This window comes from Caretta caretta, chromosome 5, assembly GCF_965140235.1.
Source record: "Caretta caretta isolate rCarCar2 chromosome 5, rCarCar1.hap1, whole genome shotgun sequence".
Classification (NCBI taxonomy): Eukaryota; Metazoa; Chordata; order Testudines; family Cheloniidae; genus Caretta; species Caretta caretta.
The window spans coordinates 133,326,321-133,614,678 of record NC_134210.1 but is presented as its reverse complement, the minus strand read 5'-3'; the positions used below and the strand labels follow the sequence as shown (position 1 = coordinate 133,614,678).

At 47.6% G+C, this 288,358-nt stretch overlaps 3 protein-coding genes and 2 long non-coding RNA genes across 8 annotated transcripts; 3 read left to right on the top strand and 2 right to left on the bottom strand.

The window, feature by feature from the left end:
* Window positions 1-3,553: 3,553 nt before the first annotated feature.
* On the bottom strand, window positions 3,554-20,611 carry LOC142072069 (uncharacterized). Its single transcript, XR_012668334.1, has 2 exons — window positions 20,129-20,611; window positions 3,554-5,421 (listed from the first exon to the last, which is right to left on the bottom strand). It is a non-coding gene; the product is annotated as an uncharacterized LOC142072069 (long non-coding RNA).
* A 34,802-nt stretch (window positions 20,612-55,413) lies between these two features.
* Window positions 55,414-57,283, top strand: LOC142072068 (uncharacterized). Its single transcript, XM_075128275.1, has 2 exons — window positions 55,414-56,321; window positions 56,727-57,283. The coding sequence occupies exons 1-2, from the start codon at window positions 55,739-55,741 to the stop codon at window positions 57,266-57,268; spliced, it is 1,125 nt and encodes a 374-aa protein (XP_074984376.1). The 5' UTR covers window positions 55,414-55,738; the 3' UTR covers window positions 57,269-57,283.
* Window positions 57,284-121,549: 64,266 nt separating this feature from the next.
* Window positions 121,550-254,168, top strand: ABCA1 (ATP binding cassette subfamily A member 1). 4 transcript variants are annotated; one of them, XM_048851106.2, is made up of 50 exons: window positions 121,550-121,694; window positions 140,228-140,361; window positions 145,123-145,216; window positions 150,929-151,070; window positions 152,444-152,562; window positions 184,534-184,655; window positions 188,311-188,502; window positions 198,797-198,883; window positions 205,154-205,394; window positions 206,066-206,205; window positions 206,817-206,933; window positions 211,382-211,570; window positions 212,281-212,486; window positions 212,582-212,758; window positions 213,545-213,767; window positions 214,571-214,792; window positions 218,209-218,413; window positions 219,004-219,117; window positions 219,711-219,882; window positions 220,532-220,663; window positions 221,709-221,848; window positions 223,017-223,154; window positions 224,025-224,245; window positions 224,778-224,850; window positions 225,371-225,573; window positions 227,432-227,480; window positions 228,554-228,667; window positions 230,255-230,403; window positions 230,534-230,658; window positions 231,142-231,240; window positions 233,008-233,197; window positions 233,349-233,443; window positions 234,486-234,518; window positions 235,438-235,543; window positions 236,668-236,742; window positions 237,336-237,505; window positions 238,224-238,401; window positions 239,363-239,478; window positions 239,569-239,713; window positions 240,588-240,711; window positions 241,521-241,650; window positions 242,510-242,630; window positions 243,286-243,348; window positions 243,975-244,081; window positions 244,746-244,887; window positions 247,501-247,635; window positions 248,496-248,599; window positions 248,799-248,891; window positions 249,111-249,354; window positions 250,806-254,168. In XM_048851106.2, the coding sequence occupies exons 2-50, from the start codon at window positions 140,296-140,298 to the stop codon at window positions 250,944-250,946; spliced, it is 6,783 nt and encodes a 2,260-aa protein (XP_048707063.1). In that variant the 5' UTR covers window positions 121,550-121,694; window positions 140,228-140,295; the 3' UTR covers window positions 250,947-254,168. The 4 variants fall into 4 exon arrangements, with proteins under 4 accessions (XP_048707063.1, XP_048707062.1, XP_048707064.1 ...); XM_048851105.2 differs by having other exon boundaries at window positions 230,252-230,403; XM_048851107.2 differs by lacking the exon at window positions 188,311-188,502 and having other exon boundaries at window positions 230,252-230,403.
* A 1,097-nt stretch (window positions 254,169-255,265) lies between these two features.
* On the bottom strand, window positions 255,266-266,953 carry NIPSNAP3A (nipsnap homolog 3A). The gene is made up of 6 exons (XM_048851116.2): window positions 266,796-266,953; window positions 263,883-264,090; window positions 259,333-259,494; window positions 257,514-257,663; window positions 256,359-256,445; window positions 255,266-256,252 (listed from the first exon to the last, which is right to left on the bottom strand). Exons 1-6 carry the CDS (start codon window positions 266,853-266,855, stop codon window positions 256,176-256,178), a joined length of 744 nt encoding a protein of 247 aa, XP_048707073.2. The 5' UTR covers window positions 266,856-266,953; the 3' UTR covers window positions 255,266-256,175.
* A 12,253-nt stretch (window positions 266,954-279,206) lies between these two features.
* On the top strand, window positions 279,207-282,777 carry LOC125637058 (uncharacterized). The gene is made up of 4 exons (XR_007356814.2): window positions 279,207-279,361; window positions 280,510-280,565; window positions 282,103-282,215; window positions 282,526-282,777. It is a non-coding gene; the product is annotated as an uncharacterized LOC125637058 (long non-coding RNA).
* Window positions 282,778-288,358: the final 5,581 nt, after the last annotated feature.

The window sequence follows — 288,358 nt, the reverse complement described above, 5'->3', positions numbered from 1 at the left end:
CCTATAGAACTACATAGAACATTCACTCTCAGCAGTTAAAAGTACTTTTTTGGAAACATTTTACTGTTCCTTAAGTATATTGACTGATGATGTTTCCCATTTGACAGCATCCTTCGGAAGAATTTAGTTAGTTACCACAATTAAGAGAACACATTAAAAGCTACAATCCATGAATGAGACAGAAAGCTGCTCTGTGCAATGAAACATATATTCCTTTATACCTCATAGGGAAAGTGTTAATTATGTAGGCAATATAAGATATATGATGCCCTTAGCTATTTGTTTCCTTGCTCCTGGAGTTTCCCAAGCGACTTGACAAATAACTGGATTATTGTTTAGCAACCCACAGAGGCGTGTGTGTGTGTAAAAATGAAGAGAGTGTGTGTGTGTGTGTGTAAAAATGAAGCAACCTTTTAACCCTGAACTGGTATACACTGGCATTGCTTCATTGACTTCTGTGGATTTACACTAGCAGAGGATCTGGACTGAAGTTTTCTGGAGTTGGACTGGATCCTATGGGCCCACTTTTCCCTGCCCTGCACCCTTTAAACCTGACAGAACGAGGAGTAATGGCCTCAAGTTGCAGTGGAGGAGGTTTAGGTTGGATATTAGGAAAAACTTTTTCACTAGGAGGGTGGTGAAGCATTGGAATGCGTTACCTAGGGAGGTGGTAGAATCTCCTTCCTTAGAAGTTTTTAAGGTCAGGCTTGACAAAGCCCTGGCTGGGATGATTTAGTTGGGGATTGGTCCTGCTTTGAGCAGGGGGTTGGACTAGATGACCTCCTGAGGTCCCTTCCAACCCTGATATTCTATGATTCTATGAAACCTGTAAGTAAGTGTCCCCAGTTCTCAGGGGCAGATTGTGCCACTGTAGCATCAGAGAGGGTGCAGCTTGCCTGCATTTCCTCGGCTTAGGGAGGGTGGGAGTACTGTGGACTGGGCAAAGACTCCTGGAACTGCCCTACTGTGTGTGTCTGCTTCCATGGGTCTCCTATGGGCTACTGCAGGGGTGCAGTACCACTAGGGCACAGATTGATCATGACCATGCCTCCTCCTCCCATCCCTATGTCATCTCCACCTAGTCATGGAACAATGTGGGGAGCATCCCCAGTCTCTGTGCGTAATATAAGGGGGCTGTTGGAAGGATTCCCCAAGGGCTTTTACACCTGGCCAATTGTCCCTTAGTGCGAGGCTAGCTCAAAGGTACAACAGTCTGACCCCCAGCTCCTCCCTTTGTGTATTCAGCTGGTGCATTGCCCCTTTTGTACTAATCAGGGAGCATTTGGTTATAAGGATCAGGTGTAATTTCTGGAGTATTTCAAAGGACGAAAATATTTCACATCTATTTGATCAGCCATTGGCTGCAGGCAAAGTATGTTTCAGCTTATACAAGCTAATTACAGCCAATTATAGTGTGACTGGCCTCCCTCAGAATTACTATGCCTAGCACAACTCATGGTCTTGTAAAATAGGGATTTGATTCCAACTAAGCATCTGATTTGGGAAGCTCCCTGCTTGTGGAGCTGGATCATTCATATAATGGATCAAAACAGGAGTTGCTTAAATTGACCCAGTTGTACCAGATTCCACCATGTTTTCATATAGCTTATTATATATAGTTACCTCTGGCAAGTTCCGTCAGAAGTGACCCTCAGACTCCATCCAAGAGACAATGTATCAGTGGGCAGATTTTAAACAATATTCTTGCATTTATGAGTCTTGTTATCCAGCGTGAGACTGATTTGTAATAGGCCTTTCTACTCCTTACTTCCCAGTGGAGTCTGAAGTCTGACCAAGTGATGACATGTAACTCCTAGGGAAACAATACCACCCAGCAGACGGGCACCAGACAGGGAATCAGAAGTCCTGGTTTCTATTGCTAGCTCTGCCATTGCCCTTGGACAAGCCACTTCACCTCTTTCCACTCCTGGTCTTGTCTTGTCTATTTCAATTGTTAGCACTTCAGGGCAGGGGCTGTCTGATGTATGTCCAGTGCCGAGCACAATGGAATGCCCATCTGTAATGAAAATACATTTCAGCAGGGCTGATGTGCTGGGATTTGTGGTGGATTGTGAGCTAGTATTCCAGTGGTTTATCTCATCATGCAGGTAACTATAGTTTAAAGTCAATGGCCCAGATCTGGCCCTGTTGTAACTCCATTGATTTCAGCCCAGTAATGGATGAATTTGGCTGTTTGTGGAGATAACCAAATCAGTGCCTGCTTGGACTTCAGATTTAACAGTTTTCCTGCTAATAACTCTTGGAATACTTCATTTCCCAGTATAAATGCTCTCTCTATCTCTAAGCAACTTTTCTTTGGCGTTTCTTTAGTGATTTCCCTGTTAGGTGAACTCTGTTTAACCTGCAAAAACAAAATTGTTTTGTCCTTAATTGGCACTCTACGAACATGGCTTCTGGAAAGATTGTTCGGGTTACTTAACCCAGGGTTTCTTTCAAACTTTATCTTTCTGCAGCCCCCCAAACATGCTATAAAAACTCCACAGACCACCTGGGCCTCAACAACTGGTTTTCGGCATCTAAAAGCCAGGGCCGGCGTTAAAGGGTAGCGAGCAGGGCAATTGCTCAGGGCCTCACGCCATGGGGGCCCTGTGAAGCTAAGTTGCTCAGGCTCCTGCTTCAGCCCCGGTGATGGGGCTCAGGGCTGCCACGCAGTGGGACTTCAGCTTTCTGCCCTGGGCCCCAGCAAGTCTAACACTGGTCCTGCTTGGCGGACCCCCTGAAACCTGCCCACAGCCCCCCAGGGGGCCCTGTCCCACTGGTTGAGAACCACTGACTTAACCCACACAATTTATAGTTTCTGCAATGAAATTGGGGTGGGGGCTCGACAAAATTATCAATTCAACTTCCTCCTCAGCTTCCCCTACTAGCAGAGGGAGAGGCATGACCAGTTTCCCTGTCTCCCATTTAAACATTGTTTGCATATTTTCCACTTAGATTAAATTTACACCTGTGCAGAAGGATTTAGAGTGATCAATAGGTCTTATGCTGTCCCTCTGCATAGGGGTGACTTTTGCAATGTACGAGTATCACTGATAACACCAAGGGCTCCTAACAGGTGATAAGAGCTGGGTTGGTATGTTAGCTTCATTGTTCATTGACGTACTAAGGGAAGCTTATAACTTTTAAGACAAACGGCTGTGACCCAGGAGTAGAAGACATTTTGCAAAGATGTAAGGCAAACTACAGTTAGAAATGCCTAGAGTAGATAGTTATGGTAATCTACTATGACCCACATTTTAATCTCCCAGAAGATGATTTTTTTTTTTAATTTTACCAGGGTTTTTCCCAGCTGTTCATCAGGCTTCTCACATAGCAAAATACTCTGTTGCCTGTAGTGGAAGTGTGCCCAGGGCTGGAGTTAGCTCATTGCATATAATGCATTAGTTTGGAATTTTATGAGCAAGTCACTTAACTTGTAGCTGAGTTCCGCATCATTAAATACTAAGTTATTAGTGATAAGTATATTAATTATTACATTAGTGTTAATATATTAAGTTACTTTTGCAAAGTGCTTTGAGATCCTTGGAAGAACTTGCAAGTGCCAAATGTTATTTTATTTGTACAAGAGAGTGACAACATGTTATGCAGACACTCAGGTGACCTCTGGTGGTGCCATATATTATTTAGAGAGACAGGTTTATCGAAGGGCTTTGTAATCTGTATAGCACAAGTCATTGTTCCTTCTCCTTTGAAGCAGTATGAAACTTTAAAGGCCATCAAAGCTGCAAGGAGATCCACTGCCAAGCATCATAATACTTACTTTCCCCAACTTGAATACATACATCTGTGCAGCGAAAAAAGAAAACGCTCGACACATCCAACTGCACTGCTTAAGATTCATGAGTCACAGTTCTCTATGAAAACCACAGAGAAAAATATAACAAACATCTAAATGTGACAACAGCCCCAATTTGGCTTGATCGTCTTTGGGTGTTCTGGCATATTTTCTCCCCCGCCATGTCATTCAGACCAAGATTCAACATTTCGTTTATTGAAGCAGACAGGGCCCTTCCTGTTCTGCAGCATCAAAGACCATGAGACAGAGCGTAGGCGAAGCATTTGTAGCCCCATACTGAAAAGTCTGCCATGCGTTTAGTTAGAACGAGCCTACGCAACAGATGCACAAGAGCAGGTAGAGTAAACAGCTGGCCATAACAGCATGGGGAAAAGCAGCAAGTCTTTAATGGATAGGAGAGTGTTAGGAGGCTTATTCCTTCACCCATTTACTTCCCTGGTCCTTCTCGCATGAACAGAGAGGAACAATCCCCGAAGTCCAAAGGTGCAAACCATTCGATGTTTATTGGGGTGAACTTCCAGCAAGCATGATTCCAGTTTCCTTCCTTAGTGTCCCCCTTCCCAGCTCTGACACCACAGAGCCTTACACCTGTGTCCTTGTTCCCATTCCTGCCCTTAGCCAAACATGATTCCAATTTCCCCACCTCCATTCCCTGTTCCCATTCCCCCCACTTACTTCCTGATTGACTGCAGACTATATAGTAAAACTTGAGTTCTGCTTAGCCATACCTTAACCAATCATTTTCCTGAAATTTAACTAACCAATCCTAACATACTGTAACATGATTATTTAACCAATTATATCCCACCACCTTAATTAGTTTACACCCAGAAAAATTAATTATACAGCAGACAGAAACAGCCTTCCAAGGGAAGCAGTGGGGGCAAAAGACCTATCTGGCTTCAAGATTAAACTCGGTAAGTTTATGGAGATGATATGATGGGATAACACGATTTTGGCAATTAATTAATCTTTAACTATTCATGGTAAATAGGCCCAATGGCCTGTGATGGGATGTTAGATGGGGTAGGATCTGAGTTACTACAGAGAATTCTTTCCTGGATATCTGGCTGGTGAATCGTGCCCACATGCTCAGGGTTTTTGGCTGATCGCCGTATTTGGGGTTGGGAAGGAATTTTCCCCCAGGGCAGATTGGAAGAGGCCCTGGCGGTTTTTCGCCTTCCTCTGTAGCATGGAGCATGGGTCACTTACTGGAGGATTCTCTGCACCTTGAAGTCTTTAAACCATGATTTGAGGACTTCAGTAGCTCAGACATACGTGAGAGGTTTATTTCAGGAGAGGGTGGGTGAGATTCCGTGGCCTGCGTTGTGCAGGAGGTCAGACTAGATGATCATAATGGTCCGTTCTGACCTTAATATCTATGAGTCTATGAGTGATTTTGATTCTCTGTTTTGTACCTCTATAACTAGCTAAGTGATAAGAATACACCTAAATTCTTAGAATATAGGCCTTTACACAGACAGGCCTGAATATCTATATCCTAACAGAGAGCAAGAAGATACTGGCTTTGATTTAAGGCCTGGGATTTTAAAGCTTCAGAATCCAAGCTGCCTTTGAGGGTATAATGCTTGTTTTTCCATTTCCTACAGTCCTGTGCCAAATGACCTACTTGTTCTCCTATCAAATCAAAGGGTATAATTTGACCAACAATGTAACAGCCAGGTCACGTTGGCCTGTGCCAGATTAATAGACTGCGGACAATGCAACTGGCTTCACAGGGTGCTGATCAGCCCAGTTTATTCATGCAGGAGGAGGAGAAAAGCCACAAAAGCCAGCAGAAAGATTTCACAAGGCATGACCACTTTACCTCTGCTGGGACCTTTCCTGCTTCAGAAGTTAAAGTGGCAGAAACAGAATTAAATCCAAGTCCCCAGCTAGTAGATCATAGAATATCAGGGTTGACAGGGACCTCAGGAGGTCATCTAGTCCAACCCCCTGCTCAAAGCAGGACCAATCCCCAATTTTTGCCCCAGATCCCTAAATGGCCCCCTCCAGGATTGAACTCACAACCACCCTGGGTTTAGCAGGCCAGTGCTCAAACCACTGAGCTATCCCTCCCCCATTAGTGCGCTAATGAAAGGCAGGATGGCTCAACAGTTAAGTCTGTGGCTGTTTTGTAAGGTTTATAACAGTCCGAACCCTTGGGGACAGATCCTCAACTGGTAACAGCTTCAACAGAGCTATCGTGGTTTACACCAGCTGGGGATCTAGGCCCAGCTCCTCCAAGGTATTTAGCAACCTAACTCCCGTTGATTGCAATGGGATTTAGGTTTCTAACTGCCTTTGAGGAGCTGGGTCTAAGCTCTTGATTTTGTAAAGATCGACAACTCCCATTGCTTTCCCTATCTGTTACATAGCAATACGCTCCTGGCATTTGCCAGTTGCTAGCTAGAGATAATTAAGGATCAGGCAGTTATTAGAAAAGATACATTTATCTCACATGGACATACTAGGCCAGAGACCTCATGTCCCTGTCTGGGATGGTTAGTTCCTATGACAGTGAGGGGCCTGTGGATATATAGTTTGTATGTTTGTTGTAGCAACCAGGCAAGGTACTAACAAACTTCAACAGGACTTTAAAAATAAAGTGGAAACCTCTTTACCAAGCTGCTGCTGGACCCTCGGTAGCCCTCACTCAGCCTCCTCAACTCCTCCCCCCTCCTTTCTGTTTCCTGTCCTTTCAGACTCCCAACAGCCAGTGCTCCCAGTTCTAATAATTACAAGCAGCATCTAAACACCACAATGTTCACATGAATCATAGCACGCAAGACCATTGGGCATCTCCACAGAAGGATATGGATCTCTTAGTGCTCCATAAAAGTTAAATATCTGGAGTCCTAGATAGCTGCAGTGGCCTTTACAACCTCTTCTACAATACAGAAGTCAGTTGTCCAACCTGTAGGTGACATTGTAACCTGCTGTAACACTGTGACAACCTGCTGTAACATTGTACTCAGAGCCAACCTTGAAGAGTATTCTGAACCTTCTCCTAGCGCCAAATGTGACCTGCCCCTTAAGTCTACCAGGCTATTACAAACAAGTCAGCAGCCAGGAGAGACTCCTGTGATGGTGATCCATACTGGGACCAATTACACCATCTCAGGCATAATTCGACAGATTCAGGGATCTGGAGCTGCAAGAAAGACTATCCAGACAGACAATCTTCTTGGTAATCCTTTCTGTCCCTCAGGCAAGAGAAGAGAGAAGGCAAAAGTTACTGATGTGAACAAAAAGAAAAGGAGTACTTGTGGCACCTTAGAGACTAACCAATTTATTTGAGCATGAGCTTTCGTGAGCTACAGCTCACTTCATCGGATGCATACCATGGAAACTGCAGCAGACTTTATATACACACAGAGAATATGAAACAATACCTCCTCCCACCCCACTGTCCTGCTGGTAATAGCTTATCTAAAGTGATCATCAAGTTGGGCCATTTCCAGCACAAATCCAGGTTTTCTCACCCTCCACCCCCCCACACAAATTCACTCTCCTGCTGGTGATAGCCCATCCAAAGTGACAACTCTCTACACAATGTGAACAGTCAGTTAGGTAAGTGATGTAGGAAAAAGTTTTAGTTTTGTGGAACTTTGAGGCACCTGCTCTAGAGAGAGGAGCTGTATGAATCAGATAGCCTACATTCAGTAGTAGGGGGACCAGTCGCATGAGTGATAGACTAGCTAGTGTAGGTGGCAGGGCTTTAAACTAACCAGGAAGGGGGAGGTGGTATGATGATTGCCCAGTTATCAACACTTCATATGCCAGCCCCAAAGCCTTACACATGTGACAAATCCAATCATAAAACAGCACGTGAAGAATAACATTTTTTAATGTGTCGACATACTTATGCTAGGAACCTACGTAACAAACAAGAGGAGTTGGATGCTTACGTAGGAGGAGACACATGATACGACTGGTGTGACACTGACAATATCCGGGACAAATCTTATGGAATTAAGATAGTTCGATAAAGTCTGAGGTGGAAGGGTCCCAGAGCCTGGGCTGTTGCCCAAGCCCGGAATTCTACACTGCAATTAAACAGGCCTGCAGCCCACATCCCGCGAGAGTCCGAGTCAGCTGGCATGAGCCAGCCGCAGATCTTTAATTGCAGTGTAGACATACTCTTAAGGAGCTCAATTTATTCAGTGTATCATAGAGAAGGCTGAGAAATGATTTGATTACTGTGCATAGGTACTTACACATGGAAAAGATCAGATATCAGGGGGCTTTTCGATCTTGCAGACAAAGGGATAACATGGTCCAATGGCTGGAAGCTGAAGTTAGACAAAATTCAACCTTGAAATAATATGCGATTTCCTAGCAGTGAGGGTAATTAAGCCTTGGAACAGTTTATCGGGGAGGTGGCAGACTCCCCATTGCATGGATTTTTTAAAAAAATAGTATTCGATTTCCTTCTCAGAGATATGCTGTAATCCAGCTTCTGGGGAAAGTTCTATGGCTTGTGTATGCAGGAGGTCACATCAGATGATCAGCGTGGTCACTTTTGGCCTTAGAACAGAGGTCTAAGAGGCTCCTAGGGGGTCATGGAGGAATGCTCGGAGGGGGCACAGCAGGCCAGGCCAGGCCCACAACGGGGGGCAGGGAGGGAGCGCCACCCAGCCCCACCCCCAGTTCTGTTCTGGTCCCACCCCCAGCCACAGCTCTGGCTCCAAGCCAGGCTGCTTTAAGGAGTCTCGGGTTGGACACCCAGAAATGAAAATTCCAATGACTGGCGACTTTGAAAGTGTAGGCCACAGTTGGAGAAGTTCTTGGATTACAGAACTCAGGGTGAGAGGAGAAAAGCACGTCTGCCTGTCTGTCAAGCACTCTCTTGACTCACTGCCTGGTTTAGGATCGGTGTGGCGGGATCCCCCTGTACAGTTGTCTACTACTCTTTTCATTAATGCACCATTTTTCAGAGATTCTTTTTGTACCAAGTGCATCTGAGAATTTAACAGTTCTATAATTTGTGAATGTTTCTGAACTGAAACATGTCTCATCTGGATGCTCAGGAGGAATGAGCACTCACACCTGTAAGTAGCAGTGAGAACACAGCTGCTCAGTTTGCAAGTACATTTGTAGTCCATTCACCCACCTCTATAGATTAGTCCAGTCCTGCCCCTATTTAAGCCAATTGCAGAATTCCCATTAGTTTCAGTGGTGCAGGATTGAACTCAGCTATTTGTTGGGAAGTTATTTGCATTTCAGTAGCAAGACAGAGAGGAAACATTTCAAGAGTAAAGCATATCACAGTTGTGCACAAGCAATGGCTTCCCAGTGGAATATCTTAGGCAGCCAACATGCAGTTTGGAGATTCCACTCTGCACAGAGCACGCCAGCCCAAGGAACAAACTTTGGAGGATTTGGGAATACAGTTGCAATAGAGGAAGACCCTAATGAAGAGAACACTCCAGCTGCTGTTTCAAAAGCTTCCCTCCGCGCTGACTCCCAACACACAGCAAAGGTATTACAATTACTGTAACTCACCTGAAATTCATCCCAACCGAGTTGAATGGATGCATCGTGGGGCTAAGCATTTGCTCTAAAAAAGGAGTTTTTTAAGGGCCACATCTGCACTGAATGCTTGGAGGCACTCACATCGGGCCAGAGTCTTTACTGAAGCAAGTAGGCCCAGCTGTTAACTTCATGTGAGCTACACCCATTTACATGAGCTCAATAGGTGGTGTACAGGAGGAGTGCTTTCAGCATTGGGCTCTGTGGCGAGGAATGTTCTCTTCCTCTGGCTTTTGTATAGCACCAGCCCATGCTCTTAGAGCTTAAGAAGCAAGGCAAATCTTCAGTCCCACATTTCTTTACAAGCTTATCACTGCTTTCTCCATTCTGCCCTAAGGCCAGCAGTGAATTGGTGGGATCAGAGACCCAAAGAAAAAAAAACATGTTCCCTGCAGCTTGGCGAGGCACCTGTTGTATCTAGCCACAGGCTGCAAGATAAATGCAAAGGAAGACAGCTTTTGTGAATCTGAGCCACACAAACAGATCAATGGCCAATGGCAAAAAGCTGCTAAGACAGCATCTACCAAGTTAACTCTGTTATTGAATATTGCATTGGAAGAAAGCGAGATCTGTTTGTTCAGCGCATTGCTCCCAGTAAGTTACTGTTCCAGTGATGAATGTGCTCAGATCAAGAGCTTTTCCTCCAGCCAGTAAATGGACATGGATCTCATTACGAGAAGTCAGCCATGGCACTTTGAAGCCAATGGCTGAGTTTCACAAGACACGTGCACCCATGAAGCTGAGCACAGGGCTGAGTATGTAGAAAGCAGCTGAACAGCACTATGTGGGCGTTTGCTAAAATTATTGACAGATACAAGGGTAGTGCATAAGGTATTACTGCCATTATTTTTCAGAATGGGCCCATTCCTTTTCCAGACACTATCCTATTGGGCCAGACTTTGCCAGGATTAGGTGTAGCTAAGGGCAAACTCATGGCAGTCAATAGAAATCTTCCTGATTTGCAAGGGCAGAACCTGGCACTGAAAAGCCTAGGCTACAAACAGAGTTCTCCTGTAGGCTGCACTCATAACAGCAGCTTAGACTTCTATTGCCTATTCCCTTGCAGAAACCCAGTAGCTGCCAGCTCCACTCAAGTCCCGTAGGGAAGCTTGCCTTGTTGCTCTCATTAAGTTCTGATGGCACACTATTTACAGGGCTTTAGATCAGTTTCTAAATTCTCTTTGCTTGGTTCTGTAACTTAACCCACTGCAGTCCTATGGCCACATTTTTAAAAGAGTTAGGCACCTAATCAAGTGTCCAGATTGTCAGTGTACTGAGCGAGAGTGCCACCTTCTTGGCCAACACACCGAGGATTGAACTGAGACCTACAGGCTGAAAGCAGGAGCTACTCCAGCTGGAGACTGTCACAGACTCACGTCCTCTGGAGAGCAGAACCTGGAGCACCCACTCAACAGGGGTTACCATGAGCTTTTGAAAATCTGGCCATAATTACGTATCTGTGTTGCCATCTGCTGTGATTTTATCATGAGCCTTGTGATATTTGGAGTTTTCCTTAAACTCCCTGCTTCTGCAGTCCTGTGATTACCTATAAATCTCAGCTTTCATTAAAAAACCCAAGTTTCTAGTCCTCATGGGTATGAAGAAAAGCTGGAAAACATGACTCCTGAAGTCTCAAACACCTTCAGGAAAAAAAGAGACCCCACATTTTGTAAAATCTCATGAGCCCCCAAAAGTCAAGTCAACCCCCGATAGCCAAATATCATGACAATGCTGGTGTCCTAACAGGAGCTGCTGAGCTCTTCTGGCCTAGCTACATTCTCAAACACATGGGGTTTCAGCCATATAGCTGCCTGTTAATATGGCTGTGAGTTTTCATGGTTATCTGTAGCTCTGTGAAGTGCTTTGGGAGGTCTCCAATGACAGAAACTCTACAACTCAAATTAGAACCTACTGGATCCTGTGAAATCTGTTGAACAGGATGTGCCAGGTTCTCCCCTCTACCCCACTCCATGGGTGCAACCTGAACTCGGGTACCACTGAGCCCTCTGTTTCATCAGCCTGGGCTCCCTCTCATCCTGTGCTGGTGTGACAAGCTGCAGACTGCTCCCGATCCTGCACTCCCGCCAGCATTCACACAGGCAGGGGCACACCCAGCTGCAGTTATATGAATGCTTCTCCTAAGCCAATCAAGAACTTACAATAGAATGAGGCTCCAGCCAAAATGCCTCCAGTTCCCCAGCCTAGGATCCCCGAGCTGTACCACTGTGCCCTAGTCAAAAGCCTGGCCAGTATATGAGTTATTACCGAGTCTGCCACTTCTACAAAGGAAATGGGACGTGCACCAACTCTTGTTCCTGAGCTGAGATTTTTTCCCAACCACTTCACTCAAACCATACTGTTTTAGGTAAAATATAAAATAGATTTATTAACTACAGAAATACAGATTTTAAGTGATTATAAGTGATAGCAAACAGATCAAAGTACCTAGCAAATAAACAAAAACCCAATCTAAGCCTAACATACAAGATAGGATTTGAATTAAGCAGTGTCTCACCCTGTTAGATAGTATAAACAGTCCACCAAGGTTTCATACACAGGCAGGCTTCCTTCTTTCCTGCCTGGAACCAGCACTTCCCCCAGTTCAGTCTTTGTTCCTCAGGTGTTCTCTTTTGTGGGGAGTGAGGCCACCTCATGATGTCACTTCCCCCTTTTATATTTTCTTCCAACTTGCTGGAAAGATCTTTTGCTGTGACTTGAGTTAAACAGTTCCCATTGTGTAGTGCAATCTTCTGAGAGATTTCCATTGTTCACAGTTCCAGGAGTAATCCTTGTGAGTGTTTGTATTTTTCATAATGGGGCATCAACATTGTTTGAACTTTTTATTGTTGTACCTGAAAGGCTGCTTGTGGGTGTTCCCAACCTCACAACATGTTTCAGCGGCACCTACACAGCAAAACTTCACAACTTCTAATACAACGAGAGCACACACAACTTAACAGGATATTAACATTCAACAGATTGAGACTTTTAAAAAGATAACTCACAAGGCATACTTGGTACAAAACATATCCTAATGATATCACCAATGGTGAATATGGGGTGCAGAGTGTCTCTTTGGGGCACAGAGTGTCAGACAGGGAGTGGGTCTAAACCCCACTTTTTGTTCCATTTCCCTCCAGGAACAGACTTAGCTGATGGGCTTTCGTAGGAAACCAGTCGTGCAAACATTTATGCACATGCTTAACTCAAACACAAAAATGATTCCACTGAATACAGTAAGAGCAGGTACAGTGCATGAAGATCAGCGAGTACTTAACAGTGTTTGCACTATTGGGGCCCAAGTGCACTTGCCTGCCAAGAAAGCAGGGTCCAACCAAATAGAAAGCATACCTGGGAGACTCACACATGGAAGGAGAGAAACAGCAGACAGAAGGAGAAGAGACAAAGGCAGGGTGGAGAGAAGCAATAAGGATAGGAAGTTTTTCTCCTCTAAGTTCCTAGTTCTAGTCAAACCCACATCAGTAGTGATCTCTGGTCACTACGTCGTTACACAGGGCCAGCCTCAGGCCCTAGCAGCAGGCTCCACAATAAAGGAGAGAGCCCAAAGAAGAGTCATAGCTCCATCTTTTATAGGCTCTGGCCTGTTTTTTAATGGAAAGGCCCAAAGTTCCTTCAGCACCGGGTCAGTGCAGCAAACCAAACAGCAAGTTCCTCTCAGTCGTTACAACAAAGAATAAAACTCACCTACCTGTCAGCTTCTTCAAGTACAGCATGGTCCTTAGGCTGAGAAGTCACCGCCAGCTCCTCAGTCTCTCTTTTCCTCCACGACTGGTGACCAGGTGAAAGCTTTCTTTGCCTATGGGGCAGGTTACGCAGGTTCTCCTGGGGAGGGCAGGCCTCCTGCAGGGAATTGACTTCTTGTGGCCCAGTTCTAGTGTGAGGTGTACCTGACAACCCCCCCAGCCCACCCCATTGCACAGCTGACGGCTGTTTGGCTGCCTGTGTGAACGAGTTAGTGATCTCAGTGCTTTTTGCAGGGGACAGGCATCCTTATCACAGAAAATACCACAACAGAATGGTAATAATTGGCCCCCTTATTGCCAGCATCAGTAAGAATCTGAATGGACATGAAGGCTGGACTATACTCTGGCTCCTCAGCCCTCTCTCAACTAGAAACTATCTGATGTTTAGCACCCAGTGCTCCATTCTTCCCTCTGCGTAAGTCAATAGAGTTACACCAGATGTGACTTTGGTCTTCTATGGTAAACACAGCTCCGCTCTTCCTACCCAGCTGTTCCCCGATTATGGCTGTATATGGGTTGACCACTGGTGTCGATGGGGGCCAAACAGTGGTTCAGCACTCCATGCCGACAGTGTGATGGCTCCCTGTGAAAAAGGGACAATGGGCAGGGTACTGCTCACCTCATGCCATGGTTCTGGAAAGGAAAGTCAGATGTTGTATTGCAGTTTTGCTCAGCTGTACGTTTTCAGAGACTGCAAGGAATCATTCATCTCTGAAAAGTTTGCCTTCCTTGCCCACGGTTTTGATACAGCAGCAATGAAACCCATTGAACTCACTATTTTAGGCAGCTTCGATCATGTGAGAGTGAGTAATAATCTCAGCACTGCTTCTCATTTGCATCAGAGATTAGGAACGAGATTCTTCACTGTCTTACTCCAGGTTTCCAGCGGTGTAGCTCTGCTGAAATCGATATTGTTCCACCAGTATAAAACAAGTGTAATTCAGGGCAGAATCAGACTCTGGGTTTTAAAAAGGCCCCTTTTTCTTCTGTCAGCACTTGAATTTGTGATCTGTACCGTGCCTCATCTGGGGCTTAAATGCTATTATTAGTGCCTATAATAAAGCCTGTTAGACGTACAGCTTAGAGTTCGCAACCATCTCTCAGCAACGCAGAGGTTATTTTGGAACTAGAATTATAAATATTAATCACTTGTGTCACTGGGTATTTTTGCCTCTGAACACCTCATTTTTCACATTTCTTTTCTTTCTTAAAGTCACTGACAGCTGCTGCCTTCTGTGTGAAATCTGGAGGTAAAATGTATGCAGCACCATGGATTCACATGCTGACAGATGCTCCCTGGGCCTCTGTGCCGTGTTCTCATTGGCAGATTATTTTAAATTTCCAGTATGATTTAGCAATTTAAGTCCCTATTGAGCAATGCACACAAGCCTTTTGACTTCAATGGGACTATTCACGAGCTTAAAACCAGGTGCTTGCTTAAATACCTGACTGAACTGCGGCCTCAACATATTGCAACATAACACAATGAGTCAAATTCATCCTGATTAAGTTGTAGCAGGGATGAGTTTGAGCTAATAAAACTTAAAGCCTGGGCTGGGACCTTCAAACTGTATTTTTTCACACAATGCACAGTCAACCTGTGGAACTCCTTGCCGGAGGATGTTGTGAAGCCCAAGACTATAACAGGGTTCAAAAAAGAACTAGGTAAGTTCATGGAGGATAGATCCATCAGTGGCTGTTAGCCAGGATGGGCACGGATGGTGTCACTAGCCTCTGTTTGCCAGAAGCTGGGAATGGGCGACGGGCTGGATCACTGGATGATTCCCTGTTCTGTTCATTCCCTCTGGAGCACTTGGCACTGGCCACTGTCGGAAGACAGGATACTGGGCTCGATGGACCTTTGATCTGACCCAGTATGGCTGTTCTTATGTTCTAAACTCTCACCTACATGATTAGTTCCACAGAATCTATGTAATCTTCACCCGTTACCATTTCACAAATGTATAAAGTATGAACACAAAGATCTCTCTCTTTCTCTCTCTACCTTTTCTCCTTCAGTCTGTGAAACTGTTTCTCTGTGTGTGTTTCTGTGAGGTTGGTTGGTTCCATGATCATCCGGACCTCCTCTAGCAGGAAGTCACAGACTGATGGGCCAGTCTTCTGCAGTACGCTTCTCAGGTTAGCCATGTCACTGTTCCCGTGAAATATAGCTGTTGAAGGAGGTCATGATCAGTCAAGATGAGGTGGTCCCTCAGTTAGCTTGAAGATCAAATGTAATCTAGAGTTTGACCCAGAGTCAGTGAAGACTGAAGAGCACTGGGGTGATGTGTTCTTAACAGTTTGTGTTACTGAGCAGACAGGCTGCAGTGTTCTCAACCAGCTGTGGCTTTTTTAAGAGCATCTGTTTCAGACCTTGGCAGAGAGAATGACAATATTCAAGCTTGGAGGTCACAAATGCTGGATCACTGTGTCTTAGCCTGAATTTGACAGGGGATGTTGTAAGGATTAAGTTTATTAAAGACAGTAAGGTGCTTGGATTTTATAGTAATGAGGGCCACACAAATACCTGAGGTATTTAGTAGATAGGTGGAGAGTCATTCAAGTGCTTCCATATCCTCATCACCTTAGTCCTTCATCCTGATGTAAATGGTCACTATACCATGAGAGAGCTGGGCGGTGCTGCTTGCACATAATGTGAAGGTGATGTAGAGCAGAATTTAGTCTAGTACTGGCATTTTAGGCCATGCCACTATCGCCTTGAGAGGCTTCGTATACTGTAGATCTTGAAGAGGAGGGAACTTGTTGAGCGAGTAGGGCTGCAGAACTGGCCTTTAGCATGGTAAATACACCCCCCCCCACACACACACACTTTTATAAAATACTCATAATTTTGATAGGGGTTTGTTTATGTACATTTTCAAAGTTATCTGTAAAAAAAATAAATTCATGTTTCATAGAAAAAATGGAGTTACACCAATAAATAGTCAGATATTGGCTTCCTGAACCAAAAGCAGCTGTTTGTAGACTTAGACAGCTGGTAGCTAATCTCTGCTAATGGGATGGCTGCCATCAAGGACTGACCCAGGAACCTCCAAAGATGAATACAGGAGTTGCTATAGCTTGGGCTAGGCTTTGTGGAAGTGGGTTGGAATAGACTCGCAGCCTCTGGAGCTCAGGGGAGTACACTAAAATTCTGGCCCGATTTTCCTGTCTCTGGCACTGGTTTTACCCTGCTGTAGCTCCACTGAGCCAGATTCTCAGCTGATGTAAACTGACATAGCTCCCTTGTCTTCAGTGATGTGAGTGAGGGCAGGATCTGAGCCCCTATGCTATGCAGCTCTTGCTGCCATCTTTCCTTTCTCTTCCCCCTTCCTACTCCCCCACCGCAACTCCTTGCCTAAGCTTCCTCTGACAGTGATGATATTACCGCCTTGCGTTACTCCTTCTCCCCTCAGATGCCATTAGATATGACCCTGCACTCTCTGCCCTTCTGGCCAAGGTTGCTAGCAGCAGGGAATCCAAGCAGTGGCTTAGAAGATAGCAGAAAGGGCAGTTTTGGAGTTGTGTGGGACTGTGAATGACCCATGGCTTTCTGGACTAATAACTGACAGACTTACAAACCTATGGACTGGTTCTCCTCTCCCTTACATCCTCTGACACGATTGTCACTCCCCTGATTTCAGTGGAGCTACTCCCAAGTTACCCCAGTGTAAGCAAGAGCAAAATTGGGCCCGAGGGACTGGGTTACATTTTGACAGGCTTGAAACCCAGTGACAGAGCCTCAGCTGGTGTAAAGCAGCCTAGTGCCTTTGACTTCAATGGGACTATGCTGGTGCTTACAGTTATGCATGTACTTCAGTACTTTGTCCCATCCAAGGCAGAGTGCTCAGCACCTGCAGGTTCAAGGCCCTTTTTGAATAAATATTTCATCTGCTGAAGCCAAGTGCATTTAACCAGGCCGGGGCTAAAATCCTAATAACCTTATGCTGAGTTGTTGCCCTCACTTTTTAAAAGCAGACCTTCCCATTGATTTCAGGGGGTCGCGCAGCCACATGACATACCTTGAAGCTCTGCAAATAGCAGACAGTGGAATAAACGCGTGGTTTAAAACTACAGGGCCAGAGTCACTGGACTGCTCTGACTCAAGACAGCCAAAACCCAGCTTAACCCACTAGCTAAAGCGAGTGCCGGGCTGCTTTGTATCATTGCAGGAGCACACTGAGGAACCTGGACCGGGCACTGTGTGTTCCAGGCACGTCTGTAGTCATCCTCTGTGACTGACTTCTCTGAAATGAAACTAGCACTGGGAATGTAGATCGAGGGCCATTGTGACTTAATGCATTTGCTTTTCTACCTTTTGATCTTGCTAACAGAAGCAAAATCCATCAGCTTGGTTCAATCCCGAACGAACTGATGGAGAAGTGTCTAGTATCAATCAGGGCACAGAGCATTATAGCTGGCAGTTCCTAATTATTTTCATTATTTGTGTCCCAGCAGAGGTCCCAGTTGAGATCAGGGCCCTGCTGTACTAAGTGCTGTAGAGACGCATAGTAAGGGGCAGTGAGGCAGTCCCTGCCCCACAGAGCTTACAATCTAAAAGACAAGAGGGGGAACCAAGGTACAGAGAGATTAAATAATTTAACCAAGGTCATGAAGGGAGTCTGTGGCAGAACTGGGAGTTGCCCCCCGAGCTCTTGAGCCCAGTCCAGTGCCTTAACCCACAAAGCCATTCCTTCCTATTCAGCTAACCACAGGTACTAGACTAGCAGGGGTTGTGTGTGTGCTCTCCCAGTGCTAGGCTAGTACCTGCCTTTGCCTGATATCGTTGTCCATCTCATGCTTTTGTGAGCTTTAAAATGCACCCGATTCCTCCGAATGAAATGTGGGAAAGTGCGAGGCTGCTGGATTTGCGTGTGTGCTCATTGAGGACACTCATTGAAGACACTCATTGAAACAGATATTGTGAGATAATGCAGAAATATGTAGGTCAGCCAAAAATGGGTTCTACCTCGATATGGAGGCTGGCTGTATTTTCCCTGCAGTTTGGAGATACGGTAAAGACTGACATAGAGAGAGACTGGAAGAGACAGGTGATGAAAGATGAGAATGAAAGTGACTATTGTAACTCAGTCTTTGAATTAACAACAGATGACAAGGAAACTGAACTAATTCAAGGCTAAACCATACCAGCGATCTTTATCTGTGTAAGGGAAAAGGTAAAGTAGGACACAATTACAGCTGAGCATTGATTCTGAAAGCTGGACTATGGATTCATTTTGGAAAACAGAATGATAATGAAAGACACAGGTAAAGAATAAAAGAGCAGGGCCCTGCGGGGAGCAGATTTCAACTTCCATGATATCGCAAGCTTCGTCTGTGACAAAGTGAATTCACGCACCTCTACTTCTTATGAGCTGCAATTCTGCAAGTCCTGTCTACATGACAAACAAATGATCCTTGGAGGTCTCCCAGCCAAATGTGGACTGGGCCCAAATCTGGTTTTCGCGATGAAGGTCTCACAAGATCATAGCCCAGGCTGAAAAGCCAGTCAAAGAATTAGAGCAACAAGGTGTTTCCTACAGTTGTGTGTGAGACAATCCCATTGCCTCTGCTTAGACTCAACAAAAATGCTGAGCTTTTGTAAATCAAGGCTGCCCAGGAGTGAACAAAACAGTCTGTCGCACTTCGCTTTTCTCCTCCCAGCAATATCTTCTCCCAGCTGTCTGCAGACAGTCAGACTAATTAAACAGGCACCGCTCCGACTTGTGCAGATTGCAACAACGTATAGCCTGTCACTGCTCCCGGGCTCTCCTGGCCAGTAGGGAAATATTAGCTCACCTGAGGCCTGATTCACTACTGCTCTGCACCTGGTGTTGTCCTTTAGACCGGGGCAGAGTCGGTGTAAAATGCTACCATTCTGCTTTACTAGCGTTTTACACCCATCACTTTACACAGGTGTGAATAACAGTGCAAGCGTCAAGGAAGTGGATGGAGCTAGTCAAGAAGTTTTTGAGACAACAGGTTTCCGACTGAAAAAAGTTGATTCCAATAGAATTGAAATGTTTCCCGGGACTGTGCTGATTCGCTTGACATTTTTCATGGTAAAAATGATCAAAGTGTTTCATTTCAATAAGGTCAAAGAGCTTCATTTTTAACATGATCATTTTGACTTTTATACTATAATGAGCAATTTATAATAGAAGAATTGAAATTTTGATAGAGTTAAAACAAAGGACTTTGCCCGTATGAAACAGAAATGTTTTGATAAGGTTGTTTCAATATTTCCAAGATGAAATTTTTTGAATTTTCATTTTGCAGGAAACTTCAGCTTTTCATTCCAATTTGGGATTAAAAGACATTTCAAAATGTCAGAATTTCCCACAGAATGGAAATCTGGAGCTTGGACCAGCTCCAGGAGTAGAGAACCTCTCATGCTGAACCTGGTTTAGCTTGTGTGTACATATTTTGGACATCACAACCTGTTTACCCCCTTGGTGACAAACACCATGCAAAGAATATATCTAACTCTTTCTGATCCGTTTTATGAATACACTCAGAGGGCCAGATCTTCTCATGACATGGAGCTACAGTAATCCTCATATAACATAAAGCTCAAAGAATGGAGGTCAGTGAAAGATCATGGAGGTCAATGGAGCTGTACTGATTTGACAGCTCAGGATCTGGACCAGAATGTGTGCAATTATGTCTGAAGAATTAATAGCCAAGCCAGTGTGACTAGCTGTGAAGAATATAATGTGGCTTTCATAAACAGGTGTTGTATTATCATTGTAATTTTGCATGCATGCACTGTTGTTGGCAGTGATTTGGTGCTTGTGTAGCATTCTGCATGTATTCTTATTAACTATGGCTATTGTTAACGCATTTCAGAGTAGCAGCCCTGTTAGTCTGTATTCGCAAAAAGAAAAGGAGTGCTTGTGGCACCCTAGAGAGTAACCCATTTATTTGAGCATAAGCTTTCATGAGCTACAGCTCACTTCATCGGATGCATTCAGTGGAAAATACAGTGGGGAGATTTATATACACAGAGAACATAGAATCATAGAATATAAGGGTTGGAAGGGACCCCAGAAGGTCATCTAGTCCAACCCCCTGCTCGAAGCAGGACCAATTCCCAGTTAAATCATCCGAGCCAGGGCTTTGTCAAGCCTGACCTTAAAAACGTCTAAGGAAGGAGATTCTACCACCTCCCTAGGTAACGCATTCCAGTGTTTCACCACCCTCTTAGTGAAAAAGTTTTTCCTAATATCCAATCTAAACCTCCCCCACTGCAGCTTGAGACCATTACTCCTCGTTCTGTCATCTGATACCATTGAGAACAGTCTAGAGCCATCCTCTTTGGAACCCCCTTTCAGGTAGTTGAAAGCAGCTATCAAATCCCCCCTCATTCTTCTTTTCTGCAGGCTAAACAATCCCAGCTCCCTCAGCCTCTCCTCATAACTCATGTGTTCCAGACCCCTAATCATTTTTGTTGCCCTTCGCTGGACTCTCTCCAATTTATCCACATCCTTCTTGAAGTGTGGGGCCCAAAACTGGACACAGTACTCCAGATGAGGCCTCACTAATGTCGAATAGAGGAGAACGATCACGTCCCTCGATCTGCTCGCTATGCCCCTACTTATACATCCCAAAATGCCATTGGCCTTCTTGGCAACAAGGGCACACTGCTGACTCATATCCAGCTTCTCGTCCACTGTCACCCCTAGGTCCTTTACCGCAGAACTGCTGCCTAGCCATTCGGTCCCTAGTCTGTAGCTGTGCATTGGGTTCTTCCGTCCTAAGTGCAGGACCCTGCACTTATCCTTATTGAACCTCATCAGATTTCTTTTGGCCCAATCCTCCAATTTGTCTAGGTCCTTCTGTATCCTATCCCTCCCCTCCAGCGTATCTACCACTCCTCCCAGTTACATGAAACAATGTGTGTTATCATACACACTGTAACGAGAGTGATCACTTAAGGTGAGCTATTACCAGCAGGAGAGCTGGGGGGGAGGGGCAGGAACCTACAAAAGGTTTTATAAAAGGTTTACAAAAGGTTCCCCCCTCCCCTGCTCTCCTGCTCGTAATAGCTCACCTTAAGTGATCACTCTGGTTACAGTGTGTATGGTAATCCTGCTAAACTGTTGCCATCAGTGATATCTTGTGGCAATGAGTTCCACAGGCTAAGTGTGCATTGGATGAAAAAGCATTTCTTTTGATCAGTTCTAAGTTTGTCACTTTCACTCTCATTGACTGTCCCCTTGTCCTTGTGTAAGACAAGACAAACAGAAGTTCCCTGTCAGAGAGCTGGCTTTCCAGCATGGCCTCCTCCTGGTTCGACATGGCAAAGCAGCAGCTCTGCTTTTGTTTCCCCACAGTATTCTTCAGCCATAGATGTGACTTGGAACCCCAGCCAAGCCATTTTAAAGAGTTCAGCCCCTTCCAGGGTAATAGGCACTTAGCCCAGATTTAATAAACACACAGAAAAAAAGCAACTCCCACTCAGGCAGGCTCAGCCTTCCGCTCCCTTTCTTGCAGGTGGGTCCCTGCAATCACCCAGCTACAATGTCTTCCCATTTAGCAGCTGGCTCCATGGCTCACCAATCAATCAACCATTCAGGCCAGGTCTACCCTCCTGTCAAGGGTGCTATAGTCCCTGGGCCAAGCCAGGCTCCTTCCGCCGCACAGAGCATCGTGTGTGCTGTCCACTCGAGGCAGCCCTCTTTTGCTGAGCTTGCCTTCTCTTAAAACCAACATCCAGCATAGGTGTAGCAGGGTGGGGCTGACTGAGTCCAGGGTGACTCTTTAACCCCTCCCTACCTGATCCAGGTTTATCTCCCCTTTCACATTTCCTATCTAACATCTCAATACCATTCATTACTTTATATACCTTTCTCCTGTCCCATCTTGGTCACTTTTTCTCTAAGGAAAACAGTCCGATCATTTCGATCTCTAGTCATAGGACAGTTTTACCTGTCTCTGAACCCACCCCTTCTAATCCTGCTATAGCCTTTTGGTGATGGAGTGACCGAAATTGAACAGAATATTCCAACTGAGGGTGTAATACTGATTTATATAATGGAATTATAATATTTTTCACTGTTGTTCTCTATCCCTTTCCTTATTTCCACTTCAATCATATTTCATCAGAAAAACAAAGCATAAACTTCCGCAAAAGAAACTAAAAATCTAAGCATGACAGAATTGGAATATTTGATAAAGCCAATATGCCAGTCATGAAGTATAATGTATGATTCCATTACTTGATTGATTGCACAGTAATTACACATAATTACACATGCACATTGTAGGGAGAGTGGTCACTTTGGATGAGCTATTACCAGCAGGATAGTGAGTTTGTGTGTGTGGTTTTTGGGAGGGAGGTGAGGGGGTGAGAGAACCTGGATTTGTGCAGGAAATGGCCCAACTTGATTATCATGCACATTGTGTAAAGAGTTGTCACTTTGGATGGGCTATCACCAGCAGGAGAGTGAATTTGTGTGGGGGGGTGGAGGGTGAGAAAACTTGGATTTGTGCTGGAAATGGCCCAACCTGATGATCACTTTAGATAAGCTATTACCAGCAGGACAGTGGGGTGGGAGGAGGTATTGTTTCATATTCTCTGTGTGTATATAAAGTCTGCTGCAGTTTCCACGGTATGCATCCGATGAAGTGAGCTGTAGCTCACGAAAGCTCATGCTCAAATAAATTGGTTAGTCTCTAAGGTGCCACAAGTACTCCTTTTCCTTTTGCGAATACAGACTAACACGGCTGTTACTCTGAAACCACACATTATTCTGGTTAATCATGGATTAATCTGAATACAATCAATGTTTTTAAAGTGCTAATGTAAGGTGGGGGTGTGTGTATATATATATAAATTATTGCTGAAGCATGAAGCAACAGCTCTAGACTGCCTAATTGTTTCCAATCTAAAGGTCTTTTTCCAAGAATTAGGAACTTGATCAAATTTTAGGGCTGAAAATCTCTAGGTCTCACCTGCCATTGAGTGAATTATTTTGCAAAGTTTGAGTAGAAACAGTTCAGCTGTTTTTGAATACAAGAGAGTGAAAAATATTATCCTTTGTCTTCGTATCTTTTTAAAAAAGTGTGTGTGTGTGTGTGTGTGTGTGTGTGTGTGTGTGTGTGTGTGTGTGTGTGATATTTTTTAATAGATTTAGCATCTCAACAGGAGACATCAGATATGTGAAATCTGGCCTGGAGAACAATGTTTATGTCCAATCTGGAGAACAATGTTTATGTGAAATCTGGCCTGGAGAACAATGTTTAGTTGCTTGGAGAAAATCCATTTTGATTTTGTCAGATAATAAGGGTTTAAGATTGCAAGCATTTATATTGAATTGCCTCTATGCACATGTGCTTAAATTGGGAGGGCTTTAGGAAAACTTTGTCTCATTTGGTGTCCGGAAGGGAGATAGGTTGAGGTGTAGTGAGTGAGGCAGGGGTCTACTAATAAATAATGAGGCGAAAAATAGCATAACTCAAGTGCCTCGTCCACTATGCACAGAAGGAGGAAATGGAACTATGGGATCATGGCATCAAAGATTGTACTAAGAACAGGAGGACTTATGGCACCTTAGAGACGAACAAATTTATTTGAGCATAAGCTTTTGTGAGCTTCAGCTCTCTTCATCGGATGCTTATGTCAAATAAATTTGTTCGTCTCTAAGGTGCCACAAGTCCTCCTGTTCTTTTTGCGGATACCGACTAACACGGCTGCTGCTCTGAAACCAAAGATTGTACTGTAATTGCAAGACATCAGCACAAGGTGGCAGGGTTAGGGTTTGTGGGCATGCTGGCACAGAAAATGTGCCACAGTAATGTTACTTAAGTGTAGGCCCACATCTTCATCTAGTAGAACTTGGCATCACTGTACAGTGACTTTAGTGGAGTTAGGCTGAGTTGTACCAGGTAGGAATCTGGCCTGGTCTGTGTGGGTGTGTGTTTGTTTATTCAACCCTACACTCTATCTATTATGTTATGTTAGGCTTCTCTTTTACCAGATCCATCCACAGTTGTAGCTGACCTGGTTGGCACTAACTATTGCAAATTGTTCCAGAGGCTGATCCAGTCCCATTGAGACTGGATCCAGCCCCAGGCCCTGATTCCGAAGACCCATAAGCACGTGCCTAACTTTAAGCATGTGAGTAGCCTTGGTGCTATCAAAGGGGTGGTTCACTTGCTTAAAGTTAGGCACGCGCTGAAGTATCTTGCTGAATTAGGGCTATAAGGAATGAGTTAGAAGGAGATTACTGATCTTTTTCGGCTCAGTGCACGATAGTAGAACCATCCCAAACTGCTGTTTCAGCTTTGCTGACACCACATATATGTACCTTCTCATCCACGCATGTGATAGCTTTCGAAATCCAAACTGGACTTTCTGGCCACCCTAGCTTCCATTCCAGAGACCAGTGCTGAGCTATTTAATCTACCTCTGCCTGGCTAACAGAGGCACAAAAAGAACCTCTTTGCTCTTTCCCGCTCCACAGACCTGTGTCCCTGGCTGTGAGTGAGTCTTTCGCCCCTTTCATGGTCATTGTGCCAAGGAAAGAAAAGTAAATGACGATGCTTGTTCGAAGCTCTGCCCGGCTGTAATGTGGCAAAAGGGTTTTGTGTTGGGTCGGGGAATTGTGGATCAAAGCAAACATGGACACTTCACAATTCGCTCTCGGGGGAGCAGCAGTGGCAGCTCGTTTGACAAAGGTGGTGAGATGTCAGTGGATAATGAATTCCTCATTATCCTCAGTGGCAGCACAGCACTGTAGCTACGCTGTCTGCGTGTGTCACTGCGTGGAGGGTGACGTGCAGTATGGAATGAGGAATGAATCACTGGGGAGCGAGATCCTTTGGGCATGATCCCCAGCTGGTGTGTCAGGGCACATTTCCTTTGAAGGCACTAGAGCCAGGTTCATGTACATCAGCCAAGGAGCTGCTCTTTCTCATTAGGGTCTGAGATGATTTTCCCTCTCTCCTAATTTTTTTTTCTCAAGCCTAATAAAATTACTGACGCTGCTAAAATTAGGGTTTTTATTGGCAGCTGCCTGGTGTTGAATCTCATCTCCCTGTCTTGACTAGTGCACTATCTTTCTGTTGTTCAGGATGTGTCCACTATTTTGTTCTGTCCTCTGGGATGGGATGTAGAGACCCATCCCAGAGCAGAACATCACTGGCTTTTCTTACCAATACGCTGTAGTGGCTGTGTAGTGAGATGGAGTGGCCTCCCACTGAGCCAGAGGGGGAGGGACCACGCTGTGAACCCTGGTGGGCAGAGCCAGGCTGCCCTCGCCCCTCCCACCAGAAGTCAGTGGGCAGAACAGGGCGTATAAAAGGCAGGTCCTGGAGCTCAGTTGGGCTGCAGCTGCTGAAGGAGCCAGACGCCTCCTGCCTGCTCCGGAGCTGAGAGACTGCCATGGACCCCAGCGGAGCTGCGGACTGGCCAGTGCTGCTGGAAGCACCCGCTGACCAAGCCATGGAATAGCTGCCAGGACTGCCTTCTACTCTGACAACCCAGAGGAACCGCTATGGATCCAGGTACATCCTGATGGGGAGGTCAGGTGTGGCCCAGGGACAGCCAACCCTAGTCTGGCTGTGTTGTTATCGAAGACCCAGTCAGCGTGTTGCGGCTGCATTCCCTGATGACCCAGTGGCAGACCACTCTGCCACTGTTAGGCCCTGGGCCGGGATGCAATGGAGTGGGAGCTAGGATGCCCAACCCTCTTGTTGCTTGGCCCTGAATACTGGCCCGAGCCCCAGACTCTTTCCTGCCCCGCCCTGATTAATGGTCTGGCTTACTAACTGTTTGCTCGTCGCTCGGCCCTGAGTACAGGTCCGAGCCACAGACTCTTCACTGCCCTGATTGCAGTCTAGAGACCCCAAGTGACTACCTCTCTGCCCGGACTGCTGGCCAGAGCTACAGGTGGTGTGTTACTCTGTCAATTTCCTAACTGAGGGTGACGCCCAGTGACCTAGTGAGGCAGAGTGGCCTCCCACTGACCCAGAGGGGGAGGGATCACTGCTAACCTACTACAGGCTGATGTTTGATCTTTGAACCCTGGACCGCTCCAGGGGTTTGCAGTTCACTCTCTCCCCTTCTCTAAAGCCTACAGTCAAAATGACCTTCAGGCCTGAAGGGCTGGATGGACACCTTCTACTTCTCTCCTGTGAAGTCACTACTGTACAACAGGAGACCCTCAATCTTCATGCACCAACTTTTAATGGAGCTTAATCAATCTTCCAGGCTTGGCAGACTTAAGGCTACACCCAACTCCCATTGAAATCAATAGAAAAACTCCTATTGGCTTCCAGGAGCATTTGATCAGTACCAAGGAATGAAATTAACCTGCCAGAGCACTGAGGAGAGAGTCATTGGCTGACTGCTGACCCTACTGTCCATAATCATACTAAGAATTAGACTGCTCAGGAGAATGTGTTAATCAGATGGAGGAACCAGAGCTAGGTGGCATATGACACCTTTTAGTCCATCTTTAACATTCTAATGATGGTTCCATGTTCAAAAGAATGGTTCAAATATGTATTTACTTATTTTCGTTTGTAAGTTTCACACTTAGCATGGGCTTCTCTAGGTTGGTCCATTTGCAGCTCTAATAATCATACCGAGCTCTTACATGGGGCTTTTATCAATAGGTCTCAAAGCAGTGCCAGAAGATCTAGCCTGCCATTTTTTCTCCTGCATTCATGCTGATGGTATGTTGCCGGGCTGGTAGTGCCTGTCAAAGTGACCAGTTTGCATGCCTGACCTGGAAATATGCAGACAGCATCAATATACATTGCATTTGAAAAATGAAAATTAATAAACACAAAATGAAAACAACCATCTAACATGCTCTAACAGCCCTTTGATGTAAAGTTAATTAGCGGCTAGCAAGTATTAATTAGGCTGCTGGATACAATTTCCAGCAGAGGTTGCCCTGTGACAGAACTCCTGCATTCATGTGCTTGCATGTTTTCTTTCTCTTTACGTAGCTGACATATTTACAAGGACAGCAGGTCTGCATGATCCTAATTAAATGCAGAACATATGGTATTGTTATGCAGACAATTCTCTCGGAGGGCATTTCTTCAATGGGTGTCTTTGTCCTGGTCCCTAGGTCACTCTGGTGAGATGTAGGACATAAAGACCAACAACTGTTTGGAAAGCGCCCCTACCCCCGGATGGGATTTTCTAACGGTGCCAGAACACTCTGTGCACAGTGTTCAAGTCCAAGCAGAGCGGTTACTGGAGTTCACAAAAGATCTGCAGAAAACAGATTACTCATTTCTTGTGGAGACTTTGCTGACAAAAACCAGTGGCGAAGTGCAGAATAATTAGCAATCTGCATTCATAGAAAGGCTTCCAACGGACATTATTCTGCCTCACTGGGTCAGGCCCCTTATTTATCTAGCTCAGTATCCTGCCTCATGCAACGGTTATCATCTGATGCTTTAAAACACAGGCTGTCAACATGGTGGGGGCGGGATGTTGCAAACTGTTTTCAGAGAGTGGTTACATAGGAGAGGGGCAGGAGTTCTGTCCTGAAACTTTTCTTTTATTACAGTGAGTCATCCATGAGACCCACTGCCTTGTAGGAAGCCAGAATCTGTCCCATAATGCATCTAGTCACACTTGCCAGGCTGTACATGAGAATCAAAATTCCTTCCTGATCCCAGCAGGATCAGGATACCATTATCTGATGCCCTCTAGCTATCTCTTGATTAATGTTATAAAAGTCATGGAAGGCTGGATTCTGCCACCTCATCCATGTTGAGTACTACCTTACTCTGTGAGTTGTCCCATGGGTTTACTTTTGAAGTAAGATACTGTGACATTTGGCAAACATTACTGAATTGAGTTAAACCTTACTGAATTGAGTTTGAGAATTTTAGGAGATTGTTGTAGTAAAAATGCAACAGTTTCTGGATTAGTGTGGGATTGCAGGTAATGTCTCTAGGAGGAGACATGACTAATGTAAACCCTGGGAAGTGTTATGAGCTTCTAAGGACTATGTCCCAGGCAAGATGAACTTTTAAAGCTAATTGGGGTTCCCAGGAAATCTTCAGGGGAAGATGTGTGCAAATCTACTCTCCCCTCCTCACCCCCAGTTATGCAAGAATGCAGCCTTTTGATGCTTCACCCTGAGGAGGGGAACCTTTGTTTGCCGATCACCTGATTCATAAGGCCAGAGCTAGAGACCTAAAGAGTATAAAGGAATGACACTTCAATGCATGGCTGTGCTTGTTCTGAGCCAAGGCCATTATGAACTTGTAACCACAGCAAAAACTCCCTGTGAGGTTTGAAGGACTGACACCTACCAAAGTGCTTCTTGGAGCTGGGGTGGTCTCTGGTAAGCTTATTAGCATGTGTGTAAGATCTTCTATTGCTTTTACCTTAAGAATAAATGTGCATGCTTACAAAGCGCTGTGTGGTACCTTATAACTTCTGGCAATTAGGCTGTTCATAGCCTCTGAGGAGAAAGCAAAATAGGCCTGTCAAGGCTGAATCCCCACTCTGTCGCTCCAAGTGCAGAAGGTGGGGGCCCGCAAGAATTCTAAAAATTAATACTGGCCACTCCAGGCTGGTATTAAACTCCCACGGTCACAGCTTTCCTCTGATCTTGGCTTGGTAAGTGCTGCCAAAAATGCAAAAAAACCCAACCCTTGGACCCAGGAAGGAGCACGTGGGAATTCCTCCCTGTGGGGTACCCTCAAGCCCTTTCACACACACACACCCCTCCGCCTGGGGAAAAGATGAGAAAGAAAACAAAGGAAATTAGCTGTGGCCACCAGCTGATCAAACAGAACATGCACAAACCTAATTTAATTTCAAAAATTAAGCACCCAAAATAGCTTTCTTGGGGGTTCCTAAAGGTTACAAGCAAACAAAAGCATCTGAGTTTAGCACACAGGAGAGCCACAAGCCAAAATAAAGAATAAACCTGATCCCATTTATCTAAATGTTCCCTATCCAAATGAAAAGGAGTACTTGTGGCACCTTAGAGACTAACCAATTTATTTGAGCATAAGCTTTCATGAGCTACAGCTCACTTCATCGGATGCATACTGTGGAAAATACAGAAGATGTTCTTATACATACAAACCATGAAAAAATGGGTGTTTACCACTACAAAAGGTTTTCTCTCCCCCCACCCCACTCTCCTGATGGTAATAGCTTATCTAAAGTGATCACTCTCCTTACAATGTGTATGATAATCAAGTTGGGCCATTTCCAGCACAAATCCAGGTTTTCTCCCCACCCTACCCCCACAAACCAGCAGGAGAGTGGGGTGGAGGGAGAGAAAACCTTTTGTAGTGGTAAATATAAAGTTATAAATATAAGCCTGGGAGCTTATATTTATAACTTTGCTAGACACTAAAAATTATGGACTGAACAGAGACACTGGATTTACAGCTTATTACAACAACCTGTAACCCCCTAACCCGCCTTTTTGTCCTGTGACTGCAGGGGTGTAAACAGGCCACTTCATCTTGAATGGTCCCTTAGAGCAGTGCTTCTCAAGCTGTCTCAAGCTGTGGGGGACTGGCAATTTTATTTTCCAATGTGCGTGCAGACCGGCAGCCGATGGCTCGCAGACCGGCACCGGTCCACGGACCACCACTTTGAGTAGCATTGCCTTAGAATATGTGATAACTACTGATGCTAAACAATCTGTTCCACCTTGTATTGAGCTGTGACACTCTGGTACCTTTCTCATACCTGAGGAAGAGCTCTGTGTAGCTTGAAAACTTGTCTCTCTCAACCACCTTGTCTCTCTGAGAAGGCATTTTGTTAAGTTTAAGCTCTAGAATGCATTATGATTTTATTTTATATGTAACACATTGTTTCCAGTAATGCTCCTTGCTATCCTTTGAATCTCTGTTCTTTGTGAAATAAACGTTGTGTTGTTTGTCCTATAAACATATCTAAGTCCTGTGTGGTAAGCAGAGCTGGGGTCTAAGGTGTGACTAGTAAGCTGCGCCGAACTGTTTCTTTGGGAACAGCAGGTCTGCTAGTTCTGTGAGTGTCCAGTGGAGAAGGGGCTGGTCACTCCGGGAGGATACTCGGAGAGTTGAAGTGTATATATTGCTAGCTAACCAGTAAAGAATGGGACCTGCAGAGCCCTGAGGGGAGTGTTTGTGTTGACAGTACCCGGTGGAGTCGGGGAGCTGACCCACAATGGGCACAGACAAGGCTCCCTCTTACTAAGGGCAGGTGATAGTGAGGTGCCTCAAAACCCCGGATAGCCCCAGGGAAGCATCACAGAAGGGCAGGAGCTTAAAATCTAAATTGCTAAATATTGAACCATAAGGCTGGGTTTTAAAGATGCTTTGGCTGCATTTCTCTTCAATTCAGGATTCAAATGGGGAAAAGAGTATCAGAAATAAACCAGAGAAATCCCGAGCGTCCTTGCCAACTGCAGAGTGAAATGAGGCATGTGGTCTCCATCTCCAGATCATAATGAGTAAGAGTGAAAGATGCTGGATCATTTGCAGTTATTAATGGATTTAAGTGCTGACATATCAAAGAATCAACAGCCAAGACTGTGTGGCAGCTGCCTGGAAAGAAAGAGTATATACAGGATCAAGACGGATTTTTCTAAAGGTTTGGAAATAAGAGAGAGCCAATCCAATTTTGGCAGGACTTAAAGGTTGACTTCACCTGGAGAAATTTTGCTAGACAGGAAATAGGATGGTGACAGCAGTGGGCATTTTCCTATTTACAATCTCAGAAACTTCCCTCAAGATCATATATGATGCTTGGATGACACTTGACATTCACCCTTTTATTTTCCAGATACCCAGTGTCTCCACTGGGGTTCTACATGGGGGCAGGGCTTTGTCCATGAAAGATCAGATATGCTCCGCTTGCACTCACCTGTCCCCTCCCCTTCCTCTCCTATGCCGGCCTGCTGTTTCTTTGCTTTCAGCTTTGTTGCTGCTATTAATAATGAACCTCCTCTTGAGAGGAATGGAGAAGAACCTGTATGGAAACTCCCCAAGATTAGTGCATTAGAGTGATGCATCACACACAAGGTGTCTGTCGTCAAAGCAGGGAAGCTGACTGTATGTGCAGGAGCACTCTCAAAGGCACAAAGTGAGCACCCTGTGCTGAAAGAACAGGATTTTTTCTTTAGTCTCTTTGGGTTACAGTAATTTTAGGGGTTACTTGTAATTGGAGAAGCACAAAGTTTTCAGACAGGTCACTTATTTTCAACTTGATGGCATCTCTTTAAACCAAACATGAATGAATGGTCCAGAAAAAGTGGTTACTCTTTCCTTCCTACACGTTTTCAGCTTCTGGTTTCAGCTGGGAGTGACTGGTAAGGAGAGAGAGGGGTGTGGTCTGATCACACACCTAGAAACCAGGAGCTCTTGAGTTGTAGTCCCAGGTCAGACACCTTTTCTCCATGTGTTCTTGTACAAATCAGTCCCCCTCTCTGTCTCCCTTTTCTCATAAAGAGTGGATAATATTTACAGAACCTACCTCACATGATTCCAGTAGTGAGCATCAGTTAAAGCTTTGAAAATGTAAATGCTAAATGCTATTTATAGCCCAGCCAGAACCAGGAATGGCTTGATATTTCATGAACTCTCTCAGTTTGAGCATGCTTGATGTAAGCACCTGACTCGATGTAAGCACCTGACTGACCTCTCTTAAAATCTAACTACTTTTTATTACAGTTGTATCGATGGTGAGGAGGCAGCGTTGGGTCTTAGGAGACTTATGTTCAATCCTTAGCTCAGTGACTGGCCTGCTGGGTGATCTTGGGCAAGTCATCTCACTTCTCTCCTTGAGCCACGCATGAACGTACAGAGATGGGCACCAGCAAACAACTCCAGCCTTGCACCCCAGAAATATACAGTCTTACGCTGCTTAAGCCTCCCATGGATAGTGCAAACTCATTATTTAGTTCACCACTCCGACAAAAGCATAGTAGACATGCAACTGCCCTTGTTAACCCGAGCTCAGATTCACTTCAACCCAAATCACACTGGTTTAGGCTATGTCTACACCATGCACCTTACAATGGCGTGGCTATGCTGCTTAAGGTGCACTCTGTATCCTCTCTTTATTGCCGGGAGAGAGCTCTCCCAGCAACAAAATAAAACCACCTCCAGTGAAAGGCGGTAGCTTTGGTGATGGTAGAATGGCTCCCACCGACGAAGCACTGTCCACACCAGCGCTTTTTGTCGCTAAAATTTTGTCATTCAGGGGTGTGTTTTTTCATACCCATGAGCGACAAAAGTTTTAGCAATGAAAGTACCAGTGTAGACAAAGTCTTAGGTAAAATATAAAACAGATTTATTAAAGAAAGATAGATTTTAAGTGATTATAAGTTGCAGGCATAGAGAGCAAAGTTGGTTAGGCTTTGTCTACATTGACACTTTCATCGCTCAAACTTTTGTCATTCAGGAGTGTGAAAAAACACACCCCGGAATGACAAAAGTTTTAGTGATGAAAAGCACTAGTGTGGACAGCGCTTCATCAGTGGGAGTCATTCTATCGTCGACAAAGCTACGGCCCTTCATTGGAGGTGTTTTTATTTTGTCACCAGGAGAGCCACTGTAAGGTGCGTAGTGTAGACATAGCCTTACACAAGAAAAAAGAATAAATTCGCAGTCTAAATTCTACAGACAAAGCAAGATTTGAATCAAGCAGTCTCTCACCCTAACAGATGTTACAGGCAGCTCAGAGTTCTCAATACACAGGCTGGATTCCCTTCCCAGCCTGGGACCAATCTCCTCAGTTCAGAAATTTTGTCTTCCAGATGATCTTCCAGGTGTTGAGATGGAGGAGGAGAGAGGCCAAATGATGATGTCACTGTTCCTCCTTTATACTTTCTTTCAGCTGCTAGAAAGATCCTTGCTGTGACAAACTTAAGCCACTCCCATTGCATACATATCCTCTCTGAGGAGCCTCTGGGATGGTCATTGGGAGAGTGGATTCCCCTTAATGGCCTATCAGCACATGTCTGGCTGGTGCTGATGTGAATCTGCCCCTTTTTTGGCACTGAAAGGCTGGCTGTGGGCATTTCCCAACCTCACAACATAGGTCAGTAACACACACATAGTAATACTTCATAACTTCACATACAATGATAGTACATACAATTTAACAAGACTATTAAGGGTCAACAGATCAAGACTTTCAGCATGATACCTCACAAGGCATACATTGTACAAAACATATAATAATCAAATGATAGTGGTGAATATGGGGGTTCCAGGGTGCTATTTTGAGGTACAGAGTGTGTCAATGATACCAGTTTCTAGAAAGCCATCTTGTGCAGCGAAGTTACATTCACCTTATGCAGAAGGTATGCACCCAAAGTTACATCCCTAAAGCCATATTTTATACCTTCCCTGTTTACAAGTAAAAGGAATTGTCTATGTCATCTGAAACTAGATTTAATCAGTCACCATTTCACCTTGTTTTTCTGGTACCATGGTGTACCCCTTATCTCTTTGTTCTGAACACATGCATTTCAGGTACCAAACAGCGGGATGACACCTCCTATGTCTGTACTAGGGTAGAACAATCATATGTCTTGTCCTCTTCCTTTGGGCCATTTTGGTACAGGCTTATGAGAGTAACTCTCTTTCTGTTGCTATGGTAAAGCATTCATCTGTCCTGATCTTGACAGCTTCCCTATTTGCTCAAGCCAAAACTTACTTCAATGAATGCGAGGGGTTATGGGATACTTAGCATAAGTCAGCAGGGTTATATAAAAATCACAGGTCATTTTTGGCTATATAGCTACCACAATGTTTGTGCTTAATGTTATTTTTGCTTAATGGGTGCTAATATGTGGATAATACATATTATTAATAGGATATGTATATATGCTAGCCAGGCAAGACTATAGGTTAGAGTCCAGGTGACACCTTTGACATATTAATATATGAAGTAGTGGTGAAGGCCTTTACATATTATTTGAAGTGTTTTACCAAAGTACATAAGTGGCAATACACAATTAACACAGCTAAAACTAATACACCTTGTACCACAAGCAAAGCTTTAAATGCAACTTCTATCCAAGTATGGGTGTGGTGGGTTGGACTAGGTCCAGAGGACCCCTGATGGAGGCCTCACAGCCCTGTCTAACCCCGCCCCAGAAAACAGCCAAGGAGAAGTCCTTCAAGCGGCCTAGAGTGGCTGCAAGGGAGGCAGCCAATCAGAGAGGCTGCTGGAGCAGCCAATCAGGGGCCAGAAGGGCCATATAAAAAGGATCGATAGGGACAGTGAAGTCAGCTGCTGCCTGGAACTGGGAGAGGGAAGATCAGGTTCCTGGCTGGGAGAGCAGCAGGACCATGGACAGCTCAGTGGGGGGCAAGATAGAGCCCAGGGTAGACTGCCGAAGACCGGGGGAGCCAAAAAGGCGTTCCTGGCTGACTGCAGGGCCGAGCAAGGACTGAGCCCAGAGCCTAGCCATACCAAGCAAGGGTACTGTGATGGGCCCTGTTGGTCTGGTTGGAGACTGAGCCCAGGGAGGGCTTCCAGAAAGGAAACACCAACTGAGGATACCGTGATGGGTCCATGTTGGAATGTTACAGGAGAGCAGTGTCTCCAAGGAGGAAGCCTTGTAGGGAAGGTAAAGACTGTATACCCTGGAAGGGGGTTGGTTTTGTTTGTTCAATACAGATAGGGCTGAGTCACTGAAGTACTGCCAAAGAAACCATCAGTTGTGGGGGGGTGGGGGTGGGGAGGGGTGCTTGTGAGAGGTGGGTCCCACCCTGTTACCACAAACTAAGAAACAGCCAGCTCACACCTGACCAGAGGGGGGTGCTCGTGAGAGGTAGGTGCTGCTCTGTTCCAAAGCCAAGTGATTGCAGGCACGCATTGGCCAAAGGGGGGTGCTTGTGAAAGGGGGGTGCCGACCCTGTTACAATGGGAGATTAGTATTTCAAGATCCTCATGGATAAGATCATTTAAGACTTATTTTGCCTTGTACATCTCATTGCTAATCTGAATACGGTGTGTGTTCTTTTCAGTCTAGGAATGTTTTTAAATTTACAATTATGATTGTATAAAGGGAATGGATGAATATGCATGTTAAAAACTGGTAACTCTACTTTTCAATTCTATCCTGATATCGGAGCTCACTTTGGATAATAGATTTTTTTTTTAAAAAAAGAGTGGGATAGGCACTATTGTAGTACGTACCACAGTGCCATGAGGCATAAAGCAGAAATTTGGAGGCCTCCATATCTAAATTCCTTATATTCAGTTACTACACAGTATTGTCCAATAATATTATAAGTGGGGCTTAAATTCAGCCAGAGCTCTGGTACATATTTTCAACCCTCCTGGAGGTTTTATAGCATGTTGGGGGTGGGGGTTTAAGCGTTTAAACCCTGATTATAAGTCAGCCTTACTGCTGGTTGTTGACATTGGATAATGTTCACTGGGCAGGAGACAGGAGTGCCTAGCTTCTCTGTCCCATTGTACTAGCCTGAGCCACACACTGGAGTTGCAGTATCAAAACCATCACATTGCACAGGTACTGATATCCGTTAGTGGAAACAACCGGTTGTGTGCAGTTCTCTCCAGGTTTGTGTTGCTGTGTGATACACCAATATTTGAGGTAAAGCCAGTCGTTTCTTATAGATGCCATTTGCTAGGTAACCTACGGAATGGACAGTAACCAATTTATCAAATATTGCTGTGTCAGGATCCAATATTGGTAGGGAAAACATAAAAGAAATATACCTGGCATCAGACACCGAGCAAGATTGCTTTGAATAAGATGTGCCTCAGTTAGGAAACGGTGTTGCTGACCCCAAATTATGAATTGTGCTAAAGGGAATTTGCCTTCATGATTCAACAGACTGCCAGTTTACCATAGTTTTTGTTATACATCTAGGACAATATCATTGGCTAACTGCTCATCACTAATAAGGTCAGCCAGTTTTCAATGTTCCCTAATGAGTTGGTCAGGGTAGCTAACACTAACTCCCATAAGCAGTACAAGTAAAGTATCTTTACCTTATTATTTGTTGTGATTGTAATGTATTAAGTTTTGCTTGTGTTTGGTTTAGGAGCTTAGCAATGTCATGCATATTATACACCACATACTGTTTTGTGTTTTTTTTTTTAATAGCTAGGCTCTCAATGCCTTGAATTATGGGTTTAGAGATGGCTTCCAATGCCTGATGCTCAAAATAGTCAATGTGAGGTTTTTTATTTTGCTATATATTACGCCGTCAGAAATAGATATTTCAGGTTCAAATTATCCTGAAATGTAACCAAGAATTCCATCTGGATTTCAAAGTCTCCTAGTTCAAGAGATACCAGAGTGCGGAACAGTCTTTTGCCAGTCATGAAGTCTTGTGCACATTCCTGAGAAGATGCTATTATACTAATTAACAAAGTCATATACTTTGCTTTTACACATTAACCAAATTTAGCCATATTTCAATGAGAGAGATTCAAACTCACAGGTATATACATAAACTGACTCTGCTTGATAATATACAGTTTAAGTTAGATGTGGCCCGGCCAGTAATTTTTTAGAAGATCTCTATAGTTGATTGCATACTCAGTTGTCCAGGTATGGTAGGCTGAAGTGTAGTTGACCAGTTTGTTGTTGCTAAAACACTTTTTAATATTTTCTTCTTCTGCTGACTGGGGTTTTCTTCACTGTGCACTGATATCTTCAGGTGTGTCCAGCATGGGACGCACCCTTGAACAGCTTAAGTTGGTTACCACACTAAACTTCTTGTTTGTTTTTTAACATTTCTCTTATTTTCACTAACCCAAATTTATACACGGATGAACTTGGATCCTATGTCACTAAGTCATTTATAACGCAAGCTATACTTGGTACAGCATATGACAGTCTGTGTCATTATGGTTTCACTTTTTTTTAAACACAAAAAGGGAATCTGGCTGAACCTGCCATGGTAGTGCAACAAGCACATAAAAATGCCAGAGGGGTAAGTGATTAAGACTGTGACCCACAGGTCTCGGGGAAAGTTCTGTGATCTGATATAGCTGAAACCATGAGTTCAAGTCTTACCTCAGACTGCATTTATATTCCAATTCACTTCACTACCCCTATTGATCAAAGCCATCAACCACAAGCCTAGAAGATAATCAAGTATTAGTCACCACCTGCTTTTCACAAAAAGGTAACAGAGGAATTACACAAGTCTATGGCAAACATAAGCAGGAACACAACCCAGCACTAACATGGTAGAACCAAATTTTAGCTACTCAGCCACATGCCTTTTCTAAGCATGAAACCCTGCTGTTTTTCCAAAAGCCAGCCCAATGAGCTCCGTACCCCCCTGGGAAGCCATATCAAGTCCTCCTTTAGTGGCTGAACTAAAAGGCTAGCAGTTGCTTAAGTAGCAGAGGTCTGAGTTGAAGGTCGAGGGATCAAACCATGCTGCTGAACCTCGGTGAGATGATGTTGTGGTTACAAGTGTTGAATTTGTTTTAACTAGTTTATTTAATTCATAGAAAGTGAAACCATCCTGTAACACACATTTATAATTTAAGTACAATAATCTGTAAATTATCGTGTGGCACACTAAAACACGGGTGTTTAAAATGTCAGCCATTTGTCATCTCCCCTCTCTCTCACCGCAGAGATCTGCCACTGAGGTACACCCATGGCTGGATTTCCAATTAGGCACAGTAGGCATGTGCCTAGGGACGCCGGCATGCTAGGGGTACCTAAAAGTTAAAAGTGGGTTAAAAGTTTCATTTTTTTTACAGAAAACATGAAGGTCGGCTGTAGGGGTGGGAGTGGGGGCACTGAAGATGGTGTGCCTAGGGGTGCGTAAAGTGTAAATCTGGCTCTGGGTACACCAACTGTGGATTTAAATAACAGGACATAAACCACACAGAAGCTTAATTCGGTGACAGCTAAAGCTGCATAAGGTCACTTCCCATCAATTTAAACTGGGAAAGTGTGGAAAAAACCCACATTGCTTACCGTTTGTAGATTGCCTGCAAGATTGTCACTAGTACACCTGACACTCTAGAAGGCTTTCACTTCCCCTTCCAACAGATACTAAAATCAGCAAGTACCTCACCTTCAAGGTTCCAGGGCCCTCAGCAGTGCTAAAACTGAAGAAAGAAAAGGAGGCCGTGTGGTACCACAAGTCCTCCTGTTCTTTTTGCGGATACAGACTAACACGGCTGCTCCTCTGAAATGGAATAGTTTCTCAGACATACGGATCTGCTGATCTGTTGATACAAGAGCATCTGAGGCTGCTGTTAAAGTTTTGCACTAGAGTGAGTTTGGAAAAGAGGCGATTAAGAGGAGACATGAGAGCGGTCTTCAAATACTTGAAAGGCTGCCATAAAAAAGATGGAGAAAAGTTGTTCTCTCAATCCACAGAGGGCAGGACAAGAGACAATGGGTTCAAACTACAGCACAGCAGATTTAAACTAAATCTCAGGAAAAACTTCCTAACTGTAAGAACAGTAGGATAATGGAACAGGCTGCCTAGGGAGGTTGTGGTTTTCAAAAAGAGGCTGGATAGCCATCTGTGTTGGATGGTTTAGAGCCAACAAATCCTGCATCTTGCCGGGGGTTAGACTAGATGACCCTTGCAGTCCCTTCTAACCCTCGGGTTCTCTGGTTCTGTGATGAAGCTGCCAGCACTTTAACACTGGAGAGGAAAGTCTTTAGGGAATTGCTGTCTTCGTTCCAAAGGCATTTCTATAAACAAAGATCCAGGAAACAAAGGAGACAGTCCTAGAGGGGGGAAAAGTAACCCCAGGGAGACAATTTTGTGGTGTGAAGAAAACCCTAACTGCTAACTGAGTTTAGTACTCAAAACCGTAAAGTACAAACAAGACCAACCAGAGAACATCAAAGAAAGGCGAGGCCTCTGAATGATTTTTAGGTTTTCCCTGCTGGGCATGATGGGAAAGGGAGCAGACTATAAATAGCCTCTTCCACACAGAACAAGGGAAAGGAGTGGGGGTTGTTTTTCTGGCTTGAAAGTTAGGTGAAGGCTACTTGTTTGTGGGGGCTGGATCTCTCGCTGCCTGGGGAAGTCAGGAACCTAATACAAATATTTTAGAAGAAGAAGCAGTGGTGGGAAGGGGCTACTGTTGTGTAGTTTATTCCAAGACTTTGAGTGTAGCTGTCAGATTGTGAGGCTGAGTCTGGAACCTAAATAAGATTGCCTGTCATGGAGGCACTTTGATCTTTACTATGCTCTTATGTTTAGATTCTGCTACTAGATCCCTCGTGAGAGTCTGGTTGCTCTAGAGGGAGATGCCCTTAGCCTCACCCTCTTGCCCTGGGCTGCCCCACTCCCTGGAGGAGAAGTTCTATCACTTTCGCTTAAAAGAACTGACTGGGTGTGCCCTTTGTGGCTTGTTAGCTATTGGCGGCTAGCTTGACAACAGTGCAGTTACTCTTCAGTGTCCACGGAGGCTTCATTTCAGAAGCTGTTCTGTGGAATCCTATATCTCTCCTGATTCTCTGCAGAGCCTATGGTATGTATAGTAGTTCTGTAGGTACCCAATGAGGCAGCAGATATAAGTGACAGAAAACTATTTCTAGCTTTTTAGGTTTCAGAGTTCTATTTTTGTGGAAACTGTTGTTGGCTTTCTCAGGGCATGACTACACTTGCAAGTTAGAGCGCATTAAATCAGCCCCGGGCGCCCTAACTCACTGCCCGTCCACATCAGCACGGCACGTAGAGTGCTCTGACTCCAGGGTTAGAGTGCTCCTGGTACTACACCTTGGCGAGAAGATTAACGCTTGGTGCGCCTTGGTTGGAACGCCCAGGCATCAGTGTGAACAAGGTGGTGCATTACTGCGCTCTGATGAGCCTCCGGAAACGTCCCATGACCCCCTTAAGTCAAGTGGCCACTCTTCTCATTGTTTTGGAATCACTGCAGGAATGCAGATATGCCCTTTGAAAGCTCCATTTCTGACAGCTGGCTGCTTATCTGCTCCGAGACAAAGCAACCATTAGTGTGGAATGCTGTGTGTGTGAGAGAGAGAGGCGGGGAGGAGGGGGTTTGCTGCTGTCTGAACTTACAAGACAGCATGCTGACACGCTCTCAGCCCCCCCAAAAACCCACTCTCTCTCCCCCCACATACACACAGCACACTCTCTGTCACACTCCACCCCCCCACCCCCGCATTTGAAAAGCACGTTGCAGCCACTTACATGCTGGGATAGCTACCACAATGCACTGCTCTCTGTGGCCGTTGCAAGAGCTGCTCATGTGGCCACACCACTGCGCTTGTAGCTGTCAGTGTGGACAGGCTGCAGCGCTTTCCCTACTGCGCTCTATGAAGGCTGCTTTAACTCAAAGCACTCTACATCTGCAAGTGTAGCCATGCCCTCGCTCTTGCTGATGCTATTGAAGGTGACACCAGGCTGCCCCACACTCCAATCTGAGGCAGTTCATTCTGTAACTGTATGTACCAGTGTTTGTGTGGCCTGCCATCTTGTTACCAGGACCTGTAGGGGGCAGCTTTGTGAATAAACACTAGCACTCTGTGTTCACACCTTTCTGGAGAGTTTAAGCTTTCATTTAAAAAAAAATTTAAACTTCTACCTTCCTGGGAGTGAGGATAGCTTTCTAAATATGACCTATTTAGTGCTGCCCAAATAAGTCTGTAGAGAGACAGGCAGGAACAATGGCTCTGAGAAGTGTGAACTGACCCCATTCCCGTCATTTGGTGTTAACGCTGAAGCCTAATGAAGTATTGTCAACTCCCATAGTTTTATCAAGCATCTCAAAGAATATTTGTTTTTCCTTAAAGCCCCCAGCTCTTTATATTAGATTATTACTTAAAACTCAGTTTTTATTTATTTGAAAAACCTAACCAAATTTTTAGCCCTTGTGGAGAAACCCTAATGACTCAAACTGGAAGGTAAATAAGACCCAAAATCTACTGTGACTTTCGGGGGGCAAACTATTGGTGGTTTGTTTTTTTTTTAACTTACCACTATAACTCTTTCACTATTCTTCCTTTTTGCAAAACCATCCCTTTGTTCAGGAACTTTGGGCATAACTTGGGTTGTAGGTGGGACTTAGTAGAGTACAATCAGAACTTTTTTTTACTGTTTTGGCCCCAATAAAGTAAGACTACAGCTGTAAGTAATCATTTCATGTATGGAGAGAGCAGAACAGTGCAGCACTTGTGAAAACTGAACATGGAGTGAAGCTGATAAGCAGATACAAATGCTAAATAAGAACCAGGTGGTGTTTTTAGTAAACAATGTCAAAAATATAATAGTTCTGTTGGTCTTGGGCAGGTGTTTTTGGCTATACATTCTCTTCTGGGAAAGAGACCAACTGCTTCCAGATATGCCAAAGAATTAGATTAATTATGTAAAAAAACTAACAGATACAATAGCCAAAAAATGTAAAACAAGAGGGAAAAGTTCCTTCTAGACAGGAATTATCTCCACTTTAAGAATATTGTATTCATTTTCTAAGTCCTACAAGAGCTCCTAAACCTGAATTCTTGGTACCCTGGCCAATAACTTTCAAAACTTACCAGTGACTTTACATGCCTCAATTTTTGAGTGCCCAATCTGAAACATGTTAAAGGGGCCTGATTTTCAGAGGGTGGAAATTCGGCACTTTCTAAAATGGGGGTTCCTCTGAGATGTTTCAAGTTGGATACTCAATCTGTGAGTTCCCCAAAATGACTAGCTAGTTCTGAAGATCTAGGCTTTACAATCACTTAAATTCACAAATGAAATCACACAGTGAAATAATGCAGCCCAATCAGCCTTGTCCCTCAACAAACTCTAGCTGCAATCAATAATTAGACCCACTCTATGCCCCTTTTGTGCAGATATAAATGTCTACACAGAGTACAGTGCAGTGAAGAATCAGGCCCACTGACTATAACATGACACTGCTGCTTCAAATGCTTTGCTAGATAGCTTGCAGGATTGAGCCCTGGACCTACAATGCTACGAAGGGCCTATTCTGTTACTATTCTGCTTTGGTTCAGGTGCCAAGTCCTCTATAAAGCTTTGCACCCAACACTTCTAGAGATCTGGGTGTTACTCCAATCCATGATTGGCATATTTTCCCTCCATGACTGGCTTATATCTTGTGTTCATTGATCCATTCCCAATACGCTGCTCTTTGAGGGAGGAAGATGGAACGTTGTCTCCTCCATTGGATGGCTTCTTTACCCCAGACTTTTAGAGAGAGTGCCTCCTCTTTTTTAAAGGGGGTTATTGCTCCTTTAAGGTTTTTAGCTTTCTTATCATAAAGCCTCTGCACAGTGAGAACTACTTCATGCTAGAAACTTGCTTCTGAATGATGTCTGGAGCAGTCCCATTAGTTATCTTCACAGTAGAGCCACAAGAGGGGACTCCATGGACATAGGCGCTGACTCTGTGGGTGCTCCGGGGCTGGACCACCCACAGGGAAAAATTAGTGGGTGCTCTGCACCCACTGGCAGCCAAGCTCCCCTTACCCCTTACCCCACCTTCTCCTCCACCTCCCCCCCCCAAGCATGCCATGTCCCTGCTCCTCTGCCTACCTCCCAGCACTTCCCCCCGGCTGCCGCCAAACAGCTGTTTGGTGGCGTGCTGGGAGGGAGGGGGAGAAGCAGGAACATGGCGTGCTCAGGGGAGGAGGCGGGGCAGGGATTTGGGGAAGGGGTTGGAATGGGGGTGGAGTTGGGGTGGGGACTTTGGGGAAGGGGTTGGAATGGGGGTGGGGCAGGGGTGGGGCTGCATGGAAGGAGTGGGGGGCAGGGCTGGGGGTAGAGGGGGGGTCGGTGCCTATGTCCATGGGGCTGCTCAGTGGACTTTACCCAAACAACCACTTATGCCCATGTGGGTGCTGGTGCTGGTCGAGTGCCCCCTGGCACAGTAGAAAGTCGGCGCCTGTGGCAAAAACTTATGCATGCATGTGTCTGCAGAATTGGGGCTCTAGATTGTAAAACAGAAAACTACAAATCTATGCTAACCAGCTCCAAACCTTAGAATCAAATATAAAATTGTAGTGGTGCACAATTGCAGTAGCTCTCCAGTCGGGAGAACAAAATTGCCATGTGATTCTTGTCATTAACCGATTGCAAATCTGAACTGCCCACGTGACTGTAACATTCGTCCTTGGTGGTTCCTGCCATCTGTCAAGCAAGAATTAATTAGTGAAAAAAATAGGGACTAAACCCTGGAAATATGAAAACAAATAAGGCTTTGAGGTCTAGTGGCAGCAAATGGGAGAGCGGAGCTGAACCAGGCCAGAGTTTGCTGGGGAAGCAACATGCTGAGACTGACAACAAGCATCATACGTTGGTGTTCAGTGCTCCCTCTGTCTGATTTCAGGAACTGTGTCTCTGGGGGAGACAGTTCTAATCAATCTATGGAGAATTGCTGCAGTTTGAAGAACAAAGGGTGGGGCGGGACGGGGGGGGGGGGGGGAGGAATGGAGGAGCTCTAAAACTCCAAGAAAAGCATAGGGTGTCACAGTCTCTTGGAAAAACTTCTGAGATAATCACAATGTGAGGTGACATTCAACACTGTTAAAGCAGCTACGTTGCCAAAAATAAAACCTGCATGCACCCAACACATCTTTATGGTGTATGTTTAATGAGCCATGAGAGACAAAAATGGCAGGTCAGTGATGCTGATTGTCAGATGTGAATTTTTTTTTTTATTTAGCATAGCTGGTTGAAGAAAGGAGTGTTTGTGGTAAACCATCTGTGACAAAAACAGGACTACATCAAACTAAATGCAGCTGTCTGTGAAGAGCACAGTAAGGAATTGCTCTTGGGGGAGCTGACTTGCTGATATCCTATTTATAAATGCAGGGGTGAGGAAGTGATCATTATCCTTAGTATCATAGAATATCAGGGTTGAAAGGGTCCTCAGGAGGTCATCTAGTCCAACCCCCTGCTCAAAGCAGGATCAAGCCCCAACTAAATCAACCAATCCCCAGCTAAATCTAAACCTATCAACTAGGAATCTATAGCAGTTCCAGGGCGTCTGTGTGTATAAGGCAGATCTATGCTGCATGCCTCAGGAGGCTCATCACAGAAGGTCCAGCTCAGGAAGAGGGGCTGAAGATGGCTCTAATTAATGGCAAACTACCCTGCTGCTAAGGGAAATTGCTGGAATGCAGACAGCTGTTGCCACTCCCTCTCCCACACCGGACATGCCTCCAAAAGCTCTGTCCCCAGACTGGTGTGCTCCTGTGCTGGGGGCAGTAGAGGATCATGTTGGGTTGGATGGAGAGATCCTTGCACCAGCAATTCTGGGCAACATGTGGCCCTGCACTGGGAGACTTCCGCTGTATGCCACTCTTCCCTTCTACAGCCCCTTAGGTAGCTGGAGTGATGTCCAGGGGCTACAGCAGGGCCAGAATCTGGCCCAATATCTCTTTGGTGTTTCTAATAAGCAAAGATCCTAATTACTGTTTCCAGCTCCTGAGCTGCTCTCATTGTGCCAATGCTAGGCTCTGCCCATTACAGGCTCTCACTGCTCTGCCACTTTCACTTAGTCAGGCACCACTCTGATTTGTCCTCATCTAAAAATCAAAGAGATCCAGGGCTGAATTCAAGCTGCCCCAGCACAGCCATGCTTGGGAGGCAAAAAGGCACAGGAAACCCTCCACAAACAGGCTGAAACAGGTGGCAACAATAAGGTGACTGCCAGCACTCCCTAAGCAAGGGAGGCCACTAGTGTGTCTGGTAGTTCTCATTACCCTGGAGCTGGCCTGTTTGGTTGAGATGAGGACAAGGCTATGGCCCAAACCACTAGAGGACTGCAGCGGGACGCACACGACTGTTTGAGAGAGGCCGTGGCTGCAGCTGTGGTCGCGCCCCCCTGGGGGGAGAGCGCTTCTTGCACAGGGGATCTCCTCCTCACTGTACAGTCCAGGGTCTCTGAACCAAAATTCAGCCCTAAACATTTAGGAGATGAAGCTAGTGTCCCCAGTGAATGCATCAATTTTTGGCCAGTACCACCAGCCACGCCCACCAGGGGCAGACCATTGGCTCCAGTGCGTCCTTTCCACACCATCTAACAGAGCTGGCCCCAGCGGTCCCCCTGCAGTGGAATGCTTTGGCTATGGTGCGTCACTGAATCTACTATTCTTTTAAAAAAGTCAGAGAATTAATCTTGCTTGTGGCAAGCGTTCCCTTTCCAAAAGCGTCATTGTCCAGGTTTTGGGGAATGTGACATGACAAGAATTGCTGAGGAGTAGCTGCTCTGCAAAGAATCGTACCAGGATGAGTTTGAGCATGAGGTTGCCATATGGAATTGACTACTAAGAATAGAGCCAAATGCTTGCCTGGCATCTGGATTTGACAACTAGTCTGATCTGTAGGATGCCCTTTTGTTCATGTATTGCTCGGTATGTCATCACAGGCCAGTCTATTTATATCAAGTGAAAAAAATAATGCAAAGGAAAACTTTAAACATTCTAGATTTTTGAACTGTTACCAACACAGGCATGCATTTCAATGTAGGGCAAAATAATTTTTATAATTAATAAATAGCTTTCAGAGATTTATAGCCAGAGGATGACACACATGTACCAAATCAGATGTAGGGCAGATCTTTTAAAAATATATCTGCACCTTGTGAGATTTTCACATCTAAATCCAAATTTGGGCCTTAATTCCTTGTTAACAGCTGCAAATCCAAGGAATTTTATCACTTGCTTCCATGTATTTTTTTCAATTCAGAAACAAAAGCCAACAAATTTCAGAATCAAAACAAATTAAATTCAGTTGTGACGTAAGGCATCCAGCTGCCTTTCTCCTGTTCTTGCAAATATGTTATGAACTTGAGGCCTAGCTGAAGGGAAAACTCTAATTTCTCCTCTGTGTGTTTAAGGACACAGACTTGAAGATGTGGTTCAGCTGAGTGACCCCAGAGCCTCAGTCATGCCAAGAGTTGCCTCTTTTTAGAGTCTGTAGTAATAAAAGTTCTATACATTGGTTATTTCATTTCACAGCACTTCTCAAATCTGATGTACATCCCTTCATCCACCCCTGAACTGCAACAATCTCTAGCTTGAAATGGATCAGTTATTTAACAGCCCACAGCAGAGTTATGCAAGATTTAGGAGAGGATGTGGAAAATATTTCAGTTTCTGAGTTATGCAAGTGTACATACACTGAATTGGTGGTGTTAGTCACATGGCCTCCATGGAGATAAGTACCTAGGAGTCAGCAAACTTCTGCTGAGAATGACAAATCATGGGTAAATTGGTAGGTGATTTAAAGGAGCTCGTGTTCAATTGTTTCACTAAGGGAAGGGTTAGGTAGGACTAAGTCAGCTCCACAGGAATAAGCACTCCTTGTAACTACCTTTCCAGAAGTCCATAAGCCAAAATCTGAATATTTGAATAGCAAAGTAGTAAATCAACATGTATCTACTGGAGCGGGCCTCTGGGTGGAGTCAGGAAAGATCAAAGAAATTGGAACAACGGGAGCAGTTCAGGCAGGGATAGTGTGTTCCAGCTCACTGTTCCAGGTGCAGTATGTGTGGCTATATATGCTGTGACACCAAGCAGAAGTGCAAGACCATGTCCAAGCAGTTCTAACAATGCAATTAAAGCACCTTGAGTATGAGGTTGTGGGACTCGTGAATTCACAACATACAGTAGCTATAAAATGAGGCATTTGGTGGATATCCTAGGGAGTTTCTGGATCATGGGCACCAGGTTTATATAATTTTTGGTGGCACCTGGAACAGAGCCATCCCATACATAAGATGGACCAGGGCAACCACCGCGGGCCCCGCACTTTGGGGAGCCCCACGCTTCAGGGGGATGCAGGGTCCAGGCAGAGCTGTCCCGTCCATAGGATGGACTGGGGCAACTGCCCTGGGCCCTGTACTTTGGGGGGCCCTGCACTTCAGGGGGACACGGGGTCCAGGGCGGCCTGGAAGGTTAGTGGGGGGCCTGGCACCAGCGAGCGATCCACCCCCTCCCCACCCCTGCTCCACCCCCTCCCCCAAATCCCTCACCCCGCCTCTTTCCGGCTTCTGCCCCTTCCCCCGAGCGACACCGGGAGCCGGTGGGGCAGAGTGGGGCAGGCTGGGGCCCGGTCGCTTGCTGCAACCAGCACTAGGACCCCTGCTAACCTCCCAGGCCGCCCTGGACCCCGCGTCCCCCTGAAGCGCAGGGCGCGGTAAGTCCAAACATTGGTGGAGCCAGGCCCACGTTCCTAAATACTGGTGGAGCACAGGACCCACGGGGCCCATATACCTCGCCGCCTATGTCTGGATGCAATGATCTCTGAGACAAAGCGGCTGTAAGTATGGTGGGGGAAAGTAGGAAGCAGCTTCCTTGGCATGGGACTCTTGTTCTGGGACCTGCTGAGGACGACAGGTAGCTGGGAGTGGCTGAGTTTGGTAATAAAGGTTTGGGCAGCAAAGACCATTGTCCCTATGGTCCTCACAGCCATCTGTATTAGAGGGATGACTTGCACTCTCACCTGTCAGGTATCAAATACTGCAGAAGGTGTTCAGCTTGTTGCAGGATTGGGCCTTACAGTTCATAAGCAGAGACCTCCAACCTGTTAATCGTGATCAATCTATTCCTTCTACACTGAAACATCTCAGGAAGAGCTAATTCTCCCATATGGCACTCCCATGTGGACAGGGGTCAGATGACGGGGAAATAAGTGGAGGCATTCTCCCAGATTCCACCCTCAAACCAAGCTCCACCCATTCACAGTGCAAACATGAGATGCCAGGCAGACTTTGCAGATCTTCACAAAGGGTTTGTCCCTCTTCCTCCTGGCATGCTCTAACCAGCGGGGAAGTAGTTAGGAATGTTAACTCTGAAACCTAATTAAGTCTCTTCAACCTGCTGAGTTGAAGAGGGTGACTAACACCTCTTGGCCATTGTTTCAGGCTCCGGTAGGACTCTGAGGTCACTGCATCCATTAACACCTGGTTCACATTTTTGGTAACCATAGGAGATAAAGAATCCTTTTTTAATGAAATGTTTAGGTTCTGGGACACAACAGGCAACCAGAAGGGAAGAGCAACGGCTCACTGAGCGGCTGCAAACCTGCCAGAGACTAACCCTGAACTTGGAGATGCTGCTGAGTAGGTAGGAGACCAGCAAAGGCTGAGACATTGCTGTGGGGAAGCTCTCATCAGATGTCAGTGGCCCCACCAGTTCTCAGTTTAATCCCATGGGATAAGTGGGATCTGAACTGACTGGTGAGAGAGGCTTCCAGTAGAACATCCATGATGGGGTGGTGGGGTGGTGGGGACCCTTCCAGGGGTGCCTACTGCACATGCACAGCAGCACGCTCCCTGCTGAAAGCGTTCACGCCAGCGAGTGGGCTCAGGCTACGTTCCCGCTGAGAAAGATGCCTGATGTCTGACTCACAGGCTGTTTGGTTTGGATAGAATGAGCCTTCTCCCTGTCTTGTGTTGTGTCAGCCTGTTCTGTAAAACCACTTCCTTACTTTACTTGCTATAGATGTCAGGGCTTAATCACTCTGTGCTGAAATCAGTCTGGGGTTACAAGAAGTCATTCACCTTCTCACACAGCTTGAAAACAGGTTGTGTGCGAAGAATAATTGAGGCTAGAATTCACATAGGTATTTAGGCACCTCGTTGCCACTGAAATCAGTGGAGTGAGGTGCTTACATACCTTTGTGAATTCCAACCTACGACTTTTGGCCTTGGATCTGTGACTTCATTGGGAATAATGTGCCATGTTTGACAGAATAAATGTACATATGCAGGCCAGATTTTTCAAGAGCTCAGAACCAAACTGTTCCCATTTAGGCACCCACAGGAAATGCCCAGACTTTCAATAATGCTTAGCTCCCATTGAGAACTGGCTGACCCAGAATCAGAGGCTATTACTGATACAACCATATTTTCACCCCCACACTCTTTGCATGGTGCAGTGAGCAGAGCTCAGCCAGATGTGAGGATCTAGCCCTGTCTCTCCACCCTCCTTTTAAACTCTTCTGAACTGTTGTGCAAGAATTGCTACATGCTTCTTCTTTCCCCCTCCCCCTTTACTCACAGTGAAATAGGGCATTAAAAAGTGGGTTTAAATTAATCTGGCACTCCAAGGCCCCTTTACATTGTCAGAACCTGTGAAGGGGCCATAGTGTAAATAAGGCCGAATGAATGAACGTAACATAAGCTTGGTTATGTCCAGGATTTTGGAGTGCCTGAGTCGGCTAGGGCTTGGGCTTTCAGAGGTGCTGAGAAGCCACAACTCAAATGGAAGCTAATGGGAGCTGTTCAAACTCAGAACCTCAGAAAATCTGGTTGTGGGTTGCTCATCTTGGGCTCCCAATCTCAGATGGCCAAAATTAGTGGATGCGTCTGTGAATATTGGCCTGAGCTTTAAGTACTGATTTGGGATTTACTTCAATAGAATCAGGGGGTAGCTGTGTTAGTCTGTATCCACAAAAACAACAAGGAGTCCAGTGGCACCTTAAAGACTTTAAGGTGCCACCGGACTCCTTGTTACTTCAATACAATGTGCACAGAACACTAAAAATATGAGTAATCTGGCTTCAGCCTCTGGCAAGCATCAGGCTACTCACAACTGTATTCTGCTTTGAGCCTCCCTGGTTCCTGCAGCTCTACAAAAAGCATCAATTGCAGACATACAAGGACCACCCTGCATGCCAAAGTGTACTCTGTATGTCTGGAAATGTGATAAAGTGAAGAGAGTCTGGAGAGATTATAATTGGTCCTGTACATCCGAGGCTATTCTTCCCACAAACATGATAAGAAAAATATTCCATGCATGTTTACCCCTCACCAATAGCTCCTGAGTGGATCTGGCCCACAGTCCAACCCAAATTCTGCTCTCTGCGCCAATGTGACTATCTTTCCCTGACTGTTTTTCTTTTTAAAATGATGGTTTTTAAAATACCCCCTTGGCCAGCTGCCGGCATTGCCTTGTGCTCCTCTCCCAAAGGGGTGACAGGGCAATACTGCGTGAAGGTCAGTGAATAGTGCTGGCTGAGAAGGTACCCGTGACACTACACCCCATGTTCTTCACAGTGCTATTGGTATGATACGATGATGGCATAACTATGATGTATTTTATGCAAATTGGAAAAGTATCAAAATATTGGAAAAGTTATGATTTGCTGAATATGAATGTGACATTCTGTACCATGGGGGAGCACCCTGTGACCCCCATGTTCCTCATTTGTATATAATTGTGATCTTGCATATAAAGCAGGCCATTCGAGGTATCAGGGGAAAGGTTATGATCTGCTGAAAGTCATTTTTCTATCCATATATGTATATAATTAATGCATATGAAGTTATGAGAATTGTGTTGTATGGTTGTCACCAAAACATGCCGTAAGTTGGGGAATCAGCCAGGAAAGTAACCAACGCCGGTGGGGTGTCAAACAACCCATCAACAGCCATTGTCCAGCAAGGGACCTACAATACAATGACTCACCTGCATGAGGCCACACCAGGGGAATTGCTCAACCTTGTCTGGGGACTCAGCAACGCCCCCCCAGACATGCCTGGACTTGTGTGTTCCCCAAGCACATGGACTGAGGGTATAAAACTGAACACAGGGGGCCCATGCTTGGCCTTTCTCCTCCACCCACCTATACTGCAAGCAACAAGGACACTCTGAAGACTCCAACTGAGGGGACTGGCCCAGATTCCAAGGGTGAAATCTGTTTACTATGAACTGCAATATACAATGAGTGAGAAAAATGCTTAATCTAGATCAGGGGTCTCAAAGTCCCGGTCCATGGGCCATCTGCGGCCAGAGAACCTCCCCAATGTGGCCCGCGGGGCTCCAGCAATTTTGGGGCCGGGTCTCTCCCTTGACCCCACCTGCTGCTCCAGGGCGATCTCCCCCTCTCCCCCCAGCCCGAGCGTTCCCTGGGCGATTTAAAACAGCCCGGGGCCCCGCTCACCACCAGCAGCAGGGCGGAGCTGAGTGGCTTTCTGCGCACTCGCTCCACGTGGCTGCCGGCCCCTCCCTGCAGCCCTGGGGCGGGATGGGGCTATGCCTCCGCGTGCTGCCCCCACCCCGAGCACCCCTGCGGCTAATGGAAAGCTGTGGGGGCAGTGCCTGGGGGCAGCAGATGAGAGTAAAAGAAAGATTCATTTTCCCCCTGTCCCACTCTGTTAAACTAATTGTAGTGATGCAGGCCTGGCACTGCATTTCTTATTCAGGAAAACTCCCACTGGAGTAAACCTTGCGGAGCAGGGAATGCAGGAGCAGGTCTGTGTTATATAACTGGGCCAGCAAATTCTATAGCAGGGTAGCTGGCAGCCAGAGGCAGAACCATCCCATTTTCTAATATTTGTGTGGGATTTTCAGAAATGCCCAAGCGTTGGCCCAGCTCTCCTTCCCCATTGATTCAGGGAACAAAGTTAGGCCCACGTTGAGTACTGCTGAATACCCCACCCTTTTGTGGATTAGGCACAGCAACAACAAAAGCACAGAATTGGTATGCTAAAATTAAAATGCCTGTGGGTTTGTCATTTTAAATCACAGTCTGAACTTGTTCTAAGTTGCCCTAGCCCTTGGGAAATCATAAGAACATGAGAACATCCGTATTGGGTCAGACCAATGGTCCATCTAGCCCAGTGTCCTGTCTTCTGACAGTGGCCCGTGCCAGCTGCTTCAGAGGGAATGAACAGAACAGATAATCATCAAGTGATCCGTCCCCTGTCGCCCATTCCCAGCTTCTGGCAAACAGAGGCTAAGGACACTTAAGAGCATGGTTTTGCATCCCTGCCCATCCAGGCTAATAGCCATTGATGGACCAGTCCTCCATTAATTTAACTAGTTCTTTTTTGAACCCTGTTATAGTCTTGGCCTTCAGAACATCCTCTGGCAAGGAGTTCCACAGGTTGACTGTGTGTTGTGTGAAGAAATACTTCCCTTTGTTTGTTTTAAACCTGCTGCATATTAATTTCATTTGGTGACTCCTTGTTCTTGTGTTATGTGAATGGCTAAATAACACTTCCTTATTTACTGTCTCCATCCCAGGCATGATTGTATAGACCTCTATCATAACCCCCCTTCGTCGTCTTTTCCAAGCTAGAAAGCTTATTAATCTCTCCTCACATGGAAGCTGTTCCACACCCCAATCATTTTTGTTGCCCTTTTCTGTACCTACTCCAATATCTTTTGCTGAGATGTAACCGACTGTAAGCTCTTTGGGACAGGGACCTTGGCCCAGATTCACATAAGTAGATTAGAAGTGTGAGCAACAAGGGTGATGTCATGGTGGGAGTCTGCTATAGACCACCGGACCAGGGGGATGAGGTGGACGAGGCTTTCTTCCAGCAACTCGCGGACGTTACTAGATCGCAGGCCCTGGTTCTCATGGGAGACTTCAATCACCCTGATATCTGCTGGGAGAGCAATACAGCGGTGCACAGATAATCCAGGAAGTTTTTGGAAAGTGTAGGGGACAATTTCCTGGTGCAAGTGCTGGAGGAACCAACTAAGGGCAGGGCTCTTCTTGACCTGCTGCTCACAAACCGGGAAGAATTAGTAGGGGAAGCAAAAGTGGATGGGAACCTGGGAGGCAGTGACCATGAGATGGTCGAGTTCAGGATCCTGACACACGGAAGAAAGGAGAGCAGCAGAATACGGACCCTGGACTTCAGAAAAGCAGACTTTGACTCCCTCAGGGAACTGATGGGCAGGATCCCCTGGGAGAATAAGAGGGGGAAAGGAGTCCAGGAGAGCTGGCTGTATTTTAAAGAATCCTTATTGAGGTTACAGGGACAAACCATCCCGATGTGTAGAAAGAATAGTAAATATGGCAGGCGACCAGCTTGGCTTAACAGTGAAATCCTTGCTGATCTTAAACACAAAAAAGAGGCTTACAAGAAGTGGAAGATTGGACAAATGACCAGGGAAGAATATAAAAATATTGCTCGGGCATGCAGGAGTGAAATCAGGAAGGCCAAATCACACCTGAAGTTGCAGCTAGCAAGAGAGGTTAAGAGTAACAAGAAGGGTTTCTTCAGGTATATTAGCAATAAGAAGAAAGTCAAGGAAAGTGTGGGCCCCTCACTGAATGAGGGAGGCAACCTAGTGACAGAGGATGTGGAAAAAGCTAATGTACTCAATGCTTTTTTTGCCTCTGTCTTCACGAACAAGGTCAGCTCCCAGACTGCTGCACTGGGCAGCACAGCATGGGGAGGAGGTGGCCAGCCCTCTGTGGAGAAAGAAGTGGTTCGGGACTATTTAGAAAAGCTGGACGTGCACAAGTCCATGGGGCCGGATGCGTTGCATCCGAGAGTGCTAAAGGAATTGGCGGATGTGATTGCAGAGCCATTGGCCGTTATCTTTGAAAACTCATGGCGATCGGGGGAAGTCCTGGAAGATTGGAAAAAGGCTAATGTAGTGCCCATCTTTAAAAAGGGAAGAAGGAGGATCCTGGGAACTACAAGCCAGTCAGCCTCACCTCAGTCCCTGGAAAAATCATGGAGCAGGTCCTCAAGGAATCAATTCTGAAGCACTTAGAGGAGAGGAAAGTGATCAGGAACAGTCAGCATGGATTCACCAAGGGCAAGTCATGCCTGACTAATCTAATTGCCTTCTATGATGAGATAACTGGCTCTGTGGATGAGGGGAAAGCAGTGGATGTGTTGTTTCTTGACTTTAGCAAAGCTTTTGACACGGTGTCCCACAGTATTCTTGTCAGCAAGTTAAAGAAGTATGGGCTGGATGAATGGACTATAAGGTGGATAGAAAGCTGGCTAGATTGTCGGGCTCAACGGGTAGTGATCAATGGCTCCATGTCTAGTTGGCAGCCGGTATCAAGTGGAGCGCCCCAAGGGTCGGTCCTGGGGCTGGTTTTATTCAATATCTTCATTAATGATCTGGAGAATGGTTTGGATTGCACCCTCAGCAAGTTTGCAGATGACACTAAACTGGGAGGAGAGGTAGGGATAGGATACAGAGGGCCCTAGACAAATTAGAGGATTGGGCCAAAAGAAATCTGATGAGGCTCAACAAGGACAAGTGCAGAGTCCTGCACTTAGGACAGAAGAATCCCATGCACTGCTACAGACTAGGGACCGAATGGCGAGACAGCAGTTCTGCAGAAAAGGACCGAGGGGTTACAGCAGACGAGAAGCTGGATATCAGTCAACTGTGTGCCCTTGTTGCCAAGAAGGCCAATGGCATTTTGGGCTGTATAAGTAGAGGCATTGCCAGCAGATCGAGGGACGTGATCGTTCCCCTCTATTCGACATTGGTGAGGCCTCATCTGGAGTACTGTGTCCAGTTTTGGGCCCCACACTACAAGAAGGATGTGGAGAAATTGGAGAGTCCAGTGAAGGGCAACAAAAATGATTAGGGGTCTAGAACACATGACTTATGAGGAGAGGCTGAGGGAGCTGAGATTGTTTAGTCTGCAGAAGAGAAGAATGAGGGGGGAATTTGATAGCTGCTTTCAACTACCTGAGAGGTGGTTCCAAAGAGAATGGTTCTAGACTATTCTCAGTGGTAGCAGGTGACAGGACGAGGAGTAATGGTCTCAAGTTGCAGTGGGGGAGGTTTAGGTTGGATATTAGGAAAAACTTTTTCACTAGGAGGGTGGTGAAACACTGGAATGCGTTGCCTAGGGAGGTGGTAGAATCTCCATCCTTAGAAGTTTTTAAGGTCAGGCTTGACAAAGCCCTGGCTGGGATGATTTAGTTGGGGATGGGTCCTGCTTTGAGCAGGGGGTTGGACTAGATGACCTCCTGAGGTCCCTTCCAACCCTGATATTCTCTGATTCTAAGTATTAGGGTTCCTAACTTTCATTGATTCCAGGGGCAGTGAGAAGCTATAACTTCGTGGATTGGACCCTTAGCTGCATCGGTACACTGAAGCAGCTAGCACATTTAGGGACACTGTAAAGTACTAAACAAAAGAGTTTCTTTACTATTGTCTTATTGCCAGTTCAAACAGGAGGAAAAGAAACCTTACTTTCTAAGATATTACATTCCTCCCCAAGTTTACATGCCATACTAATGCATACTGAAGTCCCATACAAAACTTATTTTTCCATTTTTTGCTAGACTGGACTGGTGACCGCCCCGAACAGTGCAGAGCAGAGTCTGGTTTCTACTTGAGACAGGTTCTAGAGAGACTGGGGTGCTCTGTGTGGCTAAACAGATCTATCTTGATGATTAAGGAACAGCAGAGACCAGATCTAAAAGAGGAGATGTAGCCAAACCTAAGACAGGCAGGACACTGTGGGTTGAGGAGTTCCTTTAAAGGAAAATGTGGGAATTTCTGGCTCCATCGGGGTAGGGAGAGACATTCTATTCACATAGAAAATCAGGGGTGAAGGGGAACGTTATACCTGGCTATCTAGTACTAGGCTTCTTAATCCTTAGCCCTGGTCTACACTAGGACTTTAGGTCGAATTTAGCAGCGTTAAATCGATTTAAACCTGCACCCGTCCACACAATGAAGCCCTTTATTTCGACTTAAAGGGCTCTTAAAATCGATTTCCTTACTCCACCCCTGACAAGTGGATTAGCGCTTAAATCGACGTTGCCGGCTCGAATTTGGGGTACTGTGGACACAATTCGATGGTATTGGCCTCCGGGAGCTATCCCAGAGTGCTCCATTCTGACCGCTCTGGACAGCACTCTCAACTCAGATGCACTGGCCAGGTAGACAGGAAAAGAACCGCGAACTTTTGAATCTCATTTCCTGTTTGGCCAGTGTGGCAAGCTGCAGGTGACCATGCAGAGCTCATCAGCACAGGTGACCATGATGGAGTCCCAGAATCGCAAAAGAGCTCCAGCATGGACCGAACGGGAGGTACAGGATCTGATCGCTGTTTGGGGAGAGGAATCCGTGCTATCAGAACTCCGTTCCAGTTTTCGAAATGCCAAAGCCTTTCTGAAAATCTCCCAGGGCATGAAGGACAGAGGCCATAACAGGGACCCGAAGCAGTGCCGCGTGAAACTGAAAGAGCTGAGGCAAGCCTACCAGAAAACCAGAGTGGCGAACAGCCGCTCTGGGTCAGAGCCCCAAACATGCCGCTTCTATGATGAGCTGCATGCCATTTTAGGGGGTTCAGCCACCACTACCCCAGCCGTGTTGTTTGACTCCTTCAATGGAGATGGAGGCAATACGGAAGTAGGTTTTGGGGACGAAGAAGATGATGATGATGAGGAGGTTGTAGATAGCTCACAGCAAGCAAGCGGAGAAACCGGTTTTCCCGACAGCCAGGAACTGTTTCTCACCCTAGACCTGGAGCCAGTACCCCCCGAACCCACCCAAGGCTGCCTCCTGGACTCAGCAGGCGGAGAAGGGACCTCTGGTGAGTGTACCTTTTAAAATGCTATACATGGTTTAAAAGCAAGCATGTGAAAGGATTACTTTGCCCTGGCATTTGCGGTTCTCCTAGATGTAGTCCTAAAGCCTTTGCAAAAGGTTTCTGGGGAGGGCAGCCTTATTTCGTCCTTCATGGTAGGACACTTTACCACTCCAGGCCAGTAACACGTACTCGGGAATCACTGTAGAACAAAGCATTGCAGTGTATGTTTGCTGGCATTCAACCAAAATCCGTTCACGCGGTGGGAGGAGGCAAAATGCGACCTTGTAACGAAAGCACATGTGCTATGTATGTAATGTTAACAGCAAGGTTTACCCTGAAAGAGTGTAGCGACTGTTTTATAAAATGTGTCTTTTTAAATACCGCTGTCCCTTTTTTTTTCTCCACCAGCTGCATGTGTTTCAATGATCACAGGATCTTCTCCTTCCCAGAGGCTAGTGAAGCTTAGAAAGAAAAAAAAACGCACTCGCGATGAAATGTTCTCCGAGCTCATGCTGTCCTCCCACACTGACAGAGCACAGACGAATGCGTGGAGGCAAATAATGTCAGAGTGCAGGAAAGCACAAAATGACCGGGAGGAGAGGTGGAGGGCTGAAGAGAGTAAGTGGCGGGCTGAAGAGAGTAAGTGGCGGGCTGAAGACAGGGCTGAAGCTCAAATGTGGCGGCAGCGTGATGAGAGGAGGCAGGATTCAATGCTGAGGCTGCTGCAGGACCAAACCAGTATGCTCCAGTGTATGGTTGAGCTGCAGCAAAGGCAGCTGGAGCACAGACTGCCACTGCTGCCCCTCTGTAACCAACCGCCCTCCTCCCCAAGTTCCATAGTCTCCACACCCAGACGCCCAAGAACGCGGTGGGGGGGCCTCCGGCCAACCAGCCACTCCACCACAGAGGATTGCCCAAAAAAAAGAAGGCTGTCATTCAATAAATTTTAAAGTTGTAAACTTTTAAAGTGCTGTGTGGCATTTTCCTTCCCTCCTCCACCACCCCTCCTGGGATACCTTGGTAGTCATCTCCCTGTTTGTGTGATGAATGAATAACGAATGCATGACTGTGAAGCAGCAATGACTTTATTGCCTCTGCAAGCAATGATTAAAGGGAGGAGGGGAGGGTGGTTAGCTTACAGGGAAGTAGAGTGAACCAAGGGGCGGGGGGTTTCATCAAGGAGAAACAAACAGAACTTTCACACCGTAGCCTGGTCAGTCATGAAACTGGTTTTCAAAGCTTCTCTGATGCGTACCGCGCCCTCCTGTGCTCTTCTAACCGCCCTGGTGTCTGGCTGCGTGTAACCAGCAGCTAGGCGATTTGCCTCAACCTCCCACCCCGCCATAAACGTCTCCCCCTTACTCTCACAGATATTGTGGAGCACACAGCAAGCAGTAATAACAGTGGGAATATTGGTTTCGCTGAGGTCTAAGCGAGTCAGTAAACTGCGCCAGCGCGCCTTTAAACATCCAAATGCACATTCTACCACCATTCTGCACTTGCTCAGCCTGTAGTTGAACAGCTCCTGACTACTGTCCAGGCTGCCTGTGTACGGCTTCATGAGCCATGGCATTAAGGGGTAGGCTGGGTCCCCAAGGATACATATAGGCATTTCAACATCCCCAACAGTTATTTTCTGGTCTGGGAATAAAGTCCCTTCCTGCAGCTTTTGAAACAGACCAGAGTTCCTGAAGATGCGAGCATCATGCACCTTTCCCGGCCATCCCACGTTGATGTTGGTGAAACGTCCCTTGTGATCCACCAGAGCTTGCAGCACTATCGAAAAGTACCCCTTGCGGTTTATGTACTCGGCGGCTTGGTGCTCCGGTGCCAAGATAGGGATATGGGTTCCGTCTATAGCCCCACCGCAGTTAGGGAATCCCATTGCAGCAAAGCCATCCACTATGACCTGCACATTTCCCAGGGTCACTACCCTTGATATCAGCAGATCTTTGATTGCGTGGGCTACTTGCATCACAGCAGCCCCCACAGTAGATTTGCCCACTCCAAATTGATTCCCAACTGACCGGTAGCTGTCTGGCGTTGCAAGCTTCCACAGGGCTATCGCCACTCGCTTCTCAACTGTGAGGGCTGCTCTCATCTTGGTATTCATGTGCTTCAGGGCAGGGGAAAGCAAGTCACAAAGTTCCATGAAAGTGCCCCTACGCATGCAAAAGTTTCGCAGCCACTGGGAATCGTCCCAGACCTGCAACACTATGCGGTCCCACCAGTCTGTGCTTGTTTCCCGAGCCCAGAATCGGCGTTCCACAGCATGAACCTGCCCCATTAGCACCATGATGCATGCATTGTCAGGGCCCATGCTTTCAGAGAAATCTGTGTCCATGTCCTGATCACTCACGGGACCGCGCTGACGTCGCCTCCTCGCCCTGTATCGCGTTGCCATGTTCTGGTGCTGCATATACTGCTGGATAATGCGTGTGGTGGTTAATGTGCTCCTAATTGCCAAAGTGAGCTGAGCGGGCTCCATGCTTGCCGTGGTATGGCGTCTGCACAGGTAACTCAGGAAAAAAGGCGCGAAATGATTGTCTGCCCTTGCTTTCACGGGGGGGGGAGGGAGGGAACGGGGGGATGACGATATGTACCCAGAACCACCCGCGACAATGTTTTAGCCCCATCAGGCATTGGGATCTCAACCCAGAATTCCAATGGGCAGCGGAGACTGCGGGAACTGTGGGATAGCTACCCACAGTGCAACGCTCCGGAAGTCGACGCTTGCCTCGGTACTGTGGAAGCGCTCCGCCGAGTTAATGCACTTAATGCACTTAGAGCATTTTCTGTGGGGACACACACACTCGAATATATAAAACCGATTTCTAAAAAACCGACTTCTATAAATTCGACCTAATTTCGTAGTGTAGACATACCCATAGTTAGGTACTGTGACAGGGTCGGGCTAGACGGCTATAGGAGAGTAATTTTTTTTTTGAAGCAAAAGGTGTTTTTTATTTGCATAACACACTTACAAAGTAAAAACAGCAGCATATGCAATGTGTAACACAGCAACCAATCACAATTGTTTTCTCATTAGCTTCAGGGGAGGGAAGTGTTCAAGCTTGCCTGGGCCCAGAGCGGGGGGCTTCCTCGACTCTCGTGGTCTTCCACCCTTCCGAGTTACCTGGTGGCCCAGAGTGAGAGGGTTTCATCAACTCTCGTGGTCTTCCATCCCCTCGAGTTACCTGGCGCCATGCCCGAGTGTCACCAACAATTCCCTCCTCTGAAAGAGGGGCAGGCTGTGGGGTGGACAATCCGTGGGGGGGGGACATGCACCCACGTGTGAAAGGACCCCTCTAAGGTGGTGGTGTCCGCAGCAGCAATGGCTGGGGCTGGGGTCCCTTACTCTCTCCCCCAATCAAAGGGTCAGACAAAGGGACCCAGACAGGGACACCGAGCAGAGAACCTCGGACAGTGCCCACCGCTCCTCAAAAGCATCAAGGGAGTTGGTGGACGCTGCCCAGAGGAACTCCGCCTGGATACGTGAACAGACCGAGGATCGGAAAACAGCCCCACAGTCACAGGAAACTCCATCGGCCAACCTCCTCTCTCTGGTTTTATAGATGACCATTTTAGCCAGGGCCAGGAGGAGGTTAACTAGGAGATCCCGCGACTTTGTGAGGCCACGGATGGGGAGTGCATAAATAAAAAGGTGAGGGGAAAAATGCAACCAAAAACATAATAGGAGATTTGTGAGGAGCTGGAACAGGGGCTGCAGCCTGGCACACTCCAGATATACATGCGCCAGGGTTTCCCTCACTCCACAAAAGGGACAAGTATCTGGGACGGGGGTGAACCGTGCCAAGTATGTGCCCATGCTCACAGCTCCATGAAGGAGCAGCCAACTGATGTCCCCGACGGGCCTCAGAACCAAGGTGGAATAGAGGCTGGCCCACCGGGGCGGCCCACGGGGGCTGCTCACCCTCCAAAGGTGGCAGAAGGTCTCGCCACTTTGTGTCGGGGCGGGACACTAGGGTGAGGGTGTGAAGGGTGTGGAGCACGAGCGTGTATAGATGTTTCCTTGGCGCGGTTTGGAAGCGTACCGGCTGCAGTTCATGCAGCCGGCTCGCAGTGAAGGGGTGAGGGGGTCGATTGGGTCTGCGGGGCAGGGGTCCAATTAAAAGGTCCAGCGGGCCTGGGGTAGAGGGTGGGTGGGGCGTGCCCTCGAGCAGGACCTGGTCGAGGTAAGCTCAAGCAGCAGGCGGCAAAGCAGACTTCGCCTCCTGAAGTACGCGCCGGGGGGTGCGAGGTCTGGAGAGCCCCAGGCGCCAGGCAAGCATCAGGGGATCCAGCCAGTCTCCCCGCTCGTAGTCCAGGAGGTCTCCGACTCTCGTGACTTCTGCCAGGATCAAGCTCTGGCGCACCGAGCGGGACTCCGCCACCTGCACACGGAGCTGGGGGTTGTGTAGCAGGGGCTCCACGAGGAGATCTACCCCTTCAGTGGCCGCCACGGACCTGGTCATTAAAAAGAGTTTCCAAGTCCAGAGGAGGTCCTGGTAGAAGACCGGTAGCCCTGAGAGGTCTCGCGGAAGACCTCCTGGACAGAGATAAAAGAGCTGCCCGTCATATCGGAGCCCTCGGATGCGGCGCAGGATGGCGTGCACCAGTGTGCTCCATGCCGAACTGTCTGCACCACAGAGGAGCCACTGTAGGGCCTGGAGGCGGAAGACACGGACCTGAGTGTGCCGACACTTCAGACCCTGCCCTCCCTCCTGCAGGGGTAGATGAAGAATCCCTACAGGGGCCCAGTGCGTTCCCGACCAAAAGAACCCCAGAATCGATGTCCGGAGGTTGGTCAGGAAACCTGGGGCCGGGACCAGGGTGTTGAGCCGGTACCAGAGCATGGACAGGACTAGTTGATTAAGCACCAGCGCTCTCCCTCAGAGGGAGAGACATCGGAGTAGACCCGTCCATTTCTGGAGCCGCTCTATCACCCCGCCCTCTAAATTTTCCCAGTTTTCCTGCGGAGAGGGATGCTTGGCAGAAAGGTAAATGCCGAGGTAGAGCAGCGACCCACGCTCCACCGGATGGTCTGAAGCGCGGGTGGGAGGGAGCTCGCCTGCCGCCAGTCTCCTACCGCCAAGCCAGAGCTCTTGACCCAGTTGACCCGGGCGGAGGAGGCTGCCGAATAGATGGCCTGGCAAGCCTCCACCCGCGCCAAGTCGCTGGGGTCCTGGATCACGAGGAGCACATCATTAGCGTACGCCGACCGGACCAGCTGCACCTCCGGCTCCCACAGCACCAATCCTGTCAGCCTCCTGCGGAGGAGACAGAGGAAGGGCTTGATCGCCAGAGCGTACAGCTGGCCCAAGAGGGGACACCCCTGCTGTACTCCTCGCCCGAAACTGACCGGTTCGGTCAGGGTCCAGTTGAGCTTAACCAGACACTCTGTGGAAGCGTACAGCACCTGGAGAAAACCCACAAACTGGGGTCCAAAGCCAAATGCCCGCAGAGTGCTCAGGAGGTACCCGTGGTCCACCCTATCAAACGCCTTCTCCTAATCTAGGGACAGGAGGGCGAATGACAGACCATCTCTACACCCGAGTTCCAAAAGGTCCCGAACCATAAATAGGTTATCAAAGATACTGCGGTCCGGGACTGTGTAGGTCTGGTCTGGGTGGATCACGTCCGCCAGCACAGACCCTAGCCACAGCGAGATTGCTTTCGCTATGATTTTGTAGTCTGTGCTGAGGAGCGAGACGGGACGCCAATTTCGTAAATCACGGAGGTCCCCCTTCTTTGGCAATAAGGCGAGCACAGCTCGCCTGTACGAAAGAGGGAGGACCCCTCTCTGCAGAGACTCGGCCCAGACAGTGACTAGGTCTGGGCCGAGGACGTCCCAAAACACGCGGTAGAACTCCACGGTCAGCCCGTCCATGCCTGGAGACTTATTACAGTGGGCATACGATGGAGGGCTTCCGAGAACTCGGCCAGAGTGAGAGGCAACTCTAGCCAGTCTTGGTCACTCACACTGATCGTAGGGAGCTCCTCCCAAAGCACTCTGCAAGCGCTAGGGTCGGTCGGATCCGGGGAGAAAAGACTTGCGTAGAAGGCTCGGGCCCTCCCGCACATCTCCGCCAGTTCCGTGAGGGGGGTGCCGTCTTCTGCCAGGAGGCAGGTGACATGTTTCTTGGCCCCCCTTGTTTTCTCCAGGGCATAGAAGAAGTGGGAGCCGCAATCCATCTCCCGAAGGAGGCGGATGCGGGATCGAACAAAGGCGCCCTGGGCCCGATGATCCTTGAGGGCCCGGATCTCCTCCCGTTTCTCCTGGCATGCTCCACAGAGGAGCGGGTCTTCGGGGCTGGCGGCCAGACACCTCTCCACCTCTAAGACCTCCCGTTCCAACTGCTCTATCGCCACATTTCTTTATCGGCTGGTGCCCCGGGTGTAGTCACGGCAGAAAAGCCTGGCGCGCACCTTCCCCAGGTCCCACCATCGCCGCGCTGAGGGAAAGGCACGCCGCTGCCCTCGCCAGGCCAGCCAGAATTGCTGGAAGGACGTCACGAAGCCCTCATCCTCCAACAGGCTGTTGTTAAAATGCCAGTAGGCCGGCCCCGCCTCTCCGCACAGAGGGAGGCTGTCACGGTGGCTAGGTGATGGTCATAGAATCATAGAATATAAGGGTTGGAAGGGACCCCAGAAGGTCATCTAGTCCAACCCCCTGCTCAAAGCAGGACCAATTCCCAGTTAAATCATCCCAGCCAGGGCTTTGTCAAGCCTGACCTTAAAAACCTCTAAGGAAGGAGATTCTACCACCTCCCTAGGTAACGCATTCCAGTGTTTCACCACCCTCATAGTGAAAAAGTTTTTCCTAATATCCAATCTAAACCTCCCCCACTGCAGCTTGAGACCATTACTCCTCGTTCTGTCATCTGATACCATTGAGAACAGTCTAGAGCCATCCTCTTTGGAACCCCCTTTCAGGTAGTTGAAAACAGCTATCAAATCCCCCCTCATTCTTCTCTTCTGCAGGCTAAACAATCCCAGCTCCCTCAGCCTCTCCTCATAACTCAGATTAGTCAGGCATGACCTTCCCTTGGTGAATCCATGTCAGAAAATGGGGCCAGCCAAATGCTGGAGGAGTGGGCTCATGAGAGATGGAAGCGTGATAAATAAATGCGGTCCAACTGGGAGTGGCTTGACCGATGGGCTTCCACCCGGACAAAGGTGAACGTGGAAGTGTCATCCGGGTGGTGGTCATGCCAGATGTCCACTAGGGAGTGATGTTCAACTATCTCCCGAAGGGTGTCCGTGGTGGCCGGGCTCTGCTCGGTCCCCGAGCGGTCTCGCTCCTCGAGGGTGGTATTAAAATCCCCTCCCAGGACCAGGCACTAGTGAGGATCTATGGTGCCGAGGAAAGTGGACGCCTGCTGATAGAATTGCAGCCGCTCCGGGCCCGATGTCGGGGCATAGACGTTAACTAGGTTAACCACGAGCCCTTCTATACGGACCCGGAGAGGCAGCAGGCGGCCCAGTACGGCCTCGGCGAGCCCTAGCACCTCGGGCCATAGGTCGGGGGAGAACAGGGTCGCCACTCCAGCCTGCCGAATCGTGGAATGGCTAAAGTAGACCCTGTCCCCCCACTCCAGCCACCAACTGTCTTCAGCGGTCGGATCCATATGGGTCTCCTTCAGGAAAATCACAGAGTACCCTCCCTCCCGAAGGAAGGAGAGCACCTGGGACCTGCGGAGAGCCATCCTACAACCCCAGGTGTTCAACGTTGCGATGGTGAGAGGTGTCATGGGGGGGGGGGGAGCGGGGTGGATTCTCACTGGCAGGGACGCTCGCATCCCCCAGCGGGCCACACAACAGTCCTTAACCCATCCCGTAGGTGAGTAAAATTGGTCACGGAAGACGCGGACCTGCCAGTAGGCCACGCCATCCTGCTTCCCTGTCCCTTTACCTTCCCCTTTGAGGGCCCTTGTGGCCCGGAGGATTTGAAAAAAATCCCCCCATCACTGGAGAGCAAGCTGTACCTTGTTGCAGGAGCCACGGACATCCTCTAAAAACTTCCGCAGCTCTCCTCGCAGCTCATGGGGGGGGGGTTACGGTTTCCTGGTTGTTCCCCGGTGGGGCCCTTGGTGCAGCCCTGTGGTCCACTAAAACGGACAAGCAGGGTGCGGACCCCCGACGGGGTGCCTGATGGGCTGGAGCTTCTAGGCCCGCCTCAAGCTCTGGGGCGATAAGGGGTGGTGGAGGGAAAACAGCAGCTCCGAATGGGTTGGGGCAGGAGAACACAAAGGCCGCTCCCTGGGGGTAATCAGTTGGGAAAGGGAAGGAGACAGCCCCGGGGGAGGCAATGATATTGCAGGAGGTAAATTGGATAGGGGTAGGGACAGGGGCAGGGACAGGGGCAGAGGCGAGGTTCTGGGTTTCGGGAGGCAAGCAGCTGCATGGTGGCGCCTCCCGATCAGGCTCAAGGGTTAAGGGGGTGGGGAGGGAGCTCTCAGTGACACTGGGCATGCACTCTGTCGTGGATTTAGCGGCCACAGCATCAGGAGGTGGATTATCTTCCGTAGGGCCCCCGCCCGGGAAGGAAGTCGATTGCTCCGCACCAATGGGGGGTGCCCCTGGCGACTCGTGCCCTGGCCGCATGGCGCCGGCTGTCATCTGAGCAGACTCGATGGTCGTCAGCAGGGTGCCATCAGCGGCTGGGTCAGTGGAGGAGTCCAGGGGCTCCTCAGAGGTGGGAGCGGAAGCAACAGTTAAGGGGAGGGAGCATGGGGAAAAGAGGGGTGGAGTGAGGTCGCCCAGATAGAGATTTGCTGGCAAAAGGTCATCCTCCCCCTGGGCGACCGGGGTCAGATCTAAGGCCTCGATCTCCTCGAACATGGAGGAGAGGACACTTTTCGCTGCCCCAGGGTTCTCCCCGCCGGCACCCGCCACGACGGTTGTCTCGGGGTTCACAGGGGCTTCGGGTAGCGTCAGGACAGAAGGGGCTTCCTCGAGGGTCTCGGAGGGGAGGGTCTCCCGTGGAGGGGAGACACTACCCTCCGGTGCTGCCATGTCTTTCCCGGCTGACACCGGTGGATGGGACACACTCGTGGGCAAAGCGGAAGGTTCGGCATTGGTGTCCCCCTTCCTGGTCTTCCGGGGGACCTCTGCCTCGGGTAATTGAGGCGGAGTTTGAGCCTTCCGCTTGCCTCACTTCCCTTGGACTAGGGCCCAGCCCTCCATGGCATTATCTGGGGGCTGGTTAGCAGGGGTCGTGTCAGGGGGTACAGGCGATGGCTCAGGGACTTGTGGGGGGGAACGGTAGGGCAGCATAAGGGAGGGAGGATTCTCCCTGGGGCAGGCTCTCTCCCATGCCTGGTGGTATCTCTGCCACACCCTCCTCCATAGGCCCCGCTAGATTGTCAGCAGGAGGGTGGGGCTCTCCCACTCGTCTGGGCGTTGTAGGGGAGGTGGCCCTTGGGCCTGAGCGGGAGTAGCGGTGGTCTGAAGGGGGGGGCCGGGTTCGGGTACCGGGCAGCCAGGGACGTCAGCAATGACGGGGCTGATGTCCTGCCGGGTCTCGGGGATCCCAGGTGCCCCTCCTTGCCGGACTAAGGGGCAGTCCCTCCGGACATGCCCCTGACGCCCGGCAGAGGTAGCACCGGGCTTCCCCCGTGGAAAAGTACACCCGGTAACGGATCCCCTGGTGGGGGACTAGGAAGGACCCTTCGAGCGCCACTCCGTCACATGCCACCGCCGGCAATAAAAGTTGCACTTGCCGGCGGAAGGAAAAAATGTGATGGAGGGTGGGGTCTTTGCAGCCCAAGGGGAGAGGGCTGATGACAGAAACAGGTTTCCCCAGGGTGGAGAGGGCGGGTAGCAGCAGCATTGGGGAGAAAAGGAGGGACAGAGGTCAGGACCAGGCGGACGCCCCGGTCCTCTAGCGGCTCTAGGGGACAAACACCCCCCACACTGCCAGGCCCCTCTCCACCGCTTCCTGGGCGGCACCCTCTGATGCTAAGAAGAAGACGACCTTCCCGTATGTTTTGGAGGCCGCCACAATGGCCGAGGGCCCCACTAACCTTGCCAACGCCCGCACGTAGGTCTCCACATGGGGCGAGGCGGGCACCAGGAGGCATCGGACACCATGCTTCCTTGTCATGGTGGGAAAGGGGCCCTGGCCGCTATTGATGGTGGTGGAGGCGGTGGGTGGGAGAGATGATGAGGCGGCAGGCGGGGGGGCTGCCGCCACCTGGGCATACATCCTGGGGGCTGAGGGAGGGACATCCGCAGAGCCGGTGGAGGGGGCAGCGGGGGAGGACGCCGTGGTCGGTGGTGGGGCCGCAGCAGTGGGTGTGGCCCCTGCCATGGAGGGCCCGACGGTTTTAGCGGGGCCCTTCCCCTTCTTCTTGCCCTGGCCTTTCCCGCTGGCTGGAGGGGCTTCCCTAGATTCTGGGGAGGTGATGGGCATGGCAGCGGTGGAGGTCACCCCGGTGCCCCAGCGGGGGCGGTGACAGGTGGTTAACAGGAGTTGGGGTCAGCAAAAAGGGACAAGCTGTGGGTGGACAATTCGGGGGGGGGGGAGGGGCACATAAACCACCGTACGCTTGTCCAGAGAGTCCTGTTTGGTTGGCTGGTGCTTCTGGTCCATGCAGTGGAATCAGGGCGAGCAGCTGAGTCCAGAGGCAGATGTTAGATAGTTAGCAAAGATGGGGGGGGCAGTGAGGAAGGTCGTAGTGTGGGGGTTGGGAGGACACAGATGGATCGGGGTCAGCTCCGTGCCACACCCCCTATGTCCCTACAAACACAATTAAGACACAGTCAAGGCCTCCCCCCACACAAGAGCACAGTTCGAAAGTTACTCAGTCTTAGGCCCCCTCCACGGTGATTTGTAGATTCCCCGGGCGGTGTTCCTCTGGTGGACGGCTTTTTCTCTTTATTCCGGGTTTTCTTTTTTTCAGCAACAGCATTCCAGAAATGCCGGAGTAAGTGATAAGAGTCCTCTCGACCGAAGACGAGTTCGCAGACAAACAGCAAGTGGCTGGGGCTGGGTCCTTCCACTCCCCTCCTCTGGGCAGCGGGCCGGCAGGACCCCCCTCTCTCAGGGGGAGTTTCAGCTGGAGCGGCAGCAGCGTCTGAGGGCGGGCGGGGGCTAACAGCTGGCCGGCAGCCGGCCAGCACTCTAGCAACAGCAGGAAAGAAAAAAAAAACAACAACAAGAAAAGAAAGGGAGGAGAAGGCGGGGAGCATCTGGCCTGGTCAGGAGGGGAAGCAAAAAGCAGGGGCAAAAAGCAAGGAAAGCCCAGGCCAGAGCAGCAGGAGAGCAGGCTAAGTAGGTCCCTTTTCCCTGGGTAAGGTAACAGGGAAGGTCCCAGAACAATCAGGAACCTTCTGGAGACAATTAAGACAGGCTGATTAGAACACCTGCAGCCAATCAAGAAGCTGCTAGAATCAATTAAGGCAGGCTAATCAGGGCACCTGGGTTTTAAAAAGGAGCTCTCTTCAGTTTGTGGTGTGCGTGTGAGGAGCTGGGAGCAAGAGGCACAAGCAGAGCTGAGAGTGAGAACGCAGAATGTTGGAGGACTGAGGAGTACAAGCATTATCAGACACCAGGAGGAAGGTCCTGTGGTGAGGATAAAGAAGGGGTTGGGAGGAGGCCTTGGGGAAGTAGCCCAGGGAGTTGCAGCTGTCACACAGCTGTTCCAGGAGGCACTCCAGACAGCTGCATTCCACAGGGCCCTGGGCTGGAACCCGGAGTAGAGGGCAGGCCCAGGGTCCCCCCAAATCCTCCCAACTCCTGGTCAGACACAGGAGGAGTCGACCTGGACCGTGAATTCGGAAAAACAGCCAACCTGAGGGCCGCTGTGAAGCTCCAAGGCGAGCAAATCCACCAACAAGCACAAGACCCACCAAAGTAGAGCAGGAACTTTGTCACAGTACCTAAATTAACAGTGGCCCGACTTTTTCAAAGGTGCTGAGCACCCTGGGTTTTCACTGATGTCAACACTTTGCTGTTAATATTAACAGTGTTCAGTTAGCCCAGGTTCTGTTTTACCCTGCTACCTTCAGTGTAATGGATCCTAGGGAATCCCCTCCTCCTTGAAGTTCTGGCACACACTGGGCTTGCGATAAACAAAGCATCTCTGCAGGATAATATCTGTTTATACTGTAAGCTCCTCAGAGGAAGGATGTGATTTTATCTACATCTCTAAAGTACAGTCTAAGTTCATGGCCCTATATAATTTTTGTGATACTAATCCTCATTCTCAGTCACGGGATGTTCCCACAGCTCAAAGATAATATACTGCTGTTACTCTAGGGCACCAGTGTGTTGGGTTTTTTGTTCAGTAAATTGCAGTGCATACAAGTGCTGGGACAGAGTATTCTCAGTTAACTGGGGGCAGCTATAGAATGAAACTCCAGAGGAGACTGGCTTAACCCAAACTCTGAGCACTGCTGGCAAATGGTGCAAACCTTCCTCTTTAGTATCCCAATGACAATCAGAACATCAAGACTTCCTCCCCTTCCATCCTTCTTCCCCCTTCTCCAAACAAACCTCTACTCCAGACAGGGCCGTCCTTACCCATACGCAAAGTATGCAGCTCTGTAGGGCACCAGGACATTTGGGGCACCAAATTTCCTGGTGCCCTGCACAGCTGCGTGCTGCTCCAGCCTCTGCCCCATCTCTTCCCGCCTCTGCTCCGCCCCAGCCCCTCCCCCACTCCACCCCTTCCCCAAAGCCCCCACCCCACTCCTTCCTGCCCCTGCTCAGCCCCAGCCTCACCTCTTCCCACCCCTGAAGACTGCAGCAGGATGGGGCCTGCACTCACCGGTGGCAGGAAGTGCAGCGACCCGGCCCCAGGAACGCCACTGGTAAGTGTTTGGGCCAGTTCCCCCACCCCTGCGGAGTCCTGGGGCCAGTTCCCCCACCCCGCAGAGGTCTGGGACCCCCAACACACACCCCGCAGGGGCGCTGCATAGAGCCCCAGAACAGCTAGGGACGGCCCTGACTCCAGAGCTTTCTATAAACAGAAAAGGCAGAGGAGCCAGGGCCTCCACAAAATCCCCTTGAAAATTTGCCCTTGCTAAAACCATTTTATGGGTGAAAACTGACAAATGCGGAGGAGCACGTGGTTTGGACAGAGACATGGAAGATGATAAAATACAGGTGGGATCTAATGAGAAACAGTCAAATGAAAAAAGTCCCGTTCAGTTATATCATGTAATGGCAGACAGCTAAAAAGTGACAAGTTTTTAAAGTGCTTATATACCAATGCTAGAAGTCTAAATAATAAGATTGATATAATAGGCATCACAGAAACTTGGTGGAATGAGGATAATCAATGGAACACAGTAATACCAGGGTACAAAATATATCGGAAGGACAGAACAGGTTGTGCTGGTGGGGGAGTGGCACTATATGTGAAAGAAAGCGTAGAATCAAATGAAGTAAAAATCTTAAATAAACCAAACTGTATCATAGAATCTCTACAGATAGTAATTCCATGCTCTAATAATAAGAATGTAGCAGTAGGGGTTACCAACCACCTGACCAGGATGGTGATAGTGACTGTGAAATGCTCAGGGAGATTAGAGAGGCTATTAAAATAAAAAACTCAATAATAATGGGAGATTTCAACTATCCCCATAGTGACTGGGTACATGTCACCTCAGGATGGGATGCAGAGATAAAGTTTTTTGACACCTTAAATGACTGCTTCTTGGAGCAGCTGGTCCTGGAACCCACAAGAGGAGAGGCAATTCTTGATTTAGTCCTAAGTGGAGCACAGGATCAGGTCCAAGAGGTGAATATAGCTGAACCACTTGGTAATAGTAAGCATAATATAATTAATTTTAACATTCCTGTGGTGGGGAAAACACCACAGCGACCCAACACTGTAGCATTTAATTTCAGAAAGGGGAACTACACAAAAATGAGGCAGTTAGTGAAACAGAAATTAAAAGGTACAGCGCAAAAAGTGAAATCCCTGCAAACTGCATGGAAATTTTTTAAAGACACCATAATATAGGCTCAACTTAAATGTATACCCCAAATTAAAAAACATAGTAAGAGCACTAAAAAAGTGCCTCCGTGGCTAAACAACAAAGTAAAAGAAGCAGTGAGAGGCAAAAAGGCATCCTTTAAAAAGTGGAAGTTAAATCCTAGTGAGGAAAATAGAAAGGAGCATAAACACTGGCAAACAAAGTGTAAAAATATAATTAGGAAGGCCAAAAAAGAATTTGAAGAACAGTTAGCAAAAGACTCAAAAAGTAATAGCAAAAAAAATTTTAAGTACATCAGAAGCAGGAAGTCTGCTAAACAACCAGTGGGGCCACTGGATGATCGAGATGCTAAAGGAGCACTCAAGGACGATAACACCATTGTGGAGAAATTAAATGAATTCTTTGCATCTGTCTTCACAGCTGAGGATGTGAGGAAGATTCCCAAACCTGAGCCATTCTTTTTAGGGGATAAATCTGAGAAACTGTTCCAGACTGGGGTGTCATTACAGGAGGTTTTGGAACAAATTGATAAACTAAACAATAATAAGTCACCAGGACCAGATGGGATTCACCCAAGAGTTCTGAAGGAACTCACATGTGAAATTGCAGAACTACTAACTGTAGTCTGTAACCTATCATTGAAATCAGCTTCTGTACCAAACAACTGGAGGATAGCTAATGTGATGCCAATTTTTAAAAAGGGCTCAAGAGGTGATCCCGGCAATTACAAGCTGGTAAGACTGACTTCAGTACCGGGCAAACTGACTGAAACTACAGTAGAGAACAAAATTGTCAGACACATAGATTAACATAACTTGTTGGGGAAGAGTCAACATGGTTTTTGTAAAGGGAAATCATGCCTCACCAATCTACTAGAATTTTTGAGGGGGTCAACAAATATGTGGACAAGGGGGATCCAATGGATATAGTATACTTAAATTTTCAGAAAGCCTTTGACAAGGTCCCTCACCAAAGGCTCTTAAGCAAAGTAAGCTGTCACGGGATAACAGGGAAGGTCCTCTTATGGATTGGTAACTGGTTAAAAGTTAGGAAACAAAGGGTAGGAATAAATGGTCAGTTTTCAGTATGGAGAGAGGTAAATAGTGGTGTCACCCAGCAGTCTGTACTGGGACCAGTCCTGTTCAACATATTCATAAATGATCTGGAAAAAGGGGTAAACAGTGAGGTGGCAAAATCTGCAGATGATACAAAACTATTCAAGATAGTTAAGTCCCAGGCAGACCGCGAAGAGCTACAAAAGGATCTCACAAAACTGAGTGACTGGGCAACAAAATGGTAGATGAAAATCAATGTTGATAAATGCAAAGTAATGCACATTGGAAAACATCCCAACTATACATCTAAAATGATGGGGGTCCAAATTATGTGTTACCACTCAAGAAAGAGATCTGGGAGTCATTGTGGATAGTTCTCTGAAAACATCCACTCAATGTGCAGCAGCAGTCAACAAAGTGAAGAGAATGCTGGGAATAATTAAGAAAGGGATAGATAATAAGTCATAAAATATCATGTTGCCTCTATATAAATCCATGGTGCGCCCACACCTTGAATACTGTGTGCAGATGTGGTTGCCCCATCTCAAAAAAAGATATATTGGAAAAAGTTCAGAAAAGAGCAACTGAAACGATTAGGGGTATGGAACAGCTTCCGTTTGAGGAGAGATTAATAAAACTGGGACTGTTCAGCTTGGAAAAGAGACAACTAAGGTGGGATATGATAGAGGTCTATAAAATCATGACTGGTGTGGAGAAAGTAAATAAGGAAGTGTTATTTACTCCTTCTCATAACACAAGAACTAGGGGTCACCAAATGAAACTAATAGGCAGCTGATTTAAAACAAACAAAAGAAAGTATTTTTTCACACAATGCACAGTCAACCTGTGGAACTCCCTGCCAGAGGATATTGTGAAGATCAAGATTATAACAGGATTCAAAAAAGAACAAGATAAGTTCATGGAGGAAAGCTCCATCAATGGCTATTAGCCGGGATGGGCAGGGATGGTGTCCCTAGTCTCTGTTTGCCAGAAGCTGGGAATGGGCGACAGGGGATGGATCACTCAATGATTACCTGTTCTGTTCATTCCCTCTGGGACACCTGGCATTGGCCACCATCGGAAGACAGGATATTGGGCTAGATGGACCTTTGGTCAGACCCAGTAGGGCCGTTCTTATGTTCTTAAGGCACTGTCGCCTGGAAACCGGAGTCTTTCACTCATTGAAGGAACAGTACAGTATAACGAATGGCACCTTTGGTCACAATGCTTGGCCTCACCTACTTGCTACCATTGCTATTTCAGAGTAGTTTTGAGAACATCAGCTCTGATCACTAGCAACTGGACTGGGGACTGTAACTCATATCACATGATATATTGACCCACCTATTTTACAGTAATGACTCTGTCTCTTCCATACTGGAACTGTCTGACAAAGGTCAAAGGCTCCTTGAATCATTGCAAAGCCTAGATTAGCCTGACTCCTTAAATGAGATCATAAACAGAAAAAAGCAACTAAGTACAAAATGAGGTCATTTGTCCCCGTAGCTCTAATGGCTCCTAAAAGATATGTTCTAGAGATGAAGTCATCTGTTAAGCATGATATTATTCATCAAAGTGACTAAATGAAATCTTGCCACTAGTAACAAAAGCTGCACAAAAAAATTAAAGCATAAATAAAGGTGACAAAAGATTTGTGCCTTCAACAGTTGATGACATGGAAGACTTTTTTTTTTCAAAGAGTAGTGGTTTCAGTTTAAGTGTAACTTAAGTAATACTACGTGCAATGTTTGTAAATATAACACTCATAGCATTTTTCATGTGTAGACCTCCAACTGCTTTGCAAAAGTGCATATAAATGTACTGAGGAACTGCAAATGGAAAAGAATGGGGGCTTTTACTATTACAGCTGTGTCGAGAGGCCCATCTATGATCAGGTCTCCATTATGCTACACCATGTTCATATACAGAGCAAGAGGAGTCCCTGCTCCAGAGACCTTTCAGTCTAAATCAGCAAGACAGACAAAAGCGTCTGAGAAAGGAAACATCACCCCATTTCACAGATCAGGAACTTGCACCAGGTCCCACAGGGCTGGGAAATGAATCCAGCCCGTTGAGAGTCTTGGGTTAAGTTTAGAAGCGAGAAAAACAAGGGTGCTGTCATGGTGGGCATGTGCTATCGACTACCGGACCAGGAGAATGAGGTAGACGAGGCTTTCTTTGGACAATTAACTGAAGTTTCCAGAACACAGGCCCTGGTTCTAATGCGGGACTTCAATCACCCTGACATCTGCTGGAAGAGCAATACAGCAGTGCACAGACAATGTAGGAAGTTTTTGGAGAGTGTTGGGGACAACTTCCTGATGCAACTACTGGAGGAACCAACCAGGGGCCGTTCTCCTCTTGACCTGCTGCTTACAAACGGAAGAATTGGTAGGGGAAGTAGAAGTGGGTGGCAACCTTGGCAGCAGTGACCATGAGATGGTTGAGTTCAGGATCCTCACAAAAGGAAGAAAGGAGAGTAGCAAAATACGGCCCCTGGACTTCAGAAAAGCAGACTTTGACTCCTTCAGGGAACTGATGGACAGGATCCCCTGGGAGGCTAATATGAGGGAGAAAGGAGTCCCAGAGAGCTGGCTGTATTTTAAAGAAGCCCTATTGGGGGCGCAGGAACAAACCATCCCAATGTACAGAAAGAATAGCAAATATGGCAGGCGACTAGCTTGGCTGAACAGTGAAATCTTCAGTGAGCTTAAACACAAAAAGGAAGCGTACAAGAAGTGGAAACTTGGACAGATGACTAGGGAGGCATATAAAAATATTGCTCGAGCATACAGGGGTGTAATCAGGAAGGCCAAAACACAACTGGAGTTCCAGCTAGCAAGGGATGTGAAGGGTAACAAGAAGGGTTTCTACAGGGTTAGCAACAAGAAAAAGGTCAGGGAAAGTGTGGGACCCTTAATGAATGGGGGAGGCAATCTAGTGACATGGAAAAAGCTGAAGTACTCAATGCTTTTTTTGCCTCCGTCTTCACAGTCAAGGTCAGCTCCCACACTGCTGTCCTGGGCAACACAGTATGGGGAGGAGGTGAGCAGCTCTCAGTGGTGAAAGAACAGGTTAAGGACTATTTGGAAAGCTGGCCATGCACAAGTCCATGGATCCAGATCTAATGCATCCGAGGCTGCTGAGGGAATTGGCTGATGTGATTGCAGAGCCATTGGCCATTATCTCTGAAAAGTTGTGGCAATTGGGGGAGGTCCCGGACGATTGGAAAAAGGCAAATATAGTGCCCATCTTTAAAAAAGGGAAGAAGGAGAACCAGGTGAACTACAGACTGGTCAGCCTCACCTCAGTCCCTGGAAAAATCATGGAGCAGGTAGTCAAGGAAACCATTTTGAAGCACTTGGAGGAGAGGAAGGTGATCAGAAACAGTCAACATGGATTCACCAAGGGCAAGTCATGCCTGATCAACCTGATTGCCTTCTGTGATGAGATTACTGGCTTTGTGGATATGGGGAAAGCAGTGGATGTGATATATCTTGACCTTAGCAAAGCTTTTGCTACAGTCTCCCACGGTATTCTTTCCAGCAAGTTAAAAAAGTATGGATTGGATTAACGGACTATAAGGTGGATAGAAAGCTGGCTAGATTGTTGGGCTCAACGAGTAGTGATCAACGGCTCGATGTCTAGTTGGCAGCTGGTATCAAGCGGAGTGCCTCAGGGGTCGGTCCTGGGGCCGGTTTTGTTCAACATCTTCATTAATGATCTGGATGATGGGATGGATTGCACCCTCAGCAAGTTTGTGGATGACACTAAAATGAGGGGAGAGGTAAATAAACTGGAGGGTAGGGATAGGGGCCAGAGTGACCTAGACAAATTGGAGGATTGGGCCAATAGAAATCTGATGAGGTTCAACAAGTGCAGAGTCCTGCACTTAGGACAGAAGAATCCCATGCACTGCTACAGGCTGGGAACCGACTGGCTAAGCGGCAGTTCTGCAGAAAAGGACCTGGATGAGAAGCTGGATCTGAGTCAGCAGTGTGCCCTTGTTGCTAAGAAGGCTAACAGCATATTGGGCTGCATGAGTAGGAGCATTGCCAGTAGATTGAGGGAAGTGATTATTCCCCTCTATTCGGCACTGCTGAGGCCACGTCTGGAGTATTGCGTCCAGTTTTGGGCCCCCCACTACAGAAAGAATATGGACAAATTGGAGAGAGTCCAGCAGAGGGCAGTGACAATGATTGGGGGGCTGGGGCACATGATTTATGAGGACAGGCTGAGGGAACTGAGGTTATTTAGTCTGCAGAAGAGAAGAGTGAGGGGGACTTTGATAGCAGCCTTCAACTACCTGAAGGCGGGTTCCAAAGAGGATGGAGCTTGGCTGTTCTCAGTGGTGGCAGATGACAGAACAAGGAGCAATGGTCTCAAGTTAGAATCATAGAATAACAGAGTTGGAAGGGACCTCTGGAGGCCATCTAGTCCAACCCCCTGCCCAGAGCAGGACCAAGCCCCAACTAAATCATCCCAGCCAGGGCTTTGTCAAGCCTGACCTTAAAAACTTCTAAGGAAGGGGATTCCACCACCTCCCTAGGTAACCCATTCCAGTGTTTCACCACCCTCCTAGAGAAAAAGTTTTTCCTAATATCCAACCTAAACCTCCCCCACTGCAACTTGAGACCATTACTCCTTGTCCTGTCATCTGCTATCACTGAGAATAGTCTAGATCCATCCTCTTTGGATCCACCTTTCAGGTAGTTAAAAGTAGCTATCAAATCCCCCCTCATTCTTCTCTTCCGTAGACTAAACAATCCCAGTTCCCTCAGCCTCTCCTCATAACTCATGTGTTCCAGTCCCCTAATCATTTTTGTTGCCCTTTGCTGGACTCTCCAATTTCTCCACATCCTTCTTGTAGTGTGGGGCCCAAAACTGGACATAGTACTCCAGATGAGGCCTCACCAATGTCGAATAGAGGGGAACGATCACGTCCCTCGATCTGCTGGCAATGCCCCTACTTATACACCCCAAAATGCCATTGGCCTTCTTGGCAACAAGGGCACACTGTTGACTCATATCCAGCTTCTCGTCCACTGTCACCCCTAGGTCCTTCTTTGCAGAACTGCTGCCTAGCCATTCAGTCTCTAGTCTGTAGCGGTGCATTGGATTCTTCCGTCCTAAGTGCAGGACTCTGCACTTGTCCTTGTTGAACCTCATCAGATTTCTTTTGGCCCAATCCTCCAATTTGTCTAGGTCCCTCTGTATCCTATCCCCACCCTCCAGCGTATCTACCACTCCTCCCAGTTTAGTGTTATCCGCAAACTTGCTGAGGGTGCAATCCAAACCATTCTCCAGATCATTAATGAAGATATTGAACAAAACTGGCCCCAGGACCGACCCTTGGGGCACTCCGCTAGATACCGGCTGCCAACTAGACATGGAGCCATTGATCACTACCCGTTGAGCCTGACAATCTAGCCAACTTTCTACCCCCCTTGTAGTGCATCCATCCAGCCCATACTTCTTTAACTTGCTGACAAGAATACTGTGGGACACCGTGTCAAAAGCTTTGCTAAAATCGAGGAATAACACATCCACTGCTTTCCCCTCATCCATAGAGCCAGTTATCTCATCATAGAAGGCAATTAGATTAGACTTTCCCTTGGTGAATCCATGCTGACTGTTCCTGATCACTTTCCTCTCCTCTAAGTGCTTCAGAATTGATTCCTTGAGGACATGCTCCATGATTTTTCCAGGGACTAAGATGAGGCTCACCAGCCTGTAGTTCCTAGGATCCTCCTTCTTCCCTTTTTTAAAGATGAGCACTACATTAGCCTTTTTCCAATCTTCCAGGACTTCCCCCGATCGCCATGAGTTTTCAAAGATAACGGCCAATGGCTCTGCAATCACATCCGCCAATTCCTTTAGCACTCTCGGATGCAACGCATCCGGCCCCATGGACTTGTGCACGTCCAGCTTTTCTAAATAGTCCCGAAACACTTCTTTCTCCACAGAGGGCTGGTCACCTCCTCCCCATGCTGTGCTGCCCAGTGCAGTAGTCTGGGAGCTGACCTTGTTCGTGAAGAGAGAGGCAATAAAAGCATTGAGTATGTTAGCTTTTTCCACATCCTGTCACTAGGTTGCCTCCCTCATTCAGCAAGGGGCCCATACTTTCCTTGGCTTTCTTCTTATTGCCAACATACCTAAAGAAACCCTTCTTGATACTCTTAACATCCCTCGCTAGCTGCAACTCCAGGTGTGATTTAGCCTTCCTGATTCCATTCCTACATGCCCAAGCAATATTTATATACTCATCCCTGGTCATTTGTCCAATCTTCCACTTCTTGTAAGCCTCTTTTTTGTGTTTAAGATCAGCAAGGATTTCACTGTTAAGCCAAGCTGGTCGCCTGCCATATTTACTATTCTTTCTACAAGTTGCAGTGGGGGAGGTCTAGGCTGGCTTTTAGGAAAAAACAGTTTCACTAGGAGGGTGGTGAAGCACTGGAATGGGTTCCCTAGGGAGGTGGTGGAATCTCCTTCCTTAGAGGTTGTCATAAATTTAAAGGGAAGGGTAAACCCCTTTAAAATCCCTCCTGGCCAGAGGAAAACTCCTCTCACCTGTAAAGGGTTAAGAAGCTAAAGGTAACCTTGCTGGCACCTGACCAAAATGACCAATGAGGAGACAAGATACTTTCAAAAGCTGGGAGGAGGGAGAGAAACAAAGGGTCTGTCTTTATGCTGCCTTTGCTGGGGATAGACCAGGAATGGAGTCTTAGAACTTAGTAAGTAATCTAGCTAGGTATGTGTTAGATTATGGTTTCTTTAAATGGCTGAGAAAAGAATTGTGCTGAATAGAATAACTAACTATTTGTCTGTATCTTTTTTGTAACTTAAGTTTTTGCCTAGAGGGATTCTCTATGTTTTGAATCTAATTACCCTGTAAGATATCTACCATCCTGATTTTACAGAGGGGATTTCTTTACTTCTATTTTTATTAAAAGCCTTCTTGTAAGAAAACTGAATGCTTTTTCATTGTTCTCAGATCCAAGGGTCTGGGTCTGTAGTCACCTAGGCAAATGGGTGAGGTTTTTTACCAAACCTTGTCCAGGAAGTGGGGTGCAAGGTTTTGGGAAGTAATTGGGGGGGGAAAGACGTTTCCAAAGAGCTCTTCCCCAGTAACCAGTATTTGTTTGGTGGTATCGGCCACTCCAAGGACAAAGGGTGGAATATTTTGTAGCTTGGGGAATTTTTTGATCTAAGCTGGTAAAGATAAGCTTAGGAGGTTTTCATGCAGGTCCCCACATCTGTACCCTAGCGTTCAGAGTGGGGGAGGAACCTTGACAGAGGTTTTTAAGGTCAGGCTTGACAGATCCCTGGCTGGGATGATTTAGTTGGAGATTGGTCCTGCTTTGAGCAGGGGGTTGGACTAGATGACCTCCTGAGGTCCCTTCCAACCCTGATATTCTATGAGTCAACAGGCCGTGCCCCTCACTCCAGGGTGCCATTACACACAGGCGTCTTCAGGGGAGAACCTTTTGCTCTGGAGGAATGAGCCTGCGGAGATCGGGCGGTGGGGGAGAGGAGAAGCAAATGCCACCTTTACTCTCTGCTGCTGCCTCCCAGCTGGGGCGAGACTCTCCTGCATGCACACGGAGAGCTCCCGCTCTGCCAGCGGGCGACACCTGCTGCCAGTGGGCCCGGCAGAGTCCCTGGCCCATGCAGGCAGCAGCCTCCGGCCCGGCCCGCTGCGGGAGCTGGGCAGGGACGCCAGGGCCGCTTTGCAGCCGGCTCTGGGCAGCCCCGGCCGGGCACGCGCGCAGCCCCGCGCCCTGGCAAAGGAGCGGCGGGGGAGGGGCAGGACAGCGAGGAGGCGCCCGGCCCTTGGTGCGCACGCGCACTCTGCCGCGGCGGCCGGGGGAGCGCGCTGACACCGAGTTACCTTTCACCCACTTCGCCGCGGCTCGCCGCCGCGGGGTAACTGGAGTTCAGACGCTGCCGCTCACTGCGCCTGCGCGGCGCTCCCTGCCTCGCGCGGGGCCAGGGTGGGGTTTGCAGGGGGGCGCTGGGTGAGGGCCGCCCCCCCCCTCATCCCACCACCCCCCTTATCCCAATGGCCGTCCCCCCTTATCCCATCGTCCCCCCTTATCCTACCGGCCGCCCCCCCTTATCCCATCGTCCCCCCTTATCCCAATGGCCGCCCCCCCTTATCCCATCGTCCCCCCATATCCTACCGGCCGCCCCCCTTATCCCATCGTCCCCCCCATCCCAACGGCCGCCCCCCCTTATCCCGCCCCCCCTTATCCCACCGGCCGCCCCCCCCTTATCCCACCACCCCCCTTATCCCAACGGCCGCCCCCCCTTATCCCATCGTCCCCCCTTATCCTACCGGCCGCCCCCCCTTATCCCACCACCCCCCTTATCCCAACGGCCGCCCCCCCTTATCCCATCGTCCCCCCTTATCCTACCGGCCGCCCCCCCTTATCCCATCGTCCCCCCTTATCCCAACGGCCGCCCCCCCTTATCCCGTCCCCCCTTATCCCACCGGCCGCCCCCCCCTTATCCCACCACCCCCCTTATCCCAACGGCCGCCCCCCCTTATCCCATCGTCCCCCCTTATCCTACCGGCCGCCCCCCCTTATCCCACCACCCCCCTTATCCCAACGGCCGCCCCCCCTTATCCCATCGTCCCCCCTTATCCTACCGGCCGCCCCCCTTATCCCATCGTCCCCCCTTATCCCAACGGCCGCCCCCCCTTATCCCGTCCCCCCTTATCCCACCGGCCGCCCCCCCTTATCCCATCGTCCCCCCCATCCCAACGGCCGCCCCCCCTTATCCCGCCCCCCTTATCCCAATGGCTGTCCCCCCTTATCCCGCCCCCCCTTATCCCACCGGCCGCCCCCCCCTTATCCCACCACCCCCCTTATCCCACCGGCCGCCCCCCCTTATCCCATCGTCCCCCCTTATCCCACCGGCCGCCCCCCCCTTATCCCACCACCCCCCTTATCCCAACGGCCGCCCCCCCTTATCCCATCGTCCCCCCATATCCTACCGGCCGCCCCCCCTTATCCCATCGTCCCCCCCCATCCCAATGGCCGCCCCCCCTTATCCCATCGTCCCCCCCCATCCCAACGGCCGCCCCCCCTTATCCCGCCCCCCCTTATCCCACCGGCCGTCCCCCCTTATCCCGCCCCCCCTTATCCTACCGGCCGTCCCCCCTTATCCCATCGTCCCCCCTTATCCTACCGGCCGCCCCCCCTTATCCCATCGTCCCCCCCATCCCAATGGCCGCCCCCCCTTATCCCACCACCCCCCTTATCCCAATGGCCGTCCCCCCTTATCCCACCACCCCCCTTATCCCAGTGGCCGTCCCCCCCTTATCCCATCGTCCCCCCTTATCCCAATGGCCGCCCCCCCCTTATCCCATCGTCCCCCCTTATCCTACCGGCCGCCCCCCCTTATCCCATCGTCCCCCCTTATCCTACCGGCCGTCCCCCCTTATCCCATCGTCCCCCCCCATCCCAACGGCCGCCCCCCCTTATCCTGCCCCCCTTATCCTACCGGCCGTCCCCCCTTATCCCATCGTCCCCCCCATCCCAACGGCCGCCCCCCCTTATCCCAATGGCCGTTCCCCCTTATCCCATCGTCCCCCCCATCCCAACGGCCGCCCCTCCTTATCCCACCCCCTTATCCCAATGGCCGTCCCCCCTTATCCCATCGTCCCCCCTTATCCTACCGGCCGTCCCCCCTTATCCCATCGTCCCCCCCATCCCAACGGCCGCCCCTCCTTATCCCATCGTCCCCCCTTATCCCACCGGCCGTCCCCCCTTATCCCATCGTCCCCCCTTATCCTACCGGCCGTCCCCCCTTATCCCATCGTCCCCCCCATCCCAACGGCCGCCCCCCCTTATCCTGCCCCCCTTATCCCAATGGCTGTCCCCCCTTATCCCAATGGCCGTTCCCCCTTATCCCATCGTCCCCCCCCCCATCCCAACGGCCGCCCCTCCTTATCCCGCCCCCTTATCCCAATGGCCGTCCCCCCTTATCCCACCACCCCCCTTATCCCAATGGCCGTCCCCCCTTATCCCGTCCCCCCTTATCCTACCGGCCGTCCCCCCTTATCCCATCGTCCCCCCCCATCCCAACGGCCGCCCCTCCTTATCCCGCCCCCCATCCCAATGGCCGTCCCCCCCTTATCCCAATGGCCGTCCCCCCCTTATCCCAACGGCCGCCCCCCATCCCAACGGCTGTCCCCCCACTTATCCCACTGGCTTCCCCCCTTATCCCAACGGCCCACTTATCCCAATGGCTGTCCCCCCCCCTTATCCCACTGGCTTCCCCCCCTTATCCCAGCGGCCGTCCCTCCCGTTATTCCGTTACCCCCCCTTATCCCACTGGCCGTTACCCCCCCTTATCCCACTGGCCATCCCCCATCCCAATTAATTCTTCCAAGGCAAAAGTCAACAAATATTGTTCACTGTTGTTGTTTTTCCTCTTCTACCTCTCAAAGGTTCCGCTCTGCCTGGCTTATGCTGCGGATACTCCTAGTGCTTGCTTGTCTTAAATGTTGGCAAGGAAATAGCATGTTTTCACTTCTGGCTAAATCTGTCCCTCCCTGCTTGAGGTTACTATCGGGCAAATCTTCAGAGCGAGTGTATAGTTCTGCTTTGCATTACTGAGTCCTGTACAGGAAAAGGTGACTTCATTGTGTGCATTTAACCATCATTTACATCTTGATTTAGGTTTCCTTTTAACTGCTTTTGGCAAAATTGTAATGCAACCCATTCCTCTCCTCAGAGTTACCTCCCAGTAATATTTATGGGTCTCCACGGTATTCGCTGTATGAATGAGTCTCTGTTGCACACAAATCATATACCGATACTGTATGGATTTAAGTACGAAAGTATTACTTCTAATGAGATTTTTGATCTTGGATCTCGCATAACTGTTTGAAAGAGACTGAGGAAACCTCTAGACCAACACCAAACCATTGTTTCAGAGCTGGCAGTAAATGATGGAAAAAGAGTCAGTCAAATAAAATGAGGCCTCTATTTGCAATCTTTTGAGGCAGCAAATTGAAATTTCTTGCAATTCCTCCAAAGTTTGTGCAACTCTTGAACAAACTACAGTGAGGGGGTGAGGAGATGTGATAATTTTTTAAAAGGACAGTCTGCAATAAGTACAGTTATTAAGGCCAACCATGTAGACCTGTAAGCACAGCTAAATTCACAGTTAATGTAAGGGGGAGAGGGAGATCTGAATTTGGCCTCCAAAGTCATTATACAGGAACTTAGCCCTGCAGTCTCTCTACAGGCAAACCAAGGTGTCTGGCCTTTACCAGTAAGGCCTTACCTACACTGCAGTTGTAACACAATTGTTCCATGGCTCAGGTTCAAGGTTAAAAGCCGCAGTATGGATGGGTCCAAACTGCCTATAACCTGTCTAAAGCCTTGTACTGTCCAGGGTTTCACCTCAGTTAAATGGACGTTATTAGATCCTCTCTACCCTGTGGCTTTTGTCTGTTTCCCCCAGCATTTCCTTTGAAATAATTTTAAGTTTAGCTGTCATTAAATCCCTACAAAAGAGATGAAAGAAACTGCATGTTGCTTGTATCCAACTACTCAGTGTTTGTGTTTTCCTGCAAAGCAGCGTAAGATTAACCAGCAATAAGCTAGGAAAAAGTGTTCCTTTTGCTCTTAGAGAGACGACTGTCTTCTCCCCATAATATCTAGTGATGTGCTGTAGAATGAAATGTCTTTCATTCTCCCCCACCTCTCATAGTCTTTCTGTCCTTCAGCAGAATCATAATCCAGTCTTTAGATAAAGATTTTCTTCTGTTTTTTCCCCATTGCAAGCACCGATGCATTCTCTCAGCATCTCAGTGCATCCAGGTTCCTAAGTAAAGCTATTTACTTGCCTTTCCTACGCTGTACAAAGACAGCAATGTGCTAAGGGAAATAATAGATTTGTTGAGGGTAACTAGAGGACTTTAGGAAACAAATCATTTGTCACCTTCTCAAGCTTTGAAGCTACTTTTCAATAACAGAACAATTCCCACTCCTGTTTTTAGTAGTGGTTTTGCTATCTTTCACTTCAGAAGCTTTAAAGGGAAGTTGTAGAGTTATTTAACTGTCTAGGGTCCTGTTACATATGACAATGATTCCTCTGACATCCTGGGAAGCACATTCAAAAGTGCTGCAAGTTTGAGGCCTGTGGTATTACAACTGTATATATGGAAAAAACATGAATTTTTAAAACAGTTTTTACATTGTATCTGCACTCTCCATCACAGCCATTAGAGCTAGTATTGCTTTCCACTGGAACTGACATTTTTTGATACTTCATCAGCCTGAACGTTCTGGTGGCAGAAGAAACAGAGCTTGTGATTGGAATGTGTGAGAAGTGTAAACTTTCAAACTCTTTTTAAGTTAACCTCTATCCTTGCTCTAACAAACAAACTGGCTAAATCATCCCTTTTGTTTCTAAAGTGTAGCGATTACAATGTCTTCTGTTTACATTGCAGGTGTCCCTTCAGTTTTAAGTAATAGCTGTGGACTCATGCATACTAATAGAGTCATAGTATGCTGTCATAAAAATAAAGGGAAGGGTAACCACCTTTCGTATACAGTGCTATAAAATCCCTCCTGGCCAGAGGCAAAATCCTTTCATCTGTAAGGGGTTAAGAAGCTCAGGTAACCTTGCTGACACCTGACCCAAAATGACCAATGAGGGGACAAGATACTTTCCAATCTGGAGGTGGAGGGGAAAGGCTTTTGTCTTTGTGATACCTTTGCTGGAACAGATCAAGGATGCAAGCCCTCCAACTCCTGTAAAGTTAGTGAGTAATCTAACTAGAAAATGGGTTAGGTTTTCTTTGTTTTGGCTTGTAAATTAGCTGTGCTGGAGGAAATGTGTATTCCTGTTTTTGTCTTTTTGTAACTTAAGGTTTTGCCTAGAGGGATTCTCTATGTTTTGAATCTGACTGCCTGTAAGATGATCTTCCATTCTGATCTTGCAGAGTTGTTTTCTTATCTTTTTTTGTTCTTCTAATAAAGTTCTGTTTTTTAAGAATCTGATTGGGTTTTTTGGGTCTTAAAAATCCAAGGCTGGTTTGTGCTCATCTTGTTTATTCTCAAGTCTCCTGAGAAAAGGGGGTATAAGGGCTTGGGGGGATATTTTGGGGAAATAGGAACTCCAAGTGGTCCTTTCCCTGATTGTTTGTTAAATCACTTGGTGGTGGCAGCGTTTTACCTAATCCAAGGGCAAAGACTTTGTGCCTTGGGGAAGTTTTAACCTAAGCTGGTAGAAATAAGCTTAGGGGGTCTTTCATGCAGGTCCCCACATCTGTACCCTAGAGTTCAGAGCGGGGAAGGAACCTTGACATATGCAGTGCAGAAAATATGATCTAAATGGATTTGGGTAAAACATGCTTTAAAGGTGAACTGTGAAGCAATAATATACACATACATACCCTATAGAGGTCCTGATCCTGCAGTTGGATCAATATAGGCCATATCTTATGCCATTTCCTACTCCTTTATAATATGTCTATGGGCCTCTTATTTCAAATGTAAAAAGACCTGTTAGATTCTGTCTGTCTTCCTTTCTCTGCGGGACTTTAGCACTCTTTGGAAGACCTTGATAAAGACTACATCAGCTGCAACATTCCCAAACCTCCAAGGAGGGAAAAGGGAATAAATTTCAGGCAGTTTAAAGGCCTTGTCTATGCTGGCCTAGGTATTGTTTGAAAATGGAGTTAGTGTAAATACAGTATTGTTTTCAAGAACTGCTCCTGTTCAACTACTTTCATATGGTCTTAAGGTTTAATGTGGATGGGTCAAAACCATGTAAGAACTGGGTTAAAAAAAATATCTAGCCCAGGTAAATAGTGTAGGCTACTAAAATGGTTTGAAGAGGTTGGATATGTCTCCACTGACTTTGAAACCGTGTTAAAACCCACTTCAGCAGGAATTGTTTGAAAACTGTTGTCTTACAATATCACAGGTCCCGTTGTTCATTTTCAGCTCATCTTTTAGAGTTAAGGGAGTATTTGCATTTTTGTATTAGGAATTATAGTTCCTGTCTTTTCTTCTTGTCTACTGAAATTTGTTTTTTTGTTTTTTTTTGGTTGGTTGGTTGGTTTTGGATTTTTAGCCATTTATGCAGATATCCTCTTCCTTCTTAGGCTTAATTTAACAGAAGGAAAGAATTTTGGTTCATTCTGCTATCAGAATTTGGAGCAGCTTTTTAAGGCTCCAATCATGCAATTGGACCCATGCAAACAGACTCCTAAACTTATTGACTAAAATTTTAGTGTGTGACAAATGAGGTATTGGGAGTTAATTTTTAACGTTATATGCACTTACAACTTTGTAATAACACATTTGCAATTACTTGATCTACCAAATTCTAGGTGAAAACAGCCGTCAACATTTATAAAACACTTTCATACGATGCAGGGACTGTCTTTTTGTTCTGCATTTGTACAGCACCTAGCGCATTGGCATCCTGGTCCATGATTGGGGTTGCTAGGCATTACGGCAATTCAAATATCTATTGTAAAAATCACCATAACTAATTTCAAAGTGTTTGAGGTGCTTCAAGATGGAAATATAAACCTACTGTAAAACATCACAAAAAGAGCAAAGTTAACAGACACAATTAGTGCAGGGTAGTAACAATGTAACAGTTCTAAGATCCCATACCTGGAAAGATGCAGTTTGTTTGTAACAGTGGGTTTGTGAGTTACCAGTCCTGTTATTGCTCTGAAAGAATCTTTTGTAGTTTGATTAAAATCAGTGGAACGTATTTCTGCCTATGTGAACAGTGGAAACTGTCTTAAACCCACATTTGGCAGTTGTCTTTAATGGGGTTCTATGTAGGCACAGTTCTATTCAGGTTCTCAGACTGCACCCATCACCATGGCATTTGAGTGTACTTGAGGACCACAAGGGCTGCCTCTAGTCCATAAGTGGTATTTTTGAGTGGTGTACAATTATTGTTTTCAGTCTATCGGTATGTCCATAAACCTCCCTTTTCATGGATTTATAAGTCTGCCTTCATGGGGCTCTGCAGAACTCTTGCTAAAAGTTCAAAATCTTGTTTGTAGAGTTCATTGTACAATTAATATTTTGCACAATTTTTCTTTTGCCAAAATTGCAACACAGTTCAATTGAGCATGATGAGCACAATGAACAAGCCAAATCCTGTGGCTCCAACTAAGCTTTATAGCTTACAGAATTACTCTGAGCATGTGTGTGTGTACAGACTCTGAACAAAAGCACTCTAAGTGTAGGCAAAACTTCTGATTCCAAGAATTGCTCTGAAAGGAAAGAGCTTTTCCTATGCCACAACTAAGGAATTGAGAGGGTTTTTTAAAGAAATGTGGCTGTTTTAAAAAAAAATTCACTAGTGTTGTAGTGTAATAAAATTAGGTCCCAATCCTGTACTTGTTGATGTCAGTGAGAGATTTGTCACTGATTTCAATTAGAGCATCATCTTGGCCTCAGATTATACACTTCTTAGCTCATCACCTTATTTTTCTGCTAAGCACCTACTAGCATGCTTTGGGAATGATGTAAATAATGACAATTCTGCATCCTTGAAAAAAGAAATATGTTTATATAGAACTACTTGGAGTGTCCCCTTAAAGCAGAGACATGGGCTCTGACATTGCGATCATTAACAGCATATTGTGCCTACCGGCCTCTATAATAGGGCCTCAAACTGGGGGTCATTAAGTTATTATGTGGGGGTCGCAATATCAGCCTCCATCCCCAAACTCTGCTTCACCTCCACCATTTATAATAGTGTTAAATATAAAGAATGTGTTTTTAATTTGTAAAGGGGGGTCGCAATCAGAGGCTTGCTGTGTGAAAGGGGTCACTAATACAAAAGTTTGAGAACCACTGCTCTATAATATGGGTTCTGTATTCTCAGATTGATATACACAGCTTTAAAGGGGCTGCTATAGCTGGCTGGGAAATGGCTTAAATTTTTTTTACAAAGTATTTTAACAAGGTTTAAATTTTTTCTAATTTTCCTTGAAAGTTTCCTTTTGACATTCTTCAGGTTTTTGTTAGCCTGAAAACTGAAAATTTTCAGTTTAACCCCCCACCACCACCCATATTGGGGTTTGGGTGTACTATACATACCGTAAGTGCTCTGCTAGGATCATATTTCACATGGCCTTCAATAAATGTAATTGCAAAACTTGTGAATGCATCCATTTGTGCACACAAAATGGATAATGGTGTGTGTTTTAGATGAGAACTAGCACAAACAGCTGGGATGGCAGCTTTTAATTTTTAAAACATTTATCTGAGTTCTATCCGAAGTGCAAACAAAGTATGAGAAGCACCTGCTTATCAAGGCAGAGAGCAAACTAATAACCCATAGGCATTACTTGTATCGTCCAAAAGCAAGGTGTGTGGGAGGAGGCTGGCTGCTGAATTGCACACATTTCTGAGCGCACTTAACAAGAAAAAATGTCCCAGCAAACAATAGTGTATAGACATGCTTCAACACTCAGTAATTTTGTGCCATTTTCTCTGCTTATAAGCCATGCATTTCTGTAAGTCAGTCTCGGTCCTACTAGGAAGGGTTACAGTAAGGCATGTGGTAGGATTCAAGTTAATGAATATTACAGAAGTTGCAAATAGAAGTACTCTAAATGTTGGACTAGGGTTGTTCTATAGCTAACTTCACCACTTAGGCAAGGGGATCCCCCAACCCTGGTGCCCAGAGTCTGCACATTATCACTGCTGAGACTTGAGCTGGGACCTTTGTGGTCTGACGGCAGAAGCTCATTCACAGGGAGCCTAGTGCACAAGGAACTAAGAGCTGTGCTAAGCTTGTCTCAGTTGGACACATCAGAAGGTGAAATCAGCTGCTTCGTCCATTATTCTTAATCATAAGAAGATACAGTGTGGGCTCTAACTTGAAGGTACTGGGTATATGAATAATGCCTGGTAACAAAGTACATGTGTCTGGGTGACTCTAATATTCTGGGACCAGCGTGGGTACAACACCAAAAACAAGGGTGAATTCTACCTGTCAAAACCTAAGTGAGCTTTTTATTTCAGTAACAATTATATTAATTTTGTTTTCAACAATGTCCAATTGAGCCAGATGAGCACACTGAACAAGTAAAGCCAAAACCTCCAGCAAACTCAACTTTTCATTTTACAGAATACATTCTGTCTGTGGACAAACTGCTCACAAAAAGCCACTAAATGGCTTTGTTTCCCATACCTCTTGGCAAGTGTTCAGTTAGTCATTTTCAGAACAAGAACTGCAAAGGAAAGACCAAAGTAGAGCTTAATGTGAAATTGCTGCTGTTTTGCTGTGATCTGAGAACCGTAGTGCAATGGGAGGTGGAAGTCTATATCGGAAAGAGCCAGAAGACCTACAGTTCCCAGCATGTACTGTAGAAACACGCCTATGGCTGTGCCTAGGCTTAAAAGGGCAATTATTACAGAAAATGGCAAGAGCTGAGACAGGATTTATTTACTATGTGAAAACAGTTGTCAAGATCAGTTGATTGGGACAAGAAGTTGAATAATATTTAAGCACAATAGGTATTATGACTTTTCATTAAGAGATACATTTCTTCAGGAAAATTCTTATAAGGATTATTTTAAAGTTATGCTTAATGCATTTTTGTTTTCCCCTCAGCAGGGTGGATGTGTTCAGAGGCACAAGAAACAAATTTCACATGTTCTTTGGAATGGTGTGAGTACAGATATGGCTGTTAAAGTATAATTCTATCCTTTTGGCACTCCTGTGGGCCATGAAAAGTGTATGGACTTCAATTTGTGCATAGCTTTCCTGACAGCAGAAATCAAATCTTGTGTTTGGTAATTTATACTAGACAACTTAAACACTGGCCTTCCATGTAAATTCACATGAAAATTATAGAACCACAGGGGCAAAGACTAGGGCCCTTAGAATTTTTATATTATTAACAATACATAGCTGGCAATTAAAAAAAAAAAAAACCTATCCCTTACTGGTAGTTTTATACTTTAAAAGAGAGTCCCGTGTGTAATGTGATTATAAAGCTGCAAAAATAACTGCATAATTCTCTATTTTTTTTGCACCGTCATATGCTTGCACTCATAAATCTAAGCTTTCATTTAAAAAATTAGGACTTGTACTGATGTAACTAGAGGCACTCTTAAACCGATTTCAGGGTGCCCAACCAAGGAGGTTGCTCTGACATAACTAAGGGCACGTCTACACTTAAAATGCTGCATTGGTGCAGCTGCAATGATGCAGATGGACTGCTGTAGCTCTTAATGAAGATGCTCTATGCCGAAGAGGAAGAGCTCTCCCATTGGCGTAGTTAATCCACCTCCCAGAGAGGCAGTAGCTTTGTTGGTGGGAGAAGTTCTCCCACCGACAGCGCTATCCACATGGAGGTTCATAGAATCATAGAATATTAGGGTTGGAAGAGACCTCAGGAGGTCATCTAGTCCAACCCCCTGCTCAAAGCAGGACCAACACCAACTAAACCATCCCAGCCAGGGCTTTGTCAAGCCTGACCTTAAAAACCTCTAAAGAAGGAGATTCCATCACCTCCCTAGGTAACCTCTTCCAGTGCTTCACCACCCTCCTAGTGAAATAGTGTTTCCTAATATCCAACCTAGACCTCCCCCACTGCAACTTGAGACCATTGCTGCTGCTTCTGTCATCTGCCACCACTGTGAACAGCTGAGCTCTATCTTCTTTGGAACCCCCCTTCAGGTAGTTGAAGGCTGCTATCAAATCTCCCCACACTCTTCTCTTCTGTAGACTAAATAACCACAGTTCCCTCAGCCTGTCCCCATAAATCATGTGCCCCAGTCCCCCAATCATTTTCGTTGCCCTCCACTGGACTCTCTCCAATTTGTCCACATCCTTTCTGTAGTGGGGGGCCTAAAACTAGACGTAGTACTCCAGATGTGGACTCACCAGTGCCGAATAGAGGGGAATAATCACTTCCCTCGATCTGCTGGCAAGGCTCCTACTAATGCAGCCCAATATGCTGTTAGCCTTCTTGGCAACAAGGGCACACTGCTGACTCAGATCCAGCTTCTCATCCACTGTAATCCGCAGGTCCTTTTCTGCAGAACTGCCGCCTAGCCAGTCGGTTCCCAGCCTGTAGCAGTGCATGGGATTCTTCCTTCCTAAGTGCAGGACTCTGCACTTGTTGAAACTCATCAGATTTCTTTTGGCCCAATCCTCCAATTTGTCTAGGTCACTCTGGCCCCACTCCCTAGCCTCCAGCTTATCTACCTCTCCCCGCATCTTAGTGTCATCCATGAACTTGCTGAGGGTGCAATCCATCCCATCATCCAGATCATTAAAGAAGATGTGGAACAAAACCGGCCCCAGGACCGACCCCTGGGGCACTCCACTTGATACTGGCTGCCAACTAGACATCGAGCCGTTGATCACTACCTGTTGAGCCCGACAATCTAGCCAGCTTTCTATCCACCTTATAGTCCATTCATCCAGCCCATACTTTAACTTGCTGGCAAGAATACTGTGGGAGACCATGTCAAAAGCTTTAGCTTTAGGTCTGTGTAAGTACGTTGCTCAGGGCTGTGGATTTTTCACACTCCTGAGCGACCTAGTTATACCTCTATAGGTCTGTGGTGTAGATCAGACTACTTTTCCAAGCAGCGTGTAGACAAGGCCTCATTTTTTAGATTATTGTGAAGGTGACCTTTTAAATTGTATTACAAACAGGGCTCTTTGCCCTGAAACAATAGATGTGAAACAAGTGTGAAGTGCTTCTATTTATCGAAATGGAATAATGACCAGATGTCCTGATTTTATAGGGACAGTCCTGATATTTGGGGCTTTTTCTTATATAGGCTCCTATTACCACCACACCTCCTGTCCCAATTTTTCACACTTGCTGTCTGGTCACCCTAACTATGAAGCTCAGTTACATCTTCCCTACTGCTGCACTGCAGTGTGAGTGCTGCAGATAAGCTTGCACCCATGGGCTTGTCTACATGAGAGGGTAACTCCAGTTTAAGGTATGATTTTAAACTGATTTAGTTAAGAGTGTCCACATAGCCTTCTGTGCCAGTTTATTGCAGTTTAAATAAGGATTATTTTGTCTTAATTTAAATTAAGAGCAGGGTTAAGTTAAAGAGTTTTTCTTTAACCAAAATCAGTGTGTACACAGGGGTTTGCATCAGTTTGTTTAATTTAATTACACCGGTGCAACTTCTGCAGTAGACCAGTTAATGAACCCATATCCCTTGAGCTCAGAGATGGCAGTAGTAGCAGGTGAGTTCTAATAGCGCAGAAATGAGTGTGCATATAGCTCCATCCATTTGAAGAGCTCACAATACTTTATGAATACTAATGAATTTAGCCTAATTAAATTTGGGCATTAATCATCCCTCAGTAGAATGGTTCTTCTAAAGTCTTATAACAAGCCCAGACCTGAATTCACAGTTTGGTCAGCTTTATAACAGATTTGTAACATCCCCTTGCAGCACCTCAGAAAAGATGTTCCAGACTCCGAAAGTGGAATTGCAGGTAAGGGTATGTCTACGCTGCAATGAGAGGTGATTGCAGCAGGCATAGACTTGGGTGACCAGATGTCCCAATTTTATAGGGACAGTACCAATATTTGGGGCATTTTCTTATATAGGCTCCTATTACTCCCTACCATCTGTCCTGATTGTTCACACTTGCCATCTGGTCAGCCTAGCATAGACATACCTGAGTTGGCTTAGCTCTAGCCAGCACAGCCGCCAAAGGCGGTGAAGTTGTGGCAACGCTAGCCAATCATTACCCAGGGTTCTGGACAGGTTTATACAACCCAGGCTGAAGTCTGTGCTGTTGCAGTTTCACTGCTACCCGTCCCCAAGCCAGCTAGATTAAAGCTAGCTCAGGTATGTCTGTGCCTATGCAATCACACACCTTGGCTGCAGTGCAGCCACCCAGGGGTTGCAAGTGACTGATGAAGGGCAGGACTGGCAATTTCCCTACATCTGGAGATTTAAAAGTAGCCATGCTTCAACAAAAAAACTTCAAAAACAGTCTTCAAAGAGAAACTGCAGAGCTGCAATTCATTTGCAAATTTAAGACCATTAATTTGGGCTTTAGTAGGGACTGGGAGTGGCTGGCTCACTACAAAAGCAATTTTCCCTCTCTTGGTTTTGACACCTCCTCATCAGCTATTGGGAGTGGACCACATCCACCCTGACTGAATTGGCACCGTCAGCACTGGTTCTCCACTTGTGAGGTAACGCTCTTCTCTTCATGTGCCAGTATAATAACGCCCGCATCTGTAATTTTCACTCCATGCATCTGAAGAGGTGGGTTCTTTACCCACGAAAGCTTATGCCCAAATAAATCTGTTAGTCTTTAAGGTGCCACTGGGCTCCTCGTTGTTTTTGTGGGTTGTAGTGGTGCAGGTGGCCCACTCCAGCAGGGGGTGGGGCAGAAGCAGCCAGGGGAGGCTGTGGAAACCTGTAGCTAATTAGAGTGGGGCTTGTTAGGAGCCAGACAGGAGGCAGCTGCTGGGGCAGCCCAGATATAAGGGGCTGCCCAGCAGAGTAGAGGGTAGTCTTTCCCTGACTAGCAGGGAGGAGGACTGGCTCCTAGGGATAGCACATAGGATAGAGCAGTACCGGGTAGTCTCAGGGGAGTGGAGGGTGAGCTCTGGCCTGTTACTTGCTAGGCTGCAGAGCCCTGCTAGAAAGGGCTAAGAAGGTTCAAGGGCCAAAGGGAAGCGGCCCAGGGATGATAGACAGACAAGTGGGGAGAGAGAGAGGGAGGACAGAGAGGCTGCCCCTAGAGAGTTCCTGGGTCAGAGTAGCGGGTGGGCTTGGGTCCACCCCCCCAGCCCCCTGCACTGCACCTGGCCGTGGAGGAGCATAGCCAATATGGACTGCAACTTGCCCCTAAAGTGAGGGGCTAGACTTTAGGTTGTGGTTGGCCCCTGTGGCAGGTGCAAGCCAAAGGACTGCCTTGACCTCCTGGTAGGGGGGTGAGAAAGAAGTAGTGAGTATTGCTGGAGGGCAGTGTCCTGAAGAAGACACTGCCGAGCTGGGGAGCAATGCAGGTCCAAAACAGCAGAGTAGAGCGAACAACAGACAAGACGCTACCCATAGAAGGTGCTCTGGAGCTGGACTGAGCTAATTCTCAGCGCAACCAGCAGGAGGTGCCCCCATGGTGAGTTCTGACACTATTACAAGATACAGATTAACATGGCTACCCCTCTGACTTTTCGAGGGTGACACCCTCAAATTTACTGTCACCTCTCAAAATTCCCCTATTTGGAGGGGGTGCAGGACTTGGCCTTCCACTGACATTTCAGAAATGGCCTCTTGTTGCTCTGCTCTCAAGAAGGAGGGAGATAAGGATGGGAGGAAGTGGCGAACAGAAAAATAATGGTCGGATCAGACTGGGACAGAAGGGAAGAGCTGGGAGGGGAAAGAGACTGAAGGTGAAGGAGGAGGAGAAGAACCAGCTCAGGAGAGTAAACCTCCTTGAGAGAGAGAAGTTTTAAAAATGAACCTCCTGAAGAAACCTAATCTGAGGGAAAGCAAGGGGTGGGGGGGGAGAGCCCAAAGAATAATTGAATACGGTACAGAAAGATGGTGGTGAATGGGAAGGGTGGGGAACTGAGGGCACCTTCATTTTCTCTTTGAAAATGTGACAGTTATGATAACTGCAGTCTGACCTACATGGAATGGACTGGTGGATCCAACTCCAGTAATGACCACACAAGAGCCCACGCTGCAATATCTGCTATTGTCATTAAAAACATCTGGCATAGCTATATTGGCTCTCTCGGCCAGGAGTTATCCGTTCATTCCAAAGGCAAGTGTCGATGTAACTAAAGGTGTGATTTTTATACCCATTTAGTTAACACAATGCAGCTGTGTGTGAGGGCACTCTCCCAGTGAGCTAAGGCTGGGTTTAGCTTGCTGGCCTGTTCTACACATAGATTTATGTACTGATTTAACTATGTCAATTAGGGTATGAATTTTGACTGGTATGATTATGCTGGTACAACCTCTAGTGAGGACAGTCGTATTGGCATCAGAGGCCTTCTCCTGGTACAGTTTATTCCTCTTCCTGTACTAGAATAACCTATACTGGCATAAGCACCTTTTTATATAGTACATCCGCGCTAGAGAGGTTGTACGTCTTTAACTACACTTGTTTAGTACAAGCTGTGGCTGTAGACCAGCCCACAGAAACCTTCTGTCTAAACCAGGTTTAAGGCCCAAATGTCTGGGCTCAGCAACTGTATCCATTTTGTGGCTAAAAAGACGTTTCCTGGTAACTAACTGTAGTATTCTTTTTAAAAAGTACATATTGCACAAAGGCTTTCTGCTTCACTGAGAGTCAGCATTAGTATTAATTAGACTTGCCTGCTAGATCAAGCAGTTTGCTGTAGTCTGTGTTAATGATTCTAGCTAGAACTGGTAGCACCATCTAGACATGAACTTGCCCAATACTTCCCATTATAAGGACCTGGTTTTAGTTGTTTGTAACTCTGTCAAACTTTGACTGCTTGTGCTGAAATTCCCTGTGCTGGGTGTCTGTTTCAGGCTGAAATGTTTTAGAAAGTTGCACCTAAAATGGCTCAACTATTTCAGAGAACGAGGGCTGATTTGCAGAAGTGCTGAGAACTCATGGCTGCAACTGAAGCCAATAGGAATTCTGTTTTGAAAACATAATGTGCTGTGTTACACTAACCCCTGGTCTACACTGCGGGGGGGATCAATCTAAGTTAAGCAACTTCAGCTATGCAAATAACTAACAGCTGAAGTCGACGTACTTAGATCTACTCACCATGGTGTCTGCACTGCCATGAGTCGACAACTAACGCTCCCCCATCGACTCCACCTGCACTTCTCGCTCCGGTGGAGTACCGAGTCAATGGGAGAGAACTCGGCAGTCGATTTATCACTTCTAGTCTAGATGCAATGGATCAATTGCTCTGGAGGTCAGTGTAGACATGCCCTGAGTATGCTGAGCAATCAGGCCTTATGCTTCTCAATTGGGGATCCAATGTTAGTGGACACTTTGACCTTAATCTTGCTGTGCCTCCATTCTCTATCTGTAAAATAGGGATAATAATACTCTCTGACTTCATTGTGATGTTGTGAAAATAAATGCAGTAATGTCTGTGAAGCACTCAGATGTGATTGTGATGAATGGCATAGAAAAACTCATGAGGAAATGAATAATCTGTATTTATCACAGCATTTGAACAGTGGGCAGTAAACTAGGGCCACACATTGGTCAATATTTTGTTTTCTCTTCATTGTTCATGCTGTGCACTGAATGAAGCAGGTGCCTTAAACGGGGTGGGGGGAATAGTATGTGATCATACAATTAAAGACTGTATCACAGCACACTTGCAGGGGGTGTGAATTAAGCTTTCACAGGCAACCTTTAGTTCTGGCATTTCCTAACTTTTGAGTGCTTGACTTTGCAAACTTAACATTCTTTTATTGGAGTTTTTGGTATGTAATTTATCATTAGATTTTCTCAGTGTGTACACAGGTTCCCTAATAGTAGTGTCTGCCAGTCAGCCTGGCAAACAACCTGCCTTAATATCTAGTTATATCCAGAATAGTTTAATCCTAATGGGATTTGCAGAAAAATCCTGGTTTTCTCATAACTCTTAATTTTGTTCTGTTCTTGTTCTTAGTGAAGCTCTGAGCTCATTGATATCAAAACATGATAGATTGGGGTTAAGTGCAAGCTCTGCTTATCCCTACCTCCAAAGCACTTGATATTCCAGCTCTAGACCGCTCCTGAGCAGAGACTCAGTTGTATTGTGTACCAAAGTGTGTGATGGCTCCTGAGATGGATGAATGTCCATGAGTAATTAAGTTAAGGCCATCTCCATTGTGACCAAATGCAGATTGTAAATTAGAACCCATGGCTTAAATTGTGAAGAGTGTGGCTAGTGACTTGGGGTGCACAACTTGAGACACCTTAAGGAGCTTGACTTTTTAAAATGTGCAAAGCTTCCCCCCCTCTGAAAATCAGCCCATCTAGTCTCAGATTGGGCACCCAAAAACAAAGGGTGTCACTTCTCCTATCTTAGCCCAGACTTCCAAAAGACAGAACTTAGTGCACTCGCCCAGTCTGCTGCCTACAGAAGGTCACTGAATCCTTCTTTGCTACTGAACCATTGCATGTGCTAGATCGCACACTGTAGCCACTTCGTTTTTGGCAACCACATAATTATAAGGGCTTGTTGGCATAAAAATCCAGTTACTAGTATTAATTTCACACTAGCCCTGGGCCTGTCTGACACACATTGGTGTAAGAAGCATCATTCGTAGGGTGCAGTCAATAAATTGTATACCAGCTGTGGCTATTCTGCATGACAACGCATACTTCCATGTTCCAGTGTCTCTAATTAATATTTGCAAGTTTTTGTAGTTTTGTTTCCTTCGTGCTCACATTAAAGAGCTGGTATTTTCTTAAACACAGTTGTAATCAAAAAGGTGAAGTTGCTGTACTGGAGGCTCATAAGTGTGAGAGAGACTCAGCCTGTTTGTGGCTGAGTAAAGAGTGAATAAAAGCCCTTCTATTTCTGCTGGCTAATGGAGATTCCCCTTTCCATTCAAGTGGTAGAGGCATGAGATTCTGGAACCAAAACCTATCCCCTGTGTGCAGAATAGCTGCTGATCCTAATACTTGCATGGTATGTACGCAGCCCTGAACTGCTTCTGAGCTGCAGACTGGCTTGAAAAACCAAAATTACTTTTGACACATACAGAACATGAGCCAGACCCTCGATTGATGTGAACTGGCATCCCTTAATTGAAGTCACTGGGCCTATACTGATTTTTACCAGCTGAGGATTTGGCTCCTCCTCAGCAGGTTGATGGCCTACCCAGATGGGTTCAGAAGGGGGTGGGGAAACTAGTAATAAGGTTTGTGTGCATTGGGTAGGATGTAAGGAGTGAGTAGAGTGTTTTGTGCGTGAATGGGGTGCTGGAAAAGGCTGGAGAGGCCTGAGACTGAACTGGGCATGGAGACTAGAGGTAAGTCTATACAGGAATAAAAGCCCTGAAACTCAGCTGCAGCTGGCCTGGGTCAGCTGACTGAGGCTTGCAGGGCTCAGGCTGTGAGGCAAGGCTCTGAAGCCCCACTAGGGGTTAGGGCTCAGAGCCCAGGCTCCAGCCCGTATGGAGAAAATTAGTGGGTGCTCATCACCAACTGGCAGCCAGCTTCCCCCCTCCGTCCACATGCTGCCCCGCCGATCAGTGCCTCCCCCTCCCTCCCAGCACCTACTGTTTCGCTACAATTGGCTGTTTCGCGGCATGCCAGAGGCTCTGGGAGTGAGGGGGAGGAGTGGGGATGGGGCATGCTGGGGGGAGAGGAAGGAACTGGATGGGGAAGAGGTGGGGCAGGGGTGTGGGCGTGAGGTGGGGACTGGGCCTGGGGTGGAGGTGGGAGCTCGGGGGAAGGGTCGGGTGAGGGCGGTGCCTGGGGTTGAGCACCCCGAGGCCTGAAGGAAGCTGGCGCCTATGCTCCAGCCTGAGCCCAAATGTTTACACTAGATATGTAATCCCCAGCCTGAGCCCCGCTAGCCTGAGTCAACTGAGCCAGGCTCTGAGGCTTGCAGCTGTGGGGTTTTCTTGCAGTGTAGATGTCCCCTAAACCACGCTTCATCACGCAAAGAGGGAGGAGGGTGAAGGCTTTTGGCTAGTTGCGTCTGCACTGTGCTAGGTCTCAGGCAAGAGTGTCCAGCTTGCAGAGCGTCCAGCTTGCAGAGCTGCCAAGCCTGTGTGTTAAATGGACAAAGCCACTGGGTCAGATCCTCTCGGCACAGCTCTCTTGGTACAAAGCTGTGCTAGTTTACACCAACGGAAGACCTGGCCCCATTGTTTTCAGCACTCGGTCTCGTTTGCTTGACCGGGGTGGCTGACACTGCTGGAAACTGAACTCTCCTGGTTAAATATCCTTAAGCTTGTGAGTAATTAGCCAAGTTTGAAAGGCATGTAGTTAACCAGGAGAGCTTTCGTTTGAAATATGAACCAGCTTAGTGAATTGCAACAAGGGGGCTGCATCCCCCCCCAATTTGAGCTCTGACCATGAACCCACAAAGGGAAAATAAGACCCTTGAAGCTGAAATCCTATCCTTAATCTGCCTCCCAGTTCTGCTATCAGTACTGCCCTGCACAAAGGTCTATTCTGCCATCACTGCATAAGGAGGCTTTTTATATAAAGTAGCACAATAAGGGGCTTAAAACAGCTCTCTCCTTGAACTCCTGCATACATGGGGCCAAATTCTCAGCTGGTGGGTAACTCAGTTGAAAACACTGGAGTTTTGCTAGCAGAGAATTGGACAAATGGCATTTTCTAACTAGCTTGGGAGGAACATACAAGTGTCTTCCTCAACCATGGCTAAATATGGGGGTGGGGGGTGGCAGGGATGTATGAGGGGGTTCCTCATAGCCCTATTGAACTGATGTAAAAAACACACAGATTGAATTCCATCTTCAAGAAGGATCTGCAATCATCTGTATCCATCACTAGGGACTGTCTATTCCTCGGTGTTTGTATAGCGTCTAGCACATTGAGTCCCTGATCTTGGTTGGTCTCTAGGCACTACTTTAATAAGCATGATTCAGTAACAAGCACTCCCGTGGCACAAAGCATTAATAAGGTGTTTAAATCAAACAGTGCAACTGGGAGTTGATCCAAGCATCAAGAGTAGGGTTATTGGATGTGTTGCTTCAAAATCCACCCCCCCACCCCCGTCTACATTTTCTGATATGGGATTTTACCCATTGCAGCCACTTCTAATTTCTTAGCTGTGTGCATGCTGTAGCTCAATTTCCACTTTTAAAAAAAGCTGACCTCTGCTTACACACCAATATCAACACACCAGGACATTAGCAGCAAGATGCAGCTGGAAACAGTCAACACAGCTACAGCAAAGGGGGCTGCAAGTAAAAGGCTGTGAGCTCAACAAGTGACCCTCTCTCCGTAACAGTCTAGAGGAAGAGCATGCATCTTGAGATCTACAATTTTAGAATTATACCCGAGCAACTGCATGAATGAAAAATATGCATGCAAAATTTCCACACCCACAATCATGGTAATTGAGTGCACAATGAACCGGTAAGGTAGATGCAAAGTATGCCAGTGCTCATATCCAAAGATGTAGACCTAATTTTGCCCTTCCTTGTCTGTGTTAGAAACAGGCCTGCTCTTTCCCTCTGTATCTTCATCAGGCTCAATTTCTCTCAAGTTTCCCAACATATTCAAATCTCAAACACTGTGAAAAGGACTGCAAAGGCCCGGTGAAATTTCTCATTGATAGCATCAAGGGTTTGGCTGCAAATAAGATGTGATTCTGAGAACATAGTGTCACTGCTAAAAAGGGAGTTAGCAGTGATTGCTCAATTTCCATTTATTCCTATTGCCAACAAATTCCATAGTTTAGACATTTGTGGGGAAATGGTTGAGCAGGAAGTGTATCTGTGGAGAGCACTGACTGAGTCACTCGAGTTTCCAAAGGTTATTACAGTTGATATGGAGGCCAAAAAACCAGAGTGGGCGTGTAAAGATTTTAAAACTGAACGCAAGGGAGTGACCTAAAGCTCTCAGGTGGGGAAAAATTTTGGTGGCTTGTGTACATGAACGCTTCCACCATAGCCGATATCAGTACCGTAGCAATGGTGGCGAGCATCTTCCCTAAATTCCTCTGTGTCAACACAACCTGGAACCAGTTCAGGGGTGTGTATGTGGTAGAGATGGGGCCTCCTATCCATCCCTCTATAATTGGCTTGTCCAGTTCTCTTTTCTCCCAGCTTTGTGTGAGGCAGGACAGCCCAGAATGCGCTGTAGACCATGCAGCTCTGTGTGCACGTCTTCCAAGCACTTGGTCTCGTTTGCTGGGGCGGTGTGGTATTTTCCCAGCATGCAAGCTTTCCCAGCTAAAAAGCATAGGTTAGAGCAGGGAAAGAGCTGAGGATATACACAAGTGGCTGTGATCGCAACAAAGCTGCTGCATCCCTCCCACCTGTCCCAGGCTTTGTGGAACTATCCCCCTGTTGGCCCCTGTCATAAATATAAAGGGAAGGGTAAACCCCTTTGAAATCCCTCCTGGCCAGGGGAAAGCTCCTCTCACCTGTAAAGGGTTAAGAAGCTAAAGGTAACCTCGCTGGCACCTGACCAAAATGACCAATGAGGAGACAAGATACTTTCAAAAGCTGGGAGGAGGGAGAGGGACAAAGGGTCTGTGTCTGTCTGTGTGCTGCTCTTGCCAGAGACAGAACAGGAATGGAGTCTTAGAACTTTTAGTAAGTAATCTAGCTAGGTATGTGTTAGATTATGATTTCTTTAAATGGCTGAGAAAAGAATTGTGCTGAATAGAATAACTATTTCTGTCTGTATATCTTTTTTGTAACTTAAGGTTTTGCCTAGAGGGGTTCTCTATGTTTTGAATCTAATTACCCTGTAAGATATCTACCATCCTGATTTTACAGGGGGGATTTCTTTATTTCTATTTACTTCTATTTTTTATTAAAAGTCTTCTTGTAAAAACTGAATGCTTTTTCATTGTTCTCAGATCCAAGGGTTTGGGTCTGTGGTCACCTATGCAAATTGGTGAGGCTTTTTATCCAACATTTCCCAGGAAAGGGGGGGTGCAAGTGTTGGGAGGATTGTTCATTGTTCTTAAGATCCAAGGGTCTGGGTCTGTAGTCACCTAGGCAAATTGGTGAGGCTTTTTACCAAACCTTGTCCAGGAAGTGGGGTGCAAGGTTTTGGGAAGTATTTTGGGGGGAAAGACGCGTCCAAACAGCTCTTCCCCAGTAACCAGTATTAGTTTGGTGGTGGTAGCGGCCATTCCAAGGATAACGGGTGTAATATTTTGTACCTTGGGGAAGTTTTGACCTAAGCTGGTAAAGATAAGCTTAGGGGGTTTTTTCATGCAGGTCCCCACATCTGTACCCTAGAGTTCAGAGTGGGGGAGGAACCTTGACAGCCCCCAAGCCTGCTGGCCTGGTTGAAGGGCAGTTTGCAGCACCACTCGTATTTGCTCTGTCTACCCCTCTGCCTTCATCAAAGGGTGGGTGGCTGGGCCAAGCCAAAGTGGAGCTGTATCCAGCATGAGCCACTCGAAATGTCGTTGGGAGGTAGGCTGCTATGTGGATGCAAACAGAACTGTTACTGCTCGTGGTGACTGTGCCACAAACATGTGACACAATCCTGATTAAAAGTGTTTAGTGTGGACAGGATCTCAAAATGTACCTGTAAATGGTGACTCATCAAGTGGGACTGTTTCCAGTGGGGTCCCACAGGGATCTGTTCTGGGCCCTTTGCTATTTAACGTTATCAGTGACTCGGAAGAAAACATAAAAGCATCACTGATAAAGCTTGCAGATGATCCAAAAATTGGGGGAGTGGTAAACAATGAAGAGGATTGCTCGGAATCAGTGACCCATCTGGATTGGTAAATTGGATGTAAGTAAACAATATGCGTTTTTTAATATGGCTAAATGTATACATCTAGGAGCAAAGAATGTAGGCCACGCTTACAGGACAGGCCACTCCAGCCTGGGGAGCAGTGACTCTGAAAAGGATTGGTTCTCCCCCTTCCCCCCGCCCCCCAATCAGCTGAACTTGAGCTGCCAGTGTGGTGGTTTGGCCAAAAGGGCTAACGCATCCTGGGATGCATAAACAGGGGAATCTCAAGTAGCAATAGAGAGGTTATTTTACTCTTTATTTGGCACTGGTGTGACTGCTGCTGGAATCCTGTGTCCAGTTCTGGTGCCCACGATTCAAGGAGGATGTTGATAAATTGTAGAGGGTTCAGAGAAGATCCACAAGAATGATTAAAGGATTAGAAAATATGCCTTTATAGGGATAGACTCAAGGAGCTCAATCGATTTAGCTTAACTAAGTGAAGGTTAAGTAAGGGGTGACATGATTACAGTCTGTAAGGACCTAAGTGGGGAATAAATATCTAATAATGGATCTTCAATCTAACAGCAAAAGGAATAACACAATCCAATAGCTGGAAGTTGAAGCTAGACAATTTCAGACTAGAATTTAGAAGCTGGACTGGAAATAAGGTAAAAATTTAACAGTGAAAGTAATTAACCATTGGAACAAATTACCAAGGATTGTAGTGGATTTTTCCATTGCTGATTATTTTTAAATCAAGATGGGATGTTTTTCTAAAGTATCTGCTCTGGGAATAATTTTGGGGAAGTTCTCTGGCCTGGATTATACAGGGAATCCGATTAGATGATCACAGTGGTCCCTTCTGGCCTGGGAATCTATGAATCTAAGGCCTTGTCCAGAGCCCCGTAAATCTGCGGATATCCGCGGGTTCAGATATCCACAGACCAGGTTTTCTGATTTGGATGGGGATAAAATTTTGTATCCAGGCAGGGCTTTAGTCTTGTCTACACTGGGAGACTGTCCTAAAAATTGGAGAGAGTCCAGCGAAGGGCAACAAAAATTATTAGGGAGCTGGAACACATGACTTCTGAGGAGAGGCTGAGGGAACTGGGATTGTTCATTCTGCAGAAGAGAAGAATGAGGGGGGATTTGATAGCTGCTTTCAACTACCTGAAAGGGGGTTCAACTACCTGAAAAGAGGATGGATCTAGACTGTTCTCAGTGATAGCAGATGACAGGACAAGGCGTAATGGTCTCAAGTTGCAGTGGGGGAGGTTTAGGTTGGATATTAGGAAAAACTTTTTCACTAGGAGGGTGGTGAAGCACTGGAATGCGTTACCTAGGGAGGTGGTGGAATCCCCTTCCTTAGAAGTTTTTAAGGTCAGGCTTGACAAAGCCCTGGCTGGGATGATTTAATTGGGGATTGGTCCTGCTCTGGGCAGGGGGTTGGACTAGATGACCTCTTGAGGTCCCTTCCAACTCTAATTCCAGCTATCGGGGATGTTTCTGCACTACTGTAGATCTGCCATATGCACCATTTCGGGGGTTCTCCCTCACCACATATGGATTCCAAGGTCTGAAAGGACCATTGTGATCATCTAGTCTGGCCTCCTCCTGTATAACACAGGCCAGAGACTGTACAACTTTTTAAAATAGTTCTACAGATCTGTTTCCTGAAAATAATTTTGATTTCTTGATGGAAAAACCTGGAAACTCAAACACCAACAGTGTTTGAGGTTTTTTTTTAAACTTTTTTCCATTTCCCCCCCCCCATTTTTTCTTCCTCCTCTCCCCCCACCTTTTCTTTTTTCTCTTGTTTTCACTTTTTTCCACAGGGTAAAACAAGTTGGGGCAGGGAGAGAGAAGGAAATGAGGGGAAAAAAAAAACACCTGAATTTTTTTTTTTCAGTTTAGAAGACAAGATTTTTTTCATGATTTCATACAAAAAAATCTTTTTTGTTTTTTCTCTCCAGGAAATCTATTTACCACTTTTTGATGTTTGGTTGGGGGGGGGGGGGAGGGGGAAACTGTTTTGAATGAAATGTTTGACCAGAACTACAACCATAATTGTACCAGTGCAGTCTGAGATTTCTGGCATAACTATACTAAAGTTTATTTGAGCATAAGCTTTCGTGAGCTACAGCTCACTTCATCGGATGCACACTGTGGAAACTCCAGAGTGGGATGGGAGGAGGTATTGTTTCATGGTCTCTGTGTATATAATGTCTTCTGCAGTTTCCACAGTATGTATCCGATGAAGTGAGCTGTAGCTCACGAAAGTTTATGCTCAAATAAATTGGTTAGTCTCTGAGGTGCCACAAGTACTCCTTTTCTTTTTGCGAATACAGACTAACACGGCTGTTACTCTGAAACCTATACTAAAGTTGGCATCAATGTTACCTGTGCTCTGATTTCAGGTGCAGGAGACTACCAATAACTCAACCTTAGTTTGCTTATGCATAGCAACTTGCAAGTGTTTGAGTCCTGTTGCAGCCACTGCTATGAATAAACTCTAATTGCATAGTAAACAGTCCTTGCATCAGCTTTACCACCATTGGAGATTTATTTGTTAGGCTTCCTTGAACATGCATAAACAAATCATTAACATTGGCTTTAAAGTTGTATATCCATCATTGTGTGCAATGTTGAGAAGTGGAAGTGGAAAGCAGATAAAATATTGTGGCTGATTTAAATAGGCATTAAATATCTGTGAAACAATGGTCGGCTGATTACACTGATGGGTTGCCTGCAGTTTTGTTCAAGCAGCTTAAATGGGCTGGGGGAAGTGCCTAATACTTGGTGCATTGGTACATAAGCTGTTGGCCCCAGTCTTGCAACCTCACCTCTGCAGGCAAAACCCTCATGTGGACGTGAGATTTTAGGGCCAGATCCAAAGACCATTGAAGTGAAGGGGAATCTTTCCACTGACTTCTTAATAGACTTTGGATCGGTACCTAAATATTTTAGCTCCCTGCAGTTTGCAATTATTTAAGTAAACTTAAGGTGCTTGGTGAAGATATTTGCAATAGACATGCTTGTTTATTTTGAAACCCAGGTGACTCTTTGTATACAGTGTCTGGGTAGCATACAAAGAACTTGATGAAGTTGATACTGAAAACAGCAGCACAGAGAAGAAGGGGCCGATGGAACCCACTTTGTTGTCCAATAAAACAAATACTCTACTGTCTGCTTAGAGGAATTCAGCACTCTTGGTCTGGGAGTATCCAGATTTGATATACATAGAATCATAGAATCCTGCTTTGAGCAGGGGGTGGGACTAGATGACCTCCTGAGGTCCCTTCCAACTCTGATATTCTATGTAGCTGGAGAATCATGGCCTAAAATTGGACAATGCTGATGTAAGCAGAGTCAGGATGAGCTCCATCCTGACCTCTGGTTGTGAGGTGTGGCAAGTTGTGGAAAAGAACTTCAGGGGCTGATCTCATTTGCATATGCACACCCACCCCGCCTAGAATGAGGCCATAGCTGCCCAAATGGTCACTTTGGCTGCTGTGGGATCCCCAGTGTCTCTGTTATTGGGGCAGGAAGAATAAATTGTTATTACCCTGATTATGGGAACTGTGCTTGGAACAGTACTGGGCCTTTTTGTTATGATGGAGGGACTCGCCATCAACTAAGCAGCACTCGCTAGGCAAGGGACATGGGTTCCAAAACTCTGTGAATTGAGAGAGGCTGGGGACAGGTATTTATACTTGGTGGCATGGGCCCGCTGGTGAGGGCCTTATGTGCTAATTGCACTTCCTCCTCTCTCCACTGTGGAATATCCAAGCTAATGTTGATTCCATTAGGAGTCTAGTTACAGGCTGCTGAGCTGAATTCGCTTTGGGCTAATGATGCACCAGCACTGAGGCTCCCCAACTACAAGCTGAAATCACAAAAGAGCTAAAAACTGGCTAGAAGCTGAAATCACTGAGTGTTGTGTTAAGTAGTGGGGGAGCCTGAAGATATATTGTGGAGCAGTTTGTGGGACAGCTGGAGCAGCTTGTGGACCGGCAGTTCGTGGGACGGCGGGAGCTGCTTGCGGGACGCGGAGCCGAGCAGAGCAGTTTGTGGACCGGCTGGTGGAACGGAGTGGAGCCCTATGGAGCTGTGGGGCAGTCAGCTTCAGATCATGTAAGATGCCCCTTACCTCTCATCCCCCCCCCCCCATTTCCACCCAGATTGGGAGGTAAAACTCTGCAGATAAACTTTCGAACTCTGGGGCTGCCCTGACCAGGGACACAGACTTTTGGGCCATTGGACTTTTGGGACTTTGGGTGATTTGGGGTTGCTGGACTCAAGAACCCAAGGGAAAGGACATGCCCCAATTTGCTTGGGGTGAGTTTTTGCTCATGGGTTGTGTTATGAATCCTGTTGGTGGTGGTTCCCCAACATAATGCCACATTGTTATTAAAAGACTTTTTTGCTACACTCAGACTCCGTGCTTGCGAGAGGGGAAGTATTGCCTCCTGGAGGCGCCCAACGGGGGTGGTATATATTTTGTCCCAGGTCACTCGGTGGGGGCTCGAGCCGGTTTTGCATTGTGTTATTGGAATGGAACCCCTAGATACTGAACCTGGCCCTTGTTACTGCCAACTCTAATGGGCAGAAGGATTACACTGAGAAGACTAACCATGCGTATGTGGCCCCACTCCATGAAGTTCCCAGGCTCAGCAGGGCTGCCATCCCATTGTGGTCTAAATAACTTCTGACTGTTGCTGGCAGTGCTACAAGTTCAATAGCACATCTTCTTTTCATCCTTTTAAAAAAAAAAACGTCCCAAGGCAGCTACATTGTGAAAAGCCGCCTCCTGCTAATACACTGAGACAGAAAGCAGAATTTTGAAGTGACTTAGAGTGGAACTTTTAAAGTTGATTAAGGAATTTGGACACCCAGTTCCCATTTAATTGGGTGTTCTAATCCCAGCCTTGCTTTGCCTTGAGATGCAGTGATTAGCATTTTTTATACTGCATACTCCGCATGTGACCTGCAAAGGAATAGAATTGGGGGTTGTGCCTATTTCTGTCTCCACCTTTTGCTTTTTTATGCTTTATACAAGAGAGTGTGCATGTGAGTAAATCCACATTTAACTCCAAATGCCTGAGAGACACCTGGGAGACAGTGTCTTTGATTCAGCATCTGAGACCTCAGACTTCCCCAGCAAAACCAGAGGTGACCTGACTTCATGTTCCTGATATATTTAAGATTTGGGGTTTTTTTTTAAACGCAGAAAAAATCAAATGGTCTTCCAATCCTTTACGATACATCATAAAGAAGAAAATCAGGGTACAAAACATTTTCTTTGAAGGCCATCTTTAATTTATATCCGCTCTTAACAGCTTCCTTCATTCTGTTAGTAGAATGAATCTCAATTCACATTTTTTTTTCTCCCTGTCCCCCTTTCCCTTTTGGGATGTGAAGGAGGCAGAGACATCCCAGGGGACCACATAGAGATTTCCTCTATGCAGCAGGATATCAGAGATAAACACACTGAACCTGCATCCGATGAAGTGAGCTGTAGCTCACGAAACTCATGCTCAAATAAATTGGTTAGTCTCTAAGGTGCCACAAGTACTCCTTTTCTTTTTACACTGAACCTGATCAATAATGAATTGGATTCATAGGGGAACCTTGTTTTTGAAGAGGAATTTGCTATTTTATCATAAATGAGATCATGTGTATCCATATTTATTGAGTCAGTGATTTAAGATAAGTTGTAGGTGACACTAGGCGGTTATAGCACAGGGGGAAAATGACAAAGGAGCAAATACAATCATGGGACTGACTCACCAATTATAAGCTAGCATAATTCCACTGATTTTTGAAGTTGTAAAACTAGAGTGACACAGTAGTGAATCAGGCCCAATGTGTGTATACTGTGAACATATGAATTGCCTTATCAGGTCAGGCCAGCGGTCCATCTAGTTCACCAGTATCTTGTCTCAGACGGGGGCCGGCACCAGATGCCTCAGAGGAAGGCATAAGAACCCTACATTAATAGCACTAGTGTTCTATCTCGTCTAGATCACCACCTGCCCTGGTTCTGTGTTCACTGAAGAAAATTAACTGCACCCTCTCTCTCCTTTCTCTGAAATACTGAAGGATGTTTCAAAATGTTTCCCTGGGTGACTCTTTTTAAAAAAAAAAAAAAAAAAATTGTCTTATGGTGGTTTGCTTTGTGTTTCTGGCACCCAGAACTAAAAATATCCTGAAGTTGCATTGTATTGGCTTTACGCTGTTTTAAGACAGGAAATGCAACCTCCCCATGGTCAACCACAGAGTCTTCAGTAGTTTAAGTTTTGGAAGTTCTGAATTATAGTATATGTATTCCATCTTTATGATCCAATTTTTTTCCTTTCACACGCCCCCCTTTTTTAAACTGGATAATACCTATCAATTGTCTCTGGCCTGTGTATTTTCTGAATGACTGCTCTGGTAGGTAATAACAGAGCTGCATGCTAGCTATGGAGAATATATCATTGTACAGATTATTTCTCCTGAGGAAAACTAACCATTCCACCTACAGTGATGCAATAACCCAGGAGACCATGAACAGGACTCCTGGAAACCTCTGATCTTTCTGTCCTAGACTACTGTGGTTGGACCAAGCCCTCTTTTTAAAAACATGTGAACTTCAATATCCACAACAGTTTAGCCTAGAATTCTAGACAAAGATCACAGATTAACACAACAAACTTAACATGCTTTTTTTCAAAAGTGCTTTATAAGGAAGGGGGCAGCTCTCCTTGTTAGTGAAGAAGATATCTGAATTTTTAAGTTGTTTTACTGTTCTGTAAGCTCAGGGTCATCAATATTTCCATCTTCAGCATTGGCCCTATTTCAAGGATATATCTCTGCGTTTTATTTGCTCACAATCCAATGCACATTGAATTAAATGGGAAGTCTTTACACTGGAATGGGCCCTGGATCAGGCCTGAAATGTATGAGTTACTGCTCATCATGATAAGGCTCTCTGAAATATTTAAGTGGATAACTCCATGTCCACCTATTTTATATTTGTTGTTTTTGACATGAAGAATTAAAGATCAAAATGTTGAAGGTGCATTTGTTTTTCCTTCACTGATTTTACTGGAGCTACTCACATTTACAGTAGCTGAGGACTTGGCCGGTAGGTAAGTAGGGGTGTGTGTGTTGTTGGCTCAAATGCAAAGGTCCTACCTTGAGCAAAACTCTCATTGACTTTGGGTTGGTCTACACTATGTCATTAGAACAAAATTCCCTGCATTGGACTGAGTTTATAATTAGCTTGTCTACACTACAGAGCCCTTCCTGCAGACCTAAAGGGCTTTTAAAACTGATGCCTGTACTCTGCCTCTACAAAAGGCGTAGTGCTAGATTAGACCTTTCCATGTCAGATGGGGGTAGTGCAGACCGCACAGTGCATTTCAACTTATTTGGCCTCCGGGAGGTGTCCCAGAATGCTCCAATGTGTCTGTTCTGGTCAGCACTTTCAACTCCACTGCACTTCAGCCAGGTAGACAGGAAGAAAAGCCCCGGGAACTTCTGAATTTCATTTCCTGTTTGATCAGCATGGAGCGTTCACCACCACAGCTGACTATGGCTGCCCAGGGCCGCGAACGCACTCCAGGGTGGAGCACCCAGGAGACGCTGGATCTGTATAGGGAGAAGAGTCTGTGCAGGCAGAGCTCCCGACCTGCAGCAGAGATGCTGACATCAATGCCAAAATGGCACAGGGCATGGGGTGGGGGGAGGCTACACCAGGGACACACAGCCGTGCCGTGTGAAAATTAAGGAGGTCAGGCAAGTGTACCAGAAGACAAGGGAGACAAATAGTAGCTCTGATGCTGAGCCACAAACATGCTTCTTCTATGAACAGCTGCATGCGGTTCTAGGCGGGGACCCCACCAGTCTCCATGGATACCTCCTAGGGGACCCAGGCAGCCATGGGCAACAACGAGTAGCACATTGTTGAGGAGGAGGAGAAGAATGCACAGCAGGCATGTGGAGGATCCATTCTCCCCGACAGCCAGGACCTCTTTTCCGAACTCTGGAGCTAATCCCCTCCCAGGTCCCGCTGGTGCGTGACTGTGATGGCGGGGAAGGCACCTGTGGTGAGCGCACACTTGTAATAACACTACGGGGGTTAAATGTAATTGTGGTTAATGTTTATCCCAGTTGTTTACCGCAAATGACAGTGGTAGCCAGTCCAGCTTCGCAAAGGGTACTCCCTGAAAAAGCTTGTTTGTGCCAAGAGTTTCCACACTAAAAAAAGGTCCCCAGGTGTGCCCTCAAACCACCTATCCTTTCATGTGTACTTACTATGCCTGCCTGCAAACTGAAATCTGCTGCCCAGTGTTGTACCTTAATGGCAGGCTCTTCTTTTGAAACACAATTTGGCCGAGTACCTCAGGGAATGTATTTACTGCTGTGAATTTTTTCATTGCAACAATTAACCTTTTGTTTTATGCTTTTCCTTGAAGCTGAACACTTTCTCTGGGTGCTTCCTCTACTCTAGCACAAAGGCTGTTGCAGATTAGAAGTTGGAAAAAAGTGGACAAGGGAAGACCTGTTCTGTGATTTGATGCATTCCTCCAAGGCTGACAGGGCCCAGCTCCATGTATGGAGGCTCACGCTCTCAAAGCAAACATGTCGACCAAGAGGGCTGGAAAGCAAGCAGGGAACAAGAGCATAACACGCAAGAGGAGACGATGGAGCTTATGGGGGAGCAAACAGACATGTTGAGGTGCAGGAAAGGCAGCTAGACCTTAGAGTCCTGCTGCACCCAGTGATGAACCAGCTGCCCTCCTCACCACGTTCCATATCCTCCTCCTCCCAGATGTCGTAGAAGGCGTGGGGGGTTCTGTTATCCCTTGAACTCAACTCCAGGGGATGGTTCATGGAGCAGAAGGCTCTCATTCCCATACCTTTGATTGCTAGTTAGTGAAAGCGTAATAAGCTATGTGCCTTTGCCCCTCCCTCCCTGTATTATCAGGCCCTTACCTGGTTATCATTACTATTCATTGCTGTCTCTGTTCAGTGTTTGTTGTCCTCAATTCATGCATTTTTATTATGCTAAGAGGTTCTTTATTTACTGTGCACACTGTGGTTGGTGGGGGTTTAGTTTATAGGGTAGTACATGCAAAAAAGGGGGCAGGTTGGTCAGGAACAACACACACAACTACCACATCACTGTTGGGTCATTCATGAAACTAGTTTTCAAAGCCTCTCGGAGATGCAGTGCGCTGTGATGTGCTCTTCTTATTGCCCTGTTGTCTGACTGCTCATAATTGGCAGCCAGGCAATCTGCCTTAACCCCCCTCCCCCCCAGAAACTTTTTTCCTCTTTACTTTCACAGATATTATGGAGCACACAGCAAGCAGCAACAACAATAGGAATACTGCTTTCACTGAAGTTTAACCTAGTGAGTAAATTGCACCAGCGCCCCTTTAGATGTCCAAAGGCACATTCTACCACCATTCTGCACTTGCTTAGCCTATGGTTGAACTGCTCCTTACTGCTGTCCAGGCAGCCTGTGTATGGCTTCGTGAGCCCTAGGAGCAAGGGATAGGCTGTGTCTCCAAGGATAATTATTGGCATTTCAACATCACCAACAGTAATTTTCTGGTCTGGGAAGAAAGTTCCTTCTTGCAGCTTTCTGAAGAGACCGGAATTTCTAAAGATGCGAGCGTCATGCACCTTTCCCAGCCATCCCATGTTGATGTTGGTGAAAGGGCCCTTGTGATCCACCAGCACTTACACCATTGAGAAGTACCCCTTTCAATTTATGTACTCTTGGGCAAGGTGGTCTGGTGCCAAGATAGGGATATGCGTTCCGTCTATCGCCCCACTGCAGCAAAGCCATCCTCTATGTCCTGCATGTTTCCCAGAGTCACTAACCACCTTAGCGGAAGTGAATTGATTGACCCGGTGACTTGGATCACAGCAGCCCCCATGATAGATTTACTCACTCCAAACTGATTCCCGACTGACCGGTAGCAATCCAGCATTGTAAGCTTCCACAGGGCTATCACCACTCACTTCTCAACTGCCAGAGCAGGTCTCATTTTGGTATTTCTGTGCTTCAGGGCTGGGGAAAGCAATTCACAAGTTCCATGAAAGTGGCCTTGCACATGCAAAAGTTATGCACCCACTGCTCCTCATCCCATATCAGGATGTGGTCCCACCAGTCTGTGCTTGTTTCCCAGGCCCAGAAGTGGCGTTCCACTGTATAAACAAGCCTGGCTGCCACTGCCAGTATGTACTGTATTCCATAGCTTCCAGCACAGCTATTTGCATGGCATCACATTTTCCTGTGTTACTGCTCTTGGCTAAGCTCTGCAAATACTGCAGGACAATGCACGAGGTGTTTGTGATGCTCACAACAACAGCGTACAGCTGAGCAGGGTCTATGCTATGGTATCTGCACAAGTAACCCAGGCTTAGGTGCGAAAATGACTGTTTTGCCATTGCTTTCAGGGAGGGAGGTAGGAGCCAAGTGCATCGTGGGAGGCTGATGATATGTACCCAAAACACCTCACAAAAATGTTTTTGTCCCATCAGGCATTGGGAGCCTAATCCAGAATTCCAATCGGGAGCAGGAACTGTGGGATAGCTGCCCACAGTGCATCGCTCTGTGAGTCACTGCTACCCATGGTAGTGGGGATGGGCTTGCCGACGGAATGTACATAGTGGGGACATACACCATCGATTTTTGGAAAATTGGAGGCTACAGGTCAACTTTAATAAATTCAGTCTAATTTCATAGTGTAGACAAGCCCTTTGAGAGTGAGTCTGAATAAGAATTTACAGCCAGGTTTTGAACTTTCTTAGACTGGTGTCTAAGAAACCCGTGAAAGCAGTCAAATTACTCTGGCTTATTATGCCAGGGTAACTGAGAGCAGAATTCAGTCTTGCATAAAAGAATCTCAGGTTTTGATCATTACACGTAACACCAGATCAATGGAGATACACTAATTTAAACCAGCTGAAGATCTGGACTTAAATTACTCAAACTGAGTTTGCAGGGAAAACATTTCTCCCATGGTGTTTTGTGTTAACTTTTGGTAATTGAGAGAGCTTTGTGTAGTCACTTTCACTTCTTGGTCACATGCACTAGCATCATGACTCTAGTATTTGCATGCAGTGCCCTAGACTCCCACATACGTGCTTTTCATTGGGTACTGCAAGAGTAGACAAAACTTTTAAAAGCACAATTTTGCACATCTGACCTATGCACTTCTAATGTGCAGCCAGAAGGCCTGCACGCAAGCCTTTGCTTGTGCATACATATCAAGAGTTCTATGTACATGTAAACAATAGCCCTCTGAAAATCTGGCCCATAATATACAGCACAGGCTGAAATGCTTATGCAGGTGTCCTTGTTCTTGCTAATTTTTACAAGCCTTTGCAAATTGTCCATGCTATTCTAGTCTTTTGCCACCCGATTCTGCTTTCCTTAGAAGCTGATGAGTTTTACCATTGATTTCATAGAAGTAGATGTGGACCTTTAACATTATTATAATACAGTACAATAAATGTATGTTTTGTGTATACTTGCATTCAGAGAACTTGAAGAGGAAACATGTCTGATTACTAAATTTAGAATATCTAAATATTTTAACTAGCAGTTCTACATCTTTTCTTTGCTTTGAAAACTGCTTTAAAACTATGGACCGGCTTGGCAGGTATTCAGTTTAGTTCCATTGAGTTGAATGGATTTGCACCAGTTGAGACTCTGAGCTCCCTCCCTTTCTCGCTTCTGAAACTTTGTTAGAGTTGTTTATTAAAAATACATATTGAATTCCTTTGTTTTGCTTTTTAAAATATACCCTGGTAGATATTTGTGACTGGGGGAGTATAGAAAGGATACAGAATAGCTATGTCTGTGTAACATATAGGTCCCACCCTCCTTATGGAGAGGATCGTAGCCGTTGTGGAGAATTCAGAACCCTCACTAATGGCTAATTATGATAGCCCTTAAATCATTACATACCCAAATCCTATGGATAATGTAGCACTTCACCCCTTCCTTGGGGCAGGTGGCATTGTGCAAGTTACAAGGCCTTAAGGTCCAGATAATAGTTCTCCTACAGCTCTCCAGGTGGTAACATGTCTTTGAAAGAGCTGCTGATCTGTGTATTACTTGTCTCAACCATCTGGAAATAGAGGAATGAAAAGAAACTGGGAGTAGCAGATTGCAGAAAATATCTTGATGTAATGATTTGCACTGTAGTGGAATCGCAACTGCACTTACCTGACTCTAACACCTGCATGAGGAAAGGTAAATGGAGGGTGGGATGTTAAAATCTTGCTTTTCTAAAGAGGACATTTTAACATAGGAAAATTTTTCTTTTTGTTTAAAATTAGAAGGATCTGTCCAGGAAACCGCACTGGTGGCATTTCTGATTGGTGTCAGATAACAAAAATCTAGTTTGAGAAGTTCAAAAAACCAGGGCAGATGCTTGATATACTGATTAACTTCCACTTTGTATAAGAAAATGCAATAGCTAGGAAGGAGGAAGCTTGGCACAAAGGCTGTGTTGCCACACTGTCAAGTAATAAGGAAGTTGTCAAAGTTTGTTAGGAAGCAATTTCTTGAATAAAAGTTACTAAACAGTTTGCACATCTTTCTTGCTTCCTTACCTGAGCCCAAACAAGGTCACGTAGAATTAGAGTTCAGAATTTCAGACGTATCCCTATAATACTTTACTGCAAGAAACCCAAAGACAGTAAAAGGCATGTTAAGCTTTTGTTTCCTTTGCTCTTGTAATACACAGCCTTTTGGTTAAGTGGCTTAAATCTTCTCACTTTATATTGGAGGCTCTCTTGGTATGGGTGACAAAGTGGCAGAAATTTCTCATGGGTGTGTGAGAAAGAGAGATGCTGTATAGCTCGCCTGTCTCACTTAAATTTACTGGGGCAGTTGATCTACTAGACCCAGCAACAGCTTGCATCAGCAATGTCTCTGGCCCCTACGTGGGAAATGCAACCAAACAGGTACAAGAGAGAAAAATGCGGTCAATGAAAATTAATGAGGGATCTGAAAGAGAGCAAAGGGCCAAACAAATATTAATATGTGAAAGTCTCATAGGAAGATACTAAACACCTGATCTAAAGCCCACTGAAGTCAATGGAAAGACTCTCACTGATTCCAAATGGACTTTGGATCAGGCCTTGAGTGTAACATTGATCCTACTGCATAAAGTTTTGGGAACATGCCTGGAGAGTTCCCCCATGGCTTACCCCTTAGAGCATTAAGGATGAATATGCTTATTTTTCCATGCAGCAAGTGCCCGGCCTCCTTTCCCACATCTATTGCCTCCTGTTCCGCTCTATCAAATGAGCTCTCTTCTGCGACCCTCAGAAGATTTCACTTTCCCATCCCACTAACTACCACAACACAAGCATCCTGAGCAACTGTCTAGCCTCAAGCACCTCACCCATCTTCCACCTCTAGCCCTGTCTCCCCTCTCACTCATGCTGCTGCCTCCATGTCCGTTTCTTCCTGCTGCTGGCCAGTGCCTGCTGTCCGCCCCATGCTGGCCCAGGCCTGCAGGTGGTTGGTCATGCTGAGGGAGAATTGTTGGGCTCTTGGAAGAGGAAGGTGGAATGGATCATAACTGACTCCTCTTGTGAGTTCTGACCTGCTCCACCTCCCAGTGCTGAAAAAGGTACTAGGGTTAACTTCAAATCTGCTGTGGATTTAATACTCAGTACAGATTTTGATCTCCATTTCACTGGTATAAATCCAAAGCATTGAGATGAATGGAGTTACTCTGCAATCGCAGTGATGGAACTGATATCAGAACATGGCCAGAGAATCAAATTCTATCCAGAAGTGGATCCATTCAATCCCATTGATTTAATTTATTCTTTGAGATTACATAGTTTGGCATAATTCTACTTAGTTATACCTTTTGTGTTGAATTCAGTGTGTGACCCTATACATTCAGTGTGTGACCCCACATTTATTTGGTATATTTGAGGCTCACGTGGCTAATTTTATTTTAAAGCGGGATCACTGTAATCTCTTGAGAGTCTATTTCAGGGTTCAGAGGAACAGCCGTGTTAGTCTGTATTCGCAAAAAGAAAAGGAGTACTTGTGGCACCTTAGAGACTAACCAATTTATTTGAGCATGAGCTTTCGTGAGCTACAGCTCACTTCATCAGATGCTCAAATAAATTGGTTAGTCTCTAAGGTGCCACAAGTACTCCTTTTCTTATTTCAGGGTGTGATCACTCACTTCAGTCTCCTGATTTTTCTTTAAAGAATAAAAGAGGTTAAAAGTTAATGTGACTTTATGGCTGAGCATTGAAACACACAGAAATCCGGAGATTCAGATTCTGTTCCCACCAGCCAGATTGCTCATATTAATAGCATGTGCAGTAATGCAAAAGACTTTACTACATATGAGCAATGGATCTGCAGTGGGAACCCTAATTTAGAACTTCTTATCTCTAGTGCATTAAATGTTTTTACCATATAGAATTTTTGGTGGAAAAATTCACAATACATAGGCACAGCCTATGCTCCAGCAGCTTTTGAGACCCTCTTTCTAATAGTGATATATCAGTAGGCATTGCAGAAGGAGAAAGCTGGGGTAATAACGGAGCTGTAACAATTTACACCAGCTCAGGATCTGCCCCCTCGTACAATAAACTAGGTAATCAAGCACATTTCCCAAGGGCTGAAAAAAAATGTTGACTCTACGTCTTACAACTAGAGCTGGTCAAATTATGCACCGCAAATAATTCTGCACATGAGTTTAGCCTTTTTTCTTTTTCTTCCCAATTGCTTCCTGACCTATTCATAAATATTAGTTGGACAAACAACTTGCAGCCGATGGGTTGTTGGTGAACTGCTAACTTTTGCCATTCATGCTTTGTTACCTACAATAAGTAACATGGGGTGAAATCGTGACCCTATTGAAGTCAATGGCAAAATTCCCATGGACTTCACAGGACCAGGATTTCACTCCTGGTTTGTTTCCACTAACCAGAAGGCTCCTTTACACCCAAAGTTGCATCGGTATAACTGAAGGTGTTGTTCAAAAAATAGTTAAACCAGGGTAGAAGGCTGTGGAGATGCTCTTACTTCAGTTTAAAGTAGGCTTTGAGCACAAGGAGGTAACAGCACACCACCTTTGGTCTTGCCAAGACCTTGCCAACAGGAATTTCCTCAGCCTAGACCATTTCTGCACACAGTCTGTGGAGGGAACAGCCTGTGAAAGGAGTGTCACAGCAAACTGGGGCATTACAAACCATTGGGTACACACTCAGATTTCTCTGGGTGTGGATACCATGCCAGGCTGGATGAAGGCATGGCTGCAGTCATGCAGAACTTGCCTGCTACTCTGCAGCGTTGTCGTGCTCTATTGAGTAAAGCAAGGTAACTAATTCCCAACTGCCCACCTTGAGGTTTGACTGTAGTGAAGACTGTCACATTTTGGTTTCGCTGAAGCTGACTAGGGACAGGGTCATGCAACACCAAAATAAACCATTCAAATCAAAAGAAGTTTCCATTTTGGGGTTTGCACTGGTTTAGCTAAACAAATGCAAATGTGGGTGTAGAAACTCCAAGATTTTTTTGAAAGGAGCATAACAAATGATTACTAATGTCACCCTTCTGCCAGAGGGAGCTGGCAGCAACCAGGGCCGGGTTCAATATCTAAGGGTTCCTTTTCAACAATACAACATAGAACTGGTTCGAGCTCCCACCCAGTAACCTGGGAAAATTACACACGAGCCCGAGGCACCTCTGAGAGGCAATAATTCCCCACTCGCAAGCACAGAGTCTGAGTGTAGAAAAGAAACTTTTAATGAAAGAAGTCACCCAACGTTCATTAGGGAAAATGTCACAAGCAGGATTCATAAGCATAAAACTGTGAGCGGGACGCCCACCCCAGAGTGCGTGGGGCAGAGCCTTCCGCCTCCTGTTCTTGAGTTCTACAACCACAGTTCCTTTACTGTGCCCCCCTCTGCTCCTTCACCATACCCAGGGGTGAAAGCAATATGGAACACTTACCAGTATGGGGCCTGGCTCCGGCCCCCCCGGAAGGGGCGGAGCCTTGGGGGAAAGGGGCAGGTCTGGGGGTCAGCCTCCCCCAGCCAGCCCATTCATGCTGCCTGGCCTCGGCGGCGATTTAAAAGTGCTGCGGTAGCAGCGAGCCCCTGGCCCTTTTAAATCACTGGTCCCGGGGCAGCTGCTCCTTTTGCTCCCGGGCTGTTGGTGGCCGGGGGGGGCGCAATGACGTTAAATCACTGCCATGGGGGCACTCGAAGAAGGGTCCTTCGCTGCGGCAGCACTGTAACATCGGCTGGATACGGGCCGGTACCAGCTTCGGGCCGGAACACCATAGCAGCCTGTACGGGCCTACTTTCACCCCGACCATGCCCCACTCGCAGTGATTGCCCTGGGTCAGGGAGGACCCAGGGTTCAGAGGTGCGTGCGTGTGAGTTCACCTCCCACCTGGGGAAGAAGACACCTGGCTTGCTCTGCCATCTGAGCACTTGCTCTGGCTGGCCTCTCCTGCCGCTTCAGTTCCCTTCTGCTTCTACCTGCCTCTCTGCTGTGACCTCTCCAGGTCAGTCTCTTAGTGATTTTTAGCTCTTTGCAGACTGGGCAGAAACTGGGTCCCACCACAAGTGATTTCAGCTCTGACTGAGCATTTTAAATAACAGAGGCTCCTAATAAAGCGTATTTAGTTCTCTTTGAACAGTGGGAAAAAACAGGTTAAACCAGACCAGCACCCTTGGGAACAGTCCACACCTTCTGACTGGGATACCTGTCTCCCCTCCCTTTACTTTCTCTGGCATTGGAGCCCCTGGCTTAATGAGGCCCTTTCAGCTGAGGGTGACCACCTAGTTTGGGACAGGTTAAGCACAGTTCTGCTTCCCTTTATTCATATAATAATGACAACAACATTAATAACAGCATTTCACTACCCCTGCATTCAGTACTAAAATGATTTGTAACCAGTGGTGAGCTGGAGCCAGTTCACACCGGTTCGCTAGAACCGGTTGTTAAATTTAGAAGCCTTTTTAGAGCCGGTTGTTCCATGAGGGAGAACCGGTTCTAAAAGGACTTCTAAATTTAACCGGCCAAAAGTGGCGCCTTAGCCGCTGACTCCATGGGTGCTCCAGCCCTGGAGCACCCAAGGGGAAAATCTGGTGGGTGCAGAGCACCCACCGGCAGCTCCCCGCCCCACTCCCGGCCCCAGCTCACCTCCGCTCCACCTCCGCCTCCTCCCCTGAATGCGCCACCCCGCTCTGCTTCTCCGCCCCCCCCCCGGCTTCCCGTGAATCAGCTGTTCGCGCGGGAAGCCGGGGTGGGCTGAGAAGCAGGCCACGGCTTCCCGCGCAGGCCCAGGGAGGCGGAGGTGAGCTGGGGGGGGGGCCGGAAGGAGGGCCGCCCACGCCGCAGCAGGTAACCCGGGGGGCGCACAGGGGAACCGCTCCCCACCCCAGCTCACTTTCGCCATCCTCGGCCTGAGTGTGAAGCCCCCGCCTGCTTCTCAGCCCTCCCAGGCTTCCCGCGCGAACAGCTGATTTGCGGGTAGCCGGGAGTGGGGGGGGTGGAGAAGCAGAGCGGGGTGGCGGTGAGGTGAGCTGGGGCCGGGTGCAGGATGGGGAGCTGCTGGTGGGTGCTCTGCACACACCAAATTTTCCCCATGGGTGCTCTAGCCCCGGAGCCTAAGGCTCCACTTTTGATGTGATCCCTTGGGGAGTGGCCGCTCCCCCTGCCCCACCCTGAGCTGCGCTTCTCCGCCCCTAGGAGCCAGAGGGACCTGCCGGATGCTTCCTGGGAGCTGCCCCAGGTAAGCACCTCTGGGACTCCGCACCTCGCGCCCCGGCAGGTCCCTCTGGCTCTTAGGGGTGGGGTGGGCACCCACTGCAGTGGCCCACGAGACCCTCCTGCCCTGTTCTGGGGGCAGTCAGGGGACAGGGGTGGATGGGGCAGGAGTCCCGGGGTGCGGGGGTGAGCAACAACCCTCTTGTGGGGTAAGGAGGAAACCCATTGTTAAGATTTTGACAGCTCATCACTGTTTGTAACCTAACACCAGCCAAAGTTGATTACTTTGAGTAACATCACTCTATCTGCTGGATATCTAAGCAGAGTAGGATTGTGTTCATGTAAATACAGTTTGCTCCTGCAGTCTCTCCCCCGACCAGCTAGCTGTCAGGGGAGAATTCATTCAGACCCTCCTTACATCAACTAACTTCTGGCATGAATGTTTGGATAAATAACCATTCATACTCAACTTTATAAAACATCCAAGTTTACAGACTTTATAAGACAACTGGCAGTTGCCTGAATATGCCCAATTAATATTAAGATCCCATGGATACTAGTGGCTCATTTGCTCATAAAGAAATATATTAAAAGCCCCCCCCCCCCAAAAAAAATCATTCCTCCCTCCAGCTCTGCTCACAACTCCTCTAAGACACACACAGATATCCAGAGTAACTGCACCTTTTGCTGGGTGTTATCTCTTGCCTTGTTCATGGAGGAGAGGGAATAGAGATGGATTTTAAGGCAGAAAGGGTCATTTTGACCATCATAACAGGGCCCAGCGAGAGAAACTCACCCAGTGAGGCCTAGACCCTTTGCTAGAACAGTGATTCTCAACCTTTCCGGTAGGGCCGGCCCACAACATTTTGGCACCTGAAGAGGGGAGCTCAAATGATGCCCCCGTGCCCCCTCGCTTGGGCCAAAACTTTGAAACTCTGGGTCCTAGTGGTGCCCCCGCCCCAGTCTTGCACCTGAGGCGGCTGCCTCAGTTTGCCTCATCGTAAGGCCAGCCCTGCTTTTTGGGCACAGGACTGATTTGTAAATGTTTATAGACTGTTATGACCTAGTAAATAGTCTGGGGGTGGAGGGCCCTGGGGTGGTTTCAGTCAGGTCCTGCGTCCCAGGAGGGCTGGGCTCTGCCGGGCATTCACCCCAGGCGGCAGCTCCTGGGCTGTGGGGCTGGCTGGGCCCGGCTCTCTGCTCCAGGCATTGCCACCCTGGAGTCACAGCGCTGCTCAGGTTTGGCCTCCCCCGTCTGAGCAGAGTTGTGACCTGGCTCACGGGCTCGCAGTGCCCGTCCGTCAGGTTTGGCCTACCCAGGCTCTCCTCGTCCTGACGGCTGGGCCGAGCCTGAGTGGCGCGGGGACCATAGGCGCTAACTCGGTGAGCGTCCCGGGCTGGAGCACCCACGGAAAACAAAGAGGGCCCCGCCGCTCAGCTCCCACCCCCGCCCCCATGCCTCCCGCCTGCCGCCCACAGCAGGCCCTGGGGGGAGAGGGGGCGGGAAGGGTGTGCTTGGGGGAGGGGGGGAAGGTGGTGGGAAGAGGCAAGGCGGGGGTGTGGCTGGGGCAGGAGGGGGGGTGGGTCCCTGGGGGAAGGAGTGGCGTGGGGGCGGCGCCCTGGGCAGAGTGGGGGTTGAGCACCCCCAGGGAAATCAGGAAGTCGGTGCCGGGGGCTGGGCCCCCAGAGGTTGCAATGCCCGGAGCAGGGCGGCGAGCCCAGCTGGCCCCCGGGCACAGGAGCCATCAGGGGACCCTTTGAAACCCTCTGGCGAGTGGGGTGGAGAACCCCTGATAACCAGGGGGACTCCCCACTGCCGGCCAGCTACTCGGGGCAGGCTAGGAGGCCACGCACGCGCGGGCGGGGTGACCGGCCGCTCGCCCGGTAGCGCCGCTGCAGCGGCAGCTGGTGGCTCGAGCCCCCCGAGGGTGCCCAGCTGCGCTGGAGGCGGCGCGGCCGGGGCCCGCCGGTGGCGCGCATCGCCCTTTTAAGAGGCGGGCCGGGTCTCCACGTGCCGCGCGTGAGTGACGGCCCGACATAAACAGCCGCAGGCGGGAGCCGCGTTTGACCGACAATAACCTCGCGGCGCGGCGGGGGCCCGCTATAAAAGGAGCCGCGGGTTCGAGTCCCCGGCTTCGCAGCAGCAGCGAGCGGGCCAGCGGCGGGTCGGGGCGGCCGCGCAGCTCAGCGCTCGGGGCAGGGGGCTCCGCGCAGCCGGGAGACCACAGCGACAGCCAGGTAGGGCTCGGCTGGCGCTTGCCGCCCTGGGGGCGATTCCTGGAGAGACGGGGTGGGGGGGTCTCCGGGCTGCGCTGCGCCGGGAGCGGCGCCTCTCGAGCTCTGTTTGCGGGGTCGCCTCTCTCTGCTCCCCCCGCTCCTTCTGGGGCAGCCCCCGTCTCCCCTTGGCCCCACGGGACACGGGGCTTGCCCCTTCCCCCGGCTCTCTCCCTCGCCCGTGTCTTTCCAGCCGTTTGCTCGCTTCTGCTCCCTGAAACGCAGTGCCCCGGCTGGGCATCGCGCCCGCGCTAGCCCCGGCTCGCCCGCTCGAGCCCCGGCTCGCCGCGCCGGCCCGGGACCTCCGGGGGGGGGACCCGGGCCCATCCGCTCGCGCTGACCGCGAGTAACCCCGGGCCTGCCAGCGCCGCTTCCTCCGCGACCTAACCCGGGGCGGCCGCATCCTGGCCGGGCTGCCCAGGCGGCTCTCGCCGGGAGACCGGCCCCTCGCCCGGAAGGGAGACACGGGGCTCTTGCAGGCGAGCGTCCCGCCCCGAGGCAGCGCGGTTCTGTGCGAGAAGAAAGACGGAGGGGCTCCCGCGAAAGAGAGGGGGGGAAATGGAGACACAGCCTGGAGCGGGGGCGCAGCGCCCTTGCGCCTTCCCCGGGTTCCCCGGCCCGCCCGCCCGCCCGCCGGGCGCAGCGCCCCTGCGCCTTCCCCGGGTTCCCCGGCCCGCCCGCCCGCCCGCCGGGCGCAGCGCCCCTGCGCCTTCCCCGGGTTCCCCGGCCCGCCCGCCCGCCGGGCGCAGCGCCCCTGCGCCTTCCCCGGGTTCCCCGGCCCGCCCGCCCGCCGGGCGCAGCGCCCCTGCGCCTTCCCCGGGTTCCCCGGCCCGCCCGCCCGCCCGCCGGGCGCAGCGCCCCTGCGCCTTCCCCGGGTTCCCCGGCCCGCCCGCCCGCCCGCCGGGCGCAGCGCCCCTGCGCCTTCCCCGGGTTCCCCGGCCCGCCCGCCCGCCCGCCGGGCGCAGCGCCCCTGCGCCTTCCCCGGGTTCCCCGGCCCGCCCGCCCGCCCGCCGGGCGCAGCGCCCCTGCGCCTTCCCCGGGTTCCCCGGCCCGCCCGCCCGCCCGCCGGGCGCAGCGCCCCTGCGCCTTCCCCGGGTTCCCCGGCCCGCCCGCCCGCCCGCCGGGCGCAGCGCCCCTGCGCCTTCCCCGGGTTCCCCGGCCCGCCCGCCCGCCCGCCGGGCGCAGCGCCCCTGCGCCTTCCCCGGGTTCCCCGGCCCGCCCGCCCGCCCGCCGGGCGCAGCGCCCCTGCGCCTTCCCCGGGTTCCCCGGCCCGCCCGCCCGCCCGCCGGGCGCAGCGCCCCTGCGCCTTCCCCGGGTTCCCCGGCCCGCCCGCCCGCCCGCCGGGCGCAGCGCCCCTGCGCCTTCCCCGGGTTCCCCGGCCCGCCCGCCCGCCCGCCGGGCGCAGCGCCCCTGCGCCTTCCCCGGGTTCCCCGGCCCGCCCGCCCGCCCGCCGGGCGCAGCGCCCCTGCGCCTTCCCCGGGTTCCCCGGCCCGCCCGCCCGCCCGCCGGGCGCAGCGCCCCTGCGCCTTCCCCGGGTTCCCCGGCCCGCCCGCCCGCCCGCCGGGCGCAGCGCCCCTGCGCCTTCCCCGGGTTCCCCGGCCCGCCCGCCCGCCCGCCGGGCGCAGCGCCCCTGCGCCTTCCCCGGGTTCCCCGGCCCGCCCGCCCGCCCGCCGGGCGCAGCGCCCCTGCGCCTTCCCCGGGTTCCCCGGCCCGCCCGCCCGCCCGCCGGGCGCAGCGCCCCTGCGCCGGAGCGTGTCTGTGCAGAATAGCAAGGAGTGCTTGGGACGAGGGGCGGGCTTTCTAGTCTTCTGGACAGCGTCGTTCACTTTCTTTAGGTGTTCTTGTGGGGTACATAGTTCATGCTCCCTGCATTTATTCCTCCACTGTGATATGTGAAAGCCGGATGGGTCAGAATCTGATCTCCGCTACAGCAATGTCAATCCATTAAAGTCAGTGGAGTTACTCCAGGTGCATACAAGATCAAAATCTGTCCCAGGACTACTTTGTGAGCGCCGGAAACTTTAAGGGAGTGTTACATCCTTTGTTTCTATGTTATAGCTGATTACCCTAAATTGGTACACTATAACCTGTTATCAGCCTCTTATAAACACTGATGTTTGGTTTTCCATGGAGTGTAATTTTTTTTTTAAAAAAGTGTCAAAATAAAGCAACAAGATTCAAGTTGCAACTTGAAAACCACTGATATTTTTTTCACCAAAAATTCCTTTTGGTTCTAGTACAGATAATGCATAAAAATGCAAATGAACATTTCCAAATTCTTGTTTGTTTTCGATGATCTTAAAAACATAAATAAAAAATTAAAGACACAAAATATAGTTTTAACCTAAATACAAAATGTGTTAACCTCAGGGAAACATTTAGGGCGGATTCTCAGGTGGGGTGAATCAGGTAAGCCAGTGTGTGCTTAAGTGCTTTATTGAACTGGGGCCTAAATGGAAACTGAGCTTTCTTGAAAATCTGGCCACATTAATAAAATACTAAAACCCAAACAGCACAGCATACACTGTACAGCAGTGGATCCTATGTACAACCCAACACTTTTCACAGTAGAAAACAGACGTGCTTTAATTTTCATGATGTTTCATTAACAACTGGCACAGGGTTGGAACTTCACTCCTAAATGAGGAGTTAGGCACAAAGGGCATGACTGATCAAACTCCATGTAACTTCATTGACATCGACTGTGTTATTTTTGATTTATCTTGGTGTGAGTGAGAGCAGAATCAGTCCTAATCTTTTACTTTACCTCCAGATTTTCTTACTTTTTGTGGTGATGCTAGGGACCAAATTTTCTCTTGGTGTAAATCGGCAGAGCTTCATCGACTTCTGCGGAGCTCTGCCAGCTTACATCAGCTGAGAATTTGACACTGGAACTTGCATTTTATTGTAATCTATTTTTGTGTGTAGATACCCAGCATGTATGTAGTAGCAGAATGTTAAGAATATACATTAGATATGTATTATTGATCCTGCAAAAGAGAGCAATAATATTAAAAATACATTCCAGACTTTAGCCATACTTCTGAACTTCAGTCGACTTTTCTTGGTCACACAGTAAGTCCTCTGAAAATGCAGGACATTAAAAGAATGTTAATGTCACCATGTCCCGGTTATTGATGGAATATGTTCATAGACTTTTTCTCTGTTCTGTTATGGGTAGGCTTTAAAAAGGCTAATTCTACCTTTTTTTAAAGCATTTGTCATTGGACGAAGACCTGTGATCTTGTCCCAAGGACTGAGGCAGGGTAGGATGGAAAACTGTTGATGCAGTTTTTCTGACAAAACGGCCTAACATTATGGACTGATAAAGAACACTCAGAGCACTTTATTCTTCTGAGCAGTGGATTAAAGATTACAATAGGAATGAACATCAGAGCCTGTAGTTTAAACAGGATAAATATCCACATTCAAGCTGACTTCTTATGCCCGTTAGTTATTTTCTGTGGGAGTGCTGCTTAGAAGAATGCTAGCTAAATCCAATAAAGGACCATTTTGCATTCTGTTAACTTCATTAGGGAACAGTTGGCATTAGACAGGAAAAAAGAAGAGTAGTTCCAAGACTGTACCAGTTTGGGCTAGACTGAAAGGTATATTCTTTGGGAAAAAGCAAACAAAGCCCGGGCCTCTGACCAGAGTCCAGAGAGCATTTCAAAGGAAATCTGGTTTTCTTGTCTAACTGAGACACCAAGTTAGTGGTGCCCTAGAAAAGATTTGTAAGTGACCAAAAGTTATTACCCTCAGATGATCATTTGTCCCAGGTGAAATAACTTGTGGAGTATCACCCCAAAAACCTCTCACTAAATTTTGTACTAATTAACAATCCTGGCAGTTTATCTTGTATTTAAACTATAAGGTTTTGGGGGCAGGAACTGTCTTACTGTGTGTATGTATAACCCACACACTTCTTGGTTGTGGTGTTCTGTCCCCTCTATTGGCACTGAGATCACTAAGAGAGAGGATGAGTCTGCTCTACAGCTTTAGCTGGGGGTGGAGGGTTACATGGCTCTGGGCTCTGCCCCTCTCTGCAAGCAGCACCCCCACAGCTCTCCTGGCCAATGGGAGCTGCAGGGGCAGTGCATGGAGGGAGAGCCCTACTGCCAGAGTCGGGCTGGCCACTTCCAGGAGTGGTGTGGGGCCAGGGTAGGCAGGGAGCCTGCCTTAGCGGCAGCCACGTTCTACCACCGGAGATTGCAATTGACTTGTTGGTGAGCACTGATTTAGAGAGATTGAGTCTGCTTTACAGCCTTCACTAACAGCCAGTTGGCTTTTAGTTTATGCAGTAGAGGCTCATGCACTAAGTTCCAGAGGTCCCAGGTTCAATCCCACCCGCTGATATGTGCAGTGCCTAGCATGATGGGGAGCTCAATTAGGGCTTCTGGCTGTCACAATACAAATAATATTAAAGTTAAGGGCTGACAATATGCCAGACACACATGAGAGCGCAGTGTTTCTCAGAATTGGGAGAGCTGCATATCTCAGTGGGGGGAGGAGGGGTGTATCTCCTTGAGGACAGCGGTTGGGGAGATCTTTGTGTCCATGTCTTCTTGCTGAGTTTAAGGCCCAAGTTCTCCAAAAGGAACTCTGCTCTTGCAGGTACTTTCTGTGCCTGCACAAAGCTGCATCTGTATCTGTGGATGCAAATATTAATAAACTGCTTGCATGGAATTTTCCAAAGCTCTCAGCCTTGGCCTAGCTCTGCTGTCACTGAAGTCAAGAGTTTCACCCGGTTGATTTCAGTGGGAGCAGAGTTAGGCCCAAACTCCACCCCTACCTACCATTTGTTGTGGGAGCAGTAGCTTCGGCCCATCTGTTTGTGGGGGCACAAACTAAGGCCTGATTGTCAACCAGCTTCCACGTGGCCTTCAACAGGTAGCTCTAAAAGGTCAAAGTGACCACTAACAGAACTGACCTTGTCCTGTAATTACATAACTCTGCCTTTTTAACCTAAAAAAGAAGTGTCTCAAAACTGTTTCTTTGCAAGAAAAATGTTTCCCTTCCTGTTGACCAATTGTCTTCCTTTTTAAATACAATGTGTTTTTAATTATTATTTGCCCCATTAAACTGTGTTGGCAATTCTTGCTGTCTAGGGGTTTTTTCCATTGACTTCAGTGGAGTCAGGGTTTTACCTTTAATCCCTGTTTGTTTACAGGGGATGGACACCACCTCCTCTTCTCTTGATGTCTTCCCATTCCCTCAGACTATCTCTTACTGTCCCTGAAGCCTTCCCCCCCCTTTCATTTCCTGTCCTCTTTGTTCTTTTTCCAGAGCCTCCATCCCAGGTTCATGTCATCATTTCACTAGTGCTACATTCTAGATCCTTCTCCTCAATCCCAGTCACACATGGTACAGTCTGGATTTATTGCAGTACCCAGACACGCATAGGCCAGATCCTCAGCAGTTACAGACCAGGTTAGCTCCTTTGACTTCATTGGAGCGTTGCCAACTCAATCAACTAAGGATATCTTGCTCTCAGTATTTAAAATGGACGGAGCCTATTTTTCTGTTAAAACAAAGTCTCCTTCTTAACTTGTAAATGCTTGACCATTATGTGTATTTTCATTTTTGAAGCCAGTTCTTCGTCTCTTTCTTTCTCCTCAATCTGGTAGTTTATACTGGTATTCTGTGCTGGGTTTCCCTCCCTTTTGAACCTCACAGTCCTTCTGCATAGGCACAGAATTGTGTAGTTCAAAAAGAAAGCAATATTGAAGCAACATTGTTTTTAATTGACCAAACTTGGACTTTTCACCTCTCTATATATTTTGTGTGTGAAAATAAAACCCTAAACTCCAAAAATTGAAGTGTGTATTAGAAAAACAAGGTTATATCATGTATTCTGTATAAGAGGAATTTTATGTATTGTAAGTAAAACAAATTGTCCTGAGCCAGTGTTTAGTCTTTAAAGTTAATGGAGAAAATTCTGCTCTTTTCTGAATCTGAATCCTTCCTGAGCCATGGGATGTAGCTTAGGGCTTGAACAAAACTCCGCCATCCATGTCTATCCTGGGCTACTTTTAGTAGGCCCTCTGTTAAGTCCCATAAGTTTTCCCTGTCTGGGTCTTGTTTGATGGAGGGATTCTTTCTGTTGGAGCCTTTTGCATGTTCCTCCAGCTGCCCAATGGCACACCTGTTATGGCAGATGTTCTTAGTGCCCTGTTGGGCCATGTGATGACTGTTGTATTTGTCTACACTTTTTTTCTCATAATGAAGTCAATACCAGTGCCAGACGATAGAGGTGAGAGAATACATGGTTGTTTATGCCAGTGTCTCTTGAACTGTTCGCTCAAGCCGGATGCAGTTTACTTCAACTGTGTGAGCTGCACCTTGATAGAAAGCCTGGATGAGAACTGGTTTTGTTGGCATACCACTGCACTTCAGGATGTTCCAGAGTGAACTGTAATGTTGAATGCTTTCTTGACATCTGTGAAGTTTATGATAAGTGGCTTTTTGCCATTGGATGCTCTTTTCCAAGATCATTCTTAAGAGGGAAATCTGGTTGATACGGGATCTTCTGGGTCAATCTAGTCTGCTCTTCCCTCTAGTTTTGTCTCAGCCACTTCCCCTATCCTGCTTAAGAGGATACTGCAAGGAGAAAGGCATGTAGCCCCTTGCCACTTACAGTCCCTTAGGTCACCAGGCTTTGCTATTGTGACACTGATGCCACTTTTCCATTGCTCTGGAACCATTTCTTGGTCTCTTGGTGAGTTCAGTGATTCTTATCCATGGTGACACCCATGCTCATGGACTGACTTAAATGGAATTGTGTGGTTTGCTTAAGAGCAGAATTTATCCCCACAAATGTAACTGACAAATTATTGGTAGTGTTGGTGAATCCCAAAAACACCACTAAAGAATTCCCTCTTCACCAAAAACGATGTGTTTGCCGCTAGTTACTGCAGTTGACCTAGGATAGTTTGTGGCATATTGGTCCCAGAGAGCAAAGCCCAAAACAAAAATGACTGATGTTTGAACTTCAGTGGGTGAAGCCTGCACCTAATACTGCAGTCTGAATGTGCACCATCAGTTGCAGAAGTCGATTTTTATCAGGATTGTGCAATTTTTGTGGATGATACATTGGCTCTTTTAGAACAGAGTTACTGTGAGATCAAGGCTGAGCAGAGCCAAAGTTCTTCAATTCTGGTGTCAGTAGGATGTGTACTACTCTTTTCAGATCCTGCTACAGAGACCAGCACATTCATTGGCAGTAAAAAGAGATTTTCAGCTAATATGGGCTCTGGATCTTTGGCACTGACTGATTAATTGACTATCTTATTTGATTTTGTCTCTTGGCAGATTGGAACCTTGCTTTCCCTATGTTTACCTGGCACAGAGAATAAACTAGATTTTGGCCTTTTAGTTTAGGACAGCCAGGGACTTTAGTTTATAATAAGAGAGCTTCAATATCTCAGCCAGTTTGTCTTTCTAGTGGCTTTCGGAATGTGCATGATAGGTTAACAAATTTCATTTGGGGTGTAATATTTTAAGTTCAATGATGTCTGCAAGTGCAACTCCTTCGATCCCATTGGAGCTGCATTTGTTTTCACTAGTGGAGTGAAGTATCCGGGAAAAGATTTGGCATTGGCTGAAGGGTGGAACTACCACCAAAGAACATGGATTGTGGCGTCAGAGGTTTGTGGATGATGCAGATGGGGAAAACCAAGCGGGAGAGGAGCAGTGGTGGACTGATGTGCAGATAGCAACTGAAACAAGAAAATGGTACTTAAAGAGAAAGGAATGAACCTGTTGAGTGCTAGTGAAAGCAAATACAAAGAAGCAAAGTGAGCTGCCAACAGGTAGTGAAGAAGGCCCAAGAGAACGTCCTAGATTTCCTGTACGCTGAGTGTGTAAACTACCCACAGCTGACTTGCAAAAAGATCTGTATCGCTGCAAAAATGAGGCAAACAAATGGAGGATGGTATTGTAAACATGTGTAAATGATGAATAAGTGAAGGAAAGGTGGAAACAATCCTTTGATAGTCTTTTTTAAATGAGGCAAATCGTTGGCAGAGTTGCCAACATGTGATCCTAGTGTGGTGCCTGAGCCTGACCTAATGGAGGAATAGGTGAGACCTGCAGTCCAGATAATAAAGCCTAGTAAGGCAGAGAGCTGTGATGCTGGATCTGGTGAAAGCCTTGGGCAAGAGAGGCACAAAATGGATGAACAGAGTGGTTAAAGCCATATGGCGAGACAAGAAAATTCCCAAAGATTGGCACAAGTCTATCCTGATGCCTGTATACAAAAAAGGAAGCATGAATGACTGGAAACTATTGAGGGACAGAGGTACTGGCACATGGGGTAAAGCTACTGAATATACCTTGGATGTCAGGACTAGGAGGGTGGTGGAACCTCTCCTTGAACAAGAACAGTTGGGTTTTAGGAAAAAATGAGGAATCACAGATCCCTTGTTTGTAATTCGGCACATGAGAGAGAAGTGTCTAAGTACCACCAGGACTGTATTTGGGATTCTACAGACCTAGAAAAGGCATATGATACAGTGGACAGGAGAATGCTTACACCAGTGCTGAGGAAATATGGAGTATCTGAGGATTTAATAATGTCAGTGACTGCTCTATAAGGATTACCTAAGAGTATGCTGAGCATGTTTTGGAACTAAAGTCCCTTTGAAGGGGAAGTCAGATGGCACCAGGGGTCAGCCCTCAACCCACCGATGTGCCATGTCAGCAGGAAGATCCCAAAAGGAAAAGGTGAGAAACTGCTATATAGCAATAAGGGCATCCTCAAAAGAAGAGCTGGAGGTACTAGTAACCCAGTGGTTAGGGCTGCCAACTTTCTAATCGCACAAAACCGAACACCCTAGCCCTGCCCCTTCCTTGAGTCCCTGCCCCCTGCTCACTACATTCCCCCTCCCCTCGTGGCCCTTACTCACTTTCACTGGGCATATGTATCCTGAAGGGATCCTATTTAAAGTGATATGGGCATCAAGCCAAGGAGTTTTGTTTAGACCAGAGAGACTGAATCACTGTGAACTGAGATTATTTAAGTAACTTCTTATTTTGTCACTGTGCTTCCAGTTGTAAACTTCCCAACTGGTAAGAGTTGGGGATAAAGAAAATTACCATACACACTGCAGGTGAGCACAAAGCTTTATCTTTCCTTTTTTAGTAGTCTACAGCCAATTTCAAGCTGCTTTCATTTATTTAGATGGCAGGCAAATCACTTTAGTCTTGGTTAAAACATGAATTTGTTTTTATTAAGTGTTAGAGAACAAGACTTGGATCTGTTTATTAACACACGTAGGGCCAGATTGTTAGCTGACATGAAATGATGTAAACTAGCTGAGGATCTTGCCCATAACTATCAACTAAGAGTAATTATTGTGTGATTAAATGCTTCCCTATTGTCTGCTGAGTCAGCAGTTCCCTGGTTGCGCTGCAAAAAGGAGAGCTGCAAATATAAACCAGTGATTTCAGCTGGAGAGGAGCTCTTGCAGACTGAAGTTTTAAGGCTGTATAGGAAATGGGGGATGGGTTTGCCTAATTGGAAACCCTGAGTGATATAGAAGCTAGTGTTTGGGAATTCTGAAAGAGCTGTTTTCCAGTGACTCTAGGGTTCAGTTGATAGCAGTCCTGTGCTGCAGCTAGAGGGTTGTAGGTTCACAGCTCTTATCTACAGCTTTCAGAGGGGCAGCTGTGTTAGTCTGTATCAGCAAAAACAATGAGGAGTCCTTGTGGCACCTTAGAGACTAACACATCTATTTGGGCATAAGCTTTTGTGGGCTAAAAACCCACTTCATCAGATGCATGGAGTGGAAAATACCATAGGAAGATGCATACAACAGTACATGAAAAGATGGGAGTTGCCTTCCCAGTGGGAGGGTGGAGGCCAGTTCTAAGGAGATAATTCAATTAAAGTGGGCTATTATCGATAGGACAAAAAATCACTTTGTAGTGGTAATCAGGGTGGCTCATTTCAAACAGTTCACAAGAAGGTGTGAGTAACAGAAGGGAGAAATTAGCATGGGGAAATTAGTTTTTAGTTTTCTGTAGTGACCCATCCACTCCCAGTCTTTACCTACATGCCTCCAGCTTTCATCCAGACCACACCACATGATCCATTGTCTATAGCCAAGCTCAAAGATACGACCGAATTTGCTCCAATCCCTCAAACACCTACAAGATCTCTATCAAGCATTCTTACAACTACAGTACCCGCCTGCTGAAGTGAAGAAACAGATTGACAGAGCCAGAAGAGTACCCAGAAGTCACCTATTTCAGGACAGGCCCAACAAAGAAAGTAACAGAATGTGGCTAGCCATCACCTACAGCCCCCAACTAAAACCTCTCCAGTGCATCAAGGATCTACAATCTATCCTGAAAGATGATCCCTCACTCTCAGATCTTGGGAGACAGGACAGCCCTCGCTTACAGACAGCCCCCCCAACCTGAAGCAAATACTCACCAGCAACTACACACCACACAACAAAAACACTAACCCAGGAACCTATCCTTGCAACAAAGCCCGTTGCCAACTCTGTCCACATCTATTCAAGGGACACCTTCATAGGACCTAACCACATCAGCCACACCATCACAGGCTTGTTCACCTGCACATCTACCAATGTGATATATGCCGCCATGTGCCAGCAATGCCCTTCTGCCATGTACATTGGCCAAACCAGACATTCTCTTTGCAAAAGAATAAATGGACACAAATCTGACATCAGGAATTACAACAGTCAAAAACCAGTAGGAGACCTCCCTGGTCACTCAATAACAGACTTAAAAGTGGCAATTCAACAAAAAACTTCAAAAACAGACTCCAATGAGAAACTGCAGAACTGGAATTAATTTGCAAACTGGACACCATCAAATTAGGCTTGAATAAAGACTGGAAGTGGATGGGTCACTACAAAAACTAAAAACTAATTTCCCCATGCTAATTTCCCCCTACTGTTAAAATATGTATCATCTTTCTACTGTATTTTCCACTCCATGCATCTGATGAAGTGGGTTTTAGCCCATAAAAGCTTATGCCCAGATAAATTTGTTAGTCTCTAAGGTGCCACAAGGACTCCTTGTTTTATCTACAGCTGATACTGTTATGCTACTTCAGCATGCTGCAGTGCTTTCTAGTACTTAGACCAGGAGACTGAGAACTGTGGGGGTCTATTGATTCTATTCCCAGCTCTGCATCTGGTTTAATGGGTGATCCTGGGTAAGTCACTTAACTTCTGTGTCTCTGTTTCCCATTTTGTAAAATAAGGCTAGTGATGCTTTAACAACTCTCTGTAACTTGACTCAAATTCATTAGAGGAAAGATGTTTTAAAAGCACCAAGTATCTTTTTTTATTGCCATCAAAGTACCTTTGTTTGACTGACTTGTCAAACCGGGTCCTGACTCCCCATCTCCACTGGCCCTCCAGGTGGAAATTGACAATTCTGTGGCACTTCTAGAGAAGAGTTTTGGAGAACCCCAGTGCCCAATCCAATTGACAGCTGCACACTTCAGAAAGTTGTTCTTCAAGAGTTTCCAAGTCTTTGTGTGAGCTGTTATTGAGCACATAATAGATACTACCATTCAGAGCTCTCTGTAGTCGTTGACCCAAAGAATTTTACAAACACCTTTGCTATGGAATTCATTACCATTTTAGCACCAATACAAATGAGAGCTTACCTTGTGTACACATGCTGTTAGCTGTCCTTTCTCACTTGACTTGAACAGAACTCAGCCTAAAGTTGTCTGCTTTAAGTCCACCGGTCCAATTAATGTTGGAGAGTTTACTGTAATTGTTAGTTTTAATATAAGCTTTTCTCCAGATTTCTGCACATTGCTATGTTACTTGTTGGAAGCTACCCTCTATATCCCATTGTACTGGGAGAAGCTGGAATTTGAAGTCTAATTTGAAGAGCTTGCAGGCAGATGGTTAAAGTTGAAGGCTGTGATTTAGGAGAGCTGCATATAGTTCCCAGGTCTCTGGCAGGTGCCTTATGTGACCTTGGAAAAGTCACTTAGGCCCAAATCCCCAGAAGTATTTAGGCACATAACTCCTCCTGGAGTCCATAGGAGTTAAACACTTTTGAGGCTTGAGGCCTTAATCTCTCTGTGCCTCGGTTCTCCATCTGCAAAATAGGGATAATAGCACTTTCTTTGGCTAGTTTATTCAGAGTGTTAACTCTTCGTGGCAGGGATGGTCTCTCTCTATTTATGTGTAGAGCACCTGGCCCACTGGGTGGGGAGCTCTAGCATTACCACAATACTACACGTAAGGGCTTTGCAAAGCTAATCATAGAATCGCAGGGTTAGAAGGGACCACAAGGGTCATCTGGTCTAACCCCCTGCCAAGATACAGGATTTGTTGTGATTATTTATCAAATCCAACCTGGAATTGCTTAAAGGAAAGTAAATAAGACATTTTATGCATTGAATCAGAATTTAAAGCCAGAAGGGACCATTAGTTCACTTAGTCCGGTATCTGACGGGCCATTAAATTTCACCCAATTACCCTTATGTTGAACCCAGTAACTTTTGTGTTTGGCTAAAGCATAACTTCCAGAAAGGCATCAGAGATGGAGACTCGACTGTTTCCCTTGGTAGCTTGTTCTAATGGTTAATCACTATCATGGTTAAATTCAAATTGGAAATAAGCCAGATAAAAATGTGTGCTTTGAGCTTTCAGCCATTGATTTCTTGTGCCTTTGTCTGCTAGATTGAAGAGCCCCTTAACCCTCAGTATCTTCTTCTCCCCAGGAGAAGGTACTTGTACATTGTAGTGAAGTCACTTCTCAATCTTCTTAATAAGCTAAACAGGCTGAGCTCTTTAAATCTCTCCCTGCAAGGCATTTTCTCCAGCTCTTGAATTGTTTTTATGGCTACTCTGGTTTGGTTTGATAAGATTAATTTTGCCGATGAAGCCAACCATTGATTTCAGTGGGCTCTGCGTTTGATCCTCCCTGCTCATGCAAGAGGCTGAATAGATAACTCAGGCGGCTGTCATCAGGGACAGCACTGGGAGTGGCAGTGCAAACCCACGCTGTCCAGCCAGCATGCTTCAAACTTGTCCTGGTGTAACCATGTCAGTCTCCATGGCCCCTCAGTCCTTGGCCTCTGGAGAGCTGCCAGCTGTAGTGGTTATGGTTGTGGATTCTTGCCCGCTAACCACTGGACTGAGGCCCCTGAAGTTATTTAACATGGGCCACTGAACTCCCATCAGCTGGTAACAGCTGTTGGTCACAGCTGTCTGTAGGTTAAAGGCTCGGTAGCCCATTATCAATATTCTGAAACATCTGGGTCCCCTGGGATTTGATTAGTTTGCTGTTTCCTGTCTAAATAGTGATTTATTTTCTAGAGGAAAGGTCTTTCCCTGTCCTAGAGCAAACAGCTGCACTGTTTGCAGATAGATCTTTTGAAGGCTGTTGTATGTTTGCTGAGTACAGACACCAGGAATGGAAGGGGGAGGGAAGAGAGGCGGGGTGGATTCTCTGCCACTGCAGCTTTTTTCTGTTTAAATTCTAAATCTGTAAAATGCAGCTTTCTCTTCGGACTGGGTCCGGTGTTGGGGACTCCTGTCCGACTGGCTTAGAGGCACTTTGGAACACTCTGATTCAGAGCAGTGCAGGAGTGTTGTGCCAGTAATAAAGGGTGAAGTGAAGCACACCTTTTGCTGTCAATGCGCCTGCAGCTCTTATGGCACAGATGGTCCATTGTGATAGTTTATTGCTAAAATTAATGATTTCCGCTGCACTGCTGGATCATCCCTCAGATGGCATGTGCAGATGGGGGGCCTCTGCTCTGAAATCTCTCCTGTCCCTCTGTAGGGTTGGAGAGCCACTCAACAGACAGAGGTATAGGGAACAAACTGGGGAAAGGGCATGGATAACAGTGAAAGGGTAACAGCTGGCATCAGGCTGCATTTTCTTATATGCAGTTCCTACTCTTCTATTCAGGCAATAGAACTTTCCCTATGGAGAGTTAAGGCATAAAGGGAGCCCTGACCATACAGTTGCATTAGACCTGTGCTAAATAAGCATCTGAGAGGGGCCATATAGCCCTGAGCCAGAGCAGAGGCATTTGACAGACTGCTCTGGGCCCATGCAGATTGTCTGAGATCCATTGGTTCTGTCGGCTGCACTGTGACAGATTTGGCAATTTCCTGCAATATTCTTTGGAGACCTTTTGAGTTATTAAGCTACAAAAAGATGGGGTTGTGCATAACTGCAGGAGGGGTATTTGCATTCACTGTCCCTTAGCCATTCCCCAGGCAAACCACTTTTTTTGGTTCCAAAAGTCCATTCTCATCTGGCACTTCAAGAGTGATTTCTCTATAAAGAAATCAGCTGAGCTGCCCTGTCAGGGTTCTGTTTCTTAATCTGAAACAGTTATGAACTTGTAACCACAGAGAGAACCCTGTTGTGAGTTTGGAAGACTTGACACCAGATCTTCCAAACTCATAACAGGTACCAGAGTCCGAGGCTGAAGTTAGGGTGATCTCCGATAAGCTTTTTAGCATGCGTGTAGGATTTTTATAGTTTTTAATGTATTTTTCTCAAATGCTTTCATCTTAAGAATAAGCATGCTTGCTTGTTAGAAAGGGCTGTGTAGTAACTTATAACTGTGGGCCATTGAACTGTTCATAGAGTCTGGAGGGAAAGCAACATGCAGACACTAGTTTAGGCACGATGCCTTGCTGCAAATATCCGTGTAGGCAGGGAGCTGGGCAGCCTGGAAACGTGGGTCTCTACCCAAGAGTTAGTGATGAATGAGGAGCTGGGAGCCTACGGTATCCTGGGCAGGCCACAGAGGGAGAAAACAAGTGCAGTTGCCTGGAGCTGTGACATGAAACACTCACAAATTTGGTGATTGGGGGGGTTAACACCCCCACACCCAATGGATTGATCTGGGGGATGCTGTGAGGGGGAAACTTACAAATTTCTCTCACCTGGCTCCCTCCTGTGGATTTTTTTCAGTGCATGTGGATGATATTCAGCCAATTGCTGGTAGGGCAGACTGCACCCTGTACAGACAAGTGGCCAGAGAGCTGTCTTCTCATCCTCCCCTCAGCTAGGTATCAGAATAGTGATGTGCACAGCCGAACCCATGGAGTTGTGTATGAGCTTTGGCAGAGTATTCTCTGCCAAATTATTCACATAAAATCAATACACACTCTATTCTTTGAGGATAGAGAATAACCTCCCGCACCACAGTTGGTTCTGGATTAAGAGTCTTGTTGTTGTGTTTTCCTGTGATCAAATGCAAAGGGGCCTCCTGACCATTAGATCTGCTCTTGCTTGTTCTTTAGCAGAGACCTTAGATTGTTCTCAGCCCTCCCTTGTATCTGCTAATATGACTGGGCTCTGTGCAGAGACTGCTCTGCATAGAAATAACACTGCTCCAGAGTGCAGTCACAGCCCAGTTCCATGCTCCAAGTAGCAATCAGTTCTTATTTGAATTCTGGTAGGACCTAAAGGCTCCAACTGCAATTATGCTAGGTGCCGTACAGCCACTTAGTAAGAGACAGTGTCTGTCCTGACGGTTTTACAATCCTAAATAGGCAAGACAACCAAAGGAAGAATTATTATCCTGATGCCTCATTGAGGGAACTGAAAGAAGTGACTTGCCCAAGGACGTCCAGGGAGCTTGTGACAGAGCTGGCAGTTGAGCTCATGTCTCTAAAGTGGGTATGAAAATGAAGGTTATGCAGATACATCACACAGTCTTTTCTGCTGGCCTGTTCCTGTTGATTCTTGCGTGTGGGAATAGCTGGATTACTTGCAATAGTAAGCTCTATGCATTGTGGTGAGGTGTATGTAGGACAGCGGTGCCCAATAAAGCTCACTCCGGACAGCACCATCTGCCACAGTAAAGGGACTTCTTGCTGTCTTGTTGGAGAATATGGGATATATTAAAAACAAATTATGCCATAGATTGAAAGGACCAAATTGTCTGTTGGTGTCAATGTGTGGCTATCCATTGACTTCAATAGGGTGGCCTCAGTTTACACCAAGAGAATTTAGCCTATAGTAGTGAATGCATAGAACAAAAGTTTACTTGCATGCCTCCACTTCTGCATTTAGTACTTCTAGGGTTCATGGTATGTACTAATGGCTCACAAAATGTTACTGGAAGGGGGAAGGCAAAGTCCCTGCTGAAACTGGCTGAACTCTGTTGTAGCATTGCACTTCTCCATTGCAAGTTGGCCTGGATTTTTACAGCTGTGCTGAAAACCCATCAGAATAGGTTAGGGTGGAAATGCTGATGGACTTTCAACTCTAGGTGACCTATTGGTGTCTGCTATAGCAAGGATCTTCCCATAGGTGGTGGTTTAATTCTTGTCCTTTGACCGCTGGAAAAACAAATGTCTGAAATATCTGAAGGAGGCTAAGGGGGGTCATTCTGAAGAGATTCTTACCCACTAGAATTTTCTGATGCATTAGTAGTGAATTTGGGGAGCTACCTAGATTATGTCACAAATGAATGAGCTCTGTCAGCCTCTCAAGTCAGTTAAAATCAGAGCCAGCTTTAGGCATGCACAGAAGTGTTTTGCCCAATCTCTGATGTCTGACAGATACTCAGGATGTCTCTGTACATAGTCATTGGATTAGTAGTTGTAGATGGCTGAGAGGTGGACGTGAACAGGTGTGTACAGTTTGGAATAACACATGTAGCACCCTCTAGTTTATCTGGGAAGTCCTGGCTTTGTCCATCCTATGGATTTTTGGCCCAAACGTCCCACTGTCCAGTTACACTCAGCTGATTGAATCTCTTGCTCCTAACAGGTTTCAGAGTAACGGCCGTGTTAGTCTGTATTCGCAAAAAGAAAAGGAGTACTTGTGGCACCTTAGAGACTAACCAATTTATTTGAGCATGAGCTTTCATGAGCTACAGCTCACTTCATCGGATGCAAGTGATCACTCTCCTTACAATGTGTATGATAAATCAAGTTGCTGCTGGAAATGGCCCAACTTGATTTATCATACACCTTGTAAGGAGAGTGATCACTTTAGATAAGCTATTACCAGCAGGAGAGTGGGGTGGGAGGAGGTATTTTTCCATGCTTTGTGTGTATATAAAAAACTTCTGCACTTTCCACGGTATGCATCTGATGAAGTGAGCTGTAGCTCACGAAAGCTTATGCTCAAATTGGTTAGTCTCTAAGGTGCCACAAGTGCTCGTTTTCTTATGAGAAAATGTCACCTTTCTCATCCTGGTTTTAATCTGGAGGTCACTGATGTGCAGCTTTGTGATAATGATGTTTAGTCTTCGACAACATTAAAAAGAACTGATTAGTCTGGACATTCATAGATTCAGATTTTTAAAGGCCAGATTATGATGATTTAGTCTGACCACCTGTATAACACAGGCCAGAGAATTTCACCCAAGTTTATGTTCATATCTTGTTGATGAATTTTGGGAATGCTTTCACTGCACTTTGCAAGCAGGAATGCAATTTAGAATCTCCGTGCTGAGGCACTGGTTTGTCAGGTGATTATCAAAGGCGTGTGTGTGTTCTACGTGTAAGTAATATCAAGCAGGGGTAGCTGTAGCTCAGTGTGTTTAAATAACCGGTTAAAGCTTTGATAGCCTAGAAAGTCCACCCTATTAACATATTGTACTAGTCAGAAATTGACAGCAAAATAAATACTAGGGATCTGATTGTTATCCTGCCCCTTGTGTAGTCACCTTACCCCAGTGCAAAGTGAGTGTGACATGCTACCAGGTCAGAATGCACCATGCTCACAATTGCTATATTGATTTGGGAGTATTTTACACTCAGTACTGCTGTAAATGGCTCTGCAAGGTGCAGAGCATTGGTTGATCAGACCTCTCGTGTTGAGGAAGATGCATCAGTGGCATCTTAGCAAGCATGTAACTAAACCTCTCTAGCAAGATTGGGAAGAGATGCTTTTCTACTCGCCCATTAAGTGTAGCTGCATTTGCTGTTGCCTATGCCCTGACATGCCTATTGTGTGCCATATGGAGAACTGTTTGACTGACCCAATGTTTCCCCCCACTATGGGCACTTCTGGTGCTGCCTTTTGCGAGCGATGCTGCTGACAGAGCCTGAAGCTTTTAAAATAGCTGCACTCCCATCCAAATGGCTGGTTTTTCACCATTATAAAAAAAAACATGTGGAGGGGAACACACAGCCATTTTACGAGATCTCTGTAGGGTTCAACCTGAAATGAGGTTCTCAAGCAGCTGTAAGTAACTAGAGCTTTGTCTCCTGGTTTTTTTTGCTTTCAGATTTGATGGGCAGGAAACAGGGGAATGGCCCTCCTGGGGATGGTGGGTTTAGTCTTGGAACCCTTAGGGAGGCGATGCTATGCGTCAAAGTCCGCACTCGTTTGCACCCATGGCTGTCTACAGGGTTGGGTGTGGGTAGGATGGAACAATCTGGCAGCAGCACTGGAGTCAGCACGGGTGTGGGAGTGTGAGAGTGTCATGTAAGTGTCATGCGGGAGATCAGAACGTGGGACTTGTTCGTTTGCTTTCTGTTTGTAACTTAGTGTTTCCTCTCCAGTGAATGCCCAGCCACAGTGGACCCTGCCACTGCTGCACCGGGGAGCTTCCGGGGCTTGCTGAAGGAAGATGGCTTTCTGGACACAGCTGGGATTGCTGCTATGGAAGAACTTCACATACAGGCGAAGACAGACAGTAAGTTTGAGCCATTGCCTAAGTTGCAGCCTCGTAACCCACCAGACTTAGAAGAGAGAGAGCAAGACACACTGGTCCAGGACGTAATCTTGTAAAAATGTCCATATTAATATGACAGTGATTTTTTTTAGGCCTCTGAAAGGACCCAATCCTGCAAGGTGTCGAGGTGACCTGGTCAGTGGGAACTGAGGGCGCTCAGCACCTTGTAGATTCGGAACCGAAGTCAGAAGAGTGTGAACTTGTGGGCCAGCATCCCGAGTACAACCATATCCAAGCCCACCCACTCGTGAGAAAAGACAGACCCCTGCAGCGCTCACCTCGGCTGAGCATTTGTGCAGTGACCACGGCATCGCTTGCGGTGGTGCTTCGCCTGCCGATCAGGCTGTATGTCAGGACTGAACCTGGGGCCTCTGGATCTAAAAGCATGAGCTTCAGCTGCGTGGCCAGGGAGGAAGTCCTGCTCCCATTAAAGTCCTTCACAAAACTTCCCTTGACTTCCGTGGGGCCAGGACTTCATCCCTCGTCTGTTAACTAGAGGCAGTAGCAGATCCATAGGTCTCCGTGTGGTCCCGTCACTGTGCGAGGAGCGGCGCACTTGGCCAGTGTCTGTTTGCAGTGCCGTTTTCAATACCACGAGTGCGAGATGTCTTAAGTGGCTGACATGGTGGCGCCGTGTGCACAGACCTGCCTTCGGGTAGGGTGGCACTGTAAGAATTCCAGGCAGCTGCTTAATCCGGTCAGGTGTGGGGCTTCAGGGTTCATCACGTCTTACTAGGGCCTGTCTTGCCTCAGCCTGTTGTGCAGCTCCAGTGGTTTCTAGAGCAAGAACTACCCTGCAGTGCCCTCCAGGGCTTTTGCCTGGGTGTCTCTGCCAGTGGGGATAGGAGAGCCCTTTCTTTGGAGCTGTGGTGCGCAGTACTGTCGTGGTGGATCTGACCTTGATGAAGTGTGAATTGCAAAGTCAGCATGAGATGCGTTCTGTAGACTGGGGGTGGAAAGTAGCCTGATAAGTTGTATGACCCTTGTAAATGTCAAGAAGTTGCCAAATGGCCAGGCCTGAATCTTATTAGAAATGCTGACTTATGAGAGAGAGGGGGCCAGTCATGTTCACTAGTGGAAATGGAAACTGTGTCCCTAAAGTGTCTGCTTCAATGTGTTGTAGAAGACCCAAGTGAGCTCCAACATAAGCAGGGGATAAATCCATGAAGGCCACGGGACTTCACTCATTTACTTCAGGACTGAGTTTATCCCATTCTACAGTACTTAAAACCAAACGAAGTGAGGTCAAGCGAACTTTAGCTTTTTCTGGCCGTCTCAGTGATGGCGAGAGTGCTGATGAAGCCAGGAAATTCTCTGTAGTCGAGATTCTCCCACTTCATGCATTCTGCATCGGCTCCAATCATACAGAACCTGCTCCTCTAGCCCATAAGTCCTCACCCTGCAGTTTAAAACAGGTGCCCAGCACATTTTGCTAGATTTTGAGGGGGATCCTTCCGTGGAGAAGGCTGAGAATACCTGCTCTAGGCCTTATGTGAACTGATTGAAGCAGAGCTACTCCTATACGTAGAGGGCTGCAGCATGGCCAATAGGGCTGTTCTCTCCATTCATCTCTAGCCCTGATCCTCCCTTGGTGTCAATTGACAGAGCTCCATGGATGTCAGTGGAGCTATGCTGGTTTGCACTAGCTGAGGAACTGACCCCTGTATCTCAAGCGTTGTTTATCCCCAGGCCTTCCGAGAGTCCTGCATTCTGAACAAAATAGAAGGTGGGTAAAGGAATTTAGTTTTAATCTATATTGACCAGGCAGAATATATCAGTTTATTGGGCAACCTGGACATAATTAGACCTCTGGAGATACCACAAAAACATAGTGATCAATATAGAAGATTAGTGAACCGTGTGACTGTCAATGAAAATGGCCTTCTGGCTCTTTCCTTGTGCTGTGTTCTTGGTTGTCTTAATTCATGTTTTTTGGTACCATCTGGATAGCTTCTGTGCTGTAGTTTTCCTGGCTACTAGCCCATTGGATAAGATACAGTGCTAATAATTTTTTTAATGAATGGTTAGTTAACGTGTAATGAAGGCCTCAGGCAGAGTAATTTTAGTGCCTTCTCTGGTGCCTGTCCTCAAGGCTTTTATCTTGCTAATGATCCAGCTGTGGGATCTGACTGGCAATACCAAGAGGGGAAGAATATTACGTGATAGAAACAAAAATGAGAGGAAAAGGATCCCCACTACACCATTTTCATGGCTAGCTTGGTAATTCTGTGTTAGAGGCTAGTGTAAATGAGCATAGGTGCATTTAAGTGACCTCTTCTCTGATTTACACCAGCCAAAGATCTGACCCAGAAAACCAGTGTGTGTGGACACAGATCAAATATCATTTTTACATCCCACAAGAACCCCTGTAATGAGCCAGCACCGCCTACGTTTCCTATCACAACTTCGCTTCCAAGTTGGAGTGAGTTTGAGCTGCATTGCAAAAGCTGGGTTCAAAGCTCAGCCTGACGTGTGCAACTCAAGTATAACTGTTGTGCTGTTGGAAGTTGTCCAGTATAAAGTATCCTGACTGCTCCCAGGGCAGGGGGAAGGAAAGGAAAACCAGGGGCAGGGGTCACAGTTGTGCAAAAACACACTGTTCTGATTCAACTTCCCTTATTCAGCACCTCCTCCTCTTGCTACTCTATTCCTTTGCAGATAGCTAGCTATCTAAGAATCAGACAGCTGTACGCAGGCCTATACACGCTGCAAGATCTCACTATCTAACTGTCCCCTCACATTGAGTTAGATCCTCTGCTGGTGTAAATCAGAGGAGCTACATTGTCCAACAATACTAAAACACCCACTGATTTCAATGGGAGCAGAGTTGGACTAATGCTGGGAGTGTGCATGGCAATGATGTGATCGTTCCCCTCTATTCAGCATTGGTGAGGCCTCATCTGGAGTACTGAGTCCAGTTTTGGGCCCCACACTTCAAAAAGGATGTGGAAAAATTGGAAAGTGTCCAGCGGAGGGCAACAAAAATGATTAGGGGACTGGAACACATGACTTCTGAGGAGAGGCTGAGGGAGCTGGGATTGTTTAGTCTGCAGAAGAGAAGAATGAGGGGGGATTTGATAGCTGCTTTCAACTACCTGAAAGGGGGTTCCAAAGAGGACGGTTCTAGACTATTCTCAGTGGTAGCAGAGGACAGGACAAGGAGTAATGGTCTCAAGTTGCAGTGGGGGAGGTTTAGATTGGATATTAGGAAATGCTATTTCACTAGGAGGGTGGTGAAGCACTGGAATGCGTTACCTAGGGAGGTGGTGGAATCTCCTTCCTTAGAAGTTTTTAAGGTCAGCCTTGACAAAGCCCTGGCTGGGATGATTTAGTTGGGGCTTGGCCCTGCTTTGAGCAGGGGGTTGGACTAGGTGACCTCCTGAGGTCCCTTCCAACCCTGATATTCTATGATTCTATCCTGGAAGGATTCTGGACTGGAGTTGGGGAAGTATATTTAGAAGTTTTCATTGCTGTCTGCATTCCACGGGTGGCAACATCATCTAGTAGTTATCATGGAGTCCTGGGTTCCAATCTAGACTTCCTGTGTGACCTTGTGCCTCTGTCTTCCCTTTACAAATATGGGTAAATAACCCCACCTTTACACGTGAACTATTGATGAAAAGTGATGTATGTAATTAGCAGGCGGGAAACCCACTGAGTTTTAGAAGCAAAAGGAGGATGTTCAGTTTTTTTAGTTGATTGATGAGGAATGGAACGGACCCAGCAACCAAAACCATCTTCTAAAACGCAAACGGAGACCAACTTATTTTTGATCTTACCTTTAGGGCTAGCATGTAGTGTGTAGGCAAGCTTTCTGAGCAGCAAAACTCAAGGGAGGAAGGAACTAGACAGGGACACAGACACTCTAGGTTCAATTTCTAGCTCCAGCACAGATGTTTGACCTTGGGTAATTCACTCGATGTCTCTGTGCTTCAGTCCCCCATCCAGATAACACTATAGGGATAATACTCTCTTCTCCCACCCTTTGTCTGGTCCATGTAGATTGTTGTAAGCGATTTTGCATCAAGGACTGTCTTGCACTATGTGTATGTGTAACGCTGACAGACCTGGGCAGGAGAGAGAGAATATGAATCTTGCCTGCCTGCCACTAGATGGGACAGAACACCACACCCAGGAGGTGTGTGGGTTACATATGTACAGTGCCTAGCACAAATGGCCCCCAGTCTGTACTGGAGTCTGTAGGTACTAACGAGGTATAAATAATAATTTGTAGACCAAACACGACAGTATGGGATCAATTGTGCTCTAATGTGTGCCATCAGTGGTGATGTTCCAGGTACACAGTGCTGTAACTAATAGCTGGAACTGAGTCCCTGGTTCTTGGGTAAAGGTTTATGGCTTTGGGGGTGGGTGAACTGCACTTTTCAGCTATCCTTAACATAGGAGGCCAAAGTTTCAGCTAGCTGACTGTGAGATGCATTGGGGGTAAGCGTCATTTCTTCGCCCAACAGACTGAAGTTAACCAGAAGTAAGCCCTCTATGGTATATTTTGTATATTCAGTGTAAGTGGCACTTAACAGCCCCAAAAGGTTCTTGGAATCCATAGCAAACAGAGAATCCACTGACTCTTTAAGAGCACCTACGCAGAGAGCCAGTGTGAAGCTTTCAATATTTCTGACTAATACGTGGATTGTACTGTGATCTCAGCTCCCTTGGTATTTTCAATATGAAATCCTAATACTTGTCTTTTTTTCTTTCCAGTTTCAGCTGCTGATTGAAGTTGCTTGGCCTCTCTTTATCTTCTTTATACTGATCTCCGTACGCCTTTCGTATCCGCCCTACGAACAACATGAATGTAAGTAACAGATGAGGCTTCTGTACCAAGGACAGGCTATTGTTTCATGGCTTGGAGGGAATGCAGTTTGACACACTGATCAAATCTTAATCAGGGCTGTTTACCATCACCTTTCCTTCCCCCTCCAACTGCCACCAACACAGATCTTGGGGTGTTATGCCACTTGTGTCCTGCTGCTGCAGCATTGTACCTAGCTGCTGCTTCTCTTGGGTGCATTTGGCATTTATATTACGTTGGCCTAAGCAGGTGCTGTATGAAAACATCTAGTTTGTGGGAATCCTCTGGAAAGCACCTCAGCCTTATTCTCCGTCATTGGTCCTTGAGTCTCCCTTCAACAAAAATAGACCTAGAAGAAAGCCACATTCAGAGCAGCATGTGACTGGAGTTGCTTTAAGCAGTCTGGCTCCTGCTACAGGACAGAAAACACTAACCTGGGTTACCAGTTGTAATATGGCACTGCCCTAGCATGACTGACATAAGTTTTGGGACCAGATGGGATAGCCTAAGTGTTAACCATGTTCCTAAACAGTACTAAAGGCCTGCAGTGAGCTGTCGCACAGAAGTTCAGGGACATGGTGAAAACATTGCTCAGCCTCCTTAGGCCACAGACTGACCCAAATTGTGGAAGGGCACTGCTGTGCTGTAGTGGAGTCCCCCACCACCATTTTTTGCAGTGCAGATGGGACTTTTACCTGCCCCTCTCCCAAATAGCAGACGTCAGCAGCTTGGACTCTGCTGCTCCACAAGGATGTCGCTCTGCGTCACTCGGCACCCCCTGACTGCAGAGTCTGCAGGCAGTTCATACGGAGCAGCTTGCAAGGCTGAGCTTCCTTGCAAGCTTGCTGATGCAAGCAGAACCATCTTCCTCACAAAGCGTTCAGAACACTGACTGCCAGCCTGTTGGGAGAGGGGACAGTGCAACTTCCAGCGAGGGCCTGGGAAAGATAAGACAGTGTGGTCCAGTGGGTAGGGCACAGGACCTGGAATCTGGAAACCTGGGTTCTGTTTCTGCTGTCCTGCTGTGTGATTCTGGGCAAGTCACTTCCCCTCTCTGTGCCTCTGTTTGCTCTCCCACCAGTTGGCTGTCTTGTCTAGTTAGGTAAGATCTCTAGGGCAGGGGGGCAGTTTTATATGTGACTGTACAGCGACCAGAAACGTGGGCCCTGATCTCAGCTGGGGCTAGATGCTATTGCAATATACATACTAAAGAATATAAAAACACCAGGGACTATGTTAGCTCAGCACTCTGCAGACTCCACAATAGCCAGCTTATCTCAAGGGCATTCCTTTCCATCTTGAATCATGTGCAGCTTTTTGTTTGGGGAAAACTGGTTTGCATTGTCTTTTTAGATCTATGGACATAGAATAGTCCTCTCAGCAAGCCTTTTAAAGAGGCAAGAGGAAGCTATCCTCCCTTTAGTTACAGTGACCTCTTCTTCAGTCCTCTGGGATGCTCCCTGTTTAGTGAGCCAGATTTGCTGGTCAGCACAGTGCCCAGTCTTATGATAACCGCCTCTTCTCAGCAGTCAGCCGACTGGGGAAAGGGCTCCTTGTTTATCTTTCCTTTACCTGATTACTTCTAGGTTAGGCCTAATGCCCAAGTTAAGAGAATTTTTGCTCTCCACAAAATGCACAGGGGAATCCCAAGTGTTTGATTTTTTTAAATGCAATATAACAATGGATTATTATGAAAGCAGCTTTGCTACATTAGCACAACATTCCCACATGAGTGACTGCTGTACAGAATGCTGCCTGGTAGAGCTTCAAGCCATCTGGGAATCCCTTCACAGAGAAATATTTTATTCACGATCTGGCTTCCAGCAAAGCTGAAGTGCTGATGTTTGCAGTTTCCATTATCCAGCAAACTCTGGACATACGCAGCCTTGTGGGTTTTCTTTTTTGCCTAACTAGCCTATTGCTGTCTGTAATGCTTGGCAGGCACTGGAAGTTTCCCTGGGTGAAATTTTGTGCTTTTGCACTCCTTGAGACATTCCTACAGTCTTTCCTTACATGTTAGTGGAGACAGTGGCATTAGGACACCTTTCAGAGTAACAGCCGTGTTAGTCTGTGTTCGCAAAAAGAAAAGGAGTACTTATGGCACCTTAGAGACTAACAAATTTATTTGAGCATAAGCTTTCGTGAGCTACAGCTCACTTCATCGGATGCATACTGTGGAAAGTGTAGAAGATCTTATTATATACATACAAAAAGCATGAAAAAATACCTCCTCCCACCCCATTCTCCTGCTGGTAATAGCTTATCTAAAGTGATCACTCTCCTTACAATGTGTATGATAATCAGGGTGGGCCATTTCCAGCACAAATCCAGGGTTTAACAAGAACATCTGGGTGGGGGGGTAGGAAAAAACAAGGGGAAATAGGCTACCTTGCATAATGACTAAGCCACTCCCAGTCTCTATTCAAGCCTAAGTTAATTGTATCCAATTTGCAAATGAATTCCAATTCAGCAGTTTCTCGCTTGAGTCTGGATTTGAAGTTTTTTTTGTTGTAAAATAGCAACTTTCATGTCTGTAATCGCATGACCAGAGATTGAAGTGTTCTCCAACTGGTTTATGAATGTTATAATTCTTGATATCTGATTTGTGTCCATTTACTCTCTTACGTAGAGACTGAAACTCAGGGAAAGCAGATGGGCTCAGTCAGCCAGGGGCTCAGTTGGTGTAAATCAGTGTAGCTCAACTGATGCTCATTTACACCAGCTAAAGATCTGGCCCTGTGTGTAGCCTGAAAGCCAGAGCTATTTTCCCTGTTGAGACTTGCACTCAGACTTGCATATGGCTGCCCTAAATCCTTTCCTTTTAACACTGCTGTGTCAGGAGCTGAATTTTAATCAACCATTGTTTGACATGCAATCCTTCCCTTTTATTTAATAATTTATTTTTTGAGGCTTTTAGCAGGGATTGTGGAGTGGCATCCGACAACTTTTAATTCACTCTTTGAGTTAACCTCTTTCCTTTCATCTAATAGCTTCCAAGAATAAGTAACTGGATTCTTTCTTTTAAGCCTCTCTCTAGTGCAGTTCAGTTTCATTGAACATTCACTCATTTGCAAACAGACATGGATGAATCTTGTAAAGTGGAATGTTGTCTCTTGCTGAATCAGGAGCTGGGCTATGGAGAGAAACCTTGAAATCAGGTCACAGTGAACTCTGTGGCAACTCTGCATATGTCTTTAGAGGAACAGAGTTATCTGTAGTGTTTCAGAGTAGCAGCCGTGTTAGTCTATATCCGCAGAAAAAAAAGGAGCACTTCTGGCACCTTAGAGGCTAACAAATTTATTAGAGCATAATCTTCCGTGAGCTAGAGCTCACTTCATTGGATGCAATGAGCTGTAGCTCACGAAAGCTTATGCTCAAATAAATTTGTTAGTCTCTAAGGTGCCAGAAGTACTCCTTTTCTTTTTGTTATCTGCAGTGGTGATCCTGTACGGTGTTAAGAAATGACTTGCAGACAATTACAAATTATAATAGTAACTAGGCCATGCAAAAACACTTTCAAACTGAGATATTAAATATTTTATTGTGCCAAGCATGGTTAAAAACAAAAAATTGTCATCTGTCTAATCTTATCTGAAAAGGACAAGAATGTAACCAAGGGTTGAGTCACATATTAGGCTAAGCCTTTGCCATTCAGGATTTTGATAATTTTTAACAGCTTCAGCTTGTTGAAGCACTCTTGTCAGATCTAGTCAGCAGGATTTTTCCCCTTATATAAGTGATCGTTATGACTTCCACCATAGTCAAGCTAAACGGACCATTGTAAATATAGCTCTGTGGTGAGATTGCTGTCTTTATCTTGTGGAAACTTACTTTTTTTAAAATCTGCCTCCTCAGGATTTCAAAACGTGTACTTAGAAAAAAATCTGCATTACTTTAAACATTGCTGAAAAAGAAGCTGTGTTTGCAGCTATGTCACTGAAGGGGAATGCTAGCATTCTGTATGCTGCACTTCTAAATGTAGAGGATGCCTGGTTGCTGCCAGCTGCCACTTTGTGTTTCAGCTCACATGCAGAATGCAACAGAGTGGATCCCAATGTACATGCTCTCGTGGACTACGTATTGGTTCTTTCTTTGCTAATTTCCTTAATCTGAAATGGAAGTCAGAGCAAAATAAATGTTTTGCTCTTTGTGCCTGGGAAAACTTAAAGGAAACTGATTTGGTTTAGTTTAAATTCCATCTTTGTCGCCAAAGAGCTCAGAGATGGTGAATAAGCTTCCTGGTTTATAAAAATCTCATGGGACTGTGGAAGGTTTTCAGTTTTGTAGAAAGGAGGAAGAACTGGAATGATAGAATCCTAGGCTTCAATAGTAATTTTATGCAAATACTATTAAAGATAACGGCAGGAGACTCTCTCTTTTCCTAGCGCTGGTGGGAAAAGTCATTTTGCCTTCTGTGTACTGTAAATGTCCCAGTATTTCCTTTCACTTACATGGCCATAAGAAGATAGCCTCTCTCATCCTGTCATTGGTAGGAGAGAAGACCCAAAGATATCCCTGTGAAACACTGTAATAAAGCTCAGTCATGAGTAATTTACATCACTGCCTTAATAGCTCTATATGAGGCAGTAAGAAAAACTTGAGGGGTGATTTTTTCTCCCCTCTAATAGACCCTCAGTAATCGGAGCTGGGGTTTGCAAAGGAGCCAGACAGCTGGAAGCCAATGGGAGTTGGGTTTCTAACTCTTAGCTGCCTTTGAAAACCCTGCCCCAGAGGTATTGCTCAGAAGCCAAGCCACTGTGAGTTAGTAGTGACATGCCCACCTCACTGGTGGACTAGTGCAGAAACTCTCCTGCTTTCCTGGCATTTCAGTGGTATGGGCTGAGTTGGAAGCATCTTTAAAAAATAAAATGGGACTCCATTAGACAGTGGCCCAAATGTTGAATCCAAACACCCCTGAATGCTACAGGGGTTCAAAAAACAAATTCAAATGTTGCATGTAGCCTGAACCAAATTCTTCTCATTAGAACCAGGGTAAATCCAGAATGACTTCATGGGTTCAAGAGACGTGTGTGCACAGAGCTGTGAAGTTCTGTGTAGTGTGTCACTTATTTCCGTGCATAGCATGCCTGGAGTGACAGGATGACGGCAGGGAGGAGTCTGTACCTCAGACACGGCAGAAGCAAGAGGTAGGAGGGACCTAAGGGCAGCTTGAAAGATGGAAGGAGCTAGGGCTGATAAGGGAGCCTGCAAGGGAAGCCGTTCTGCTCATCCATGCATCTGAAGGGAGAATTTACCCTGTAAGCTTTTCTTAGCTGTCAGCCTGCTCTCTCTGTGTTAAAGCATCTGCTAGGACATGCGAAATTAGGGATTGGTGAGGAGGGAATTTGGAGAACATTCTAGCTCCAAATTCAGGGCCAGGTCTTGCATTCCTTGTTCACGCCAAAGTCCTGTCAATTCAATGTTGCCAAGTCTGTTTTATTTGTTCATTTTGTTTTGTTTTGTTTGTTTATTTTGTGTGTCAAATTTTTGGTGGGGGTTTTTTTTAATTATTTTTAAAATCTCAAGTTTTGGGGGCTGGACTCCTAAATGCTTGGGGTTGACATATTGTTGACCTCAGTAAGAGGTTATGGTACATAATGACCAGATTGGACCCTGTGCTGTCACACACCTCTCCCATTTCCTGGCTATGTTTACGATTTTGCAGTTTTGCAAACAAAGGGGTAACTTTTTCAAACATTTGCCCCTCTGTTCTAGGTCACTTTCCAAACAAGGCCATGCCTTCAGCAGGAACCTTGCCCTGGATCCAAGGGATTATCTGTAATGCCAACAACCCTTGCTTCCGCTACCCAACGCCTGGGGAATCCCCAGGTGTCGTTGGAAACTTCAATAGGTCCATGTAAGTACAAGATCTTGCTTTTCCTTGTGACCATTCACAGGGGTCAGCCAGCCAAGCGTAAGCTGTGAATTGTGGGAGTAGCAGCTGGTGGTTAGATTGGCATTAAGGGTTAAGTTACTTCAATCACCACCAAGTGCTTTGTTCTGTGGTGGTGCTTTTCTGCAGCTGGACTCTGAAGGAACCATACAAAGAACCCATGGCTGCAGTACCCAGCCTGTGATGTTATCGATAGCAAATGGTTGTGCAAACCCAGTGTTTACTCAGGCACAGCTCCCAGTGAAATAAGGAGCTTTGCCTGAGTAAGGAATGAATATAAACAGAGGTCCAATTTGGCCTATAGAGAGAAGTCAGGTCTATTCCTTGACTGAGAAGCTGTTTCATTTGGGCGATGCCAGGTTACAGAATGGGTGTGACCTTTCCCTGATTTCCCTGCTACAGAGAAATCACTGGCCAATTGTAATAAAGGCATTAAAACCCCCCATCAAAGCTGTTGCATCTTGTACCTGTAAGGGCAGGAACAATAGTGGTGGTCTGGAACAATGGCCATAAAGCACTTCTGGGCAATGAGATTGGGTGAGTGAGATGGAGGCATGTGCGCCTTCTGCTAGTCACTGAGGAAAATACACCGTTCATACATACCACGTGATATGTGTGTAACATGAAGAGCTTTCGAGAACAGCCCTGTGTTAGGGGTTGGTGTGACTCTGCATTGCTCCCAGGGGAGCACTGGGAAGCGTTGCCTCAGACATGCCATGTTCCCTGGGTTCCCCAGTCTGGGGGAGCAGGGGGGAAATTCACAACATGGCACTATGGAGAAGCCTTGCCCAAGTGGTCCCACTGGGATGAAATGCAGGGGCTCCAGCTGTGGTTGGCATCCTTGTGCCCTTCCCTTACCACCTCACTATGCCCACGGGACGGTCAGCCCCAATCTGTCCCTAAGACCACGGCTAGAATCACAGAATAATCGGAGTTCAGGGTCAGTCGACTTTGGCTACCTGGAAAAGAATTGTAAAGAACAGGGGATGTATTTGTTGAGGTGCTCTACAAGCAGTGTGTTTTATCCTAGCAGATAAAACCAGACAAACCTACCAGAAGCCCTTCACATTCTCCCCCATCTTAAATAACTGCTTTCAAATAACTTGAAGGGTCCCAGTGCACTTAGCTTTCTTTAATCTTTCATTAAAGGCCATTTTTATTTAGGCTGTCTTGCATTGTCCCCCGGATGGTCGCTTAACAAAGGTTTCACGGTACAGGAGAGGGTTGTCTTTGAATATAAAGGAATTGAGACATAAAACTGAGCCTGTGGAAGTTGGTGCGGACAGCACCACATGGGTAATGATTGCATTGTCTGCTTTTCCATCCCTGTCCTGCAGCATTTCCCGCTTGTTCTCGGATGCCAAGAGGTTACTCTTGTACAGCCAGAAGGACAGCAGCTTAAAGGATGCTCAGAAACTCCTGGGAAAACTGCAGAAGCTCGGGAACTCTGGCTCAGGTAACTCAGTGGGGAAAAAGAGCCTTGTTCATTTGGCAGTAGAGTTTGTTGTTGTTAGTCGGCACTTTTTAAATTTTATTTTTTGGAAACCGGTGGAAAGGGCATAGTGTAGATTGTCCTTGCTCATCAGATCCCACCCTAAAAACATCTGTTTCTCCAGGATCCGTGTTCTGTGCAGTTTCAGTCTTTCTGGCCTATGGCAGCCACCTGCAGCAGCTGGTTTTTAATGTAAACTTACCATCCTCAGAGCTGAAGTGAGCCTCATTTGAGAAATTGCCAGCATTGTAGCCTGTTGCTGCATTTTTGGAAAATACAAGTTTGTTAGGGATTTCAGAGACAAATGACAAAATAGTAAAGCACATTTTCCAATACAGCTGGCACTGGCAGGGGAAAAACAAACAACAAATCAAAGGTTCAGAAGAATGGGGGTGTGAAACAGCTGACGCTGAGCCATAGCATGCTAAATCAAAGCAGAATATTATCCAAAATTAATTACCAAAATATTATTTTAATATTGTAATTGTAATAATATTAATTACCAAAATTATCCAAAATATTATCCAAAATTATCCACTTCCCTTCTAATGTAACCAGGTGTATTTAGGGCACTTAATTATTTGATGTAGTCTAGAAGGAATTTGATCAGTTTCTAAAACAAAATGCTGTCTCTTAGGTATTTGTATGGCCTCCATTATTGTAGAATCTGAATGCCTCAGTGTTTCATATATTTATCCTCACAACACACTGATGTGGGGAGGGAAGTGCTATTTTCCCCTTTCTCAGATGGGGAACCAAGGCACAGAGTCAAGGGACTTGCCCAGGGTCGTGCAGAAGGCTATGGCAGAGCAGGGAACTGAACCTGAGTTTCACACATCCCTGGCTAGCAACATCCTTCCTCTTGTCGTGTAAATGCCATCTAATTGGGCAGCCTTTATTAAGAGTTTTTTGTGTACTCCCCTCTAAAGGAATAAATATTTATTCCATAGGTTATTTTTCATATACTGCCTATGCTCTGCCTCTCCTATTAGAAACAATGATGGGGGGCAGGGGGTTGGTTTAAAAAGCAACCTTCTAAAAACAAATGGAAGCATCCAGTTGTGGACATGCCTCTAAGCTTTGATCCTTCAACTGCCTTTGCACAGCCAGGCTCCTGCACCCACATGGAGCCTTGCTGAAGTCAGTGGGATTTAAGTACATGCATAAAGTTAAGCACATGCTTTGCAGAATCTGGGTCTTAATGGGGAACTGCACAATTTTACTACGGTGACATTCCTCCCACATACATTACTTGGTGTCTGTTCATGATTCTTGTTTAGGCCCCAGTCCTGCAAAGACTTAACTACTCGCAGTGCTTCAAGTTCTCAGGTCAGAGTTAGACTATATACTCTTTGGAGCAGGGCTTGTCTCTTTACTTCTTTTCACATCCTTGGGCACTTAGACAAGTGTGAGTATGTATTAGGACTCAATATATCCACTAATATATTGGGGGGTTGTGTTCAGAGTAGAACTGTGCACAAGGTTCATTTAGAGATTCAAAACCCCAAATCAGGGCTCTGCAGCTTCTGGGCTCTAAGCAGACCAACAAACACCAGCCTAGGCCTTCAACATTTCCAGCTTATTTCCTTCTCTTCTGTCATAGGCCATGTCTGCACCCTTTTGCTCACCTTTGTCTTTGGGGGCACCAGTTGTTGAAACCCTACCCTGTCAAGCTTGGTGCCCTGCCTCAGGTTTCTCCCTGGCTGCTCCCCCCCCCACTTGTTGCTCCTTTGGGAGCTGACCGATAGGGTCATTGTCTTGTGCCCAAAATCCACCAGGTCTCGAACATGAGGAAGCAGCTTGATTTGCTTGCTCAGAAGGAGAAACACAATGCCCTGCTTCTTCCCAGCCCTGCCACACTAACTAGGGAGTCCCAAATCTTCATGCCCCAGGTGTGTTCAAGGCAGCTGCTTTTGACAACTCCCCAATGCCACCTGCAGAGAGTCTGTGCCCTCGTCTGACGCGTGTGCGTGCAGAGAACTACGCCCAAGACTTTCTAAAGTGATTTTGGTTGCTTCCATTTTTGGGTGCCCAACTTGAGACTCCTTAAAGGAGCCTGTTTTCCACAGGGTGAGTGCTTAGTACTTTCTGAACTTCAGCCCCCTTTTAAGGTGTCTCAGGTTGGTCACTGAAAACTTGAGGCACCTAAAATCACTGGTCAATTTTGGAAAAAACTTGTCTACATTTTACTGGTATGTCTTGTTCCCCTTGAAAATTAATGGCTGCACTCCTGTTGCCTTCAGATGGCGCAGAAGCAAGCAGTGTCCTAATTGGGAAGAACAGTACTTTCCATAACCAGGCCCTGAGGGTGTGCTTTGATATTGTGTGTAGTGAAACTTGAAATGTGAATCCAGTTTGGATGTTTAAAGAAATCTGATCAGAGCCACAAAGCTGAACTAGATGCTGCTGGGAAGGCCAGAGGGAGGGGTTCTACTCAGGGGTGTCTCACATAGAGGAGCTTGGTCAGTACAAGTCAAAGCAAGGATGCTCAGCTGTGTGATTATAATGCTTGGTGAATTTATTGCAAAGACAAGGCTCAGAGCAAACACAGGAAAGAGCTTCATTCTATAATAAAGTGTAAAAAAAAAAAAAAATCAACTAATTCAACTGTGTGTGTGTCAGTAAAAAACCGAACAGCTTAGTCATGACAGACCCTCCATTGTTGGTGTGGCAGAGAACAAAGCCCGATTGTCCCTTCCATTTTACACTCACTTACAAACTCTTCATTAAAACAAGTCTGGAAGTTTCCTATCAGGCTCTCCTGGCTGCCGACCTTTTCTCTAGCCACATATAATAAAGGATCTTTCAGCTTTGTCTGACACAGGAGGACCATTTCTTACAGGACCAAGAGGAGGATGAGGGATATAGCGGTACCCTACCATTCCCTGCCACCTGCCATTGTCATCTTCAATGGGGTTCACCGATTCTGCTTTGATCAGTTTAGTGTTAAGAGAAAATTGTTGGTTTTTTATTTTATTATTGATCAAAACATTTCAGAACTTTTATTGGAAATCTGGCCTTTTTCCATGGAAAAAAGGCAGAAAATTTTCACATCTGAAGGCTTTTCATCTAAATAAAACATTTGATTTTAAAATCAAAGTGAATTTTTTTTCCTCCTTTTTGGTCAATTCCCTGTTTCTCTCCCTATTTTTTCCTAGTTTAAAAACAGGGACGGGGTAAACCTTAAAATCTGAAGCTAAAAAAAAATTTGAATCTAAATGAATATTTCTATAAATTGAACATGTCCATGAAAAATTTCGAAAAAATGCCAATTTTGAGGAGAAAGATGAAAACACTTAGCTTTTTGCCTACCAGCCCTCATTTATTCTGAATGATTGTTTAACACTTACCATAGTAATTAAACACCTGAGCCATCTCCAGGCCCCATTGTGTGAGGTGCTGGACAAATACCTAGTATAGGGCAATATTGCATCATAAAGGTTTTTATGTCAGTTGTAGGAAAGGGGTGAGGTCACAGCTTGTCCAGGGAAAAAAGATGACATACTTAATCCCCTTTCTCTTCCCCCACCTAAATAAGGAACTACTTAAGTTATCTTGTTCCAGCACCTTGAGTTAAAATGTAATCACTATGGACCTGCCTCTCTCCTGTACTAACATGGCCCTCTGTGCTGGTGCGATAAGGAAGTGCTGTTATATCCCCCTTTTACAGCTGGGGAACTGAGGCAGAGAGAGAGAGTGCCATGCCTAAGATTACACAGGAAATCTATAGCAGAGCAGGGACCCGAACCTGGGTTTTACAACTGGACTAGCTTTCCCCTGCTTTGTTACACAATGGAGTTACACTGGTACAAATCCAGTGACTTTAATGTATGCTTAGTCTAATAGAGGAGGAGCAGGCTCCATAGGTGTGTTCTCTCTTTGTGCTGATGTTTTCCAAAGGACACAGACCTTAAGTCTGTAATATCTACTTGTCTTAGTGTAAAGAGGAGATAGCTGCAGCTGTGAAATGGTATGGCAGGGTGACAGGGTATTTCTGACTACTGGATGAAGAAGAAAAACAGTCCTTAAGAGTGTTGTGTGGTGGTTTCTCCAGGATCATTTTGATATTTGTCTCCTGTTACATCTAAGTAAATACACCATAACTCCACTCAGGTCAATGGCGTTATGGAGGATTTACAGTGGTGTAGCTGAGGCCAAAACATGGCCCTCTTGTCTCCAGCCCCCTTGCAGCTCATCAGAACAAATGCTCAAAGCACCTGTAGCTGTTTTCTGTGGCCTATTCATCCTCATGCTTCCCTTTTCCTTGCTTAGTTGCTGGCACAGAGCCAAACCTAAGTCTCCAGGGAGCGCAAAGAGACATTGGTTATCACTTGTCTGCAAAACATAGAGACTCATTAAGAATTTTTACATTATGGCATGAAACATGTCAGAGAGAGAAGGACAATGGGGGCTGCCCATGGGCCTCAGGCTAATCCTAACAGACTAAACAGCAGGAATTCTGGCACTCTGCTGGTTGCGTCTCACATGTGAGCATCAAGTCCTTGACATGGTAAAGGCATTTTGTTTGTTCTTGGCAGGATTGGGAGTGTTCTCATGAAATAGACAAGCTGGTTAAAGGGAGGGAGTAGACAGATATAGAAAGGGGTCATATGGCATTTTGGTTCTACTCAGCTTGCCACGCAGGGCTCCCTTGTTATCGTACACTCATGACTATAGCGTGTCATCACTTTCCAGAGCATATGGGCCATCTGTGTTTCATTGGGTGTCAGATATCCACAGATAATCCCGATAGCTTTCCTCCTCTTGTGCAACCATGCCCGTTGCATTCTGCACAAGCTGGGTCTGCACCAGCCAAGGGCAGGGCAAAGTCCAGAGGTTGCATCTGACTCTGACTGCCCCCTCTCAGCTCATCACAATATGCAGGACTCAATTGGCACAGTTGTTGCCTTTCTGTAGAGCAGTACTCAGCAGCGCGCTTCTAATAGCGGTTGCATCTTTATCAGCAGTTGTTGAACTTTATCTTGCTGAAAAGACACTCTGAGTTGGGATTAAAGGGCTCTGTGCCTGGACCTCATACTCTGAATGCCAGAAGCAAAAGCTTGCCTGATAGACAAATGAACTACCAGCTTCTAAATACACTGTGCGTGTGTGTGTGTGTGTGTGTGAGCGAGAGAACCACCAGCTTCTAAATATATATACACACACACACACGCGTGCTGTGAATGTGTGAAAGAGAGAAGATGGTACCTTATTTAATCTACCCTATCTTTTGTCTTTAAGGCTGGGGTCAGCGGGAGAAGGAGCCTGGGGCTGCTCTCAGCCATCAGTAGTAGCTGGGCCTATTGCTCACTGAAGCAACACAAAGTTAATTATTTAAAAGTTCTGTATTACCCTCCCTGCTCCAAAAATGGTCCCATGCAATGCCAATTGAAATAATTGGGGGTGGGAGAGAGGCTTGCCTTTGCCTCCGCTAGGTTTTGGAGTAGGCCCTAAATCCATTTAATAACCTTCAGTTTGTTTGTTAAAAAGGAAGCCCTGCCTCTTTTCTGTTTGCTCTATGAAGTGCACCCAGGTGTGGTTTTTGGCATAGCTAATGCTGTCTGTGTCTAAAGCTGGGAACTTGTATCAGTTATTGAGTCAGCATTTGCCAGAGTCCTTTGTTCACTTCTTGTGAGGTCCAAAGTCAAAGTGGATCAGTTATATCATCCTTGATCTGAAAGAGCCTTCGTGTCCAGGGCTCACTTACCGGAGGGGAGGATGCCCCTAGACCGAGGGATGGGGAAGGCCAGTTACCAGTGGTGGTGATCGCTCTGTTCCTTTTGCCCAGCCCCATCTTCCCGTTGGATTTTTTAATCCAGACTTACTTAGAGCAACCGAACCCTTACAGGGGCTGCCATCCGTCTGTGTGTCTCCTCCTAGCCCGAGGGTCATTTCCTGCCTCCATTAGCTAGGGGGGTAGTATTGACTGCTGGGAGTTGGCCTGTTGCTCCCAGCAACAGTAATTAAGCACCATGGTTCTGTTCATTTTAAGCATGTGCTCAGCTTTAGGGGTGTGAGTGATGTCACTGAAGTGGGCCTGCTTGCATCTTAAAGCCAGCCACGTGCGTTAGCTCCTGGCTGAAATGCAGCTGCTTCCCCTGGAGCATGCAGCTTCCTGCTTTAGCACCTACCCTAGAAGGCACTGAGCACCCCCTGCGAGGCGTGCTGCAGCCAGAACACCTTCTGTCCTCAGGGAGAGCAGAGGGTGCTCAGCACCTCACAGAGTTGGGCCTATTCTCCAGAAATTATGGAAGTGACCTGCTTACCGCCCCCCCCCCAGCTGCAGGGGAAGGGAGACACGCATGGGATCCGCTGGAGAGAGTACAGCTTTATTTCACTGCCCAGCCAAAGCTCTTTGCACAGATACATTGTCTCCTTACAACGATTAATGCTACAGAAGGCTTTCCAATGCTATAAGCACTGCTGCTTAACGGCCCTGTGAGCTCGTGGGCTATCAATCACTAAGGAGCCTTTAGGACAAAAAAAATCAACAAGAATAAAAAAATAACCCAAGCCAGGTGCCAGAGCTTCTCTCTTCCCCTGTGTTGTTGATACATGTAACAGAGCCAACTCTTCAGCCCTGAGACGAGAGCCAGACACGAGAGCCAGAGCCTAAGCCTCAGAGCCCTGAATCATAGCCGTGCCAGAAGCATAACACGGCAGTCAAAGCTCCAGCCACGCAGCCCAGTTTGCAGTGGTTGCTCTAAGACGCTGACTGCGTGGCTCCCATCAGCAGCATTTTAGGTGACAAGGAAGGGTTCACAGGGACAGAGTTTGAGTTTAGCAGCTCTCAAGAAAAATTCCCATGCTGCTTTTGCAAATTGCATTGGTGTGTGAAGGCACCCTGTCGAGTTAGCCCTGAGACGCAGCCCCCCACAAGAAATACTAGGTCTCTGGCTCAGTGTTACTGTCTGGCAATAAAAATCCCAGGGTAACACTCAGCCAAATTTCCGGTTAATTACTAGGAATCACACAGCTGTGAATCAGCAGTTGATAGTCAACTCATGGCTTCCACGTTCTAGGGACATCAGAATGACAGTCTGCTTTTTCACTACAGCTTCTGTTCACTTCTTACAAAAACAACAACGAAACACACAGCTCCACACAAATATCCCCCTCAAGAAGTACGTATTCCTCAGGCTCTCACTGTGGGCTGCAACTTGCCAGACAAGGTTTCAGCATGGATTGCCCTTAAAGTCTTGTCCTCCCCTTTCCATATGGAATCACTTGCTTAACTAGTATTACTTAGTAATATTATAGTAGCAGCCAGAGGCCTCTACTGAGATCAGTGCCCCATTGTGTGAAGTGACAGTCCCTACCCAAAAGTGCTTAAAATGTAAATAGACAAGGGAAATACTATCTTCTTCATTTTTCAGGGGGAGAACTAAGGCAGAGGAAGTGATTTGCCCTAGGTCACACAAGATGACTGGGGTAGAGGGTAGAGGCTGAAAATGAAGCCAGGTTTCCTGAGGCCTACGTTAGTGTCTTCCTGTATTCTCAATACTGCCCAAAAGAGCAGCTTTTGATTGGTTTTGGAAGTGGAGGTTCCTCTACCATCTCACTTTTCTCCATCTTCTACCCACTGGCTTCAGAGGTCACATTTTGTGGTGACCCACTGGCTAAGGGAAGGGTTGGATCTGACTCCTTCCAGACCCCACAAAAACTGGTCCTATTTAAAGCAAGGTTGAGCCTAACCTCCAGTGCCTCAGGAAGCAAGCTGGCAACTTGAACGTAGAACCTCCACACAGCAGCATCTTAGGCTCAATCCTGCAAGGTGCTGCATGCCCACAATCCCCATACTTCAGCAGGCAATGATGATGCTCAGAACTTCACCTCATCAGGCCAGTTTTACAACAACTTGATAAAAATTGGCCCAGTGAATTTGAATTAAAAATGGAGATGAGACAAGTGGTTGGTTTGTAGTAGAGACATCTTATGATTGGTCGTCTGTTTTCTCAGAGTGGAAAACAAGCGTCCCATATCCACGTGCCACAATCCCAGTACTTGATACAGGGCTGGAGGGACTTGTTATGCTTTCTGAGTAGTTCACATCTCGGTTCTGCTTTGGCACCACAGATGGAATGACTTCAAATTCTAAAGAATGCACTGATCGAAGGGGTGTGTAAGTGGGCAATTAAATGATAAGCTGGGTGAATTCAATGAGACTTGAGACCAGAACTGCACACGTGAGAGCATGAAAGCAGAGAGATGTTATATACTTTGGCAGGCTTGATGCTTGCCCAGATGCTTCCAATGTTCAATATTTCTTCAGATTTAAAGAAGAATAAAAACCCCATACAAAAAGCTTTAGGCATGCTAATGATTAGGCTTACAAAAGCGATGACCATCTATCAACGAAATATAAATAGTATATAAATAGTGAATGACTTGTATTACAATAATGCCTAGAGGCCCTAAGCAAAATTAAGACCCCACTGTGTTAGGCACTGTACAAACCCCTATTAAGAAATGGTCCCTACCCTGAAAAGCATCCGACCTAAATACAAATTTCACTCATGATTAGTTGTTGACTTTGATACAATGGATATACTGATTCATACTTTTTGTTTACAAGTGTGTCAAGGGTTGTCTACATAAGAGTTTTAATAGGAGAAATGATGTTACTTACCCAGACCTCCATGAGCCTGGGCAGTTGCATTTAGGAATGTCTGAGCCCATTCAGAGTACTAAATAATTGAAAATCTAAAAACAAAAGAGTAAGGAACACTATGAAATTTGCATTAAAACAACATCAGGAACAGACACTTCAATTGACCTACGCTAAAAGGGCTGTACCTTTTGTCTCCACAAGTCCCAGTTCAGCGCACTCTGCCTACCCATTTTGCCAGAGCCCCCTTACACAGGTTTCGGCATCAGGCAGGCTTCACTATGTTGCCTATGCAGTTCTGATGTAGCTGAGAGCATGGATCTGGCCCGGCATCCACTGCAAGCCAGGGGAGTCTTTGCATTGACTTCAGTGGACACTGAATCGACATTACATTATGGCAACAGCATAGCCTCACTGGAAACTTTGGTGGCCCCAGAGTGTGGCCACCACCTCTTGCCGGTAATGGCACTGATGCTTTTTACTAAAATACGTAATTAACTTTAGGAAAAACAAATATGCCTATAAATATGGACAGATACACATCCAAATCATTGTAATTTATTTATGTAGGGTTTTTTTGTAGACTCAATAATAAAAAGAACGCTGTGAAAAGAGAGATTTGTATGTGTGTTAATATCACTTTTCCCAGCAGACTTTCTAGCTAGCTGGAGGGCTGTGATAAGTGGTGTTAACCAACATGGAAGTATCACTTATCACAGCCTCCCAGCTAGCTAGAAAGTCTGCTGGGAAAAGTAATATTAACAAACATGCAACTATTACTTTTCTCAGCAAGCCCCAGGACAAATTAAGCCCGGATGGGGGGATTATAAGGGGTGGCAGATGGGGCCTGGGGCAATGAGGGGATGGATGCAGGTCCAGGGGAAGACAGTGGGGGTCCGGGGGGATGGATGTGGGGCCAGGGGGAGGCAGTGGGGGCTGGGGTGATGGGGGGATGGATGTGGGGCCAGGGGGAGGCAGTAGGGGCCTGGGGCAATGGGATGGATGCGGGGCCAAGGGGAGGCAGCGGGGGCCTGGGGCGATGGGATGGATGTGGGGCCGGGGGGGATAGTGGGGGCCTGGGGCAATGGGGGGATGGATTTGGGGCCAGGGGGAGGCAGCGGGGACCCGGGGCAATGGGATGGATGCGGGGCCAGGGGGAGGCAGCAGGGGCCTGGGGCGATGGGATGGATGTGGGGCCAAGGGGAGGCAGTGGGGACCCGGGGAGATGGGATGGATGTGGGGCAGGGGGGGATAGCGGGGGCCTGGGGCGATGTGGGGATGGATGCGGGGCCAGGGGGAGGCAGCAGGGGCCTGGGGCGATGGGGGGGATGGATGCGGGGCCAGGGGGAGGCAGCAGGGGCCTGGGGCGATGGGGGGGATGGATGCAGGGCCGGGGGAGGCAGCAGGGGCCTGGGGCAGTGGGATGGATGTGGGGCCAGGGGGAGGCAGCAGGGGCCCGGGGCAATGGGATGGATGCGCGGCCAAGGGGAGGCAGCGGGGGCCCGGGGTGATGGGATGGATGCGGGGCCAGGGGGAGGCAGCAGGGGCCCGGGGCAGTGGGATGGATGTGGGGCCAGGGGGAGACAGCAGGGGCCCGGGGCAGTGGGATGGATGCGGGGCCAGGGGGAGGCAGTGGGGGCCCGGGGCAATGGGATGGATGCGGGGCTAGGGGGAGGCAGCGGGGGCCTGGGGCGATGGGGGGATGGATGTGGGGCCAGGGGGGGATAGCGGGGGCGATGGGGCGGGGGTGAGCTTGCATGGCCGGAGCCAGGGGTCAACGCCTGCGGCTGTGCAGTCATGGCTGGGGCCATGCGGTTGAACCCAGGGGTCAGAGCCTGCAGCTGGGGCTGGGGTCAGCACTCAGAGCTGGCTGCCCACCACGCAGCTGGTGCCTGGGACTGGAGCCGAGGACCCGGGGCTGGTGCCAGGGGCCAGAGCCCAAAGCCAGGGCCACGTGGCTGGAGCTGGGGATTGGCTCCTGAAGCCGCGTCAGTGGAGCCTGCTGCCCAGCCATCCTGGAGGCCCAAGCCCCTTCCCCGGAGGGTTAAGAACTCACCTTCTGCAGTGCTGGGCCCCACCTGACTCCAGAGGCAATGCAGTGTGGCACGTCCAGGAGCAACAGGTGGGGCGGAGGCTGATCCTTTGCCCCCTCCGCGCCCCCCCGCCCCAGTCACCACCCAGGAGGGTGTAGCGGCTGCACAAAAAGCCCATGGTGGCCGCGTTTGAGAAACACTGAGCAGGAGACAGGGTTGTAGACTCACAGAAATATGGGCAAGAGAAAGGGCAGGGAGAAACCAAGAGATGACTGAAAGAAATGGGCTTTAACCTAAGAGCTCATTCAAAAAAATACATTAACAAACTGTAATAACAGCTGTATGAAATAGTCACCCCCCGTCGCTCCATCAAACCCACATTTAAGGACAAAGACACAGCTGCCTTCAGACCCCACTGTTTGTGCTCAGGTCTAACCAACCCTTCATCCTGACCTGATGGAGCTAGAAACCAGCGTTATAAACCCTTGGCGCCACCCTCTTTTGGTTTCATCTAATCAGCCCCCTCCACTTTTCTCTCTTTTTATTTGTTGGGTTTTTTTTTTTTTAAATGTGTATCTTTTCCTCCTCTCTTCCTTAAAACACTTTCCTTTCTCACTTTACCCTGGTAGGGACCACCACCAAAAACCGAACGAATCAGAATGATAAGAAAGCAAGCAACGAATATATGTAGCACTTTCCCACTCTTCAGTGGGGAGCTGCCTGTCCAACACCACAAGGGGCTGCGTAAAGGTATAAATCGCAGCACTCACCTGAGGACCCCAAATGGAGTCTAGCATGGAGTCATGCAGTTTGGCTTCTCTTGGTTCTAGAAACATGCTGCCCAACACACTACTCTCAGGTATGAAAGGTATCTCAAGTTGCACTGGGGGAGGTCTAGGCTGGATATTAGGAAACACTATTTCACTAGGAGGGTGGTGGAGCACTGGAATGGGTTACCTAGTGAGGTGGTGGAATCTCCTTCCTTAAAGGTTTTTAAGGCCCGGCTTGACAGAGCCCTGGCTGGGATAATTTAGTTGGGGTTGCTTCTGCTTTGAGCAGGGGGTTGGACTAGAGGACCTTCTGAAGTCTCTTCCAGCCCTAATCTTCTATGATTCTGTGATAGATCTGTGCTCTGGGATAAGGCAATTGAGAGTAGTTAACTCTGCTGTGTGCACTGTACATATAACTCAGTGGGAGGTTCAGTTAATCCCATTGTGTGCTTTGCTTGTGCTACCAAAACTAACATCTTAGTGACCAATTCAAGCAGTTTTTTAGAAATAAACTGCCTGTCTCAGTCCCAGTGGTTGAGGTTTTCAGAGCAGCCCAGGGTATTGAGACATACAAGGGGGAAGTTTCAAAAGCAGTCCATGTGGGCTAAAACTCTGCTCCTGTTGAAATCATGGGGAGCAGAGTTAGGCTAATGCTGAGTGCTTTTGAAAGTCTCGCTCAATTCTTCTGTTAAAATAAATGGAAGTTGTGTCTAAATCCCTGGGACTGCTTGAAAAATCCCAACCAGTGCTTGCATGCACGCCTTTGTGGTGGCAGGTCTCTGTGTCCCCCTCCCAGACAGTGGGCTCAGAATCTAAATGAATCCTGTTGTTTTTCTGTTTTATACCAAAACAAGACGCCCTGCCAGAAAATGCAAATATGATGCATGCAAGTGAAAGGTTTCTTAGGCTATGTCTATATTGCAAAGAAAAAGGTGAGTTCTTAACTCAGGTTAAAATAGCAGTGAAGACACGTCCGTTCAGCTTTTAACTTGGGTTAGCATCTCGAGTTAAAGTTTATAGGGGAGTCTGAGGTTGAACTCAAACTGCTATCTAAGTTAAAAGCTGAGTCTTCACTGCTATTTTAGCCTGAGTTAGAATCATAGAATATCAGGGTTGGAAGGGACCTCAGAAGGTTATCTAGTCTAACCCCCTGCTCAAAGCAGGACCAAATCCCCAATTTTTGCCCCACATCCCTAAATGGCCCCCTCAAGGATTGGGTATCCCTCAAGGACACTCTGGGTTTAGCAGGCTAATGCTCAAACCACTGAGCTATCTCTCCCCCCCTTAACTAACCCAAGTTAAGAACATCCCTTTTTTTCCAGTGTAGACAGACCCTTAGTGTGATATTGGTAGAACTGTCTGTGTTGGGGGATTAGAAACACAGCTCCTTTAGCAAGGCTTTATTGTATATACTGAATTCCCCTGTTCCATGCTGAGAAATTATCCCTTTAAATTTAATGAACTTCTGCTTTCCCCTTTTATTTTTCCAAGTCAATGGTAGGATTTTTGTAGGAAATTATCTCTGTAGCAGTTTGAATAGAAAGGTCAGGTGAAGCGTTAAATTTCTTTTCCCCATGGAGCGCTCTGTGGGTCAGGATGCCCCGGAACTTTCAAAGCATCTGTTTTCTTTAACAGCATAATTACATGATCCACAATCAGAGGCAGAGGTTGGCAACACGGCACAGGGTGGTACGCTACAATGTGCATTGTACTTATGCGAGTCTAGCAGAACTGGACTCAGATGTGTAGTTCAGAACTGAACTTCCCGAGCAGCTCAAGGGAGACCCTATTAATTAGTGTGTTGTGGGAGTGGCGGGGGAGGCAAAAATATTCCTGTTCAAGGGCCCTCATGGGCTAGCACTGGACTGCATGTGTGTGTTAGCAGAAAGGAGAGTCTTAAGTGTAATACTGTTAGCCAGTATTGGTTGGCAGTTCTGTTACCTTCTTCAGTATGTTCTGCACTGCCAACTTACTGATTGGCTCCAGGCCCAGGAAAACTGATAGTTTTTACTTTTTTTAATGATAGCACTTAGAAACACATAACAGTATTATTCCAGTAGGCAACAAAATACTGTATCTTAAGGACACTGTTTTTATCTTTCCATTAGCTTGTCTTTACTGCCTGGATACAGCCATAATAATAGAGAGAACAAGCACTTCCCAGTTCTGATGTTAGAGTCAGTGTAACTAGTATCTGCCTGCATAAAACACTGCTGGAGTTGGTTCTGAAAACTCTGTGTGGCTTTGCTTTTAGTCAACTAAAGTACTTGCTGTAGCCTTATCTGTAAATACAGATTCTATCTGGAACTGAGAAGTAAAAATTGTACTGAATAAACAATAGAACGTTCGTACTTTCCCATTATCTTGTGCTCTCTGTCTATAAACTTGTCCGCATAGTTTATTACACACTGGTATTGTGTAATCAGAAATATATGCATATGGTTATCTTCAGTTTGCAATTATTTTCTCTCTTCAGGCTGTGTTGACAGAATTTCTGGGTTTGTAGTAAATTTTAAGCCCCAAAATCTTGAAATGTAAAAATTGGCTAATTTGCTGAACGTTGCATTTGGCTTCAGCTCAGTAGGCAGAGCCTGGACCTGGGCTAGGGTTCATGGTTTGGCTCTGACCCATGGCTTTGATTCCAGCGTGGGTTTGATAGCACCAATATCTTGTGCCATTTCTGCCAAAAATAGTGAAAAAGTGACCTTGGGAAGCTTATGACATTTTGAATGGTGGACAGATCAGCTGTTTTTGGGAGACTTCCACCATCTGGAACAGAAATCTTGTGCAAATGGTTGTTTTTGAAAGATCACAGCCACATCAGATGTATGGCTAGAACACAGGCCCCTTCCACATTTGCATCTCACCTGGAACCAAATCCGTAGAGAGGGATTTGGTTCTGAGGCCCTACCTCCCCAAATTCAGAACTTCTCTATTCATAGCACTTTTCATCTTCAAAGTGCTCTACAGACATTCACCAGTCAATTTTCACAATATCCCTGTGAGCTAAGTAACAGCTGCCAAAGGACTAGAGTCCTCACTCCGAAATACAGGGGGGTGTGGCATGGATTTTAGTGTAACATTGGGGCAGTAAAAGACTGATGTGTTGGAAATACTATCTGTGTTGAATCAAAGGTCAGCTTTAGCCAGGCAGGAACATGGAGCATACTTTAACCAGAATATCTATGAATCCATGGGAAATAGATTTTTGCAGGCTGCTTCTTCATGCAAATCAAATGACTTACCTTTTAAAATGTTATTGGTAATATAAATAGGGGACTGTTAACCCCAGAGTTCTGGCTAAAATCCAATATGTGTAATTCTTCTTCGAGTAGTGTCCCTATGGGTGCTCCACGTTAGATGTCTGTGTGCCCCTGCACCTGTAATCGAAGATTTTTGGTAGCAGTGGCCCGTTGAGCCCGGGCATGTGCTCTCCCTCCCTCCTGGTCTGCCTCTCCCCCCTCACTTCCTTCTCTACCATCTGAGGGAAGGAGCAGTTGTCCCTTCCTTATCTATGTCCTTAGCATATGTGGTGTTTGTTTCGTTACCTTTGTTCTCCCTAACAGTACTCAGGCTAGTGTTTTGTTTTATTTTATTTTATTCCTTTGGTTTAAAAAGAAAAGAGAAAAAGGAAAAGAACTTCACTTTCCTTCCCTGTCAGGGGGCATCTCCCCCCTCCCCCCCAGGCATCTAGTAGACTCATAATTATTTTCTTTTTCAGTAAAAAAAAAAAAAAAAAAAAAGGAAAGATGATGTTCTTCTGCATATTCCTCCCTGCTAGAGGGTGACACCCCCCGCCCAGGGGCTTGCCTGCCTCTCTCTGCTCCAAGCGGTGCCTCTCCTGCCAGGAGTCAGTTCCTGTCATGGCCAGACGCTCACTATGACTGGGAGATCCTCACAGAAGTGCTTCACCCGCCACACCGAAAACTGCAGCCTCACAGGCGCTGGGAGCTGAAGTAAAAATTCCTCCCTATGGAGAAAACACTTCAGTCTGCAGGGGACTCCGGTGGGTGCTGACCCCGGATCCTCCCCGTCCCCAGAGCCTTCACTTCAAAAGGGGTTGAGTGGTGAGGAGGAGAGAGAGAGAGAGAGAGAAAAAAGAAGAAGCCACCAGCAGACTCCCCCTGGAAAGGCTCCTCCGAGCAACTGGCCAGCCAGAGGGGTGTTCCCCAGTGCGGCCATCTCGGCACCGATCCCCAGTAACTGGCCAGCCAGAGGGGTGTTCCCCAGTGCGGCCATCTCGGCACCGATCCCCAGTAACTGGCCAGCCAGAGGGGTGTTCCCCAGTGCGGCCATCTCGGGCACCGACCCTCGAGCAACTGGCCACCAGAGGGGTGTTCCCCAGTGCGGCCATCTCGGGCACCAACCCCCAGCAACTGGCCAGCCCGAGGGGTGTTCCCCAGTGTGGCCATCTCAGGCACCGACCCCCAGCAACTGGCCAGCCAGTGGAACTCCCCAGTGCGGCCATCTTGGGAACCGACCCCCAGCAACTGGCCAGCCAGGGGGACTCCCCAGTGCGGCCATCTCGGGCACCGACCCCCGAGCAACTGGCCAGCCAGAGGGGTGTTTCCCAGTGCGGTCATCCCGGGCACCAACCCCCAGCAACTGGCCAGCCAGAGGGGTGTTCCCCAGTGCAGCCATCTCGGCACTGACCCCCACCAACTGGCCAGCCCGAGGGGTGTTCCCCAGTGCGGCCACCTCGGGCACCGACCCTCGAGCAACTGGCCAGCCAGAGGGGTGTTTCCCAGTGCGGCCATCTCGGCACCGACCCCCAGCAACTGGCCAGCCAGTGGGACTCCCCAGTGCGGCCATCTTGGGAACCGACTCCCAGCAACTAGCCAGCCAGAGGGGTGTTCCCCAGTGCGGCCATCTCGGGCACTGACCCCCAGCAAATAGCCAGCCAGAGGGGTGTTTCCCAGTGCAGCCATCTCGGCACCGACCCCCAGCAACTGGCCAGCCAGAGGGGTGTTTCCCAGTGCGGCCATCTTGGGAACCGACCCCCAGCAACTAGCCAGCCAGAGGGGTGTTCCCCAGTGCGGCCATCTCGGGCACTGACCCCCAGCAACTAGCCAGCCAGAGGGGTGTTTCCCAGTGCGGCCATCTCGGCACCGACCCCCAGCAACTGGCCAGCCAGAGGGGTGTTTCCCAGTGCGGCCATCTCGGGCACCGATCCCCAGCAACTAGCCAGCCAGAGAGGTGTTCCCCAGTGCGGCCATCTCGGCACCAACCCCCAGCAACTGGCCAGCCAGAGGGGTGTTCCCCAGTGCGGCCATCTCGGCACCGACCCCCAAGCAACTGGCCAGCCAGTGGGACTCCCCAGTGCGGCCATGGCCATCTCGGTAGGACAATACCAGCAGAGGAACCTCCTGCTGTGAGCTCAGCTGCCACAGGTTGGCAGGAAGCTCTGGAAGCTGAAACCTGCAAAGGGACTTCTTGCTGTGAGCTCTGCCCTGCTCTGAGCTCTGCTCTGGGCAACTACTGCATCCAGAGGGCACCCTTACCGTACCATCTCTAAAAGAGCGGCACATCGGCACCAAGACACCAGAGGCTTCCACCCTCATGCTCTGAGCCAAGGGTACCATCCCCTAAGGAGAGGGGACAGTTACCGTACCATCTCTAAAAGAGCAGCATAGAGAAACCCTTTGGTACCAGATGCAACAAAACTCCCATCTAGGAAGTGTTCTGCACCTTCCCAACCATTGATACCAACTACAGACACTCCTCTGGGGTTCCGGATGAGCCTATGGTAACACAGGTGCTCTGATACTCTGGAGACCTGTGGCCTCAGTACCCAGGGAGAGACAATTACTATACCGTCTCTAAAAAAGTGGCACCATCAAACTTTTTGTACTGGGCGAAACTCTCATTTAGGGAGTGCTCTGCCCAACTATTGGTACTGACAATGTACCACGGATCCTCCTCTGTGGTACCAAATGAAGCCATGGTACCGCATGAGCTCTGGTACCCTGGAGACCTGATGATTGGGGAAGAACCATAATCCCCATTACTTGGTACCCCGGTATCGAGCACATCCTGGCACCCAGAATCGCTCTTAGCATTGGGCTGTATACTGCCAATGCCCCAGTCAGCGGCACCCTTACCCACAGACAAATCTGACACTGGCCAGGAGGAGATCATTCGCTGGCCCCTCAAGGTGGCCCACCACCACACTACAAGGGTCATCCCCAATTCCATCGTGCCAACCGCCCGTGCCTGCCTTCCTGCCTCTCCCTCCCAAGGCCATATTGTAATTCTTTGGGTATATACCCACACATGGTGCGACCGTCTCCGGTGTCTCTCAGGGAGATGGTTTACTACAGCCTGGCACCTGAGCCAGTGCAGGAGAGCACCTGAGCCAGGACAGGAGAAAGCTTTTTCAGAACAGGAAAGAAGGGAGAAGGGGAAAAAAAACAAAAAACAAAAAACCAACAACACCTGAAGAGGAAACTACCTCTTCAGCACACTTCTCCTCATCTCTCCCAGATGAGACTGTGCTGCCCACCCCTCATCACTCGGTGAAGATTTAAGAACTTTCTGGATCTTACCAAGAGGGTGGCAGATGAGCTGCAGTATTCCCTTACAGGAGGTGGCAGATACACATCACAAGTTGGTGGAAATTCTGCACACTACCTTCTCATCTAGAACTGTCCTCCCAATTAATGAGCTGATTCTAGATCTTACCAAAATCATCTGGCAGAGCCAGCCTCCATCGCACCAACCAGCAACAGTGTGTAAACAAAAACAACCTTACATCTCTACCCAAAGAGGCAGACTTTGTTTTCAGCATCCGCAACCCAACTCCATCATAGTGGATGTGGTTAATGCATGAAGCAAGCAGCATAATGCCAAGTCAACTCCATATGATCAGGCTTTGCAAGATGGCGTATTCATCAACAACATTACTGTTTAGAGTCATAAATTACCAAACTGTCATGGCCAAAACAATTTTGTTAATCTTGGGAAACCCAGGATGTTTCTGAAACATTACTGGAAACACAAAAAGAACAGATTCAGACCATTCTTAGAGAAGGTCCGTTAATAGCCAGACTGGTCCTAGAGACCCCAATGGATGTAGCTGTTACAGCTGCCCGCCCAGTCTCCTGTGGTACTGAGGTGGGTTGTGGGTTGTTTTTTTTTTGTTCGCTACACCTCTCTAGATTGCCCAAAGAGCTACAGACTTCCAATTTGAAGGGCCAAACTCTTTGCAGAGAAGACAGATTTTCTCTCCACATCCTGAAGGATTCTCAGACCACACTACACTCCTTAGGAATCTACACTGTGGAACAGAGGAGAAGATATACCCCTCAACCACACCACAGATCACAGTCTTCTCAATACTCACCATCTCTGTGCTGTTATGAGCCACAGTGTAAGAGGCCCAGGGCTCAGAAGTGAGAACAATCTGCACCCCAGTCCATGACCTCTCAAACTGCCTCTTATAAGCACTTCGTTGACCTGGTCGGGGGTCTGAACAATGATACCGTACAGCATCAGCTGCCATCTATACACCTGTCACACCACTCAGAAGTCACCTTACCTTACTTCACAGCAGTTAGGACCAGTTCTAGAGCAAAGAGATTTATTTCTAGCCCTGAACTTACAGGGTGCCTACTTCCATATCTCAATACAACCATCGTACAGGAGATTTCCTACTGCTTACCTTTGTGGCAGGATCATTATAGGTACAGACTGCTCCACACAGGGTAGTCTCCAAGGTTCACTTCATTGTAGTGGCATACCAACCCCGGTACAGTGACTGGACTTTATTAGCACCAACCTGATGCAGTACAAGCGAGAGCGCTCCTCTCACTACCCACATTCACCACCCTGGGACACATGTCTCTCTAATATGCTGGGGAGCTCACCTACACAACAACAAGGTTCAGGTCAAATGGCCTTCCACAAAAATGACCTTCCATATCACTCTTTTGGGGCTAGGGGCTGTCAGGAGTGACTGTGCATAAACTCTGCCTTTCATCAAAAACAACACACAAAGGTTATGATGGACTTAATGTGACCTGTATGTTTCGTATAAATGGCCAAGGAGCTGCCAGATCTCCCTCCCTCTGCAAGACAGCATTCAAACTTTGGAACTGATGCACCCATCACAATGTGCTCATCTCAGCTGTCTGTCTACAAGGGATACAGAACGGGATAACCAACAGTCTCAGTTGGAATTTTCTCACCACAGTGAGTGTATACTGAATTCACAGGTGCTTCAAGATATGGCCACCCTTTGGGGAAACATTCACTGGCAGTTGCCCTCATCTTTCCAGCAGACGGGGCCCACTTGTATGTCTTTTCCCAGTTTCCTACCCTATCTAAGATTCTGTTGAAAATTCAACGAAACAAAGCGAGAGTTATTGTGATTGCCCCTCTTGACTATGACAAGTCTGGCTCCCTTACCTGACACAGATGGCAATATGCCCTCCTGTTCCTCTGACATCAGCCCATTCCTCACCTGCTCTCTCAAAACAATGGGCTGACCCTTCACCCCAACCCATGGGTCCTCCGCCTCCAGGCTTGGATCTTTCTTTGTTCCAAGGCTTAGAAGCAGAATGCTCTGACAAAATGAAACACACATTGCAACACAACCACAAGTTGACCACTCCACATACCTATCTACAAAATGGAAACAACTCCACGTTTGTACCGTTCCAAACGGACAGACCAAACCTCAACTTTCCTCCCTCTGATTTTGCACTACATTTTAAACTCTCCCTCAGCTCCCTTAAGGTTCATTTCGTGGCGAACATGGCTTCCCACTTGGAGTTCGCCCAACCACTAATGCGAAGACTCTTTAAGGGCATTGGGACTCTCTTCCCCCATGTGACACCACCCACTCCAGCCTGGGACTTTAATCTAGTTCTCAGGTCTTGGACTAGACCTCCCTCCGAGTCCGGAGCAACTTGTTCTCTCTTACACCTGTCCATGACGACAGCTTTTCTAATTGCCATCACCTGAGCGAGGCACATAGGAGAAATAGCGGCCCTGATGGCACACCCATCACTCACGGCCTTTGTCTTTAAAAAAAAACCCTCTAAGGCCATATCCCAAGTTTCTCCCTACTTTTTCTGCACTTTCCATATGAATCAACAGATCCACCTCCCTGTTTTTTCCCAAAACCACATTGTGACAACTGGGAGACAATTGTGCATATGCTAGGTATTAGAAGGACATTAGCATTCTACTTGGACAGGACTAAGGAGTTCAGGAAATCCCCTAAACTCTTCTTTTCGTCCACAGAAAGATCCAAAAGCTCTGTGATATCGCCTCAAAGACGATCCAAATGGATCTCTAGTTGCATTAATCACTTAGCAAGGCACAACTTGCTTCCGTCCATACGCACTCCATGAGATCAGTTCCTACCTCAATCACATTCCATAGGGATACCCCATCTCCCCAATCTATAGAGCAATGATTGGGGCCTCTGTCCATACTTCCGCAGAACATTATGCGATCACTGAAGATATGGCCGCTGACACCATCTTCGACTCCACAGTACTCTCTGTAGTAAAAGACTGCTTCGAAGTCCCAGCCTCCAGTGGTGGGTACTGCTCCGGAGTCACCTAAAGTGGAGCACCCACAGGGACACGACTCGAAGAAGAAGAGGAAGTTACTCACCTTGTGCAGTAACGATGGTTCTTCGAGATGTGTGTCCCTATGGGTGCTCCACAACCCGCCCTCCTCCCCTCTACTTCAGAGCTCTCTATAGGGTTCTGTGGTAGAGGAGGAAGTGAGGGGGGTTTGCCCGTGCAGTGCTAAATAGCCTCGAGGCAGACCACGAGGGAGGGAGAGCACATGGCCGGGCTCAACGGGACACTGCTACCAAAAATCTCCAATTAGAGGTGCAGGGGCACACAGACACCTAAAGTGGAGCACCCACAGGGACACACATCTCGAAGAACCATCATTACTGCACAAGGTGAGTAACTTCCTCTTACGTTCTGCCTCCTGTTACTCAATGCCCTTGCAGTTTCAGCCAGCTACAGCATTCTTCCTGACTTCTTGGTCTAAACTGTTGTCTGTTCTGTTGCTGCATGTTGAGCAGTGGTCGTATTTCACCACAGAGATAGCTGCATTTTAGTGAAGCGAATCCTGCATGTACTGTAGCCTGTATATTGAGTCACATTTCCAACGCATTATGGAATAATTTGAGATGAAAGCGTACTATAGACATGCAGTATATTGTAAGTAAGCTGAATGCATGCAAATTGCCTGCATGTGGCGGGTTAGAACCTCAGCTGGGGGGGGTACCACAGGTGCTGGGGGGGGAGTTGCGGCCCAGGGGGGCACTGCGGTTGCTGGGAGAGCGGGGGGGTTGGTGGGGCTGGGGGAGGCTCCCTACCCAGCTCCTGGGAAGAGGAGACCCTAGCCCAGCTCCTAGCTCCATGTGCGGCCTCTGCTCCGCCCCAAGCCCCAGTTCTGCAGCTCCCATTGGCTGGGAACCAGGGCCAATGGGAGCCGCGGGGGCGGTGCCTGCAGGTGGAGGCAGCACGTGGAGCTAGGAGCTGAGGGAGGGGAGTTGCTGTCGCCCTTCTCGGGAGCTCCCCACAGGTAAGCACTGCCCCCCCCCCCCCAGCCCGGAGGGGGGCCCCCCCCAAACTACTGCTGCTGGGTGGGGGTGGCCCAAGACTGCCCCAACAACAGCCGGTGTGACTGGCCCAGGAGCTGCCAGAGCTGCTCAGGCGGCTGCTGCAGAAGTCAGAGGTCACCGAAAGTCACGGAAACCGGGACCGCCGTGACAAACATGGAGCCTTACCCGTGACTAATGTATCCAACTCGTCTGGCAGTCCACACGCTGCGTTCCTCAGCTGCACTGCACTCAAGTGGCGCTGAGGACCCAACCTAGCATGTCCATGTCCAAGTGCGCAGGTCTGGACTGCTTCAGCTGAAAGAGAATCGCTGCTAGCTGTCTGTAATATCAAGGTTTTAATCCTCTCTTTAGACTGAGCACTAAAACAGTGGTTCTAAACCTATTTACCATTGTGGGCCACATATGCAGCTCTCTATGCGGTATGTGGGCCGCATCCACACAATATAGACATTACATGTAGTGCCCTGAGGCTGTCACACGGTCCGCAGCTGTGGGCTGATTGGGCTGCGGGGTGAGAACCGCTGCACCTGAAGATGACATAACAAGCCCTGGAATGATTAGACATTCCAGGCAGCAGGGGACAGTGGCATGAAGATACAGGGTATGTCTACACAGCAAAGAAAAACCCGTGCATAGCCCACAAGCCCAAGCTGGCTGGCATGGGTCAGCCATGGGGTTTTCTTTGCTGTGTGGACATACCCACCCTGTCCAGTACGTTCAAAACAGCATACTACTTGTGCTGAACTCCAGGATGTTCTGCACTGATTACAAAGTTGTGCTCCTCAGTGGGATAATCCTGATTTGAATGGTGATACCTTTTCATGCAGTTAGTGCATGTTTGCCCTGGTTTTCATCAGGACTCCCAGGAAAGTGTCAGGAGCATAGAAATTGCTGTATCATCAGATCAGACCAATAGTTTTTCTGGTCCAGTATGCTGTCTCCAATGATGACTGGTATCAGCTACTTCAGAAGAAGTTGCAAGAACCGTTGCAGTAGGCAGTTTATGCAGTAACTTGTCCTGGAGAAATTTCCCTTCTGACTCCCAATAATCAGAGGTTGGCTTAAAAGCCGAAAGCATAAGTGTTAAAAGTGGTTGATTTTGGGGGGACGTGTAGTCGGCGGAGACAAGCAATGGATTTTCAACCAAAACAAAAAATGTTATGGGGAATTTTCGTTTTAGTTTAAATTTGCTGCCCATAGTTAAACACTCTCTCTCTCTCTCTCTCTCTCTCTTATTTCCCAGTACCTCATTAGCCTGTTTTTTTTTTAAAAATCGTATCATGTTTTATACTCAGTAAGAAGCTTGAAAATATGTTTTTCTCTTTGTTTTAGCCTGCATTTGGCAAACTTTGTTTTACTCTTGTTTGTACTAATCACAGAATCTGGTCCAGGGTCGAAGAAGAGATAATAGAGCATTTGTCTCTTTCCCTGCTTTTGTGCAGTATCTAAATAAGGAGAATGTTCTTTGATGGGTAGGATGCAGGACTGACAGTCTGCAGACCTGGCTTGTAATCCCAGCTCTGCTATTGACCTGCTGAGTGACCTTGGACAAGTCACTTTACCTCTCTGTGCCTCTGTTTCCCCTCCTGCCCTTTGTAAGCTGTCTGGAGCAGGGACTGTCTGTGGCTATCTGTATATACAGTGCCTAGCACAACAGGGCCTTGATAACAACTGGGGACTCAAGGTACTACCAGCAGAAAAAAATAATTTGTTGATTTGGGTTGGTCTGGTGGCTGTATGGCAGATTCTCCACTGGTGTAAACTGGTGTTGCTCCATTGAAGACAACAGAGCAGTGCCAGTTCATACTATGTGAGGATCTGGCCTGTGGTGTGCAATCGTTCGTGAGGAGCTTGTGCTCGCTGTCAGAATTGCTCTTCTCACATGCATGTGTTGCAGCATTTAAAGCAGCGTTTTTACCCCTGTGCAAGACAGCTGAATGGGACAGGAAGAGAGACGAGCTCTTTTAACTTCCTCCAGCATGTGCAGTTGGCTCAGGTGCAGCACGCAGAAGCTGGATGTTCACCTAGGGACACCTCTTCAATCATGTGGAGCCGCGTTTTTGATACTTACCTTTGCTTCACATAAACAACAACAGACGTGACGTGTGAGACCAAAGTCTCCCATTAGCCCTGGCAGAAATAAGATTTTTGGGAATTCCTGGAAAGTGAACTCAGCCAGCAGAAAGATACGTCCTCCCATGGCTCCCCCCTTCTGAGAGCCCATTCTTTTTATTAGGGTCTCTCCTGCTGCTCCTATTCTAAACACTTTTGCTGCAGCTGTTCACCCACACCATCTGACCAAGTTTAAAGTGTGTCCCTCTGTGCTGGAGATGGAACATGCCTTGTCGGCTCCAGAGTTTATGGTTTTTCACCTCTCCTCTTTCTCCTGCATGGATTGACGGGATGTCTGACTGAACACTAGTGAGAGGCAAACTGCAAAATGTTACCCACCTCTTCCCTCTGACCCGTCTGAGTTGCTCATTTCCCACAGTGCTCCAGGCTCCCATGGTTGCTGACCTCCCCTCCCCCGTGTTCTCTTTGCGAGGGGCAGCCCTTTCCGTGCCTCTTGTGGCAGCGGGGGCAGGGAGCATTATCAAACACTCAACACGCCAAGGTCCAAGTGTGGGGGACAGTGTGTGACCGAGAGCTAAGAGTGAGGGACACAAAAACGTGATTTACACCGGAAGCGTAAAATGCAGCAGGGTCGCTTCTTTTAGTAGGAATGACTCTCTCTGTTGCCTGTCCTCTTCGGGGGTCTTTACTGCCGAGTGTCAGCAATTTGCAGCAGTATACGTGAGGCAATACCAAATGTGAGTTGCATATAGGTGTCGTTGGGACAATGGCCATTGGGAGGTAAGAGTGGAAGCCTATAGCTTCATCTCTGGGCTTTCTGCTGTGGCTCTGTTAGCCCTGTGAGGTGCTCTGAGATTGCCTGGCTCACATGCCGTCTGACTGAAACCTTCCCAGCATGACCTCCAGAAGAGGAGGAGGAAGAGTGAGCCATTCTCCAGAGTTCCTGTGGAGAGGGGGTGAGGAGTCTGCACATAATCTTTCCCCCCCACTCAGAAGAAATCTAGCAGTCAGACAAGTAAATGAAACAGACAGGAGAAAGGGAACTGCCTGAATCCTTCTTGAACCCAGACTCATAGAAATGTAGGCCTGGAAGAGACCTCTAGAAGTCATCAAGACCAGCCTCCTGGGCTGAGGCAGGGCCAAGTAAACCAAGACCATCCCTGACAGGGGTTTGTCCAACCTGTTCTTTAAAAACCTCCAGTGATGGGGATCCCACAACCTCCTGCAGTAGCCTGTTTTCCGAAAGGAAGATGTGTGAAGGTTCTGGATGGGCCTTAACATAACTGGTTGTCTCCAGTGACAACAGGCTGAGAACACTTTATGGCTTGAGAGCAGATAGGCCTACCACCTCCCACAGCAAAAGGACAACACGTTTACATGCGAAAGGGACAGAGCCACAACTGTTGGCAAATTAGGCTGGTGCATTGATGCTAGCAGATCTTGCACCACAGGCCTGCTTAGCTGCTCAATTTCCTGTCAGAAAATCAAGGTAATGTTGTGTAACAAGTTCCTATGACTGTTTTAGCTCCTGTCAGCATCAGCTAGGAAGAGATTTAGCTGTGAGGACTAAACCAACTGTACAAGGGAAGGACACCATGTGGAGGGAGGAAAAAATTAAAAGCCTATGAGCCCTTAAAGGAGGCTTGTGTGTCGCTCCAGCACACTCCATGGATGTGTTGCCAAAAGTTTAATCAAGGGAGTATAACAAGGGCAAACGAAAATTGCCCAGCACTGGCTGATCACTGGGAATCAAAAGGGTTTGTTTGTAGCATAACAGAGCTGGGTCACTGGATCAGTAGGTCCTTTGCTAATATAGTCTCCAACATTACTGTGATTGCTGTTTCCTCTGGATAAGCAAGAGGCGCTGAAAGCTTGCAGGTCCTGAGTTCTATTTCCATATCTGACATTGGTAATTTACTAGCCTGTCTTAGGGTTTTATATTGCTGTCCAACACCATCATATCTAAATGCCTTCCTCAGAAAATAGATTAGCATTAGTGAAGTCCCTATTAGACTTCATGGAGACTCTTCTGACTTTTCTAGATATAAGAATTCTGATTGCGGTAGGGTTATTTTTTTTGATTGGGTTGTTTGTTTCAGGTCTTTTCCCCCTCTTTTATTTTTGTGGGGGCTGATGGAAGGAGTAGGCGCTCAGCTATATGATGGAGAAGTTTCACCAAAGAGAATGTTATCTCCATTTTATATGCAGGTAAATTGAGGCTAAGAGACTTGCTCAGTAAATGAATTCAAGATCCAGGCTGAGAACACGGTGCCTCCTGGATCCCAGTCCTGTGCCACGTCCCAAACAGGTGGACCAGACCTCTGATGTTGTCTGTATTGGTGCAGTGCAAGGAGCACCTGTGGCGGGAGAGAAGTTGTTGGGGAGGGCAGAGATCCAGAAGGATGCAAGGGCACTTTGGTTGTTCCCGGCAGTTGGAACAGCTCCTTAAGGTCTTTGACAGCCCGGGGTATGTGAGACCAGTCCTGCTGCTGCTCTGACTTATAAATGGGCTTAGGCCCAGTATACCAAGAGGTGCAAAGGTGTCCTTCTCCTCACACCAGTTTCTGTATTGAGTCCAGCTCACCCAGAGCTGGGAATCAGGCCCATAAGTCTGAACCCTACCTAGTGGGCATCTTGGTGCCTTGCAGCCCCTTCTCAATCACATCACAAGGAAAGAAACGTCCACTGATCGTTCCCATGGATTTATCAATCTTGCATTGCCGCTTTCATTAATTGAGAGAGGCAAGTGTGTGATTGCTTTGTGCCGGGAAAGGAATCCGCTCGCCTGCAGGCACTTACAAGAATCTGTCGAGGCTAAGGAGCAAAGTAAAGGCTTCCGTAACCCGTCTGGTCTTGCCACGTGGTCTTGCAATAATGCTGTTTTTATGGCAACACAATCACGTTTATATTAGCAGCCTCTGAGATAATAAATGAAGGGTTATGACTGCACTTCAGGATCAAGGGGAAGGAATGGCTGAGGTGGGAGAAATGGAAGTTCAGCCAGAAGCCGATCAATTCAGTAATAGCAAAGGAAGCACAGAAAATAACATAATTGTTTTCTGTCTTGAATGTCCCACTAGAAGAGTCTCTGCAGTTGCTGAAGATGCAGTCATGGCACATGGACTGACTGGCTGCCTTGTTTTCTTCAAACCTTTTAATTAACAAAGAGCAGCAGGGAGCTAGCCTCAAGTCCTGAGCTCAACACAGGTCCTTGCAAGATCTAGGCCTTAGTGTGGGTTAGACTGAGAATTAAAAAGCAAAGCTGGCTGTACAGTAGGGAGAGGAGCTCCTTTCAGATGTTAGGCTGGATCCTCAGCTGGTGTAAATCAGCAAAGCTCTATTGACTTCAGTGGCGTTAAATTGATTGACACCAGCTGAGCCTACATCCAAACCCAGATCCAGATTCATGATTAGGGCTCATCTCTCATTTTATTTATTTATTTTATACATTTCAGCCAGAAGGGCCTGATCTGCTGCCTAGTTTGTCAGAAGCACAAACAGTACTATGGTACTGAACTCCTCTGGTTCTGTTGGCTGCAAAGGGCAGGACGAAGGGGGTGGGCTGTTCCATCTCAGTAGAACATAGATCATCCCAACAGGGTGTGAAGAATTTCTTTAATGGCAGGGATGCATTTTGGTGATTACGCTGTAATTCCAGCATGTATGTTCCATTACTTAGCATGTTGTTAGCGTATTCAGGAACTATGACTGTGTTGTTTGCGGGCATTGTGGCAGTTTTGAGCTAACAGTCTTGCATTGTTCGCATTGGTTGTGTTATGCTCTGGTGGGTAAATAGCCTTGGACAGAATGATGCGTGTTTTGAAAGGGATGCCTTTAAAAAAGCCTCGCCTTCTAAGGCTATGTCTACGCTAGCATTTTTGTCAGTATAATTTATATTGCTCAGATGTGTGAAAAACACGCCCCCCCCAAGCAACATAAGTTACCCCCACAGAAGCGCCGGTGTGGACAGCGCTGTGTCGGCTACCGCTGCTCATTGAGGATTGTTTAATTGTGTCGACGGGAGAGTTCTGTCCCTTTGGCATAGAGCAGCTACACGGGAGATCTTACGGGGGCACAGCTGCGTCGGTATAGCTATGCTGCTGTAAGGTCTGTAGTGTAGACATACACTTAGACTGTGCAGTGCTGAAGGTCAGATTGATTGCACTGCTCTGCTCCCCTCCCCACCTGTGACTGGCTTCAGGGGCAAGTCAGTGTGTGGGCCTCTGTGATTTGAAGAGTGGGGACTCTGGGGTGGCTCAGTCTGTCCTGATGGAAAAAGGACGAGAGACGGGGTGAGCTCACCAAGAAAGAGGTTGGCCTTTTGGTTCAGGCATTGGACTTGAGGTCAAGACAAGTCATTGCTTTGCCACAGGCTTTCTGTGGGACCTCAGGCATGTCAGCACAGTTGCTTGTGGGACAAAGATTAATGTTGCGCCAACCTGAAACAAAATGTTTTGGCATTTCTGAATCAAAATTTTTTCAAATTTTCCATTTGGTGAAAAACTTTGACTTTTTTTCACGAATTGGGATGAAAACAAATGTAGAAACATGCCTGGGAATTTCAGCCAGATGTAGTGCTGTGCACTTCTGAAAATGCTGGCTGATAATGAGGAAAGAAAACACCTGAGGGACACTGTGTTAGTTAATTTATAGACAAGTAAGAAGACGACGTTCCTTGGCAGTCCACATCATTTTTACAGACAGGGCAGTGGGCATCCAAAAATAGCTTCTTTACATCCTGTAATAAGATGCAAGTTGCTTTGCTGCAGTTGTCCAAACACTTGGAGTTAGACAAACTAAAGAGAATGTTCCTAAGTAACAAAGATCCTGTTTCCGAGCAGCAGCAAAGCTCAGAGGAGGAGGAAATACAGGAAGAGCAGGAGAATTATTGTTCAATAAAATTTTATTAAAAGGTTTCCATGAGATGTGTGGCCTTTTAAGAGCAACTAGAAAAATAGACTCCATTTAGAATTGGGCTAAATCAAAAAGCTTGCAAATGTCTGATCTTTAAATGCCACTGTTTCTTTGTCCAGCTAATCTCTTTGTCCATTTGAATTTCAGTGCTGTTGATGATCTCACCAAAACCCAAATATACAGAGCAATTCTTTAGCAAATGCAGTGCAGTTAGGAAGTAGCCAGAAATCAGGAGGAAGGAGATTATTTGAATCTGAGTGATTCTGGGGGGCAAAGCCCTCAGCTGGTGTGAATCAGTGTAAATGGCTTGTGCTGATTTGCACCAGCTGAGGATCTGGCCCGCTTTTCTTAGTGCCAGTGCTGGCTGAAAAGAAAACTCAGTCTGTTTGTTTGCACGAGCCTGTCAGGGTTTTTTTTCACAGTATGATCAATGGGCAGGTTATTAAATCATCCTGCCTAGGAGGGGGGAATAGAGTTTTCACCCTGAAGTAACCTCCTGTCAACATTACCTCCAGCTTTCCTCAGCCCAGCTGATGGTGGCGATTATTTTTCATGTAGAACAAAAAGGCTACAGGGAACTTGTAACCAGAGATGTAGGCTAGAGAGCAATGACCGACAGTAACCCCAGCGCGCTCGTGCTGCAAGGAGAATGGGGGGTGTTGCTTTTCTTCCCTCGCTCTCTCCTCATAATTCTTATATCAGACTGGTGTCCTGCCAAGTCGAGACCGAGCGGCACAAAAGAAACACTGAGAGGCATACAGAGAGCGGGATTCCATGTTCTTGTGACATGTGGCCGCCCTGGCTTGCTCCCCATCCCCTCCCAGCGCTGTGGAGATTTGCAGCAGGCTCACTCCGATGCCTTCTCAGAAAGGCACTGAGTGTTTCTTGTAAGCAGTCAAGCTGATTAAAACAAGAATGAGAGCCCTGTGCCACAGTGGCTGCTGTTCCCTCCAGGATGAGCAGTACAGCCAGGAGGGAATACACGCTATTAGGAGTCCATTGCATTAGGGCTTGGCACGTGGGTTTTTTTTCCCTCTTTGCCATCAATTACCAATTTGTTTTGTGACTCTGCTCTTCCTTAAGTAGAAAAAGTATCAGGTTATCTACCTAATCAGCTTAGCCTATGCCTATGAATCTTCTCTGAGTCAGCCGTGTCAATTCTTTTCATAAGAACATAAAGACAGCCCTACCAGGTCAGACCAAAGGTCCATCTAGCCCAGTATCCTGTCCTCTGACAATGGCCAGTGCCAGGGGCCCCAGAGGGAATGAAGAGAACAGTTAATGATCAAGTGATCCATCCCCTGTTGGTTATTCCCAGTTTATGACAAACAGAGGCTGGGGACACCATCCCTGCCCATCATGGCTAATAGCCATGGATGGACCTATCCTCCATGAACTTATCTAGTTCTCTTTTGAACCGTGTTAAAGTCTTGGCCTTCACAACATCCTCTGGCAACAAATTCCACAGGTGGACTGTACATTGTATGAAGAAATACTTCCTTTTGTTTGTTTTAAACCTGCTGCCTATTAATTTCATTTGGTGACCCCTAGTTCTTCTGTTCTGAGAAAGAGTAAATAACACTTCCTTATTTACTTTCTCCACACCAGTCATGATTTTATAGGCCTCTATCATATCTCCCCTTAGTTGTCTCTTGTCCAAGCTGAAAAGTCCCAGTTTTATTAATCTCTCCTCATATAGAAGCTGTTCCATACCCCTAATCCTTTTTGTTGCTCTTTTCTCTATACCAACATATCTTTTTTGAGATAGGGCGACCAGGTCTGCACACAGTATCCAAAATGTGGGCGTACCATGGATTTATATAGAGGCAATATATTTTCTGTCTTATTATCAGTCCCTTTCCTAATGATTCCCAACATTCTGTTCACTTTTTTGACGGCTGCTGCACAATGAGTGGATGTTTTCAGAGAACTATCCACAATGACTCCCAAGATCTCTTTCTTCCCTCAACTCTCCACTGCTTAGCGTTTGCACCTTTCACCTCAACTGCATTCCTTTGTATTGCCAACCTCAAGCATTCAAAAGCCCTGGAGTCAGGCCCCCAAAATCATGTGATTGGTTTAAAAGAATCAGTGTTGTGGTTCTGTTCTTCACTCTGTGGTTTCTAAGACTTCAGGGCACATTTGAGTCACATTTTCCAGCATTTTGCCTCAACCATGAAGATTCTGCTAAAAAAAAAAAGCTGAGATTCTCATTTAATCACATGATTCCAGGAGCTGGGGCTTTTAGAAAAACACCAAATATCATAAGACTTATCCCCAAAAAATGTGAGAGATGGCAACACTACTGCCTAGATCTACCTGTGTTATCTGTATAAAGTAACCTCTGGCTCCAGGCACACTTGTGTCTGCCTGTGCTTGGCCTGGAAATGTCTTGTGGTAGGTTATGATGTTGATGATTATTAGTAGTATTTGTATTATTAATGATCAAACATTTTTATATAAGATTTAGTAAGTTTCTTATTGCCCTGTACACCAGTTCAGTCCTGCTTAAGCCTACAAAATAGAGTTTAAGTGGAGTCGTGAATCTCTTGTGCCTAGCCTTCTGCGCTGGAGTGAATTTCCCCAAAACTGAAGAGCAGTTTATTCTGAACCATTGAGCTCCCCTTGCATCTCATGTGCCTGGCGGCAGATTAAATGCAACAAAGCAGGTGTTAGCGAAGGTGTTGGAGGGAGGTTATTTTCAAAGATTCTATTTTTGGTGTAAAAACACGGCAGGTCCGACGTATCTCTGCAAGCTGCTGTATTTCAGAGCACATCGGCAGCAGCTACTGGTTTCCTTTTGTGTCCTCCATTGTGTCGTTGTCCCTTCCCCTTCCCCTCAGCCAGGTTTTGCTATTTTAGTTTGAAGATTTCACATTCTTTCTCCTTTTTGGGTTTGCACTAAATAAAACCAAGTGACACTTGCTTCTCACCTAACAGGTTTGAAACTTCAGGATTTCCTGGTTGACAATGAGACCTTCTCAGACTTTCTCCATCGTAATGTTTCCATGCCATTGTTTGCTGTGGATGAGATACTGAATGCAGAGGTCAACTTCCAGCAGGTGAGGAACTCTTTCAAGCATTATTATTCTTATTGTGGTAGAATCTAGGAGCCTTGCCCCATTGTGCTAGTTGCCGTACCAATACAAAAAGATGGCCCCTGCCCCAAAGAGCTTACAATCTCATCTTGGTTGGTTTGCAGCAAGGCTGTAAAAGGACTTGAAAATCCATGTAGAGAGTCTGGAAATGCCTAAAAGGCACAGAACACTTGAAAAGCCAAAGAGAATTTCTCAAGGCCTGCTTTCCAATGAAAAGACACATCCAAATAGTATTGTTTGGACTATTTTACTTTTCTTTTTCAATGACAATGAAAAGATGCTTTCGTGGGTAAGTCACAGGAATGGGACTCTGGAGCTCTGCTGCAGACTGCCAGAGTGACCTTCGGCAAATCACTTAATTTCTCCCTGCCTCAGTTCCCCATCTGTCCGATGGGGAAGAGGAGGGTTCCTTTCTCCCACCCTGTGTCTGTCTTTTGTTTGGATTGTCAGCTCTTTGTGACAGGGGCAGTGTGCTTGTACAGAACATCATGGAACTAGGTGAATAATTGACTTTTTTTCAAAGGATCTGAAGAAAAATTGATTCAGTTTGACCCCAAGTGATTTTTTTTTTTTGACATTTCATTTTGGGTAATTTTTGGGTGCTTTTTACCCTTTGTTTTGGTTTAAAAAATTAGCCAAATTTCTGAACAGAATGCTGTTTTGAAAAGAAAAGTCAAAGCATGTTGTTTTGAAATGTTCAAAATGAAGCATTTTGATTTTTGTGGGAAAAAAATCATTTTTTTTGGCTGAAACTATTCACCAAATTGGACCCAAATTCGTAAGAGTGCCTGGTACAATGGTGACCTGATTTTGGCTGAGACCTGTGAAAGCTGCTGCACATAATACAGGAAGGTGCAAATACTGGAGTCCTTGACATAACAGGATGTTTTCTTTGTCAAGCTCAGAACATTGGGTTTACCATGCTTCAAAAGATCAATGGCCTACCTAGCTCATGTTCCTCTTTCTGACATTGGCCAGGGCTGGTTGCTTCAGATTTCAGAGGAAAACGTATGCTCACAGTAATGCAAGTGCCCACACAGCTGCCTAGCATTGAGGGAAAATTCTTCCTTCTTCTCACCCCTGTTCTTGATCAGTTTATGTCCTGAAGGATGGTGACTTCAAGCTGCAGTGGGGGAGGTTTAGATTGGATATTAGGAAAAACTTTTTCACTAAGAGGGTGGTGAAACACTGGAATGCGTTACCTAGGGAGGTGGTAGAATCTCCTTCCTTAGAGGTTTTTAAGGTCAGGCTTGACAAAGCCCTGGCTGGGATGATTTAACTGGGAATTGGTCCTGCTTCGAGCCGTGACCCGTGTTTTGTTTTTCAGAGCCCATCCAAACTTGGGAGGGATAGCTCAGTGGTTTGAGCATTGGGCTACTAAACCCAGGGTTGTGAGTTCAATCCTTGAGGGGGCCATTTAGGGATCTGGGGCAAAAATTGGGGATTGGTCCTGCTTTGAGCAAGGGGTTAGACTAGATGATCTCCTGAGGACCCTTCCAACTCTGATATTCAATGATTCAACTTCTACAAAAATGATCTTGACATTTTAAGAGTCCTTGGGGGAATTAGCCTGTCATTTATAATTTATGCTTCTACTTGAAGTCACCACAATTTCAGACCGATTGTAATTTTCATGAAGTTGTGACTTCATGCGGCTGGGAGTTTTTTTGGTCCTGTCTGCTTGTAATTTTTGTTTAATACAATTGTTGTGATAAGTGTTGTGCCCCAAGTTACACAGAAAATCTGTGCCAGAATTGGAAACTAAACCCAGATCTCCTGAATCCCGTGGGGTCCACTGCCTTTTACCACCAGACCGTCCTTCTCTGATATTGCTGTGGTGCTGGTGATGCTGATTTTGTAAAGTGCCACCATCACAGATCACAAAACACATCCCATTTACTCAGCAAAGAACAAAGATTGGCTTCATCCTGTTTCTGGAGTGCAGCTGTAGGCAGAAGTTAAGGTTCTATCACTCTGAGTCCATTTGCATCCTTCCTTAGATAGGCATCTCTCCACTGGATGGTTGATGTGCTTTTGCCTTGAAAAATATGAAAGTTCTTGTACTTCGTTGGCTCCACATGATACAAGAGATTTTGGTGAGACTCTGTCACCGTGTGGCTGGCCCCAAAGAGACCAGGTCACTGAGGAGTCCTGGAAGGAAGCTGAAGTTGGTTCTTTAGAGAAGGCTGACAGCAGGAGGAGCAGCAGGAGGGGTTTGCTGACTGGTGTCCCCAAACCAGAGAGCCAGAACTGGAGAGGGCTGAAGGCAGGAGCAGCAGCAGCAGAGGGAGTTGCGTGCTTGGGAGTCTGGAGAAGGGAAACTGAGACAAGCATTGCTTGTTGTGCCACAGGCTGCCGCAAGACCCTCGGACCGACGCCTCGGGATCACCTTTGATTCAGACTGACGTCCAGTCCAGGCATACCAGCGGTTGCAAACCAAGAGAAGCAGAAATGGAGAGAAACACCACTGTTAGTTGTGTAAATCTGGTTGCCCTGCCACAATTCACAAAGCAAACCGTGACATTCCAAATAGAGTCACAGAGCTTCTCTTGTTTGTCACCTGCATTAAGCACTTACCATTGCACATCCAAAGGACCCCAGTGCCATAATGACCTGTTGAAGGGATTTGGAGATCAGTCCCTCCCATGAGAGACCCACGTATTGGATGCTTGATCAGAGATTTTCATTCATTTCCTTTACAGATATTAAACAGGAGTCCTTAACTTAAAGTACGAGGTGTCTGTGGACAGGAGTTAGGGATCTGGCCTAATGTCCATTGAACTCAGTGGCAATGTTCCCATTGACTTCAGTAGCTCAGGATCAGTTCCAAACATTGCAGAATTACAAGCGCCAGGCTGTGGCTGCTCCTTTGTGAGCATGTCAGGAAGAGAGAGGGAGGAACCAATCTCCCCCATCTCATGTCCTTTGCACACTGGTGAGGATAGGCCATTGGGGGTGTCTTGTGCTGCAGGCAAAGCTATGATTTCCCACTCACACATAGTCACACTCACACATCACTTTGTGCTCAGAGGTCTTGATGCAAAACCCATTAAAGTCTGTGGGAGTCTTTGCAGTAACTTTGGTGGGCTTTTGATCGGGCCAAGGAGCACAAACCGCAGGATTCTTATGCTCTCAACTGCCGCACCTGTATGTGAGGCAGGAGGAATCTGATCGCAAATAATTGTAGGCGAGAGAAAGTGCCTTACAGATGATATATCTCAGGAGTTTAGGCTTTGGGTCTTTCTTCCTTGCTTTTGCCGCACTTCTTAGGCTTGAGCACAGACCTTTCATTGGAGGGGCCCAGGTCCCAGACACACGTATATTGAGGTTGGTATAGAGTAGGGAGTCTACTACTATATGGCTCTGCCTGGAGTGTTGGGGATATCTCAGCCGTCGGACTCTCTTATGGAACTCAGGGGGGCCACACACTTCTGTCATAATCCGAGTAATACATGGCCAAGAACCATGAAATCCTTAGGAAGAAATTCCCTCTCCCTTCTAACCTTGAGTGTTGTGAATCATGATGTAGCCAAATGATCATTTCTGACTCAGTGATACTAGTTTAGTGCCAAGAATGATTTACTGATGGCATTTTGTATTGTTTCACAACTGTTCCCAGGTCATCCTGTCTGGCTATCGAATGCAGCTGAGAGATCTGTGCAATGGGTCAGAGCTGTCTGAATTCCTTACAATCCACAACCCAGTAGTCGCAGTGGTCGGCGAAGCCTTCCTCTGCACCATGCCTAAGGAAAAACTCCACACAGCAGAACAAGCCTTTCGTGCTAATATAGACCTTTTGAAGCCTGTACTGGTGAGTGCACTGGCTATACAGTGATTCCTAAGGGAGAGCATCAATGCTGGGAATTAATGCTTTATGAAGGGCATGATATAATGCAGGGGTGGCCAGCCTCAACCTGAGAAGGAGCCAGAATTTACCAATGGACATTGCCAAAGAGCCACAGCAATACGTCAGCAGCCCCCCATCAGCTCCCCACCCCCTGCTCCCAGCGCCTCCCACCCACCGGCAGCCCTGCTGATCAGCGCCTCCCCCTACCTCCCTGCACCTCCCAATCAGCTGTTTCGTGGCGTGCAGGAGGCTCTGGGGGGGAGGGGGAGGAGCGAGGGCACGGCAGGCTCAGGGGAGGGGGCGGGAAGGGGTGGAGTGGGGGCAGGGCCTGGGGCAGAGCCAGGGGTTGAGCAGTGAGCATCCCCCGGCACATGGGAAAGTTGGCACCTGTAGCTCCAGCCCCGGGGTCGGTGCCCAGACAAGGAGCCGCATCTTAACTTCTGAAGAGCCGCACGAGGCTCCGGAGCCCCAGGTTGGCCACCGCTGTTATAATCCGTGGTTGTACAAGCTTTTGGGAAATACGGGGATGGAGTGTTTAAGAATACACGAGCCTTTATTTTTTGGGATAGACTGTTTAATGCCAATAAGGAAAATGGAAGAGGATTCTGAGTCCCCAGGTTAATCATATAGTTTTCTCCTGCCATACTCCTGCTTTCTGTTGATTGGGGTGATGTGTTAAATGAGGACATTGCCTGGGAACATGTGTCTCTACACGGATTTCTCAGGAGAAAAATATTTATGCTGTATGGTAACAAATGGGCCATTCATTGTTCCTGTATTTTGATCAGATGTTGTGTCTCAGCTGGAATGAACCCACAGATGTCTGACAGAAACCTATTTAGCATTAGAACTTTCATATGTTTGCAACATGAGGAAGCTTATAGCCAATGGCAACCCAAACTCTTTGAGTAGCTTTAACACAGGCACATGTGAGATTTTAGGGCCAGATCCAAAGACCATTGAAGTGAAGGGGAATCTTTCCACTGACTTTAATAGACTTTGGATCAGTATCTAAATATTTTAGCTGCATGAAGTTTGCAATTATTTAAGTAAACTTAAGGTGCTTGGTGAAGATATTTGCAATAGACATGCCTGTTTATTGTGAAACCCAGGTGGCTCTTTGTATACCTACAGTGTCTAGGTAGCATACAAAGAACTTGATGAAGTTGATACTGAAAACAGCAGCACAGAGAAGACGGGGCCGATGGAACCCACTTTGTTGTCCAATAAAACAAATACTCTGCTGTCTGCTTAGAGGAATTCAGCACTCTTGCTCTGGGAGTATCCAGATTTGATATACCTCATAGGACAGATAGTCAAGCATCAGTTGCTTGGAGTTTGCCCAATCAAAGGGGTTGATTATCAAGCACTGGAGTCAGATTACCTTTCAGCCCCGACTTTACTGTAATTCATGTTCTGTTTTGCACATGTCTCCCACGTGCATTTTGTCCTTACTGAGAGAGGCTACTACTGAGAATGACATAATGAATACAGAGAGATGAAGTAACAGCAGACAGAGGGAAGAGAGCACAAAAATGGTTCCTCTAGCGAAATGAACTACTTGGAAAAGGACTCCGGGAAGGAAAGCATTTCGGAGCAGGCTGGGGACAGGAGAGGTTGAGTTGAGATTATCTTTAGTTAATTAGTGTGTTCATAATAAGTGAAATCTGCGTTTTTTGGGCTTGAATGGGACTGAAGTGGTTTCTAGGCCTTTTACTGGCCCTCTGCACAGGCATAAACATTCACACGGCTGCAGCCTAGCCTCTCTTTGCCTGGGCACAGTTTACACCTCCCAGATCTCCAGACACACTCACTTTGAGCCAAAGATTTTCAGATGCCAGTCTGAGTATGTGCCTCTAACTGCCCAGTTTACGCTCACAGTCAGGTAGGTGAAGGTACAAGTACTGAGATTTGCACCCACAATCCAACTGCAGATGCAAAATACGGGAGCAAATTACCTGAGAATAAACTGGGCCCTGAAAAAGGAGGCCACCCACTGGAAATGTTGGCCCGTAGGTTTTCTTCCTCATGAAATGAATTTGGTTCCAGCCAAACTCGCTTAGTACAGGCTTAACTTCCTCATTTCCCACCATCCTCGGTTATAGAACTCGCTTTCTGTAACAACAAGGTCACGAATATTCTTGCAGCAAAGATCGTAAAAGGATAAAAGTGAGAACACTGCCAACAAGTGGGGTAAATATAGACATACCCTTAGTAAAGTCCAAATTCTTTAGCCCAGCAGAAACAAATTCACTGGCCATGTCTAAGACTATGTTTTCAATCAGTAAAAGAGTGGCCATAAGTCATTATGCTCCTGCCACTGGGCAAGAACAAAATAGATATTGGGAGAATCCTGCTTCTGATCTCTACTTTAGAGAAAAGCTTTGTGCTTCTGAAGAGAATCTTGAATACAGCAGTTCTGAACCTGATGAGCATTCAGCCAACCTTACTTAGGAGCACAAAGCATAATTTTTCCAAAGGAGAACGGTGAAGGTTGCTGCAATGCCTGAATCGTTAAATGTGCTCTATGTGGCCAAGCGGACTGAATAAATTAACCTAGGAAATGGTCATCACACATGTGAAACACTCTAGCTTAATGGCTAAACAGTCCCTTGACCTACAATAATATCCTTGGAAAAGGAGGTAACATTCCGTCACTCTTGAACAAAGGAGTCTGTTCACTTGCAGTGTATCAATAAAAGCAGCATTTTCCTAAGGGTGAAATCTTGGAAACAAGTTCTGCTCTGCTTCTTATACAAAGCTCATAAACCCGTGTTGAAAAGCTCATTGGCCAAGGAAATTAAATTTTTAAAAGTGCCTCAGAGGTCTTTGTTTAATGGCATTTTAGTCTCCCTAGCTGTAATATAAGTATAACGGAAACTCTGGGCCATGTTTTCAACCGATGCAAACAGACATGGCTCAATTGGCTACAAGTTTTCATCATTTTCTTTTCTGAGAACCCTGAAAAAGAAGAAGGGTCCATGAGTTTGCAGCTTTGTGACTTTGTGAAAAACTCAAGCTCCCATTTAAGCAGCACATTAAGGGCTTGAGTGATAAATTCGTCTCTCTGCATTGGAGAGTGTGTGCAGCTCTAAATAAAAGAGAAGAATTAATGTTACAAAGGAAATCAGTACGGTACAAAGTGCAATGAATTGGCTGGTGAGATTTCAGCACAATTAAGAAGAAGAAAGCCAGATAGAAAAATGGTGCTCATTTTTACCATACTTCGTATTCGCAAATTTTCCATATGGAGAACTTCCCAAATAATGGTCCAAACCTGGGGACAGAGAACCTTTGCCACAGGAATAGAGGGAGGCAGTTGTGGTTAAAACCCTGGACTGGGAGCCAGGTTGCCATCTTTGCCACTGTCCTGCCACTTGATTCTGGGCATGTCTGTGCTGCATCTGGGAGCGAGCCCGGGTCCTAAACATAGCAGTGTAGACATGGCAGCTCGGTTTGGAGCACATGCTCTGGGGCGGGGGTGGGCTTGAGAGCCCAAGCTCCGGCCTGAACTGCAACATCAAAGCACCGCCTAGAGAGCTATTTCTGGAGCACCAACGTGAGCCTCACCAGCGCGAGTCTCTGGGCCCCCGCTGGGAGGCTTGCTGCCGGATGGAGTGTAGACGGGCCCTGAATGTCTCTGTACCTCAGCTCCACACCTATGAAATGGCGATCGTGGTGTTTCCTAACCTCACAGAGGATCAATTAAATGGGCTTAGTTATACTTTGGCTTATATAAGCACTTAGGCAAATCAGTTTAGACAGGATTGCAGAAGGGACTCTGGGAGGGATCATCAAAAAGTCCAAAATTATGGCTGGATGGATGGCAAAAAGCCCTTGTTGAATGGATGTTCATTGTCCAAGGAAAGCAACACACATGGGCATAAAGCAGTACCAATCACTGAACTGTATATTCAGTAGAGATCTATGTAAGCCTTTCCCTTTGCATAGGCTCTTTAGGGTGATGCATGAGACCTGCCATGTGCAGTATTAGACACTCCGCGTTGGGCCCACCCTGCAGGGAGCTGCTGTTAATTCCCACAGTATGCAGAGAGTTTTCAGTGCTTTAGGCAGGGCTGGCTAAAAACCAGGGGAACGGAGGGGCCATTTCAGACTAACTTTCATGGATCTCATTTTCTCTTTCCTTCGAACTTTTCTCTAGTATTGAGACTGCTGCTGACTCAGAAAAGAGGAGTGATGCCAATCAGGGACTACAGGCAGCCATGGCTGGGGAGGGGGCATCTAGTGCTTGCCCTCAGTTAATACCCTAGATCGGTGCTGGAGGGATACCCCCGCCACTTAAATGTGGGACCAACCCTCCTTTGCTTGACAGAATGAGAAGCAATCTCTGTGAGTGGGTTTTCCCCGCGAGACAGTAAACCACACAAGTTAAAATGACAGGTTTCAGAGTAACAGCCGTGTTAGTCTGTATTCACAAAAAGAAAAGGAGGACTTGTGGCACCTTAGAGACTAACAAATTTATTTGAGCATGAGCTTTCGTGAGCTACAGCTCACTTCATTGGATGCATTCAGTGGAAAATACAGTGGGGAGATTTATATACATAGAGAACATGAAACAATGGGTGTTACCATATACACTGTAACGAGAGTGATCAGGTAAGGTGAGCTATTACCAGCAGGAGAGCGGGGGGGCGGGAAAAAGCTTTTTGTAGTGATAATCAAGGTGGGCCATTTCCAGCAGTTGACAAGAACGTCTGAGGAACAGTGGGGGGTGGGGGGAGGAATAAACATGGGGAAATAGTTTTACTTTGTGTAATGACCCATCCACTCCCAGTCTTTATTCAAGCCTAAGTTAGTTGTATCCAGTTGGCTAATTAATTCCAATTCAGCAGTCTCTCGTTGGAGTCTGTTTTTGAAGTTTTTTTGTTGAAGAATTGCCACTTTTAGGTCTGTAATCGAGTGACCAGAGAGATTGAAGTGTTCTCCGACTGATTTTTGAATGTTATAATTCTTGACGTCTGATTTGTGTCCATTTATTCTTTTACGTAGAGACTGTTCAGTTTGGCCAATGTACATGGCAGAGGGGCATTGCTGGCACATGATGGCATATATCACATTTGTAGATATGTAGGTGAACAAGCCTCTGATAGTGTGGCTGATGTGATTAGGCCCTATGATGGTGTCCCCTGAATAGATATGTGGACACAGTTGGCAACGGGCTTTGTTGCAAGGATAGGTTCCTGGGTTAGTGATTCTGTTGTATGGTGTGTGGTTGCTGGTGAGTTAAAATGGGGCCTTCCTACGTAGGGAAGAACTTTGCTCTGTGTAGATCTTCCCAGTTCTGATATTCAGCATGGAGAGGCAATTTGTATGTGTGTTAAGTAAAGGGTTTTAGCTCTGCAGCACTGGGGCATCCCAGAAAATGTCTCCAGGTTTGGCAGTGAGCTGTAGCTGTGCCGTGATTCACATGTTGCACGAGGCCATGAGGGAGCTGTGAGGGCTACAAAAAGCAATTGTGTTGGTCTCTCTGAATGACATGGGTGGCATTTTGTCATTGCTCTGGCCCAAACAGAACACTGAATAATACATACATTCCAATGACTTTAACACAGCGCACAACGTTGCCTATGAAAAGAAGGTTTTCTTTAATATAAATACAAGCGTCATTTGAACCTCCGACTTGCTGTGTCCTTTTTTTGGGATGAAGCCGCATGAGATCATCCTTCCCTTAAACAATAGGGCAGGACTCCTGTTAGGAAATAATAACAGAACTTCCAAATGCGTGATTTGTCTACCACTTCCTGGTTGAAATAGTGTTTATGACAAACATTGTTTCCCATTGCAAAGTAAATATGACTCAGATGCCATATTTACTTACCAGAAGCAACCACTGAAGTATCCTGTGGCAGGGCAAGGCGACAGATATGCAAACATTGTGCCCCTTGAAAAAATGCTGACATATTTGATTGCATATTGTGCAGAAATCATTTTTTAAAATCTCACAATTCAGCCTGTGAATTGTCCATTCTCGTGTCAGAAGCACATGACCAGCTCCTGCATCTCTTACTCAGGCTTGTCGTCACAGCAAAGTTAGCTTGAGAGTTGCCCCTACCTCGAGTTCTATCCACACATACCCTTCACTGAAGTGCAGGGGTGCTATTAATCCTAGTCGACTGGCCTGCGAGGGGTATAGGCTAAGGCTCAACTGAGCGACTGGTCAGCTGCTAACACAACCGCTCTGCTGCCGTTGGCTCCACTCGAGTGCTGCTGTTTCTCTGATGCCTTCCTACAGTCCTCCCCATCTGCCCAGAAGGAGAGAAGTTCTCCCACAATCCATTGAGACAGAATTCACAGAGCAGCTCAGCTTCCTGCAGCACAAAGAACTCTGGGATGTGCCCTCAGAAGTCTCAGCACCAGTGTGGACGCAGCAGCTGGAGTGCTCTTTCATGGCGTGGCCGTTTTCACGTGAGCTGGGCTAACTCCAGAGGAGGAACGGGAGTGCAGATGACTCAAGCTAACTCTGCCTTCAGACAAAACTCCCCGTGACTTCCATGAAAGGTCTGCTTGTGTAAGGAGGAATGCTGGCTTATTGGGTCTGAATTTCTGCCCACCTCTATGGATGTGAATCAGGAGCAACTCCATTGAAACCAGTGGAATTCCTTGGGTGTAAAGTGTACAGTTAATTCAGGGGGCAGTCTCACATCTGTGTTACTGTAGCATGGTCCTATAAATGCATGGTATGGCATGAACTTTTGTGTCTATGCAAGAGAGGCAGGGTGGTGTACTGGACTGGGCATTGGACTGGGACTCAGGCGATCTGGGTTTGATTACTGCTTGATCAGAGCCTTTTTGTGTGACTTTAGGCAAGTCACTAACTGTCCCTGCTCCTCAGTTCTGCCTCTGGAAAATTGGGGATAATGTTTGCTGTTCCCAGGTTTTGCCTGTTTAGATGGTGAGCCCTGCAGGGCAGGGGCTGTCTCATACTATGTACGTGTGCTTAGCACAATGGGGCCCTGATGTGTTCTGTAGCCTCTCGCTAATATAAATAATAATGAAATGGAGCGTGTGTCTATTTCCATGTGCGATGCTCCAGAGGGACATGCAAGTACATTGTGTGAATGGAGGTAGGACCGCTCACCCTGGCATATTGTTAAAATGTTGCCACACCTTTGAGACTTCATTATTTGTGACCCATATTTCAAATTTGTCCCAGTAAGGATCTGTGGCAAGTTTGAACTGCTTTTCTTTCCTTCCTTCGCTGTGTGTGTGGGTTGGTTTTTCAAGTTATCTGAGCCTTAAGTTCCTGACCCTTAGCTGGTGTGAATGTGCTCAGCTGATCCAACGGAGGCTCTAGCCCAGTGGTTCTCAACCTGTGGCCTGTGGGCTGCTTGCGGCCCATGTGACATCCTCAGGGCCATACAGGTAATATTGGATGAGGCCCGCATATGCAGCCCACAGTGGTAAATAGGTTGAGAACCACTATCTAGCCAGCTGTTTTATCACGCTCCCGTGACTTAAATAGGCCAAGCGACATTTTACCAGACTTTTCTCCCAAAAAATCACCCCGGGCAGAGGACAAACATGAGAAATCTTAGCTCAAAGGATCATAGAAGTGTCTAAGAACGGGGGCTTGTAATTGAAGAGCCATTCCTGTGATTAACAAGGAGTCCGGTGGCACCTTAAAAGACTAACAGATTTATTTAGGCATAAGCTTTCGTGGGCAAAAGACCCACTTCTTCAGATGGATCTCAGTTGCTTTGAGAGTGTGTGGCACAGTCTCTCACCATAGTCAGTGTTGTATGTCAATGGCAGTGGATTTTTTTACCTTCAGTCCATTTGGTATGATGTCCATCTGTTTGCACTTGGAGAGGAAGATGATGTCTGTCTGTATCTGTGCAAGTTTTTTGTTGAGGTTGATGGATTTCCACTCCATATGGCTAAATTTAGTGTCTTGCATGGTGTCAAGTATCAGGGGGTAGCCGTGTTAGTCTGTATATGTCAAGGTTCCTTCCCCACTCTGAACACTAGGGTACAGATGTGGGGACCTGCATGAAAGACTCCCTAAGCTTATTCTTACCAGCTTAGGTTAAAAACTTCCCCAAGGTACAAACTTTGCCCTGTCCTTGAACCCTATGCTGCCACCACTAAGCGTGTTAAACAAAGAACAGGGAAAGAGCCCACTTGGAGATATCTTCCCCCAAAATATCCCACCAAACCCTACACTCCCTTTCCTGGGGAAGGCTTGATAAAAATCCTCACCAATTTGTACAGGTGAACACAGACCCAAACCCTTGGATCTTAAGAACAATGAAAAATCAATCAGGTTCTTAAAAGAAGAATTTTAATTAAAGAAGAGTTAAGAGAATCACCTCTGTAAAATCAGGATGGTAAATACCTTACAGGGTAATCAGATTCAAAACATAGAGAATCCCTCTAGGCAAAATCTTAAGTTACAAAAAGACACACAAACAGGAATCTACATTCCATTCAGCACAGCGTATTTTACCAGCCATTAAACAAAAGGAAATCTAACACATTTCTAGCTAGATTACTTACTAACTTTACAGAAGTTCTGAGTCTGCATTCCTGATCTGTTTCCGGCAAAAGCATCACACAGACAGACAACCTTTGTTTCCCTCCCCTCCTGATTTTAAAGTATCTTGTCTCCTCATTGGTCATTTTGGTCAGGTGCCAGCAAGGTTATCTTAGCTTCTTAACCCTTTACAGGTGAAAGGGTTTTGCCTCTGGCCAGGAGGGATTTTATCGCACTGTATACAGAAAGGTGGTTACCCTTCCCTTTATTTTTGTGACAGTATATAACACGGCTACCCCCTGATTCTTGTCACTGTGTCACAGTGCTGTAACATGCTATAAGCCTCAAAAAGAAAAGGAGGACTTGTGGCACCTTAGAGACTAATCAATTTATTTGAGCATGAGCGTTCGTGAGCTATAGCTCACTTCATCGGATGCATACCGTGGAAACTGCAGCAGATATTATATACACACAGAAAGCTCATGCTCAGATAAATTGGTTAGTCTCTAAGGTGCCACAAGTCCTCCTTTTCTTTTTGCGAATACAGACTAACACGGCTGTTACTCTGAAACCTGTCATTATAAGCCTCAAATGTCTCATCTCAGGAAATGGTCTTCAGATCAAAGGAGAGAGGCTGTCAAAGTTGTGAGCCCAAACACCCAATCTAAGTGATCATTTGAAACTTATGTGAAATGTCTTGCATTTGAGATGTAATTTTTAATAAATCATTCCTTGCTGCATGCAGAACTAAAATAACAATCAACCCCCACATAACTCTTGGACTAACGGTAAACAGGAACCTTGACATGCAATTGTCTGCTGTGGTTTCCGGATGCAGCAAGGATTGGTTCTGAATATAAATAAAGGCTTCCTGAAAGCAATCGCCTTCCACTGTTTGACATTTGGAACTATTTTATTTTGCATTGGCTCTGGATTAGACTTTGGATCATTGACTATTTTATGGAAATTGGTTGTTTTAAAATAAAATATGCACTTGGTTTAATGTTAAAATCCCAAGGTCTCATTTAAAGCTACTAAAGCCAGAGTTCCTTCAGGGTCCGGGGAAAGAAGTGGAACTGCCCAAACCTGCCTGCGCAGTGTAGCAGCAGGTAGGATGCCTCCAGGCACACTGGGGGGGAACATTCTTACCAGCAGCTGTGTTATGTTGCCATATAACTTGGGCTTCCCACTTCCCAGCTTTGGCTTCATGGGGCCACAGCCATCTCCTGATCTTTCCAGACATTCCCCCTTTAGTGCACTCAGGGCTTATAACCTTCTCACCCTTGTATTTGGGGGATCAGCATTCTGGCTGGAGCACAGAGGGGAAGGGGCCTCTGGTGCACCCACTTAGGCCGTAGGCAATCAGGAACATGGAGCACCCTCTCAGTTGAAGGCGCACGCAGAATAAAAGCAGGTGTTTTACAACTTGTGTTCTATCTGTATGGCCCTAATGACCATGGTATCTGAGCAACTCACAATCACTAATGGATGTTATCCTCACTCCAGCCCTGTGAGGAAGGGAAGCATTACCCACCCTTGATGGATGAAGAGCTGAGACACGGGGCAGATTAAGAAGTTTTCCCAAGATTGCACAGAGGGAATCTGTGGTTGAGCTGGGAATTGACTTGGGTCTCCTGAGACCCTGTCCACTAAACCCTCCTCCCTACTCCTCTCTGCTTGGTATCTGAATGTTTCTGAGGGTTTGCGTTTCCCTTTTGGTTTCTTTTTGTGATCCCAAGTTTCTATTTCTCTTTCCTGTTACAGAAAGGAATCGCCTCCAATTACTCCTTACAGGATCTGTCAGGAGCCATGGAGACCTTGGTGGAGAGTCTTGGGACGCTCGTTAAAGAGGTACGCTGCTCCTTCCTGCGTCAGGAGGGAGAACCTCTCTTTGCCATCACCGTTTCTAGCCTGAAATTGACTTCCCCAAAGCACAGAGCTACTCCGTAACCTGCACCTGCCTTACAGCTTTTTTCCTTTTAATAAAGATAGGCCCTACTCTGCAGCATCTTTGTGCCCAGAACTCTGAGGGAAGTCAGTGGGAGTCCTTTGAGCCATGCAGCTGCAGATTTGGTCCTCTGAAGGAAGAACTCTGACATATCTGTGATATGTACCGTGCCCTACATTTGCTTTTCAGAGCCTGCTTTTTCAAAGGCAGGAACAATCATTGCATTGACAACATAAACAGAATGCTTGCTGTGCCCTGGACGAGGCCCGTGGGCGCGAGCCTGCATAATGATTTTTGCTCGCAGTGGTTGAGGTGATATCAGTTGGTTTCAGCAACTGGTCTCAGGGAGTGACAAGGAGTTATGGGAGGGGGAAAGTAGGTTGATGTTAGAATTTACTAGCTCTGGACTTCTGGGCAGTTACGTGTTTGTTTCTTGTCCCATCTATATTTGTACATCATCTAGCGTAGTGGGCACCGGATCCTGCTTGGGGCCCTCCAGGCTCTATCTGAATATAAACACAAAGAATAATGTGACCAATCTGCATGTGTAAATGACAGTTTTATGGATGAGAAAAAACATTTTTGTAGGTGAAATGGAGAAAAATCAGCCCTACGTGCTTAGTGCTGGACCAACCCCCCGATCTATTTTTAAAGCTAGCTCCTTGGAGCAGAGACTATCTTTGTTCTGTGTTTGTATGGCACCGCACAGTGGGGCCCTGCTCCAGGACTGTGGCTGCTGGCCCTATGAGAATATAAATAGCAATAAGAAGTGAGCTATCTTACTTCAGCTCCGATTGTGCTGACGGTGATGGGCTGTTATTATTCTAACATGTGTTTTCTCTCTTGGAGAAGTTGACGTTGAAGCTAAACAATACCATCCCCCTCCTCCCCATTATCCTTCATCAGGGAAAGAGAGCCCGACAGCCATGAACTGGAGTAACCTCTTAGCGCCTGAGAAAGCCGAGGGCTCCTCAGGTTACTGAGCGCTCTGCTTCCAGAGAGGGGAGGGTGTTCGCAGCGGCACAATGCCCGCCAGCTCTTCCTTGGACACGTTCCCTGCCCAACCCTGGGACCTGCAGCGGTTCCCATTTATGATGAAATTGACAAGAAGATTCTAAGATCAGCGTCAGTTTGGAACCAAGGCCACAGGAGAGCCTCTCCTACACTCCTGGCTTTGGGGTCTGGTGACAGCTGTTTCCTGTTACAGCACTCAGGCCTCTCTTTATTTCTTTTGTCTGGGGGTAAAAATAATTGAAGCCATGTGATGTTCTCTTTGCTGATGTGGCTGAAAACTCCCTGAGTAACGTGCCTTTTGCTTGGCAGCTGTCCTGGGTAGGAGTACCTTTCCTTCTCCCTATTCCAGTGCAAACAAAGGCCGCCTTTTCTCCGCAGCGCCCGTAGCATCGGCCTCCCAGACGACTTGACCGAAAGTCACATTTCATTGTTTGGGGTGCTGACTGTTGTGTGACAAATGGGGAAGGAGGATTCATTCCCTTGTTGATCTAGCAGCAGGCGTTGTGGAAAAGAGGGCACTATTATTTGCACCACATCCCCTAGCCTTTCTAGCAGAGGGTGTTAATTAGGAAAGGGACTGAACTAGATCCCTGGCTCTGAACCTGAGGACAATCCGGATCCCGGTCCTTGGACAAGTTTCCAATTCAGCCTCTACATGCTGAATGTTTCCTAGCCTGACCTGTTGGTGAGAGGCTCCCAGCCTGCAGTAGAGAATGAGCCCAGTATTCTGGAAAACATGCATGGGCCAGATCCTCGGCGGTTATAAATCGACATAACTCCTCAAGTGGCTACTGTTAGTTTACATTTCTCAAGTGCTTCGCACAGTCCTAAAGACTGAACAAAGCTGCTCACACAAATGACTTTTTTTTTTTGTTTTTTAGTGGCAGGGTCTGCTAGATTGAATTATTATTTTTTTTTATTATGATAGCATCGAAGGGTATGTCTGCACTGCAATTAAACACCTGTAGCTGGCCCGTGTCAGCTGCCCCGAGCTTCTGAGGCTCATACTGTGGGGCGAGACAATTATGGGGTAGCTGTTTGGAGCCCAGGCTCTGGGTCCCTCCCAGCTTATAGGGTCCCAAAACCCAGGCTCCAGCCTGAGCCTGGACGTCTACACCACAATTTCATAGCCCTGCAGCCCAAGCTCACATCTGCAGACATGGGCCAGCCGCAGATGTGTTGCAGTGTTAAACATACCCTGTGGGCCCCATCTGAGATTGGGTGTTTTATATATATGTAGTAAGAGACAGTTCTTGTCCCAAAAAGCTTGCAGTCTAAACAGACAACAGACATAGGGTAGGAGGGGAAACTGAGGCACGGAGGTGAAGTGACTTGCCCACGGTCACACAGCAGATCAGTGGCAGGCTGGGAACTGAACCCTGATTCTCAGTCCAGTGCCCTAGCCTCTAGGCCAGGTTACTTCTCAGTCATGTTCCCACTATGAAGCCTGTTTTCTGCAATAGAAAACCACTAACATCGGGCTGAGACTTGCCATTTGAGTTTTCAGTCCAGCTCTTAAACATGTTCACCCCCTCCCCCCCATTTCCCCACTTTAGCTGATTGTGGTACATTTTGCACCAATGCAACTCCACTGCCTTCAGTGGACTGACTGCTTGTCTCTGTCAGTGCGAGTGATGCAAAGCTCAGGGCACAGCCAGGGGAACTGCGAATGAGCTGTAGAAAGCCACATCTCCATGCTTGTGTTGCTTTCAGTAAAATATTTTCAACTCGATCCTGCTCTGTGATGTGGGATATGCATTGCGGCTTTCTTGAGATTAGAACCATCCCTTACTGCTATTGCAATGTAGCCTTCAATGTTGAATGCAGTGCAGCAGTCAGCTAGCCATATGCATCTGAAACCTTAATGATAGGTGATACCCGACAGCCAGCTTCTTACCTGTTATGCCTTCAGGCGTCTCCAGTGCTTAACAGAGGCCTATTGGTTACTCTGCTCGGGCAGTGGCATATTGGGATCCAGGGTTTGTGACCCTCACAGCGTGTTTTCTGTACGTCCCCAGGCCAAAGCGGGGAGTAGCTCTCAAGTGTTCTGGAGTTTGCCCACTGTGGTTTTATCAGAAATTAGAGACAGGAGACATGTAGAAAGGAAATACAAACTATATAAGGAGCTATAAAGAGTAGAGTAAATGAGACTCGAACTGCCAGCATTACTACTCAGCCTAATCTAGTCTGTCTGTTTTATTCATCTAATCTCTTTATCAATCAGTGGTATAAAATGAGTCATCCCAGACTGCTTGATCAATATACCCCTGTGGATGTGTATGTCCAAGATATTCAGAAGTGACTAGTGGGTTTGGGATGTCCAGCTCAAGCCAAAGCAGTCTGATTTCAGAGAATGGGTGCCCAGAACTTTCAGAAAACCAGGCCCTTCTCGAAGGCCAGGTCTACACTGGGCTTTACCGCTATAGCTAGCCCAGTATGCTACGTTGGCACAGAGCTCCTAGTGTGGACATGACTCACACAGGCAAAGCTGTGCTTTGGCCAGTAGAGCTTATTCCAGCCCCCCAGAGCAAAACAAGCTACACTGGGAAAAGCACAGGCTTACAAGTATAGCTGCATCTACACTAGAGGCTTCTAGCCGTCACAGATCTCACCTCATTACACCCTCAACTCAACATAGTGGAGCTGCTAAAATCTGTCGTTTAGGCCTGGCCTAACTCATAGCCTAAGGTTGGAAGTTGAACAGGTATAACTGTCAGTTAGGCGGGTGATTTTGTTTTTTAACCAATATAGTTATACCGGTGAAAGCCCTGTTGTGAATACATTTATACTGGTATATAGTTATTCTCCTTTGCATATGAGAATAGCAGGTATAAAGCACCTTTATACGGATATACCTGTGTCCACATTAGGGATGCTGGGGGAAGTGAATCATACTGCTTTAACTAGCTTAGTGGAATGGATGAATTTTGTAGTGTAGATGAGATCTTTGAGTGGGCACTGAAAATCACGAGTCTCTTTTGAAAATCTTGGCCATATTTGTCAAATTTTTATTTTTAAGAGTCAACCAGAGCAAAATTAAAGTTAGCCATTTTGAAACCTAAAATAACTGATGTATACCTAAGGTTATTTCCACTGTATCGCATGGTGTCTGCCTCCTCCAAGCTGTGCTGTGCACAATGACACCAGATCTGGTGGGGTGGGATGTAGTGGAGAAATTTTAAAATATGCCTCAGGCATTAACATTAGGCAAATATGGAGCAAACCCCAAGGTTTTGCTTGTCTCATCTGTCTCCCATCATATCGATGTGATGTGTGTATTTTTCTAAAAATAAACAGACTTCTTGTGTGTGACATGGGAGTGGCTCTTGATCAGCATCAGCTGAATTTTTGCCAAGTCATTGGAACATATTTAAAACATCCACAATTCTGGGAATAAACTCAGCGGGCCAAGCTCATCCCCAGTGTAACTCCACCAACTTCAGTGGTGTAACCTCCTGGGTGAATTTGGTTTGCTCTGTTCCAGGGCTTTGTCATTTTTGACTGTCAAAATCAAGAGACATAGTACATCAGAACCAGCAGGCCAGCTATACTCTGATTGATTTTGTGTCACCGTCCATGGAAATAAAGTGATGGACTACAGCTCATTGGTTCAGATTTCAAATTGACCTGACCATGTAGGTACCAGGGTAGCATACTGGCTAGCAATGCAGAACATGAGAGCAGCTGCACGTTTATAGGTCTGGGGATGTGGGTGAGGGACATTTTGGTAGCAATACTGTAGTGCCTTCTAGCTATTATAGAGACAGGGTGGGTGAGGCAGTATCTTTTACTGGATCATTGTCTGTTGGTGAAAGAGAAGTGCCTTCGAGCTACACAGAGCTCTTCTTCAGGCTCCTCTGTGTAACTCAAAAGCTTGTCTCAGACCATCAGAGTCCAGTAAAAGATATTACCTTGCCCACCTTGTGTCTCTCATATCCTGGGACCAACCCTGCTACCACAGCACTTCTTGGTACTGTGTAATTTAGTTTCTTTCTGCTCGATTTCAGAACGCCCTTCTACACATGGACAAGGAAGCAGTTCAGGTTACCAATACAAATGTGCCTTGTTGTTGTTACAATAGGTGGCGAATATAGCGACACCTCTAGTTAAGGTGGCCTGATATTTTCCAAAGGTGTTGATCGTGCACAGCTCCAGTTGAAGTCAATGGGGCGGCAGCTCTGAAAATAATGGTCCGAAGCATTACAGGCTAGATTGTGAGCTGGTATAAATGGACATCCGTGGAGACATGCCATTTTACACACTCTGGGTGTCTGGCCTTCTCTCTTAAAGCACAGTATGTTACTGTAGTGTCATAGGCCAGTCCTGTGGTGTTTTTATTCACATCATTTGTAAGTGAGCGGACACGGGTGCTTATGTCAGAGTGACGGGGATTCTGTTTCTGGTGGAGGATAGACTCTTCCTAACCAACCTGTAGTGTTAATGCCCCTGCCCCTTGTGTTAGGGAAGATGCCAAGGGAAGTGCCCTGTGATGTTTGGCTGGCTTTATGGTTGCGGAGGCAATGAAGATCCCTGTTGTGACCCCGAAGTTTGGCTGCAGCTGGACTTGCCTCACGGCCATCAAGGATTTTCTGGGAATGCCCCTGATAAAGGGAGGGTGGGAGGAAAGTGATATCTGAGCTCACGGGCCAGTGTAAATGGGCACAAGCCCATTGACATCAGTGGAGCTATGCCAGTTTACACCAGCAGAGAACTGGGCCCTGTCTCTCAGCCTCTGAATGTTGCAAAGCTGCATCTGATTAGTTTGACTCACTGTTTATTATTTCCCTGCCTCTCCTTCTGGCTCACTTTCCCCCCCTCCCCCCCACATTCTGTCGCCTGAATGAGGGGGTCCTGCTGGAATGTGAATGGGGTGAAGCCCTGAGAAGGGTGGAGTTCACGTGAGGGCAGGAGCTAGGGATTTTCTCTGCGAGTCATTGAAAAACGCAGAATAAAGGAGATGGCGTAACAGAAGCCAGGCCCCTACTGCATACATGGGACATTTCCTGAGTGCAAGGTCCCCTGCATTGATTTTCCAAGGTCTGTTTCACGTGGATGGTTTATTAAATTAATGAGGTGTTCGTGGAGACAGATGCTTTGATATCAAAATATCTGCTCCATGCAAGAGAAATAAATAAGCCCTTTGTCCCTGTGCATTGCAGCTGGTGAGCATGAAGAGCTGGAGTGACATGAGGCAGGAGGTGATATTTCTGACCAATGTGAACTCCACAAGCTCCTCCACCCAGATCTACCAGGCGGTGTCGCGGATCGTGTGTGGCCATCCAGAGGGAGGAGGGTTGAAAATCAAATCTCTCAACTGGTACGAGGACAACAACTACAAAGCCCTGTTTGGAGGCAACAGCACCGAGGAGGATGCAGCGAATTTCTATGATAATTCTACAAGTAAGTGAGACCCAGTCCTGGCCAACGTGCCTGTTCACATTACGAGTGTGTGACTCGTGAGAGGCCTCCGCTTCCTCTTGACTGTCCCACAGGCTGACAGGATAGCCAGATAATGACTCAAGGCCTGTGTGTATTTACATGATTATACTGCACGATAGGCTAGCGGAGACCGTTCCATATGATGTGAGAGGTTCTTATAATGGCAGTGTAAGGACCTGACACGGAACCCACTGAAGACTCCCACTGACTAATCTAGACTTTGGGTTAGGCCTTGTGTGTGCTACCATGTGTTAGATTTGTAAAGTGCTCTGCCCTGTGGGTGCACATGGGGTGCTGAGCTCTGCTGCAGATCTGGCTACTGAGCCTTTGAAAATTGGGCCTTTGATGTGCTCTTTTGATTGAACTGCACTTTGTGATCAGTGAGCAACGCACGCTTTGCACGGTGCCTGGTTTTCATGGTGGATGTTATGCAGATGTCCCTTTGTCACTTTCAGAACTCCAGATCCCGTTGGTCCTGTGCAGCTCAGGGTGATAACTCCAACCCTCTTGGCTCAGATATTTCTGGTTTTAAAATGCACACGTGTGTGACATGCTTGCCCATGAGTAAGTGCCTTTGAGTTGTTCGATACCGTGTCTCTAGCTTAGCTCATGCACGTTCTCTCCCTGTTTAGCACCCTATTGCAATGAGCTGCTGAAGAATCTTGAATCCAGTCCACTTTCCCGAATTATTTGGAGGGCTCTGAAGCCTTTGCTTATTGGGAAGATCCTGTACACTCCTGACACCCCGGTCACGAGGAGGGTCATGGCTGAGGTAGGCTATGGAACCCTGTCCCGCATGTAAGCAGCACAGAAGAGATGGGGCCCGACCCATTTATGCAGTTCACAGCTTTGTTCTATGGAGATGGTTTAATTTGGCCCTACTGTTGGTTTAACCAGCTCAAGTAGAAAGGTGATTGTTCTCTGCTGAAGCCTCACAGAGGAGAGGGGGCTGGAAGACAGGAGGGGTGGCTGGGGCATACCCAGGCTGCGTCTCCTTCCCACCTCCTTTGGGGAGATACTCACTTCTGGGAGCGGTGGGAAGCAGCAGTCCTAGTGCTTTCCTGAATGGCCCTGACATGAAAAGTGAGAGTGGGAGGGGCAGGCTTTTTGTACGCTGCTCCCCATGCACACCCATGAAAGAGCCAGCCATAATTCAGCCCTTCAAAGTGGCCTACAAAGGCATTGAGATCCTGGGCACACAAATGTACTAGATTGTGATCTATTTCTTTTCAAACGTGTGATTTTTCTCCTTGCTGTAGCTACCACATTACCAATAAAACTTGGGCAGCACAGTGCCTAGACTTGCACTCTGCCCACCTGACCTGCTGCTGCTCAGACCTGCAATGCTGAAATTTTGGAATAATCCTTCCCCTTTGCTGGCAGGTGAACAGGACTTTCCAGGAGCTGGGCGTGTTCCGGGACCTAGGAGGGATGTGGGAGGACATAGGCCCGAAGATTTGGACATTCATGGAAAGCAGCCAGGAAATGGATCTGATCCGGGTCAGTATGCTGTCACTGTGGGTATGTCTGCACTGTAATTAAACCCCTGCGGCTGGCCCGTGCTAGCTGACTCAGGCTAAGGGCTCATTCTAAGGGACTGTTCATTTGTGGTGTAGACAATCTGGCTCATGCCGGTGCTTGGGCTCTAGGACCCTGTGAGGTAGGAGTGTCCCAGAGCACCCGAGTCTACACTGCAAGTAAACAGCCCCTCAGCCTGGCCCCGAGCCAGCTGGCATGGGCCAGCCAGGGGGGGTTAATTGCAGTGTAGACATACCTTAAATTTCTTGGATAACTTTGTCCTTGCCAAAGCCACAAGAGCCTTGCATACAAGGAGTGAGCTAAAGTTTTTATTTTGGGGATGTGACTGGCACTTCAGTCCTGAGCTGGTATGCTCAGCACTAAGGGGTCATTCCTGGAGACAAGTTCTCCTGCATGGTAGCTACTGCCAGTGCAATGCTACAGCATGATTCGAGAAGGAAGGTTTTAGTCTTGTCTGAAACTGTGTGTGCGTGAAATGGGAACTGAATAACGCACTAGACACAGCTGCGTCAGTTCCTCCCCTGGTGTAAGTCAGCAGAGCTCCACCGACTTCACTGGAGTTGCACCAGCTTACATCAGTTGAGGATCTGGCCCGTCTGAGTTGAGAACAAGAGATTTCTAAGTCCAGGATGTGACATATGAGTGCCCTGTAATCATGTCACACAGTGCCGTGAACTGAAGCAGAGCATGATTAACCACTGCTCTCCATCTGCCTTGCCTGGGGTCCGCTCTTTCTTCTTCACTGCTGACTATTACATGTGTATAACCTGGAGAGCAGGGTTCCTGACACATTTAACTTGCTATGCTGGGTTCTCCTTCATCACAGCAAATGTCTGTAAGTACCAGGGCAACTGCTGTCTTGGTGTTAGCATAAGGTATACCTTGTAGAAAGCAGTCACAAACCAAGCACTGATCCTGGGAGATGTCAAGCACCCTCAGATCCCATTGAGTGCAGTGGGAATTGGGGGCTCAGCACCTCTCAGCTGAAGTGAGGCATCTGGCAGGATTGGGCTCATTTTGAATTGCACGGTGTGCTTAAATTTGTGGAAGAGCCAATGTTGCCCTAGGGGCCGATCACTTGATAACATACAGTGCGTGCTGACTTACCGGAAGGAGCAGTGAGTCTGAATATGATCTCCCACCTTTGTTATAAATCCCTTCGCTTCAGCGGCGTAACTCCTGGTTTACACCCGTGTAAGCAAGAAGCAAATCAGGCCTAACATATAAAATAAATATCAGGGGCCTGGTCTGCTGCTGCATTACTGCACTTACATGCTGGCATAGCTCCCTTGATAAGGTGAACTCAGAGTCAGACCATCTGCACCTTCCCCACGGGAGTTACACCAATGTAAAACTGGAGGGGCGCAGTGATGAATCAGGCCCTTCAGAACAAGTCCGAGACAGCTGTTACCGCTGTCCCCCCAATAAAGCTAGACAAACATCAGAATGTCGTCGTTGCACTGCGGTAATCTTCCTATATCTGTTGGAGCCCTGGCGTTGTCTCCCAGTTCCCACACTGAACGGAAGTGCAAAGTATTCGCTGGCCCACCCCGCTGCATTCGCCCCCAGGGCCTGGAAATGTGAGGGCAGGACTCTCTAATCACTCTAATGGTGGTGCTGGCTTGATGGGAGTTTCTCTTGATTACGCTGGTCTGAGTAAGATCAGAATCAGGCCCGGAGACTATAAAGGGAGCTGCATACCCTGCCGCAGGGCCAGCCTTTGGATACTGGTTTGCAATCAGATGTCCCTAGAAAAGTGAGTGGTGCGTTTTGAAGCGAGATCCATGAACCAAGAGAGCTGTTGTTAATCGTCTCCATTCTAGCAGAGGCTTCCTGAGATTCCAAAGAGTTCCAGTCTCCTGCTTGTTGTAACAAATTCCATTATAGCTCAGTTTTCAAGGCATCACTCCTTCCCCATCACCTATCCCAATGTGTGTGCATGGGGCCTTTTATTGTGAGTATCTGGCAAAGTCATGCATCAACATTCTGTTAAATTTAGAGATGGAACAAGGATCAGTTACATACTTATCAGGTCAAAACACAAGACCTTCCAGCTGGGGCCACTGTCATGGTAGGTCAGTTCTTTGGCCTAATGACCTTGACGGCTGTTTGTTTAAACCCAATGACATGCCTTCTGTGAGACAGGCAGGCTATAGGGTTACTGAGTGGTTAGATGCCGAGTTCCAGCCCTGCAGGTCACTGTATGTTTATGTCAAGCTCCTTGTAGCTGAAGGGGCACCGAAAGGAGAAATGTTTTTCTACCTCGTGTTTGACATTTGGGGCTGGAGCCTACTTCTGGTGAGGATATATGACAACACACCATTGACTTAAAGGGTGCAGAAGGACTTGCTCAGAGAACAGTGCGTGTTTGCTTTTAACATGAACAACGTGAATACAAATAGTGTGAGACCACTGGCAGCTGTAAGGAGTGTTTGCATGAGCGGACGGTAAGGAGACAAAATATAGACAGAAGGGACAGGAGAATGTACCCCTTTTCCATTTCTATTTTTCTTTCTTGTGTTCTCCTTTACTAGCTTGGCATATTCTTCCCTTTTTTCGTGCTTTGCCATGTTGTTTTTTTAATCTCGTGCCCATTTGCACTGTCTGTGTGTCTGAAACAGCTATTCAGGTTTAAATTCTTTACCTTTCTTTAGTCTGAAGTATGCTCAAAAGTCAGTTTCCTATTTGTATAGTTCGTAACCATTCCTTAGATTTGTTGTTCTTCTGCTTAGCCATATCCTTTGCAGGGAATGCTTCCCTCTTTTCTACTGAGCCTTATATGGTATGTAATGTTACATGTGGTAGAGTTGTATAGGAGACAGTCTTACTTCCAGTGTAAACAGACAAAGGACATACAATCCCAGTTTACAGATGGGGAACTAAGTCACGAGATTACATGACTTGCCCAAAATCACAGCAGGGTCTATGGCACAGGTGGGAATTGAACCCAGGTTACCTGGCTCCCGGTTCAGTGCCTTTAGCCCCAGGATTAGCCTTCCTCTAACAGCCCTCCTCCAGAGGTTCTTTTATTAAGTGTTTTATTATTTGTCCTGCATATTTGGGATGTCCCTTCCCTTTAATATTGTGACCCACTCTGTCTGTGAGACAGATGGTTCTGCCAGCAGTTCCTCCTTGTATAACCTCAACTCCCAGAGCAACACTGTGCTGTAACTTACAATAAATACATGCCGGAGGAGGCAGGGTCAGCCTTGCTGCATTGATATTTACGCTTAGCACCTCGGGAATTGAATTCCCAGTTACACTCGATCACCTCTTCGTCTCCACTCAAAGCCAAGAATTGTTTGGAAGGTGTCAGTAGCATGCAGCAACCACCAATTAGCTGAAAAAATCTCCTGTTTTCTTTGTGCTTCTCTGCTTTCCAGTGATGGCTTTTTTGTTTGGTTGGGGGGGGAATGTTTTGTAACTCTTCCCACTTTCCCAGAGACCTGAGTAAGGCTGCCACCTGCTGGAGAGTTGTTGTTATCAGAGGCTGGGAGCGTATTTACTGTGTCAATGGGCAGGCTCTGAGTGTCCAAAGTGTGTGGTTCTCTGCTGCCCTCCACCTGCAGTAGAGAGAGCAGTCCAGAGTCACCTCTCAGCCTGCAAGGCAGGACATACGCTGTTGGGCACTCTGTGAATTCCTCAGATAGAGGGATTTAGATAGATCTGGAGATTCCTATTTGTATTACAGTTCAGCCTAGGCTAAGATCATGATGCCACTGTGGTAGGACCCGTGCACACTCATTGTGAGAGATAGTCCCTGCCCTGCACAGTTTAAATGCACAGGACAGACGAAGTGTGGGGGAGAAACTAAGGCACAGAACGATGAAGTGACTTGCCCAAAGTCACACAGTAGGCCAGTGGCAGAACAGGGATTAGAATCCCGGTCCTGTGGCCTACGCACCAGACCATGTTGCCTTTACCAAATAGCTAGACCATGATGTGAGTGGCCAATCTGTGCTGGGATTTGTGTTCTCTAAGAGTAGCTGCAACTTGTTTATTGTCCTGTGAACTGGGAGTAGCCTTCGGTCTTCTAGCAAGCTGCCAAACGAGGCCCCTGGATCAGGCAACTTGGGCACCCCATTTGATACTACCAATTTTGTGTCTCCCCTGAATGTTATTGTCCCCTGGGGATTTTCATTTTGTCACACTGCAGTCACTGTGATGCTGCACGCCGGGAACCTGGGCTTCTCTGATGGAAGTCCCGGGCTTTGGCAGAATTAGCAACAGGGCATGCTGAGGAGCATTTATGTGCTCAGGAAACTCTCCATTCTCAGTCGTTGTCCGGAGCTGGACTTCCAGGTCCAAGGGGAAAGAGTCATGGTAGCTTGGTACAATCTCTGCCTTGCTGGGGGGGATCCAAAACTGAGCCTAACGGTCATTATTTCCCCTTGACACCATAATTGCAGACGCTGCTGAAGAGCGAAGGCCTCTGGGACACTCACTTGAGCGGCTCAAACTGGACGGTTCAAGATGTTTCCCTGTTCTTGGCAAAGTCCCCAGAGGACGTTCAGCCAGTGAATGGCTCCACATACACCTGGATGGATGCCTTCAATGAGACTGACCAGGCTGTCCAAACCATCTCCCGCTTCATGGAGGTGAGCCCACACGCAAGCTTGCTGCTGCTGTTAAGTAACGTCTGTGCTCCCCCTTGACAGCAGAGAGGTTTTGCTCATGCATATCCTCCAGTACAAGACCAAGCCACGGTCTCTGCAAGGGGTCTAGGAGAGTCATACTGTAAAAAGCTCAACGCTTATAGGTGGTAGTTTGGTGTCTGGGTTTGCAGTGTCATGGCCCACCTTTAGGCATCTAAGTAAGTATCCTAGCCTCACTGGGAGCTGCTGGGCGTTCAGCACTTCTGAAACTCAGGCTGCTCACTTAGGTGCCAAAATACAGACAGAAGAGCCTAACTTTGGGCCATCATCTTTGAAAAAATCTTATCTTGCATGTTCCGTGTGGTTTCCAGTGACGGTCCTGCCCCAACATTATGGGCAGCTGGTGATGGCTGGTCTCATCAGTGCCCTGGATGCTTGTTTTTCTGCATCTGGTATTATATAGTGACTGCAGGAGAAACTGCAGCGGTTTTAAAGCTCTAGGCTGTATTGAACTCACTGGATTCCACCTCTCTAAATGAATGACTGGGTGTTCCAGCACCGTGTAGCTTTGCCCCATCTTTTAGGCGAAGGTGTTAGCATCTCAGGGTCCCTCTTGTTTCAAAGGCTTGAATGTGTTCTATAACTGTAGCTACCAACATATAACCCTATGTAATAAACTCTGCCCATGGACTTACAAATCTGTCTCCATTTAGTGTGTCAACCTGGACAAACTGGAGCCCGTGGCCACAGAAGTGCGGCTCATAAACAGGTCCATGGAGCTCCTGGATGAGAGGAGGTTCTGGGCTGGCATTGTCTTCCCTGAAATCTCCCCGAACAGTGCAGAGCTGCCTCCTCACATCAAGTACAAGATACGGATGGACATAGACAATGTGGAAAGGACAAACAAGATTAAGGATGGGTGAGTGCTGCCCGGCTGCCTTCTCAAGAGAGGCGTTGGGAGACTCTAGGCCTGGTAAGGATTTCTAACAGGTGATCTTTGTTCCCTTGGCTTAGGTACTGGGACCCTGGTCCTCGTGCTGACCCCTTTGAAGACATGCGGTATGTCTGGGGCGGCTTCGTGTACTTGCAGGATGTTGTGGAGCAGGCGATCATCAGGGCGCTGACTGGCACGGAGAAGAAGACTGGTGTCTATGTACAGCAGATGCCCTACCCCTGTTACGTGGATGATATGTAAGTTATGAAGTAGGTCGACCAGGTAGCAGGATCCATGTCTGATCCTGAGTCACTGGGACTGTGGCCACTGGCTTTGACAGGGGCAGGGTTGGGCCTTCTTTTACCCCACTGATTTGGTCTAGTGGTACCTGTGCATTCCTCTGCTGGTGCATGAACAGGGCTCCTTAATGTGGGATTGGGTGTATTGCTCTGTGCAGGTACCCAAAGGGTTTCTGGCTCCATGATGGCTCCTGAGGGGGCTGCGCAAGGAGGCCCTGCCCCAGGAGAGCTCTGTGGAGGATGGTGCCTCCCAACTGCAGAGTGTGGGGATGGGAGAGTGCATTATCAGGACAGTGCTGTGTCACTCCCTCTCGGTGTCTGGCCAGGCCTCAGCGGGAGAGGCAGGGGTCAGCAGTGGGGGGGCAGGAAATGTAGCTGTGCTTGGTCCCTGGGCCCTCTCCTCCACCCAGGCTTGTGCAGCTGCAGGCTGGCCCGGAAGTGGCCGGGGACTAGTCTAGAAAGGTCGTCAAGCATTGCCCTGCTAACAGAGCAGCAGCACCGCATTGTGAGTCGCCCCCTCCCCCAGTGACTTCTGGAGAGCTACACCGATTTGTACCAGGTGAGGCCCTGGCCCTGTGTGCATGCTTCACTTTGCACAATGGAGCCCTGGCCCCGACAGGGACCTCAAGGCACGATTGTGATCCTCGTCCTCCGCGCCTGTAGGGTACCCGGCAGCCCTTGGTGACGCTCTCTAAAGTAAATAACCGCCGCAATCTTTCCCGTCTCTTTCCTTCCCGCCACCAGATTCCTGCGTGTCATGGGCCGTTCCATGCCCCTCTTCATGACTCTGGCCTGGATCTACTCGGTGGCTGTAATAATCAAGGGGATTGTGTACGAGAAGGAAGCCCGGCTGAAGGAGACCATGAGAATCATGGGCCTGGACAATGGCACCCTCTGGTTCAGCTGGTTCATCAGCAGCCTCATCCCCCTCCTCATGAGCGCTGGGCTTCTGGTGCTGATCCTGAAGGTGAGGCTGGCACCATCTCCCTCTCTCTCTCTCTCCCCGCCTCAGCAGTGTTGATTTCCTGTGGGGCAGCTTAATGCAGGGCCCTGCTGACAGTCAGCCTGGTAACGAATGATCTGGGGTTAATTAATCTTCTAGGAACTTGGATCAGGCAGTGACTCACTGGGCAGGGGCTCTTGGTTCCAAAACGAGGCTGAGTGATTTAAAACAGTGGCACTCAACCTCTCCAGACGACTGTACCCCTTTAAAGAGTCGGATTTGTCTTGTGTGACCCCAAGTTACTCCTCACTTAACAACGACTTGCTTACAAAATCAGACATAAACATACAGAAGTGTCACAGCACGCTATTACTGACAAAGGGCTGACTCTCTCATTTTTACCGTATCATTATAAAATGGATCAATGGGAATATAAAGATTGTCCTTACCTTTCAGTGTGCCGTACGTAGCGCAGTGTAAACACGTCACTGTCCGTGTGGAATTTTAGTTTTTGCTGCCTTTGCTAGTGCTTCTCATGGAGCCTGTTGTAAAACTAGGCAAATATGGAGATGACGTGATGAGAACCACTGATTTCAAACAATAGAGGTGCTTCAGTAATTGTTCAGTGCACCTCAGCGTGCAGAGTACCATGCCTAGGGCAAAATGCACTCTGGCCCTGGCACAATCCCTCCTGCTTACAGGACGGGGCAGCTAAAGCAGTTAAAGGGTAGTTCTGTTCTGAATAGCGATTCTGCAAGTGGGCCCTGTAGATTGCGTCTCAGTGAGCCCTGTTTGCCTTGTGACACATGTATCTCCTCCTTGCCCAGATGGGAAACCTGCTGCCCTATAGCGACCCCAGTGTGGTGTTTGTCTTCCTCTCCGTCTTTGCCGTGGTGACCATCTTGCAGTGCTTCCTCATCAGCACCATGTTCTCCAGGGCCAACCTGGCAACAGCCTGTGGGGGGATCATCTATTTCACCCTCTACCTGCCCTACGTGCTGTGCGTCGCCTGGCAGGACTACGTGAGCTTCTCCCTGAAAATGTTTGCGGTGAGTCACGGCGGGCTTGGCACAGAGGAGCTGTATTGAATATTATACCATGGCCAGCAAAGCGCTCGGTGGCTCTTTAGCATGTGGGGTTTGGGTGTGCAAGAGGCCATTGTTTTCCACTGTACCCAGGGCAAAGGGCCATCAGAGCTGGCACCAATTAAAAACTTCTGGGTTTGATAGTGATCAGAGAGCCTGGGAGTGGGGAAGGGATCTCTGGGCATGCTCTTCAGGGAGTACTGAGATTCCCCCATCTGATGCTGTGAGGCCTGATGCTGCCCCGCTGAAGTTCATGTCGTATTGCCCATTTGTGACAGGATCAGACCCTTAAGCTGTTCTCCCCTAGAGGCCTGTCCATCTGAGAGGAACTGGATCAGCCTCCCTTTAGAGATTCTCCACAGCATTCCTTAACTCGCTGGGGGGTGGCTGCATACAACACTCCCTCCCTTCCTCCATACTGCGGTCTAGTCATCTGGGGAGCAAAAGGAGGGGGAAACAAACCAAACCTGTCTTCAGCATAGCAGCATGAAGAACTCCCATTGGGGCACTGCCTAGCCACATAACAGCATAGTGTTCAAACCTTGGGCTCAGGGCCAGGAGCACTGGGTGAAATTCCATGGATCGTGTTATGCGGGAGCTCAGACTAGATGATCATGATGGTCACTTCTGGCCGTAAAATCTGTCACTCTCTGAACACTTCAGTGATCCCAGTGCAGATAGGGATGGGTGCCCATCATGCAGACTGCAATTTTGAGAACTACTCAGGCTAGTACAAGGACTAAACCTGTGCCACAATGGCTAAACAGCAAAGTAAAAGAATCGGTTAGAGGCAAAAAAGCATCCTTTAAAAATGGGAAGTCAAATCCTACTGAGGACAATAGTGCATAAACTAGCAAATGAAGTGTGAAAGGATAAGTAGGCAGGCCAAAAGAGAATCGGAGGAGCAACTAGCAAAAGACTCAGAAACTAACAGCCAAAAAATGTTTAAGTACATCAGGAGCAGGAAGCCTGCTAAACAACCAGTGGGGCCACTGGACGACTGAGGTGCTAAAGGGGCACTCAAGGAAGATAAGACCGTTGTGGAGAAGCTCAATGAATTCTTTCAATTGGTCTTCACTGCAGAGGGTGTGAGGGAGAGTCCCACACCTGAGCTCTTCTTTTTAGGTAACAAATTTGAGGAACTTTCCCAGATGGAGGTATCTGTGGAGGCGGTTTTGGAAAAAATTGATAAACAATAATAAGTCACCAGGACCAGATGGGATTCACCCAAGAGTTCTGAAGGAACTCAAATATGAAATTGCAGAACTACTAACTGTGGCATGTGACCTATCACTTAAATCAGCTTCTGTACCAGATGATTGGAGGATAATTAATGTGACACCAATTTTTTAAAAAGGGTCCAGAGGCAATCCTGGCAATTACAGGCCAGTAAGCCTAACGTCAGTACCAGGCAAATTGGTTGAAACTGTAGTAAAGAACAGAATTATTGGACACATAGATGAACATGATTTGTTAGGAAAGAGTCAATATGGCTTTTGTAAAGGGAAATTATCCCTTACCAAACCATTAGAATTCTTTGAGGGGTCAACAAACCTCTGGACAACAGCAATCCAGTGGATATAGTGTACTTGGGCTTTCAGAAAGCCTTTGATAAGGTACCTCACCAAAGGCTCTTATGCAAAGTAAGCAGTCATGGGAAAGAAGGAAGGTCATCTCACAGATCACTAACTGGTTAAAAGACAAGAAAACAAAAAGTAGGACTAAATGGTCAGTTTTCAGAATGGAGAGAGGTAAATAGCGGGTTCCTCCAGGGATCTGTATTGGGACTAGTGCTGTTCAACATACTCATAAATGATCTGGAAAAAGGGGTGAACAGTGAAGTGGCAAAATTTGCAGATGATACAAAATTACACAGGATAGTTAAGTCCAAAGCTACTGCAAGGACTTATAAAGGGATCTCATTAAACTGGGTGATCGGGCAACAAAATGGCAGATGAAATTGAATATTTATAAGTGCAAAGTAATGTACATTGGAAAGCATAATCCCAACTATACATACAAAATGATGGGGTCTAAATTAGCTGTTACCACTCAAGAAAGAGATCTGGGAGTCATTGTGGATAGTTCTCTGAAAACAACTACTCAATGTGCAGCAGCAGTCTAGAAAGCGCACAGAATGTTAGGAACCACTAGGAAAGGGACAGTAATAAGACAGTAAATATCATAATGCCACTATTTAAATCCATGGTATGCTCACACCTTGAATACTGGGTGCAGTTGTGGTCACACCATCACAAAAAAGATCGATTAGAACTGCAAAACATACAGAGAAGGGCAACAAAATCATTGTTATGGACCAGCTTCTGTATGGGGAAAGATTAAAAAAACTGGGACTTTCAGCTTGAAAAAGAGACGACTAAGGGGGGATATGACAGAGGTCTATAAAATTGTGATGGTGTGGAGAAAGTGAATAAGGAAGTGTTATTCACCCCTTCACGTAACACAGGAACCCAGGTATCACACAATGAAATTAAAAGGCAGCAAGTTTAAAACAAACAAAAGGAAGTACTATTACACATAACACACAGTAAACCTGTGGAATTTGTTGCAGGGATGTTGTGAAGACTAAAACTATAATGGGGTTCAAAGAACAATTAGATAAGTTCATGGAGGATAGGTCCATCAATGGTTATTAGCCAAGATAGTCAGGGACACAACCCCATGCCAGGTGGTCCCTAGCCTCTGACTGCCAGAAGCTGGGAGTAGATGACAGGGGATGGATCGCTCAATGATTGCCCTGTTCTGTTCACTCCCTCCGAAGCATCTGGTGGTGGCCCCTGTCGGAAGACAGGATGCTGGGCTAGATGGACCATTGGTCTGACCCAGGGTGCCTGTTCTGGTTTTACTTTTGGGGTGGTTGCAGCACTATTTTGAGTTTGCAATCGCCCCCCGGTAATTTAAACCTGGGTTTTCTTCCTAGGGTGACTCAATAAAAACAAACAAGGACAACATGTTTCTGCAGCTAAAGGAAAGTCCTTTCTGGTTACTAGGGGTAGAGAATCCCCTCATTTTACTTATTTGTACACACACACACAGTTATTCTACTGCATTATTCGCTCTACCTCTGCTCCTTGTTTCAGTCTCTTATAAGAGCAACACAAACCCCGTCACGTTTGAGTGGGAGTCAAGCTTTCAAACTCAGGATGGCTATGCAAGCACAAAACTAGGCAATGGGAGCTTGCAGAGCCCTCAGTGAAAACCCTGGCCCCACCTGACTTCAGTAGGGCCCAGATTCCACCCTTTGTGTTTTGAGTCATGACACTAGCATGAGGGCTGAGCAGCCCCTCTCCGTTTATTTTTAAAGATGAAGAGATGAGTTTGTGAATGGTCTCAAGAGTGTGAACATCTTGCTCTCCTAGAGCCTGCTGTCCCCAGTCGCCTTTGGGTTTGGCTGCGAGTACTTTGCATTGTTTGAGGAGCAGGGGGTTGGCGTGCAGTGGGACAACCTCTTTGAAAGCCCCCTGGAAGAAGATGGCTTCAACCTCACCATATCTGCGTTCATGATGTTGTTTGATACCTTCCTCTATGGGGTTATGACCTGGTACATTGAGTCTGTCTTCCCAGGTGAGCCTTTACTATTGCCTAGAGACGTGGTGTCCTGCTCTTTGTGGGTCCTGCGTATTCCTGCCCATTCATCGAGAGCATTTCACATTCCAGGCAGCACATGTTACAGAAGGGGGAAGGGGGCAACCCCGCACATCGAAGCCGCTGATCAAACTCCTGGACAATTTCCAAGTGCCCTCGAATACAGAGAACCTAGCCTCAGTCCAGCCAGGTGCTAGCACCTCCTATGAGATTCTCAGCCTCTTCAGTTCCCATTGGCTTTGCCAGGAGTTGAGGGCACTTGGTACCTGTCACAGGGTGGTTAGCACCTCCCAGGAATCGGGCATTTAACTATTAGAGTAAAGTGGGGTTTGGGAAGATTGGTTGTAACGTTTTGAAATCATCTAATATTCCCCACCTGGCTAAAATCTCTCTCTCAATCTGTCGCCAATTTCCATCCTAGAAGGGGGATTTTCACCTATATGTGCTGCTGGTCTCCAAGGCCCGACAGCTGGAGATACGATGTGTCAGTACTTGCCCTCTGCTTTTAAACATCGAGACGTTATGGTGGATTTTGCTGGGCTCACGTGAATGCTTTCCTCCCCGTTTAGGCCAGTATGGAATTCCCAGGCCCTGGTACTTCCCCTTTACAAAGACTTACTGGTTCGGCGAGGAATCTGAGGAGAGGCGGCATGCTCACTCTGATCACAAAGGGCCGTCGGAGCGTAAGTGTCTGACCCACGCTGGGCCAGAAGGCAGGCGCTTAGGTTTAAATGAACGAAGTTGGGGACTTACCCAGGGTAAGGACTGCGTGAAAGGATGTTGGAATTTAGCATCATGGAATTAAAGCTGCTCCTGTCCTACTCGCTATTCATTCCCCTGATAATGAACAGAATGTGCGCGTGATTGTGCAGTCCTTATTCCAATAAAACTCCCACATATATCGCTGGAAATCTTGCCCAAATAAGGCAGGCAGGATTGGGCTCTCCTTTGGCATTGAGGCATGAATCTGTGAGCTGTGGCATTCCCTCCACTTCCGCTGATTTCAGTGGAGGGTGCTCAGTATCTCACAGGACTGGGTCCTCTCTGACATGGGGGCATTGGATCAGGGCCTTACAACTGGCCTCCAAAGAACTGATTAGTGCCAAGCTAAAGTGAACCTCCATGGAGGGATAACACCCAGGAAGGGAGATCAGGAATCTTCCTAGATGCCCCACTTCACCGTGGGTTCTCATTGGCCATGGAAAGATGTGTGTTAATATTTATTGGTGGTGTGTCTGTTCTACGCTGCCTTGCTGATTACTTTTTCTTCTCGCAGACTGCATGGAGGAGGAACCCATTCATCTAAGCCTGGGGGTCTCCATTCAGAACCTGGTGAAGATTTATCGTGATGGCAAGAAGGTTGCTGTGGATGGGCTCACACTTAATTTCTTTGAAGGGCAGATCACATCCTTTCTGGGACATAATGGAGCTGGGAAAACCACAACCATGTAAGGACAATATTTTTAAGGGTAGGGAAGGCACGCTTGTTAGAGTGGCTCTGAAACCTAGTGTTTTGTCTAAACACGACAATGTAATATATGCATGTGGATAGATGTATAGATTAAATTTGCAAGGCCGGAGACTCAGCAGGTGTAAATCAGTGTATCTCCGCTGACTTCAGTAGAGCTCTGCTGATTTACATCTTCTGAGAATCTGGCCCATGAAACACACCGATATTGGGGAATGGAACATTTTGATGCCAGTGAATTGTCACAGTTCCAGATCAGGACTATGGCTGACTTGGTACAATGTCAGCAACACTTTTTAATAACCCACTTTGTGACCCTGCTTTATCAGAATAAGGAAATGAATTCTGAAAGCATTAAAAGCTTTTAGGGAGTGTGGAGGGTATTTTTCTCTTGCAGAACCGAGAGCATGTGGTTCTGTCCAGCTCCCATTAAAACTGAGCTCACATGCGAGATGTTTCTCTGATTGTTTTCCTTTGGGGAATAATCATGTGATGTGGGATATCAGCAAGACTCTATCCTAGCCATTGTCCTTTCATTCCCTAGTGCATGTGGAACAAGCCCCCTCTTGATTTGGATTGTGCTGTGACATTTTGGAGCTCACTTACCATTTACTGCATTTGTCATTCAGGTCCATCTTAACTGGTTTATTTCCTCCGACCTCGGGCACGGCCTTCATCCTGGGCAAAGATATCCGCTCCGAGCTCAGCACCATCAGGCAGAACTTGGGCGTCTGTCCCCAGCACAATGTCCTCTTTGACTTGTGAGTAGCAGCCAGGAAGCACAATGATGGGGTCTGTAATACAACACAAAAATGTGTGTGTGTTTATTTAAAATTACAGTGGATTCCTTTTCTCATTTTCTGACATTACCACCCTCTATGGCTCTAGGTCCACTTCTGGTCTCTCTCTTGCTTGTGTAAATCCAGAGTAACTCCATGGGCCAGTGGTTAGCGAATGTGCATACAGAAGTAGATGTAACTGGCATATCATTTTGCAAGGGGTATAAAGGCTGCTGTTTAAAGGCAGTTGAACGATGAAGTAGTGTTGAAGTAGTATCAATATAGTGGTAAATGGGAATGAACCAAGAATCAGGATTTTAAAATGCACCATATTTGGCTACCTGCTCAGTGGTGTAATTCAGCATAGCTCAATTGAAGTGGGTGGATTGGTTACACCAGCTGCGGATCTGGAACATAATATTCAATGGAAGCTGAGGGTTGTTGATGTCACATGGGAGACATTGCACCTCATGGGCTCAAACCAGCAAATAGTGGCTTCTACTAGGGGTTACTTCCCACCCAGGAGGTGCTGTTCCGAGTTGTATATGTGGTCTGGGATAGCTCAGTGATGGAGGTGTTCAGAATCTGTAGCTGGACAGAAGTAGGTTCTGTTTTATTGTTCGATGTATCTGGGGTCTATCAGCAGTGCCTTGCACATCCATCGAGACCATTTTCCCAGTTTTTCTTTTAGAAAACTGTTCCTTCCATTAAAAAAGAAAGGCTAAAATTTTCCAACGTGACTAATGATTTGGGACACCTCAGTGTTTGGGAGTCCAACCTGAGGCACCTTAATATGGCCTGATTTTCAGATTGCACTGAGCACCTACCCTCTGGAAATCAGGCCCTTCTAAGGTGTCCCAGGTTGAGTCCCCCAAATCATTAGTCACTTCCAAAAATCTTATCCCTGTACAATATTTTCCTGCCTAAATAAGAATGGGTTTTGTAACTAATTAAAAAATGGTTCATGGGATGAGTCTGAGCCTGACTGAGCCAAAGTGCCTTGCCGGTTCTGCTCCCTACCCCTTAGGCTGACTGTGGAAGAGCACATCTGGTTCTACGCACGTCTGAAAGGGCTGTCAGAAGAAAAGGTGAAAGAGGAGATGCAGCAGATGGTGCTGGACGTCGGCCTGCCTCACAAACTCAAAGCTAGAACCAGCAAACTCTCTGGTAGGTCCAACTCTTCAGCCCTTTGCGTGTCTCATCTCAGCTGCTCAGGAGGCTTCGAGAAGGGCACTGTCGTTCCCTAATACTGAGAGGCAAAGCAAGGTACTACAGTGTAACCTGCCACTCAGTGTGTGTTAAATATCCACCTCCATGCCTAATCTACAACAGAGGTGGGTCTGCTACAGCTAGTAGCTTGAGAACTTAGTCCTGTAGCTCAAGATGAGGAGACTTATGCTCTTAGTTCTGGACCTGCCAAGGTTCAATCCCTGTTGACATAGGTGCTAATTCCGTGGATGCTCCGGGTCTGGAGCACCCATGGGGGAAAAATAGTGGGTGCTCAGCACGCACTAATGGCCCCGCAGATCAGCACCTTCCCCTCCCCGAGCCCCCTGCCCACTCATGCTTTAGTTCCGGAGGTCCCAGCTTCAATCCAATGACAGTCATTACAAAAGCTCTCATAGTAAATACGCTATTGAATTTATCAGCAGCCAGTGTCCAAAGATCTCTAGACATCTTAATAAAATATAAAACTAAACCAGTACGTCTGGCACCCTGGGCAGTGACTGGAGCAATGCTTTGCCCTCCACCCCTAGAAAGTTAGACAAAAGCAAAGTGGTTAAAGCCACTGTCTGTATTCTCCAGTCTGCTCTGTTCGCTTTATCCCCCTCAGGCAGTGCCAGATGAGTGGATTCTGGCCCCAAACGGCTAACTGAGAATCCGCTTGTGTAGGAGAACACTCTGCTGGTGTGAGGCTGGCTGCACTGGCTCCTGCACCAGCTGCCCCGCTCCCAGTGTAGGTGGGGTGGAGCTCCACTCTGCCAATTCTCCATTGGCAGTAAGGGACTTTGCAGACTTTACACCAGTCAAATAAGTTAGATCAGCTTCTCAGCTGCTCTGATGCTGGTAAGCAGCGCAAGATCCAGGAGCAACGACCAGCTCCTTGAAGGGCTCCCCTTCCCCCTCCTTGTTCCCAGGCACGGTGCAGAGCTCTGTCATGGCGGGAAGATGGAGCCTAGAGTGATTTACCTTTATCTGTGTGCACACTTGGCTTCAGAAGGCATTTGTGTGCAGGGGGTGAGGAATCTCTCCCACAGCACCTTACAGCACAGATCACTGCTCCTTTGTTCACACCTCCAGCCTGAATTCTTCTCTCGTGCCGTCTGCTTCGCAGGTGGCATGCAGAGAAAGCTGTCGGTGGCCTTGGCCTTTGTGGGTGGATCAAAGGTTGTCATTTTGGACGAGCCAACAGCTGGGGTGGATCCTTACTCTCGCCGAGGGATATGGGAACTGCTTCTGAAGTATCGCCAAGGTAGCTATACTTTCACCCAGTTATAGTTGGAAGCGAAAGGGCATCAGTGGCTTGTGGCTTTGATAAAATACATTGTTCTGCCTTTGCTGATTGTATGGGGAAATTGTTACTAACGTGTCATTGCAAATCCCTTGGTGCCCTGGTAGAAGATGGCAACAAACAGCCCCAGCCCTGGGCACCCAGACACCTGCATTCCCTATTAATGAGACCCTTTTTGCAGTCTCGTTATGAGACCCTTCTCTTTAATTGGTGGGACTGCATTTCAGTGCTCAAGAGTAAACCATGTTCTACGTACACTTCCCACTGAGGGAAGAGGATAGGAGGGCAGATTCTGATTTCACTCCCACAGGTGTAAATCTGGAGTAACTGGATTCATATGGGTGTAGCTCAGATCAGAAGCTGACCCTTGGTGTCTGCATTAGGGTAAAGCCCTCTGGTGTTAAGTAGGCTTACTTATTGGTATGAAACCCCTTTCATTGGTGTACCCCGAAATCACAACCCTTGCTCCAGTTGAGCAGAACCTGGTGAATCGGGAATTCAGGAGCACCACATCTTCCACTGCTCAGATCACTGTGTGTCCACTCACTGCTGGGTGTGGCTTGTTCTATTTCCATAGCTAGCACTGTAAATGCCTACCAAGACAAGTGGCGAAATACAAACAGGATGGGGACTAGGTCATGAAGGAGAGGAGAGAATCCACCTGAGCTAGTAGTTGTTAACTTATTCCATACCATTCCCCCACTCATACCAGGGACCCATTTAGCAGTATGGGGAGGGCAGGGTGCTTGCATCCCCCATGACCTAGGAACGTTGATATTGTTGACTTACTGGCAAACTCCTTGGTGTTTGTCTTCCCTTCTTTGTTTACAGGCCGCACCATCATTCTGTCCACACATCACATGGATGAGGCAGACATCCTAGGGGACAGGATCGCCATCATATCTCATGGCAAACTGTGCTGCATTGGCTCTTCCCTGTTCCTGAAGAACCAGCTGGGAACAGGCTATTACCTGACCCTGGTCAAGAAGGATGTGGACTCTTCACTGAGCTCCTGCAGAAACAGCAGCAGTACGGTGTCGTACCTGAAAAAGGTACAGTTCCCATAGCGGCTGTCCACTTCCTTTCTCCTTCCACCTCTGTCCTCCTTACACCAAATCTTAAGGCTGCCAAGAAGCAACAGTTAAAATGCAATGGAGTAAATGGGTTGAAAAGAAATCCCTTAGCACGGCACAGAAGCATTATCTACCTTGGCACAGCCCTGAGATCAGATCCGGTTAAACCATTGCATTGGAGGCTTGTGTCCATTACACCCTCTTTGCATGGCATCTTTAATGACAGTGTTTTCGGCCTGACAATGGATGCTGCTGCTTTGCAATTTGGCTGCTTACCTGAATAGATTAAATACATCACTGCTGATATTAGCTTCTGCTCTTACATCCTCTTACAGTACTTATCTCAACCCTTTGTTACAATAAAGGACATTAAGATCCTCTACGCTATAGCCCCTTCCTAGAGCATCCGGATTGCTTGGCCTCTCTGGGTGGTGTTATAAGAAGAGTGCAGCATACAGCTGGCTGCCTTTTGATCCAGTTAACATATGCTCATCCTTTCTTATGTACCTAGGACGACAGTGTCTCCCAGAGCAGCTCGGATGCTGGGCTTGGCAGTGACCATGAAAGTGACACCTTGACAATAGGTAAGGACTGAAAAAGGCATGCATGAAATTGAATCTCACCGCTGTGGTCTTGAGCAACTCACTTAACCTCTCTGCTTCTGATCCCCCATCTGTAAAAAAAGGATAACAGCACTGCCCTATCTGGGGTTTTGAGGGACATTTAATACTTGCAAAGTATAATGAATGCAAAGTGCTGAATAGTATGAAATTTCACCTAACGATCAAACGAGACCAGAATTTAAGGGCCATCAAAGCCGATGTGCTTGCCAATTGTTAGCACTGCACAGAGAACATTTGTGTAGTGTGGCTTGCAGGGCTGTTGATTGTGTTCTGTTTTCAAAGGTCTTCAGAAATGGTGCAAATAGAAATAGCTGCTTGGATCTGCAGCTGGGGCTTAGCTCCACTGAAGTCGATCCTTCACTGGGTTGTGTTTTACCCCAGCTGAGGATGTGTCTCAGCGAGATTCCTGAGTCTCTGCAGTGTTTATTACCGGTGACCCACAGAGTAACAGGACAGGCATCTTGTATTTTGGTTCCTCCAGATGTCTCTGTTATCTCCAACCTCATTATGAAGCATGTTCCTGAGGCCAGGCTGGTAGAGGAGATTGGCCATGAGTTAACCTACATCTTGCCATATGAAGCTGCTAGAGAAGGAGCTTTTGTGGAGCTGTTCCATGAGATCGACGACCGTCTCTCTGACCTGGGCATTTCGAGTTACGGCATCTCGGAGACTACCCTGGAGGAAGTATGTGAGCTGAAGCTCATCTGATGGCTTAGACAATGCCAAACAAGTAATTGCAGACTCCACGGCAAAATCCCCTGTGTATCCATGGGAAACCTGTCAACCAGGGAACTGGTCTGGCCCTGAGTTCATAACCCACGGAAGTGTGAAAAGAATTCTCTCCTCCTGCTCAATTTAAGTGTGCCCACAAGGGAAACGTGCATTAAAAATTGAGGGCCAGGTCTTCAGCTGGGGTGAGTGAGCACAGCTCTGTTATAGACAGTACAGCTCCCCATTTTCACCAGCTGGGGGTCTGGCCCGAACTATTTTCTAATGATCAGGTTTTTAACTTACTCTGTCAAGTACTTTCAGATATCTCGGGGCTGCTGTAAGTGCACCTGGTTCCAAGAGACTCCAAGGGGTCATTCCAGCAGCCAGGGATTGCTGGATTTCAGCAACATTTTGGTCGTATCCCCTGCCCAGACTCTCCTCCACCTAGAGATTTCACTTTCACTAGGGCACACTGGCTTTCCTGTAGCTTTGCGTCACCAGAGCAGCACAAAGAGCCAGTCCCCTTGAAGCCCTGTCTGTTGTATTCTGCAACACCTTCTGAAACACATTTACTATCATGATTTCCTCTGTAACTGGTTGGAGGAAAACCTGATTCTTCCAGCAGCTTCTAGAACATTGTTGTTGTCTTCTGTGTTTGAAAACTTGGTCCTTCCTGTATAAGAAATCACAGGGGAAAGCATATCCCATCACAGCTGGGAATGTTGTTCCTTCTTGATTAGAAGGCAGGTGGACTTCCACCAGTTTAATACCACGCTTCATATGTGCATCTTCATTGGAAAGGGATGAAGGTTACAATAAGTGCTTACTCTGCATCATGATTATTGAATAGTGAGCAGATAAAAAATGTCCCATGCCATTCTTAGCTGGAGCTAATAGAACATGTGTGCTGTTCACCCCTTTCCCGCCGCCCCCCTCCCCTCCCCCCCAAAAAATACTGTCCCAAACTCAGCAATCAAAATCATAGGGCTGCATTTGGCTGCCAAGTCCTCAGGTGTCACACTGGTTATATTTCTAAGTTGTTCTAGGCCAGTGGCTCTCAACCTTTCCAGACGACTGTACCCCTTTCAAGAGTCCGATTTGTCTTGTGTACCCCCAAGTTTCACCTCACTTAAAGACTTATAAAATCAGACATAAACTCAGACAAAAGAAGTGTCACAGCCACACTATTACTGACAAAGGGCTGACTTTCTCATTTTTACCATATCATTATAAAATAAATCAATTGGAATATAAACATTGTCCTTACCTTTCAGTGTAGAGCAGTGGTTCTCAAACTTTTGTACTGGTGACCCCTTTCACATAGAAAGCCTCTAAGTACGACACCTCTTTATAAATTAAAAACGCTTTTTATATATTCAACACCATTATAAATGCTGGAGGCAAATGTTTGGGGTGAAGGCCAACAACTTGTGACCCCCCCGAAGCCCCCATGTAAGAACCTTGTGACCCCTGACCCCCAGTTTGAGACCCTCTGGTGTATAATATACAGAGCAATATAAACAAATCATTGACTATGAAATTTTACTTTGTACTGTCTTTGCTAGTGCTTTTTATGTAGCCTATTGTAAAACCAGGCAAATATCTAGATGAGTTGATGTACCCCCGGGAAGAACTCTGAGTACCCCCAGGGGTACACGTACCCCTGGTTGAGAACCACTGCTATAGGCAAGGGATATTCCATATAGCTCCTCATGTTGACATGATGCATTCTGTACTGAAATCATTGGATCTCCCATGTTACATCAGGGAGCACATTATTACTGTATTAGACCACTTCTAATTTTCTTTTTAACCTCTCTTTGCCTGTCAGATCTTTCTCAAAGTGGCTGAAGATAATGGGGTGGATGCAGAGACCTCAGGTTAGTGCAATCGTTTCAGAGCTGCATTGTCAAAGGAGGTTCTATGTGTACAGCTTTATACCTGGGATTTGCATGCATCATCCCTTATGCACACAACTGACAGAGGGTTAAATTCTCAACTGATATAAATTCCCATTCAAGGAATTAAGCCATTGGGCAAGCAGAATCAACCATCTAGTGGTTAGAGCAAGGGGTGGAATTTAGCAGATACGAGTTCTGTCTCCCACTTTGCCACTTACACGTGCTGTAGTTTTGGGCAAATCCGTTGACCTCTCTGGGTGTCACCTTTTCCATCTGTAAAATGATGGTTCTTGCCCTGGTGTAGAAGCCACAAGTGAAAGATGATACACAAATTATTTTCAAAATCAGAAACTGGAACACTTTTGTGGTGACTTTTTTAAAGTCACAAAATAGCCATACAAAAATGTCATTACTGAGTGTCAAGACACATGCACATATTTCTTGGAATGGAAGATTTTTTCCAGTAACTTAGTGTCCAAATGAGTTTATCATGAAACATTGAATATGTCATTAAGTAAGTTTCTGAGCAAATGACCAGCTCTGACTGTGTCTATGTTCAGTTGACTTTTCTCTTCACTACAAATGCTGCTCTTCGCACCACGAATTTGTTCTACTAGACTCTTTGTTCCTGGGAAACACAGAACAAATTCTGCTTAATGTAACAATACTCTTGAATTAACATTTTAGGATTATCCCCCCGCCCCCCAAATTTTAATTGATCAATGTAAAAACAGGACGTTTGAAGTGTTCTTAAAAGTAAGCTCCTTGGACACCATATGGAACCTGGCACATGGGTTCACTTTACATATCAATGCTCTTTACATTTCCCCGCACTGGTGCTGATTTAGCAGCAGCTCAGAGGCAGTCTACAGCTGTTCAGTCTGCATATGGGAACTTCTTAAAAGTTGAAAGCAAATATTCAGTGAAGATTTCTATACAGTAGCTTGCTGGTGACACTTCAGTTCCCAGTGCTTGGGGCTCATAGAAGAATAGGGTTGTTCACTGTCTCTGTTAACTTGAGCAAATCAGCTAACATGTGCTGTCCTCTTCAGATGGCACATTACCTGCAAGAAGGAACAGGCGTGTCTTTGGAGACAGACAGAGCTGCCTTCATCCATTCACAGAAGATGATGTTTTCGACCCTAATGATTCAGACATAGATCCAGGTAAAGATGGAAGGAGCTGTAGTGCAATAATCTCAACTGTCTGTCTGTCCCTCATTACTAATCTACAGTTCTAAAATATTAATGTTTTAAAGAAATCTGTTCATTGTCCATGTTCTTGGGTGAATCACAATGCAAGAAATACTAGATTTTATGAGGGCATTTAAACGATCTAACCAGCACACCCTGGAAGAGTTTTGGACGCTATTTAAATTCCTTCCAGCAAATGTCCTATTAGTTTCTCCGGCATTTGTTGAAGTGTGCTAGAATTCCTGACATACTTAACCTTGGATGCTCCATCCTCATGCAGGATGTTTATTAATCTCTGCTTCCCTGCATGGGCCAAGGCAAGAGGAACAAGGTTTGCTTATGCATCAGTGCTAGATATCCTAACCCATTCTGGTGCCCTGCAGAATCTAATGTGTGAACATGCATGAGACAGTCTGTCCAAAGGGGACAGACTTAGGGCCTGACCCAAAACCCATTAAGTCAAATGGGAGCTTTTTCAGTGATTTCCTTGGGCACTGCATCAGGACATTTTATAGTAGAGAGGTGCCCATAGTGATACCTAGACTATGGCAATGTGACCTAGCCACAATAACTCAAGCAGGGGCTTTCTATGTCCAGATGTTGCTGGATCTCGGCTGTCATATCAACATTCCCCTGCCCTTTGAAATGCATCTACCCTTCCTTATGGCCAAGCTAATATTCTTAATCCTCAGGATAAATATATAATGCACCTTTGTCTGTTATAGGACACCTTATAATGAAAGGTGGACCTGGGCTGAAAAGTTTCATCTAGAGTGGAACTTTCCCCAATGTTTGGGGATGTTCAGAGCTGGCATTTCTGGTTTGGCCCACCTCTGCTTCCAAGAGGGGTTTAATCAACAGATAGTATAGAGCAGGGGTTCTCAAACTTCATTGCACCATGACCCGCTTCTGACAACAAAAATTACTTCACGACCCCAGGAGGGGAGACCGAAGCTTGAGCCTGCCCGAGCCCCACTGCTCCGGGCAGGGGAGCCAAAGCAGAAGTTCAAGGCCTTCGGCCTCTAGTCGGGGGCCTGGAAGCTGAGCCCTGCCACCCAGGGCTGAAGCCCTCAGGCTTTGGCTTCAGCCCTGGGCAGTATGGCTCGGGCTTCAGCCCTGGGACCCAGCAAGTCTAAGCCAGCCTGGCGACTCCATTCAAAGGGGGTCGTGACTCACAGTGTGAGAACCACTGGTATAGATTGTAAGGCTGAGGTTTCCAAAAGTGAGGTTCCCCACACATCAGGCAATGTGTGATTTGGATGCCCAGTTCCCTTTGGAAATGAATGGCAGCCAGATCAGAAGGTTGTCTGGAGAAGTAGTCTCAGCCGCGGTGATGCAGAAAGATAAACACTCAAATGCATATTCATGAGAGATCGTTTCCCCTGGCCCCACTGCACGCCATACTCCTTTGTGCTCAGAGCGTGTCTAGGAGACACAGTGGTAAGAACATGGGCAGCCACCAGGGTTCTGTCTGCACAAGCAGGAGCAGCCTCTGAAGGAGAAGGAAATCTGCTTTTGTTTCTATGTGGGTGAGAGTCCTGTATCATTCGTTGTCAGCAGAATCCAGAGAGACAGACCTGCTCAGTGGGGTGGATGGCAAAGGCTCCTACCAGATGAAGGGCTGGAAGCTCATCCGGCAGCAGTTCGTAGCTCTGCTGTGGAAGAGGCTGCTCATTGCCAAGCGCAGCAGGAAGGGTTTCTTCGCCCAGGTGAGACCAGGCAGCAGCTCCTGTAGAGGTCACAGTGTCTCCGAGTGGTTAAATGCATCACTCTGGGTGGCTGATGCCTATGGGGGCGGTTCTTTTAAAGGTGGCTCTGCCTCTTCCCTTGTGATTTCAGATCGTACTGCCAGCTGTGTTTGTGTGCATTGCTCTCATGTTCAGCCTGATCGTACCTCCCTTTGGGAAATACCCCAGCCTGGAACTGCAGCCCTGGATGTATGATGAGCAGTACACTTTTATCAGGTACCTTTCAAATGACCAGAAAACATTCTTTAGGACTGGTTCTGCTTTCTCTATTCACCATTACGGTCTCATCACCTAAGTTTGCATTTGTGTGCATAGCTCCAAAGTACAGTGTAAGAAAAAGGCACCATTTTGCCTGTTTGTAGCTTTAACAAGGCAAGCTCCAAATAAGAGTGAGCTTGATTGGCAGGAGGAATAGAATACTATTTCACTTTTCTTCCTCAGATCTCAATTCACTTTGTTCTCAGATGCTAAATCACACAGAAAAGAAGCTAAAAGTATCCCAAACTCTTTCCAAATGTTACAGTACTTTTCGTGTGTGTGTGTGAGAGAGAGAGAGAACACACACATTCCACACAGAAAACTTTCCACCCAGTTCCTTTTCCTACCCTCCTGCCTGTGTCTCTGCCCTGCCATGTTGCTGGTTTTGCTGCACATGCCTTATCTCGGTGCCCTGACTGTGTTTCTTTGATGCGCCCATAGCAATGACGCACCAGATGATGCAGGCACTCAGAAGCTTGTGAACACTCTTGTCAATGAACCCGGCTTTGGGACCCGCTGTGTGGAAGGACACTCCATTCCGTAAGTAGAACCCGAGCAAGGGTAGGCGCAAGGAGCAGCTCTGTCATTTCTAAGCCACTGGATGTTGCTGCTGCTTTGAGATACCGGTAGATGCTGTTAATGTGTGTCACATAAATCATAGCTGCCATTGCCACCAGCCTCCGAATCCGCTTTCAGGGGTCGTAACCTCAGCATGGTGGGTGCGGTGTTTGTATTAGCACAATGGCGGAGGTTAGTTAGAAGTAGCTGTAGCGATCAGCTTAGGGAAATACCAAGCAGAAGGCCTGATCCCAGCGGCCTGGACTCATCTGAAAGCTCTTCCTTCAGAGGTGTAGGACCCTTGCCTCCTATGTTGTATTAAAGTATTGATTTATGGTGGCAACCTTCGTTGCCACCGCCACTCAGATAAGGAAGGGTTGCAGGCTCAGGCCCAGCTTTTCCTTCCCCTTGCTCACTGCGAGTATTGACCCAGACTTTAGTGGGAGCTACTCGCTCCACAGGGCAGAACAGAGCACAAAGGGGTGCAGTCGTGTACTGTGAAAACAACCTCTCTCCTTCTCTCTTCAAGAACCTGCCCCCCAGGGTTTCCCAGACCATTGCTCGTGCTCCATGCAGGCAGCATGCTGGGAACTGTCATTGACCGGGATAGAGACGTAAGGGTGTCCCCAGGTTACCAGCAGTGGGATTCTGGCTTTGAAAAGAAAAAGCCGAACTGGCCACGGGGCAGTGTATCATTGGCTTGGTCTAGTTGTTTTGCTCCCACAGTTCTCTGCTCCGTGTTCTGCAGGATTTCTCTGTGTGTGGCTTCCACAAGTGGTCTTTCATGGCTAGCAGGCAGGATGGGAGGCCTGTCTGCCACGGATTTTCTGCGTGGCTTTGGGCAAGTCATTTATGGCCCGATTGTGCCTGGAAGGAAGGCACAAAGGAGAACCCTCCCCGCCACCAACCCTTGTGTGATCTGGCCACCCAGAACTGAAGTCACTGCCCCCAGCTGGGTAGGGAGGTGATGGGGCCATAGCTCCTTGCCCCACACATCAGGCAGTGGGGTAGGCCGGTTGATGGGGGGTAATTATCTGCACCTGCAAAGTTGTGCAGTAGCAGGCAGACTCACCCTGCGTGAACGGGAGCTCCGAGACACACTGCCTCCTGGGGCTACCCTGGGGCAGCGCAGCTCCATGCCCACCCCAAAGGCAGAGCTGGCATTCGGGGCCCACCCAAGCCCGCAAACACCCCTGCGTGTCAGCGTCCCCGCCCCACAAAATAGCTCTCTTGGGGGCTGTGAGGCGGAGTTAAATAAAGGTCTCGAAGCTCCCCCAAGAGGAGTGATAATGGGTGGGATTGTCCAAAGTGCCCGGCGTCGGCCTGACTCTGCTCCCATTGATGTTACTGAGAGCTTTCCCTTTGCCTTCCCCGGGGGCCAGGCTAGGCCAGTGGGAGTCTGACTGTTGGTTTCAGCGGGAGCGGAGCTAGGCCCAAGCGGAGCGCTTCGGAAAACTCCATCGGCGCGTTGACCGGCGCTGACTGTTTACGTAGTGTAGCAAACTAGGTGCTAGCAGGTGCCTGGGCGGCAGTGGGAAAGGGGCGGCCGTCCCTGTCCCGCGGCGGCAATTTGGCGGCAGCTCCGACGCTCTCCCCGCCGTGGCGGCTTTTGGCCGGCAGCTCTGCTGCTATTGGCGCGGCAGCAATTCGGCAGCGCCTGCTTGGGACAGCGGAATTGGGGAGCCGCCCCGGAGCCAGCTGACCGGTCTCATAAAACGTCGCATTTGCCTTGGCTCTGGCCTCATGCAGAGACACTCCTTGCCTGGTCAGAGAGGATAAATGGACCACCGCCTCTGTCCCCGACACGGTCCTGGACGTCTTCCTGAATGGCAACTGGACCATGGAGAACCCTTCCCCGGCCTGCGAATGCAGCAATGAGAAGATCAAGAAAATGCTCCCTGTGTGCCCACCTGGCGCGGGGGGGCTGCCTCTTCCACAGGTAGGAGAGGTCCCAGCTTCTCGGTAGCCCCAGGGCAGCCCGGGGATGTGCGTGGAGCACGGGCGGCTGGGTTGGGTCTTTTGGGGGGATGTGCATGAAGCCAAGGAAAACATCCTTGATTCCAAGTCCCTCTGCTTCCCCCTGGCACCAGAGAGAACAGAACACTGGCGACATCCTGCAGAACCTGACGGGCCGGAACGTATCGGACTATCTGGTGAAGACCTACGCGCAGATCATTGGGAAAAGGTGCTTATTACACACATTGTTCCCTGGCGATTGCTGCTGCCCCTGTGCAGAGACCTCTGCACCACATAACTCCCATGGGGTGACTCTGACCCCTAGAGAGCCTTAAACTCTGGGCCATCTGCAGAGGTGACGCTATGGGAGGCTCAGTGAGTTTAGTCTGCGCTTTCTCCTGGCACACCCCAGCTTCGACTCCCTGGTACGCACTTAGGCTCTTTTAGACCCGCCTGTGTAGAGCTAACAGTCCCTTCCCGATCACCTTGGAGGGACTGATGCAAAGTCAGTGAGAGTCTTTCCATTGACTTCAATGGGCTTTGGATCAGACCCTACATTTCGAACTCACTTTGCCTGTTCTCTCAATGGCTGGTGCAAGCCAGCCCAAATCAGGAAGTGTTTCCAGCAAAGTACTCCACTAGCTGAAATGTTTCTTCCTGAAGTAAAATATGAGGCCTTTAAAACCATGGCCTGAAACTGCTGGGTCCCTTCCAGGGTCAGAAGGGACCACTGTGATCATCCAGCCTGACCACTTGTGTAACACAGGCCAGAGAATTTCCCCCAAATAATCCCAGAGCAGAGCTTTTAGAAAACGCCCACTCTTGATTTAAGTCTTGTCAGGGATGGAGACTCCACCGGCCCCCGGCTACGGTTTCTGAGCAGCTTCTGATGCTTTTGGGATGCAAAGGCAGCTCGTTGGACATAAGTCTGGCAGTGGGCTCAGCCCAGAACGTCAGCCAAGTTCAGAAGCGTCTCTGAGTCCAATTCCAGCTCAGGTCCATCTCTGCTTTATCCCGTGGGCAAAGGCAGTGCAGTGCAGTGGTGCAGCAGTGAGCCCGGGAGCTGCTATATCCGTGTAAAGCATCAGGGCAAACTCCTCTGCCGGGTGACACAACTGAACTCCTTGGAGTTACACAAAGCATTACTCTGACCCGCGTCATTAGTGCACGACTGTCTCCTTACAGTCTGCGTTCATGTGGCTGGAGAGTAGGTCTGACTGATGGTCCATCTCATAAATAACAGACTTGTTTTCTTCTCTTTGCCTTCCCAGTTTAAGGAACAAGATCTGGGTGAATGAGTTCAGGTAAGTTACTGTCCTTTCTTTAGGTTGCTTGGAACTCATTAACCGATTGAGTGCCATGCTCTGTGGGCTGCTGTCTGGTCAAATTTGCCCCTAAATTTAGTTTTTGTAAAATGAAGCTTTTTTCAAAATCTAAACCCACCAGAAATATTTCAGTGAAATGATTATTTTTAGCATTGCACTAGAAATAGTATCCACAATTACTGATCCTTTCCCTAGTCACTGGGCTTTGTGAGCAGTCAAGGGCCCAATCCTGCAAATGCTGTCTGCCTACTACACTGCCTGCTACTGTGAGTAGTTCCAGTTAGCAGGATGCTCATTCGCAAGCCCTTGCGGGATTGGGTCCTTAGTACAATCAATTGCACCATCCTAAGAGGGGCCAGGGGAGCATTAATCAGCCAAGCCAGAGAGAGGACCCCACTTTGCTGTTAGCAGTGGAACGGTAGCTGCTCTCTGCCTTGCTTCCCCGTCCTCGAACCCCAGCCCGATGAAAGGGCAGCAGACTAAAAGGTTGGACTGCAGTGTGGAAAGGCCACAGGTTACTTTTGTAAACAGTCAGATCTAATTTTGTTTGGGGGAATTAATCACAAGTCTAGCAGAGCTCTTGGGAGGAATAACCCTGATTGTCCTGCTGTCACCTCTGAGAGCTCAGCGAGCTGGAGTTCTGTTTGGTTCAGTTCGGGCATGTCTGCATGGCAGGCTCACTGCTCTGAGCTGTGTGGGTTCCCCGAGAGGCTCCTGTCGAATGGAAGCTTAACAAACAAATGTAAACTTCAAGTTGCCACTGAAGGCCTAACTTTGAGGTATTAGGTCCCAGCACAGAGCAGCAAGCTAAAAGCCACAGGCTGTAAAAAAGGGCCTTTTATGGAGGACACTGTAGAGTCAGTCTGTGCTTCACTATCTTGTCTGTCTGTGCTTTCAGGTATGGTGGGTTTTCAGTGGGTGCCAGCAGTTCCCTCCTGCTTCCTCCCAGCGATGAAGTCAGTGATGCCATCAAGCAAGTGAAGAAAATCTTGGAGCTAGCCAAGGTGAAGACAATTTCGTATGGGCTCAGAATGTGCTGATATCACAGTACCCCCTTGGGGGTGGGAGGGAGTGTGGCCAGCAGGGATTGAACCCCGGGACCTTTGGGTCTAAAAATATGAGTTTCCTCTGCTTGAGATAAAGGACCATGTGCTGAGCCACATTATGCTAGCATGGGTTGTAATATAACTGCATTTGTGGGAGGAGTCATCATTGTTCAAATTCAGAAGAACCATTTGGTAACTGCAGTCTTGTAATACCTGATCATATAAACCCAAAGTAGAGTCAGGAAACTGACTTAAAGAGGACTAAGTCCTGAGGCCCTTATTCTGCTTTTACTCCTTTTTAACTCCAGTAAGCTTCCATTGACGTCAGTGAGGAGCCACAAAAAAAGATCCCAGTTACTATCAGCTAGCACAGCTCAGAATCTGAGAGAGAGCAGAGAGCAAGTTGGGTGTCTCAGAAACCACAACATGAGAACAGGGGGGAAAAAAATCAAGCCTGATATCCTCATTCATTCTGGCCTCTCTGTGCCACTCTGATGTTTCAGAGCAGCCAGATAGCAGCTGGATCTGGCTAGCTCAGAGCTCCTCTACACTCAGATGGCACAGAGCTGGAGTAGAGGGCCTCTATGCCCCATCCAACCCAATTGCCACTTGGCGTAAATTAGAGCAGCCTCGCACCTGCTCTAACCTGTGCCTGGGAAGTGCAAATTGCTTCAGAGAATCAGTGAGCCTCGGCCCACCCCTTTGCACTTAATGGATCTTGGCACAGGAAGGAATCTAGGCTATTGATTTTCTTGGGAGGGCAAGTATTTGTGACACCGTGTCTCCGAGAGCTGGTGTAATAGGAAAGTTCTGTGTGGGACTGTGGTGGTTAGTTGCTACCACACAAAAGAGAGTTCTGGAGTTCCCTGGGGCTCTCTCAACTTCCTGCCCACTCTGGAGTCATCCCAGAAGAATAGTGCGGGAGCAGACTCTGAGCCCTGGGACTGCAGTGCAGGGGGGAGTGTGAGGCTGGGACATCTTACCCGTTCCCCAGTCTGTGGCAAAGAAACCAGTATAAATAAGGTATCCATAGCACGGTCTATACTGAATGAAACAGATGTGCCATTGTGTGCTGTTCACAGGGGAGTTCTGGAGATCAGTTTCTTCACAGCTTGGGAAGCTTCATGAAAGGGATGGACACAAAAAACAACGTGAAGGTAAATCCTGCCCACCCACTGCTGTGCCTGATATTCAGAGCCAGAGCCTAGCATTTTAAACCAAGCTCTGTTTCTAATTGGCGATCTGTATGCAGCATGTGTTCGTTTGCCAACAGAACCAAAGTGCCCACATCCCTGTGTGGGATTTTCCAGGAGAGAGTGGCCTCTTGGACCCCAGTCCAAAGCCCATTGACTCTGATGGATGTTGGATCAAGGTCTTGGAAATCAGTAGATCGTGGCATGTACCTGCTACCAGCATAGGAACCATGGACTGTGCTTTCCCAGTGCACATGGGCCATATGCATCCATTCACACATGCTTAGGACCTCATCCCAGGTTCCTCATAAACTGAAGTGATGCTACGACGTTTGTTCAGGAGACCAGGGGGCATATATGATGCCCTTGTCAAACCGTATATTGTGCCACTGAGGTGGCTGACAATAGTTTGTAAAAAGGCAGGAAGAATCAGTACAATGTCCCACCACACGGAAGTGGCTGCAGACCTCTGAACCCCTTGGCTATGGACACGAGGGAGCCTGTAGAATGGTAGGCATGGCTGGCAATCCTATTGATGCTGGTGTGTTGCTTTTCAGGTTTGGTTCAATAACAAAGGCTGGCATGCCATTGGCTCCTTTCTGAATGTGATCAACAATGCCATCCTCCGGGCCAACCTTCAAGACGGCGAGAATCCCAGCACCTACGGGATCACCGCATTCAACCACCCGCTCAACCTCACCAAGCAGCAGCTCTCTGAGGTCGCCCTGTACGTCCTAGTATGAACGTTATTTGCAGCCTGCTGGAGACGGGGGGGCTATGGGGAATGGAAAGGAGGGGAGAAGAAAATGCCTTGGAATTAAGGAAGCTGCAAGAAATGAGTGTTTGGGGAGGGGAGCGGGTAAATAAAAGAACCAGGTTACCTTAGTGATTCAAATGTGGATTAACGTGGCCAGTTGTAGTCACCAACTGAGGATCTGGCCAGGGATTTTGCAGCACTCCAGGCTGAGATTTCCAAAGCCACCTATGGGAATTGCATCTCCAATTCCCATTACATTAATGGGACTTGGGTGTCCATATCCCCTAAGCAGCGTTGCAAATCTGAGTCCCTGACTCTCCCAGCTGCATTATGCTGAAACTTGTTAACGCTGGAAAAGTGCTGGGCGGAGCTTTGCTCTCCTGCGCCCGCACCCTGCACATCTGATCTTCGGTGGAGTAAAGACCAGCTGTAAATCCCTACATTTTCCCATGCGTTTAGACACATGTGAAAGACCTCTCATCATTATCCGGCCTACCAATGCCGTTCCAATGAACGTACCTGCAACGGGGCTTAAACAGAGGGCCCGGTTCTACCACCTGCATTCCCACTGCGTAGTGAGGGGGGCAGAATCGGGCCCCTGTTCAGGTTACGGTGCTAATGTGCACTGGAACGTCTGGAGGGAGACTCTGGCAGTAATTTATTGCCACTCTGATTTCCCTCTGCCCAGGATGACCACGTCGGTGGACGTTTTAGTCTCCATCTGTGTGATCTTCGCCATGTCCTTTGTCCCAGCCAGCTTTGTGGTTTTCTTGATCCAGGAGCGGGTCAGCAAGGCCAAGCACCTGCAGTTCATCAGCGGGGTGAAGCCGGTGATCTACTGGCTGGCTAACTTCGTCTGGGATATGGTAAGATTGCCTCACGGGAGCTCGTCCTTTAGAGCAGGTTACAATGTGTTTGCACTTCGCCTTCGTTGCAGTTCCCTGGGATGAAGGAATGTGTGCTGTTCTACGTGCCCTAACGGGACGCATGTGATGAGTGTTCTGGTGCCTGGTAGTTCTGACAAGCTGCCCCTGCTCCACCCACCTGGCGGTCCTGCCAACACAGCATTTGTCTCTCTGCACAGCTGACCATCCCTGGAATAAGCTGGTGCAGTTATGGAGTTCTGGCTGGGCTGAATTTGGCCCTGGTGCATGCATATGTGCACACAGACGTGTGCATATGGTCACACACCTACTGAAAGGGCATGGTGAACTCCCACTTTCAGGGGAATTTACTGACATTAGCTAGTGCTGAAGATTTGACAGTGTGGTCAGGCCACTGCCCTGGGACTCAGCAGCTCTGGGTTTGATTCCCAGCTCTGCTGCTGGCTGGCCTGTTCTGTGACCTCGGGCAAGTCACTTCTCCTTTCCATGCCTCTGTTTCCCCTCCCACCTTATATCTTGTCTTTTAATCTATTGCTAGCTCTCCAGGGCGGGGCTGTCACTTTGTGCATGTCCAGAGCCAGCACAACAGGGCCCCATATGTGAAAAACCTCTCATCCGTATCTGGCTATTCTAATACAAATAATTGTGACAATCATAAACACCTTGACTTATTCCTCTTCATTTATTTGAACATCCTGGGCACTGCGATTCACCCTAGGATGAGTACACAGTACGTTTCCAGTGCTGGACTAAGGAAGATGTGGAGTGGCTGGCCAGCTCTCCAATCACCACGTATAATGTGCAGATTTATTTTCTGAGCAGATAGCATCATAATTTTCAATTCTATTCCCATATTTTTACCCTGATTTCCTCCATTTAGAGCATTAAGATGCTTTTGATTTTATTTTGCAAGTAACCTGGAGCTATTTCTTCCTCCTTCCAGTGCAACTACATAGTTCCAGCCACCTTGGTTATCATCATCTTCATCTGCTTCCAACAGAAGTCCTACGTGTCCTCTTCCAACCTGCCTGCGCTGGCCCTTCTCCTCCTGCTCTATGGGTAAGGCTGCATCTCTCGAGGGGATCCCTGAGGCCCCAGTGGACTGTGTGCTGTGAATGACGTGTGTTACTGTGTCTTTCTGCTCACCAGGTGGTCTATAACGCCACTCATGTACCCAGCTTCCTTTGTGTTCAAGATCCCCAGCACAGCCTACGTGGTGCTGACCAGCGTGAATCTCTTCATTGGCATAAATGGCAGCGTGGCCACTTTCGTCCTCGAGCTCTTCACCAACAACGTATGTTCCCACTGACGTGTCCTGCCGCCGCCACATCCCCCAGTGCTGCTGCTTTACATTGCCCTTAGAAAATCAGTGTCCACTCCTGGTATTCAGGGGAGTGGTAGGGAAGGCTAGGTCAGGTGGTCAGAATCGGGAATGGTGGAGCAAGTGGGGCATGTTGCCCAGAAGACCTCAGTTCAGGAAGGCAAGTAAGAATGTGTGTAACTTTAAGCACACGAGTAGCCCCTTTGACATCAGTGGCATGACTCGTGCTTACGTTCCTTGCTGAAAGGGGCTTAAAACTCTTCTGCTGTTTCTAATCGATAGTCAAAGGGAAAAAAGTGAGTTTGGTAGCTACTGAGTGCTGTGCAGACAAGCTAAGCTCTGTATTCACTGGGAGATGGAAGTGAAAGCTGAGATAAGAATACCAGTCCCCTGCCCTCTGGAGACCTGGGGGAATGGGGTATCCCATGCCTGCTTGGCATTAGTTCAGCTGATGGTAATCTGTGACTATTATGGGCGCTGAGACAGTGCATCCCTCTGCCGTTACCTCGACCCAGCCCTAATTGTTCACCTCAAGCATATTATCTAAATCTTGGACTGTGAGCCCTCCTGGCTGGACTGTCTTTGTGATGTTGGTACATACAGTGCTTTGCACCATGGGGTCCTGGGGCACAATTATCATCATGTCCAGAGGGTTCTCCCATTATTTGTCAGGTTTGTTTGTCTAATCTGTGCTGTCAGAGGTTGGTGGTGGAGTGGTTGTTTCTACCCATTGGGAAGCAAATTCGCAGGACAGTCACCCTCAGCAAGCTAAGCCTCCCTGCCTTTTTGTTGTCTGCCTTGAGAAGCAGCGCAGTGGCTGATCTGTGCTTGGCTTTTGTTCCTTTAGAAGCTGAACAACATCAATGAAATCCTGAAGTCTGTCTTCCTCGTCTTCCCCCACTTCTGCCTGGGGCGGGGACTGATCGACATGGTGAAAAATCAGGCCATGGCCGACGCTTTGGAAAGGTTTGGTAAGTGACCTCACACAGTGTGGGATCCACAACGTCAGCTGGACACCCAGGGCATGAGCCTGGGAGGTGCTGAGCACCGTCCACTCCCATTAAAATCACCAGGAACTGAGGGCCCTTGGCTCACAGGGCCTGGCAGGATTAGTGCCTAGCTAACAGTAGTGAAAACAGTACAGAGGTCTGCTCTGAACAGGCCAGAGCCTGTAGCTATCCCATCTGATTCCTTACCAGGACTAGAGAGCAAATAGTTCTCAGCTGTTAGAGAGCTTGAGTTATTAGGGAGTCAACTGATTCTTTAAAAATACAAAAATGTAGTTGCGTGAAATGCAGCCTCAAGTTGAGAGGAAGGATGGTCGTGTGGTTAAGGCAGTGGGGCTGGGAGTCAGGAGAGCTGGGTTCAACTCCTGGCATCGCCACAGACCTTCTGTGTGCCCTTGGGCAAGTCACTTCATCTCTCTGTGACTCAGTTCCCACTCTGTAAAATGGGGATAATGCTTCCTTTCACTGTCTTGTCTATTGAGATTGTAGACTGTTCAGGGCAGGGCCTGTCTATTACTATAGCTATGTGCAGCTCCTAGCACACCAAACATCTGAATATCACTATTATAAAAGTACTATGTGCACAAGCCAAAACTGGGTTACCACGTGATCTTATTATCTTTGTCCTCTCTTTCCCCTTAGTGTCACCCCCTCATTGCATCTTGTCTAAAATGAGTCTGTAAAGCTCTCTCAGGGCAAGAGCCTTTCATCTTTGTGTTGGTCTCTCCAGCCGCTGTGCAAAGCTGACTGTGTGCTTCGGCTTTTCCAAACAGGCGAGAACCGTTTTGTGTCCCCTCTGTCCTGGGATCTGGTGGGACGGAACCTCTTTGCCATGGCTGTGGAAGGGGCAGTCTTCTTCCTTATCACAGTGCTCATCCAGTACAGGTTCTTCATCAAACCGAGGTAAGCTTGCTCTGCACCATGCTTCAGTGTTGTGGGCGGGGGGGAAAGATGCACAGAAGCCTGAGGTGTGCTCTTGGCTCTGACATATAGGACACAGCTGTCCCGGTCATACTGCAAAAGACCCATGCTACAACTTAGACAATCAGCAACGTCCAATCACAGTTATCAGCCTTGTGTTAGTGATGATGCTTGTGCAGGCAGCCACTGTACCATCTCATTGTCAATTGACAGTGGGAAATTCTCGTGCAGCCAGACCCTGTACGTCGTTTTTCCATTTACCTGAGTGGCAGCAGGAATGGGCCTAAAGTTTCTAGTGCAAAACCACCTCCCTGTGTACCCCAAGCCAATCAAACCAGCCTGAGAAAAGCTGGGGGAGGCATCTCAAAGAAAGGACATTTTGGTCCTTGGCGATATTTTGAACTTGAGCAAACGTTAGTTGGTGTGAAATCGGTTTTGCCTGGAGGATGCTATGTGAACACAGCAATAATCAGTAGCCCAGGAGTGTGCTGGAGACCTTAGGAGTCATGTTCCTGGATTTAACAGTGAGACATTTATAGAATCTCTGACACCAAACAGATCAGCATTCGCTATGGGTGAAGTTCCCCGGCATGCACAGGGTCAGCACATGGCCTGTGCACTGAAGCCTCGCTTTGAAGGCCTAAGTGGGATGGAACCAGCTTGCTAGCCTTCTGCATAGGGTTGAATTGCAAACACAGATGGGCTTCCCCAGGTGTGTTCTGTTTGGATGCTGGTGCATAATTGATACCTGTCTCACCCTCTGTGTCTTTCATTTGTAATGCATTCACCTAGCATGCTTTCTCCTCTTCCTTTTCACATGTTGACTCGTTCCCCTTCGAAGGCCTGTCAGTGCCAAGTTGTCTCCTGTCAATGATGAGGATGAGGATGTGACCAGGGAGAGGCAGAGGATAATTAGTGGTGGTGGACAGAGTGACATCCTTGAAATCAAAGAGCTGACCAAGGTGAGAGATAGAGGGCTGCTCATGCTTACCTAGATAGGTTGGGAGTGGGGCAGTCCCTCACCAGTACCACACAGCTTACCCAGGACCTGATCCAGAGCCCACGGGAGTCAAGGGGAAGACTCCCACTGATTTCAGTGGACTTTAAGTCAGGGTCCAGATATATTCTATTCACAGACTTAAAAGGCAGTTCACTTCCATCAGGTAAAATGTGTTGGATGTCAGCAATGCATCTTCATCCAGAAACACACACATCTCGGGCACAAGTCTCACATGTCTGGGGTACTGTCTTGACACATTACAGTTTCTTCCCCAATCAGATACTGGGCCAGACCCTCCATTGAAATCAACAGAACTACGCCAATTAACCCCAGCCAAGGTTCTGGCCTTGTATGCCTGAGTGCAGACACCAAAATCAGCTCCCCTGATTATCTCAACCACCAGTTACCTCCGGGAGTATGGTTAGTATGATTTGATGCAGTTGTAAAAAGCCTAATCCTGTCCCACTGAAGTCCAATGAGAGTTTAGTCATCGAGTCCAGGGGGATCAGGACTGGAGCCTTAAGGATGTCTTAGAAAGTATGAGGGGCTCAGATTCTCTCTCTTCTCCCACCCTCCCACGTTTGTTATTCTTATTAATTTGTATTTCCTGGTTTCAGATTTATAGAATGAAGAGAAAACCAGCTGTTGACCGGATCTGTGTTGGAATCCCTCCTGGGGAGGTAACGTCCAATTGGTCATCTAGATCTGTGTTTGTTTTTACCTGACTATTTAGGAGCAGTAGAAGGCAGTGAGTAGGATAAGAGCTGAAATCCTTCAGGTTTTCATTGTAATAAAGAGGAGACATGGTCTTGTGCTTAAGACAATTCCCAGCTCTGCCATAAACTCTGGGTGTGACCTTGGACAAATCACTAAATCCCTCAGGAAAACAAGGATAATCACACTCCTGGACCTCCCTTGGGGTGGCAGGATAAATACATTAGTGTTTGGTACGCAGTCTGAGGCTATTCCACTAGATAAAATGCTTTTGTTCCCTCCTCCCTTCCAAATGATTTCAGTTTGAAATAAAAGTTCAGAAACTTCCTATGAAAATGTGGTATTACACTGAAGAGCAGCTGTCAGAATAGCGGGAGCCAGCGTTCGTCTGTCTTGCTAATTCCAGATCAAATTTGCTCACATTTATACATAAAAAGATGCTTTTTTCCTATAGTCCCTCACTCTCACCCTGAGCTCTGAGAGTCCAGCGACTTCTTCCTGCCTTATGTGTCATTGTCAGTAATAAAAGATTCTGCAGGACAAATCATGCACTCAAATACACATGGATTCATATGCTCTTTAATGTTTTCAGTGCTTTGGCCTCCTGGGAGTGAATGGCGCTGGCAAGTCGTCAACTTTCAAGATGCTAACTGGAGATACAGATGTGACGGGAGGAGAAGCTTTTCTGAAGGGAAACAGGTGAGCAGAAGACACAACTCCTCTTCCCTCTGCTTTACACCAAAGAAAAACCTCTGCTTCTCTCTCCTTCCTGTGTGCTCAAATTCCCAAGCAGATATAACTCCACTGACTTTGCTAGACTGGCCCCTGCTTGCACTAGGGCTAAACCTGCCTAACTTTAAGCATGTGCTCTGCTGAGTCAAGGTCATAGGGTAACATTTTCAAATGTACCTAAACCCCAAGTCACTTTTGAAATTGGGGCTTAGGACTTGTCCACACAGCAAGTTACTGCGGAGCAAGCCACGGTATGAAACTCCAGCACATCAGCTTGCTGCATAGCGAAAGTCCCAGAGTGCAGCTTGCCTTACTGCTGACACTCCAGGGTTTTCACTGTGCTGTAGCAGACCAGGCTTGCCACGCAGTAACTTGCCATGTAGACATGCCAATAGGCTCTGAAGTTACGTAGGCGTTTTTGAAAAGGTACCCATCATGATTAACGGTCACATTTTAAAAGAAATTAAGGTGACCCCGAATTGCTTTGGGGATCCAGTTACATCTTTGCCTAAGCCACTGGGGTTTGATACTTCCAGAATGTTGACTGGTCACACCCCTGTTCTGTATTCCCTACCTGAAAAGGCAATGGATGTTGCACCACCCTAACTATGGATCTTCTCTTGCTTTACAGTATCTTATCTAACATCCAAGGAGTCCATCAGAACATGGGCTATTGCCCTCAGTTTGATGCTATTAATGAGCTGTTGACAGGGAGAGAACATCTGGAGTTCTTTGCACTTTTACGGGGTGTTCCTGAGAAAGAGGTCTGCCAGGTACGCAAAACGGAAAGCACACACCCTGGCTGAACTGGTTACACATTTTTGCTGGCATGCATTCCGCTGCCCACTGCAATCCGTTTGTTTGGACAGGATAGCGAAATTGTCATCTCCTGTATTTTTTCAGTACCAAACAAGTGTTCTGCTCGTTCACTCCTACCTAGGACAACTGTGTCCTGCCCAAAGCAGCTGATACTACCAGTAAATCTGGGTTTCAAGTCAGTTAAACCCTCCCTGGGCTTTTCCTACTGGTCACCATTACTCCTAGACTGATCTGTTGCCTTAAGGAATGCTTATTTAGGGACAAATGGTGGAGTCCTTATTCCTGTTGCTGATCATTTACTCTGAGGAGCAGTCCCACTGAGTTCACTGGGAATAAATGCTCACCAATTTAAGGGTTTCCCAGTCTGGCCACTCATCTTTTATAGGGACTAAATTTTCATTACTTGAACACTGACATTTTGGTGTTCCCAGTGCTGGAGCAGTCATTCAGGCCATTGGTATCAACTCCCTCCCTCTCTGCTGTTGATTTCTCATGCTGTCAGCAACGTGCACCATCTGCATCCCAAATGCGGGAGATCTCAACAGAGTGCTGGTCTGGAAATACTAACAGGCTGTATCTATGTAAAGGAGCTGTGGCCGTTTACACCAGCTGAGGATTTTCCTCAATCAGTTTAAGGGCCTTCATCTGCAGTGGTGGTGTGTAGTAACTGCAAGCACCTTGAGGAATCTTGGGCCATTTCCTATGAGCGCACAATGAGTCATGTTACTACAAGCCCTGGGAAACAGTAGCTTGCCACCAAGTGAATGGGCACTGAGCATTATCCAACGAGAGTGCTGTATAACTGGATCTATTTTTATTAGGGCTGTCAAGTGATTAAAAAAATTAATCGTGCTGTTAAACAAAAACAGAATAGCATTATTTTAAATATTTTTGGATGTTTACTACATTTTCAAATAAATTTTAATTACAACACAGAATACAAAGTGTACAGTGCTCACTTTATATTTATTTTTATTACAAATATTTGTACTGTAAAAAACAAAAAAAATGTATTTTTCAATTCACCTTACACAGGTACTGTAGTGCAATCTCTTTATCATGAAAGTTGAACTTACAAATGTAGAATTATGTACAAAAAAAAACCAACCCTGTATTAAAAAATAAAACAATGTAAAACTTCAGAGCCTACAAGTCCACTCAGTCCTACTTCTTGATCAGCCAATCGCTCAGACAAACAAGGTTGGTTACAATTTGCAGGAGATAATGCTGCCCACTTCTTGTTTACAATGTCACCTGAAAGTGAGAACAGGCGTTCGCATGGCACTGTTGTAGCTGGTGTTGCAAGATACAACTCTTTAGCGCATCTGGCACATAAATATGTCCCTTCATACTTCAGCAACCATTCCAGAGGACATTCTTCCATACTGGTGATGGGTTCTGCTTGATAACAATCCAAAGCACTGAAGACTGACACAGATTCATTTTCATCATCTGAGTCAGATGCCAGCAGCAGAAGGCTGATTTTCTTTTTTGGTGGTTTGGGTTCTGAAGTTTCTGCATCAGAGTGTTGCTCTTTTAAGGCTTCTAAAAGCACGCTCCACACCTCGTCCCTCTCAGATTTTGGAACAGCACTTCAGCTTCGTAAACCTTGGGTCGAGTGCTGTAGCTATTTTTAGAAATCTCACATCGGTATCTTCTTTGCGTTTTGTCAAATCTGCTGTGAAAGTGTTCTTAAAACAAACGCGTGCTGGGTCATCATCCGAGACTGCTATAACAACATGAAATACATGCAGAATGTGGGTAAAACAGCACAGGAGACATACAATTCTCCCCCAACGAGTACAGTCACAAATTTAATTGCTGCATTATTTTTTTAATGAGCATAGTCAACTGGAAGCATGTCCTCTGGAATGGTGGCCAAAGCATGAAGGGGCATATGAATGATCTGGCATGTAAATACCTTGCAACACCGGCTACAAAAGTGCCATGCCAACACCTGTTCTCACTTTCAGGTGATGTAAATAAGAAGCAGGCAGCAGTATCTCCCGTCAATGTAAACAAACTTGTTTGTCTTAGCGACTGGCTGAACAAGAAGTAGGGCTGAGTGGACTTGTAGGCTCTAAAGTTTTACACTGTTTTCTTTTTGAGTGCAGTTACGTAACTGAAAAAAATCTGCATTTGTAAGTTACACTTTCACGATAAAGAGAGTGAACTTCAGTACTTGTATGAGGTGAACTGAAAAATACTATTTCTGTTGTTTATCATTTTTACAGTGCAAATATTTGTAACCAAAAATAATAATATAAAGTGAGCCCTGTGCACTTTGTGTTCTGTGTTGTAACTGAAATCAATATTGAAAATATAGAAAAACATCCAAAAATATTTAATACATTTCAATTGATATTCTATTGTTATAAGTGCAATTAATCAGGATTTTTTTAATCGCGTTTGTTTTGAGTTAATCGCATGACTTAACTGCGATTAATGGACAGCCCTAATTTTTATAAATATGTTTCTATTTCCCAAAGACTCTTTACCTTCCAGTGCAGTAGTTCCTCACCCCTTGATATCGATTCAGAAGGTCCTATTGCCCTCTCTTCCTGTAGGTTGGCGAATGGGCAATTCGTAAACTGGGCCTTGTGAAATATGGAGAAAAATATGCTGGGAACTACAGCGGAGGAAACAGACGCAAGCTCTCCACTGCTATTGCCCTGATTGGGAGCCCTCCGGTGGTGTTCCTGGTGAGTTCACGACTGCTCATGTATTAACATTTTTTTCCATTAAAAATAACTAGGTCTGAATGCTGTTCCCATTGAGGTCTGTGACGTTTTGCCATTTAGCAATGAAGTATACATTTAAATGCATAACAAGTCATTTGCGTGTGCAAAGGCCAACCTATATGTGAACATGATGTAGTTACATGTACAAATACAGGGCAAAATATATGGCATGAGCTTCAGGCCTCTATTTTTGGAAATTTGTTCCAGAGAGTTGTTTCCAGTTACTTTGGCAATGACCATCTAGATTTGGATACTCACTAAGAATTAAGGACAATAGCCTGCCACTGCTTTATATACAAAACTCCCTTAACTTCAAGGGAGTACTGTGCATAGATGGATGATCAGATCCAGCCCTTTATGTGTAAACAGTTTGCAAAAAAAAACAGATAAGAAAGCAACGGTTTTATCTTTCCTTTTGTGAATTCTTGAAAGACAACTACTAAAATCCATAGTATGTGATCAGTGAGAGCTACGCATTCTATTTAAATTAGAGCTCATTAATTTTTTCCAATTTTGAAACTGATGATCAAATTTAGTAATTAGAGAAAAAAAATTAACGATGTTCACAAAATTTGTTCCCCAAATTTTGACCAACTGATCAAATTTTTACTAAGTTAACATTTCTGGGAAAAAATCATATTTTAAGTTTTGAAAAGGGGAAAAGTTTCCATGAAACTTTTTCTTCTTTTAAACTTTTCCAGTAAAAATCATTTGGATGGGTGTGGTTTTCACTCTTCACAGTTACACTATTTCATATACTATGACAATATTTATCAGTAGCATGTTATAGTAGAACATGGTTTATTAAATGTAATTTTCAGGATGAGCCAACCACGGGAATGGATCCCAAAGCACGCCGTTTCTTATGGAACTGTGCTCTGAGCATCATCAAGGAGGGGAGATCAGTGGTGCTTACATCTCACAGGCATGTAGTGTTCATTATAGTTGGGTATATAATTCATTGTATTTCTCCAGTCTGATTTAATTGGGGGTGGATTTTGAAATCGAAACGTTCAGCTCAGCTGTTTTGTTTCTGTTAACGCAGGTTGGTGCTACGTGGTGGTGGTGAGTTCAGAAAATGCAGCCTTTTTACAGGGCTAATGTTTTTTCATTTGCCCCCATAGCATGGAAGAATGCGAAGCCCTGTGCACTCGAATGGCAATAATGGTCAACGGGCGGTTCAGGTGTCTTGGCAGTGTCCAGCATCTGAAGAACAGGTGAGCGCTTTCAATTTGCTCAGGCCACAGAATGGTCAGTGGGCCTGCATTTTTAGGGCTGCCCATCCCAGTTCAATCTGAGCTGCTGGGATATTGACATGAGTGATTTTTCTCCTTCTTCAGTTCTTCTCACGTGGCTTTCTTGTTACTCTTTAAGCTACAAGAAAGGACACCCCTTTTTCAAAGCACCTAAATTCTTCTGCGTGCTGTTGTTTGCAGGTTTGGAGATGGTTATACAATAGTAGTGCGAATAGCGGGGGCAAACCCTAACCTGAAGCCCGTTCAGGAATTCTTTGGGCTTGCCTTTCCTGGCAGCGTCCTGAAGGAGAAGCATCGGAACATGCTGCAGTACCAGCTTCCATCCTCACCATCCTCTCTGGCCAGGATATTTAGCGTCCTCTCCCAGAACAAAAAAAGACTCCACATAGAAGACTACTCCGTTTCTCAGACTACACTTGATCAAGTAAGTTTCTAGTGCGTTGTGAGCCGAATTCTCCTCTCCTCACATGGCTGGGAAACCCTGAGTAACTTCACGGACGTCATTGGCCCTCCAGCATGTGACTGGGAGCAGAGCTGGGCCATTTGTCTTCAGCTGAGTATTTCCTACATGGAGATGGTAACACATCAATGAATTTCACCTTTGTAGCAAGGCAAATAGGTTACTTAAGTGCATAGGGCACTCAGGAGACCTGGGTTCTAGTCCCAACTCTGCAACTAGCTTGGGCGTCACTTTACCTTTCTGGGCCTCAGTTTCCCCATTCATAAAATGCGGATAATGCTACTGACCTCCTTTTCTACAACACTTTTAGATCTGTTAATGAAAAGGACTACATAAGAGCTAGGTATTATCTTCATTATCGTAATTGGCTTATTCACTGCATCTTTTTCTCCCTATTCTGAATCAAACATGCAGGCTAAATGCGACGTAAAAGCTAAGAGAAACACATTTGAGGGAGGAATTATAGTCTTGCAATTGTACAGAACTGGCTGTTAGGATACCTGGTTTCTGTTCCCTGTTCCACAGATTTCCTATGTGACTGTGGGTAAAGTCATTTACCCGATGTGTGTGTATGTGTTTCTTCATCTGTAAAATGGGGTTCAGAATGCCTGCTTACCTTGCAGTGGTCTTGTGAGGCGAAATTCATGTGTATAAAAGCCTTTGAAATCCTCAGATGAGAGGCACCATAGTAGAGCAAGGTAATACTTGACAGTGCAAGGTATATAGCACGCAGTAAACACCTGTGGTATTTATAAATGCAAGGTACACAGCACTGTAAAAATACATGGCACCTTCCAGGAGACTTCAAAAGGCAGGGCCTTTGCTTCCAAGAGTTTATAATCTAGCACGGGCACTGCACAGTACAAAGGGAGGAAAAGGAATGGCACTGCCATTGCTGAAGAGATCTGTGTTGAAAGGGTTTGAGGAGGATGCTCGGCACAGAGGTCCCACTCTGGGGATAGTGGAAAAGGAGGCTGAAAGCAAGAGTGATCAGAAGCAAAGGGTGAGAGACGGAGGATGCAGAGGAAGGTAGGACGAAATGAGGGTTATAAGTAGGAAGAAATTGATGAATAGGATGTTGAGCTCAAAGCAGTGAGCAGCGAAGCCAGTGCAATGAAGAGGGGTGCTGTAGCCAGAACAGCTGATAAGGCAGCTGAGGCCTTTGGACAATGCTGCTTACTGTGTGGCAGATTTTTGATTTTTCCACCTGGGCTTTTCTTCTGTAACTCTAATTTTAATTGACAAGAAGTAGATACTGGACTTAATCCTACTGCCACTGAAGCCAGTGGGAAATTTGTCATTGATTTCCATAGGGAGCAGGGTTGAATCCATGTTAAACAAACAGTTCATAGAGGAAAATATCCTGCACTAAGCAGAACCAAAGTGACTAAAGACACAACCCTTTTCTCTTGTAGGTGTTTGTAAACTTTGCCAAGGACCAAAGCGATGATGACCACACAAAGGACATGTCATTGCACAAAAACCAGACTGTTGTGGACATTGCAATCCTTACTTCCTTTCTGCGAGATGAGAAGGTGAAAGAAAGTTGCGTGTGAGCTATCATAGGCAAGGACATGGTGTTGAGCAGAAGGAGGAGACAGCGCACCTTCCTTTGCATGGAATGGGATATTCCCAAAGGCGAAAGCTAGAGGATACAGAGGGAAAGACGTGAACTGGACACTCTACTGATAACCATTCAATGCAATGCAATTCAATGCAATGAAAACAAAATTCCATTATAGAGGCAGTGCCTCTTGGGAGTCATTGCCTTGTACTGTTCTCAAGTGACTGACTTGAATCTAGTTCATTACAGTATAACTCTGTGAAACTGTAGTATGGAACCCATTGGACACTGTGGGCTTTCAGCCATACTGTATTTTGTTCCTACATCATATACTTTTCCTAGGGTTGCAACAATCGTTCATTGAGGAATCATGGCCAGTGCTTATTTATTGATATTTTAAAGGTGTGCACGTTCATACTCTAACTTTTTTCATATTGGGAGTGGAATTTCCCTGGTGCTAAATGCATTGCCGGCAATGAATGCACCGAAACAGTAAGTGCCAACCAGTTACCAAAAGGCACAGTGTTGTGGCCTTATTTTGTGGGGGGGGAACCACTTGACCAGCTACTCTGTAAAGATCTTTATACACTGGTGGAGGTCAATCGGTAATAATCCTAAACCACGACACATACTGTATGTAGATGGTATGCAGAGATTTGATAACCCGTCTCATCATCCGCTGCAGGGGTAGCAGTGTGCACAACTGTGAACCTTGCAAATGTATGGGACTGTCCCACTAGCATTGAGACCAATCACCTGCTTCCTAACTAGCCTTTCTGTAGTTAAGTACTTTGCTGCTCCTCTTGAGGTACCACAGTAGTGCCACTTGGAAGGCTGCACAAGGACTGCGTAGAGAGCAGTGGATGAGAAGCAAAACTAGTGATCAGACTAGAGCAGCAAACTCAGTGGTTGTATATGCTGCTAATGCCCAGAGTACATTATAAAACGCAAGACAGTCATTCTGCTATGTAGTGTCTTGAATTCCCGTTTCAAGGCAGCAGAAAGGTAACCAGCATCTGAAATTCTCTATTGCTTAGCTCAAATGTGGTGTCATTTCTGGCTTTGTCACTTAAACTGAAAACCTGATGAGATGTAGATTTTTTTTCAGTAGTATTATTTATGTCCTTAAAAAGGTAGCATAGTTAGGGTATGGAAATGCTTCAATTTGTTATAGGCATGTTGTTAAACAGGATCTATGCAACTCCCACTAGCACTGGCTTCAGCTACAAAAATTTGCCTGAAACTCTCCTCCATGGAAATTGAGATATGGTTAGATTAATGTGATGTAGTTTCAGTTATTAGGTGAACCCTAATTGCAGAATTTACTTTTGTTCGTGTGGGAAACCCCCTCATTCAAGTTCCCCTTGGGAACAACACCACAGTGACAGCTATCAGTCATCTAAATTTCAAAACTTTACCAAAAAATATTTATCATGGTGAGACTTACTGACACACTCTCTCGTCTGGCTGTGCCTTGGGAGCACATCTGCACAAATGTGTTCCTCAGGTACCTTGGCCGTGCTTCAATACTTAAACCTGTGATAAAATAGCCCCTTGCTGATGCTGGGTCTAAATCTAAGCACATGAACAGCCCCACTGACTTCAACAGGGCTACTTGTGCTTTATGTCCCTTGCTGAACCTGTGCCTCTAAAATGTATTTATTACCTCTTGATGCTCCTCCATCATGACTTGATTTTTTTCAGTAAATGCCCTGAAGTCTTACACTAATAAATATGGAAAGTGCCATGAACTGAAATTATCACTTTAGCAGCATTAGGCAATGTGATGGTTATTTATATACTTCCAGGCATCTTGGCATTGATAAATTCAGCATTTTATTAAATGAAGCACTGTGCAAAGGGTTAAGTCTACCAGTACTCACTGTATTCCTGCATTGGAATAAAGCAAACCAAGCTACAGCTCAGCTGAAGTGCCTTTGACATTCTGTATTCATAATTTAATCCACAGAATACAGTTGTAGAGGGGAAAGGACAGAAGAAGGGGTTAGTATACCTCATTTCTTAAAACAATCTGTATTGTACTTACAAGAACTCAGACACTTCCCTACAGTATCCTCAGCGAGTTATTAATATAAATTAACAGTATACATTATATTTTCAAGAGCAGAGCTGTTATAAATATTGGGCCCAATCCTGCAGCTGTAACTCATACGATACTAAGGGCTGCAGGATCTGGGCTACGGTGTGATTTTCAGAGTCAGCGAACACACTGAACATTTAGTACCTCTGAAAACCAACACCACAAGTGGCACTAATTCACAATATCAACAGAAAGATTACAGCAATAGACTCAATCCTGCAATGCACAGAACTACCAATCAGTATAGTACGAATGTGGGGTGTGCAAGTTTGAGCCCACTGCAATGGAGTTTATTTTAAACCCATACAGATGGTTGCAGTTTTTTGATGGATGATTTCATTTGCAGTGCATAGACAAGTACACATTTCTCCTAACCCTGCCAAAGAAGAAAGCCTTGAAGATTCCTAATGCACAATCTGGCTTCTATGATAAAAAGAAAGTTACCCTAGATGTTGAAGGTAACGGGAATATTTCACAACTCTTCAGTCCCTGGAGAAATCTCAGACTTTTGTACATTTTTTTAATCTGTATGGAATCCAGCCTGTGCCATACAGTTCTCTCATACTGCTCTCTCACTCGCTGAAATGATTTCCAACGACTTTTCTGCCCTTGGAGTTGGATGTCAGGCAAAATTATCCTAGTGCCACACGTGTTACAATTGTGAACCACGCTGATAACAGAACTGCATTGAGGGCATTTATGTATTTGAAACAATGTTACCACTTACTGTATGCTATTAAATTGTTGCAACCCTTTTTGTAGTATATTTGTATTTCAATAAGGACTATACATGTTATTTTTCCCAAGATAAAGTGCTTCTCCCCTTCCTCATACCCCCCCCACCCTGCCCCCCAAAAATACTGTTGGTCCTTCATTCCAAGCACTTTATGCTGTCTGTAATGGGATCTATTTTTGCACTGGAATATCTATTAACTTTGCAAAATCTAGAGATTTCACAACAAAACTTTTAAGTTAAATCTTTCAATGGACATTTTCATTAAAAATAAATATATATATATTTGTATTTGCCAATAACTGTTTGTGAAGTATTAGGCATTTTAATTGCCTTGTATTAAGTCAAAAATAAAGCTGTAACAGCACTGTTCGACAAAATTTGCTGTTCTGCATTTACTGCTTAGAAGGGTGCTATTCATCTGTGACAAGCAGGAGGACCTTACTTATGTTTGGCTTGTGATGTGAACGTCCACACAAAGTGGAAAATTGTTTTACACCTTTCCCCATGAACTGAATTGTTTTAGTCCTTTAATGCAAACAATATTAATGTAAGTTTTACTTCTGCAGTCCAGTATGGTGGAGGGTAAATCGCAGTGTCATAGAATACCAGGGTTGGAAGGGACCTCAGGAGGTCATCTAGTCCAACCCCCTGCTCAAAGCAGGACCAAGCCCCAATTTTTGCTCCAGATCCCTAAATGGCCCCCTCAAGGATTGAACTCACAACCCTGGGTTTAACAGGGCAATGCTCAAACCACTGAGCTATCCCTCCCCCTCTGCCACATAACATCTGGTTATTAAAACTTAGTCCAGGTTAAGGTCAGAGATATTCAAACTTGATAGTAGTAGCGTAATCAAATCAGATTCAAGTTGAAGACCTAATCTAGCGCTTTGGGTTTTTTTTGTTTTTTTTTTAGATAGGAAGAACTGATCTCTAAAGAAGTCAGTCTCCACTGAGTCTGACCTTGGTCCTATCATCCTGAGGATGGTGCCCGTGTCCTCTGTAATGCAGTGAACAGCTAAGGGGGGCTATTAGAGTTGGCAACTTCAATTAGAGCCTATCTACACTGCATACACTTGCCCATGGGATGCGACTTAACTTTAACATTTGTAAAGACAGTATTTTTCCCATTTATATTTGCTTTTATTTTAAAACTAGGCTTTAGTTGTAAGTCTTTACACACAAGTTGACTTATTCAGTGTATGAAGTAACTGAATTAACATCTTGGGGCAATGCTTTGTAAACTAGACCAAGATTTGATTTTTAGTCCCAGACGGATGGGCAACATGCATTGACACACTCAGTGACTCCTTCCAGCAAGTTAAGGGGCAAGATTACTGGCTCTAAAGGAACTATTATCTAGGCTGCTGGAACCAACATGCAGAACCTTCAGAATGCTGCATTTATAGAAGTATTATAGCCTCTTGGTTGGAAGAACAGGAAGAGTTTTAGGCATGTAATATAGCTATATAGAAGATGCAGAACAATAATCAATGCTTTTATTAGGCTTTAAGCTTTACAGTCTAGCAAAGCTTTCTTCAAAAGTATAGGCATATGTACTTTAGTGGACAGTTAATCTGATACACAATCCACAAAGAAACTCTCAGAATTAATCAGTTCATTCATAATCCATTTCAGCACAATAAACAAGTATTTGCATGGAGAGGTGATCCATGTAACTTACTGTTCAGTCATAATTGAATAAAGGGGTGTAGACCCACAATAGAAAGTATTTAAGTAAATCGCAATACAGTACTTCAAGTAAAAAAGGTGCTCCTGATACTTAAGCGGAGTTCCCTATATCACCACTTGAACAATTTTACTGCAACATTTTTCATACCTAATTCCAACCTCATTGCAACCTTATTAAAAATAATAAATACAAGCAGACACATCCGTGAGATGTATGGTCAGCATGCAAAACCTAGGCTAGGATTCCTGCTTCTTAGGGCAACAAGTAGTAACTGGGAAGATGTGACCTTTTCAGGAGGTAGCAAAGTACATTATACAGATAACAGCTCTCTAATCTCCCTTGCTCTGGCACAGCTGTGAGCTTTGGCAAGGGCCTTGTACCTTTTTGTACCAGTTATAGAATACTTCTGTATGGATGCATCTTCAAGTGGCAATAAGATGAGAAATTCATGGCTAATATGAAGCGTTTGCAGAGTTCATGGCATGGTGGACAGGCCTTGAATTCTTATTGTGGCATAGAGTGCAGAGGACTACGGCAAAGATTAAGCATGTGGATTCAGGTTTTAACCACATACTGTAAACTGAAGAATATTTGGCTAGATTATATTGGTATTGAGAGAGACCCATATGACAGTTCAGGATAAAAATGCTGTATGAAAGTTGTGTTGTCTGCCATTACATCAGTTGGTAGAAAACTATTTCAATGGTGAACAAGGCATAGGAATCAGGAGCATATTTTGCTGGGACTCCAGGAATCTAACACTCTCCCGCACTGAAATTAAATACACAGAATTAGGTAAATCAAGACAGCATTCTTAAATCAATTGTATTCTGAATTTTCAGTACACATGCTGAAAAGACAGAGCCTTCTTGCTTACCAGCTGCTACCACCCTAGCATCCTCATGGGCATAATGCCTCCCTGCTGCACGATTGTCAGGGTTCTCATTCCACCAGAGCACATGAACTGTGAAAACAAAAGCAAAACAAATTGAAGAGTGAGACCATAGCTAAATTACAGTATGAAATATCCTACAGGTCCTTTGCTCTGTTCTGAAATCCTCCACCCAGAAGCAGCAATTCATCAGACAACTACATTCCAAGACATTCCTTCTGCAGAGCTTTCCTTACACTGATTTTTAACACTGCATTTTCTAACCCTTTTAAGCCACAACTCTAGTTTCAGTAAACTGTCTTTAGACCCCATGTCAAGCTGAATTCAGGGAGACAGTGAACATGATTTCAGGGAAAAAGAAATAGACAACTGTCTACCTAGTCAGAGCCAGTATGTCCATATGCAGCATCCATGATACTAATGGGGCTATCCTGGTGCATGTGTGCTCTTCCATGCACTTACAGTGACACCAGAACTAGTGCCAAGATGCTGCTCCTTTTCCCCTGGCAAGAGGGAGTAATTTGGCCATATTTGAGAGGGGAAGAGATCCATAAGCAAGCATGAGGCAGACTTATTTATAAATTTAAATCCTTTCAATGATTTCAGGGCTTGCTTATCAGCATGATGTGTATATATGGAGTTTCAATTCCCCACAGGGCTCGTGCTGGCACTGGTTTGTAGCAGGCTTACAGGGAGAGGGAGAGCTCAGTGGTTTGAGCATTAGCCTGCTAAACCCAGGGTTGTCAGTTCAATCCTTGAGGGGGCAAAAATCTGTTGGATGATTTAACTGGGGATTGGTCCTGCTTTGAGCAGGGGGTTGGACTAGATGACCTCCTGAGGTCCCTTCCAACCCTGAGATTCTATGATTCTATGAGACAAGCACCCCATCATCATCATACCAGTGCTCGGTACTAGCATTATGGATGCAGACTCTGGGCAAGTAAAGTTATGGTGACAGAAATGATAAGACATCACAGTTTTTGATTAGCTAAAGCCATACAAGAGGCCCAGGATCCAAAATGCAGCCTCCAAAGTTGTAGTTACATTAATCAGGAGTCTGAACACTCTCATGAGTATTGCCGATTTGCACCTTTGCCCCTCTGTGCCCATGACTGTACTGGAAACTGACTAGTATTGTACCTCTGTTAAGTAATCCATATTCTGTGTGGAAAACACCAATCAGCTTCGTGTAGCCTGTATTGAGATGAGCATTGATTGCAGCTCTGAACGCTTGGCCCCACAGAGCTGGCCCACCAGGCTTCATCTGAAAAGTAACCATCTCATACACCCCTGATGGAAAAAGAATACAGCAGTACAAACCACAAAATGTCAAATTAATCGTCTGATTCTCTAAAAGGTATCAAAATTTTACAAGCCATCCTCACATTTATTGTGATTCAGTTAAAGCAGTAACTTTCAACTCTTTGGGGTTAATAGACCAAAACATTGCTCCAAATGGTCCCAAGATCCATCATGTCACACAGGAATACAGGTCACAGAAAAGAAATCAACAAAATCTCTTGAGTCTACAGAAAGATGAACAATCTGAACTAGCCCAGATCTTACTACCCTTTCTGAAACTGACAGTGTCCTTTGTGGTCAATATTATTTGTGACATCATAACCACTACATGAATCTTGGCAGCATCCATCGCAGCAAGAGGTGTCCTAAGGCCAAAGCAGCAATCACTGACCAGACACCTGGGACAAACGTATCAGCTCTATCCTTCAAGGGTCTTTCCTGTTTGAGGAGGAACTACAGGAACGGCAAGGTTTACAGATTGGACTCCAGGCTTGCTGAAAGACATGCCACCTTTAACATTGACATTCCAGGGATTAATCTGTACTGACACCAATGTAAATGTGATCTCAAACAAAAACTCTAATATAAATCAAGGTAAGTGCCACCAGGCAATATATCTTCCAATTTAATCCTCCAACTCTGGACACATATACATTTTAGCTCCATTCTACACATAAGTGGAAGGCAACAAATTGACATTTTTAAATAATCTGTTACCTGCTTACTTTTAACAGGAAGTTAGCCAGGGTTTATCTACCTGTTAACTAAAACTAAATAAAAGGCCCAGAATCCAAAACTCACTAATGTAGAACAAAGGTTCTTTTTTATATATACAGATATACACACAAATACCACAGATTAAATCTCCACCATTTCCAAATAGTTGAGAAAATTCCATGTAATAAACAATATGAGGTTTGGATGGCTTGATAAATAGATGGATGAACAGTTAAAACTGGCAACACTGTTACTGAAGGATTAGAGAAGATGTAGATAGTAGATAGATAGGAAAATATTTGTGGCCAACATGCCTTATAAAAAACACAATTAATTCTACATGAATGATGCATATTTACCTCATAGAAGGTTTTTAAAATCACGATTGTGACAAAACAAGAAAAAAAAAACATAGTTCCTAAACTGAGAGAGAAAAGTGAATGGATTTGTGAAAAATCTGAGTGTCATCTGCTAAACTGACCTTGTGCGTGAAATCACACTACAAATTGCAGCAATCTTATTTTCTTTTATACTGTAAAACATGAAATCTGTAAGCGAGAAGGGATACTGGATTGTCTTTTAATATCTCTAGAAAATGCATTCCCATACATTAAGCAAAGAAGCAAGTTAAGAGAAAAATATTCAGAGCATTGCTGTAGGGGGAATAGATTGCTCATCTTAGCTGTTCATCCATCCAATTTTCCAATTCATTCCCAACCATACTGCACAGGGCTTTAGCCACCACTCATGAAAGTGCAAGTTCACACACACACACACACACGTATGCTGTGCCCTACCCTAACCTACATATTCCTGTAAAAGAAAGTCACTGTTGAACTTTTCCCTAGCCTTTTACACATTTGGTTAAAACATTAAGCTATTTCTTATTATTGAATCCACATTGATAGCTTTAATCAATACAAAGACAGATAAAGCTCACCCCCTTCCTTTGAAGGCTTCCCAATCTCACACCAAGGTACCAGGTAAACGATTTCATTGTTTTGTTTATTCAAGAAGGGCAGAACTGGAGAGATGAATTTTCCTTGCCATTCTTTATCATTGGCTACTGCTTTCCGGACTTCTGCTCTATGGGCAAAGTTATCTACCAGAAAGGGAAAGACATTAAAATTCTATATTCAGCTCTGTCAGACTGGATTCAATTAAAATAAATGTATTATGAGGAGACAAACTATTCACAGAATCACAGAATATTAGAGTTGGAAGAGACCGCAGGTCATCTAGTCCAACCCCCTGTTCAAAGCAGGACCAACCCCAACTAAATCATTCCAGCCAGGGCTTTGTCAAGTCGGGCCTTAAAAACCTCTAAGGATGGAGATTCCACCACCTCCCTCTGTAACCCATTCCAGTGCTTCACCACCCTCACAGTGAAATAGTTTTTCCTAATATCCAGCCTAGACCTCCCCCACTGCAACTTAAGACCATTGTTCCTTATTCTGTCACCTGCCACCATGGAGAACAGCCCATCTCCATCCTCTTTGGAACCCCCCATTCAGGTAGTTGAAGGCTGCTATCAAATCCCCCCTCACTCTTCTCTTCTGCAACCTAAATATGCCCAGTTCCCTCAGCCTCTCCTCATAAGTCATGTGCCCCAGCCCCATAATCATTTTCATTGCCCTCCACTGGACTCGCTCCAATTTGTCCACATTCTTTCTGTAGTGGGGGGCCCAAAACTGGATGCAATATTCCAGATGTGGCCTCACCAATGCTGAATAGAGGAGAATTATCACTTCCCTCTATCGGCTCGCAATGCTCCTATTAATGCAGCCCAATATGCTGTAAGCCTTCTTGGTAACAAGGGCACACTGCTGACTCATATCCAGCTTCTCGTCCTCTGTAATCCCTAGGTCCTTTTCTGCTGAACTGTTGCTTAACCAGTCGTTTCCTAGACTGTAGCAGTGCATGGGATTCTTCTGTCCTAAGTGCAGGACGCTGCACTTGTCCTTATTGAACCTCATCAGATTTCTTTTGGCCCAAACCTCCAATTTGCCTCAGTCACTCTGGACCCTATCTCTACCCTCCAGAGTATCCACCTCTCCCCATAGCTTAATGTCATCCGTGAACATTCAAAAGTTAAATTCAGGGTAATTTTTTTTAAAATGACAACGTAAGAACAGTTTAATTTTCTTCAGGAATATCCTCTTTTGCCCTCAGAGTTAATCTAACAATTTTCAGAACAAACCAATTTTCCAAGCAAAATTCCCATCAATATTAAAGCAGGGTTTTTTAACGAAAGCTGGTGGCCACAGTATCTCAGTATCAAGAAGTTGGCACTAAGTCTTTCATGTATACGCTTTCTATACCTACTAGATATTTGGCTATTGGTACAAAATAAGAAGGGACAGGGAAATGGAAATAAGAAAATAAGTAGTGGCTTAGCCTTTTCCGTAAACAGATTTGCTTTAGGCTTCTAATTTTAGGTTGAGTTTTTGCTCATATGAGAATATTTTTTATTAATTCTCCCTTATGTAACATTAAGTATGCTTTGTTTGGCTATATGAAACATTACTAAACCATAAATCTTTCAGACAGCTTTTCAAACAAAGGAAAAGCATAAAATTTCTTGATTAAATTTGCCATTTTTAAGGGCTCAGTAACAATCCTAAATCCTGCTTGTTACCTTGAATAACTAGGATATATGAAAGTACACAGACGCGCACACAGAATTTTCAATAATTTAAGAAAAGAAAGCCACACAAATGAATAATGAGACATATCAGTATCTTGACATAAATACAGGGAATAACTAAGCAAATTAATTTTAATTAACAAAGAAGATGTAAAAACAAAGCTATCTAAGTGCATCAGAAAAAGACAGAGAATGATGTGTAGCCACACTGGAGCATGGTTAGAGAACAAATAAAGCAAGTAAAACAAAACAAAAACACACAAGCTTCATCCCAATTTTCCCTAATAAAATAAATTAGTTTCTCAGTGGTTTACCCTTCAAAAATGAATTTAAGTAATTAACTAAGTAAAAAGAGAAGCAATTGAACAGACAAGAAATTTGGAGAAATTAACAAAGATTAGAATTATGTGTTAATCATTGCTAAATCTGAATTCAAAATATTTTGCCCTACAGATGCTAGATCAATTATTAGGTAAAGGATATTCTAGACAGTTGCTCAGACTTCATGAGGCTCTATCAATGTAAAGGGGGGATCTGGGGAAAATTTAAAAAAGGATACTAATGCCCCAGAGTAGAAATAAATCCTAATCTACTATACGATACCTGAAGTCTTAACCCCTGCACCTGCACAAAACCGCAATGATTTCAGGGCTGCTATGTGTGGGTGCAAGGGTCCATCCACACAGCTCTCTTTGCAGGATTGGAGCTTTATTTGGTCCCGGAATATCCTCCAGTACAACAGTGACTCCAAGCACACAAGAAAACTGATTAAACACTATCTGAGCAAGAAAGGTGAGAGAGGAATCTAAAATATTGGACTGGCCACCTAAGAACTATACATATGCACACTTTAACCTGAAGAACCCAATCCTACTTCCACTGAAATCAATTTTAAAAATTCTCATTGATTTCAATAGCGCAGGATCAGGCCCTAAGTTTGAATGTATACTGCAATTAAGAGTCTCAATTGCAATTCCTCCATTAACTATTTTAGAGTCCTGTAAGACAGTCTAGCATGGAGATATAAAAAATGCTTCACCTTAATTCTGCAAGTACAGTAGAACCTCAGAATTATGAACACCAGAGTTACGAACTGACCGGCCAACCACACACCTCATTTGGAACCGGAAGTACGCAATCTGTGGATGAGGGGAAAGCGGTGGACGTGTTATTCCTTGACTTTAGCAAAGCTTTTGACACTGTCTCCCACACTATTCTTGCCAGCAAGTTAAAGAAGTACGGGCTGGATGAATGGACTCTAAGGTGGATAGAAAGCTGGCTAGATAATCGGGCTCAACGGGTAGTGATCAATGGCTCCATGTCTAGTTGGCAGCCAGTATCAAGCAGAGTGCCCCAAGGGTCGGTCCCAGGGCTGGTTTTGTTCAATATCTTCATTAGTGATCTGGAGGATGACATGGATTGCACCCTCAGCAAGTTTGCAAATGACACTACACTGGGAGGAGTGCTAGATACACTGGAGAATAGGGATAAGGTCCAGAGTGACCTAGACAAATTGAAGGATTGGGCCAAAAGAAATCTGATGAGGTTCAACAAGGATAAGTGCAGAGGATAAGACAGAAGAATCCCATGCACTGCTACAGATTAGGGACTGAGTGGCTACAGAAACGGACCTAGGGGCTACAGTGGACATGAAGCTGGATATGAGTCAACAGTGTGCCCTTGTTGCCAAGAAGGCTAACAGCATTTTGGGCTATATAAGTAGGAGCATTGCCAGCAGATCGAGGGATGTGATCATTCCCCTCTATTTGGCATTGGTGAGACCTCATCTGGAGTACCGTGTTCAGTTTTGGGCCCCACATTACAAGAAGGATGTGGAAAAATTGAAAACGTCCAGCCGAGGGCAACAAAAATGATTAGGGGGCTGGAGCACATGATTTATGAGGAGCAGCTGAGGGAAATGGGGTTATTTAGTCTGCAGAAGAGAAGAATGAGGGGGGATTTGATAGTTTCTTTCAACTACCTGAAAGGGGGTTCCAAAGAGGATTGATCTAGACTGTTCTTGGTGGTAGCAGACGACAGAACAAGGAGTAATGGACTCAAGTTGCAGTGGGGGAGGTTTAGGTTGGATATTAGGAAAAACTTTTTCACTAGGAGGGTGGTGAAGCACTGGAATGGGTTATCTAGGGAGGAAGTGGAATCTCCATCCTTAGAGGTTTTTAAGGTCAGGCTTGACAAAGTCCTGGCTAAGACGATTTATTTGGGATTGGTCCTGCTTTGAGCTGGGGGCTGGACTAGGTGACCTCCTAAGGTCCCTTCCAACCCTGATATTCTATGATTCTATGAATCAGGCAAGAGCAGAGACAAAAAAAAAAAAAAAGAAGCAAATACAGTACTGTGTTAAACGTAATCTACTAAAAAAAATAAAGGGAAAGTTAAAAAAAAGGTTTGACAAGATAAGGAAACTGTTTCTGTGCTGGTTTCATTTAAATTAACGTGGTTAAAACCAGCATTTTTCTTCTGCACAGTAAAGTTTCAAAGCTGTCAATTAAGTCAATGTTTAGTTGCAAACTTTTGAAAGAACCACCATAATGTTTTGTTCAGAGTTAAAGTGAGCTGTAGCTCACGAAACCTTATGCTCAAATAAATTTGTTAGTCTCTAAGGTGCCACAAGTACTCCTTTTCTTTTTGCGAACATTTCAGAGTTACAAACAACCTCCATTCGAGGTGTTCGAAACTCTGAGGCTCTACTGTATTTGTTTTCAGTTGTCAGTATAGGAGCTATTCTCTAATCATTCATTTATAAGAGCCCAAGACAAACATCCTGTTTCATCTGTCTAAAGCACATGACACACAAGAGCAATATGAAGTGATGCTGCGCATACCAAACTTCCAAATATGGATGGCCTTATTCATGCCCCCAAACTCCGCAGTCCAGATTCCAACCATCTCTGAATGAGCTGTGCGCAGGTGGATGTGTTTATTGAACATTTCCACAAACTCCTTCATCTTTGATGGCTTAACATCATAGGTACGAATTTCATAAAACGTGCCATCACTTTGCCTGGGCCCTGTAGCCAAAGATGCGCGGACCTGAACAGAGAATGTTTAAAAAATAACTAAAGTTACTACTGGAGACATAAAACAATCTGCCAGTTCATTCTAGATTTCAGTGCATCTCATTTCTAGATAGAAGCTGGTAGCAATGCCTATAATTTAGCCTGCTTAATACTTTCCACTGTAAAGGATTCCTGACACCTTTTGAGCAGCTCTCTCACCTCCATTGTTTGCAGTAGGCTTTTAATACTTGGCAAGGGATAGCCCTCAGGCCATTGAGGTACCTTTTTTTTTTCCAATGAAATTCTGATCAGTTTTTGCCGAGATATTAACTGTTAAAAATCAGCAGTTCCCTTCTCTCATTTCCTCTCCTCAGGAAGTTTTTGGCAGGATATCAAAAATAATGACTAAACAGGAGCATTCTGAGGCCAGGCTGATGTTGCTACCAAAGCAAGAGCAGAACCAACACATAATGTACTGGGAACATCTGAGAGATGCCACAGCAGCTCCCACAGATCCAGCCCATAGCCACAGTCACCTCTCTACTCCTAACATAAGAATAGTTATACTGGGTCAGACCAATGGTCCATTTAGCCTAGTATCCTGTCCTCTGATTGTGGTCAGTGCCAGATGCTTCAGAGGGAATGAACAGGGCTATTATCGAGTGATCCATCCCCTGTCGTCTAGTCTCAGCTTCTGGCAGTCAAAGGTTAAGGGACACCCAGAGCATTGGGTTGAGCACCTTGGCATTAAATTATCTTTTTCAAACTCAGTTATCATTTTAGCCTTCACAACATCCCTTGGTAACAAGTTCCATAGGTTGACAATGTGCTGTGTGATGAAGAACTTTCTTAAATACATCACTCCGCGGGAACCCCTGCTACACAAATACCTTAAAGTGCACTACATATGGTATAGATAGCCATTTAAATAAATTTTGGGGTATCCTAACTTTAGCCTTGATGGAGATATCCCTGGATTCCTTTCAGGTTCATTGTTTCTTAATGCAAGAAGATTGTCACAAAAATTTTAAACCTGCACATATTTTGAGTAACCACAATTGTGCAATGTGTTATCATTTACCCACTCAATGTCAAGCTTCAAAAGGACAAAAAAGATTCAGAGAACCATAGAGGCAAATGGTGAATCAGTGTCAAGGTCACAGTTTCTGCCCTTCGTATCCTTCATGAGTGCCAACAGCACATGTTCAGAGATTGTTCTGACATGCATTTCAAGGATTAAAGTCTGTATAATTGACTGGTTCCATAAGACACCAGTCACTGTTGCTTCATCTTTCCCCTTTCCACAAGAAGCTGCCCCAGGTCCCTGGAGGACTCCAAGGGCTCAGCTCCATAACAAAATGTGGTTGGTTGAGAACATGATTGTGAGCAGTCAAGTGGATGACATTATGCCAACCAGAGTTTATTGCAGCTTACACTTACCTCCAAGTCATGGCTAGTATTGCGTCATCCAACTCAAATGTTTACGCACCATTATATTTTGCAATGTAGACAAGGCCTAAAAAGCACTAGTAAGTGCAGCACCAACCTGGATCAACTTCTGTGTGCAGAGGGCAGTTGTTCAGAGTTTCCAATTTAAGAACAATGTCTTTAGAGGCGGTCACTGCATTGCTACAATGTGATGTTACAGTATCGTGTTGCAATGATGTATCAGTCCCAACAATATTGTGGGAACACCTTGAATATCAAAAGCCAGAGCCTGTTTGGTGCAAGTCAGAATGAGAGGGAACCTTGGGATACTGACATTTCAAGAAGTGAAAGCTTGCCACTGTGTTACCAGGCTGTATGGACCGAGGAGAAGCTGAAGTTATCTTCAAAGTGAAGGTGTAAAACCCACAATGTGGCCTCCATTGCCACTCTTTGAGTTTGAATCTGTGCTTGCTTTAGAAATGAGATTTTTTTTTTCTTTCTTTTTTGACAGAGAGACCAAGTTTCTATTCATGGAAATCATTGGAGCGAAACAGTGAAAATGCACCTAGCACATGTAAGTTACTGCAGGGAGTGAGAGCAGAAACAGGCTAAGTAAGAGGGGCTGTGCAGCGCTCACACAGGGTTGGTTTCATGAGTCACTAAGGACCAGGACAGTGACTCCTCCTTACTGCCTGCACTGCGCAGCAGCCACATGGTCTCCAGCCACCTGCAGGGGCAGCACCGACAACTCCCTGCTCCCTCTTGCTCCCCCTTCATGCCCCCAGGGGTTCCCTCCCATCTCTTGCCCAGGCCCCCATAGTGCCATGCCACCACCCCTCTCCATGCCTCTATACAGCCTCACCCCTGATGCCCCCAGCCGCTTCCCCTAACTGCCATGCCCCTCCCCCACCCAGCTCCATGCCCCTTTACTGCCTCCCCCCTCCCATGCCCCAGCGCCCCCATACCACCAAATCCCTCCCCCACCCAGCTCCATGCCCCTTTACTGCCTCCCCCTCCCATACCACCAAATCCCTCCCCCACCCAGCTCCATGCCCCCCTTTACTGCCTTACTCCCCCCCCATGCCCCAGCGCCCCCATACCACCAAATCCCTCCCCCACCCAGCTCCATGCCCCTTTACTGCCTCCCCTCCCATGCCCCAGCCGCCCCTACACTGCCCCCACCCCTCCCCACCCCCTATGACTGACACACCACTACCCTATAGCCCTCCCTCCCCCGCGCCCCCATGACGCCACGCCCCCTCCCTTCGCCCTCCTCCGCCCCTCGCGAGGGGGGCCCCGCCCGGCCGTTACCTGGGGGCAGGCCCGGGCCCGGCGCGCGCCCCGCAGGAGCAGGGCTCGGAGGCCCAGCATGGCGCGGGCCGGACGCCTGTGCGCGCGGACAGAGGCGCTGGGAGCCGCTCCCCGCGGAGCGCGAGCGCAATCGGCTTCGGCGCGTGCCCCTGCCCACGATCGACAGCCCCGCCCCCTCTCGCTCGGCCCCTCCCGCCGCACGAGGCTCCCAGCACGTTACGGCGGCTACGGAAAGGGAAGAAGGAAAAAAAATGCTCAGCGCGAAAGGGCCCTCGCGCAGCGCCGGGGCCTTCTCCAGGAGGAATGGGCAATACCACAGCGGCACGGGCGGGCTCTCTGCGCATGCGCTGCACGCAGCCAATCCCGGCCGGAGGGCATCGCCCGCGCAACGGGCCCCGGCGACAGCTGGGCCCCGTCCGAGTGTGGCTCGTGGCTCGGTGCCCCGCCCTGCGGAGTGGGGGCCCCCTGCGCCCCCACATTCCCCCGACTCCTCTCCGCTGCCACGCCCCGCCCCCTGCGCCCCCACTGAGCCCCCCTGCACCGCCACACCGCACCCCCAGCCCGCCCCCCCACTGAGCCCCCCTGCACCCCCACACCGCACCCCCCCACTCCCTGAGCCCCCCACTACAGCCTGCCCACCGCCCCCCTGCACCCCCACACCGCACCCCCACTCCCTGAGCCCCCCTGCACCCCCACACCGCACCCCCACACCCTGAGCCCCCTGCACCCCCACACCGCACCCCCACTCCCTGAGCCCCCCTGCACCCCCACACCGCACCCCCCCACTCCCTGAGCCCCCCACTACAGCCTGCCCACTGCCCCCCTGCACCCCCACACCGCACCCCCACTCCCTGAGCCCCCTGCACCCCCACACCGCACCCCCACTCCCTGAGCCCCCCTGCACCCCCACACCGCACCCCCACACCCTGAGCCCCCCTGCACCCCCACACCGCACCCCCACTCCCTGAGCCCCCCTGCACCCCCACACCGCACCCCCACACCCTGAGCCCCCCTGCACCCCCACACCGCACCCCCACTCCCTGAGCCCCCCTGCACCCCCACACCGCACCCCCACACCCTGAGCCCCCCTGCACCCCCACACCGCACCCCCACTCCCTGAGCCCCCCTGCACCCCCACACCGCACCCCCACACCCTGAGCCCCCCTGCACCCCCACACCGCACCCCCACACCCTGAGCCCCCCTGCACCCCCACACCGCACCCCCACACCCTGAGCCCCCTGCACCCCCACACCGCACCCCCACACCCTGAGCCCCCTGCACCCCCACACCGCACCCCCACTCCCTGAGCCCCCCTGCACCCCCACACCGCACCCCCCCACTCCCTGAGCCCCCCACTACAGCCTGCCCACTGCCCCCCTGCACCCCCAGCCCGCCCCCCCACTGAGCCCCCCACTACAGCCTGCCCCCTGCACCCCCACACCGCACCCCCCCACTCCCTGAGCCCCCTGCACCCCCACACCGCACCCCCACTCCCTGAGCCTTCCCACTACAGCCTGCCCACTGCCCCCCTGCACCCCCACACCGCACCCCCCCACTCCCTGAGCCCCCTGCACCCCCACACCGCACCCCAATTCCCTGAGCCTTCCCACTACAGCCTGCCCACTGCCCCCCTGCACCCCCACACCGCACCCCCCCACTCCCTGAGCCCCCTGCACCCCCACACCGCACCCCCACTCCCTGAGCCTTCCCACTACAGCCTGCCCACTGCCCCCCTGCACCCCCACACCGCACCCCCCCACTCCCTGAGCCCCCTACACCCCCACACCGCACCCCCACTCCCTGAGCCTTCCCACTACAGCCTGCCCACTGCCCCCCTGCACCCCCACACCGCACCCCCCCACTCCCTGAGCCCCCTGCACCCCCACACCGCACCCCCACTCCCTGAGCCTTCCCACTACAGCCTGCCCACTGCCCCCCTGCACCCCCCCACCGCACCCCCCCACTCCCTGAGCCCCCTGCACCCCCACACCGCACCCCAATTCCCTGAGCCTTCCCACTACAGCCTGCCCACTGCCCCCCTGCACCCCCACACCGCACCCCCCCACTCCCTGAGCCCCCTGCACCCCCACACCGCACCCCAATTCCCTGAGCCTTCCCACTACAGCCTGCCCACTGCCCCCCTGCACCCCCACACCGCACCCCCCCACACCCTGAGCCCCCTGCACCCCCACACCGCACCCCCACTCCCTGAGCCTTCCCACTACAGCCTGCCCACTGCCCCCCTGCACCCCCACACCGCACCCCCCCCACTCCCTGAGCCCCCTGCACCCCCACACCGCACCCCCACTCCCTGAGCCTTCCCACTACAGCCTGCCCACTGCCCCCCTGCACCCCCACACCGCACCCCCCCACTCCCTGAGCCCCCTGCACCCCCACACCGCACCCCAATTCCCTGAGCCTTCCCACTACAGCCTGCCCACTGCCCCCCTGCACCCCCACACCGCAACCCCCACTCCCTGAGCCCCCTGCACCCCCACACCGCACCCCCACTCCCTGAGCCTTCCCACTACAGCCTGCCCACTGCCCCCCTGCACCCCCACACCGCACCCCCCCCACTCCCTGAGCCCCCTGCACCCCCACACCGCACCCCAATTCCCTGAGCCTTCCCACTACAGCCTGCCCACTGCCCCCCTGCACCCCCACACCGCACCCCCCCACTCCCTGAGCCCCCTGCACCCCCACACCACACCCCAATTCCCTGAGCCTTCCCACTACAGCCTGCCCACTGCCCCCCTGCACCCCCACACCGCACCCCCCCACACCCTGAGCCCCCTGCACCCCCACACCGCACCCCCACTCCCTGAGCCTTCCCACTACAGCCTGCCCACTGCCCCCCTGCACCCCCACACCGCACCCCCCCACACCCTGAGCCCCCTGCACCCCCACACCGCACCCCCACTCCCTGAGCCTTCCCACTACAGCCTGCCCACTGCCCCCCTGCACCCCCACACCGCACCCCCCCCACTCCCTGAGCCCCCTGCACCCCCACACCGCACCCCAATTCCCTGAGCCTTCCCACTACAGCCTGCCCACTGCCCCCCTGCACCCCCACACCGCACCCCCCCACTCCCTGAGCCCCCTGCACCCCCACACCACACCCCAATTCCCTGAGCCTTCCCACTACAGCCTGCCCACTGCCCCCCTGCACCCCCACACCGCACCCCCCCACACCCTGAGCCCCCTGCACCCCCACACCGCACCCCCACTCCCTGAGCCTTCCCACTGCAGCCTGCCCACCACCCCCCTGCACCCCCACACCGCACCCCCCACACCCTGAGCCCCTCACTACAGCCTGCCCCCTGCCCCCCTGCACCCTCACACCGCAACCCCCCACTCCCTGAGCCCCCTGCACCCCCACACCGCACCCCCCACTTCCTGAGCCTTCCCACTGCAGCCTGCCCACCGCCCCCCTGCACCCCCACACCGCACCCCCCCACTCCCTGAGCCCCGTGCACCCCCACACCGCACCCCCCACTCCCTGAGCCTTCCCACTACAGCCTGCCCACCGCCCCCCTGCACCCCCACACCGCACCCCCCCACTCCCTGAGCCCCCTCCACCCCCACACCGCACCCCCCACACTCTGAGCCCCCCACTACAGCCTGCCCACTGCCCCCCTGCACCCCCACACCGCACCCCCACACTCCCTGAGCCTTCCCACTACAGCCTGCCCACTGCCCCCTGCACCCCCCCACCGCACCCCCCCACTCCCTGAGCCCCCTGCACCCCCACACCGCACCCCCCACACCCTGAGCCCCCCACTACAGCCTGCCCACTGCCCCCCTGCACCCCCACACCGCACCCCCCCACTTCCTGAGCCCCCTGCACCCCCACACCGCACCCCCCACTCCCTGAACCCCCCACTACAGCCTGCCCACTGCCCCCCTGCACCCCCACACCGCACCCCCCCACTTCCTGAGCCCCCTGCACCCCCACACCGCACCCCCACACTCCCTGAGCCTTCCCACTACAGCCTGCCCACTGCCCCCTGCACCCCCACACCGCACCCCCCCACTCCCTGAGCCCCCTGCACCCCCACACCGCACCCCCCACACCCTGAGCCCCCCACTACAGCCTGCCCACTGCCCCCCTGCACCCCCACACCGCACCCCCCCACTTCCTGAGCCCCCTGCACCCCCACACCGCACCCCCCACTCCCTGAACCCCCCACTACAGCCTGCCCACTGCCCCCCTGCACCCCCCCACCGCACCCCCCCACTTCCTGAGCCCCCTGCACCCCCACACCGCACCCCCCACTCCCTGAACCCCCCACTACAGCCTGCCCACTGCCCCCCTGCACCCCCACACCGCACCCCCCACACCCTCAGCCCCCCAGTACAGCCTGCCCACCGCCCCCCTGCACCCCCACACCACACCCCTCCACTCCCTGAGCCCCCTGCACCCCCACACCGCACCCCCCAAACCCTGAGCCCCCCACTACAGCCTGCCCACTGCCCCCCTGCACCCCCACACCGCACCCCCCCACTCCCTGAGCCCCCTGCACCCCCACAACGCACCCCCCACACCCTGAGCCTTCCCACTACAGCCTGCCCACTGCACTACCAGCCCGCCCCCCCACTGAGCCCCCCACTACAGCCTGCCCCCTGCCCCCCTGCACCCCCAGCCCGCCCCCGTGCACCCCCACACTGCACCCCCCCACTCCCTGAGCCTTCCCACTACAGCCTGCCCACCGCCCCCTGCACCCCCAGCCCGCCCCCCCACTGAGCCCCCGTGCACCCCCACACCGCACCCCGCACTTCCTGAGCCTTCCCACTACAGCCTGCCCCCTGCACCCGCACACCGCACCCCCCCGCTCCCTGAGCCCCCTGCACCCCCACACCGCACCCCCACTCCCTGAGCCTTCCCACTACAGCCTGCCCACTGCCCCCCTGCACCCCCACACCGCACCCCCCACTCCCTGAGCCCCCCACTACAGCCTGCCCACTGCCCCCCTGCACCCCCACACCGCACCCCCCCACTCCCTGAGCCCCCTGCACCCCCACACCGCACCCCCCACTCCCTGAACCCCCCACTACAGCCTGCCCACTGCCCCCCTGCACCTCCACACCGCACCCCCCACACCCTGAGCCCCCCACTACAGCCTGCCCTCTGCCCCCCTGCACCCCCACACTGCACCCCCCACTCCCTGAGCCCCCCACCACAGCCTGCCCACTGCCCCCCTGCACCCCCACACCGCACCCCCCCACTCCCTGAGCCCCCTGCACCCCCACACCGCACCCCCCACACCCTGAGCCTTCCCACTATAGCCTGCCCACTGACCCCTGCACCCCCACACCGCACCCCCCCACTCCCTGAGCCCCCCACTACAGCCTGCCCACTGCCCCCCTGCACCCCCACACCGCACCCCCCACTCCCTGAGCCCCCCACTACAGCCTGCCCACTGCCCCCCTGCACCCCCACACCGCACCCCCCCACTCCCTGAGCCCCCTGCACCCCCACACCGCACCCCCCACTCCCTGAACCCCCCACTACAGCCTGCCCACTGCCCCCCTGCACCCCCACACCGCACCCCCCACACCCTGAGCCCCCCACTACAGCCTGCCCCCTGCACCCCCACACCGCACCCCCCACTCCCTGAGCCCCCCACCACAGCCTGCCCACTGCCCCCCTGCATCCCCACACCGCACCCCCCCCACTCCCTGAGCCCCCTGCACCCCCACACCGCACCCCCCACACCCTGAGCCTTCCCACTACAGCCTGCCCACTGCCCCCCTGCACCCCCACACCGCACCCCCCCACTCCCTGAGCCCCCTGCACCCCCACAACGCACCCCCCACACCCTGAGCCTTCCCACTACAGCCTGCCCACTGCACTACCAGCCCGCCCCCCCACTGAGCCCCCCACTACAGCCTGCCCCCTGCCCCCCTGCACCCCCACACCGCACCCCCCCACTCCCTGAGCCCCCTGCACCCCCACACCGCACCCCCCCACTCCCTGAGCCTTCCCACTACAGCCTGCCCACTGCACTACCAGCCCGCCCCCCCACTGAGCCCCCCACTACAGCCTGCCCCCCTGCACCCCCAGCCCGCCCCCCCTCTGAGCCCCCCTGCACCCCCACACTGCACCCCCCCACTCCCTGAGCCTTCCCACTACAGCCTGCCCACCGCCCCCTGCACCCCCAGCCCGCCCCCCCACTGAGCCCCCCTGCACCCCCACACCGCACCCCCCACTTCCTGAGCCTTCCCACTACAGCCTGCCCCCTGCACCCGCACACCGCACCCCCCCGCTCCCTGAGCCCCCTGCACCCCCACACCTGCACCCCCCACTCCCTGAGCCTTCCCACTACAGCCTGTCTACTGCATTCCCAGCCCGCCCCCCCACTGAGCCCCCCACTACAGCCTGCCCACTGCCCCCCTGCACCCCCAGCCCGCCCCCCCACTGAGCCCCCCTGCACCCCCACACTGCACTCCCACACTCCCTGAGCCCCCCACTACAGCCTGCCCACTGCATTCCCAGCCCGCCCCCCCACTGAGCCCCCCACTACAGCCTGCCCACCGCCCCCCTGCACCCCCAGCCCGCCCCCCCACTGAGCCCCCCTGCACCCCCACACCGCACCCCCCACTCCCTGAGCCTTCCCACTACAGCCTGTCCACTGCATTCCCAGCCCGCCCCCCACTGAGCCCCCCACTACAGCCTGCCCACCGCCCCCCTGCACCCCCAGCCCGCCGCCCCACTGAGCCCCCCTGCACCCCCACACCGCACCCCCCACTCCCTGAGCCTTCCCACTGCAGCCTGTCCACTGCATTCCCAGCCCACCCCCCCACTGAGCTCCCCACTACAGCCTGCCTCCTGCGCCCCCACATTCCCCCGACTCCTCTCCGCTGCCACGCCCCGCCCCCTGCACCCCCACTGAGCCCCCCACTGCCCCCTGCATCCCCAGCCCGCCCGCCCTCTGAGCCCCCCTGCACCCCCCCACTGCACCCCCCCACTCCCTGAGCCTTCCCACTACAGCCTGCCCACCGCCCCCCTGCACCTCCAGCCCGCCCCCCTACTGAGCCCCCCTGCACCCCCACACCGCACCCCCCACTTCCTCAGCCTTCCCACTACAGCCTGCCCTCTGCCCCCCTGCACCCGCACACCGCACCCCCCCACTCCCTGAGCCCCCTGCACCCCCACACGGCACCCCCCACTCCCTGAGCCTTCCCACTACAGCCTGCCCACTGCACTCCCAGCCTGCCCCCTCACTGAGCCCCCTACTCCAGCCTGCCCACCGCCCCCCTGCACTCCCACATGTCCCCGACTCCTCTCCGCTGCCACGCCCCGCCCCCTGCACCCCGCTCCCTGAGCCCCCCCACTACAGCCTGCCCACTGCCCCCTGCACCCCACCCCACACCCCCCACTACAGCCCGCCCCCCTGCACCCCCACATTCCCCCGACTCCTCTCCGCTGCCACGCCCCGTCCCCTGCACCCCCACCCCGCACCCCCCTCCCTGAGCCCCCCACTACAGCCTGCCCACTGCCTCCCTGCACCCCACACCCCCCACTGAGCCCACCTGCACCCGCACACCGCACCCCCCCACTCCCTGAGCCTTCCAACTACAGCCTGCCCTCTGCACCCCCACATGCCCCCAACTCCTCTCCGTTGCCACGCCACGCCCCCTGTACCCGCACCCTGCCCCCCCACTGACCCCCCCACTACAGCCTGCCCACCGCCCCCCTGCACCCCCACATTCCCACGACTCCTATCCACTGCCATGCCCCGCCCCCTGCACCCCCACCCCGCACCCCACCTCCTCCCTGAGCCCCCCACTACAGCCTGCCCACTGCCCCCTGCACCCCACCCCACACCCCCCACTGATTCCCCCTGCACCCCCCCACCGCACCCCCCCCGAGCCTTCCCACTACAGCCAGCCCACCGCCCCCCTGCACCCCACACCCCCCACTAAGCCCCCCACTACAGCCTGCCCACCGCCCCCCTTCACCCGCACATTCCCCCGACTCCTCTCCGCTGCCACGCCCCGCCCCTTGCACCCCCACCCCGCACCCCCCATTGAGCCCCCTGCACCTCCCCTCACTGAGCCCCCCACTACAGCCTGCCCACCGACCCCCCCCGTGCCCCCACATTCCCCCGACAACTCCTCTCTGCTGCCACGCCTCACCCCCCCACTGAGCCCCCCACTACAGCCTGCCCACCGCCCCCTGCACACCGACCCCGCCTCCCCACTGAGCCCCCCGCCGCCTGCCTGCACGGCCACCCCGCACCTCCCCTCACTGAGCCCCCCACTACAGCCTGCCCACCGTCCCCCCCTGCATCCCCACATCGCACCCCACATCCCCCACTGAGCCCCCCCACTACAGCCTGCCCACTGCCCCCCCTGCACCTCCACCCCGCATCCCCCTCACTGAGCCCCCCACTACAGCGTGCCCACGTACTGGCCACATCCACATTCTGTACCCTGCTTCCCCGCCCACCCCCGTACTCCCCACACTGCCAGTTCCCCCCTGCCCACCCCTGCACGCTCCCTGTATCCTCCCACTACAGCGTGCCCACATACCGGCCACATCCACCCCCCATACCTCGCTTAGCCCCTTACCCTCCCACACTCCCTGTACCCTGCTACCTCAGCCTGCTCACACACCGGCTACCTCCACACCCTGCCCACCCCCGTAACCTCTGCTCCCTGTAGCCTGCTACCACCACCGCCTCCCACGTCCACACCTCACACTCTGCACCCCTACACCCATACCCCCCACAGTCCCTGTATTCTGCTACCAAGTCTGCCCACCACCACACCCCACCTACACCCACCCCCCATACCCTGCACTCCCACCCCCCAACACTCTGTGTACCCTGCCACCACACCCTGCCCATTCATGCACCCCATAACCTGCACCCACACACCCTTCCCAGGCCAGTACCCCCCACTCCCTGTACCATGCTCAGATGGGGCCCTAGCCTGCTCAGCTTACGCTGCACCCTGAGACCCCACCAGCCCACCACTTGCTCCTCTTGGCCTGCCTGCCAAGGGCTCCTCTTCACCCCCTGGCCAGACCCCAGTGCACATCCAGCTCCGGGCAGTCTCTGCTTCTCACCACCTGTGGGGCCCCTCCGGTCTCCCTGGAGCTGCGCTGCTTGGGACTGGTTAAGAAGCCTGGCCAGTCTCAGCCAGTTGTGGGGGACAGTGTGGGGGGCTTGGCTGGGCCCCTCCAGGCAAGTGGGTCCTGAGGGAGGCTTGTTGGGGCAGGCCCTGGCCTGGCTGATTGCACCACTCCCGGGGCCACAAAAGGTTAATCCGGCCCTGCCGTACCCTGCCTATGCTGGTACCCCCCACTCCCTCCTACCCAACCCACACCCTGTCCACATTCACAGCCCATACGCTGCACCCCCACACCCTGCACACCCCATGCCCCACACTCCCTGTACCCTGCCCCATAGCCTGCCCACCCCCACACCCCGTCCACCTCCATATCCCATCCCTTGCACCCCCACATGTAGCATTTTGATTGTCGCAACTGTGGCTACTGCTCAGGGTGGACTCAGGCCAATTCACTCTCCACTAGTGCATACTATAGCCCCCTGAATAGCCATTGCACAGAAACTAGTTTGATCAGCACCAGCCTGGCCCGGATCTGAACTAGCTGCATAGCAAGGATTCAGTGTCCTAAGTACGTGCCGAGGTGAGGGAACCAGTGCCAGTAATAATACGAAATGGAGTTCTGTCAGGGAAAGAGAGGGGAAGTAAATGAAAGGGGCAATATAATCCCCACATTTAGTTATTTTAAAGCAATGTCTTCTTGAACAGGCAGAGAATAGGAATTTATTCTCTGCCTGTGTCCCCCTCTGCCTTTGCCCTACCCACCAAAGTCTGAGGGTGATGCTAACAACCAGGATGATGTGGGGGAGGGAAGCCTGGTCCCACAGTGAGTTGGCCCTGGGGCCTACAACAGCCATTAGCAGCTGATCCTGCAGGCTACTTTTTCTCCCCTTGAAATCCCTGAGGAGTTTCAAGCCCAACCCAGCAGCAGGTGCATGTGTCCATGCAAACCTGGCACGCATGCCACTTCTGACAGGAGCACTCCCCTCATTGCCTGAGTAGGAAGTACAGCACTTGAGGCCCTCAACAAATGTGCCCCACTGGGAACTTAGCACCATCAGTAGGCTCCACAGTGGGAACTAAGGAGACTCCACCTGGGCTTCCTGTTCCAATGAGGTGGGGAAAAGAAGCTATTCTAAATTCTCCCACTTTCTGAGAAAAGGAAGAAGCAGCTTATGCTGTTCACTGCACCCCCTGCGCCCACCCACGCAGAGGATTGGAAGAAAAACAGTTCTCAGACATCTCCCTCCCACAGAAGTGTAACCCTTCTGCCCGTCAGAGTTGGCAGCAACAAGGGCCGGGTTCAATATCTAGGGGATTCATTCCAATAATACAATGCAAACCTGCTCCAGCCCCCACCCAGTGACCTGGGACAAATATATACCACCCCCGCTGGGCGCCTCCAAGAGGCAATACTTCCCCTCTCGCAAGCACAGAGTCTGAGTGTAGCAAAAAAGTCTTTTAATAACAGAGAGAAACAATGTGGCATTATGTTGAGGAAACACCACCAACAGGATTCATAACACAACCCATGAGCAAAAAAAAAACCCACCCCAAGCAAATTGGGGCATGCCCTTTCCCTTTGGTTCCTGAGTCCAGCAACCCCAAATCCCCCAAAGTCCCAAAAGTCCAATGACCCAAAAGTCTCTGTCCTTGGTCAGGGCAGCCCCAGAGTTCGAAAGTTTGTCTGCAGAGCTTTACCTCCCAACCTGGGTGGAGATGGGGGGGTGGGGGAGAAGGAGAAGAGGTAAGGGGCACCTTACATGATCTGAAGCTGACCACCCCACAGACCTCCGCTCCACTCAGCCAGCCGCCCCACAAACTGCCCCACGAACTGCTTCGCTCAGCTTCACAGCCCACAAGCAGTTCCCACCACTCCACGAACTGCTCTGCGTCCCACAAGCAGCTCCCACCGTCCTATGAACTGCTCCACCAGCCTGTCCACAAGGCACTCCAGCCATCCCGCAAACTGCTCCACAATATATCTTCAGGCTTCCCCAACACTTAACACAACACTCACTGATTTCAGCTCTTAGTCAGTTCAGCTCTTTGGTGAATTCAGCTTGTAGTAGGGGAGCCTCAGTGCTGGTGCACCATTAGCCCAAAGTGAGCTCAGTAGCCTGTAACTAGACTCCTAATAGAATCAGAATTAGCTCTGATATTCCACAGTGGAGAGAGGAGGAAGTGCAATTAGCATGCAAGGCCCTCACCCAGAGGCCCATACCATCAAATATTAATACTTGTCCCCAGCCCCTCTCTCAATTTACACAGTTTTGGAACCCATGACCCTTGCCTAGCAAGTGCTCCTTCGGTGATGGTGAGTCCCTCCATCATCTCAAAAGGCCAAGTACAGTTCCAAGCACAGTTCCCATAATCAGGGTAATAACAATTTATTCTTCCTGCCCCAATAACAGAGACACTGGGGATCCCACAGCAGCCAAAGTGACCATTTGGGCAGCTATGGCTTCATTCTAGGCAGGGTGGGTGTGCCTATGCAAATGAGATCAGCCCCTGAAGTTCTTTTCCACAACTTGCCACACCTCACCACCAGATGTCAGGGTGGAGCTCGTCCTGACACTGCTTACAGAAGGAAGATGAAAGTGCTCTTGGTGTGTGGAACAGACTGGCCTGCCACTTCCCAAAAGACATCTCCTCCTGAGGACTTCCAAGAAGACCACTCCTGCTGCTGGTGAGGGCTGTGGGATATCTCCCTGGACAGAAGTTCTGTGTATGTAGGTAAACACACATGGGTGCCAAGGACCCGATTTTTAAAAGTGCTGAACACCCACATCTCCACCTGAAGTCAGTGAGAATTGTGGGGGCTCAGTATCTCTCAAAATCATAGCTGCATAGATTTTAAGGCCAGAGAGGACCATCATGATGATCTCTTTTGACCTAGGTAATAGCCCAGGGAATTTCACCCATGATTCCTCCAGTGAGCGCATGTTGTAACCAGCAGCATGAGTCGAGTTGCTGTTGGAGTGGGGGAATTTGCTCTGTGGAGGGTATTTCTTAGGATTTGTTGTATGGGTTACTTGGGGTGAGGGTATTGCTGTCGGGAAAGGTGGGTGGAATGCGGGATGAGCAGGATAGGATAACTGGGGTGCTGGTGAATGGGAGGTTGCTCCAGGTCATCAAAGGATGATCAGAGTTTTGGCTGTAGATGGAATTTATTAGGTGACAGGGAAACTGATTAGCGGGCTTCCTCGGGGACAGGGGAAGAGCAGTCGGGGGAATTGAGCAAGGAAGCGGGAGGTGGAGTTTCTGAAGAGTCAGAAGTGAAAGAGTTAAATACCAAAAATAAACAACTCTGGCACTTCCCAGCCCATATAATAGCCACTTCTTTATGAAAAGAATTACAGTTAACTGCTGCCCAGAAACAGTATCAGAGCAAAGCTTTTGATCTACTAGTGTGTGGGCGATGTCAAAACCAAGATGAATTTTAAAGTTCACATTGCTGTGCTCTTGTTTTGCTTCTCTGCTTTTGCTGGTAAGTCTCCGTATATTTTCTTTCCTGTTTCACTGTGTTGCGGGGGGTACATTTGTCATTTGCTTAGAAACACTGAACCAAAACTCTCAAACTTGGATGTTGGAGTTAGCTACCTATAGCCACAGCTGAGCAACTAAATATAAGTGACCTGATATTTCAGGGGTGCTGAAGACTCACTTATCTTCTTGATTTCCATGGAGTTACTCCTGGTAGTAAGAACATTACCACATCCTATAGCATCTGGAGGATGAAATCCTGAGAGTCAATGGGCTAATTTCTACAGTCCTTGGTCTTTCCTCGGCCAAAGGTCCCATTGGCTGCAAACTGCAGGATTTGACCCAATATTCTTTCGTTTAACTGTGACCTTTCTATAACAGGTGGATGATCAGTGCTTGGGATTTTATTACATGTTTTTGCCCTATCTTGCAGCTCTTATTTTATTATTTGTGAAGGAGACTCTATTGTGCTAGGCATTGTATAAATACATAGAGTGAGGTGGTGGCTGCATTGAAGTCTGTGGTAAATCTCCCATTGTCTTGAATGGAGCCAGGATTTCGCCCATAGAGGGATCATGCTATCTGCAAGCAGCTCACAGTGTTGGGTGTGATCTGGAGGATGCACCGGGACTGTGCCTAACAGTGGTCCTGTTTGTGCTGGGGCAGGGGGGAATAATTTGTGACTCTCCTTTAAGGGGTGCAGCATATTCCATCCCTCACCCTGCATAACCAGCTAGTTCCACTGCCCACTGTAGGGGGGGAGGGAGAGAAATTATGGCTTTGTTTGCTCTTTGCCCAGTTTCTGCTGGTGGGGGGAATCTGGCATGCAGCCCCAGATACTCCCCCAGGTACCAGAGCTGTGACCTAGGTGCAGAGACTGCCTAAGGGAAACATTCATATTGCCTCTTATCGTTCGATGTAGTTCTGCACACTCATTTGCCCATTGTTAAAGACAGTCCGTGCCCCCAAATCTTTCAATCTAAATTAAAACAAGAAACAACAAATGATTGTAGCAAACATACTGCGGGAGGATGAGGAACACATGGCTACATAGATTAATTCTATGCACATTTCACTAAAGTTTGATCATGGATGCAGTGTTCACCACTTCAAGCTTATGTTTTGATTTCATATGAACAAATTGTATTTCAGAGGAAGGCACAGGAAGATATGAAGGACTAAATAGAACTGGACAATTACCAAGCTATGTAAGATCTTTCTTTGTTTACTCTGTTACATGTATGAAATATTGTTCAATAGAACTGAGCAAATACTGATAATATTAATTTGAATTTTTAAACAAATTTGCTGTGACTATCTTGCACCCTTCTGCTTTCCATAAACAGTCTAACAAATAAGGTTACTGGCAGGAATGACCATGGAATAAATAATTTTAAGTGACAAGGCAGAAAAAGCAAATTTTGAACTTTTAATCACAAGTATTCAAACTGGAAACTTGAGTCAAAATTTCACTCAGCCAAGCAGGGACCAGAAACGTATCTTTTGATTTATGTGTCTGATCAAAATTCCTCCATGCAGCTCAAATTTTAAATATCAAATGCTCACTACAAATTCCTCATGAACAAGCTACAGGCTGGGAATTATTCCCAGAAATTATTAAGCAAAGAATTTTGAATAGATAATAAATATGGATAAATCACTATCTGTTCGCAGACAATGAAATGGGCAAAATTGATTGAAAAAATTATTTGTTACAAATTATTCACCCAGCTCTGTTACTCACTGTCATCAACCTGAATTCATCCCATTCCCTGTCTACTCTTTTCTGTATGTATTATTATAGAACACATGGGAGTGGAGTGGATATATTTTTCTATAAGCACACATGGCAGGGCCAGTCTTGTATAGTGGTGAAAGCAGGGGACTGTGAGTGAGCAAGACAATTCTAGTCCCCTGATCACTCCCCTTTCCATAAAGGGAGACCAGAGAGAAAGTGTTTATCTGATTGTTACAAAAATGACTATTGAACGTGGTCCAGCATTGGACAGGCTATTTAGTTCCCTTTGTGATCTAAATGGATCTAAGTGGTGGTGCATAAAGCAAAAGAAACATTCTGTACAAAAGGGCTTAACTATGCCTAAGACTATGTAACATCAACTGATATTTGCTTAAACTTAGAGAAAGTTACTGGTGACTTTAACTCCCTGGCAAATGACCAAGGATCACACCTGCTCATTCAGCATTTCCATCTTAATCACTTCCACGTTGCCCATCTGTTAAGGTGGAACTTGGAGTTTTCTCTTATTTCTGTTGGTAAGTGCTGTCCTTAGCTCTTCCCCCGAAAGGGTAAGGGGGGAAGAGTCTCAAAAACACAACAGCAAGTTAGGCACCTAACGGCCCTTGACTTTCAATGGGAGTTTGGTGTCTAGCTGCCAATGAGGCCTTTGAACCACCCCCCCCCCCCATTTCTCTTACAACCAATGCTGTTACTAGCCAAGGGGTGTATAACATTCTCTGATTGAATGTAGGTGTCATATGCACTTTTTATTTTCAAATAACTTTTAGCAGTAAAAATTACTCTTCCATTTATCACGATCAGTGCTGTCTGAGCTAGTGACCATGGGCCAGACTTTGCGTTACACCCCAGGCTTCTCGACTGGATTCAATGGGGATTGCTCTGGGTGTGCAGAATGCAGCCCTCTGATTTGTATGCACTCTGGCTTTCTCCATGAAAGTCTAAATAATGAAATACTGATCTCATGATTTTTCCTTCAATTTTTCCAGCCTGTGTGTGTTCATTACATCCTCAGACCAATATGTATTTTGTATTATCGCCCTGTCTGTGGCAGTGACGGGAGAACCTACCGGAACAAGTGTGAGCTCTGCAGTTACTGCAGGTGAGATTCATGTCAGGGTTCTTTGTGCCATCTGACTGAAGATGTGCTGAGCTGCTGAGGCAGATTGTTTCTCAGGGGTGACATATAATAGGCAATGGAAGGGTGCAACGCAAGCTTGCCTGGTATTTTCCTTTTATGTAGAAAGAAACTGGAGTTGACAGCAAAGATTTCAGTATCTGTTTTGGGTGTAGGAAGTCTCTATTCAGACTGGGTGCATTGTGCATCTGATCTATGAGAGCAGTGCCCCGGAATATTGCATACCTGTGACCCAGTTTGAGAAAGCTTGATAGTTTTTTCTTGTTTTCCCTAGGGAACATGACATGAATATAAAGATTGTAAAGGAAGGAGCATGTTAAAGATTGAGGATACCACCATCTGTCTTGTCTTGCACGACCTGGAATCCTTCAGGCTTATTAATATGTAATCCTGCCATGGTGCCAGAGGACAGACTAGATTTCCTCCTGAGGTTCCTACATTCTGATGACTATGTTCATATTGTACTAATGCTATCGTTTTAGTTTGTTTAAAAAATAAAATGGTTGTTTAAATCATTAACATAAAATGGTTCTATTCCAAATCTCTGTATTAAAATAGTTGGTTGTCTAAGGACACATCACCGATAACCCATTGGTTTGCTAAAACATTTTATTAATACATTGTGCTTCTTCTTTAACCACTTTGTGGTCACTGTTGTTTCATGTGCCAAGGCCACCGAATCCCTTGGGTTTTGTAACAATATTTTAAAGTTTGATAATGAGACATTCCTTTCGGACAACCCCAGGAAGAATGTACAGCACTGGAGTCTGTTATCACACCTTCCAGGAAACCAAGTGCCCCACGGCATGTTTGAACACTTTAAGCAAATTTCAGATCTGATTTCTAAGGTGGTGAATGTTACATGTTAGAAAACAAGTGCAAGGGTGTCTAAGGGTATGTCTGCACTTCAAACCAGGGGCGTAACTCCCAGCTTGATGAGAAATATCCATGCTAGCTCTAATTGAGCGAGCGTGGTAAAAACAGACAGCGGTCGCGGCACTGTGAGCGGCTAGCCACCACGAGTACTTGCCTAGTGTAACGGTGACAGACCCCAGTCATCAGGATCAAACCTGGGCCCTTTGGAGCTTAGCGCGTGAGCCTCTAGCACATGAGCTGAAAGTCAGCTGGTTGTTGGCTAAGGCTGTAGAGCAGACTCAGAATCTCTCTCTCTCTCTCTCTCTCTCTCTAAGTGGTCTCAGTGCCACTAGAGGGGACAGAACTCCACACCCAGGAGGTGTGGGGGTTACACCCGCATCTCGGACAGGTATTGTACTTGAGGTGCCTTAGCCCCATTGCTGCTTGCCTGGCACTCTATTTTTAACATGCTAACTTGATCAGAGCTAGAGTGTCTCCTCAAGCTGGCGATTACACCCTCTGCTTGAGACATAGACATACTCTAGGGGAGCGTATGAGCGACAGCTCAAGAGGTGCACTGGCCTTTGGTCAGCCCTCTGCATGCAGGCAGATTTGTCACTTACTATGTGCTAGCTCACACATGTTGAAAACAGACCTTTTCTCCTGCGGAAGACAAGGCCTAAGAGGAGATTGAAAGTTAAAGTCTTGGAGTCCCTGTGCATATGGATGCCAGATGAGGTGCACATGGACCATGAGTGGGATCCACATGCTTAGCACATCTCGAAGGATCACAGTTACTGTAACGTAAGTAACCGTGTTTTCCCAAACTATGACTTGAACCTTCTTACATCATCCTGCTCTGCTCCTTCCTTCTGGGCCTTTGGCCTGTAACCTATGTCAGTGTACCTTACCCTTTTTTACCCACTTGCAGATACTTACTGATAAATCATATCTGACTAATTCACAGGGTTTTTTTTAACATATTGGTGCTACCCGCCCTTGTTAGTGTTGTTGAAGTGAGGACCCCATCATTGTTTCTTTGCGATTCGGAAGTGAAGTTCCTGTAGTACTGCTCATGATCTTCTGCGTCTATGACGAGAAAACCCCTCTCCAATATTTAACTTTTCCCCTTCCTATTTAACACTCCCCTTCTTAAAGAAGAAGAATCAAGATACTTTATATTAGGAAGCAACCAGAATCCAGTGGGAGGCTTGGGTAGAAGACTCTTGACCAAAAGAGATGGCAGGAAGGCAGGTTACAGAGATTATTACAACACATTTGGAGTTGGTGGAAAAACTGCAGTGAGAGGAGATATTTGATATTTGAATGATTCCCAGTGCATCTCCATTACAGCAAAAAGGTAAGAGAGAGCCCTGAATACAAATACTCTCATAGTCTCAATTCAGCGGCCACATGTAGGATAACCCTGTCTTCAGGAGAGTACATCCCAGCACACGTGGAAAGCTTACAAGTAGCAAACTCATATCCTAATAGCATTAGGCAAATGAACAGAATTGATCACTTTAATTAGCTCTTCAAATGTCAGTATTTACCAACAATGACTACACATCAGATCTGAGATCTTACAGTTTTCCCCTTACTTATCAGAAAAAACCTGGCACACGCTCTAAACTACCTCTGAATTTGAGATTATCTAATAATAATATCAGTTAGCACTTACATAGCATTTTATATCTTCAATGCATCATCCAAACATTCATTCTTCTGAACCACTCTCCAGTGAAGTAGGGAGGTAAGTTGCATGAATCCTATTTACCAGGTGCAGGAACTGTGACATGATATAAGGTTGTGATTTGCCCAAGACCATACAGTAAAGCAGTAGCAGAACTGAGATTATAATGCAGGAGTTCTTGGCTCCAAGTCCTAGCCTATAGTGCTTTCTTCCATAAATCTAGAATGTTTTTATTCTCCTTGGTAGAAGCAGCCCAGTGATTATGATTCTGGCCCATGTTAACCTAGATTTTTACATTTCTATTTTATTCACCATGTACAAAGGTATTTACTAAGGCAAGTTCAATTGCTAAGATAAGGCATTCACCTACTCTCATCTGTATCTGTAGAGCTGTACATTGTGGTGATAGCAGCCAGCTACTGCCAAGAGCCCATCCTTTGTTACCGAAAGCCCACAAGGGCCCTCTAGATCTTGAGTTACTACTAAAGCAATCAGGGATGCATCGGGGTTAAACATCACTATGCGGTTTTGTCCTTCATCTGCAACAAACAAGTTCTCATTTGAACCTACACAGACTCCAGAGGGCTTCACAAAGGTGAATTTGCTGCCGTAGTCTGGTCCAATTGTTTTCTTCAGAATTCTTTCACTGTCCATAATTTTGAGGCAGCAGCCTTGGTATTTTCCAAAGAGCTGCCCTTCAGTAACCAGTATCTCTTCACTCTGCTGGGGGGAAAAAGTGAGAATTCCAAAGGGCTTAGCTTTACTGCTGGTCCTAAATAACCCAGAAATCCATTCCAGAGTTTGGATGCTGAAGGCGTATCAGAGTAATTTATTAACAGCAAAAAGAACATTCTTTGAATTCTACTACTACTTAGTTGGTCTACAGCCTGGTGGGTTTGTGGAGAAACTGTGAATGGATCTCACCCTGATCTCTCAAGAAAATCAGTATCTCTCATTCAGCAGAATCATCAGGACTACACAGAACAAAACCACTCATCATACACTTTGCTCAAACATTCTTCTTACTCTGTGCACTGTTTCAGCCTATCAGTACAAGAGAGAAAGGATTGTTTGTGGTTAAGGCAATGGACAGAGACCAAGAGATCTGGGTTCAATTTTTAGCTTTGCTACACCTGGCTGATCCGGGAGGCATGTAAGCCTGGCGGTAGGGGGGATTGTTACAGGGCTGTGACACCAAGGGAAATAGAAGAGCCTCAGCATGGAGTACTAGCCTTGCAGAATGTTTAATAAAGCTCTGGTTCTTACAATTCTGCCACCTTGTTCCATAACTTACTGCTAACAAAAGAGTCATCATTAACATTATTGGTTTCAGAGTAGCAGCTGTGTTAGTCTGTATCCGCAAAAAGAAAAGGAGGACTTGTGGCACCTTAGAGACTAACAAATTTATTTGAGCATAAGCTTTCATGAGCTACAGCTCACTTCATCGGATGCGTTCAGTGGGAAAAAGAAATCCAATGAAGTGAGCTGTAGCTCACGAAAGCTTATGCTCAAATAAATATGTTAGTCTCTAAGGTGCCACAAGTCCTCCTTTTATTAAAATTATTGCTCATCCTACATTGCAAGCACATGGGGGCAGGGACTGTGTTTCCCTGTGTTTAGAAAGCACTTAGTGCATTTTGGGAACTGCCACAATGTAAATAATCATTGTGTTAGTAGTTTGTGCTATACTGTACCTTATTGACTGCAATGTGCTCTGGTCTATGAAAGCCATCTATCGCGTTCATCTTCAGGATGGCATTCATTCTCCAGTCCACCCCAATGATGTGAACCTTTCCCCCATCTATCCAGTCTGTCACTGCAATATCATTGGACTTCAGGACTGCCACCCTGTAGGAATGATTCCAGTCCATTTTGGGAGACTTCAGCTGGTGGATCATCTCACCATCTTTAGAGAAGACCTTGATGGCTTTGGATCCATCAGTCACAAGCAACAAGCCATCCTGTGTGCATGCTACATCTCCCAGACCTTTTCTTGGTTCAGATCCATAGGAAAACCCATTCTTATAGCAACCGTCAGGGCTGAAGAGCTGGATCTTTTTGTTTCCACTATCTTTTACAACCAGATCTCCATCCAGAGCCATGGTCACACTGGTTGGCCAGATGAACTTGCCAGGCTCTGTCCCAAACCCTCCCAGTTCTTTGACCAGATTGTTGTCAAATATCCTTTGGATTCCAGAGAACCTCCAGCCTTTATTAAATTCAAACATGTCTTTCTAAAAGAAAGAAGGGAATGAGCTTTTAACACTCACTTTCCAGGGTTTCCACACTAGATAAAGCACAGCAGTTCTTGTTGCAGGTTTAAATTATATATTATCAAAGCAGCTTCTCTGGGCGGTACATGCAAAGAGCTTTATTTGTTGATGTATTTAATTTTAATTCTGTGTGCGAGATGGGGTGTTCTTTCAAACGGGTTAAGGTGGCCAGGTAGGCCAATTAACTCCAGAGGCTGCACCTGGAGGGAGAGCCAGGGGGCAGGGTTGATTGTGGGCAGGCTCAGCTGGGCAGGAGAGGTGGGACCTATAAAGCCAGGCAGCCCCCAACAGACAGGGGGCTCCTGGGAAAGGCTGCATGGTAGGAAGGTAGCAGGCAAGAAGAGAAGAGAAGAGAAGAGAAGGACTGGACTGGACTGGACTGGACTGGACTGGACTTTCTAAGGGAGGACTAGGAAGGAGCAGTGAGGGCTGAGTGGCTAGAGCACAGAACTGCTAAGCAGAGAGTCCCTGGACTGGAACCTGCAGTGGACGATGGTTCCCATGCTGGCCATTGGGGGAAGGGACACCATCAGGGCAGCATGGGTGAAGACTGCCTGGGACTGTTTGCATAGAAGGACTTTGGGTAACCTCAGAAGGGGGAAACATAGATAGTGGCCTGGCCAGAGGGCCAAGTCATGAAGAGGATGCTAGGATTCCTGGAGTGAGGTGGGTCTGCAGGGTGAGAGGACAATGGGAGAGGCACCATTTAGCAGAGCTAATCCCCACGATGGCCAGCAGGAGGTGCCACTGTGGTGAGTGGACCCCTTGACCATGTAAAATACAATGCTCTTGGAACTGACACTTATAACAGCACAACAGTAACCTACATCAAGCATCTCTGTGGACAGGTGTGTAAATTTCACCCTCAGGAATAGATCAGCCTATACACATAAAGCCTGACCTGTGACATCCATGTTACTGAATTCTTGGTCCCTCTTGAACAGAGGCTGCCAGTCCCACAATATGATATGGTGGTTTTGTGTTGTGGACACATGGGATGAGACTCCTATACCCATTTTCAATGGGGATCAAAGCTGTCCATTGAATGATTTCTAGTTGTGAAAGGCTGGGCTCAGATTTTCCAAAGAGCTTCACGGCAACCAGAGTTCCCAGGGAGGGTGTGGGGAGTGTCCCTTCTTAGCATGGAAAGCTGCAGAAATATTGTGTGAAGTAGCTAGATTTATTCAGATGTTTCTTGGGGAGCTGCTGGATGCTGAGCTCTTTTGAAAATGTGGCCATTTAGATTTGTTCTCAAACAATGAGTAGCAAAGCATTAATCCAGGGCA

Bases quoted from the DNA above. Each gene is read 5' to 3' on its own strand.
- LOC142072068 (XM_075128275.1), top strand. From the start codon at position 55,739: ATGCAGAGCTCATCAGCACAGGTGACCATGATGGAGTCCCAGAATCGC. The intron at 56,322-56,726 runs GTGAGTGTACCT...TTTCTCCACCAG, and splicing joins AGGCGGAGAAGGGACCTCTG to CTGCATGTGTTTCAATGATC.
- ABCA1 (XM_048851105.2), top strand. From the start codon at position 140,296: ATGGCTTTCTGGACACAGCTGGGATTGCTGCTATGGAAGAACTTCACA. The intron at 198,884-205,153 runs GTACGCTGCTCC...TGTGCATTGCAG, and splicing joins TTGGGACGCTCGTTAAAGAG to CTGGTGAGCATGAAGAGCTG. The intron at 233,444-234,485 runs GTGCTTATTACA...TTGCCTTCCCAG, and splicing joins GCGCAGATCATTGGGAAAAG to TTTAAGGAACAAGATCTGGG.
- NIPSNAP3A (XM_048851116.2), bottom strand. From the start codon at position 266,855: ATGCTGGGCCTCCGAGCCCTGCTCCTGCGGGGCGCGCGCCGGGCCCGG. The intron at 259,495-263,882 runs GTATGCGCAGCA...CCTTTCTGGTAG, and splicing joins CATCCATATTTGGAAGTTTG to ATAACTTTGCCCATAGAGCA. The intron at 256,446-257,513 runs GTACAATACTAG...TTGTTTTCACAG, and splicing joins ATATGGATTACTTAACAGAG to TTCATGTGCTCTGGTGGAAT.